This window comes from Dasypus novemcinctus, chromosome 8, assembly GCF_030445035.2.
Source record: "Dasypus novemcinctus isolate mDasNov1 chromosome 8, mDasNov1.1.hap2, whole genome shotgun sequence".
NCBI lineage: Eukaryota > Metazoa > Chordata > Mammalia > Cingulata > Dasypodidae > Dasypus > Dasypus novemcinctus.
Genome location: NC_080680.1, coordinates 8,752,757 through 9,008,299, shown reverse-complemented (window position 1 = coordinate 9,008,299; position 255,543 = coordinate 8,752,757). Strand labels below are relative to the sequence as shown.

Sequence of the window (255,543 nt, the reverse complement as noted above, 5' to 3'; positions counted from 1 at the left end):
GTATATACCCAGTAGAACTGAAAACAAGGACATAAACCAATATATGCACACCAATGTTCATAACAGCACTATTCACTATTGCCAAAAGTTGGAATCAACCCAAATGCCCATCAACAGATGAATGGATAAATAAAATGTGGTATATACATACATTGGACTACTACCCAGCTATAAGAATGAATACAGTACAAACACATGTGATAACATGGATGAATCTTGAGAACCTTATGTTATGTGAAGCAAGCCAGGCATTGAGGGACAAATACTGCATGTCCTCTCTGATATGAAATAAGTAAACCAAGCTGTCTCAGAAATCCAAAGACTGGATGATAGTCTTAAAGGAAGTTTGGGGGTAGAGGAAGGTTGCAAGCTGACACCTATATGGGTGAAATCTATGATAAACTGGAAGTAAGTATTTGTATAGGGAAGGGATAAAATGGGGGTGTAGGGATACCTTTGGGTGGGGCTTTGTGGACTTGAGGGGGGCTAGGGATGGGAGGATGGGTCAGATAGCCCAAGAAATTGGAGGGAGGGTGGGGGGAACATTTGAACATAGGAGATTGTCAGGTATGTGATTGAAATTATAATGTAGAGAAAACTCTTTAGAAAATATAATAAAGAAGATTACCTGTTGAAAATGCTTAAGGGGGGGCATGTGACACAGGGCAAGTGTCTAGGGAGTGTGTGGGTGCTCATTTTGTCATAGTGGGTTATATCATTGGGTGGAGACCCATACAATGAGAGTGAAGGTATACCCACATCCTAGGGAGGACTGATGTTCTCAAACACAGGTAATTGTATCTCTCAAGAGAATTGGTGGGTGCCAATGGGTTAGGGCAATCAAGTATGTCAAGCCCTCAACATTGTTGCAAGTATCTCTGAATATGGTCCTTCAAATAATGAAGATTGATTGTCATGGTGGGCCCTGAGGGGAGGGGGAAAGAGGTATTGAATAGATGGAATCAGTGTAACTGTGGGGCAATGGAAGTGTTCCAAAAGACCATGCCATGATGGATATAGGTCATGTTAAATTACACCAAAAATGTATAAAAATCTGTAGGCTAAAATGTAAACGATAATGTAAAACATAAGATAACTAAAAATTTAGATAATTGTATAGTCTAAAATATAAACCATAATGTAAACCAAATGGAACCATGTTTGAAAGCTATTGTTTCAATATCTGTACATCAGCGGCAGCAAATATCATATGAACATGTAAAAAGATCATTGCTGGGGAAGGGACAAAGGGTTTGATATTGGATATGTGGCAGTACCGTGTTTTGTATATGTGCATTACTGTGATCTGAAACTTACGTGAAGACAAACTTATTAGAGAGAGAAAAAAAAAGAAAGGATGTAGACACTGAGAAAGAAATGGAAGAAATTGCCTTGCCACTATACATACAGGGCAACACTGATAGCAGTGATGAAAGACAAAAAGTCAAAAACAAAGCTTTTTCATTTTTTCATTTTTTGATACCCTAATTTATTTTTACTTTATTTAATTTTTCTAAATTAGTATGTATTGTATATCTAACCTTTAAACCCATCACTATACTCCATTTTACTATTAATGGAACCTGGCAATATATTAGGCTTTATTTTCAAAGAAGTTTCGGACTACAGAGAGGTTCAACTATGGCAGGGGAGGAACACTTGTGTGGGGTGTTATTGATGGGGGACACATGGTTGGGAGGGAGTTCTCCAGGGCATTTATACAGGGTACATAAAAATGTTTGGATATTTTCATAGTGGTTTCAGTTAAAAATGACAACTGAGAGAGTGCTGAGTTCCTAGCCAGGGGAGCTCTATCACATTCTCCAATGGAACAGCAACAATCCCCTAAGTGCAATGGCAAAGACCAATAAAGATGAACAGTCCAACAATGAACCCTTGATACTGATGGCTACGATTATGAGCCTGAGCGCCTGAAATATGAACTAGGCCTAGAGATGCAGAGTGCCTAAGAGTTACCTCCTGAAATCCTCCAATTTGCTCAAATGTGGCCACTCTCTAAGCCAAACTCAGCATGACTGAGAAAGTGACCACAGTTGTTGTTGATGGTAAGGAGAGGGACGAAGAAATATGATGTGAGGGCATTTTCAGGACTTGGAGTTGTCCTAGTTGGTACTGCAGGGACAGATGCTGGACATTGTATGTCCTGCCATGGCTCACTGGGTGGACTGGGGGAGAGTGTAAACTACAATGTAAACCACTATCCATGTGGTGCAGCAGTGCTCCAAAATGTATTCACCAAATGCAATGAACATGCCACGATGATGAAAGAGGTTGTTGATGTGGGAGGAGTGAGGCGAGGGGGGTGGGGGTACATGGGGACCTCATATTTTTTTAATGTAACATTTTTCTAAAAACAAAGAAAAAAGAAAAAGAAGAACCAAAGATACACAGACAACTTTTAACTTGAAGGAAGACATCAGACCCTTACAAGCATCCATAAATAAGACAGTTAAAATAACAAAAAGATGAAAAAAAAAAAACCAGAAACCTAAAGACAAAAGCCACATCATAAAATGGTAGAACCAACACTAAACCTACTTGTCATATCAATAAATTCTGGGTTTAAATCTAAAGATAAGTCACTACCCCATGTCCTTTTCGAAATTGCTCAAATTGAATAAAAAGCAAACCCACTGTGTGCCCAAGAAACTAAGGGCACATAAGGCAAAGAGTGTCACAAGAAAGCAGATGTGGATGGAGGTTGGCAGGCAAGGTGACATTGAGGTAGGACAGAAAAGAAGACAAAGAAAGAGAACGTATCTTTCAGGCAATCTTCATGCACAAAACACAGAGTACAAAAGACAGAATTTAACTGCCAAGGCAGAACCTTTAATTCCATCCTGTGGGATCATGAGAAGGCTGAACTTGTCTAGCCAAGTCATAGTGAAGGGAAATCAAACACGTGGACTTGGTGGAACTCGAAGGGTGCTGTGCTGTCAGAGGGAACCCTCCTTTTGTTTTCCTGACTTCTGGGTTCCTTGCATATTCTGCTCGCCTCTTCTGGTGGGCAGAGCTGTACTTTATCATGTAGGAGGTCTTGAAAGCAGTAACTGGGTTTGCCCTTTCAGAGCTTCTCACTCCCAAGCAGAGGCATCTCAGCCATGCAGGAAGCCACGTCTGGGGGGACCTGGAAGTTGACCCAATTTGGGCATGAAGCATCATGGGGTTGGTGACTGCTCATCTAAGCCACATCCAGTGAGCCAGCTTTTTCCAGTCCTAGATCTAATCATCTGTTCTCTGGCCCCTGGGTCTAGCTTTCGATTGGTCTCCCCAAGGAAACAGTCATGGGCGCTCTCACACTTGAGGTGTGGTTCATAGCTGAACACCAGAGAAGAGGTTCAAGGGCAGACGGTTGGGCCTCTCCTTCCAATCTGTAGCCAGAGAACTCTTTAGGCAGAACTTTCAGTGGTCTTATTTGACCCTGATCTAAACATGTGTGGCCCCCAGACTGCATCAGGTTTGGAGGTAGAAACAGTCAGGTAACAGCCTGAGTGCCTACCCCTTTCAGATGAGAAAAGTTTGAGGCCAAGAACAGCTGCCAAGGGCTGAATAGACCTTATGGATTTTAATCTGTTTTCCAGGTTGTCACCTTTTGTCACCTTCACTTCTCACTCTATCTGCTTATAAAAAATCTCCCCAATGGAATTTGGGTTACATTTTATACACACTAGTTTCTACTCTGGGTGGGATGTGCTGACTGAGAGAAAATGCATTCAGGCTAAGTTTTTTCATTTAAAAAAATACTTTATGTTCCCTGGCTGACTTGGGACTCCACGGTTCTCCCCCATGAAGTCTGAGGAATTAGCCTCTCTTTTCACAGGGCTGAGTGGACCAGCAGGGCACAGGTTCTTGGGGCTCAAGAGGGCCTTAGAGTGCAATGGACACAACCAATCCAGTGTCCACATAGAAGAGGTGGCATTGGATTGGGAAAAGTGGACATAATGGACAAAGGGTATGGGGAAAGGCAGGAAGAGATGAGAGGTGGAGGCATCTTCGGGACATGGAGCTGCCCTGGATGGTGCTTCAGAGGTAATCACCGGACATTGTAAATCCTCACAGGGCCTACATGATGGAATAGAGGAGAGTATGGGCCATGATGTGAACCAATGTATATGAGGTGCAGAGGTGCCCAAAGATGTACTTACCAAATCCAATGGATGTGTCATGATGATGGGAACGAGTGTTGTTGGGGGGGGGGAGAGGGGGGGGTGGGGGGGTGGGGTTGAATGGGACCTCACATATATATTTTTAATGTAATATTATTACAAAGTCAATAAAAAATAAAAAAATTTAAAAAATTAAAAAAAAAAAAAAAAAAAAAAAAAGAGGGCCTTAGAATTCATCTAGTTCTTCCTTTACAGATGAGAAAGACGAGGCCAGGAGAAAGGGTTTGCTCAAGGTCGCCTCACCCTTGTGTCCAAGTAGGTGATGGAATCTGCGTTTCCAGTGAGCCACCTGCAGAAAGCTCTGCAGTGAAAGCACAATCACAAGAGGGCATAAGCAGATACATCGCAACTGCCCAAGCCTATAACCACGTGTGCGCACATGTGCAAAATAGATTGCTTTCACCTCATATAATATTTGTGGCCCATGGCCATTTGCTTCATGGGTTTCTTTACAGAGAACACACGCAGCAGTTGTAGGGCTATATGAGCAGATAATGCCACCTCAGAGTTATCCAGCCATTTCCACTGAACAGCTAAAATGAGTCTCAGTAGCATCTTGTTTGCCTCAAGAAATCTCATCTCAGTGGAAAAAGAGTAATCACAGTAATTTCTACCGCTGCTTTAAGATCAAAGGTCTGAAACCAAGGAATGTCAACTGATAGAAGCAAGTGCCACTAGTGGAACAGCTCTTTGTTGGGGAGTGAATCGTGTCCCCATGAAGACACGTTTGGGTCCTAACACCAGGTCCTGTGGGTGTGAGCCCATTTGCCAGTAGGGTCTTTGAGGATGTCAAGGGGGTCAGGGCATAGGTGGGAAGTCATTTGTAAATAGGATCTGGGAAGACGCTATTTAAATGAGGCCCTGCAGGATCAGGTGAGCCTTAATGCATGTGACTGGAATCCTTAGAAAGAGAGGAGATCTAGACAGAGACACACATGACTGAGCAGAAGGAGAATCCAGAGGAGGAGAAACAAGGAGACAGGTTTCCAATGGTGGAGGAGGGTGGGAAAGACATCACCGGAATGTCACAGACCCCAGGATGAAGTGTGGCCTGCAGACACCTTGATGTATGACAATAAACTCCTGCTGCTGAAGCCAGCCCATTCCGTGGGGTTTATCACAGCAGCTCCGGCAAACTAAGACAGTTCTCTTGCCTGCACATGATGTTCCCAGCTCAGCCTGCTCGGCATCACTGTAAACACTCTTGCCCTATATCCCCACACACCCACCCACTGTTTTTTCTGTTTTGTTTTTTTTCATTTTGTCAATGGTTTTGCATAACTAGAGGTTTTAAGAAGGAGCACACCATCCCTGTCCTAATAATAGCCTGGGATTTAATGCCTCTTCAACTCTGCTTTGAAAAACAGGAATTTTCCAAAAGCTGATTAGCATTCCAAATCCACATTAATGGAAATGGCTTGAATTACAGAACCCAACAGCCATCTGATGCTCTTTGGGAGCATATGTTTGTAGGTTGGTTGGTCCCGCAGGAAAAGTGTAGTTGGTCCGTGACAACACTGAGTGGGCCCAGGACCCGGAACGATCACCGAAAGCTGGTTTTCTTTCGTATTTTCACATTTTCATTTTTGTGTGGTTCACTTACGAATACGAGCATTTGGCATTTCCCTGCAGTTCACATTTTACATTTTGAAGCTTTTTATAGCCCAATATGTCACCTTTTTATAGGTGGCCTTGAGAGCAGCAGGTGTCTTAAGTGACTGCAAAACCCATGAGGGGGGATGATGGCTCCGGCAAGTGTTCATTTGAGAGAGCAGCTCTGCAGGAGGCACAGCAAGCTGGCACCTCAGCTGTGCCCCCTTACCCTCACGGGCCCCTGGAGCTGGGCTCCAGCTGCCTTACTGTTGATGCTTTTACAAGTTTTCATACTGAATGCACTGCAAAGGGTCATAAATGAGAAGTCAAGAGGAAGAGCTCACACCAAATGTTCCTGCTTTAGAAAATCCTTCTTGGCCACAGCAGTGGGGCATGAAAAGAGTAACTGCTAATTTTACCAGCACCTGCTTTGCATAAGCAGCATTCTAAGCATTTGTATTATCTCATTTAAACTCTGCATCCACCCTGTGAGGGAGCTCCCAACTATCATGCCCATTTTACTGATGAGGACAGAAGGCACAGAGAGGTTAAGTAATTTGCCCAAAGACAGCCAGCCCACAAGATGTAATGCTTAACCCCTGAACAAAAACACACTTCTCAAACTCCTTTTGATCTTATTTTGGCACAACCTACATTCACAAACATACATTTCTCTGATGCCCTCCACTACCCAAAGAGTCTCAAGCCAGGTGAGCACACCTGGAGGATGTGTGTAGATAAAAAGTTCCAGGGAAGCAGATTTGGCTCAACTGATAGAGCATCCACCTACCACATGGAAGGTCCAGGGTTCAAATCCAGGGCCTCCTAACCCGTGTGGTGAGTTGGCCCATGTGCAGCACTGATATGCACAAGGAGTGCCGTGCCACGCAGGGGTGTCCCCCGTGTTGGGGAGCCCATATGCAAGGAGCACACCCCGTAAGGAGAGCCACCCCACATGAAAAAAGTGCAGCCTGCCCAGGAGTGGCACACATGGAGAGCTGACGCAGCAAGATGATGCAACAAGAGACACAGATTCCTGGTGCCGCTGACAAGAATGCAAGCGGACATAGAAGAGCACACAGTGAATGGACACAGAGAGCAGACAACTGGGGGTGGGGGAAGGGAAGAGAAATAAACAAAAAATAAATCTTTGAAAAAAAAAAGTTCCAGACGCAAAATCAAGGATATTATGGAGGTTTGATAAGACTAAATCATCTAGAATTCAAGGGAAATAGAACCCATGTGTCCAAATTGATGGCTATCTTAATTGCATCACTTCCCCCAGACATGGGTTTCCAGGGAACAGGAGTGACAGTGAAGCAGGCTAGTAAGACAGGGAATTAATGGACAGAACTGGAACCCGGCAGAGAGTCCAGGTGGACATCAGTGACCCCCAAGACGGCTGCTGGGAGACCCCACCCCCAGGATTCTGCTCTCCAGAACAAAGACTTTTTCTGGTTCCAAGGAAAAGCCGGGGATGTTCCCTAGGGACTTTATCATGGGTCCTCACTGGGGAGTGATGGGTGGGGTGATCAATCCAAACAGCAAACAGCTGGAACCCCTCCCCTGCCGTCGGCAAAGGGGTGGAATAATTAATGCTTATAAAAGCAGACCCGCAGGCCTGGGCCGGCTCCCGCCCTGCTCTTCTGCCTCTGGACCCGTCCCTGCCCTCTGTGCGCTGCTCTCACCATTTTTCCTCTGCCATGTGGCCACTCAAGTAACCCTGGGGACTTCCAATCTCCAATGGAGAAGTGTAGTTTGTAAATCAGCCCTCTTTATCCCTTTTCACCCCCTTCCTCTCTACCTGGGCCCCCTGCTCTGTTATTTTCTCCCATTTCTCTTCCCTCCCTGCCTGAATAAATTACTGACCTAACTCACCCGGCGTGCTCCTGAAACTCATTTCTTCAGTGTAACCAAGAACTTAGATAAAATCCGATTACAACAGTATTACAGAACACTGACCTGTGTGAAGGAGAGCTGTTTTTGTTTATTCTTTGGCCTCATTCTTTTCTCTTTAGGAAAAAAGTCTCCCAGACAAAGCATAAATAATTTTACAATGTTCCTAACATGGAGAAGTGCAGGCCATGATTCCCCACTTCTCTTTCCAGAGTTTTGCACGGCAAATCGAGCAGTTAGGAAATAATCAGAACAATTATTATTTTTGCAAATAAAAAGGTATAAAGTTATTTGATGTTAACATGTTTGTTGTTTTCTTAACAGATCAAGAGATTCCAGAATGTGCCTTGTGTCCAAAATGGGGATAGCAATACCTAATCCATGCCTGGGTCTGCACTTCTGCCAAGCCTGCTTCAACTCTGCCCTAGGGACAGAAACAGTCTTTAATTCAAGTTAGAAATGCAAACCCAATGGATGCAAAACACCTCCTGACTTTCCCTGCTCTCCTTAGAAGGAGGAAAATGGCTTAAAACCTTTGTTGGAATGGAGATAGGTTACCCATTTCTGTTTAGGTACGTATCATTCTTAAGCTTTAAATAACAAAGGTAGTTTTTCTGAAATAAAAATAAATATGTTTGGCCTGTTGTAAACCAAGTGTTTCTTTTCCAAACCAAAACTAAGCCTTTGATTTTTGCCAGCTTCCAAACTACCAATAAAACTGACCCTTTTCCTAATGAAACAGGCTAATTTGGTCAAAGTAAAAAATAAATCAAATCAATTAATTTATATAATTGGACTCTTCTCCCAAATTCTCATATGTAAAAATGCTAAAAAATAAAAATAGAGGCACCTAGGGAGTGATTATTTTTGTAGAAGAAATTTATATGTACCCATATGTGTGTGCTTCATTCCTTCAGAATCTTATACACACACACAACCTTTAATGATCTGAGCAGAGAAGCATCTTCTAAAGTTTAGGATGGCACAATTTTCCAGAATAATTAGATGGCCGTCATCAATCAGAGGTAATTTTTGTTAAGAAAGCAAAGCTGTTCAATATATTTAGAACACACTCTCAGGTCAGAAGTTCAGTGACATAAATTAGAAAGTCTGAAGAACTCCCTCTACTCTGAAGACCCATTTACTCTATAATGTAGCACTTAAGTCAAGGGCAGTGAAAAAATTCATAGTTCCTAATCACAAAAGGGTTTCCAAAATTGATAACTAAATATGACTTATATAACTACGTCCATAGAGTTTATATATATATACACACGCATAGGTGCCGTGTTTTTTTTCTTTGCATCTGTAGACCAAGGCAGGTGTGGGTGGAAAGAAAAGGGAAACCAATTTGCGAAGATTTTCCTGCAAGTGAAGCAAAACAAAAAGAAAAACAGGATTCCTGAAAACAAGACCCATGCTAGGATTTCCTATGAATAGTTAATACGTATTGAGTGCCAAGGTTTGTTCTAACACATTCAATTCCCATAGAAAGCCTTGGGGGTCCTTATTATTACCTCCTTTTTACAGAAGAGGAAACAGAGAGGTGAAGTAACACCTCTCTGATCACACAGCTAGTATGTGGCAGAGCTGGGTATCTCTTGGGATCAAATCTTGCTACTTGCCCTTAGCAAGTTCCTGAAACACTCCCTGCCTGGTTCTCATCTATAAAATGGACGTGATCATATTCTGAAATGGATAGGGTTGTTATAAAGATAAAATGAATAAAAGTGAGTTAATATTTGCAAAATACCGTGAACCATGTTGGGCACGTAGAAGGCACATTTTGAGTGATGGGAAATGCATAGCTCAACAGTGGTTGTCCTCTCATCCCAAGAGCAATGCTGCCTCTCAAAAGCAGAGTGTTTTAATTCAGGAATGTTCGAGGTTTCTCCCTTACAGGGTTTATAATGATGAACTCATCACAAGGATTACAAGGGTTCATGGCGGCTTGCTTTCCCATGACACAGAACAGCTCCCATCCAGAGCCTGTTCAGATAGAGTGCATTTCCTCACAAGAATAGACAAAGCAGCCACATGGCCCACCAACCCATCCTGCACCCTGGAATTCACTGCCCCTAGCCCACCGCCCCCTAGCCATCCCTACTGGTCCTCGGTCTTACCCAAGCCCCAGCCCACTCCCACTGACTAAGCATGTTCCCACCTGTAGATGTCCTGTATAAATCCATGACCGCCTCTGCCAGGGGTGGCCTGAACTCTCTCCAAGACTCCCGCCATGCCGGCAAAGAGGGGCTAAAGTCTATTCTTCAGACCCCCTCCGTGGGGAAAGCTTCCCAATAAATGTCCTGCCTGCAGTCAGGCCTGCCTCCATGTCCCAGGGAGCCCCGTTTCTTCTCTACCATTCGGCGCTGAACACCTGGGGCTGGGGTAACGCTGAGACGGACTGATTGGTGAAGAGTCTCTGCCCTGCCACCACCAAGAACCACCCAAGACTGGACACCGCATCGCAGCTGGGAGAGCCGAGGACCTCTCCACCCGAGCATCCTGCTCGCTCTCTCCTTTTTCCACTGCCTAGGACAACCCTGGAAAAAAACTCAGCGCTCGGTCAGTGATCCTCACTGTGCCCGAGGGCCGTGGTGGGCGCGGCACTGCGTCCTCGTGGGAAGCCTCTTGCTGGCAGACGTGTCTGGTCCCAAGTGCGGCTTCCTGTTTCCTTGGAGATTTCTGACTGATTGGTGGATACCTGTGTCACTCAGAGTCTCCCCTGCTCTTTCCTTTCTAGAGATCCTTAGTCTTGCCAAAACCATCTAAAATGGGGAATTCAGTTTTGGCCCCCCCCAAAGCCACACTCATTTTCTATTCAACCTCTGTGTGGCCAAACAATAAAAGCCAATGCCCGGAACACAGCACTTTCAATTTCCAAATTCTCCAAAACTTAGAAAACTACATCCAGTGCAGCAGCCAGTGGTGTGAGGCTCCCTAAGTCCAGCTTTCCTTCTCCTTCGTTTCTGCGGGCATCCCAGTGAGTGAGCTGCCCCTCCTCCTGCCAATCCTGTTCTTCCCACCAAATTCTTCTTGGACCAGAAGCCATCTCAAAAGCTTCCATCTCCCTTTCACCCGTCTCCCAAGTCTCCCGAAAATCTCAACTTGGACCCGGCAGACCAAGCTGCTCTTACACCCCCTGCCTAGGTGCCTCCAGCTTCGGCTCGTCCTCGTCCCCGCCGCCACCCTCCAGCCTCAGCCCTCTGCTGCGCCGTCTCCTGCCCCTCTTCTCTACCCTCCTCACACTCGTCTGTGAAGACTACATCCTCCCGTCCTCCTCTACCTACACAAACACACCTTAACCCCCTCCACCTCTTAATTCCGCACAAACATCATCACCCCTCCTACCGCTCAAAAAATAGCAGAAGCTGAAAGAATAAAGTACACGCTCCCTTCTCACACTCAGATTTAATCAGATTAAAAAAAGGGGGGGGAAGCTTGTTCTCTGAAAATCCTGTCACACACATCAAAGAATTCCAACACCTCGCCCACTCTTATAATCGCACATATCAGAACACATACATTTTCCTTACCTAACTACACCTGAAGAAAAACCGCCCTTGACAGCTGCCAGCGCTTTCACAGATTCCGTGCACACTCAAAACCCCAAAGAACACTCAGCAAGCCCCACCGCAGTTCCAACCGCGAGCCCACCCTGGAGCTATCAGCCAGGGTCCGCTGACCTCCCCACACCGTCCTCCTTTTAACCCGTATAAAAGAAGGCATGAAAAAGGCTGCCCTTAAGGCAGTTAATTATGATAAAATTAAATAGAGTTCACAAACGCTTGATAAAAATCCAGCTGCTTTTATAAGATTAACTGAGTCCCTCCTTAAATACACCAATTTAGATCCTGAGTCAGACTCTAGCCAGCTATAGCTACACACCCGCTTTTGTTTTTATTAAATTGGCTGTCTTATAAGGTACATAGATCACAAAAAATGTTACATTAAAAAATATAAGAGTTCCCACATACCCCACACCCCACCCCACCCCACTCCTCCCACATCAACAACCTTTTTCATCATTGTGGCACGTTCTTTGGATTTGGTGAATACAATTTGGAGCACTGCTGCACTGCATGGATTTTTGTTTACATTGTAGTTTACACTCTTCCCCAGTATATTCAGTGGGTGATGGTAGAATATATAACGTCCAGCATCTGTCCCTGCAATACTATTTAGGACAACTCCAAGTCCCAAAAATGCCCCCACATCTCTTCTCTTCTTCCTTTTCCCTGCCCTCAGCAACTACCATGGCCACTTTCTCCAGATCAATGCTACAGTCTCTTCCATTACTAGTCACAATAGTTCTATAGTAGAATACCAGTAAGTTCACTCTAATCCATATTTTATTCCTCCATCCTGTTGACCCTGGGTTGGTGATGTCCACTTCACCTCTGTATTGAGAGGGGGCTTAAATCCCACATGGTTGATGGATGCAATTCTCCTGCTTGCAGTTGTAGGCACTCTTGGTTCCCAGGTGTGGTGGTTGACCATCTTCACCTCCCTGTTAGCTGACCTGTGCAAGTCCAACAAACTGGAGAGTAGGAGCTGCTACTCTGCTGAGGCTCAGGGCTTAGCCGGCACATGGCCAGTCCAGAGATTGAAATCTCCTGGGTACACACCAACTGCAGTGCCAACCACAAGTTCAGTAAAAGTGACAGAAGACGCATGTGTAGAAAGTTCACATCTGAGTTCAACTCCATCACACTCAGGAACACAAATTCCAAAGTAGGGTCCTCTGACAAGGCACTGAACTCCAGAACCAACTGCCATGATTGTAGAACCTGAGCGTCTCCATAGCCCTCAGGAGCACCAGTTGTATCAACTTTGGCTGTCTCTGGGATCCTGCTGAGTCATACATAAGCATGATCCCTCTGATGACCTCCTGACTCTTTTTTGAAGACTGTTAGCCATATATACTCATTTGACTTTACCATTTCCCCCTTTTATTCAAGGTCTTTTTCTAGTTGCATCACCAGTTAGTGATTGATAGTAATCCCTCAGCACCAAGGAGGCTCATCCCCAGAAGTCATGTCCCACGGTGAGGGGAAGATAATGCATTTACATGCTGAGTTTGGCTTAGAGAGTGGCCACATTTGAGCAACTTGGAGGCTTTCAGGAGGTAACTCTTAGGTACCCTGCAGCTCTAGGCCTAGTTCAAATTTCAGGCACTCAGGCTCATAAGCATACTCATCAGTATCAAAGGCTCAATATTGAAGCATCCTTCTTCAATGGTCTTTGCCCTTGCACTAGGGGGATTGTTGCTGTTCCATTGGGAAATGTGACAAAGCTCCCCTGGCTAGGAACTCAGAACTCTCTCAGTTGTCATTTGTAACTTTAACTACTATGAAAATATCCAACTTATATCCAAAATTATGTACCCTATATACATGCCCTGGAGAACTCCCTCCCAAGCGTGTGTCCCCCATCAAAACACCCCACACCAGTGTTCCTCCCCTGCCATAGTTGAACCCCTCTGTGGTCCAAAACTTCTTAAAAAATGAAGCCTAATATATTGCTAAATTCAATCAATAGGAAAATAAAATCGTAGTGGTAGATTTAAAGATCAGAAATAGAATATACACTAATTTAGAAAAACTAAAATAAAGTAAAAATAAATTGGCATATTAAAAAATGAAAAATATCATAAAACTTTTTTTGACATTTTGCCTTTCATCATTGTAATAGGAATACCGCTTTATCACACAATCTCATCCAGGCATTAGAAAAAGTTACAGAAGTTAGGAGAAAGACCTCAAACCCCTCAGAAAGAGCCAATTAAAGCAGCTTTGAAGGTCTTTAACAATAGAGAAGAGGAAGCCAAATTAGAAAAACACAAGTGAGATCAGGCTAAAGCCTCCCTCTTGGCTGCTGCCCTCAGGTCTGATTCTCAGAAACCTAAACCCCTCCTTCTCTTCAGTCACTGTTTAAAGTGCAGAAAGGAAAGGCACTGGGCATGCTCCTGCCCCAGCCCCAGGCCTCCACATGAGACTGGCCCCGTTTGTCATTGTAAAGGTCACTGGAAGTCTGACTGTCCTGAAAACTTTCCACGGAAGTTCCTCCAGCACAGCCTACCAACCTAGAGCCAGGACCCTCCTTCCCAGACCTCCTCAAATTAACAGTGAACAACTGACAGGCCCTGGTTCAAGACAGCCCCACATCTCCATCAGTAAGTCTGAACCAAGGGTTAGCACCAAGGTTGGAGGAAGGCCAATCTCCTTTTTAATTAACATGGAGGCCACAAACTCCGTCCTCCGAGAGTATTCAGAACGTTTATCTACTTCCTCAATCTTTACTGTTGTTTTTAATATTAACAGAAGTGGACAGGTAAAAGAAAGAAAACAGAAATTGTTAATAACTGTGGGAATCAATCCTGGCTATCATCATTCTTCTCTTATTTTTCTTCACACTTAAGATGAATCCTTTTACCCTTCATAACACCGCTACTGATATTATTGCTTCTTCTTCTCTTTAGTCCTTGTCTCTTACAGCTCCTCATGCAATTCATATGCCAAATCGTACAATCAGCAACTCAAGAATATGTGTACAGTGTCTTTCTGCTGCGCGAACACCAATACCAGCTTCTCCAGAACCAGAAATCAGAACCCACAGGGCAAGATGGAAGGGAATCCCTCACTGCCCATTGATGGCAGAAAGTAGCTAGACAGTCAATGCCCCAAACCCGCTCACCCAAACCCCCTCACCCATCATCCAGCCCAGCACCTTGCACCCCTACTTAGGCCCCTTACCATATATATATATCCAAAGAGTTAGGAATGTTAGAAGTTTCTCCCTTACAAGGTTTATAATGATTAACTGATCATAAGATTTACAATGGTTAACAGTGACTTGCACTCCTGTTACATAGAACAGCCCCCCATACAGAGCCTGTTCAGATACAGTTTATTTACTCACAAGAATAGACAAAGCCACCACATGGCATCACCAACCCCTTCTGTACCCCTAGAATTCACTGCCCCTAGCCCACTGCCCCCTAGCCATCCCTATTGGCCGTTGGGTCTTGCCCAAGCCCCAACTGACTAAGCATGTTCCCACCTATAGATGTACTGTATAAATTCATGATCACCTTTGCCAAGGGTGGGCTGAAGTCTCTCCAGACTCCCACCATGCCGGTAAAGGGGGAACAAAAGTCTATTCTTCAAACCCCCTCTGTTGGGAGAACTTCCCAATAAAGTTCCTGCCTGCAATCATGTCAGCCTCTGTGTCCCAGTGAGTGCCATTTTTTCTCTAACAAGGATAATAGATGGTTAGTAATGAAAGGAAATCAGTTATGTTCTTTGTGCTTCCTAACCCATCCAATTTGCCCAGCAACATCATAAGGAAATCATATATTGATGTTCTATTAAGAGAGAACACAATAAAGCTCTCCCAATTTCCCACAAAGGAGTTCTAGACCTAACAGATTCAGGCTTGTTTGGGCATGCAGTGTTCCCTGCTACCCTCCTCACTCTCCCCTTCTCTATCTCCAAGTCATCTTGGGTTTCCTTGCCTCCATCTTCCTTGGGGTCTCTGCTCCTTCCCAGCTGCACGCCACACAGTGGTTTTCCAACTTCCTACATCAGAATCACCTGGGGACAGGGCTAAAATACAGATGGGGGGGTTCCCACCTCCAGAGTTTCTAATTCCCTGGGTCTAGGGTGTGGCCTGAGCACATGCATTTCTCCCACATCCCCAGGGGAAGCTGCAGCCAGGGATCCAGAAACCACAGCCTGGTCCCAGCCAGGGATTGGGCCAAGAAGACTGAGAACTCAGCCATGTCAGGCACTTCAGGAAAAAAAGCTGCAAATCAATACACCTGCCTCTTGCTAATATTGAGGGGATCCCATAGCAGAACAAGAGTGTGTCATTGGGCCGAAAGACCCCTTCTGGGCACAGTTGAAGGAAACAGGCTCAAGAAGGTAAGGCAGAGAAAAACCCTGTTCTGCCCAGTTGGTTCACAACCTGAGTTGAATTTTCCCACCTAGTTGAATAAACCCAGGAAATTCCTCCAGTGCCTGGTATAGAGCTGATGTCTTTCTAGTTAAAACTTCTCACAGGAAGACAGACTAGGGCTGAGGGCCAAGAGCGTGTTTTGATTCCAAGAGTCCTACCCGGCTGGCAGCATCGAGAACCAGAACTGAGGCATCTGAGTGAGGCTGACATTGCGTTTTGCTTCTTGCCAACTCTCTTGAGAAGCCAAAATACACACAAACCACAGCTTGACAGGAGGTCAGAGGGGGAATGCCCCACACATCGTGGACATCCTGGTGTGGGGAGAACCAAGCTGTCCGGGAGCGAGTTGTCCCATCCCCTGCCTGAGGGCTCCGCATGCATCCGAGTAGCATCCTTGTAGGAACAGGGTCCAACACCCAGCTGAAAATCTGCAGCAGGACCTGTGACAAGTTATGCAACTATTGTAGCCTCAATTTCCTCAGCTGTCAAATAGGATTGACAATGGTGCTTATTGTGGGGATGCAATGAAATAATGCCAAGGACAGACATGCAGACGGCAGACTTGGCCCAGTGGTTAGGGCATCCGTCTACCACATGGGAGGTCCACGGTTCAAACCCCGGGCCTCCTTGACCCGTGTGCAGCTGGCCCATGCCCAGTGCTGATGCGTGCAAGGAGTGAGGTGCCACGCAGCGGTGTCCCCCACGTAGGGGAGCCCCACGCGCAAGGAGTGCACCCGGAAAGGAGAGCCACCCATCATGAAAGAAAGTGCAGCCTGCCTAAGAATGGCACTGCCCACAAGGAGAGCTGACACAACTAGATGATGCAACTAAAAGAAACACAGATTCCTGTGCTGCTGACAACAACAGAAGCGGACAAAGAAGACGCAACAAATAGACACAGAGAACAGACAACCAGGGTGGGGGAAAGGGGAGAGAAATAAATAAATAAATCATAAAAAAAAAAAAAAAGAACAGACACGCAGAGGGGTTTGTACTTCTTGGTGAGCTGCTCTGAGGCACTGTCCCACCCTTGGAGAGTTTGCTGGGTCAGGGGAAGATGGGGGGACCAACAGCTGCAGTTGCTGGTGGAACCCATTTTGTCTAAGCCTCATGTGGTCCTGCCTAGAATTAAGCATTGAGTAATTCACCCTGTTCTTAAAACTCTCTCCTTTTGGCTTTCCTGGAAGCACATCCTCCCTGTTCTACTTACTTTCCTGGTCTCTTTCTGGTGTCAAGGCTTCTGCTTCCACTCATTTATAATTGTTGGGAAGATGTCTTCTCAAAGGTCCTCTTTTGTCTCTACATTTTTTCCAGGGATCTTCCACATTCAAATCTGTGCCAATGCTCTGCAAATGCAGAACTTGTTCCAAGCCATGACTATCACATACTGTGGTAGTTTGAGGTTTTTATGGATCCCAGAAAAATCATCTCCTTAGAACTAGTCCATTCCTGTGGATGTGAACCTGTAGCAGGTAGGACCTTTTGATTAGTTACTTCAGTTAAGGCATGGCCCAGGGTGGTGCTTAATCCTCTTACTGGAGTCCATTATAAATGGGGCGAATATGGAGAGAGAGAAACCCACAGAAGCTCTTAGAGAGAGCTACAGATGGAGCAGCCAGGCACTGAAAGCAAGGAAACCTGGGGGAGAAGGGAGAAATCAGCTGATGACGACATGAACCTTGCCATGTGACAGAGGAGCCCAGGATCGCTGGCAGCTGGACTTCAAGAGGAAAGCGTCACTGATGATGCCTTGATTTGGACATTTGTCTTAGTCTCAAAACCTAATAAGCTTGCAAGCTAATAAATCCCCATATCCCATTCCTGGTATATTGCATTCTGGCAGCCTAGCAGGCTAAAACGCATACCTACAAATTGTGTGACATCTTCAGATGGCCATTCCACAGGCACCTCAGATGCATCCTGTTCCCACCTAAACATTTCTTTCCTCTGCATCTGCTCTCCTCTGATGTCTCCCATTCCACTCTCATCCACCCAGGGACCTCCACAGAAAATTTCTCCCATCACTAGGTCCTGTCTGTTCAAACTCCAAAACATGCCCTGAGCACACCCATTCATTCTTCTCCTCTGCTACAACCCATCTTGTCACCACCATTTCTCCGGCTTTACTCCACAAAGCTCCATGATTGGTCTACCTTTATCCCTCTCTAATCCATTATTTTAAAACATTCATTAAAACCCTTTGCTGGTCCCATCACCTACCTCTAGGCTCTAGCCAACAACTAATCAATCACCTGTGCTGTGGTGTCCAGGGGATAAAGCCCAGCTCTACCACCAACCAGCTGTGTGACCTTGGGCAAATTGCTTAATCTCTCTGGGCCTCAGTTTTCTCATCTAGAGAATGGGCATAATAGTCATACTTACTTCTCAGGGATTGTGTGATGATTCCATGAGATAATCTAAGTAAAATTATTTGTCAAAGCTCAAGAAGTATGAGTAGGTCCTATCCCTTCACAGACCTCGTTTTTCAGCAATCTCCCTTGAACATCACTTCCCAGCCACCCAGGAGTGTACCCAGCTCTCTTTTGCATTGTGCCCTTTACAAATGCTGTTCTCTCTCTCTGATCTCCTGTTTTCACATTCAGAATTTGACAATCCTCCTTTTCCTGTGAATTTCCACTTCACAGGGACGTCTGGTAACTCTCCAACGTAGGTCAAGACAGCTGGCCCAGCTTCTGGGTAGTCGTGTGTCTCAGTCTGCATTCTCCAGAGAAACAGAACTAACAGGGGATTATATGTGTGTATGGGGAGGGCGGGGGGCAAGGAGAGATTTAGTTAAGGGATTGGTTTCCACAATTGAGGGGGCTACCATGTCCAAAATGAAGACAGCAGACTGGAAACTCAGGCAAAAGTTGATGCGGAACTCTTGAGTCCAAAATCTACTGAGGAGGCCAGTAGGCTGGAAACTCAAACGTGAGGTGATGCTAGAGTCTTGAAGAATTTCTTCTTCTCTGGGGAACCTCAGTTTTTGCTTTAAGGGCCTTCAACTGATTGGATGAGGCCCTCCCACATTACCAGGAATCATCTCCTTGACTTAGACTCAACTGACTGTAGATGCTGATCACATTTGCAAAGTGCCTTCACAGCAACAAGTAAACTAGTGTTTGAGCAAACAACTGGATGCAGTGACCTAGCCAAGTGGCCACATAAAACTAACCATCACACCATGTATTAATAAATACAAATTGAGAAGATTGATACTAGCTATCTTGATTTAAAGATGATGTCACACTGTTTAAGACTTTTTAGGAGAGTCTCCTAGCAGCTGAAGATCTGAACACGAAGTCTTTTTGCCTTTTCCTGCATTTCCTTTGGTAGGCAGAAGTAAACCAGCAGCTACAATGGAGGTCACACAAAGCATGACTTGACTGAGTCGAGAGAAAAAAGCCAATCAAAGGAGTCACATAGAGATTTATATGAGAGTGATGTCTTTCAAAGAACTTGTTCAAAGAGCCAATAGCCACTGGTCTCCAATCAATTTTCCCACAGAAAAAGTGAAAAATCAAAAGGCGTAAAAAATAGCACCTTCTTTTATTTCAACAATGGAAGCATCCCATTTTTTCTTCTGTAAAGGTCAGGCAGTGAGCTCTACCCGGAGGTTACATCTTTTTGACAGGGAAACTCTCCACATTCATGGGTCATTAGGAATGAAACTGGTGGGGGAGAAGAATCTGATGTTCAAGGTCAAAAGTCTCTCTATGAAGGTTTTCTAGACAAATATTGTAGTATATGCATCTTTTCATCATAGCCCTGCCACACATCAGTACCCATGTGTTTACTCACTAGTTGTACTTTGAGCCAAGGAATGCTGTATTTACGGTCATGAACTGATGAGAAAAAAGCACAGAGGAAGACTTTATGCGCAAGTCTTACAGTCACACCAATTAATAGCCATTTTACGTACATACAATGTTGTGCAAAAGGCTTTTCAGTAGTTCAAAGAGAGAAGGAAGGTGAGAAAACTACATTACCACATAGCACACACTGTTACAAAGATGCCACATTGCAGGGAGCTGGGGAGGACATTAGTCACATTGAGGGCAGCTAGTGGGTTTTCAGCTACTGGTTCGAGCATGGCCCTGAGAGAGGAGAGATAAAGGAAGAGCGTGTCTCAGGCTGCAGCACCCAGGATCTGAGGAGGAACCTGCTGAGAGCCAGGGCGTGGCTGGCCATCCCTGGAGATGGGCCGTTGCCATCATTGCAGCATTTTGCTTCTTCTTTTCACTTCCTCCCTCTGCAGCTGAAGCTGCTTCCAGAGACAGTTGCTTAGGATGAAAAGTGATTCCACTTGCCATCAACTTGCTTACCATCATTTTTCTAATCACCTGCACCCCCAAATCAGCAGGCATGTTATTAAGATGCTGTCCTATTTATTAACCAATAGATACATATAGAGGTTCACTGTGAGCACAACACTCTGACAGAGTCTGAGGATAATAGAAAGAAAAGTAAGATATGGCCCTAACCCTGAAGGGGCTGACAGCGGTGGTCATATGTTTTACTAGGCTGCCTCCTCCCGACTTTGTTCTGGGATTGTCAGCCTTTGGAGCTTCTGGTTCACATAGCATGGCTGTCCACCCATAACTTTGTAAAGCAATCAAAGGACTTTTTCCAACATCCCTTTATCACAGAAATAAGTGAAGTGTAAATGCTTCTTTTCGTGGTATTGGTGGCTAATTTTCATCCATAAAAATGGCGCTCGTCCTTTCACCAAATGTGGGATCAGGTTCAGTGCACTTTAAAAAATGTCTTCCACATTGAGTTCCAGAAAAGATTTAAGCTGGGTCACATGAATATATACAATGCAATAAAATTAAATGAAAATAAGGGGATGAGGGAGACAAGAAAAGAGAAAATGAGGGTACAAGGCAAAGAATTAAGCCTGAGGCTGTCTTAGTGTCTTTTAAATTACACAATTTAATCTCAGTGTTTACATAAATTTCAGTATTTATGAAGCATACTTTAGAGTGGGTAATTGCAGAAAGTCCTAAAATAGGGCTGGTGTAGGAGAGACTAAATTCTTGCAAATACCCTCCCAAATGCTGAATGCAACTCACTCATGGTTTTGCTGTGGTTCCCCCACACACACCCCCACTTTTCCTTCCAGATCTTAAATTATGTCATTGGTTCTCACAGTCTCACAGTTCTAAATGTTTAGTGCCCTGCCAGGGGTAAAGAGAGTTATTATGATTGTTGCTTTTCTGCTGCAACAGTTCATTAAAAGAGAAAATTAAATGACAGTCTTTCTGATAGCCTCTAAAAGGCCACCGTCAATGTGGAGGGTTAATTATGTTTCTTAACCATGAAATGTTTAGGGCTTGTTACTCACTTAGCAAACACTGAGGGAATGGCATGCGTGTGCCAGGCACTGTGCAAGGAGCGATGGATTCAGCAAAGGTCAAGGGACTCTGTCCCCTTCGAGCTTGCTTTCCAGAGGTAAAGGCTGGCAATAAACAAACCGATAAACAAATGAAACCATTTCAGATTATAATACATGTTATAAAAGAAACAAACAAATGTGGGACTGACGTAGAAAGAACCTACAGGGAGGCCTTGCAGTGGGCACAATCCAGAAAAGCCTCTGAAAGCAGGTCGTGTAGACTGGGATCCAGGGTTATGAAAGAAGCTAGTCAGGCAAGGAGGGCAGGAAGAACTTAGGCAGAAGGGAAAGCTGTGGAAGCCCTGAGCTGGCAAAGACTTTGGACCAATCAAGGAACTGCAAGGAAGTCATTGAATCAGAATAGCAAGAAATGAAGAAAAAAGTCCATGGAGAAAGGGGTAGAAAGAGGACAGCGGAGCTCATGGGAAAGGTGAATTTTATTCTTAGTTTACTTGTGTGATGATAAATTTCATGTGTCAGCTTGGCTAGGACATGGTATCCAATTGTTTGTTTAAACAAGCACATGCTTGATTGTTATTGTAAGGGTATTTCATAGATGGATTTACATCTGTAGTCAGTTGATTGCATCTACATCTGATTGCATCTACAATCAACAAACACAATCACCCTCAGCAATGAATGGGTCTCCTAATCCAGTGATTTGGGGGTCTTAAAGTGAGAATTGAGGTTTTTGGAAGTCAGAAGAAAGGATTTCTGCATCTACTTCAGTCAGTCCGCCAGTCCTGGGGAATTCAATTTCACTTCCACCTTTATCTGAGTTTCCAGCTTTTGAAGGTTTATACCTTGCAGCCTGCTCTATGGAATTTGGATTCATCAGTCCCCATGGTCATGTGAGCCAATTCCTAGAATAAATGTCTTTAAAAAGTATTTGTGTGTACATAACCTGTCAGTTCTGTTTCTCTAGAGGAAGGTGACTAATACAACTGGAAAGCACTCAAAAGTCTTTTAAGTAGAAAACAATATAACCTGATTTTTATTTTAAAAATGAGCTTTCTTGCTAGTTTGGATTGGAAAAGAGCAAGAGTGGAAATCAGTAACTAACAAGGGGACTAGAGCCATAATCGAGGAGAAGAGGTGATGATGATATAGACTAGAGTGGCAACAGTGGAACCAGAGGAAAACAGAGCAGATTCATTAACTTGAGGTTAATTATTCATGTTCTTGGCACTGCCAGACTTTTGGCTTGAGACACTGTGAGGGCAATGGTACCCTTTAATGATATGAGGCAGAATGGGACATTGGTGGTTGGGCAAACCTCAAGGATTTGATGCTAGAGATCTTGAATTTGAACTACACTGAAAAACACACATGGAAATGTAAAGCAAGTTAGACATGCTAGTGTGGATTCAGGAGGAGAGCTCAGAGCTATTGATGGATAATTTGGAGCCATTAATACAAAGATAATATTTAAACCCATGGATATTACCAAAGAGCAGACTGCAGAGAAAAGAGCAGAAAATACAGAATCAAGCTCTGTGGAACCTCAACATTGAGGTCAGGTAAAGGAAGATAAAGCAACAAAGAGAATGGTGAAAGGGTAATCAATGGGCAGGCAAGGAAAACCAGGCAGGCATGGCATCGTGGAATCAAAGAGGGCAGGCACTGTCAAGGAAGCAGTGCTGGAGATCAGGGGCAGGGTGAGGGTAAGAGCACTGAGACTCTGAGAGACGCCCTGGAGATACGGCAGCCGCATGGAAGATCAGGTGCCATGGTGGTGGTGGGTAAAGCCAGATTAAAACATCTGCTGGTGGATAGAGTTGAGAGAGTGGAGAAAGCGGAAACATACAACTATTTTTAAAATTATGGCTGTAAAGAAGAAGAAGAAATATGATGGCAGCCTAAAAGGGATGTTAGGCCAAGGATTTTTTTTTTTTTTATGTTGGGAGATAGCACAGCATTTTGGTAGGTGGTTGGCAATCATATTTCACAAAAGTGGTCATTTTTATTTTAGAAATTTTGCGTTACATTTCCCTCTCTTTGCAACAATGAAGCAGCACAGCCAGCTGTCTATGAAGGCCACTCCAGGTCCTGGACATAAAATATGCCATTTTCACAGAAAGGAATCCAGATAGAGGATAGATAAATAAAGCTTGAGAGCGTCAACCATTATATTTAACAGGCACATACTCTGTAAGAGGCATTGATTTAAACACTTGATTTGCATGATGGAATAATGCAGAAAAGGAGCAGACATTCTTATAATAAACAGGTAATACACATACAAGGATAATAAGCTGATAAGTAATTTTTTGGGTCTATTAGAGGGTGATTGTTGTTACAGGGAAACGCGCAGCAGGAATCTGCAGGCAGACGTGCAGGGAGGGGGGATGCAGTTTGAAATCGGGCCCAAGGCGGTGTGCATTGAGGTGATGTTGCAGCAAAGACTTGAAGAAGGTAAAGATGTCAGTCATGCAAAATACTCTGTGGAGAGGGATAATAGAGGAATAAGAATTAGAAGGACAGAAGAGATGGATATAAATCTCTAGCTCTGAAGTTAAGTGTATCCAGGCCAAATAATTCCAAAAACTTTGAATGCCTACATACTTGTTGTAAAGTTATTGAACCTTCAAACTCTCAACATGAACTATTCCTCCGTCCAGATGGTTGAGTATCATTGGTTATTGTGTGGAAGGCGCACTTAGTGCAAAAAGCACATCAGCAGATCAATACTTTAAAGTGCTGTATTAGCTCCTCTATAAATAATAATCACCTAGACATGCAGTTACCTTCAAATGGAAGTGAGGAATAAAAAATGAGCCACTGACAGGATGGGACGTGGCTGGAAGCCACTGATAATAGGGATTGAAATCAGTTTTATGGAGTGGATTCCTCATACACGACCTGATTGTCTCAAGGACTAATATATTACCTGGAAGTGAAGGTGAAAGACACCCTATCACAGCCTTTCCGTACCTGATGACCGGTGCTGCCGCCATCTGTGATTTTGACGGAATTAAGCATGTGAGTGATATGCTATCGCCGCCCCCACCTTTGCCTTTAGCATGCCCCCCTATTCTGGGAGCCCTTCTGAGATCCCCGAACTGTCACTCAAGAATCAAATTTATTATTTATTGTGTATTTTCTAAAATAATTTTAATTTGAAAGAAAGAACACCAAACTAAGTTATCTACTATCTCCTGATTTAAAAAAAAACAACAAACTAAAACATCCCCTCCATCCACACCTTTTCCATTTCCACTCTCCAGGAAAGCACCAATTCAGCCCATATCCTTCCGGAATTTTTTCCATGAATACACATATATGGATACAGACGTACACATATTTGATTTTATTTTAAATTAAGTTTAGCACACACAGTCAAAACAATTTACACCAGATCTATAAATCAGCATCTGAGGACTGCAGCAGGTAGCCCACACCCTGGGGAGGGAATGCAATAATGCACTTTAGAAATCAGCAAATGAGAATGCTTCTGCCCCTGTCCTCTGGCCTCTTTCCTGGAAGGAGCTCAAAGATTGCAAGAGAGGCCAATTAACATTTACCAGAAATCACCACAAGAACAGATCGGGTGCCCAAAAGCAAGCTTCTATTTTTTTTTTAAGATTTATTTTTTGTTTATTTCTCTCCCTTCCCCCCCCCCCCCCCCACCCCCGTTGTCTGCTCTTTGTGTCCATTCACTGTGTGGGCTTCTGTGTCTGCTTGCACCCTTGGTGGCCCTGGGAAACTGCATCTCTTTTTTTGTTGTTGCATCATCTTGCTGTGTCAGCTCTCCGTGTATGCAGCACCACTCCTGGGTGAGCTGTGCTTTTTTCACATGGGGCGACTCTCCTTGCGGGGCGCACTCCTTGTGTGTGAGACACCCCCATTCGGGGGACACCCCTGCTTGGCACAGCACCCCTTGCACGCAGCAGCTCTGCGTGTGGGCCAGCTCATCAAATGGGTCAGGAGGCCCTGGGTGTCGAACCCTGGACCTTCCCACATGGTAGGAAGATGCTCCATCAGTTGAGTCACATCTACTTCCCCTATTTTTCTTGTATATTATGATCTTGGGTAGGAATTATTTTTCTCTAAAATATCAAATAATATCTAAATTCAAACCAGTTCTAATGCCAGGCATTCAGACATTTGACATTTCTCTGCATTTGCCCATTTGAAAATGGCCCAACATTTCTTTCTAAAATTAATGTACTAGTCTTTATGTATTTGGGGTAGAAGAGTGGTTCGAGGCACTTTAAGAAGGGAGACGTGTTGGCTGTCAAAACCATGGTATTGGACCCTATGGCTGAAATTCCTGTTGAGTCTTCCATTCTCTGGCACACATAGGATTACTACAATTATAAGTTCTCTGGTTTCCCAGCAGTCATCAAACATTTTATATCACCATGCAAGGGATGCTACCACACAAAACTATGGAATATACCCTCCTGGCTCACTGGACCTCTCCTTTCCTCTTCCCCATTTAAAGACAAGCTTTTAATAACCAATGGGCCATTTAAGACATTAAGGATCCTTCAAGAAACACTGTAAAGAAAATGAAAAGACAAGCCATGAATTGGGAAAAAGGATTTGTTAATCATTTATCTCATAAAATACTTGCAACACTGTATATAAACTCTCAAAACTCAATAATAAGGAAAACACTTTAGAAAGGAAAAAAATCTGCATGGATACTTCATTAAAAATACAAATATAAATGGCAAATAATTACATGAAAAGATGCTCAACATCAAGAGTCATTAGGGAAATGAAAATTAAGATCCTAATGAGACTCTGCTACACACACACACCAAATAGAATAGCTAAAATTAAAAGGACTGGCCATTCTAAGTGTTGGTGAGAATGTGGAATAAGTACCTGGAATTCTCCCACAGTTTTATTGGGAATAAAAAGTGGTACATTAAAATTTTAAACCTGCATGTACAATATGACCCAGCCATTTCATTCCTAGGTACAAAAGCAAATGTCCATACCAAGAAGTACTGAAAGCATATGTCCATAGAAAGACTTGTAAAGAAATGTTTATAGCAACTTTATTTATAATAGCCAAAAAATGGAAACATTTTTAATATTCAACAGCAGTTGACTGGATAAACAGATTGCAGTGTATCCTTACAAAGGAATACTAGCGAGCAATAAAAAGAAATGGAATAAACACTATAATATTGATGAATCCTAGAACACTTGATAAACACTATAATATTTGATGAATCCTAGAACAACAGTGATGAGTAAAAGAGGCCATCTAAAAAAAAGAGTATATACTGTGTGATTCCATTTATATAAAGTACTACAAAATGCACACTAATCTTTAGCAACACAAAGCAGATCAGTGGTTGCCCGAGTCTGATGTGTTCCAGGGCATAGAGAGAAGAAAATATCACAAAAGGACTCGAAGAAGCTGTTGAGAATGATGAATAGTTTTATCTTGACTGTGGTGGCAGTTTCAGTGGTATAGCTATAGGTCAAAGTTAGCAAATTGTTGACATTAAATATGTTCAGATTGTTGTATCTCAATCATACTTGAATAAAGCTGTTAAAAATTAGACCACAACCCTACCTTACTTTGTATAATGAATGTGCTCCTCTTAATCAAGAAATAAAATAAATTCAAATAGAAAACTGGACAAAGAACTTGAACAAGCACTTCACGGCAGAGGAACCAAATGACCGGTAAATATATTTCATGTTTTCTGAGCTATGACATGAAAATAACACTTATTATAACCATTTCATATCTACGAGAAGGACTTTAAAAGCCTAACAGTACCAACCATTGGTGAAGACATGGAATGTAAATTAGTATAGCCCCTTTTGAAAACTGTTTGGCAATATCACCTACATTTGAACAGAAGGATGTCCCTATGACCCAGGAATTCAAGTCCTAGACATATACCCGATAAAAGTGTACACATGTGCACCAAAGGACATGTACAAATATGCTTGCACTCTGTGAAAAAGCTAAAATCTGGGAAAAGTGCAAATGTCATCATAAATAGGAGGAAAAAGAAACCGTAGAGTATTCATACAATGTTTTGTTTCTTATAACAAGTCCTAAATACAAATATTATCCCCTTGTCACAGATGGGGAAACTGAGGAACACGGAGATAAGGACACTTGTCCAAGGTCACAGAGCTAATAAATGGTCTAGTTAAGATACAAGTCCAAATAGTCTGGTTCCAGACACACTTTAAAAGAATAATACATTGTCTTTAAAAATGATGGTTGGGAAGAGAACTTGGTCCAGTGGTTAGGGCATCCATCTACCACATGGGAGGTCCACGGTTCAAACCCCGGGCCTCTTGACTCATGTGGAGTTGCCCATGTGCAGTGCTGACACGCAAAAGGAGTGCCCTGCCACACAGGAGTGTCCCCGCATAGGGGAGCCCCACGCGCAAGGAGTGCGCCCCATAAGGAGAGCCGCCCAGCGCGAAAGAAAGTGGAGCCTGCCCAGGAATGGTGCCGCACACACGGAGAGCTGACACAGCAAGATGATGCAACAAAAAGAAACACAGATTCCCGTGTCGCTGACAACAGAGAAGACGCAGCAAATAGACACAGAAGAGACAACTGGGGGAGGGAGGGGAGAGAAATAAATAAATAAATAAATCTTTAAAGAAAAAAGAAACACAGATTCTCATGCTGCTGACCACAACAGAAGTGGACAAAGAAGAAGACACAGCAAATAGACACAGAGAACAGACAACTGGGGTGGGGCAGGGGGAAGGAGAGAGAAATAAATAAATCTTTAAAAAAAAAAAATGATGGTGTGACAAGAGTTTCCAAGAGGCAGCATATCAAAATTGATAAATTCTGTGCTTTTGAAATTTTACTCTGCCACAAATTTTGCAGTTTTAAAATCATATATGTTTCAACCTCAAATTCTAGTGTATGGCAGACTGCCATGAACAATCCTCAAAGTAAAATAACTAAATATGAAACAAATGCACCCTTTATACAAATCTTCAAAAAGAAAGGGGGTGAAATGACAGGACTCCTAGAAAAGGTACACCAAAGAAAATTTTCACCTGGACTGCCCTCAATGCCCTGGAGACCTTAAGCTTCAGTATTAATGGTTTCACATGCATTTGGAAAATAAGAGAGTTTAGGAGATGGTGTATTGGAGAAAGCTGGAGACAGATTCAATATCAAAGAAATCACAATGAATGTAAATGGACTAAACTCCTCAATTTATCTGAGATCCTAGCTAGGAAAGAAAAATAATGAAAAGAATTGGAAGAGGATAACAAAATTCAATTTAATGACAGATACTAAAGTAACTGTATAGAAAAGCCCAAAGAATCCACAGACATATTATCAGAATTAAAGGAGAATTTGGCAAATTGGTTGCAGGCAAAATCAGTAAACAGAAACTGGATGTGTTTCTCTATATAAGTAACTTTCAATTTGAATTTTTAATTTAAAAGAAGTTACCATTTAATAGCAATAAAAAATATAAAGTACCTAGCAATTTTTACAGGGAAAATTATAAAACTTTATTTAAAGACATTTGGGGGAAAGCAGATGTGGCTCAAGCAGTTGAGCACCTGCTTCCCACATAGGAGGTCCCAGGTTCGGTCCCCAGTGCTCCCTAGAAACAAATAAACAAACCAACAACAAGCAAACGAACAAAAAGCAAACTCAGGGGAGCCAATGGGGCTCAGTGGTTGAGCACCGGCTTCCCACATACAAGGTCCGGGGTTCAATCCCTGGCCCATGTACCTATTTAAAAAAAACATTTGGAATACCTAAATCATTTGAGGAACATACCACATTTAGAGGTAGAAAGAGTCACTATCAGAAAATGATTTTCCTCAAAATTCATCCGCAAATTTAAGGCAAGACCACAAAATCCTGACAAACACGTTCCTGAAGAGAGATTTTAAATTCATATGGAAGAGAAAAGAGTTAGGAAGTACACAGACAATTGGGGGGGGGAAGAATAATTAAGGTATCTTTGCTCTACCAAATATTAAGAATAATTAGTCCAGTGAAATTTTGGTTTAGGAAATAATAAACTGACCTGAAACAAAATAAAGACTCTAGAAATAGAACCACAAATGATGGGAACGTGACAAATGAAAGCAGTGGTTCTGCAGATAAACAAATAGTGATAGGACAATTGTTTACTTGAAGGGAAAAAGTGTCTTTGGATCCCTAACTGACAGCTCCATAAAAATATACAAAAATAAAATTCTATAAGGATTACAGACTGAAAGGTGGAAAGCAAGATTTTCAATGCTCAGAAAAAATACGACAATATCAGAGAAGCACAAAATTTCTTTAAAAAGCCAAAGAACAAAAAACAAAAAACAAAAAAACCCCATAAGGGGTTGATTGATTCAATTCTATTAAAATTTTACATTTCTGTTTGTTTAAAAAATGTACATAAAAATTAAAAGCTTGGGAGAAAATAGTTTTAATACACTGAGCAAAAGTTTAGCATTGCATACATATAATGAATTTCAAAATACGTAAGGTAGAAAAAAATAAGAAGCCAAATATGCACAAAATTCTAGTGAATTCATAAGAAAAGCAAACGAGCAGTGAACATATTTTTAACAGTTCAACCTCACCAGTAAGTGAGGAAATGAGCAATTAAATAACCATTTCTCATTAATCAGACGGAAAACAAATTCAGAGCCGAAGAGCATCCCAAGTGTCAGAGCGGACACAAAGCTACCTAGAGAGTTGTAAGCCCTTAGTGGGCAGGTAACCTGAACTACTGATGGATGTAGGATGTAGGATGACCCAATACCTGAAAGTAACTTGTTTCTCTCCCTGTTGCTAGGATACAAAGAAAAAAATTGTATGTAAATCAGAAGGTAATGAATGCAACCCTCTCTTTGTGCCAAATTCCGCTTTTGGTGGTCAAGAATATCCTGTTGAAGCAATGAAGTGTGAAAACCAGCTTCAACTGGTTGGCCGGACCTGCACAGAAGCTGCCCCTTGCTGTCCTCGCTTCAACTTGCTTAATTAACACAGTCAAATTCCCACCCAGGGGTGGAGTTATCTGCCCCTTTCTTGGTCATGCAATGTATGTGCAAGCGTGATTTCCTGAACATACTAATCATACAATTATATAACCAGCTATGTGTGTTCATCCGTATGCATAAAAACTAAAGCATAATCAAAGCAAATGCTAAGTAGTAACCTGGGTGTTTAAACAAGAGTGAAACTGCAGCACGGGGAGTCGAGTCTGAGTCACTGTGGACTGGCCTTGGCTCCTCACCTCGGCAGACGTAGTAAATGTGCGTTTGCCTAACTCTCGTGGTGAAGTTTCCTTCGTGCCATCTCTGGTTATCCGTAAAGGCCCTGCCTTGTAGCCTAACACTACCATGGAGGAAAACATTATAATTTGGCAACAGTAGGTAAAGTTGAAAATGCCACCCAGCAATTTCACCCCTGAGATGTACTCTCGATTTTCAAACACATTTTCAAGGTGAAGTATAAAAATGTTTACAAAGGCCTTGCTTGAGATAGCAAAAAGAAATAATAAACAAAAACCACTGAAATATTAAGAAGAGAGGAATATTACTGAGATATAGAAGTGAGGTATCTACAGGGCATCACACAAATGCAATGGTAAGGGACAAAAAAAGTTGCAAAAGAAAATGCACAGCATGATATCTCTTCTATAACGCTTTAAAGCATTGAAAGAATCCTATCATTTAGGAATACTAATAGTATAAAGAAAGGTGGCAGAATTGTAAACACCAGCGGAAGGATGCACATTGATGTATGACACGTCCCCGTCCTCTGGCAGTCGTATCTGTCGGTCCAGAGAGAAGAGAAGGCATGTGTAATCTGGGAAGAGTTTAACACAATGACTGCTGGCAAAGGTGGCAAGGCCTGCTGGGAGAACCAGAAGGAGAGCTCATTGTAGGCTACGGTGGTCAGAAACAGCTTCCTGAAGAAAGGGCTTTAAGGAATGAGAGTGGAGTGGATTGATGAAAAATGGAAAAATGGAAGCAAAACATCCAGCGGTGCGAATGGAAGTGCCCTCTTTGGTGACGGGGACGATAGAAAGGCAGAACTTAAGTAACAGCAGAAGGAAATGGCTGTGCTTGTTGGGATTGTCAGTGGTCATCTCAAAGTCAAATGAAAAACAAGGAGCATCCCATTAAAATGTAATGAGAAGTCAGCAAGCATCTCTCTCCCTTTCCTAGGAGTACCTGAATTCCAAAAGCTAATAAACTATTACAAATCTTATCCCTCTAAGTAAGCAGAGCTGTCTGGTTATAAAAAGCTACTACATAGCCTTGAGTAGCAGTTGACAGGTTTACACCTCACGTAAATCGTGTTTCATCTAATGGGGAGATCAGCCAAATATAAGGACGCGCTCAAGCGCCTAGCCATGCCGGGTCAGCTGCGTATCTGCGAATGAGCGACCTGGATAATCAATACAGGTACTGCGCGTGGTGTTCCTCTGCCCTTGTCAGCTTCCTGCCTGGAAGGGAGCCGACCACAGGCTCCGTGGGTGTGGGCAGGGGGAGGTCACCCCCGGACTTCACTCGAGGGGGCGGGTGGGGGCTGCAGAAGCAAGCTGAGCTCCCCAGAGATGCAGAAACCGGGAGAAGGCGCAGACCCGGCTCCTGGGCTGCGGTCCCCTTTGGGGAAGTCATTTCTCTTCTTTAGCAATTCTTCCTCTGCTTTCATTCCTGCGTGTAGCTCTCTACTCCACCTGGGCGGGAGCACGCTGACCCTTTCAACCCTTCTGCCGAGAGTTTTTCCTTTTTCAGTGAATGATTTGGTTGAGGCTTCTCCCACGCCCATTCTCCACCCTGCTTGACTCCGGGGGTCACCACAGAGCGAAACGTCTCCCCGCTCTGGTCTCCTCTGCAGAGGCACTGATCTGAAGTAATTACCTCCAGTCTTACTCCATCTGCTTATGTCACCCAGAAATTCACCATCTTTCTCCCCAGCCCATACCCAGCATGGGTGACACTGATTCTCTCCACCACACCTTTGTCCTCTTTTTTTTTTTCCCACTTTCCCTTTGGTAGGATTTTTGGAGAAAAATATTAGGTGAGTATATGCTGCTCTGACATACTTAGCTAAAAGGAAACCATCTATTTGTCTTTGAATCTCACGGGGGCCTTTCCTGGATCTCAGACTTTTCACTTCTCCCCTTTTCCCTTTGTCTTTTGTCTTTAGTCCTCTCTCTCGCTCGCTCTCTAATGAAAAATTTTCCAAAATTTACCAATGTCTATACCAAGCAACACCTCCTGGGAACCTCCTATCTACTTTGTCTCTACAAATTTGCTACTTCTAGACATTTTATATGAGTGAAATCATGCAGTATTTGTCCTTACATGATTGCTTTGTTCTTTGAACATGTTGACATGCATGTTGCCGCACATCTTAGAACTCCATTCCTTCTCACAGCCAAATAACACTCTATTGTGTTATTTGTGTACCAGGTTTTGTTTATCCATTCACCTGTTGATGGATGCCTGGGTTGCCTCTGTCTTTTGAAAATCTTGATATCGAGGAAGCATTAATTTGGAACTAAAAGAGGACATGGAAATCATCTAGCCTCTGCCTGCTGCCTAGAGGAACCTGCACCAAATCTTGGTGCATATTTCTGTCCTGGTCTCCCATTTCTCAGCAAGCTCTGTTCTTTTCCCCCATTTCCAAATAGTTGTGTTGTTTTTTTTTTTACTGGCCTTAAAAAAAAAAAAAAAAAGAAAGAAAGAAAGAAAAGAAACCATCTAGTACAATCTTCCAGGAAAGTAAGGCCTAAAGGATGTAAATGGCAGGTCCAATTGGGAAAGCGGAGCACGGTGGACATATTGGCTTCTTAGAGTTGGGGGGTAACCTCACTTTACCTCAGGGCTTCTCCAAACTCCTCATGAATCCTTCCCCCCATCTTCCTGTAAACTGAGGGGATGCTGCAAGTGCAAAGGTGAATTACCAAGTTCAACTCCAAGAGCTCTCCCTTCCAGCAGTTTCCCAAGGAGAGTATTCAAAAGCAAGTCTAGCATACCTTTGGTGGCCTGTACTAGTTGGCCTCCTGGTGTAGAAGCATCAATACAAGAGCCCCATTAGACAACTGGCCACTCCAGAGCTTCTGGGAGGACTGCAGGCCCAGCGAGCCCAGAGAAGCTTCCCTCTCTGCTGGGAATCCAAGAATCCATCTACAGTACCACAGACCTTGCTGGAACGGCAGTCCATCCCACCACCACCAGAACTGGGAGGGTAGGAATCCTGCCTCACCCATCTCCATCCCTGTTCCTAGCAACGTCCTTTGAGAATCAGACACTCAAATGAAGAGTTCTTGAACTGAATTGCAATTGGTTTCTTATTTAAGCAGAAACGAGTCAATGTGTTGTGCCATCATTTTCTTATGTAAGCAGCAAAGGGTAAATGTAGTCTGTGAAAATGAAGTCGGAGGGGAAACCGCTGCCCTTGAATAATTAATTGCTTCATCTTCTCTCGCAAAAATTGGTTTATTATCTCAAATGGAACTCCTTCAATTCTCATTACCCTGTACATAAGTGACATTTAAATAAATGTCTTCTGGCATCCCGCATCGCTTCTTTGTTCTTTGGAAACCTCTTCTGCATAAGAGATCGGGAAACTTGGGCTGGAAAGAGCACAACTCCGCAGTCACAGTCATTTATCATTGCTCTGTTCTGTTATTACTGTTCTAATGGCAGCCTAAACTTGGTTATTTCAGCAGAAATGATTGGTGAACTGACATTTCTTTCACTAGTTTTTGCTCTGTTGAATCAAGCTAGAATTGTTCAGTTAGGTGAGAGAGTGAAATCACACTAAACAGAGACAGAGCTTCCACTGAGCATGCCCCTCCTGACATATTCCTGATGCTCAATATTCATAGATACAGCTATTTTTACATGCCAAATATTACATGGAATTATATTTTGTAAAATGTTAATTACTGCTAATATTTTTAAAGCAATTCTAGAACATTAGAATTGTACGTATGCCTCTGTATAGACAATGGGATTAAAATTTACAGAGTTAGCATTAAAAAGTCAAAGGGATATTTCTGAGACAGGAGGAAAATGAAATGAGTTTACAAACAGGTCATGTTGGAAAAAATAGAAAAAAGAAAATGAACCTTACATGTAATGGAATTTGAGTAAAATGTGTGTCCATTGCCAGGATGTCCAAATACAAAAATAAAGAAAAATTAAGAATTTACCTCTATGCTTAATGTTTTTTTCGAAGGAATTTTGCTTCCCTGCCCCTCCAGGCAATCCCTTTGTTATCGGTTGAACTGTATCTCTCAAAAAGTCATGTTCAAGTCCAAACCCGTGGTTCTTGAATGTGAACTTATTTGGAAATAGTGCCTCTGAAGATGTTATTAATTAAGAAGAGGCTAAGCTGGATTAGAGTGTGCCCTATTCCAAAATGACCCATGTCTTTACAAGGAGAGAAGAGACACGAACAGACTGTTCCAGCGTGGAACAGAAGCAGACAACACCGCGGCTTGCTGGTAAGTCAGGAGAGAGGCAGGGAACAGAATCTTCCCTCCGTATTTCAGAGACAGGCTGGCCTTGCCAACGTCTTGGTTTTGGACTTCTGACCTCCAAAGTAAGAGACAATATATTTGTTTTAAGACACTCAGTTTGTGGTCCTTTGTTATGGGAGCCATGAGAAACGAACACACCTGTGAACTGCCTTTTCAAATGTTGCTCTCTGCCATACACTTATCCAAAATGATTTGTGTAAACTTGCAAAAGTGAGCTGAGTCTGTAAAACTTCTCTGAGCTTAGATAATTATAATTTAAGGCCAATCTATAGCGAGCATCTTGCAAACGCAGGGTCCAAAATGCACTTCTACCTCCAAGGGGCGCTGCTGATTCCTCAAACCCCAGGGTCCTTGAAACTGGGGAGCTGTGGTCCTGGGAGACTGTCAGCTTCCCCCAACTATCGGAAAGCAATAAAGGGAGAAGTTTTCATGTCAAAACCCATGAAAGCTATACTCAAGGGAAAATGCACAATCTCATATGCCTTCATTACTTCATCAGAAAGACTAAAAAATAAAGGAAGCCTATATTTATCTAAAGAATGGGGGGGTGGGAAGACAATAAGAGAAAAAGAATAATAATAGGGAGATGGATTTTGTAAAAGCAAAAGATAGAATTAACAATTCTGATAGAAAAAAAAATTGTACCAGTTAAGCCAAAAGTTAGTTTCTGAGAAGGCCGACAAAATAAACCTCTCTATGAACCTGATGAATGCAAAAAGAGAAGAATAAATATTATACAAGATTAGAAATGAGAAGGGAGACATCATCATAGTTACAGGCAATTAAAATAATTAAAAGAGAATGCCACATCCAACTCCATAGCAATATAATGTGCAATTTCCATCAATATGTCATTTAGGACAAGAAAATATAATGATTTCCTTATAAAAATTGGGAATATGATTGAAGATCATCACTTTTTTAAAAGGCACTAAGGATGACATAACTAAATTCTTCACAACTAAATTCTATCTAACCTTTAAATAATTAATTTCAGTGATATTTAAAGTATTCAAGACCATAAAAGAAAGAAAAAGACAGAAAATCACTCAAATTCTTTGAGAAGCTATTATAAGAAATCTTATAAAAATAGAATTAAAAGAGAAAATATGTCAATCTGATAAAATGTTCAGAAATAGAATCCAGTAGTGTCTTTAAAAAACAAATATAACTTCAAAATAATCAAGAATGCAAGGGCAGTTCAATAATAGTCAAATTATTGGCATAAATCATTGCATCCTCAAAATACAGGAGAAAACACATTCACTCAGGATAAAGTTTTCAGTTTTCATCCACACTGCAGTATATTTTAAAAGTTCATTTCCTCTTACAGTTCAAGGGTGTGTGTCTTAGTTTCCCAGCTGCTATGACAAATAACTGATGGTGGGTTGGCCTGACAAGGGGAACGCGTTGTCTTGGAGCTTTGGAGGCCAGAGGGTTTGTTTCACTCCAGGGTCGATAGCTTGGGGTTGGCAGGCATTCCTTGGTTTCTTTGGCTTTACTGTCCTACTTCCATGTCTTCTCCTTTCTCTTCCTGGCTCCAGCTGACTCCCAGCTCCCAGCAAATCCCCATGGCTTTCCCTTTTATAAGGCATCTAGTAATAGAATTAAGACCCATCCTGATTCAGCGGCCACACCTTAATGGAAAATAGCATCTTCAAAAAGTCCTATTTACAATGTGTATACCTCCAGGAAAGGGATTAAGATTAAGTTATGTATGGAGCACATAACTCAACCTACCACACCCTACATCCTTGCCAAGAGTAATGGGTATAGAATTGTGCTTTTAAATTATATTTCCCTAACAAATAATGAAGTTGAGCAAAATTATATTTTAGTGTGTCCTTCTCTGTGAATTGCCTCATCACGCCTTGGTCCATTTTCTACTGGCTTATTTGCCTTTTTCTTATTGATTTAAGAGATGTGTTTAATATATATTCTCATACAAATATTTTCTTAGCTTTTTACACTAAATTTTCTCTTCCATTGTATGGCTTACTTTTGTGTTTTTTGATGAATGGAAGTTTTTAATATAAGTGACCCAAATTTCTCAATCTTATCCTTTAGGTTTGCATTTTTTTTTAAAGATTTATTTATTTTTAATTCCTCCCCCCTCCCCCAGTTGTCTGTTCTCTGTGTCTATTTGCTGTGTCTTGTTTCTTTGTCCGCTTCTGTTGTCGTCAGCGGCACGGGAAATGTGGGCGGCGCCATTCCTGGGCAGGCTCCACTTTCTTTCGTGCTGGGCGGCTCTCCTTATAGGGTGCACTCCTTGCACATGGGGCTCCCCTATGCGGGGGACACCCCTGCGTGGCAGGGCACTCTGCGCGCATCAGCACTGCACATGGGCCAGCTCCACATGGGTCAAGGAGGCCCAGGGTTTGAACCGCAGACCTCCCATGTGGTAGACGGACGCCCTAACCACTGGGCCAAGTCGCTTTCCCTGCATTTTTCCATCTTATTTATGGCATCCATTTAATCTTTTAAAACTTAAAATTTTGCCTTTTACATGTAAGTCCTTAATCCGTCCCAACTTGATTTTTCCCCATTGTAACCACTTATCCTAATATCATTTATTCAATAACCCCTCTTTTCCCAACAGATACACAGAACCAGCTACTTATAGATGGTTCTTTTTTTTTTTAAGATTGTTTTTTTATTCCCTCCCCTCCTTTGCAGCTTGCTTGCTATCTGCTCTCTGAGTCCATTTGCTGCACATTCTTCTATGTCTGCTTCTCTCCCTTTGTTGCATCATCTTGCTGGGCCAGCTCTCCATGGGTGTGGACTGTCAGCTCTCCACAGGCAGGGGCAGCCTGCCTTTCCAAGGAGGCCCTGAGACCCCAACCTGGAGCTTCCCAAATGGTAGATGGGAGCCCAATTGATTGAGCCACAGCCACTTCCTAGATGGTTCATTTTAAAAAATAAATCTGGCATATTCCTGGGCCCTCTATCTCTTCTAAGGATCTATGGGACCCAATATCACACTTTATTAATTGCTATAGCTTTATAATAAGTCTGATAAGTGGCAGGGCAAGCTCCCTATCCATCGCAGCCCTCAGCAGTGTTTCTTCCTCAAGAGCCTCTTATCTGTTCTGAAATTTATGGTTGCATGTAAGTTTTAAAATTGGTTTGTCATCTTCCTTAAAGAATAATGTTGGGATGTTGATGGAAATTCCAATAAATCTATAGGACAATTTACCCTACTAAGCATTCCTCTCCAACAACAAAGATAATCATTTAGGTCTTCTTTAATATCTTTCAGTAAAGATTTATAACTTAATTTTGAGCATGTAGAATAATCAAATATCATATTAAAATTTAAATAATTTATTAATATAAAGATTTCATGATAAAATGATAATTTAGTAGTAAAAATAATCTAACATAAATACACATAGGTAAACTATATATTTGATATATTTAATAAGTATTATGTTTTAATTATAAGATACAATATCTTTCAAAAAAGTCTTTTTTTTTTTTGAGGTCCTGGGGTGTGGATTGAACCTAGGACCTCCCATGTGGGAAGCAGGCACTCAACCACTTGAGTCACATCTCCAAGACATCTTTTTTAAACTTTGCATTTCTGAATGTTTGTGCTAAAATATAGAAATTCAACTTAATATTATAAATTAAGCTTATATCTCACAATCTTTCTAAATTCTGTTATCAATTTTAATAATTTGTCTATAGATTTTTTGGATGTTCTATATAGATAGTCCATATTATAGGCACATAATGGAAGATTTGTAAGACTGCATTAGGAATTCTCAGCTAAGATCACTTTTCTTTTCCCCACTCTGCCCAGAAACAAGGCTGACATTAAAATGTATTCTCACTGACTCCCTCCTTAAGTTATTTTATCTCATAACCACCCAGGAGGATCTTTGCTTTGTATTCCTTTTTAATTTGAACTCCCGCTCTGTGAGAGCTCAAGGTTTCCCCTGGTACAGGCACCAGTGAAAATCTACCAGTATATTTTCACTTTGTTCTTGTACTCTTATTTTCTTCTAACTCATCCATGCCCTTTTTTTTTTTACTTTTTTTATTAAAGTATATTCATTCATACATGAACACGCATAAACAATAAGTGTATAGTAAAGACTGTGAACCTACAAAATAGACATAAATAACATCACACAGGAGAGGTCTCATACATGGCCCCTCCACCAACACTTTGCATTGTTGTGAAACATTTGTTACAAACTATGCAAGAGCATCATCAAAATATTACTACCAACTATAGTCCTTATCTTACGTTTGGTGTATTTTTCTCCCAAACCCACACTATATTTTTTTAAAACATATTTTTGTTACAGATGTTGTGAACTTGCAAAGCAATCATACAGATGTGTAGATTTCCCATACAACACCACACCATGGTGGAACATTTGTTACAGATTATGAGATGATATTAGACGTTATCACCAATCATGGTCCATAGCATACATTTGGCACACTTTTTCCATACACCTCCATTATCAACACGGTACAGCTTTGGCATTGATGCAAGAATATTATAGCATTGCTGTTAACTACAGTCTATAGGTCACAGCAGTTAGCATTTTCCCATGCTTCTCCATATTCCCATCACCCTACAATAGTGATATACATCTGTTCTAACTCACAGAAGGGCTTTCTTGCATCTTTACCCTTAACCACAATCCTCATCCACCTCTGGGGTCACTGTATTACTCAGTCCTTAGATTATTCTTTAGCTTTCCTTCTATTGACATTTACTTCCCCAGACTACTGTTTTCAGTCACAATCCCATTTATAAACCAGTTGCTACTCCCTATAATGTGACACCATCAACTCTATTTCCACACTTTTACAGTCAAGTTAATTAAAACTTCTACATACATTAAGCATCTATAGTTCTTCTCAACCCTCCTCTTACCTCCTAACAATCTATACTCTAGGTTTTAATTCCATGTGTTTATTATTCATATTTAGTTCATATTAATGAGACTATGCAATAATTCTCCTTTTGCGTCTGGCTTACTTCACTTAGTATAATGTCTTTAAGACTCATCCATGTTATCACGTGTCCCAATTTCATTTTTTCTTACTGCACATAGTATTCCGTCATACGTATATACCACATTTTGTTTATCCATTCATTGGTGGATGGACACTTAGGTTGTTTCCATCTTTTGGCAATTGTGAATAATACAGCTAAGAACATCAGTGTGCAGATGTCTGTTTGTGTCATAGTTTTCAGTTCTTCTGGATATGTTCCTAGTAGAGGAATTGCTGGATAATATGGCAGTCCTATATTTAGCTTCCTGAGGAACTGCCAAACTGTCTTGCACAGAGGCTGCTCCATTTTACACTCCCACCAACAGTGAAGGAGTATTCCTATTTCTCCAGCACTTATTGTTGTCTGTTTTTTTAATAATGGCCATTCTATGTGGTGTTAGATGATATCTCATTGTTGTTTTAATTTGCATTTCCCTAATAGCTAGCGATATGGAACATTTTTTCATGTGCTTTTTGGCCATTTGTATTTCCTCTTTGGAGAAATGTCCATTTAAATCTTTTGCCCATTTTTTAATTGGATTGCTTGCTCTTTTATTGGTGAGTTGTATGATCTCTCTATATAGAATAGAAATCAAACCCTTATCGGATAAGTGGTTTCCAAATATTTTTTCTCATTGACTGGGCTGATTTTCACCTTTTTGATGAAGTCCTTTGAATCACAGAAGCATTTAAGTTTGAGGAGGTCCCATTTATCCACGTTTTCTTTCATTGGTCATCCATTGGTGTAAGGTTTAAGAACCCACCACCTACCACCAGGTCTTGAAATGTTTCCCTACATTTTCTTCCAGGAGTTTTATTGTGCTTCCTTTTGTATCTAGGTCTTTGATCCATTTTGAGTTAATTTTTGTATAAAGTGTGAGATAGAGGTCTTCTTTCTTTCTTCTGGCAATGGATATCCAGTTCTCCCAACACCATTTTTTGAATAAACTGTTTTGCCCCAGCTGGGTGGGCTTGATGGGCTTGTCAAAAATCATTAGCCATAGATGTGAGGGTCTATTTCTGAACCATCTGTTCGGTTTCATTGGTCTATGTGTCTGTATTTATGCCAATACCATGCTGTTTTTACCACTGTAGCTAGGTAATATGATTTGAAGTCTGGAAGTGAGAGTCCTCCAACTTCACTTTTCTGTTTTAAAATGTATCTGGCTATTTGGGATCTCTTACCCTTCCAGGTAAATTTGATAATTGTGTTTTCCATTTGCTTAAAAAATGACAGTGGAATTTTTTTTTTTCAGATTTATTTATTTATTTATTTCTCTCCTCTTCCCACCCACCCCACCCCAGTTGTCTGTCCTCTGTGTCCATTTGCTGCGCCTTTTTTGTCCGCTTCTGTTGTTGTCAGTAGCACGGGAATCTGTGTTTCCTTCTGCTGCGTCATCTTGCTGCATCAGCTCTCTGTGTGGGCGGCACCATTCCTGAGCAGGCTGCACTTTCTTTCGCGCTGGTCGGCTCTCCTTACGGGGTGCACTTCTTGCGTGCGGGGCTCCCTTACACGGGGGAAACCCCTGTGTGGCAGGGCACTCCTTGCATGCATCAGCACTGCGCAGGGGCCAGCTCTACACGGGTCAAGGAGGCCCGGGGTTTGAACTGCGGACCTCCCATGTGGTAGACAGACACCCTAACCACTGGGCCAAGTCCGCCGCCGTGACGGTGGAATTTTTATTGGGATTGCATTGAATCTGTATATAAGTTCAGGTAGAATTGACATCTTGAGCATGGAATGTTCTTTGAATTATTTAGGTCTTTTTTTACTTCTTTTAGCAATTCATTATAGTTTTCTGAATATAAGTGCTTTGTGTCATTGGTTAAGTACATTCCTAAATATTTGATTCTTTTAGTTGCTATCATAAGTGGAATTTTTTTCCTGACTTCCTCCTCAGATTGCACATTATTAGTGTATAGAAACACCACTGATTTTTGTGTATTGATCTTGTATCCTGACACTCTAATGAAATAATTTATTAGCTCTAGCAGCTTTGTTGTAGATTTTTCAGGACTTTCTAGATATACAGTCATATCATCTGTGAATAGTGAAAGTTTTAATTGTTCCTTTCCAATTTGGATGCCTTTTATTTCTTTTTCTTGCCTGATTGCTCTAGCTGGAATCTCTAGCACTATATTGAAGAAGAGTGGTGACAGTGAGCATCCTTCTCTTGTCCCTGATCTCAATGGGAAAGCTTTCAGTCTTTCACCATTGAGTACAATATTAGCTGTGGGTTTTTCATATATGGCCTTTATCATGTTGAGAAAGTTTGCTTCAATTCCTATTTTTTGTAGTATTTTTATCAAGAAAGGATGCTGTATTTTGTCAAATGCCTTTTCTGTATCAATTGATAAGATCATGTGATTTTATTTCATTGATTTATTAATGTGGTATTTTATGCTGACTGATTTTCTTGTGTCAAACCTGCCTTGCATGCCTGGTATAAAGCCCATTGATCATGATGGATAATTCTTTTACTATGTTGTTGGACTCGATTAGCAAGTATTTTATTAAGGATTTTTGCATCTATATTCATTAGAGTAATTGGTCTATAATTTTCTTTTTTGTAATATCTTTATCTGGCTTTTGGTAGTAGGGTGATTTTAGCTTCATAGAATGAGTTTGGTAGCATTCCTTCTTGTTCAATTTTTTGGAAGAGCTTGAGTAAGATTGGCATTAGATCTTCTTTGAATGTTTGGTAGAACTCACCTGTGAAACCACCTGGTCCTGGGCTTTTCATTTTGGGGAGCCGTTTGATGACTGTTTCAATCTCTTTACTTGTGATTGGTTTGTTGAGGTCTTCTATTTTTCTAGCATCAGTGTAGGTTGTTTGCACATTCCAATGAATTTTTCCCTTTCAACTACATTATTCAAGCTCTTTTTCCTTATTGATCTTCTGCCCAGATGTTCTGTCCAATGCTGACAGTGGTGTATTGAAGTCTCCAACTATTATTGTAGAGATGTGTATTGCTCCTTTCAGTTTTGCCAGTGTTTGCCTCATGTATCTTGGGGCAGCCTGGTTAGGTGCATATATATTTATGATTATTTCTTCCTGGTGAGTCATCCCTTTTATTAATATGTAACGTCCTTCCTTGTTTCTAATAACAGTTTTGCTTTGAAAGTCTATATCATCTGATATAAGTATAGCTACCCCAGCTTTTTTTTTTGGTAGCTTTTTGTGTGTGTGTGTGATTACTGCATGTGTGGAATATCTTTTTCCAAATTTTCACTTTCAATTTATTGGTATCCTTGGGTCTAAGGTGAGTCTCTTGCAGACAATATATAGATGGCTTATATTTTCTTATCCATTCTGCCAGTCTGTGTCTTTTGATTGGGGAATTTAATCCATTAACATTCAATGTTATTACTGTAAAGGCAGTTCTTATTTCATCCATTTTGATCTTTGTGTTTTATCTGTCATTTTATTTTTGACACTTTAGGTTACTGTTACTAATACAGTTGTTTCTAGACTCTCTTCCAGTCCTCTCTCTTCTGTCTTTTCTTTTCAGATTGTAACACTCCCTTTAGTATTTCCTGCAAAGATGGTCTTTTTGTTATAAACTTTCATAGTTTCTTTTTATCTGTGAATATTATAATCTCGCCCTCATTTTTAAAAGATAATTTTGCTGGGTATAAAATTCTTGGCTGGCAGTTTTTCTCCTGCGGTATCTTAAATATATCATACCTTCTTGCTACCATGGTTTCTGATGAGAAATTGGTACTTAATCTTATTGTTATGCATTCCTTTTCTCTTGCTGCTCTCAGAATTCTCTCTTTGTCTTTGGCATTTGGTGTTCTGATTAGTATGTGTCTCAGAGTTGGTCTAGTTGGATTTATTCAAATGGGAGTATGTTGTTCTTCTTGGACACAGATATCTATGTCCTTCAGTAGGGTTGGGAAATTTTCCACCATTATTTCTTAAAATATTTCTTCTGCCCCTTTTCCCTTCTCTTCTCCTTCTGGGACACCCATGACACATATGTTTGCATGCCTTTTGCTGTGATTTAGTTCCCTGAGACCTTTTTCAATTTTTTTCCATTCTTTTCTTCATCTGTTCTTTTGTATGTTCGCTTTCAAAAGTCATGTATTTGAGCTGGCCGATCCTTTCTTCTGCTTCCTCAAATCTGCTGTTATATGCCTCCAGTGTATTTTTTATTTCATTTATTGCACCTTTCATTCCCATAAGGTCTGCTATTTTTCTATGTATGCTTTCAAATTCTTCTTTGTTCCCATCCAGTGTCTTCTTAATATCCTTAATCTCTTTAGCCATCTCATTGAATTTATTAAGGAGATTTGTTTGAAGAGCTAAGATTAGTTGTCTCAACTCCTTTATGTTATCTGCAGGCTTATCTTGTTCCTTTAATTGGGCCATCTCTTCCTGTATGGATTGTAATTTTTTGTTGGTGTTTTCCACATCTGGCTTGCTAGATGTATTTATTCTAGGTGCAGCTTCTCCCTTTAGTTTAGGAATTCCTTTTCTCCCTTGTTGGTTGTATAGTATTAGCCAAGGATGTAGTTGGTGCTGTATGTTATGGAGGCTAAAGCTGCCCACATTGCCCCAGGAATTGATGAAGCTTCTCCCACCTTTCTCCTCTGTCAGGGATAGGGACAGAGCTGCAGCCATCCATAATAATCCAAGTTGGGCACAACAAGACAGTCTGTAGTCTCCCAGGGGCACTGATGAAGCTGCACACTCCTCCCTCCCCTACCTTACACAAGGATGGAGTGATAGCTGTGGTCAGCAATCTATGCTGTGTGGGTCCAAACTGACCACAGTTGCTCAGGTAAACTGATGTAGTACCAGACACTCTCCCTGCCAGTGGTGGGAATGGACTCTCTGGAGGGCCCAACAATCTAATCTCTGTGGGCCAAATATGCCTGCAGTTGTCCTGAGAGGCTGAGGGAGTATTGTCCCTTCTGCCTTTTATGAGGTGGAAACTGAATCACAAATGCTCAACAGTTCAGTCCTGTAGGCTAATGTACCTGCCATTGCCTGGAGAGGCTGTGGAAGCACCAGCCCCCTCCTATCCTTTTGGGTGGTGGGGGTGTTTCTATGGGTGCTCAACAGTTCAGTCCCTTTAGGCCAAGAATATCTGCCAATGAATGGAGAGGCTGAGGAAACACCAGCCCCCTTCTATCCTCTTAAGGCATGGGGTTGGATCCACAGTCACCCAACAGTTGAGTCCCTGTTGGCCAAAACTACTCACCATTGTCCACAGAGGCTGTGGACACACCAGACCCCTCCTATCCTAGTGGGGGTGGGCGGGATTCATAGGCATCCAATAGTCCAGTCCACGCAGGCCAAAGGTCTGTTATTGCCCAAAAATGTTGTGGAAGCACCAGCCCCCTTCTTTCCTATTGGGGGGTGAGGGTGGGTCCACAAGTACCCACCAGTCCAGGCTGTGTGGGTCAAAATCACCTGCAATAACCCAAAGAGGTTGGGCAAACACAGTCCATTTCTTGTCTTATTGGAGATGGAAGTGGAGCCACAGGTGCCCAACAGTCAGGCTTGTGCAGGTAAAAAGAGCCTGAGGTTTCCCTGAAAGGCTAAGGGTACAGCAGCCCCTTCCTATCCTGTAGGGGGACAGAGGTGGAGATGGGCTCAAAGGCACTAAGCAAACCTGTTTTGGTGCACTGAAAACTCCTGCCATTGCCCGGAGAGACTGAGTATACCCAGCTCCTCTCCTATTCTCTTGGGGTGTGGGGATGCAGCCCCAGGTGTCTGACTATTCAGCCTGTGCCAGCAGAGAGCACTTGAGGTTGCCTGGAGAGCCTCGTGCAAGGCCCGCCAGATGCCTCTCTGCTGGAGGTGGGGCTGGAGCCTAGGCTAGGGCTGCAGTCTGATGTTGGTGGAAAGAAACCAGTCCCTAACTTCACTGGATTTCAGTCATCCAGGCTTCCACTCACGTTGGAGGGTGGAGTCAAAATGACAGCTACCAGACTCTTTCCTGCTTAGACAGGCTCAGACCCCAGCTGTCTCTAGGTTTATACATTGGCCAGCCAAGTCCACTAATCATTCCTGGTACCAAGCTGTATTAGTCAGGGTTCTCTAGGGAAACAGAATCAGCAAGGGATATCCATCAATAATAAGAGATTTTTCAGTCTCTCACGCAGCCATGGGGATGCACAAGTCCAGGTTCCACAGGCAGGCTGCAGCCAGGAGTTCTGATGAAAGTCCAAATGAAGATTCTTGATGCGTTCTGGGAGAAGCTGACTGTCCAAAGATGAGCTGGTAAATTTTCTCTCAATCATCTCCCCTTTCAAGGGATACAACTGATTGGGTTAAGCATCACTCACTGCTGATGGTAATCTCCCTGATTGATGTAATCATAACCAGCAATCTATGATTTACCACTGCAGTAAAGTCAATGGTGACTAAAGTCCATAAATGCCCTTGCATTATAGTTAGCCCAGTGCTTGCTTGACCAAACAACTGGGCACAATTACCTGGCTGAGTTGACACAATAGCCTAACCATCACAACCTGCAATTCAACCTGGGTGGAAAGAAGCCAGTCCTTACAAGCACTGCGATTTTCAGTCAGCGCCACTTCCCCTCGTGCCCAGGGTGGAGTCAAAATGGTGGCCCCCAGCTTCCCTCTGACCTGGACAGGCTCAAAGTTTAGTTGTTCCTAGGATTCTACTTCAGCCTGCTGAATCCACCAATCAATAGCTGAAGTCGGTGCCACATCGTGTGTTCCTCCAGTTTTTTTTAAGGGAAATGGAGCTTCCAACTCCAGCCACTGAGTAGCTCCTGAGGTGGCTTGCGCACCACAGGCACCGACCTCCGTGATGTGGAGGGCTCTACTCAGGAATCTTCTGTGCAGATAGGCAGTCTTCTCCTTCCACACTCTCAAGGATGTTGCAGGATACTCCTCTGATCTCCTGGGCCCTCCAAACAGGTGCTTTAGGTAGCTCTGGGTGACCAACAACTGCTCTGTATCATGAGCTGACTCCAAGAGCTCCTTACCCTGCCACCATCTTGGCTCCCCCACCCCCCCATTCATGCACTTTTTAAAAATGGAATTTAAAAATATTTTATCTAACATTTGCTCAATTGGGAAGGATTCCTGTGACTATCTACAGTGCCATATTGCTAGAAATGAATTAAAAAATAAATGCAATCATAAAGAAGAAAAAAATGAAGAATGTGAAGATGAAGGTGAAAAAGAAGATGAAGAAGAGGAAGAAGAAGAAGAAAAAGAAGAAGAAGGAGACATTGTTAAGGAAAGTGCTGTGTTGGCCAAAGTGAATAGAGGAAATTTGGAAAGGTATTAAGTAAGTTATGTAACAGAAAGGTAAATATGATTTAAAGGCAAAGATGTCCCTGGAAATGTCAATATACAAAAGTAAAAGGAGAAACACAGGTATCTTTACAGCCCTCACGAAGTCAGAATATGTGGAAGTGAAAAGGAAACTGGGAAGAGACCTAAAACCAAACCTAAAATTAGTGAGCTATATTACTAAAAACTTAAGTGGAGAGGCGGGAGATGGGGAAAGAATTTGTACCGAATTGCAAGTGGTGAAAGCAAAAGCATATGAAGTCAACAAGAAAAATCATTATCCTCATCTTGAAGTTGACGCACACACACACAAGGATATAAGCTACCTATACGCAATATCTGAAAAGTAAAAAGTCAGAGCTGCCTTCCAGATGGAAAACAAAAAGCCAGATTGTAAAATCATTCATGAATCAATCCTTTGAAATCACACTAATGTGAATAAAAGCTCAAAGTATCTTAGAGTGCTTTCCAACACTTAAAGTTTCTAAATAAAACATCCCCCGAAGTACCATTCTAGACATGATAAGCATTTTTAATAAGAAAATATGCACTTAACTTGACTGGGGTATGGAAAGTCTGTCAGTACCCAAGACGGAGCATGCCAGGTTGAAGAAACACCAAAGGCAGGTGGCACTGACTTGTTTTTTAAAATGAACTTACTTTTAGAACGGGTTTGAACTTGCTTGAAGTATGACTGGCTTTCTTTTGTCCCTGGCCTGATTTTCTTGAGACCCACCTTTTTTTTTTGAGAATTTTATTTTTTTAAGGTTTATTTTATTTATTTCTCTCCCCTTACCTCCCCCCCCCCCCCCCCGCTCCTGTTGTCTGCTCTCTGTGTCGATTTGCTGTGTGTTTTTCTGCGCCTGCTCACATTATCCAGCAGCACTGGGAAACTGCGTCTCTTTTTTGTTGCATCATCTCGCTGTATCAATTCTCCATTTGTGCAGCACCACTCTTCGGTGGGCTGCTTTCATGTGGGATGGCTCTCCTTGTGGGGCACGCTCCTGGCATGTGGAGCACCCCTATGTGGGGGTGCCCCTGCATGGCATGGCACTCCCTGTGCGTGGCAGCACTGCATGTGGGCTAGCTCACCACACGGGTCAGGAGGCCCTGCGGATCAAACTTTGGACCTTCCATATGGTAGATGGATGCTCTATCAGTTGAGCCCCGTCTCCTTCCCTAGAGGCCCACCAAGTGTGGGTATTTGTGGTGCATCAGCCTCTGAACCTATTGTTACTGGATTTTGTTTAGGTTCTTGGCTATGCTGGAGAAATGAATTCCAAAAGCACGCCAGATGAGTTAGGTCAGTAATTTTTTTCAGGTAGGGAAGGAAGAGAAATGGGAGAAAATAACACATCAGGGGTCCCAGGTAGGGAGGTGGGGGTTGAAAAGTGGTAAGGTGGGCTGATTTACAGACTACAATTCCCCATTATAGGTTATAAATCCCCAGGGATTACTTGCATGGCTACATGGCAGAGGGAAAATGGTGAGAGCGGCGGGCAGAGGGCAGGAACGGGTCCAGAGGTGAGAGAGCAGGTGCAGAGTACACTCGGGCCTCATGGTTTGCTTTGATTACAACTGAAAATGGGAGGATTGCATCCAGCATCCATGTGGAATTTGAGCCTCCTCTTGACATAGAGGTGCAATGGACACAACCAATCCAATGTCCACATAGAAGAGGTGGTATTGGATTGAGAAAAGTGGACATGGTGGACGATGGGTATGGGGAAAGGCAGGAAGAGATGAGAGGTGGAGGTGTCTTTGGGACATGGAGCTGCCCTGGATGGTGCTTCAGAGGCAATCACCGGACATTGTAAATCCTCACAGGGCCCACTGGATGGAATGGAGGAGAGTATGGGCCATGATGTGGACCATTGACTATGAGGTGCAGAGGTGCCCAAAGATGTACTTACCAAATCCAATGGATGTGTCATGATGATGGGAACGAGTGTTGTTGGGGGGGGAGAGGGGGGGGTGGGGGAGCGGGGTTGAATGGGACCTCACATATATATTTTTGATGTAATATTATTACAAAGTCAATAAAAAAAAATATTCTCTTGTAAAAAAAAAAAAAAAAAGCTATTAATTATTCCACCCCTTTGCTAATGGCGGGGGAGGGGCTCCAGCTGTTGGCTGTTTTGATTGATCACCCCACCCATCAATCCCCCAGTGAGGACCCAATGATAAAGTCGCTAGGGAATATCCAGGGCTTTTCTTTGCATCCAGAAGCCTTTGTTCTGGATGGCAGAATTCTGGAGGTGGGGGTCTTCCAGCAGCTACCTTGGGGTCACCGATGTCTACGTGGACTCTGCCAGGTTCCAGATCTGTCTGTTAATTCCCTGTCCTACTAGCCTGCTTCACTATGTTCACCCCTCTTATTGGAGAGAACTCTGAAGATGAAGAGGGCTTAACGAAACTTGAATTAGAGCTTTTGCATTTCATAAATGAAGAAATGAGACATTTTAAAATCCTAAATAACTGACAAATTTCCAACATTGAATTATGCATAGATAAAATTTTCATGTGTTCTTATCAAAAAAACATTTTTTATTCATGCACTCTAACAAAATACATGTAAGGTGTACAATTTTAAAACCTACTGTTATACAGATTTTTTAAAGTCCATACTAAAGTGACACAAACTTCTAAACCTTGATTTTTTTACTTAACAAATTTTCTGAGCGCTGTCCATATCAGCATTACAAATATAATCTATTTGGTTCCTCTTACATCATAGCCCATCATACATATGTATCAGTATATAGATGTATCATTTAGATGTATCAATCCAGTTCTCTCTTGATGACTATTTTCCACTCTTTCTAGATGTTGTGACTCTGGTTTGCTTTTTATTAACAGTTGTGCACAAAGAACAGCTTTTTGCATACCTTTATGTACTTTTCCCAGGACACATGAAATAAAATATTATGCATGTTGTTATTTCATTGAATTATTTAGTTTTGTTTGTCTATTTCTTCTGGTGTGCCATGAGTGCTGTATCAGTTATGATTGTTCGCTTCGCTGTATGTGACAAAGATATCAAAATACGGGAGCTTAGAAATATAGTAATTTGTGTATGGGCTCACTAGTATGAACTAAATACAATGAGTAAACTCATGGAGTTAAACTATAGAGCATAGACTATTAGGAGATGTAATGTGGGTGGGGAAGGGGGAGCTGATGCTGAATGTATGTCGAATGTTTAAGAAGAGAGATGTAAATGTGGGGAAGTGGTGAGAGTTGATAAAATACTGTAGTGAGTATAACTAACGCTCTGATTTATAAATGTGATTGTGACTGAAAGGGCAGTCTAGAATGGTTTGTGGATAAAATACACCAATTATAATCTGTGGGCTATAGAGAGCAGTAATACAATGAGGATGTTCTTATATCGTTTGTAATGAATGTGTCACAACAACATAAGGTGCTGGTGGTGAGATAATGTATGGGAATTCTGTATGGTACACACCATTCTACTAAAAGAGATAGTAATTTGATTTTCTCATAATGCCTCCAGAAAAAAACAAATAAACCTTGCCTCTAGACAACCCAGGGCTGAAGTGTCATTTCCTGCACGAGAAGGGAACCAGGACTCCTTCAGCCCACTCTGGCACTTCTAAGGTATGCCAAGGAGCTTCCTCAACCACAGAGCTCTACCAGCATAAACAGGCCCAGTGGAAAGATGAGGGACAGAGAAGGGGAGAAGATGGGACAGTTGTTTATTTGTTTGTTTAAATGATTGCTCAGAAGACACACAAAATACTTCAACTTTACCATTTGCTGGATCATGTTGCTTGGCCATACCTAACTGCAAGAGAGGCTGGGAATGCCACATTTTGGTAGTGTACATTGTTGTCCTGAATAAACTAGAAGATTATGCAACTAATGAAAATGGGTAGAATGATATTGTGGTAAACAAGTAGCAGAGTCTGCCACAAAATGCTTTGTGCATTAGGGAAAGAAAAGGTACTCAGGGGAATTTTAATATTTTATTAAGTTAAAATCTATATTTAATCAGAATTATATAGAATTGCATGTTAATTTGGAGAAAATATATGCTTTTATATTAGGCCAAGAATGAAATTTTTAACAGGGAATTGGTTGAACGTGGCCAAACGTGATGAGTAAGTAGATAAGCCAAGTTTGATTCCTGGAAACTGTGCTTAAACCATATTTGATGGGATAATAGATTCTTTAAAGATGAATATCCTAAAATGCGTATAATTGCTGTGGCCCACTTCACCAGGTTGGGATACAAATATAGGCACAACTTATTTATTTATGCAATAAATTTCTGAACACCCCACTCCTATTAGTGAGAAAGTCAATAGCTTCCTTTCAGCCCTTCATCCTGTGCCCTCCTCAGGGTTGGATTGTGTTTGGATTTACTCAGTTCAAAGTGGAGAGAAGCACCTCAAATTCTAGATTCAGTGGGAGAATTTAGCAGTGCAATGGACTCATGCCCCTGCAGCTTCTGTCGCTGCCAACGGCTCCTCCTAGAAACCCACACCTGTTCGCTGCTGTGGTGCCTTGCTGTTCCAAGTCTCTGTGGGGTTCCATGATTGGATCGTAGGGTTCTACCTTCTAAGCCGTGCTCTTGCCATCAGCAGTCTACCAAAGTTTGGTAGGATGCTAAAAGACTCGGCAGTAGCCTGTCTCTCAGCATTGAGTGCTTATCATCTCTGCAGACACCCTTTTCCCTTCTGGAGAGTTCCACTTGGGCATTTGTCTCTATTCCAGAGAAGTTTCTAACTTCAAATCTCCCAGGGGCACAGGCAACTCTTGGTCTTTCTACCCTCTTATCCCTTTATACCCCTGGTCTTAATATAAACTTTACATGTCTTATATGGTAGGCAGAGTAAGAGTTCCCCCGAGAGGGCCACGTTCTAGTCCCCAGAACCTGTGAATATGCTATGGGGCATGGCCAAGGATAATTAAGGTGGCTAATCAACTGACCCTAAAATAGGACAATTATCCTGGATTATCCAAGCGGGCCTGATGCAATCCCAAGGGTACTTAGAAGTAGAAGAGGGAGGCGGAGGGTCTATGTTGGAGAGATTTGATGTGAGTAAGATCCATCCCCTACTGCTGACACTGAAGGTACAGGAAGGGGTCCAGTAGCCTCTAGAAAGAGCGGAAGGTTAAGAAATGGATTTTACCCCTGGAGACTTCAGGAAGAATGCACTTCTGTCAACTCACTGATTTTAGAGAATCGGATGTCTTGAGAATTTTACTTCACTAGAAACCCTGGGGGAAGAGAGACCAAAGCAAGGAGTGCAGGCAGCCTCTAGAAGCTTGAGGAGGCAAGGGACTGGATTCGCAGGTAGATAATCCAGAAAGGAATGTACCTCCAACACCTTGGATTCAACCCAGCAAGATCAAGTCAGACTAATGACTTACAGAACCGTCACAGAGTAAATGTGTGCTAGTTTAGCACAAAATATAGCAGCAATGGAAAACTAATCTACCTTATCTTTGCTTAAATCAGAGGCCAAAGGAGAATCTCTGCAGAGCAAGGAGGGCTCCCAGAGGCCTCTCCACTCCTGCCTATGTAGAGAAGCCGCCAGCAGACAACTCGGACTTAAAGGGGCCCCTCTGTCTGAGTTTGGAAGTGACGTGACCATTTTTAACACTGAGCATAGCTTCTGGTTTCAAGGTGTGTACTCTCACACTTGTGTTTGTGTTTGGGGTGGGTACAGCCTCCTTTTTTTTTTTACAAAGCCCAAAAGGAAAGAAGGGGAGGGCAAGGAAACTTTCAGAGTCTGAATTTCCAAGACTTTTAGCTTCCTGCCAAATACCAAAATAGAATTTTGCTCCAAGGGTCCCTGTGCTGCCGTTTCTACCCCTGTGCGGCAGCAGCTTAACCTCCCAAGAAGGGGTTTGAGTCTCATTTAAAACCTTCTTTGTAATAAGTCTTCAGCAGAAGCAACCAAAGCAGGCTGTTCTTAACACGCCGCATCTTTGTTATTCAAATCATTGCAGAAAGCCAAGAGGAAGTTTTTACTCAACTAAAACCTATAAAATTTGCATAGCAAAGGATGGCAGCCTTGTTATTACCATAATAAAATAGAATCGTTCTGCCAGGATAAATGCAGTTGTGACATAGTGGCATTCGCAGTCTGAGTGTTCTATGCACCCAATTAATACAGGAGCCAGGCAGACTTCTGAGAGTAAACGAAAAAGTTTATTTTTACAAGAAATGTAATTTACCAAAGCAACTAAGAAGATGTTTTTCAAGTTTTGAAAACATAAACCAAGGATGAATGCCTACCTGAGTATTAGATACAAAATGTGGTAAACTAAGAGAAAAACATAGGTTCTCCGGGTCAGTCGGCACTAGAACGCCCCAATTTTTGTATTTATTGGAGTACGTGCGCTACGTTTAAAAAAGTGGTCAGATGTGAAGTGTGGAACTTCTAGGCGCTTCTTTATAAGGACATGCTCTACCTGGCCATGCAAGAGGGAGCAGAAATTAGAGAGGAGAGGCAGGTTAGCGCACGTAAAGAGGAACGGCTCCTGGCAGGGATCACGGGCAGACACCCGAGCGGAAACCCCCTCAGGGCAGGCTGCTGCAAGAACAAAGCCAGAAAGACCCCGCGAGACCTGGCCACAAGGCCCCACGAGGAACTCCTTCCGGTGTCAAGGGGAAGTCCCGGATAACTCCCAACAGGCCTCCCCATTGGTCCCGGATAACGCCAAGCCAAAGGCCTCATCATTGGTCCCCTGAGAGCTGACAGGTGGGACAACCAATCAGAACAGCAGGAGCTGGGGCCCCTCCCCAACATCAGGACAGGGAGGCGGGAAGAATGGCTTTCACACAGGTTGCCCCCAGGCCCGGGTGCTCCGCTTTGCCTGTAGGAGCGGGCATCCACGGCTGGCATGGGCGTGTACTTCTGTTCTTTTCTCCTATTTCGCAATAAGCTCTTTTATTGACCTAACAACACAGGCATGTTCTTAAATTCTTTGATGTTCCTCGATTCTTTGATGTAACGTAGCCAAGAACCTAGAGGCCCCCAGCTTCAGAGGGACATGAAGGAGGGTGCCTTCCAAAGAGAAACGGGAGGAGACAGGAGCGCAAGCCTGGAGGGAAGGAGAAGAGAGAGGGAAAGGGACAGAAAGGGAAGATGAGATGGAGAAAAGGAGGCGGAAACAAGTAGCCATCTTCCTCTCCAAAATGCAAATTCCCGCTTCTTCCAGGGCTGTTTCCCACCCCGCGAGGCTGCGCAGGCTTGTCAGTCTTTACCTCTGTCTTGACTGAGGAGAATCGGAAAGCTGTTAGGAGAAATCCAGATTTGCTGCGGTGAGGAAGCCTCCTGCCTGAGAAGGTCCAGGTCCTCGTTCCCTCAAAGCTGGTAAACCGTGCAGAGATGGGAGTTGCCCACGGCTCTGAGTAAATGCTGGCGGAGACGTGCCCTAGATACGCTCGTTCTCGGTTTAAACCTGTGTGGAGAAGCTGGGGCCGCAGCACTGCTCGTTGTCTCACAAGCCCCTGTGTGCTTCTAAAGGAAAACAAAGATCTCCTGGGTTCTCAGGCCGTGAAGGAAGGACAGTGTGATTGCAGAAGACCTGACAAACACCCTTCCCCGGGAAATGTCCGAATTTTGCAGCTTTTCTTCTTTTCCCCGATCCCCAAATACGTCTTCGTGTACATTGTGAGCCCTGGGAGATCACACTGACCACTCCCATCTGGAAGGCGGTGTCTCCAGACGCCTGCGACTTCCCCTTGGCTTTCTGCGATGATTTCAATAGCAAAGATGCGGCTTGTTGAGAATGGCTGCTTTGGCTGCTTCTCCTGAAGACTTCTTACAAAGGTTTTAGACTAATGCTAAAACCCCTTCATGGGAGGTTTAGCTGCTGTCACAGTGGGGTGGGGATGGCAGGAAACGGCCTCTTGAAGCAAAATTCAGTTTTGGTATTTGACAGGAAGCTAAAAGTTTTGAAATATCCCCCATTACTCCATTGGTGATATTTACAGAGGTACTCAAACCTTGAATTTCAGTTTCTTCATCTATAAAAGGAGAATCATAACACCTAACTAGCAAGGTGGTTTTGAGAATTAAATGGGAGAATAGTCATAAACCGCTCTCAGCACGGTACTAGTTAAGCCTCCGGACCAAACGCCAAACTCCAGGAGCTTAATTATGTGACTGTGTTGGTTGCCCCTGGCTGCCATAACAAAGGGCCACAGACTCGGGGGCTGTAAACCACACAAATATCTTCTCTTACGCTTTTGGAGACAGAAGTCTAAAACCAGTTTCAGTGGGCTCACACCAAGATGTCCCCGGGGCTGGCATCTTCTAGAGGTTGTATGGGAGGATCTGCTTCCTTGCCTCTCCCAGCTTCCGGAGGGTTCCTGCACTCCTCAGCTCACACTGCCTCCAGCCCCTGCTGCAGCAGCCACAGCTCCGCTGGTCCTGGCTCTCCTGCCTCACTGTTTCCCTGATAAGGACCCTGATTATCACAGTCCACTGCTCTCACCCCAGTAAGCCAGGATCCCCTCCCATCCCGAGGTCTTTGACCTCAATTCCACTTGCAAAACCCACTTTGCCAAACCAAGGAACATACAGTTTCTGAAGATGAGCCCCTGGACGTCTTTTGGGGGTTGGTCATCATTTGGTCTACCACAGATACCAAAACAAAATGCAACAGTTGTGTCTTGATAAACTGAAAATGAAGATATGGTACGGAAAACCTGAGAGTTGTGAGGTGTGAACTCCCCGTGTTAACCTGGGGAGAGGAGAAAGTATTTACAGATTCTAATACTGTCCAATTGATTAAACAAGAAATAGAGCCCTGGAGATGTGATTTAAAGTTATTAGGTAACCAAAGAGAAATTGAAATGATTCATATAAAAAATCGGAAAGGAGAGAGGAGAAGGTAAGTAGCAGGCAAAATAAGTGAGTTAAGGTGTCATCATTAAGAATATGTAGTTAATACATGTACTGTAAAGGTACAAAATTAAGAACTCAAGAAATAGAGGCAAAAAACTTACGTAGAGCTATGGAAATAACCTCTGGCAAAATTAAGATCTTTGTTTAGTCACACTACCCCACCCCACCCCTCACTAATTTTTTTGTTTTTTACTTTTGTTTTGATGGAGTAGAATATCCAAAGAATGGAAGTAACAAGTTACTTGTTGAAAATTCTAGAACAAGTTTCTATCTTACAGAAATGGAAAAGCTCTAGCCTGCTTATTATCTCTCTCCCACTTCTCTTTGCTATCATGCTTTTTCTCTCTCTCTCTTAAAATCCTCTTTCATTTTGAAGGGAAGAAGCTAAACACATGTGCTCAACAGCATTGACCCAGAAGCTCCGGAAGTGCATTTTGGCACCCCTGAAACATTTTCTGGGAAATATAGGCAAAAACAGTGCAAACATTGTTCTTCAAAACCTTCTTGCCACAGACTCTTCGGGTTGTTCTATAGGAGCAGTAAGAGGAAGCAGTTGAGACTGATGTTTTTCTTTTCTTTTATACTATTTGCATATATTTAAAAACTAAGAAGCACAGATGTTTTACTGGGGAACAAATTATATAAAAGACACCACTGGGCACGTGTTACTGGAAAGGGGTCAAGCGTGAATAAGAAAAGAGGAACTCATGAACCTCTTTTGCCATTTGTCATCTTCTCATCAGTTGAAAATATGAAAAAAGAGATAGACGAGAGAAGCGGCTACTCATCTGGACTCTAACACAAGACAACCTCTGCTGGAATCTTAGCTGCACTGCTCATTCACAGTGTAACTGTTCCAGGTATTTGAAATCTCTATCCCTCGGTCCCCTCGTGTAAAATGGCAAAAACAGTAGTAAGTACTGCATAGAGTTGTTCTGATTAATTGCTTAACTTAATTAATGAATGAATACATGCAAAGCCCTTACAAACATGGCTAGCACATAGTAATCACCCAATAAATGTTATGAGAAGGACCAAGTTTCAGAGAACCCATGCATTGTCTCTTACTGCAAATCATGGTCACATTGCTTTCCAGTTCTGAATCCAAGCAGAAGAGATTCTTCCCTCTCGGGACATGTGTGAACCACGTGCTCCACGAAGGAGAGTACACAGGCCCCTGCACAGAGAATCGGGCATGGCTGTGGCAACACACGGCCGATTCCAGGGCCACGAGCCCAGGCAGAGTGCCAGCAGGGTCAGGAACCAGGCTCTGAAGACCAAAGGGGGCAAGCCAAATACAGGCCTTCCTCATTATTCATGGAGTCCGTATTTGCAAATCTGCCTACACCTTGAAATTATGCATGACCCCAAAATCATACTCTCGCGGTGCTTTTGTGGTCGCTTGTGAACACATACAGTGGCGAAAAAATTTGAGTCACCCGATGCATGCATTTCCAGCAGAGGCCTAAAAAGGAGAAGCTCACATTCCTTTCTCATACTACAAATATGTGTCTTCGTGGTCCAGCGAACACCCCCTTTTTCGTGCTTGAGCTTTTTGTGGGTGGTTTTGCTGTTTAAAATGGCCCCCAGGCTGATGTGCCGTCTCCCATTCCCAAGTGCAGGAAGGCTGTGACGGGCCCGGGGGCATCGTCCATGTGTTAGCTCAGTTTCCTTCAGGCACGAGGTAGAGTGCTGTTTCTGTGAGTTCCGTGCTAAAGAGTCAGCAACATATACTAAAATTACTTTAAGGAAAAACATAAGGTTATACATGGATCAGTTGACGAAGATGTTGGACTAGAGCCTTGCAGGACCTCAACCCATATTTCCCCTCGGAGCAGGGGTTCAGGGTTTGCTATTTCCGTGATCACAGCAACTTTATAGAACATTGTCCTGAGGGCCAAGAATTGGCTCTAAGTGACCACAAAGCCCCTCAGTGAATGAGGCTGATGGTCGGGACTGAAGGGACCCAGACCCCACCCCCTGACCACAATGGCTGGGGACAGCACCGGCTCGTACCACCGACACGCTTCAGTCCTTACGTACCGGCATGATTTTTAAACTGAGGCAAGCTCTCAGTGTAGCATGAATTCAGTTATTCCCAACAAGCCTTCCGATTGCGTCCAGGAAACCAAGCCACCGTGGACTTGGACACCTGCCTCAGTAGACAGCCCCAGCGTCCTCCCAGAAACAGCCCAGAGATGAGATTCCCGTGGAAGGGGATTAGCGGGGAGGAGGGCAGTCACACCAGCACCCGAGACGGGACGGGAGGTGGCCAATGAGGCCCGGCAGCACTGGGGGTGACTGGGCTCAGCCCCGCCAGGGAGCATGAGGAGGGAGGAAAACCCCTTCCTCAGGGATCCCGCCCGAGGGTGAGGGCGCTGGAGCACCGACTGCCAACCTGTCGGGCATTACTTGACGGCCTCTACCGGGGATATTAGGACCTGGTAGACCGCCCTGCATGGGGTGGCCTTAGGCTCAGGAGAAGGCTCTCAGGCACAGAGGAGCAGCAGGTGCAGCCAGCTGGGGTCTGGGCAGAACTCGCAAGCCCGAGGGGTTTGCGTGGGCCACCAACAGCTTCTGCTACATTTACAGATAGGAAGAAGATTCTGGAACCCACTGTAGATAAACCCGGGTGGAGAGCAGCCTCTCTAGAAGGTGGGGTGGACATAGCCAACCTCCCAAGATTTGGTGAGGCTGCTATTGAAGAGCCGGGAAGCTTAGGAATGGAGAGCGCAGATCCGAGATCAGCTGTCTGCGGCAGAATCCCGGCTCCACTTCCTAGCTCTGGGATCTTTAGCAAGCTGCTTAGCGTCTCTCTGCCTCAGCCTTCCCATCTGTGAAGTGGGAATGATAATAACGCCTTATAGAGATTCATGAGGAGTCAATGTGTTGACATAGAGGAAGCACTGTAAAGGTGCCTAGCTCGTGAGAAGGGCTGAGACACATTTTCTTTTTTCTATATCTTTCGTGAATTCCTTTTGTTTATAAACGCTCTGATATAGCAGGTACTCAAAAGTTTTAACCAATTTTTTATCCACTATAATGCCCCAAGGGTTGATGGAAGCGTGGCTGGGCATATGACAAATCGGCCTCTACTTACCACGAGCCAGTCCAGCCAGTGAGTCAGGCTTAGCAGACACTGAGCAGCTTTGCTGGTCTCAGGACCTCACTCTAGTTTATTTATGACAATCATCTGGCGTTCAGTACTTAATCCTAGCAACCTGGAGATGTAAAAGAAAGTAACCTAGAAGAAGTAAAAAAAAAGAAAAAAAAAACAACCTGATTTTAAGAACAACCTGTGACTTGCATAAATTTTTTTAATTGGTTACTGTCCAGAAGTTAGACCCTATCTAATGCTTGACAGCAGGGCGCCATTGTCCTGTCATTTAACATCACCGTGGGTCCCAGGGAAGGCGAAATGTCTTCTGTTACAGGCATGTTAATAACTTCTATAAATAGAGGCAAGAGAAAGCACAAAACCTTTATCACTTCTTTTCATGCACAGAATAAAACGAGAACTTCATTTTAAAAATGAATGTGTTTCTGGCAACTTCCGAAGATCAGTATTCAAATTGTGCCTCCTAATGGGATAGGATTTATCTGAGTCTATTGCTATGCACTCTTCACTCTCCCCTCCAGGTAAGATTAGACCTCTTCCAGCTGAGACTGAATTTTGCAAGAAGCTTTTAGATTTCTGCCATTTCCTCACCGGGAGACAGCCAGGGCGCCTCCCTGGGGTTACACCGCCCTCTGCTGGATGGCAGAGGCCACATCAGGCAGAGAAAGCTTCTGGGAAAGTTATTCTGAATGTTCAGTCACGTTTATGAAGCTTATACATCAACCTTACAAGGAAATCGAAGAGGGACAGTTATGGTGGCCAAGTGTCTCATTCTCCAGAAGCAAAATTAAGGGTCCAGTGTGATCTGCAGGCCCTAGAGGCTACGTGGGAGCAGCGGTTTGAGGGTGAGTCCCCCCCATGGAGCCCCAGCTCTGCCATTTCTAGCTGTGCTCTAGGGCAGGGCAGTCAACCCCTCTGAGCTGCAATTGTCTCGTCTTTGTAAAACAGGAGACTAATAGAATCGAGCTCAAAGAGTAAAAGAGAAAATGTATGTAGTATGACTCAGTGTTTCAACCCAGGTCAGTTGGCATCACTCCCCCAGCTTCCTCATTTTAAAGATGTAGAAACTGCCAACACAGAGGCCTTGGCCCAGGGGCCAGCATCACAGTCTGCTCAGGAACACAGGAGGGAGAACGCAGTCCAGAAGCTTCCATCCTCACCCGGGGGCCCTGGGCTCCGCTGAGCTCCTTCAGCTCCTCTCGTCTTGGTGCTTTGCCTGACCCACCGCAGAGAGCCCCCTTCACGTGACTTACATGAGACCCACCGATGCCCATCTGCCTAGGACAAGGCCAGGCGCAGGCCCCCCAGATTCCCCTTCTTGGCCTCAGAATGACTAGCTGGTCTGCCTGTCCCCACTGATCAGTCAGACCAAAATGCCTGTTAACCCAACTTTGGTGAACCTTCTCCCTGAATTCCAATGACACCTCCCAGAAAATAGGCTGCATCTGTGTAAAATATTCTCCCATCTACTCTTTCATCGTGCCAACCTTTCATCCCTCTCCCACATATCCAGTTCTTTCCTCTCTGTAAAAGAAAAGCCCTTTTTCCCTGGCTCTGGGGACGCCGGCAGACCTTACATTAGGAGCGCTCTCCCTATTGCACGGCTTCCCTTCCTCTACTGCAATAGCCCCTTTCCCCTTTTGCAATCATCCTTTTGAAGAAGGTCTCTCCTTACTGAGTCCAGAATTGCAGTATTACCTGTAGTCAGGGCCTAACGTTGTGCCCACCTTCTCACCCAGCAGGGATGACTCACGAGAAGGTGCTTACAGGTGCTGTTCCCGAAAGGCGATGGAGGCTAAGCACAATTCTCCCAGTGGGGAGGAAATTCCACAGGTCACGAGCAAATGCAGGGGTGGGGAGTTGAGGGCAGGGGCATGGGCAAGCTCACGCATGCATTTCTTTATCCACTCATTTGCAAGTATTTGTTGAGATCCCCTCTATGAGCCAAGGGCTCTTCCAGGCACTTGCACTGAAGAGAAGAAATGGGGGTGATGAAGGGGGCCCAGCGAGGCTCCGAACCGCCCCAAGCACCTGCAGCTGGCCTAGTTCCCCTTTTGTGTGGTTTGTCACCCACCCAGGCCTATCGCCGAAACCATGCGAGGGCCCTCCTGGAAGATTCTGCCGAGTGAGCAGGCCCTCAAGTCAACAAGTGTGAGCAGGGAGGGCTTATCCTGCTGCAGCCTTACCCCGTGAAGACAGCGTGTGCACGTCAGCAGGGGCCGGCCGAGTCTCCGCTCCACACGGAGAGTTGTCCTTCAGGGGTCCTTCAAATCCGTCCCCAGGCATGGCCACCAGCAAGGGTGGGGTCTCAGGGCCCCCCCCAGGGTCACTGACCAAGGGCAGATCCCAAATCACCACCACTCATGTCCTGGATTGGAATTCCCCAAATAATCCCAGCTCAGCCATTCAGTACTTGAGGTACTTAAGTCAGGAGTTGAATCTTTTCTCTCTCCAAAGCTGGAGCATGGGAATGTCAACATTTATTTTGCAAAATTGTTGTAAGATTTAAAGAGAATAAATGCAAAGCTCCTGGCTACCTTTACAGACTGGACGCTGGGAAAACAGGCCTTGCCATTAATGACTCATCTAAACAAAACCCATACATGAGCTCTGCATAGGTGTAAACTCACATACACGTATAATGATATATATTAGAATATGTGTGCCAATTATATGTGTATAATATTGACTAGTACTGGAGAAAAGAAAAGAATATATGCTCTTGAGATTATAAAGCAGCCATAACAGAAATTTTTCAAAAGATAACTGCTTTGGGCCATGAAGACAGATGCTTTCTCATCTCTCGAGGCAAGGAAAGTACATGTAACAGAGAGCTGTGGAGAGAGCAACTAAATAAACATAGGATTTAAATTCATTTGGAAGGCTGAAATCAGTTTGTTTCTCTCCATTTTTTTTTCTTATAAGTTCCAAGGAAATAAAAGAGCAATGGCATTGATGAATATGCATTTTAGACCAATTTATTTACATTTTTGAGATGCAGGAAGGTATAATTATGCTGTAGAAATTCATTGATACTATCACACTTGGCAGCCAGGCTCTCCCTGACCCTCAGAAGAAGGCATTGCTCAGGAGTATCTGCTACTTCCGGATGGGTAAGGTTAAGGCGGAATGGATTTACCACGACGACGGCAACCCCACTCACCAGGTGACAGGGCAGCCCAGAGCAAGGGGGCAGCATTAGACCAATGGGATCTGCCGCTTCCCAGCTGTCTGACCACGGACAGTATTTTAACTGACCCGTGCCTCTGTTTCCTCTACAGTAAAATGGAGATAACTGCATCAACCTCATTCCAGGATTAATGAGTTAATACTTAGCACAGACTTAGCACTAAATGTTTGTGAAATAACCCTTTTGACTTTATTGGTGTTGCAAAACCCCTTCAACTCACAGACTTTGAGGTTTCTTGGAGAAGGTATACTTAAGGAAATAGTAAACTTTATCAACCCAATAAAGGTCAACTATGGAAAACTTATTTAAAAACATTGTATTTAAAGTTGAAATCTTCCCTAAGATTGGGAAGGAGACAAGCTTGTTCACTCTTACCACTTCTATTCACCATTTTACTGTGTGTCCTAGGCATTGCAATACAGCAAGAAAAAAGAAATAGAAAGCATCAAGGTGAGAAAGGAAGAAATAAACCTGACTTTAGTTTCAGATAACATGATCACTTACATAGGAAATGGAAGATAGTTTTTTAATGGGAAAATACTAGGAAGATACTTTATAAAGGAAAACAATGGAAGTTTCAATAAGCACATCAAAATGCGTTCAATATCACTAGTCATTAGAGAAATTAAAACCCCTATGAAATACACATACACACACACTCATTGAAACAGCTAAAATCTGCAAGATGGACAGTTACAAAACACAATTTTTGGCAGAAATGCAGAACTTCTGGAACTCTCACATATTGCCCAAAATCTCATATGTAAAATGGTAAAACCACTTTGGAAACTTTTAGACAGTCTCATGAAATTTTAACCAACAACTACTCCATGACTTAGCAATTCTTCTCTGTGTCCCTAGGTATTTACTCAAGAGAAATTAAAACATAAGCTCACACAAAAAAAAGACTTGTACAAGAATCTTCACAGCAACTTTATTCATAACAGTCAAAAACAAGAAACAACTCAAATATCCATCAACAGGAGAAGTGATAAATAAATCACAGAATAAACACTGAAAGGGAATGAACTAATGATATGCTCAGCAGCATGTGTGGATCTCAAAAACATTCTGTTGAGCAAATGAAGCCAGACTCAAACATATGTAAGTAATGACTCCCTTTAAATAAATTTCAAGAACAGAGAAAATGAATCTCAGGTGATAGAAATAAGAATTGTAACTGAATCAGAGAAGGGGAATTTGCTGTAAACGTGCAATTTCTGGGGTGATGAAAACGTTGTATATTTTGATCGTGGTAGTGCCACCCAAGTAAATAGATTCACATAGGTTTGTTGAAAATAACCGAGACGTGCGCAGAAGGTTAGTGTATTTATTGTATGTAAATGATACCTTAATGTTTAAAATTTTCAAAATATATTCTCCTTGCCTTTATAACAAAATGAATGTCTTCACTATGACTTACAGCTCTCTACCTCATCTGGCCTCTCTGCCTCTTTCCACAGTATCCGCTCCACCTCATCAGCCCTGCTCATGCTCACTCCATCTCAAACACCCTAGCTTTCTTGCTGTTCCTGGAACATTCCAGTCCCTTTGCACCTGCTTTCCCTCTCTCTGAAATACCCACCCCCCAAAATCTTCCCATGGACCATTATTAATGAATCCCTTCATTCATTCCTATCCTAGAAGTCATTGCCTCAGAGACACTTCCCCTACCTCTACCTTGTCCATCTCCCCTCCACATTTCTTCATAGCACTAATTTCACCTAAATTATATTACATAGTCATCAGCTTTCTTGACTATGTGCCCATTAGACTGTAAACCTCAGGAGCTCAGAAACCTTGCCTATCTTGTATCCCAGAGCTTAGAATTTCCTATCTGCAAGGAGACATTGTATTTATATATATATATAATGTATCAGATAAAAATAGAGTTGGCAGAGCAATGTAATGGCAACTTTTCACTTGTTTGTTAACATAAACTATTTTTTTTAGAACTGTAAAGCTGAGATCTTGTAAAACTCTATGCAAAAATCTCTGCAGGTATCTGTTTCTCCATCTGGGTCTCCTAATTTTGATTGCATAGACGCATGCTGTAGAACGGATTACACAGTGCTCTGAAGATTAAGAAAATGTGACAAGTTCATGAGAAAGTTCAGCTAATCTTGACCTTAACTGGGAATAAAAATATTTATGTGCTAAGAAGCATCTATCAATACTTCAAGTCACTTTCTCCAAAGAATAAAAAGGGTTGTTTCATTTGTAAGCACTCGACTAGGGAAGTTTGACGCTAAGTGGTAAAGATGCAAATGTTGCATTAATTGGATTATAAGTAGTAACAGTGTTATCAACTATCCACTATTAACACCTCCTGTCAGCAAGACCTACTACCTTTCCTAAGGCCTAAGGTTATCAGCCTTCACAAAGAAATAGCAGCTTTCAAATACAAATCCCAAGGTGTCACAAGTACAGAGTGAAACCCGCCTCCTAGACACATTTCTGATCAGCTATGGGAAAATAGCTCTGGAATATGAAATGTAAATGTGACCTTCAGTGTCATGTGGGTGACTTTTTTGGCCCCCAACTGTGCCAAGGAGAATGACAATAAAGTCTCTTCTCCCCAGCTTCTCTAATACCACCCAACCTGGACCCTCAAGGCTAATTCCTGGATCCTGCGTCCAGATGAGGAAACATGAAACTCCCTGTGGGCAGGAGTGGGTGGAGAGCAGGGTTTTTTCCCAAGGTGGCCAAGGCTCTTGCCAGGGCAGACTCTGCTGGGGACTGTTCATCCTGCCTGACTCAAGTCGCCACCAAAGGAGACATCTGGTTTCTTCTCATTTTGCTGAGATTACAATGGTATCCTTATTTGTTGAATTAATACAAAGTTACCAGCCCGTGTTTTGAACCCAGAAAAGACATCCCAGATGTTCTTAACGCACTCTGCATTTGCTGCTGAGGCTTATTTGCTGGTTTGGTGTGGACACACCCCTAGCGCTTCTGGAACCTTAAAGAACCACACTGGGAGCAGCGGATGTGTGGGCTCAGACCCCATTTCTACAGCTTTCTCGCTCTTGACCTTGGGTGCCTTACTTAATCTCCTCTGCCTCAGTTTCTTCATCTATCAAATGGAGACAGTAATAGAACTCACTCCAAAGACTCTGTTGAAGAAAAAATGAGAACATCCATGTAAAGGATTTAGCCAAGTGCCTGGAGCTTTCATAAATATTCATTTAGTGTCTCTTATAAGCAGAGGGCTGTGGTAGCTGCTCTAAATGCAATGAAAAGAGGGAAGTGCCCTGTTTTGAGTAAAAGAAGTGGTAGAAGTTGTCAGATATACAGAAAAAAAGGAACTGGAATCTAGAGAGTTGTAAATAAATTAAACTAATTTTCATTAATGTCTGGGATCATACACCAAATCACATCTTTTAGTTTCACAAAAACAAAATAGGGTAGCACATTTGGGGGATATTTTGACTCAATACAGATAGAAAGGCAACTCAAAACAGCTGAAGACAAAGAAGGAGGAGGAGGAGGAGACAGAGGAAAGCAGAAGGAGGAGGAAAAGGAGATGGAAGAATATGTGTGACTTCCACAACCAGGACACCAAGATGGAGATGGATTTTTGATATAGCTAGAAGAACCAGAGGCTAAATGATATGCAAATGTTTTTCTCTGTATATTTTTTGCTCCATCTCCCAGCTATATTCCTCTCCATTTCTCCGTATTTGTGGGCTTCATTCTCTCCTGCTTCATGCCTTTCTCCATGAGGCAAGAATCCAGCATAAAATACAGCAGGAAGAGAGAACTCCCTTTCCTATTATCTCCAGGTCAGGTCTCAAGGAAGCACCTGAGTGAGCCAGACATGAGTCATACGTCCCCCGTTTCCACCAGTCACAGGGCACAAGGGCAGGGGGTGCCCCGACTGGCCAGGTCTGAGTCACACGCTCACCATTTGCACCTTAGCTAGGTTTGAGCGATAGGCTTGTCCTGGGCAATGGGGGGTCCAAGGTGCTAATATGGACAGGGCCACCCAAACTAAACGGGACATTGGGAAGGGGTGGGGATCAAAAGCACACAGAAAATGCCCACCTTGCGTCAGTATTAATGTATACGTTTTGCCAGTGAGCTAGGGCACAAGTTGATTCATCCAACGACCAGAGTCTCAAGGCTTGTTCGTGGTGCACTCAGGATTCAAAACCAGGTCCATGTTCTGCAAAGCTTGTGCTTTTTCTGGTTCACTATATAGTAGGAAAAGTGTTGACCCTTCAGGGGCAGGGTATATTGCTGGGATTTACAAACCATATTTCTCTTTACCAGAGGCAAAGCCCTACTTTTCCAGGAAAAAAAAAAAAAAAAAAGACTATCTTCCAGATAGTCTACGCTTTGGAAAAATGAAATTTTGAAGCAAAAGTTTCAAATCCACATTGTTTCACCTGCTTTATCCATGGTATCATTCACCCAGGAGAATCAAGCCCACCCTGAGAGGATAAAATAAGGGTTACCGCCTCCGTGGCTAGAGGAGTTTACAAGTCGATGATGATATAATGCTGTATAACCAGCTTGCACCAAAGGTGGTTGTGGGAATGGAAGTGCCTACCTCAAGTCCTATAACTGGCCCTACTCCCCAGGAACATGCCTCAAAGGAGTACACGGCACCTGCGCATTCAGTGACTGGCTTCTCAGAGAGCACCGACTGGAAAGGATGGGGCAGTGCTCGGTTCTTAGCTACACGTTTTGGTGGTTGTCTAAGGAAGAGATGCTATCCTTGCTGTGATCATTAATTTCATATGTCAACTTAGCCAGGTAATGGTGTCCGGTTGTTTGGCCTGCTTATAACTGAGAAGGTATTTCACAGATGGGATTTGCATCTATAATCAATTGATCGCATCTACTATTAACAAAGGAGATTGCCCTCGGAATGTGGTGAGTGTCCTCATCCGGTCAGCCGGAGGGCTTAAAAGGCAAAGCTGAGGATTTCAGAGGTCAGAACAAGAATCTCTGCCTCAGCCTCAGCACTCGTTCTTGCTGGAGTTTCTAGCAAGCCATTCCCCTGGGCAATCTGGGCTAAGGACTTCAGCCTCACTTTTATTGGAATTGGAGTTTCCAGCTTGTGTTTTGCCCTTTGGAGTTCAGACTTGCCAGCTGTCATGGTCACATCTACCAATCTTTCTCTTTCTCTCTCTCTCTCTCTCTCTCACCTAATAACATTTACCAAGCCTGGGCTCTGCAACCTAAAGGAACAGGAAATATGCCAGCTTTCTCAACAGGCTAAATAATGGGTCAAATCTAAGAAAACAGAGTTTGAATAAAGTTTTAGCATTATTTAGTACTTAGCATACTACTATAGCATTAGTATGTCTGTTTTAGCATGTATTTTGAAATACTTTCAGGACAGTTATAAGGTAATACAAACCACATAGGCAGAACTCTGACCCGCCGACACTCCTTCCATATACCCAGATCCACATTTCAATACACTCTCTGAACACTTGGTGTAGGTCGTATACATGATGCTCCTGAACACTTAATACTGCCATGTACGTTTCCTAAGAACAAGGATATTCTCTTATGTAACCACATTAAATGCAATTATCAAGTATAAAAAACCTAATATTGATACAAAGATTACAGTCTATATTCCAATTTTTCATGTCTCAATAATAGCCTTTTGGGAAGCAGACTTGGCCCAGTGGTTAGGGCGTCCGTCTACCACATGGGAGGTCCGCGGTTCAAACCCCGGGCCTCCTTGACCCATGTGGAGCTGGCCCATGGGCAGTGCTGATGTGCGCAAGGAGTGCCCTGCCACGCAGGGGTGTCCCCCGCGTAGGGGAGCCCCATGTGCAAGGAGTGTACCCCGTAAGGAGAGCTGCCCAGCGCGAAAGAAAGTGCAGCCTCGGGCCCTGAGCCTCAACAGACTTGCAACTCCTATACTTGGTTTGTTGGACTTGCCCAACTCAGCTAACATGGAGGTGAAGAAGGTCAACCACCACACCAGGGAGCCAAGAGTGTCTACAACTGAAAGCAGGAGAATTGCATCAGCATCCATGTGGAATCTAAGCCCCCTCTTGATATAGATGTGGAGTGGACATAGCCATTCTAGGGTCCACAGGATGGAGGAATGGAGCATGGATTAGAGTAGACTTACTGATATTCTATTCATGAACTATTGTGATTAGTAATAGAAGAAAATGTGGCATTGGTGTGGAGAAAGTGGCCATGGTGGCTGCTGGGGATAGGGAGTGGGAGGAGGAGATGTGATGTGGGGGCATTTTCGGGTGTTGGAGTTGTCCTGGGTGGTGCTGCGGGCACAGTTGCTGGACACTGTGTGTCCTCCCATGGCCCACTGGGTGGACTGTGGGAGAGTGTGGGCTATGGTGTGGACCATTGACCATGAGGTGCAGTGGTGCTCAGAGATGTATTCACCAAGTGCAATGAGTGTCTCATGATGATGGAGGAGGTTGTTGTTGTGAACGGAGGGGGGTGGGTGGTGGGAGGTGTATGGGGACCTCATATTTTTTTAATGTAACATTAAAAAAATAAATAAAGACAAAAAAAAAAAGAAAGTGCAGCCTGCCCAAGAATGACGCTGCATACACGGAAAGCTGACACAGCAAGATGATGCAACAAAAAGAAACACAGATTCCTGTGCTGCTGACAACAACAGAAGCGGACAAAGAAGACGACGGAGCAAATAGGCACAGAGAACAGACAACTGGGGCAGAGAGCGGGGAAGGGGAGATAAATAAATAAATAAATAAATCTTTAATTTAAAAAAAATAGCCTTTTGAGCCTTTTCTCCTCCCTTGCTGGATCCTGTCCAAGATCATGTACTACATTTAATTGACATTGTCTCTCTTTAGTTTTCCTTTCTTCTTTTTTTTAAAACTTTTTATTGTTGGACCATCTACACAACATCAACTTCCCCATCTTAACCACTCCCAACCATGCCAGTCGATGGGATCAATCACCACCTTGCATTACTAAAGCTCTTCCATCTCCCCAGACAGAGGCGCTCCCCCCAATATGCATCAACACCCCATTCCCTTCTCCCCCGGCTCCGGCAACTTCTACTCTACCTTCTGTCTCTATGAGCTTACACATTCTCTGATATTTTCTTTGAAATTACCATGGGGCTTAAACTTAGCATCCTGTTACTGCACTGTTACTGTAATCCTTTAGCTATTTTCTGGTGAATGTAAGAAAGCTATTTCTTCCACTTCTTGCTGGTTGCTCAGCGTTTTCCTGGGGTGACGGAGCCCTGAAGGTTCTCACTCTGTCTTCCTGCTTGGGCTCCCCACAATTAATGTCTTTGAGCTCCACTATGGGCAGGTAGAACACCTTCCCAAAGGTCATCTTCCAGGCTTGACTGCAACAATGCAGGGCACATGGAATTGTCTCAACTGTCTCAATTCAGAAGAAGAAAGACTCGGAAGTCACTGATGTCTTTGCGAGCGCCTCATCCCAAAAGCAGGCATTTCCCACCCCACAGACGCAACCTTCTGAGTTTTGGACTCAAGGGCCAAGAATGGTCAAGGTAAGATTTCAGGGAGCAGGATGGGGCTCCATAGGAACCAAGAGTATGGTGACACTGCCAAAGGTGGCCAGAATTATTCTGAATCGTGTCAATACGATTTAACAAAATGAGGGAAGTAAGAGTCTTGTTTCACGTGAAGGCAATTGGACTCCCTCTGGAGTTTGGTGTCACATCTGAATGCCAGGAGGAGTGACACCAATGGATGCCATTCAGTGGGGACTGCATGATGTAGGCCACATCACCAGGGGGCAGGGCCACAGCACTGGGAGGAACAGGAGATGGAGGACTGGGGGTCAGAGAAACGCTGGGAGAGCCGAAAGGGACAGAAGACGATGGCCGGAGAACACCAGCAGCACCTGGGTGCGGCAACGGTTTAGCCTGGCTAAGCAGCCTGGGCCCCTCACGACCAGAGGTGCCCAACGCTGGGGACCACAACTGGGCAGCTGTGGCACTGTGGTTAAGAACTTGCTTCCTGCAACAAGGGTTTTTCCACTCAGTCTTGCGGGAGACCAGATATAGTGCAGAGGCAAATTAAGAGTAATGAAAGCGCTTCCCTATAAGAAGCACTAAACAGGTGGCAGGCACTGTGCCAGGCAATTCTAAGATCTCCTCTCATTTAGTATTCGCAATAACCCTCAGACTATAAGCACCACTGTCCTCTAAGGAAACAACCTCAGAGAGGTTTGATAAGTAGCCTGACCTCACACAGCTACCTATGGGGCAGAGTTGAGATGCACACTCTTGAGTCTTTGCTTCTGAAATTGCTGCACTAAACTTCCTAAGGGGAAAACAGACTTTTTGAAAAGCTGGCAAGACAAGTCTGGATCAAGCTGGATAAAAGGAAAACAAGAAGAACTTTCTCTCGGAACCAAGCAGCCCAGGACCAGGACGAGTTCTGAGTCCACCACTGACCAGCTGGGTGACCTGGAGCAAATTACCAACCTCTCTGTGCCCTGGTCTTCTTGTCCATAATAGGAGATAGGGAAATTTGTATTACAATTTCTCTCAGTGAGTTTTTGCTGAGATGAAAAGACAAGATACATGCAGTAGTCAGCCAAAGGGGTGCTGATGCAAAATACCAGAAATTGGTTGGTTTTTATAAAGGGTATATATTTGGGGTAGGAGCCTACAGATACCAGGCCATAAAGCATGTTACTTCCCTCACCAAAATCTATTTCCATGTGTTGGAGCAAGATATCTGCCGATGTCTGCAAGGGTTCAGGCTTCCTGGGTTCCTCCCTTCCAGGGTCTTGCTTCTTGCGGCCACCCCTCAGGCTGAAGTGTGGTTTGCTGGCCTGGCAGGGGAGCGGCCGCGGTAGGCCTAATTCCAAGCCGCTGTCCCCATAATAGGGTGGCTGGTCGGTCTCACCACCACCCCTGAAGGGAACTCGGCATGGGCGCAGAGTGCCCTCGGGTCTCCCCTTCTCGGCAGCCATGCTTCCGTGGCCGCCCCTCCTCCCGGATGGCGCCACACGATGCCTTATGAGGCAACACCCTTCTTCTTGTTTCTTCCTGCCGCAGGGCGGAAAATTCCAGTCTGCCCCCCCCCCCCCCCCGCCCCGACAGCAGCAACAGCCAGGCACAAGGTGGGAAACTCAAGTCTGCCCTCTACCCCAGCAACAGCAGCCACCAATCCACCAATCCCTAAACCCTGCCACTTCCCCCGGCAACAGCAACAGCCAATCCCTAATCACCACCCCTCCCCCTTCCAGTACCTCCCACCGACCTTTCTCCCCAGTAACTGCTTGCGGCAACAAATCAGAACATGGCATAAGCTTCGACCAATCAGCCTTCCCCAGCCCCTATAAAATGGTAGCCACTTCCTCAATAAAGTTGGACCTGCGTGTTTACCTCGTCTCCGCGGTAGTTTTTCTGCCGTGCGCCCTCCAGTCCTGAGAGCCCCCGACAAGGGCCTGGCCTCCCTTGTCCCCAGTTCGTTGCCTGCTTCTCCAGGCGACCCCTTCGATGCCGGCTTCGCCGGGTGACCCCGTCAGCCGAACCACGCAACCCCTGTGAGACCGACCCCTCGTCTGCTGCCGGACCGACCCCTCGTCCCAAGCCAGACCCCACCGCCACCGACAGAGCAAGCCGCCGCAGCTTCTGTCTGGGTTTAGGGCTCCTCTCTTCCTGGGGCTTGCTTCTCCTTCGTCTGTGTGCTGACTTCCCAGGGCTCTAGCTTAAGGTTTCAGCATCAAACTCCAACATCAAAACTCCAACATTAAGAACCTCAACTCTGTCCTTCACCATGCCTTTTATCTGTGAGTCCCCACCAATGGTTGGGGACTCAATGCCCTAATCATAACTCAACCAGGCCCAGGTACAGATCAGATTACAAACATGAACCAATATCTATTTTTGAAATTCATAACCATACCAAACTGCTACAATACATTAAAGTCTCTTAATATCATGCCTGGAGGGGAGCAAATACTCAATAAACTCCTGCTGTTATCATCCAAGGATGCAGTGATAGTTATGCCCCAGGCATGGTTTAAGGCTCTGCTGTTGTCATCTTGGAATTCTTAATGAAGTCATCTCTGAGCTTGTGCTTGGTAAGTGAAGTCAAATGGGACAGTGGAGCATGAGCATGAGCAGAGGAAACGCACACAACGTATGCGTCTACCTCTTTTCCTAGCAATGCCGTTAGCATATAGCATTCATGATGCTCATAAGCACAGAATTCCCATGGGTTCCACAATGCGTGGGAGCGCAACAAGTCTCAAAGTGAGCACAAGGTCAGCACATTACCTCTACGAGTGAGCAGGAAGCCCAGAAAAGCCAAGCTTCTTGTTTACATCAGAACTTCTTCGAACACGGAGAGAAAGCAGTGGTCTTCTCAGAAACCCAGTAACCAAGGTCCTTGTCACATCCTTTCTTACCAGCATGATGTCGACAAACATGATGACAAAGAAGGAAAGGGAACTATAGGGCAGCCCAGAGTTCCTGTTAGTGCTTCCTTTCTCATCAGTAAGCCAAAGGCAGAGAGTGCTGGTAGAATGTGGGCATGTCAAGGAGTGCAATACAACCAGGTCAAAAGTGAAAGGTTGGAAAAAGGTATCCCATGCAAACAGTAAACAAAAAAGAGCTGGAGTAGGGATACTAATATCAGACAAAATAGATTTCAAATGCAAAACGGTTATACATATTAATAAAAAGGGAAATTTTACTAAATATAGTACATATTTATGCACCTAACCTGAGTGTCCCAAGATACATGAGGCCCACACTGGCAAAACTGAAGGGAGAAGTAGATTTCTCTACAGTAACAGTTGGAGACTTCAACACACCACTCTTAGTACTGGATAGAATACCTGGAGAGAGCATAAATAAAGAAACAGAGAGATTGACTCATTGACAAATGCACTAGACATAACAGACATCTACAGAGCATCGCCCCCCAAAACAGCAGGATGTACTTTCTTTTCAACAGCTCATGGATCCTTCTCTAAGATAGACTGTATGTTGGATCACAAGGTAAGTCTCAATACATTTTAAAAGATTGAAATTATACAAAACACTTTCTCTGATCATAATGGGATGAAGCTGGGAATCAATAATGGACAGAAAAGGGGAAATTTCATAAAATATGGAAATTAAACAATACATTCTTAAATAATCAGTGGGTCAAAGAAGATATTGCAAGAGAATTCAGCAAATATCTGAAGACGAATGAAAATGAGAATACAACATACCAAAACCCATGGGACAACACAAAGGCAGTGCTGAGAGGGAAATTTATATCCCTCAATTCTTACATTAAAAAAAGAAGGAAAAGCTAAAATTGACTATCTAACTGCACACCTGGAGGAACTAGAGAAAGAACAGCAAACTAATCCTAAACCAAAGTGAAGGAAAAAAGTACTAAAGATCAGAGCAGAAATAAATGAAATTGAGAACAACAACAACAAAAACAACAACAAAATAGAATGAACAAAATCAAAAGTTGGTTCTTTCCCCCGTATAGGGGAGCCCCATGCACAAGGAGTGCGCCCCGTAAGGAGAACCACCCAGCACGAAAGAAAGTGCATCCTGCCCAGGAATGGTGCTGCGCACACGGAGAGCTGACACAACAAATGACGCAACAAAGAGAAACACAGATTCCCGTGCCACTGACAGCAACAGAAGCAGACAAAGAAGACCCAGCAAATAGACACAGAGAACAGACAACCAGGGTGGGGGTGGGGAGGAGGGGAAATAAATAAATAAATCTTTAAAAAAAAAAGTTGGTTCTTTGAGGCAGGTCAACAAAATCAACAAATCCTCAGCTAGACTGACAAAGAAAAAAAGAGGGAAAACACAAATAAATAAAATCAGAAATGATAGGGGGAACATTACTACTGACCCCGCAGAAATAAAAGAGATCAAAAGAGAATAGTATAAACAACTCTGTACCAAAAATCTAGACAATACAGAGGAAATGGACGGATTACTTAGCTGCAGTGGTAAAAAACAGCATGGTACTGGCATAAAGACAGACACATTGACCAATGGAACCAAATTGAGAACTCAGAAATTGACCTTCACATCTACAGTCAAGTGATTTTTGACAAGGCAGTCAAGCCTTCCCAGATGGGCCAAAAGAGTCTATTCAACAAATGGTGCTGGGAGAACTGGATAGCCATATGTAGAAGAAAGAAAGAAGACCTCTTTCTCATACCTTATACAAAAATTAACTCAAAATGGATCAAGAACCTAAATATAAAAGCAACAACCCTAAAACTCCTAGAAGAAAATGTAGGGAAACATCTTCAAGATCTTGTGGCAGGCAGTAGTTTCTTAAACCTTACTCCCAAATCATGAGCAACAAAAGAAAAATAGATAAATGGGACCTTCTCAAAATTAAGCACTATTGCACCTCAAGAACTTTGTCAAAAGGGTGAAAAGGCAGCCAACTAAATGGGAGAAAATACTTGGCAATCACATATCTGGTAAGGGTTTAATATTCATCATACACAAGAGATCATACAACCCAACAATAAAAAGACAAACTACCCAATTGAAAAATGCACAAAAGTCTTGAAAAGGCAACTGTCCAAAGAGAAATACAAATGGCAAAGAAACACATGAAAAAATACTCTACATCACTAGTGATTAGGGAAACGTAAATCAAAACTACAATGAGATACCTTTTCATACCCATTAGACTGGCCACTATTAAAAAGTGAGAAAACTGTAAATGTTGGAGAGGGTGTGGAGAGACAGGAACACTTATTCACTGTTGGTGGGAATGTAGACTGGCGCAGCCACTGTGGAGCACTGTTTGGCAGTTCCCAAGGAATTTGAATACAGACTTGTCATGTGGCCTGGCAATATCACTGCTAGGTATATACACAGAATACCTGAAAGCAGAGAAACAGACAGACATCTGTACACCGGCATTCGTAGTGGCATTATTCATGATTGCCAAAAGTTGGAAACAACCCAGGTGTCCATCAACTGATGAATGGATAAACAGATTGTAGTATATACACACGATGGACTATTTTGTAACAGTAAAAAGAAATGAAGTCGTGAAGCATATGACAACATGGATGAACCTGGAGGACATTATATTGAGTGAAGCAAGCCAGACACAAAAGGACAAATACTGTATGATTGCCCTATTATGAACTAAATATATTGTGTAAAATCATGGAGTTAATAATTAGAATATAGGTCACCAGAAAATAGAAGGAGGGTAGAGAATGGAAAGCTGAGGGTTAATCTGGGCAGAATTGGTAAAAAAGGTGGTTGTAAATCTTTGCAAATGAATAAATGGTTAAAGCATATCATGATGTTTGTAACAAGCAATCTATTGTATGGATGACAGTGATTGAAAGGGAAAGTCTAATGTAATGTATATTACTAGAAGGAAAGCTAAAAACTGTAACATGGGACTGTGTAAGATAGTAAAGCCTCATGTTAAACATGAGTATTGGGGATATTGCATATATGACTGCTTTTAGAAAATATAAATACAAATACACTAGAGAGAAGGAAAAAAAATAGCAGCTATGTACAGGAGGAGAGGCATAGAGAGATTGAGGGGTAAGTTTGTTTGTTTATTATTATTATTGGAATACTGAAAGTGCTCTGGGAATGATTGGGGTGATGAGTGCACAAATATGTGATTATACTGAATACCATTGATTGTACTTTTTGGATGGATTTATGCTTTATTAATATGTAACAATAAAATTGATTTCTTAAAAATAATTTTTTTTAAAAAAAAAGAAGTGAAAAAAACATTTCAGGGAAGTGGGTGTGGCTAAGTGGTTGAGCACCTGCTTCCCATGTGTGAGTTCCTGGGTTCAGTCCCCAGCACCTCCTAAAAACAAAAGTTCAGTTAGTTTTGTGCAGTGTTGCCAATGTTCTAGCAAGAATGAAATAAATATGCAAGTACAAGCTATGAAATGAGAACTGTGCAATTTCAGTAATTCTACATGTGAGTGAAATCCTCTATTTGCATTTAAAACTGGCATTCCATGATATAAAGATGAATAGTAAAATCAACTAATGATTTACAGTGTTAAATTTTCTCTACTTAAAATTGCATTAGATAGTAAATAAGCACCATGACACGTTGTGAAAAGGGCCACAGCAAAAAGATAAACGTTTTATACTTTAGTGCCTTAAGGAGCACTTTATCCTGCTTGTTTGAACAAAGGGCCCCATGTTTGAAGTTTGAACTGGGCCCTGTGAATTATGCAGTTGGTCCTGGCTATGTGTGGGGAGCCAGTTCCAGTTATCTTACCTGTGTAACCAGGTAAGAAATTACCCCCAAACTGAGTGGGTCAAACAACGGCCATTAATTATACTCAAGGTTTTGTGGCTCAGAGGCTCAGGCAGGGCTCAGCTGGCGATTCTTCTGATTTTTGTGGCACTGCTGGGGTCGCTCTATGGCATTCAGCAGGCACCTGGGCTGCACCGGGGAATCCAAAACTGCTTTATTCTGTTACCTGGTCTTGGCAAGGATGGGAAGCCTGGGCTCATCTCTGTACTTCCATCACTCTGGTCTTTCCAGCAAGGTCTTTCAGCTTCTTTTATGGGAGTGCAAGCTCCAAGAGGCCAAGGCAGACACTGCTAGCCCTCCAAAGGGCTAGATCAGGTCTGCAATAGAAACTGCATCACTGTCACCATGCTCTCTTGGTCAAAGCAGCCCCGGGCCAACCTAGGTTCAAGAGGTACATTCCATTACTGATCAGGAAAATGAGGCCCAGAGAGGTTAAGGAGCTTGTCCAAGGTCACACAGCTCACAGTTCACAGAGCTGGGAATTGAGCCAGTCTGGTTCCAGAATACTTCCTCTTGACCACTTTGCTGTGCTGGTGGCAGCAGTCTTCAAACACTTGATAAAATAGAAGGCTAAGTCTTAAGTCCAGAAGGCGGCCCTAATTGCAAAGAAGAGATATCCTCAATATGAAGAACTTTCTAAAAATTCCAGATATTTCAGTTCCCCAGAAATGGAATGGAGATTCTAGCGTGCTCTGATTTTAGAGACAGTGAAACACTCCCCTAGGAGCATCTAAGTTCTGCCGGAACAGATGCAGCAAACAGTCCTAGAGCCCATCTGTTTCTGAGGGGATGCAGAGGTATACCTGTGCTGACGCATCACGGATGTGGGGTTCCCAGCATGGGACACAGCACAGGGGGAGCCAGTCCTGGTCTCTAGACAGAAGCATGCCTCCCTCCAGCACTGCACCCACTAAATGGTTGACCAGGTATCCGCGCTCCCACAGGGAAGGGGTACCTTCAGTTCAGCCCCAGCTAGCTCCAGGAGAGCAGTTTGGGACAGAGACCCTCGGCTGGATTTCGCTCCTGGGAGACAGGACGCGTGGGATTGGCCAGGACTTTTGCAGCAGAGCATCCTGGCGCGTGCGTGAATTCAGCTGGCTTCCTCACTCGGTCGTCAGCAGAATGCATGTTATTTGGAAATATGAGGACGTCTGGTTTCTTCAAGAAAGTTTCCCCTCTGTTTTAAAAAGGGAATTGCTTTTCAGCACAAAAGTATGTGCTCAATTTGAAAGCTTAGCCGGTATGAGGAAACTGATGAGCTCCCTGTGGTGTAACTGCTGCTTTATCTGAGAGATTTGGGGCTTGGGGGGCAGGTTTACAGGTACTTGGCTGCTGACTTCTCTTTCCAAACATCTACACTGAATAAACCCCCGATGCTTTAATGATCTGCCAGGGTCTATTATGAAATGGAAACTCTGCCAAATAAGGTAATGGATTCAGCAAAGCTGCGAGTTTCACTGAATTTCAGAATTTCACCACATACTTGCAAAATGTACTAGTCAGAGTTGTCCAGAGAAGAAACAATGGACAGTACGTATTCGTATGTAACCATATATATGTACATATTAAGAGATTTATTAGGAATTGGCTTACACACATTTGGGGGTTGGCATGGCTGAACGCCCTGAGGTAGGCTGTAAATTGGAGACCCCCATGAAGGCAAAATTAAGCTCCCTAGGATACACGTGCTGGTTAAAGTAGAGACAGAAATTCTCTTTCCTGACTTCTTTTTTTAATTTAATTTTATTTTATTTCTTTCTCTCCCCTTCCCCCCCTCCCCCACCCCCATCCCAGTTGTCTGTTCTCTGTGTCTATTTGCTGCATCTTCTTTGTCCGCTTCTGTTGTTGTCAGCGGCACAGGAATCTGTGTCTCTTTTTTTTGCTGTGCCAGCTCTCCCTGTGTGCGGCGCCATTCCTGGGCAGGCTGCACTTTCTTTCACGCTGGGCAGCTCTCCTTACGGGGTGCACTCCTTGCACGTGGGGCTCCCCTACGCGGCGGACACCCCTGCGTGGCAGGGCACTCCTTGCGCGCATCAGCACTGCGCATGGGCCAGCTCCACACGGGTCAAGGAGGCCTGGGGTTTGAACCGCGGACCTCCCATGTGGTAGGCGGACGCCCCGACCACTGGGCCAAGTCCTCCGCCTTTCCTGACTTCTGAAATCCTAAATTCCGGCTTTTAAAACCTTCAACTGATTGCATGAGGGGACTTCCCTCATTGCTGAAGGCAAGTTCTTTTGTTGACTGTAGATTTAATCAGCCATAGATGCAATCAACTAATGATTTAAATCCATTTATGGAGTGCTCTCACAGGCACAACTGGGCCAATGCTGGACCAAACAATTGAACACCATAACCTATTAAAGTTGGCCCAAGAAACTGTAACAAAGTAGAAAGAGATTTGTCCCAAAGTACCCATCAATGCACAAACTACATAGTAGTTATATTGACTGATTTTGCAATTTTTCTCTGCTTGCCCATCAGGTTCCTTTCAAGATCCTCATTTTAATGTAAGTTAAACCAAACAACGAGTAATTATGATTTTAATAATTTAAAAGATAAACCCTATTTTTGTTTTCTGCTGAGACTGCCACAAAAGAGATTTAATTAATTTGGAATCTAGAAAGAACATTCTAATTACAAGGGTTTTGAGTTTCTAGAAGAAATTAAGAGCAGTTCTGGATTCCCTTATCATCTCTACAGGCTGGGCATTGAGCCAAAAATTTTTGGATATTTAAAAGCACTTAAATAAATGTAGGGGAATTTGTTCATCTCTTTCTGTCACATGATTTTTATATTAATGAATCAAAGAAAATTAGATCTGAAAGGATGCCTTAAAACAAAAGAAAAGTCTAATCCACCTGTTTTAAGAAATTACGTTTGTAAATGATTGGTGGACAGTGAATTTTAAAAATGAAAGGAAACTAAATGCAACATGGTGTCCTGGATTGAATACTGATTTCAGAAGGACATTATTGGAAAAGCTGGTGAAACTGGGATAAAGTCTGCAGTTTAGTTTAAAATGCTGTGCCAATAATAATTCTTTAGTTTTGATAAATGTACTATGATTATGTAAGACATTGACACTACGGAAAGCTGGGTGAAGGGTCCATGGCAGCTTTCTGTACTAGTTTTGCAACTTTTCTATAAATCTAAAATTATTCCAAAATAAAACCTTATTAAGATAAAAGGACATCTCTCCATTATATCAAAGTAAGAGTCAAATCTCTTTTTATATTGAATATTAATAGACATCTTTAAACTGTATATAAATCAGGTCTCCGTTCAAGATGATGTCCAAAGATAAAACAAACTGACAAACTTTTCTCATTGTCCTAGTCTTGGTTGGCCGGGCTGCTAACAGGCATAGCATCCAAGAAGTGGATGAAACAACAAGCATTTCTTTGTCTCCCAGTCTTGAAGGCTCAAAGTCCAAAATCAAGGCAATGCAAGGACAGTGCTTTCTCCCCAAAGTCTGCAGAGTTCCCGGGCTGGCCTCCCGCAACTCCTGGGGCTCCTTGGCTGGCATCTCTGCCGTCCCACGGCCATGCCCTCAATCCCTGCCTGTGTCTTCCCACAAACTCTGGCTTTTTATAAGGCTTCCAGAAACATGGGTTACAGCCCACCCTGATGCATTTTGGCCTCAGCAAATAGGACCCCAGAAGAGCCTACGCACAAATGGGTCCACATCTTAACTGATAACGCATCGTCAAAGGATCCCACTGACGTGCGTTCACGCCCGCAGGAAGGTGGATGAAAACTGGAAGCTCGTCTTGTTTTGGGTCCGTGCTTCAATCTGCTACAATCACCAGTGAAATAAAATTAAAATTTCCAAACAATGAAAGCCTTTTATAAATTCGAATTATTTCAAGTGAGCAAATATTGCTCATATTGAATCAAAGTATTGATTCAAAAAATAATGTTTGGATACAATTGTCCTATGTACATAACCACTTAGTACCTGTTTTTCAGAAGAGCCATGCTTTTAAAAATGTCACATAGTAGCAATATCTCCCATGGAAGAAAGCAGAACTTTGTCTTGTGTCTCTCTCAGCTTTCTTTCCTTTCATTATTATATAATGAAAGAAGATACCACAACAACAGTTGACAAGACTGTGATAAGTATTTCAGAGTTAAGATATACCGAGACAACTAAGAATATTAATTAGCAGTCTTAGCAATAATCTCTGGTTCCAGAGGGGTGGGCGCGGGTGCGGTTTTGAGTGTGTCCCAGGCAGCCCCTCTTCTTCTTCCACTTGACCTTGGTCGCCCAGTTCAGAGGAGTCCAGTCCCAACTGACCGGCATCCACTCTTAAAAGGGAAACGAAACATCTGGTTAAAACCTTGACATCTATTAAATGTACTTAATATGTTTATTATTTGGGATGCTGCAATATCTCCTTTATCCTGGCCCCTGTGTGAGGATTCCATGCACTGAATATAAGGATAGTAATAATACTACTACTTGATAAATGCCTTGAATAATTTAATCTGAACCAGGGGTCTGGAAACTTTTTCTGTAAAGAGCCAGGTAGCAAACAATTTAGGCTTTGCAGGCCACATGTTGTCTCAGAAGCATAATCTACTTTGTTTAGTTTCGGGCTTGTTGCTTCTTTGTTTTACAAACCTTTAAAACTATTCTTAGCACCTGGGCCATACCAAAAAAAAGGCCAGTGACCGGTTCTGGTTTTCTGGAGGTAGTTTGCCCATCCCTAATCTATACGGACAATCATCTTTATTTTATTTTTTGTAAATATGCCTCAAGGGAAAACGTAATAAAAGTCAGGTCCATCCCACTTCTTTCAGATTTCCAGACGCTGCTCCATCCCACACGGCCATTTCGCGCGCAAGGGTGGGCGCAGGGCGCGGCGCCCCTTGGCGCTCCTTCGGAGCTTGAGGGTTTGGGGCAGGAGTGCCCAGGCAAAGACCCTTGCCCCCGGCCCACGCTTTCTGGGCGCTCTCCCCGGCTCTCCAGCTCGGTCCCGGGACCCGGGGGATGCCCCGCCTCGCAGCTCAGGCGCAGCCCCTCACGCGCCTCCAGGCGCCCACCTGAGCTGCGCCCTGCCCTGCGGGGGTCTGCCCGGGGGCTGGGCTGCCACTGCCCCTCCTCCCTTAGGCCGTTCTCGTCTCGGTCCGCTCCTCCCGCTGACCCCCGACCAGAATCACCCCGGGAAGGGCCCTACTGGACACCTAGCCCCAGCTTCTCCCCCGTGACTCACCGGGACAGTAAGGGCCCGGAGGCCAGGTGGGCGGCCCACTGACGTCACCATCGCGTGTTGCTCCCCGCGGTCAGGCGTGTGCTTGCAAGTTTTCTAAGGCCGCGGTTGCTGGAGGGCCTGTAGCCCTCAGGGAGGAGAAAGGATGCAGAATAGAGGATCTGTTTGGAGTTGCCCGTGGAACCACTCTTTCTCCTTAACCGTCTCCATCACCGACAGCTCCAGGCAGCTTTCTGCCTTCCTGCCACTTTGGAAGAATTTGGGGTACTCCATGTGTCCCCTTCTTTCTGCTGCTTCAAATTCTTCTCCCTCTGGTCTGGTCGTGTCCAGACAATCTCCCTTCCAAATTCTCAATAATTGCATCTGTAGTCTAAAATTTCTAAAATTTGCCCTCTCCAATACAGAAGGTTAAGAATAGGGCAAGTGTTTATATGTTGATTTGCAAGCTGTACTGATCTTTACTACAGGAGGAAAAAACAGAAGCGTCTAAGTCCGGCAGTTCAATGGAGTTTGTGTCTGTCTGTATTGTTTCAGAGAAAGGTTTTTCTGCTTTGTTCTTCCCATGAAGGGTCTTTATAATGTCCAAAGCAAATACTGAAAGGGAAAAAGTTAAATCAGTTACTCAATATAAAATAGGCATCAAATATTGTTCTGAGTTATAAAGTCAACCAGCATAAAAACATTCTGTATCATAAATCATAATTTAATGAATTTGTAATAAATGTGCACACAAGCAGCTGCATTTGTGAAAAGAAACACAGCGCTGTATCTGACCCTCGGAAAACAATTGCAATCAGTCAATAAGGATTGAGCTTAGGGTTCACCACAGTCAAGAGAATGATATGTAGCCAATAAGCAGGGCACATGAAACTATTTCCACTACATGCCATTCCAATTCAATAATCAGGTCACAAAACAATATACAGTATGCAATAACACTAACAAATACAAGTTGTTTGTAATTTACAAACACATCAATAAAAGCTTAAGAGTGTCGCCTCTAGGATTGGGATTTGGAGTGTTTTTTATATTTCTTCTTAAAGTTTCTATTATATATGCATTATTTCTGTAAAGCCAAAGTTCTTTATTGAGCCAGCTCTATTTATAAATTCTGTACTCTTTAAATCTTCCTCTTTGTCTCCATCCAGTCTGGTGGCCCCGGAGTTTCCTTGTAACCGTTTTTGTCTTTGACCCAAATCAAAATGAAAATGTAGAGAAAGAGAGCTTGAGATTTGGGAACACATTCATTCAAGGGCGAAGGTATATGGTCAACAGGTAAAAGTTGTACATAACTTTGGTAAAGTACTTGCTTCTTCAATTTCCATTAGGCAGTCAAATTTTACAGCGAACTCTACTGATAACTACAAAAGATATGCTGATTTGAAAACTTATTTTTAATTTAGTTTCAAGTTAGTGACAACCCCAGATGAAACCTGAAAATGCAAATCAGCCAATTCTTTCAGATGTTATCAATGGAACAGATGTATGGAAAAATGTGAAATGCCCATTCGTGGAACTGAAACAGATATTTTATTTGGGTGGGAAAAATAACTTCTAGTCTTTGTTTCTAGGCATATTTTTTTCTGGGTACTCTTGAAGTAGATTATAATTTCCAGATAGTACTGTTTAATAGGATTTTGCACCAGCACACGTAAATGGACATTTTACCCTGGAAGACACTCCTGAAACGATGTTATATTTTTCATGAAGTTAGTTACTTCATATTTCATTTACTTTCTCCCAAAGATCACAAGCCATTCCCTAAGTCCACCTACATAGTTAAATAAGCAAAATCCCTTTGAGTATCACTGAACTGAAAGAAGACCACCAGTGATTTGTCACTCAGTGTCACATTGTAAGTTTAGTTTTCTGTTGCCTAGGAAGAGTTTAAAAATCTTCAGCACAGTACCAAGGAGAGTGCAAAGATTCTGTGTCTGGGTCAGGCATGAGGAGGGGTCTGCTAAAACTTGAGCCCCGGAATATCGGGCAGCAGGCAGCCTGAGTTTGGGGCCCTGTCCTCCCTCCTGACCCTTTTCCCTGGAGTCATCGGGATCTGGCTGGCCAAGGTCCTGCCTCTCCCTACTCCCTACTCCCTACACATGCCCCTCTGTCCCCAACCACTCCCCTCCAATAACACCCCTTCAGTGCCTCAAGGAAAAAAAGTGTCAGGTTTCTGGACTGACAGCTGTGGAAGTTGGGTGAAAGCTCTCCCCAGTAAAGTAACTATTTAACTGGTGAAAATTATTTTTAAAACCCCACAGTTTTGTATCTCTGGAAATTGTCCTCAGGACACATAGCAAATGGGAAAACACTTATTCAAGGAAAACTGAGAAACCCCAGTAAGAACAGTTAGAGCCTATGGCATTTGCGCCACAACCGACTGCCATGTCTTTCCCCAAACTTAGTGCAATAGAAGCTCTACTCTAGCTGGGTGCAGCCACGACAGGGCCACATCACACCCCAGCTCCCAGTCTAGAACTACAGTTTCACCCCAGAAAGGGCAGGCCACTGCATCTTGAATCTTGCCCAGCTGCATGTTGCAGAAGTACCATTCCAGACAAATGCATCCAAGAGAACTGGAGCTCCACTTCCTCTGTCCATTTGTAGGGTGGATGCTCTACCCCAGGTGCATCAGGCCAAGAATCACCACTGCCCCAGATCACTTGATGGCAGGAGTTCTATGCAGATAGAGCTACCATCCCTACCCAGTGTTCCACAGAGAGAAGCAGGGTTGTCCCAGTGCCGTGACAGAGATTCTGCACAGCAGGAGATGCAGATCAGAATCACAGAGAGCTCCCAAGCTCTCCCTAAGGGAGCTGGCTCTATTTGGAATAGAGCATAGGAAAGTTTGTACCTAAGGGTGTTGTGAAAAACAATGGAGATCTTGTTCATGAATAGTTAATAGGAGGCTGGGAGATTGATGACACTAGCAGTGACATGGAAAACAAAACACCTAAGAGTTGAACAAATCATGAAAAGGAATTGCTAAGAAGAGCCCTCCTGGGACAGGATCAAGTCTCAAAGACTAGCAATACCCTGCCCCAGCAGAGGGACCAGACTTTAATTAGGTAAGACTGTGGAGCAATTATACCCCCAGGAACTTGTTGAAAACAATGGAGAAATCACCCAAATAGTGGAGGCTAAAAACTCGGTGATGCCAATAGAAGACCAGAGAGAGACTTAATGAGGAGATTTGAGGAAGAGCTAATCAAAGATAGCCCAGCTAAAGCCACTGTTATCCCTGGCCTCTTCTAATGCCCAAGGCTCTGCCCTCTTAGAAGCAAAATCAGAGGTTACAGACTGCCAGGGAAATAAACTTCACTGAACTAGTCCAGCCAAGACACTAAACAAATAAGCAAGAAAAGAAGCAATAATAAAAAGCCCTAGGGTGGGGTAAGGGGATCAGAATCCTGATTTGCTACAGTGTAGTATCTAAAAACAGATTTTCAACAACAACCAAAATGAGACATACATAGAAGAAGGAAAGTATGTCCCTTATAGGGGAAAAAGTCAACTAATAGAAATTGTCTTTGGAGAAGCACAAAAGGTGAACTTAGCAGCAGAGATTTCTAAAGAAGCTATTTAAATATGTTCAAGAAGTAAAGGAAACCATACTTAAAAAAATAAAGAAGGGTAGGATAACAACATCTCATAAGTAAAAAGTATGAATAAAGAAATAGAAATTATAAGATAGAACCAAATAGAAATTCTAAGAGGTAAAAAGTACAATAACTGAAAGGAAAATTTCATTATAGAAAACAAAAAGTAAAATGGCGGATATGAATCTTAACATATCAATATTAATATTAAATGTTAGTAAATGAAATAATCCTATTAAGAGGCAAAGACTATCAAACTGGATGAAAAAACAAGATCCAACTATGAGCTGTCCACAGAAAATGCACTTTAGATTAAAAGGTACAAATAGGTTGAAAATAAAAGGAAGGATATAATTGTGTATACACCAACCATAAGATATCTGGCCCAACTAAATTAACACACATGAAATATTACAGGAATTAAAGAGGGGCATTTTATAAAGATAAAGGGGTCAATCCAATAGGAAGATATAATAATTTATAAATACGTATACACTAACAACAGACCCCAAAATGCATGAGGAAGAAAGTGACAGAATTGAAAGAAGAAATAGGTGATTCAATGATTACAGTTGGAAACTTCAATATCCCACTTTCATTTATAGAACAACTAGACAGAAAATCAACAAAGAATAAGAGGACTTGAGCAATAATATAGAACAACTAGACCTAATAGACATTATACAATGCTCCACCTACCAACAATAATATACTTTCTTCTCAACTGTATATACAAAATCCCCCAGGATAGACCATATGCTAAGTGGTGAAACAAGCCCCCCAAATTTAAAAGTATGGTCTTCAACACAATACAATTAAATTAGAAATAAATAACTGAGATTTATTGGGAAACTTACAAATATATGGAAACTAAACCATATATTCCTAAATTACCAATGGGTCAAAAAATAAATCATAATGGGTATTAGAAAATATTTTGAGATGAATGGGAACAAAATATCAAAATTTATGAGAAACAAGTAAAGCAGTGTTCAGAGGGAACTTTATAACTGGAAATACCTACATTAAAAAGGAAGAGATCTCTAACGTTGTACTTTAAAAAGTAGAAAAAGAGCAAATGGAAGCCAAGGCTAGCAGAAGGAAGGAACTAATAAGGGCAATGAGAAAAATGTGAGACAAAGAAAGGAAAAATCATAGAAAATCAATGAACCCAAAATTTGGTTTTTGAAATGATTCATCAAATTGGCAAGACTTTATCTAGGTTAACTAAGAAAAAAAGACAAAATTCAGAAAAATCAGAAATGATTGTGGAGATATGGCTATTGCCTTTACAGAAATAAAAATGATTTTAAGAAATACTGTGAACAACTGTACACCAGCAAATTAGATAATCTAGATGAAATGGACACAGATTACCAAAACTGGCTTGAGAAGAAGTAGAAAATCTGAATAGACCTTATAGCAGTTTTATATGATTATGAATTCCAAAAATAGATATTAGATTATGTTTGTAATCTGGTCTGTACCTGGGTGTGCTTGAGTTATGATTGGGGCTTTGATTGGGCCACATCATTAGGGCATTGAGTCCCCACCCACTAAGGGGTGGGGACTCACAGATAAAAGACATGGCAAAGGACAGAGAGGAGTGTTCTTAATGTTGGAGTTATGATGTTGGAGTTTGATGCTGAATTCTTAAGCTGGAGCCCCAGGGAAAAAGACAGAGCTGTTCACCTGATATTCTACAGCTGTCCTTGTGGAAAGAGGCAAAGCCTAGAGAGCCTCATAGTCTACAAACTCTCCTTGTGGAGAAAACAGGAGCTGAGCCCAGAGGAACCCAGGAAGCCTGATCCCTCGTAGATGTAGGCAGACATCCTGCTCCAACACATGAAACTTTGGTGAGGGAAGTAACTTATGCTTTATGACCTGGTATCTGTAAGCTCCTACCCCAAACAAATACCCTTTATAAAAACCAACCAATTTCTGGTATTTTGCATCAGCATCCCTTTGACTGACTAATACAAACCTACAAAAAGTAAACAGATCGAGTCATTGATCAAAAATTTGCCAAAAGAGAAAAGCCCAGAACCAGATAGCTTCATTGCTGAATTCTACCAAGCAATGAATTAACACCAAATTAATGAAGAATTAACACCAAATCTTCTCAAACTCTTCCAAAAACTTGAAGAGGAGGGAACACTTCCTAACTCATTCTCTGAAGCCAGCCTTACCTTGATACCAAACCAGAAAGAGACATTACAAGATAAGAAAACCACAGACCAATACTGTTTATGATTGTAGATGCAAAAATCTTCAACAAAATATTAGCAAACTGTTTTCATTTCCTAGGTTGCTGAAAGTGGTATACCATGAAATGGTTCAGCTTGAACAATGGGAATTGATATCCTTACATTTAGAGTCTTAGAAAATGTTAACATCAAGGTATCATTGTGGCAAGACTTTCTTCCTGAAGACCAGCTGCTGGCGTTCCTTGGCTCCTCTGGCACATGGCAAGGTGTGTGCTGGTCTCTCCCTTCTCTTTGAGTTTCATTGATTTCAGCTTCTTGCTTCTATGGCTTTTTCTTTCTTATTCATTCGCTTATAAAGGACTAGAGTAAGAGGATTAACATCCATCTTGAATGAGATGGGTTACACCTTAACTGAAGTAGCCTCATCAAATGATTTTACTTACAATGGGTCCACACTCACAGGAATGAATTAATTTTAAGAACATTCTTTCCTGGGGTATGTACAGTTTCAAACCACCACACAAACCAGATCCAAGTATTGAAAGGATTATACTCAAAGAAAGGCATATACTCAAATAAAGTAATATGCCTCACTAATAGAATGAAGAAAAAGACCCCACAGGGTCATCTCAATTGATGCAGAGAAAGCCTTTGATAAATATGCAGCACCCTTTTACAACAAAAATACCTAACTAAATAGGAATAGAAGGGAACTTCCTCAACATAATGAAGGGCATTTATAAAAAACATACAGGTAACACACTTAATAGTGAGAGACTGATGCTTTCTCCTTGCAGTTAGAGATGAGACAAAGATGCCCAATTTTGCCACTTCTATTCAACATTGTGCTGGAGGGTCTAGCAAGGGAAACTAGGCAAGGAAAAGAAACAAAAGGAATATAGACTGGAAAGGAAGAAGTAAATTATCTCTGTTCACAGATGATATGGTCTTGTGTATAGAGTATCTTAAGGAATCCCCTAAAAGTCTATTAGAACTAATAGATAACTTCAGCAAAATTGTAGGCTTAAAGTTCAATAAATAAAAATGTAGTATATTTTATATACTAGCAATGAACAATCTGAAAACAAAATTAAGGGAAAAAAAGAATTCCTTAGGAATAAATTTAACAAAAGAAGTGCAAAACTTATATCCTGAAAATTGCAAATCATTGAAATAATTGCAAGTGGATCCAAACCATGGACCGTGTTCATGGATCAGAAACCTTAATACTGTGAAATGGAAATACTCAAGGAGTGCCGTGCCACGCAAGGGTGTCCCCCGCGTGGGGGAGCCCCACGCGCAAGGAGTGCGCCCGTGAGGAGAGCCGCCCAGCGTGAAAAGAAAGAGCAGCCTGCCCAGGAATGGCGCCGCCCACACTTCCCGTGCCGCTGACGACAACAGAAGCGGACAAAGAAACAAGACGCAGCAAATAGACACCAAGAACAGACAACCAGGGGAGGGGGGGAATTAAATAAATAAATAAATCTTTAAATATATATATATATATATGATCCCCAGGTTCAACACATCTCTACCAAAATCCCAGATTCCATTTTTTGCACAAATTACCATCTGATCCCCAAATTCATTTTGAAATGCAAAGGAACCAAAAAAAGCCAAAATAATCTTGAAAGAGCACAAAGTAGGGGATCTCAAATGTTCCAGTTTCAAAGCTTAATACAAAGCTATGGTAATGAAGGTAGTCTTGTACTGGCATAAGAATAGATATAAAGATCAATGGAACATAATTGAGATTCCAGAAGTAAACACTTTCATTTATGGTCAATTGAGTTTTAACAAAGTTCCTTAAGACAATTATTTGGTGGAAAGAATTGTTATTTAAAAAACTGCTGTTGAGTTAGGAAAATTAACAGTCATATGGAAAAAAGTGAGGTTGGAAGGGGAGCAGATGTAACTCAGGTGGTTGAGGGCCTGCTTCCCAGGTACAAAGACTCAGGTTCAATCCCTGGTACCTCCTAAAAACAAAGACAGACAAACAAAATAACCAGCTCTCATTGGGAAGAGGGTATAGGTCAATAGTTGAGCACCTGCCTTCCATGTATGAGGTCCTGGGTTCGATCCCCAGTACCTCCTAAAAAAGAAGTTGGGCCTCTGTCTCATACTATATAAAAAACTTAACTCAAAATGGATGATAGATATAAATGTAAGACCTAAAACTATAAAACTCCTAGAGGAAAGCATAGGAGTAAATATTTATGATCTTGTGTTAGGCAATGGTTTCTTAGATACAATACCATATGCACAAGCAACAAATAAAAAAAGAGTTATGTTGAACTTCATAAAAATTAAATATTTTTGTTCTATAAATGATATCCCCAAGAAAGTATATGGGAAGCAGATGTGGCTCAAGTGATAGGGCCTCTACCTACCATATGGGAGGACCCAGGTTCGATCCCTGGGGCCTCACGGTGAAAAAGAAGGAGAGAAAGTGTGCCCATGAGGTGACCCAGTGCCTGTGCAAGTGATTCACACAGATGATGATGCATCAAGAGAGAGACAAGGAGAGAGTCAAGGTGAAGTGCAGCAGAGACCAGGAACTGAGGTGGTGGAATTGACAGGGAACCTCTCTCCACATCGAGGTCTCCAGGATCAAATCCTGGTGAATCATAGAGGAGAGAAAATGAGAAGAGAAGATAACACAGACAGCAAAAACAGCAGGTGGAAGGAGGGGAAAGGGGAAAAATAAATAAATTTAAAAAAAATTTTAAAGTATAAAGACAACCCACAGAATAGGAGAAAATATTTTCATATTCTATATTTGGGAAGGGCAGTGTATCCAGAATATATAAATAACACTTACAACTTAATAATAAAAAGATAACCCAATTAAAAATACACAAAAGAATTGAATAGACATTTCTCCAAAGAAGATATACAAATAGCTAACTAATACGTGAGAAGATTCTCAACATTGCTGGTTATAAAGGAAATGCAAATGAAAACAATAATGATATATCACTTCCCACTCACTAAGATGGCTATAATCAAAATAACAAACAAGATCAATTTTTGGCAAAGATTTGAAGAAATTGGAACTCTCATGCATTGCTGGTTGAAATATAAAAAATTTTGGAAAATAGTTTGGCAATTTCTCAAAAAGTTAAACATAGAGTTACTCTTTGACCCAGTAATTCTACTCCTATGTAAATACCCATGAAAAAAGGAAAACATATATCCACACAAAAACTTATATACGAATGTTCATACAGGATTATTCCAAATAGCCCCAAAGTGGAAACTAATGAATGGATAAATAAAATGTGGTATAGCCTTACAATGGAGTATTATTTGGCAATGAAAGGCAATGGAATACTGATAAATACTTCATGGGTGAACCTTGAAACATAAGTGAAAGTTAGTCACAAAGACCATATATAGCATGATTCAATTTATGTGGTATGTCCAGAATAAGCATATCTATGGAGACAGGAAGTAGACTGTGATTTTCTAAAGCTTAGGTTGGGAGATAGTATTTTGTGGGATGTGGAGAATGGGAAGTGTATACTAATGAGTAGAGAGTTTCTTTTCGTAGTTAAAAAAAAATTCTAATGTTGGTTGTGGTGATGGTTGTACAACTCTGCAAATATACTCAAAACAATGAATTACACATTTTAAATGGGCAATTTGTATAACATATGAATTATATCTTGAGAAAACTAGTAAGAATTGAATTGTACTTTAAAAAGAGAGAAAGAAAAAATAAAAAATCCCTGGCCTGAGAAGTGCCATGCGACTTATGCAAGTTTCATTGAGGTAAAAGTAACAATTTGGGCTACTTTTCAATTAAGTAATTATATGTATATTTTAAATTTATTGAAGCATATCACTCATACATGAACATACATAAACAAAAAGTGTATAGTAATAGCTGTGAACTTACAAAACAAACATATCATCATACAAAGCTCTCATACCTCACACTACCACCAATACCTTGCATTGTTGTTAAAAGTTTATTAACTGGGATGTGGATTTGGCTCAACTGATAGAGCATCCGCCTACCTCATGGGAGATCCAGGGTTCAAATCCAGGGCCTCCTGACCCATGTGGTGAGCTGGCCAACACGCAGTGCTGATGCGTGCAAGGATTGCCCTGCCACACAGAGGTGTCCCCTTGCATGGGGGAGCCCCATGCGCAAGGAGTGTGCCCTGTGAGGAGGGCTGCCCTGCACAAAAAAAGTGCAGCCTGCCCAGGAGTGGCACCACACACACAGAGAGCTGATGCAGCAAAAAGAGACACAGATTCCCGGTGCCACGGACAAGAATGCAAGCAGACACAGAAGAACACACAGCAAATGGACACAGAGAGCAGACAATGGGGTGGGGGGGAAGGGGAGAGAAATAAAGTTAAAAAATAAATCTTTTAAAAAAAGTTTATTAACTAATGATTAAAGAGCAGCCTCAAAATATTATTGCTAACAGAAGTATTTTCCCCCATCCCACCCTATTATTACTATTTTTTTATATCATTTATACATGAACATACTTAAAGAATAAGTACATAGTAAACATACATAACGTCATACAGGGGTCCCATACACGAACCTTCCACTAACACCTTGCATTGTTGTGAGACATTCATTGCAAATTATGAAAGAATATTGTCAAAATCTTAATACTAATTACAGTCCTTATATTACATTTGTTGTATTTTCCCCAACCCACCCTATTATTATTTTTAAAATATTTTTTATTACAGAAGTTATAAACTTACAAAACAATCATGTACATGTGCAGAATTCCCAAATAACATCCCTCTATCAATACACCACACCATGGTGGAACATTTGTTACAGATTATGAGATAATATCATCTGATTATTACCAGGTCCATAGCATATATTGGCACACATTTTCCATACTACCCCATTATCAAAATAGTACATCTTTGGCATAGATGCAATAATATTACATTATTACTGCTAACCACAATCCATAGGTCACTCCAGTTGTATTTTTCCCATGCTTCTCCACATTCCCACCACCCTACAATAGTGATATATATTTGCTCTAGTTCACAAAGGACATTCTTGCATCTGTACCATCAAACACAATTCTCATCCACCCCTGGGTTTATTGTGCTTTTCATTCCCTAGATTATTCTCTAGCATTCTGTCAATTGGCATTTACATCTCTAGACTACCATTTTCAGCCACATCCCCATTAATAAACCAGTTGTTACTCACTATAATGTGTTATCATCAACTCTGTTCATTTCCACACTTTTACAGTAAAGCCAATTAAAACTTCTACATACATTAAACATCAGTAGCCCATCATAGTCCTCCCCTTATCTCCTTTAAGAATTCACCTACCACCAGGGCTTGAAGATCTTTTCCTACATTTTCTTCTAGAAATTTTATGGTTCTTATTTTATGTGTAGGTTTTTTATTCATTTTGAGTTAACTTTTGTATAAAGTGTGAAGTAGGGGTCCTCTTTCCTTCTTTTGGCTATGGATAGCCAGTTCTCTGGTTGAATGGACTGTCCTGCCTGAGTTGGATGGGTGTGACAGGCTAGTCAAAAATCACTTGACCATGTGAGGGTCTGTTTCTGAATCACCAATTCAGTTCTATTGGTCTATATGTCTTTCTTTATGTCAGTACCATGCTGTTTTTACCACTGTAACTAGGTAGTATGACTTAAACTCCAGAAAAGAGTTTTCCAACTTTGCTTTTGCTTTTTAAGATGTTTCTGGCAATTCAGGACCCCTTACCTTTCCAAATAAATTTGATAATCATGGTTTCCATTTATTTTAAAAATGCTGGTGTAATTTTTATTGGGATTACATTGAATCTGTATACCAATTTAAGCAGAATTGACATCTCAATGATATTTATTGTTCCAACCTGTGAGCATGGAATGTTCTTCCAATTTAGGCTTTTTAAAAAATTTCTTTTAACAATGAGTTTTAGTTTTCTGTATACAAGTGCTTTACATTGTTGGTTAAGTTTATTCCTTAATATCTGGGTTTTCTCTATCATATTTTATTTTCACCATTCTTTTGATACTTTGAGATACTTTTATTGACATAATCTTCATTTCTAGACTCTCTTTCAGGCCCCGCTCTCCTGTCTTTTCTTTTTGGACTGTTGCACACCCTTTAGTATTTCCTGCAAAGCCAGTCTCTTGGTTATAAACGCCCTCAGTTTCTGTTTATCTATGCATATTCTAAACTCACCCTCATTTTTGAAAGACAATCTTGCTAGATATAACATTCTTGGCTGGAAGCTTTCTCTTGAAGTATCTTAAATATATCATACCACTGTCTTCTTGCCTCCATGGCTTTGGTGAGAAATCAGCACTTAATCTTATTGGGTATCCCTTATATGTTATGCATTGCTTTTCTCTTGCTTCTCTTGGAATTCTCTCTGTCTTTGACATTTGACAAAGTATGGGTCTCAGAGTTGGTCTATTTGGATTTTTTGGATGAAGTACATTGTGCTTCTTAGACATGGATATCAATGTGGTTCAATAGGGTTGGGAAATTTTCTACCATTATTTCTTGAAGTATTCATTCTGCCCCTTTTCCCTTCTCTCCTCCTTTTGGGACACCCATGATACATATATTTGCATGTCTTTTGCTGTTGTTCAGTTCCCTGAGACCTTGTTCAATTTTGTTCCATTCTTTTCCTCATCTGTTCTTCTGTATGTTTACTATCAGAGGCCATTTCTTTAAGCTCACCAATCCTTTCTTCTGCCTTCTCAAATCTGTGATTATATGATTCCAGTGTTTTTTTTTTAAATTTCATTTGTTATGCCTTTCATTCCCATAAGATCTGCTATTTTTCTATGTATGCTTTCAAATTCTCCTTTGTTCCCATCCAGTGTCTTCTTAATATCCTTAATCTCTTTAACCACTTCATTGAATTTATTAAGGAGATTTGTTTGAACATCTGATTAGTTGTCTCAACTCCTTTATGTCATCTGGAGGCTTATTTTGTTCCTTTAACTGGGCCATATCTTCCTTTTTCTTGGTGTGGATTGTAATTTTTTGTTGGTTTCTTGGCATCTGGCTTACTAGATGTATTTATTCTTGGTGCAGTTTCTCTCTTTAATTTATGACTTCCTGCTTTCTCCCTTGCTGGTTGTGTAGAAGGAGCCAAGGATGTAATTGGTGCTATAAGCTGTAGAGGCTCAAGCTGACCTCATTGCTCCAGGGACCAATAAAGCTTCTCTCAGCTTTCTCCTTTTCCAGGGGTAGGGACAGAGCCACAACTGTGTGGAATAATCCAAGTTATGCAGGATTAGACTGTAGTTACCCAGAGAGACTGATGAAGCTTCATGCCCGCTTCTCCCCTGTCTGGGGTGGGGATGGAGCTCCAGGTGTGGGCAGCAATCTATGCAGGGCAGGTCCAAGATGACCACAGTTGCCCCAGTAGACTTCCAATTATTCAGTCTGTGCCAGCCAGATGTACCTGCAATTACCTGGATAAGCTGGTTCAGGTACCCCCAGCTTCCTCCCTGCCAGAAGTGAGGCTGGGGCCTAGGCTAGAACTGCAATCTGACCTGGATGGAAAGAGGCTGGTCCCTACCAGCACTGTGATTTTCAGTCCTCCCCACTTCCCCTTGTGCCAGGCACACAGTTAAAATGGCAACCACTGGCCTCTTTCCAACTTGGACAGGTTCAAACTTTAGCTGTTCTCAGGATTATACTTTAGCCTGAATTTACTAATCCATAGCTGAAGTGGTGCCCAACTGTCTCTTTTTCCCCCATTTTTGGGAAGTGGAGCTTCCAGTTCCAACTGTGGAATAGCTCCCAAGGAGGGTTGAGCCTCCAGTGGAGGATGGGCCCCAGCTTCCATGGGGTGGAGCACTCTACTCTACTTATGAACCTTCTCTGCAGATGGGCAGTCTCCTGCTTTCATTCTATCAAGGATGTTGCAGGATGCTCTTCTGGTCCTCCAAAGCCCCCAAACAGGTGCTTTAGATAGCTCTTGGTGATTACTAACTACCTGTAGCAGGAGCTGTCTTTAGGAGCTCCTTACTCTGCCACCATCTTGCTGGTTGTCCATGTAATTATATTTTTAAGCAGTAATCTGTTAGACCAAATGAATGACCAGCTATTGAAATATTGATTAGGGGAATTTTTTCTTTTTTATGTTCTTTTATTATTTTTTAAAAAGATACTTAGATTACATAAATATTACATAAAAAATGTAAGGGATTCCTATATACCTCACTTCCTATCCCTCCCACACTTTTCCATACAAACAACATCCTTCATTAGTGTGGTATCTTTGCTGCAATTGATGAACACATATTGGATCACTGCAATTAAGTGTGGATTACAGTTTATATTACAGTTTAATCTCTCTCCTGTACAATTTTGTAAGTTATGACAAGGTATATACTGGCCTGTATCTTAGTAATGCCATTCAGGACAAATCCAATGTTCCCAAAATGTCCCCATATTATGCCTATTTTTCCCTCTCTCTCCCCTCAGAACCTCTGGTGGCCACTACCTCCACATAAGTGATAAAAGTTCTTCCATTGTTAAAATAACAACAAGTCTATAGTAGAATAGCAGTAAGTCTATTCTAGTCCTTCATTCATCTCCCAATCCTGAGGATTCTGGGATGTTGATGTCTATTCCACCTCTAAGTGAGAGGGGGCTTAGATCCCATGGGGTAGATGGATGAGATTATCTTGCTTGCAGTTGTAGATTCTCTCTGTTCCTTGGGATGGTTGTTGTCCATCATCGATTCCTTGTTCTTTGTCCTGGGTGAGTCCATTGAACTGCAGAGTAGGTGCTGCAACACTGTTGAGATTCAGGGCCCTACTGGCACATGGAAAGCCCAAAGATTTAAGCATCTTGGATATAAACTATCAGCTCTAGCACTAACTATAGGTTCAAATAAAAGGGGCAGAAGAGCTATGTGTAGGGAAACCACAAGTGAGTCCAATTCTGTCACACTGGGGAGCATACATTCCAAAGTAAAGCCCACTGGCAGGGCACCAAACTCCTGAGTTGTCTGTCCTGCCTATGGTGTCTGGATGTCTGGAGAGCCCTCAGGAGCCCCACTATCTGAGGCAATATTTGCTGGGGCAGTCAATGAGATCCTGCTGAGATGTGCATAAGTATAACCTCTGGAATGACCTCCTGACTTACTTTGAAGTCTCTTAGCCATATAAATACATTTGTCTTTGCCCTTTCCCCCTTTTGGTCAAGGTATTTTTCCAGTTGTATTGCTAGTTGGTGCTTAGTAGTAATCCCTTGGTGCCAGGGAGGTTCATCCCTGGGAGTCATGTCCCACGCTAGGTGAACGTAATGTATTTAGATGCTGAGTTTGGCTTAGAGAGAGGCCACATTTGAGCAACAAGGAGGCTCTCTGGAAGTAACTCTTAGGCTTCTATAATACTACGGTAAGTTTCAATTTCAAAAGAAAAGTTTCATAAGCATAGTCATCAATATCAAGAGATTGTCAATGGTCCATCTTCCTTCACTAGTCACTGCCCCTGTACTTGGGTTATTCTTACTGTCCCATTAGAGAATGTGGCAAAACTAGGGAAGTTATTTTTGAGCATAGGTTCCCATCCTCTTTAATCTCCAGTGCTTAGGATAGCATCTGACACATAAAAGACTCAATAATTATTTGGTGACTTGAATTTCACTAGACAATTAAAAATCTTAGGTCCAGAGAGGAGACTTGCCTTGCTCTGAGCTGCATGTCTAGAAAAGGAGCAAAACTGGACTACAATCCATATCTCCTGGCTTCTGGCCAGTTTCTTTCCACTGGATTTAAAGTTAGGTCTGTAGTTCAAATGATATCTTTCGTTCTAAGGTTAATTTCCTTCTTTTTATTCCCCCTCAAAACCTCACTGACAAAAGTAAAAGAAGGTCCATTTGGAGGCCCAAAAGTCATCCTTAAAATCATGGTTGAACTGCCAACAGAAGTAGATTTTTCCTCCCACCACTTTCTGTGGTGTTTTGGCAGATAGTTAGATGTTAGCAGGCAATGGGAATCACTGAGATAAAACAATTAACTTCATGATCCTGTAAGAGATACTCACCTATCAAAATTAAAGGTGAAGATATACTTTAAAATTATTGAAGTAGTAAATTCTAGGTTATAGGGATTTTATCTTTTAATATTGAAACAAAAAATTTAGGAACGCCTGATGCTGTCCTAACTTCAGACTTTTCTGTTTTGTGTGTCAAAATTTTGTTACTTTGGTAGATTGAGTTAGATATTCTTTTAGTTGCAACTATAATCATCTTAAAAGATATATCATATGTAATATGTAATCTTATTACTTGAAAAAGATGATAAATGAGGTCCTTGACCTTTGAAATATTAAAATGTACAACATATATTCTATAATAAAAATGTGTGACATTAAATTCTGGATAAAAGTGATATCCTGACTAAAACATCTCCAATATGTGGGAAAGGGGAGAAAACAAAAAATTTACAAGTTTTCAACAGAAACAGAACAAAAAAGGAGAACCACCTAGTGGGATGAACCTCAAGAAGTGTTGTATCGTGTGAAAACAGAAGTTTGAGGGTATCACAGTGAGGTCATACTCCCACACCACCCAGAAACCATATCCCAAGAGTCCACAACATCCTGACAATTCTCACCCAAATCTTGAGAGAAGTAGAATAAGTCAGTGTTTATTCTTAGCCTTTTCCGCTTTTGACTGTGAGATAGTGAAATAGAGATGTGGGTAAAATGAGAAATCTCAGCAGACGGAAGCATGAAGACTCCCTCCAGGAACTATATGAATTGGGGGTTGAGTGAAGTCCAAGGAAGCCCCCCAAAGAGGGGGGTAAGCTCCGCCCCTTACTCTCTTCCAACTAGGAGCAGAAGAGGCCAGTAGGGTTAGCGCAACTCCGTGACACCCATCCCCACTGCCCCATGCTCAAAGCCTACAGAAAATTAGACATTAAGGTATATTAGGTATTAGATAACAGGCTATTAAGTCTTCCAACCGCCACCCAAACGACAGAAAGGAAATCGATCCCACATAAGGATCCAAGAAGTCACCCACAGAAGGGAGGGGCAAAAGGAAGGTCTGAAGGAAGTTGCCAAGCCTGGAAAAGATCAAAACAAAGAACTAGCAGCTGTGTAGAATTTTAAAAGAGAACGCATGCAAAAGTTAGACAAAGCATACAGCCCTGAAAAAAAAAAAAACCAAAAGACTAAGTGCTACAGTGTGATGGTTAGGCTATTGTGTCAACTTGGCCAGGTAATTGTGCCCAGTTGTTCGGTCAAGCAAGCACTGGCTATCTGTAATACAAGGGCATTTATGGACTTTGTCACCAGTGACTTTACTGCATAGGTGTCTGATTACATCTACATTAATCCGGGAGATTGCCGTAAGCAATGAGTGATGCTCTATCCAATCAGTTGAAAGCCTTAAAAAGGAAATGATTTCAGCATTCGGAGAGAATTTCCCAGCTCATCTTTGGACAGCCAAGATCTCCCAGAAACTCATCAAGGACCTTCACTGAACTGTCATTGGAGCCCCTGGTTTGCAGCTGCCTGCGGAACCTGGATTTGTGCATCCCAACGGTCAGGTGAGAGACTCTGATAAAATCTCATGCTACTGATAGATATCTCCGTTGATTCTGTTTCCCTGGAGAACAGTCTACTTAATAAGAACAAGGGTTCAATTTTTTTAAAAAAGTAAAGAAAACAAATGCCCAGAACTAGCTGAATAACCAAGAGAAAATAATAGCTTCTAAGAGAAGAGAGCGAGCCCACAGCTAAGGAAATAACTGGAGAACCAAAAGCATCTACCTACAAATAAATTAGAAATAACAAGGAATGAAATAGACCCAGCTAAATTTTAATTACTGATTTAAAAAAAACAGAAAATTGAAAATCACGGGGAACAGAGAAAGAAATAGTAAAGAAAAAGAGAAAGAATATGGCAATCAGAGAAAATAGATATGAATGGCAAAGAAAAGTATATCACTTGAAAATATGAGCCTAATAAACAGAAATGTATTTAAAATTACAATAGGAGAAAGTTTTCCTTGAATGAAAGAAGTCTTTTGATTAAAGAGCATATTGTATTTAAAAATTAAAGGCAAAATTTGATATATTTCAATACATATTCTCACCACGTTTTTTACTTTTAAAGTTAAAGAAAGAATCCTTCAGGTATCCAGAAGGAAGAGTAAGTCACCTAAAATTGGTGACAGCAGGTAGGGGACTGGCTATTTTCAGCCTTCTCTAAAGCAGCATCCAATCCCAAAGTATAAGGGAGTTAAATCTATCAAATTTATAGTAAAGGGAGGTAGGGTTGAGGACTGATATCAATCACACATAATGGTGACAGATTAATTTCCTGAAATTTGAGAGAATTCATTGATTCTGGGTGCAGGTTCACTTCTTGAAAAAGTACATCAAGTCACTCAATAAAGAAATTAGGAATGGCAACACGGGGGTACAAAGATCTGGAGGTAAAATGTAGAATTCTTATAAATGTAGAAATGAGAATAAACTAAGGGATTATTGGTTACAAAAAATAATGCAAAATTTTAAACTCAATAACATAATACTAATATAACTAACAAAAATTGGGAGGCGATGTAAGGAAAGCTAGAAGGAGCTGTAAGGCAATTAATTATAGCTTTCAGAGCAGAGTTAATTGATACTGGCTAAATTTAAAACTTGTTTGAAAAAAATACAATTAAAAGCTCATATTTTCAGCTGTCTTCTTCTTTAATGGTGGCAGGATCATTCCAGAAATGATACGTTTGTGGCAAAGAGTCATTTATATGAACTCAGCAATTCTTTAAATCTTGTTTTGATGTCGGCTATGGAGGGGGGGGCGGCGCGGCACTGGTCATCTCTTCATAACCTGAGCTGTATGTGTCCTGAGCTGTGCATTTGGGACAGTGAGAGCTGCAGCCCTGCCCTTGGTAACCATGATAACAACTCCAGTCCAGGAAAAACAGTTTAGCAATGCAAACTCTATAAACTTTAAATATTCAGGGAAAATGCAAGCCAGATGTGCTAAAAGCTTATCTAGAATGTATGAAGTCCATGCTGAAAGCTTACCCAGGATGTGGAAGATACATGTTAACTCAAGCTTCCTTAGCACTGAAACAAAGAACCATTTGGCCCTTCCTCTGTAGAAAAAGAACTAAAAATCTTGTTCATGGCTCGGATTTTGGAACGAGAAGCTCCGAGCCTGGCCGGTCATAAATAAATGCTTTTTCCTTTCCAAAATGATTCCTGAGTCCTGGTCTTTCTATACACAAATGATTGACCCTCTCTCGACTTCTACAACAACTTTAGTACTTTTTAATTTTGCTAAGTTAAAGTAGAATTAAACGTAATGGTTTATATTAATAGAAATGTAAAATTGTTATATTTAAAATGATCCCATTTTTATAAAATCTGTCATTTTCCGTATGTAAATATGCAAAGAGAGAATTCTAAAATGGTAAACACCCAAGGTTAGGGACAGAATTTTGGATGTTGCTGTTTCCTTGGTACTTTTCTTCATTTCAGGCATCTCCTATTACCAAGAGTTGTCACTGTTACAAAAACAAGAGCTACTTTAAAAACCTGGTTCAAAGGAAAGCGAACTGGTCAGTGGGACAAGATCACAGTCCAGAAATAAATAAAAGTGTGATGAATTAATATGTGATGAAACTGACATTAATATGTGATGAAACTGACATTTCAATGCAGTAGGAAAAGGGTTGTTTATGACTTAATTGTTTGTCCATAGGGAAGAAAACCAAGTTTGTTACATATGCTGGTCGCTATGCAAAATTTACTTTAAAATGTCTGAAGACTAGTTGTGCCCTAGGTTTCTGTGAAAGAAGATCCCTTCTTCCCAGGCCTCAAATAAGCCACGCAGATAATTTTTAATATTCATGTACACAAGGAAACCAGGGTTCATATGCAAGAATATTGGACAACATCAACAGACAGGGGGAGACCTCGTGGGTTGGAATTAACATAGAGAAACTAGAAAACAAATACATTTACTATTTTTAAAGGAGAAAAGAATAAAAATATCAGTAAGGAACAGGAAATTCTTCAAAGTGACTGTTCAGGGTTTCCAGTCCCCTGAGGTTTGGGGAATTGCTAGGAGGACTGACAGGCCTCAGTATATAGTTGTACTCAGAGCTAAGGGTTATTAGAGCAAAAGGACATAGAGCAAAACCAGGAGAAAGAAAAGGTGCAGGGAACAGAGAAAGGCTGGGAGAAACATGCTGGCTTCCAAGGAGAGTTTTTCCTAGGTATTCACGTGATGACTTCGAAACTTTCTAAAATCATCACAGGCACGCTAAAAACCGTCTAAGATGACTCAAAGGTGGGAAGGCCACAGGAGTGCTGGAGGGTGATGTGGAGGCCAATTTAGAACCTCATCTCCAGGGCATCCCCTAAGGAAATGCACAATCACTGGAAGATAAATATAGACGCTGCAGCTTCCGGCAGGGAAGGTTCACTGTTTTTTGGCTACTTAAAATTAGTGCAGTAGTTAACAAGCATGATCATAATAACGATCCTTCACTTAAGTTAAACAAAGTAGGTCTAAATTGCTGGGGTTAGGGAGTGGGAGGAAGAGATGAGATGTGGGGGCGTTTTCGGGACTTGGAGTTGTCCCGGGTGGAGCTGCAGGGACAGTTACCGGACATTGTGTGTCCTCCCATGGCCCACTGGTTGGACTGTGGGAGAGTGTGGGCTATGGTGTGGACCATTGACCATGAGGTGCAGTGGTGCTCAGAGATGTATTCGTCAAGTGCAGTGGATGTCTCATGATGATGGAGGAGGTTGTTGTTATGGGGGGAGGAGTGGGGTGAGGGGGGTGGGGGGTATATGGGGATCGCTTACTTTTTTAATGTAATATTAAAAAAATAAAGACAAAAATAAATAAATTAGTAGAGAATGTGCAAGGACATCTCAAGTGAAAAGAGTGAAAGCCTCTGGTGGAGTGGAAATCCTCCCTGTCTCTTTAGTTTCCTTCATGGTAGTGATAATGTAACACACTCTATTATATTTTAATTTTAGTAACATACATTCAGCCTTAAATTTCCCCTTTGACCACACTGAGAGAGAAAAGCTCAGGGTGCAGCTTTTGAAAACACGCACTGTCAACCAGCGGTATCAAGAGGATGAGGGTTTGGAAAAGGTTTCGTGGGAAATTTTTAACAGGGAAATAAATGGGGAGTGGAGTCAGATGGGTGTTTTAAAAGATTTTTACCGAGGAACGTATGTAGCTCAGTGGTTTAGTACTGGGTTCAATTCCCAGTATCTCCTAAAGGAAAAAAAAAAAAAGATTTTATGGACCCTAGAAAAGGGATTAAACTTAATTTGCTCCAGAGGTTAGAACAGGTTGTGGGAAGAAGGGAGCAAACTGGACTCAGTACAAAGACCAGCTAACCATTAAAGCTGTGAGCAAGGGGCTGCCCCGGCCAGCCTGGGCGCGTCCAGAGGGGTGCTGTGGGGTCCGACGTTCACGATTCCACGGGCCTCCTGCTCACCGCGTCCACGGGAACATCTTGGGTGGTGGCTGTAAATAAAGTAGACAGCAAACAAGACTCCCTTCCCAAGCAACTTCCACAGCAAAGTGAGACGGCCCCTGGCTGCCTCTTGGGTCCTTGGAAGTAACAGCTGCAGCAGAGCGGGGGCGAGAGGCGCCAGAGAGCCTGGGGGGAGGGCTGCCAGCGCTTCCTTTTGTTGGCAGTCCCGCCCTCTTTACATAGGAAGGCCCTCTGGACGCTGCGGCCGTAAGAGAAGCGCCCCAGGCTCTGGAACCTGACCCCGCAGGGAGGCACTCGCGCGCGTTCCGGGCTCCGGGCGGGGCAAAGCCTCGCCCAGGTCAGGGCGCACCCACTCGGCGGGCGCGGGCGACCCGGGGCGGGCTCGCGGGCGGCGGGGAGGAAGTACGGGGCGACCGCCCGGGCGCTTAAGGAAGTGGCGGAAAATGAGGAAGCGCCGCGCGCCGGGCGGCTGAGGCGAGACCCGGGCGGAGAAGACGAGCGGGAGCCAGACGCCGAGGACGAGAGCCCGGGCCCCGCGCTGCGCGCCGCCGCCCCCGCCACCCCCGCCACCCCCGCCGCCCTGCCCGGCCTGCCCGGCCTGCGCGGCCGCCCCAGCCCCGAGCCCGCCGCGGCGCGCCGCCCGCCGCCCGGCCCCGCCCTCGCCTCACCTGGCCCAGGTAGGAGTGGCTGCGCGCTCCCCGCCAGGCCTCGCCGCCGCGCTGGCACGGGCCCGCGCGTCCCGGGCGCGGGGCCTGGGGACACCCGCGGGCTGCGGCGCTCTGGGATGGGCAGAAGGGGGGCTTTGGCGAGCCAGGGGGACGTGCCCCCGCTGCGTCCCTTACCACCTTTTTAAAATGGGCTCAGACACTCCGGGCAGGTGCACTCAGGGCCTCGGACTTTTTCAAATCGGAGGTAAAGTTTGCTAAGACTATTTGAATAAAAATAGGGAGGCTCTGCTACTTTGCTGCTAATCCAGCTGCTTCTCGGGATTCAGCTGCTGCCCCAGGAGAGGTGGGTTTGGACCTGGGCGAGGGGGGACGTGGGCAAGAAGAGGTGTCCCGCTGAGGCGCAGAAAGTGCAAAAGTGGGACAGGTTTCCCCGGAAACACGAAGCTGCAATCAGGCACAGCCAAAGAAATTTGATCTTAGAAAGAACATTTTTTCGTTTGACCATTTGCACGAATCCACTGGAAAATTTCATTGCCTAGAAGCTACTCGGTGGAGAAATGTTCATATACCTTCTTAGGCTGCATATGTACATTTTTTAACTACGGAAAGAGCTAACAGTTGCATAAGAAAAACACGAACGTTTCTAAACCACTAAGCTAAAACTTAGCATGGTTGCTAAGCTCTTTCATACGTTTTCATTGAAAAGTAACAACTTAGCCTGTGAATGATTTGGAGAGCAGAAACCTTTTATGGAGTTAAATGTAAGTTTGAGATAAATGTGGTTTTTGTTTGTTTGTTTGTTTTTTGGTAATATGGCTCCAAAAACTTAAACCCACCTAAATCATTTCATAAATGCAATTCATATTTTGTTTGTTTAAACGTTCAAGAATGAAAAACACTCATTGGAAAAAGAGTTTCACTCCTTTTACGTTAGAAACAGAGTTACAAATTATTTCGTGTGTTTTGCAAGAGTCCTCAAAGATTTCTTTGAACTCAAGTAAAACTGTTAATCGCAAGAGTATTTCTTCTTCTTTTTAAACCCTCAAAGCCTTTCAGTGTGAACTTAAAAGAGTTGGAGATGTGCCATATCTAAATCATCACGTTAAAAAAAAAAGTCAACCAGGCCATGACTGACAATCTGTGGAAGAGATGGAACTGACACTTGCATCTGGTTTTTTTGTTTGTTTGCTTGCTTGTTTGTTTTAGTAAGAACAAATCCAGGCAACATTGCTTGAAAATTAAATATGTTGATGAGCCCCACAAAAGTCTAAATAGTGCATACATTTGTATTTGAGCTAAAGATTTAAATACTTGTAAAGTATTAGATGTTTTAAGTGAGAAATCAGTTGTAATTATTTTATTGGATCATTTTGTTCTATCTACATCATAATTTCGTTTAAATGTACATAGAGATATTTTGCAATAAAATAGAAGCTGAATTCTTTATCCTCTGGAGTGTTTTGATATACAGATTTTTATAAAAAGTCTTAATAATTAAAATGTTTTTAACATTTAAGTTATGATTTAAAGAATGCGGTATACTTGAGGTCTTTACCTTTGACAAGAGATGAAACAAATATTATTTTATCCCTAAATTTGCACTTTGAAAATTACTCACCTTGGAATTATTTAGGCCCATATTTAATATACTAAATGCAGATCTGGTTTCTGTTTTTTGAACCAGAGCCTTATTTTAAAAAAATAAAATTTTATTGACGTATGTCATTCATATATGAATATACATAAACAAAAATTGTATAGTAAAATTTTGAATTTATAAAAACCAAAAATGCATATCATTATACAAGGCTCCCATACATCTCTCCACCACCACCACCTTGCTTTGTTGTGAAACATTTGTTACAAACTGTGCTAGAACTTCGTCAAAATATTACTGCTAACTATAGACCATATCTTACATTTTTCAGCCAGAGGCTTCCTAAGAGGTACTTTACTATGCAGCATTATCACATGCCCATTATCTTTATGGAATTCACAGTTTTACAGAATTTAGAATTTAAATTTAGAAGCTTTTTCTCAGAATTTAAGAACCTGTGCGTCCATGTGAGTACTGGATGAATGTTCTTACTAATTGGAATAAATAAAGACTATAAATAGCTGAGCCAGTTTAGGTCAGATGTCACTAAACGAAGTTCCTTAAAATGTACAAAAAAAAAAACCCACTTGTTTTTCAGAGCTTTTTGGAGTTGTGGCTAATGAGTTTTGGTTCTGTATTATACTCCATTGAGCTGTTTGCATTTGAAAATAACAAAATTGCATTTATATTGCCCAATAACTCATGCTTTCCAGAAATTAGATGGATGGTTCCCTCTTACACAGGGAGTTTGAAATATAGGAAGATTTCACTGAGTTTTCAATCAGACAGCTCAAAGTATGAGTTTAAATAAGCATATACAATTTTAGTGAGTGATAAACTATTACCACTATAATTATGTTTCTAGTTCTTTCTATATCAGCATTTTTTATTTTAATATAAATTTATGTGTGTCTGAATTAATTTCAGATTTAAAATACATTCCCTTTAATCCATATTCAGTAGATCTAGGGATTTAGTAATTGACAATGCAGTATACAAGAGCTATTAGTTGATTCGGTGGAACATTATATAGCACTGCTAGAAGTAAGAGTAAATAAAAAATATAACCCAAAACAGCACAAATTATTGGCTGTTTATTATGTATCAGAAACTACACCATAGACTTTTGAAGGAGTGGCTCATTTCATTCACATATCAACACTGAAATGGGTTACTGGACACTTTTCATTTGTAAGATGAGGAAACCAACGTGCTCACGATACCATAGCTAGCAGCAGTGTGTCTTCATGATTATTATATTTCAATTAGGATATGCCTTTCTTTTTCAGTTGTTATAGTCTTCCCTTCTCCAATGAGAAGCCCACAACTGTTTATCATATGAATAATCTGAAAGTCTCATTCCTTGATTCCACATCTTTTCTCTCCCAACCCTGTGAGCCTGAGACCAACCAGGGACAAAGTCAGGTTGACTGACTTGTTGCTATGCGAGAGATTGCATATCAGAGGAACAGTGGAACATCTCCACCGAACAAGAGAAAAGATAGAGTTATTGTTGGATTTGGGGAGGAATTTAAATGAAATGTTTTGATAGGCTCAAAGCAGAGGAGGCTGTATGTCAAGTTAAAAAAAAAAAGTGGCCTGGGATCCTGTTTCCATGGAAATTACAGAGTTCAAATAGTTACGGAGTGCTGTGTCCAGAAACACCAGAACTGTACCTGTTCAGCAGGGTTGGAAATTGAGGCTGCCTCCCTGGGTCAAAGTGATTTAGATCCTCTTTCCTGCTGTAATTTCAAGCAGGCAAGCTTCTGACGGGATGTGTGATTTTAGAGTAGGAGAGCAGTAAGGAGTTACTTAGAGAAGGGGTGGTGGTGAATCTTTACGGTGGCACCATGTTCTTGGAAGAAATAATGTTTCCTGTCAACTTTGCAGCTGACTTTATCTGTGTCTGTTATCTTTGTCCAGTTCAAGGCAGGGCAGATTTTTATAATCCAAGCTAATTTTTACCTTCTCAAATTTCACTGTATAGATTTTTTGCTTTTCAACCACCCTAAACTCACCTCCTCCACCCTTGTTTTGCAAGTTTTAACATTTTCTTTTACTTCTGGGTTGGTTTAGCTATAACTGGGTAGAGAAAAACTAGGAATCTAGACCTTTGGGAGAAAGTTTTTGAAAATGTCTATACCCTGAGAATTATTTTTTTTCTACTAAAGCAGTGAAAAGCAAAATGTAGCATACTAAATGTGGAGTCAAATTGTCTGATTTAATTTATCTCTTCTCATCTTACTCTTCCAACTTGAATTTGAACAAGTTGGTTCCTTTTAACTTCGAAAAAGAAGTTTTTAGCCGAAGAATCGTTATGGGAAGATGTTTTTTTAAAAACTAGACTAATTGAATTTTAAAGAAAGTTCATTATTTTGATATTACATTATCAGGGAACTTTTCTTATAATTGTGCTTATAATTTTGTCTGACGACTGTGAGCTTGCACCAGTTTAATTTTTTTAAAATTTTGCCTTATGAATTCTAAAAAGGTGCTTGAATTGGAATCTGGAATATAATCCAATTTAGCCCAAGCCAAAGATTATAAAAGAAAGAAGAATATTTCGTTTATAGTGCCCTAGGATTAACAGAGAAAAAATGGCTCTCTCCTGACGCGTTTACTTCTCGGAAACTGTATATGTATTTTTGGAGGCGGGCCAAGGACTGATGGTGGGGGAGGAAGGTGAGGAGAATTTTAAATGTTGCTGATAACTAGATTACGAAGGAGGGCAGGTTATGAGCTTTTGGACATGGTGAACAGGACATGTGTCTGGTAGGCAATATATTTGATTGCTCTGGAGGACACAAGGGTCCCGGCTCGTGCCCCTGGAGAAGGAGTACCATTCACTGTTCACTCAGGGACTACTACAGGGACCAGGGATTTGGGAAAGCTGCGGAGCTTCTAGATTGATGTGCTGAAGAGCGAGATGCTGCGATGTGCGCAGGGAGTGAGCAGGCAGCCAGCAGGTTCCACAGTTCACTGGGGAGAGTGCAGAAGAAATCATACGGCTTAGGGCAGAGTTTTTGGGAAATCCACGATTTAAATATTGATTTATTTTTACTCTGCATGGCTATTAAAATCAACGGGCTGTCTAGCAGGTCACCTTCTACTTCTTCATTCTCTCTATGTGTCTTCGTTGATAAATCCTCATTCCGCTTTGGCCTGTCTTATAATGATTACATCCATCGAGTCCTGTTGAACTGCCATGGAAACATTTCGATGTAACCAGTGTTAAGTTTTCTTTTCATTTACTTTAAATGTATCACAAGTTCCTCCCTTCACTCCTTCCCATCTTGTAATATTGCTCCCCAAAAGCAATCTTTTAATTTTGTGAGCTATTTCTTCCAGAATTTACCTCCTTGTTGCCTTAGAATTTTTTTGGTGTACCGATTTTCGACAGTGTCGACAGCAGTTCTTCAAGAGGGACATCCCAGGCTCTGTTTCTCACACTTGCCTGGAATCTTTTTGTTCTCGAGCATCTTGTGCCCTGGAGGCCTACTCGTAAACTCTTTCTCCTCTTTTCTTAAGATCCAGGAGCTTTGCCTGGATAGAGGCAGAAGGTTGTGCTTAGTGTCATTATAAATGCCAAAAATGACTTCATTGTTTGGTTGCTATAATGCCCCCAAGCCACACTTACTGAATGTTTTTATAAGATGCTGGCTGTGGGGTCCTCCCGTGCTCCACTCTTGTCTTTGTAGCTGATGCTGGAGGTCTCTGGAAATGGACAGTGGCAGGGGGTGGAGTTATGACACATTTCTATTTAAGTCCTGGCACGCACCGGACCCGGCTTATGGTTGGAGCTGACATAACTGAGAAAGCCTCTCCCAGGTGGGGTGACTGGGAATCCACCCCCACAGTCTCAGGTAGAGGTCGGCGATGAATATTCTCAAACAGGTTCAGATGAACAAATGTAATTTCTGAAGTTAGTTTCTCTGACCTTCAGAATGGGAGAACTTTCCCTCATTTTCCTTCTGCAGCGCTTTCGACTGCATCACCGATGCCCAAATGCACGTCCACTAGTAAGGAATCCTGCCGTGGAGAGCAACACCCAAGCCCTCTGGCCATCGCCCGCACTCCCAGCCCACCCCACCGCAGAGCAGGGGCTTTTCTTCAGGCTTTCAGTCTGCACATTCATGTGTGTGTGCAAATATGCGTGTATCTTCTGATGATACGATGCTGTGTGGGCTCTCAAAATACCGGTATCATTCGGCAACTGTCTTTCTGTTTATCAGTTGATGGAGGGACTTTCCATATCAGTGACCCTTGTATTTTATTCCATAGAGTGAATAATATGATAGTTTATCAACAGATATTTAGATTTGTTCCTAATTTTTGATATACTAAAAAATGCTGCAATGAATATACTTTTTCTTTCCCTTCTTTCCCTCTCTCTCCTTGGCCATTTGCACCATGTTTATCTCAAGAAAGATCTTCAGCCATCCATCCTTCTATTCAGTTGCTCTCTTTTTTTTTTCTTTCTCACACTCTCCTCTGTCTTTATTTTATTTATTTAATTTTTTGTTAACACATTTTTTAAATTAAAGTTACTAGATCACGTAGCATGTTATATTGAAAAAACATAAGGGGTTCCCCTTTAATCCGTTGCTCTCTCGAGCTGTTTATTTCAGCAAGCAGATGGTTAATTGCCCAGGAATATAGTTAACTCTTTATCCGTGATACATTGGCTCTTGTGTCTTTTGTTACTGGGTTCAGTGCAGAACTCCTCCCCTCGCCTTTGGGGTAGGCTGCTCTGTTTGCTCTTTGGGCGCCGTTTTCTGTGGGCTCAGCTGTCCTGAAGCTTGGTCTGTCCAGGTCGTATGCTCCTCTTTGGTTTTGAGATGCCCTGGGCAGTTGGCTTTTAAGGCTGCAAATGTTACTCAGCCCTCTTGCAGCTGGCTCCCATGAGATAATGCTTTGAGCAGGATGACCAGTAGCTGGTGTGGGGGGGTCCAGGGCCCCCTGTTTTCTGTGGACAGGGCCATGCCCTGCTCCAAACCAAGCCGAGTGTTCGGCCCTGGGATCAGACTTCAGTTGCTCTCCTGGAGGGCGTGGAAGGTGTGGAGTTGCAGAGGGCCTGTCTACCTCACCCTGCTCCCACTCCAGCCCGGATCCCTACCACCTCCAAGGCGACCCCCTCCCCCCCCCCCCCCCCCCCCCCGGGGTCTTCTCACCCCTTTGTGAGAAGTCCTCCGCTGCCTGTGTTTTGGGCTGTAGTTGCCTTCCTCAGTTGTATCCTATCTAGCTTTGAGCCTTTCAAGGACGGCTCTGGTTTCCAGTCCACTGATGTGGGCCCCTGGAGCTCCTGGCGTGGTTATGGATTCATTTTCAGTGGGATTGCTCTTTGATATTGCTTCTTTCATTTCTCTGCATTGATAGCCACTGCATATAGTTGAAGCGGAAGTCCACCACTTCCTTTTTTTTTTTAAATACCAATCAGCTGATGGTCATGGCTGTGTGAAGGAAGTGATAGTGAGAAGGAAGAGCCTTGCTCGAGCAGAGGCACCTCACGGGCTTGGTGTGTTGTCCCCCAAATCGCTGCCGGGTTCTTTGGTCTTCACTATTATCCTTGCCTCAAGCCCGTGGCTTGGTAACTCACGCAGGAAATGTGTCTAAGAAGAAGGTAATGGTGTTTTTTGTTTGTTTCTTTGTGGTACCGGCGCTGAGGATTGAACCTGGGACCTTGTATATAGAAAGCAGGTGCTCAACCTCTTGACCTACATCTCCTCCCCAGAGGGCTACATTTTGAAGTCCCAACTGGTGATTAGGAAATTAAGAGACAAAAATCGTAAGTTTCTTAGAAACATGTGCAAATACACATAGGCTTTTAGAGATGGAAAAAAATCTTAGAGACCATCTAATTCATCCTGCTGAGCAGCAGTGAGGCCCAGAAAGCTTTAAGTCATTTTTCCAACCACTAAGGGGCGTTGCTGGGATCCAAATTCTCAAACGTAGGTATTTCTTAATCCAGAACCAGAATGTTTGTCCAGTGCTCTAAGAGGGAATTAAAAATGTTCTGGTTTTATACCTAAGTAGTGGGAAGATTTAAAGTCCTATCAGTGGAAGCAGAAAATCCAGGAAAGATAGAGGGAGGGCATGAGGTCAGTTTTGGACCTTTTAGTAGTAGTTATTATCCTTTTTATCTTTATGGCTTTATGTTGAGAAACTAAGCAAATTCCATAAGAATTTGACAGGTTTTTTTTTTTTTAAGTGAATGAAATTAATATGAGAACATCTGAAGCTTTTTGAATAAAGATTAAGCTTCCTTCCAAGTTTGCCATCCACTGTGAACTAGAGCAACGTAGAAACTAGCTCAGAAGGTGCACGGGCCACAGGCAAGTGGCACAGTTGCCATGTGCATCAGCCCTTTCCTACCTGCCACTGCCCCCACCTAGAGCAGACTCGCTGCCACCAGTGCTGGGGTGGAGGAAGGGCCAGGTGCACCCGAGGTCTTGGAGTAGAGGCAGAGCACGAAGGACATTTCCAAGCCCATTTTCTTTTGGTTGGACGTATTTATGATGCTGGGGGGATTTAGGTGATTCATTGACACAATGGCAGCATGGCAAGTAGGGAGAAAGGATCCACTCTAGAGGGAAGATAGAAAAGGGAGCTTACAAGAAAGGGATGCTTTCCCCAAATGGGTCCCACTGTCTGCAAAGATATCCGTGTAAGATGCTCCTTCTAGCTTATTTCTTTGAAGAAAACTCTGGAAAGGGCATCGGTGTTCTTTAATGAAGGGATCTCCTCCTGAGGACTGTTTTGGGCTGCCACTGAAAGCTCAAGGCAATTCTCTGGATATCAAGATGGAGGGATATCTAAGCCTCTTAAGTGAACATCATGTGTAGATGGCTATTGTGTCAATAAACACCAACCAAAATTAGGCAAGTTACAACCGTTAAGACACAATAGTGCCCCGCCCCTCTTAGATTAGTAAAACTTGAAAGAAAAAAAAACGCAATTATGAGAAGACTCATGAAAAGAAAAGAAAAAATGAGAATTATAAGGAGGGACAGATTCTACAAGACCTTAAGGCAACTGCTGCAATGGGGAGTAACAACATACTCAAATTACACATGGAAAATTGAAATAATGTCACAGTGACATTCCAAATCAGTCAGAAGGAGGGATTTTAATTAGTTTAAATTTAATTAATTTAAATAATGGTCTAAGGAAAACTGACTTTTAATTTGGGAAAAAATAAAGTTTTACTGTTTTATACCAAAGTACGTCCTGGTTGAACAAAGAAGAAAAATACAGCAGTGAAATCCTAAAAGTACTAATGGAAAATTTAGATGAGTTTTTAAATAATTTTGGAGTGAAGAATGTCTTTCCAAACACGTTAGAGAAAATAATAGGTTAAGAAACATGATTACCTATGCAAATGAAATATATATATATATTTATGAAACTCCACTGTAGAATATTTATTTTCATGCCTGTGGAAAAGGACTAAAGCCGTGTTGTGCAGTGAGTTCTTTCAAGTCAATAAGGGAAAACAATGTCAGCAACAACGTAGTCCATTAGATGAGGTAGCCAAGGGCAAGAACAAGCAGATAAAATGCAAATGAGCCAATAAACACAAAAATATGCTCTGCCTCTCTCATTTAAGGATTTGCTATGAGGGAAGGTAGGAAAAAAAGTCCTCATCTGGCAGAACTCTTTGACAATACCTTCCAAAATATAAAATGCTCATGCCCTGTGACTCAACAATTTCACTTTTAGGAACTTATTACACATGTACCTTGACAAAAGTTCGATAATGTATATGCATACAGTAATTCATTGCAACATTTTATTTTGTAATAGCGAAAAAGAAAAAAAAGGAATAAAGAAAACTCAATGCCTAACAGTAGGGGGACTGATTTAAAAAATGATGGCAAATCCATACATTGGAATCCTAGGCAGTTTTTTTAAAAATGTGGAATCTTAGTCCACCCAGAGAGAAAGATGCCCAAGTTATACTGAATTAAAAAAAGCAACATGTAATAATATATCATTATATTTAAAAAAAAAATCATACAGGCATAATGATGTTTGCTTGTGTGTGTGTGTATAGATATGTAGAGCCATCTACGTAGGCATCAAACTATGAATAGCAATAATCTAAGCAGAGGAGTAGTATTGGTTTGGAGAAAAGTGAAATTTTCATTTTTACTCTGCATACTTCTATATTGTTTGCAATTTTTACAATGTTCATGAGTGTGTGATTTTTGAAAATTAATTTAGAAAACTAAAAAGGTTTGCTTGGGGGGAGAAATAAAGGTGGAGGCAGTAGGAGGCCACGAAGAGAAATGCATTTAGAAACACAGGTGGTATTTTCTGTCGGGACCGTTCTGTCTTTAAATGAATTAGCGAGGTTGAGTGGCTTGCCCCGAGCTGGGCAGTGGTGTTCTTTGCCACCGCTTTTCATGACTGCTGAGCCAAGTCTACCTCCGGAGAGGGCTGGTGGACCCTGGCCTGCAGCTTGCCTTTGGAATTTTTCAAGCCCCTCCCACCTCTTCCATCCCACCAGGTAGAGCAGCCCAGGGTGAGAACCACAGTCTTTTAAATCTTTTAAGGTTAGTGAAGTTTCCACCATCTTGGAATGTTTTGGTCTTCTGGGTGTATTGACAGCTTTGGGTACCTTTTATTGTCAGTGCTCTGGGCTGGAGGGAGCAGTTCCTTCCATTCTTTGTGTGTGAGAAAGAGAGTGAGAACACACCTGTGCTTACGCTGTGACAACTCCCTTCCCTGGTGACCAGTATCCAGAAGGCCGTCAGTCTATGGGAGTTTAGGGGCAAGGCTGTTGAGTGAGATGGCCCTTGCCATTTTAGCACACTGCGATAAAACTTGTAGGAGATGAACACACATCAAATAATTCTTAGCAGAAGAATATGTGCACTGATATGATAGAAAAACACGCCCATTACACGTTCTCCACGAGATGCTTTGAACTATTGCGGTGGTGAGATTTTTAACCTTATCTTAAGTCATTGTACTTATTTTCCCCCAGGCAACCCAATTGTTGTCTACTTGATTCCTGTGAAAGGGTCTCTGCTTTCTCTCTACAAGGATGTAAATCACCTAGGTCCTGGAGAAAAGCTCCAGCCTTGGTTTCTGGATGTGTGTGGCTTCGCCTCTTCGCCTCGTGGGCTGCAGCAGTTGGTGATCGGGTTGGATTGGGTTGGTGATAGCGTTGTGTGCCATTTTGCGAAGACCCTCTGTCCACTGGCTGCACCCATACACACACATACCAATGGATAAACACTGTGTCATGTTCACACCAGAAAGCCCCTGAGGGCTTATCATGTTGACTTGGATGTTTCCTAGTTTCTAGGACCACAGCTTGGACCAGTGAATATCCATTTCCAAGAAGTTGCATGGGTTTTTTTGTTTGTTGCTGCTGTTGTTTTTGGTACCAGGGGTTAGAAGGGCTGAACCTGGGACTTCATATGTGGGAAGCCAGAGCCACAGTGGCTTTCCTGCCTGAGTTGGCTTTTTCATTTGTTTTGCTTGTTGGCAGATGCTCAACCACTAGATCCACATCCACTCCCAGCATGGGTTGTTTTTTTTTTTGAAGATTTATTTATTTGTCCCCCCCCCACCATCACTTCCGCTTGCTTTCTGCTGTGTCCATTTGCTGCGCGTTCTTCTCTGTCTGCTCATCTTTTGTTCTTGTCTTCTCTTTAGGAGACACCAAGAACCGGTCCCATGACCTTCCGACTTGGGAGAGAGGCACTCAAACCCTTGAGCTCCCTTGGCTCCCTGGTTTGTTGTGTCTCTCCCTGTCTCTTCTCTCTGTCTCTTTGTTGTTGCAGCATCTTGTTGCATCAGCTCTTCCCACAGGCCAGCTCACCTTCACCAGGAGGCCCCGGGAACTGAACCTGGGACCCTCCATATGGTGGACAAGAACCCAATCACTTGAGCCACAGCCACTTCCCCCTGCATGGGTTTTAAAGTTCCTCTCTGGAAGGCAGAAATGGACCATCACACAGGTCTGGGTTCTACCATTTGCTTGAGACTACTTAGGCTCTGCTACCTCATCTACAACATGAGGATAAAAATACACAACTTTAGGGTTTTTGTTGCATTCAGAGATGCACTATGCAAAAGCACCAAGCAGACTAGCTAGCAAAGAACAGGGTGTCTACAAAATGCTAATGGTCAGGGACCAGAAATCAAGGATAAATAGTTTCTGGTTATCTGGGGATTGAAAAGAGCCATCTTTTAAGAGCAAGATTGCTCTAGTGCCTTTATGGGAAGGTCCCAGGAAGAGAGTGGCTCTTGCCCAACACTGTCACCTGACTTTGCAAGTGAGCCATCTCTCTATGTCCAAAAGCTGTGTTGGGGGGAGCTGCTGGGTGTTAATAAGAGGACTTAGGGAGTGGGTTCCCATTCATGTCCTGACCCCTGTCATTGGACAGGGACACCGACAGACACCCCCACTGAGCCGCGCGGCATCATTCTGGAGCTCTACAACACTTCGTAACATTTTGGCCCTTATAACATATGGAGCATGTAGGTTTCTCCCCCTCTGCCTGCTTGCAGCTGTTGGAGCCATACCACCCCCTTTCTCTATCCTCTGCGCTTCCAGCCTGGGACCTTCTTTACACATCGTGGGCCCTTGTACAGCTCCCTTCTAATATTTTCATATGCCAGATTGGATTTGGCTACAATAAGCTAGATATAGAGAGAAAAATGCATCCCCCCTTGATAAGAAAACCTACGAGTCTGCAAGTTTGGCACTCGTAGAAGAAACTTCTGGACTCTCTAAGGGTGAATTTGTAAGATTCCCTTCATTGATCCACAGGCCCCACCTTGCAGGCCTCAGGGTGGGTGCCTCTTGTGACTTCCCCTCTGCCTCAGTGGCCCAAGTGTGGGCAAAAGGTGGATGGAAAAGAGCTGTCCCCTGCTTCCCTGCTAAGGGTCCAGAGCTGTGATATTCAGTATGGAGCCACTAGACCAGAGCTTCTTAACCTTTTTTGTTCCACGGGCCAGTCAGGTGCAAACCACAGACCCTTTACTAGGTCCACACTCTGCAGTGTATTATTTAATAAATAGATCACACCCGCACCAACACATCCCCACAAGAATAAGGTTTTGTTGAATTTCAGTTCACTCTCATGGACCCCTGGGTAAGAACCCCTGCCCTAGATACATGTAGCCATTTACACAGAAAGTACTTAAAATTTAAAAAAAAATTCGGTTCAGTTCTCAGTTACATTAGTCCCATTTTGAGGACTGGTGGCCGCACGTGGCTAGAGCCTCTGGATTGGCCAGTCTAGAATAAACCTTCCCTCCTCACAGCAAGGCCTGTTGGGCAGCCCAGGTCTAGAAGGCTGCATGAACTGTCAGCCTATACCAGGGCCCACTGGGGTCCTTCCCCTTGGCAGCTAAGGAAAGAGGCACGTGGTTACGCCCTCTCACTCTCGGCTCTCACTGCCTGCTGGCACGTAAGCATGTCCTAACTCCCCCCACTTTTCCACGTGTTGACCCCGGGTGGCTTCCCATTTCCTTGGGGGTATCTGTCCCTAGGAGTTGATGGCCCGTACCAAGAGTACACTCATGCTTCAGATGAGCCCCGGCCTCTTCTCCGTGGTGATCTGTCCTGACCCTTTAATTCTCAAACAGCAAAGCTCTCACAACACCACACCATACCCACGCCCTGTACCCCTCACACCATCCTAACACGGCCTAGTTTCAGTGCTGCTAATGAGTCATGTAAGGAACTGACACTTCCCCCAACAGATGTCCTTTGAATGGGCACCCCAGCCTTGGAAAGTAATGAAAGAATGTATCTCGTGCGAAGCTCACTTAGATTCAGTGTCGCATCTGAAAAAATGGACTACGTTTTTGTTCTAGAGGATTCTGAGATCTTGGAGTAAAACCTGAGTTGTGCTTATTTGTTTCTGGACACTTAAAACCCAGTATCATTTTCTCAGCATATTTGGAGTCCGAGGTTTTGGTCATGGTGAAAGGAAGGTTTGAGGAGGGAACGTGTTCCTCATTTAAGGCAAAATGAAGAAAATAAAAAACTGAATAAGTGACAAGGTTTGATGCTTTGAAATACAAGAAAGAAATCGTTTGAATTCTGGAAATGTGAACCATTTGCTCATTGAAAGGTTTTAAGAGCAATGGGACATGTTTCCCAGACGCACGCTGTAGGAGGTGAGAGCTGAAGAGCCTTAGATGCGTACCAGCGGAGATTTACACGATCGAGTGTGGTGGTGGGACCTCGGGCAGCCCTTCGAAGGGGCATGCCGCCTCCTGGGGTTGAGCTGCCGGGCAAGAGCTGTGCACGGTTTGCCTGTGTCTGGAGTTCCTGTGCTGCTTCATTTGGGTAGATAAATTACCACACGCGAAGGAGTTGTGCAGCGTTTGTGAATTATGGAGCTTCCTCTCATGATTCAGCCTGGCATCAGGAAGTGTAGCAACGCGTGTGTGCTTTCTAAAGTTAGCACCCACCCCTCTGCCAGCAGACCAGCATTTATGCTCTGCTGACGGTAAAGGACACGGCCAAAGTTCTGTCACCTGCATTCCTGTGTTAAGAAAGTCAACAGAGCTGAAGATTAATAGGGGTCAGTTTGTTTAACTAAAAATGTTTTCCCGAGTGGTGCTTCAGTATTACTCCTTTACGAAAGTTCAGAAAATTCCATGCAGAACTTCAAGTTCTTTACCTTTCTTTTTCTCAGTTTAGTAGCCCATGTTGCTTTTCACGTCTACAGTCAGCTCTATTTGGATCACTTTGAATCCAAGCCTGTTTAATCCACAGGTAATGATTCTAGAGCGGTGATTCTCTTTCCTGGCTGCAGGCTAGAATGACCTGGAGAGCTTTTTGTAAATCAAGACAAAACAAAAAACAGCACTCTTTATTGTAGTAACGTATATACAACTCAAAATTTCCCGTTTTAATCACTTGCAAGTGTACAATTAAGTGCTGTTAATTACACTCACAATATTGTGCTACCATCACCCACAATCATTACCCCAATTTTTTCATCACCTCAAACAGAAATTCTGTACCCACTTAGCAATACAGTCCTTTCCCATTCCTGCTCCCCAAACCTGTCACCTCCCTGTCTCTAGGAATTTGCCTAGTCTAGGTATTTCATATAAGTGAGATCATACAATATCTGTCTTTTTGTGTCCGCTTACTTCACTCAACATGTTGTCTTCCAGGTTCATCCATGTCATCACTTGCATCAGAATTTCATACCTTCTATGGCTGAATAATATTCTATAGTGTGTACCATGTTTTGTTTATCCATTCCTCTCTAGGTGGACACTCGCGTTGCTTCCATTCTTTTTGCAATTATGACTAATGCTGCTGTGAACATCGGTGTGCAAAATTTTGTGTAGCTTGGATCTCCTTTGTCTTCCCAATATTTTTATGTTGAAACTTATTTTTAACTCTTTGTTATTTTTCATTTCATTTTATCAATTTCCATTTCATTTCTCTCAGATTACTCAATCCTGTCCTCCATTTTCCCGTTGGCTAACATCTGTTCCTCTTTTTGTGGTTTGAAATCATAGCCATCATTTCTTTTCTATTTGCTTTTCCTCAGCTCCGCCTTTCCTCGCCTTCCCCTGTCTTCCCCTAACTGATGTATCCCTGGACTGAGCTCTTTTGAAAGGTGAGTGTTCTCGTAATGATAATCCTGACTCCACAGTCAAGATTTCATCTGCCCCCTGGTGAGTGTTCTTCATCTGCCACGTGCCATGTGTTTCCCTTCTCGCTTCCCCGCTTTTATTCTTTTCGTGTAATTGTATAGACCTTGGTAGTTTCCTTCTCTGAAATGAACCGTGTTAGGGAGAAGCCCTGCGTGTGCTCACCTAGCAGAATGGTTTCCTCATTCTCAATAATGCTGTGGATTTGTGTGTGTGTGTGTGTGTGTGTTTGTGTGTGTGTGTGTGAGAGAGAGAGGGGGCGGGGGGGGGGGGGGACACGGGACACAATGAATTGGTTGGTGTTTATTTCTTCCCAGTGCGTCTGGTAACCATTCGAGCCTCCTCTCCAGCCTCCTGAGACCAGGTGGGTTTCCCGTGCTGTGTAGGGCCCCAGGCCCCACAGGCTTTGTCTGAGGTGTGCAGTAGCCCCGGCCTTCCCTCGGCCCTCCCCGGGGGTCTTCCGCTGCTCTCGCTGGCCCGGCTTGCCCCAGGTGGTCTCGGGGTGAGCGGTGCCTGCTGATTCCATTGCTCCTCTCTCCTGCTCTCCCGGCGGTGGAATGATTTCAGACAGAAGTGGGCGGTGACATCTTTACGCTGTCAAAACCAAGCAATCTGGCATTTTGATATTTCTCTAACAGAGCAACTTAGGGTGGTGGGCATTTTCATTTATCCTGCGACCAAATTTCAGCAGAAATGATTCAAAACAAACAGATCCACAGAAAACCACTTTAGAATGACCCCCGAGCCTTCAGATGGCGAGTTTTGCTTCCCCCGGGCCTTGCACCTGCATGGTCGGGAGGGCTGTTTCCTCCCTTGGCGTTCCTCCATCCGCCCAGCACGTACCTTTATTGGGTGTCTCCTAAGGCCGGGAATGCGCTGGCTGCTGGTGTCGGGCAGTGAACAACTGCTCATCTTCCTGCACTCAGCTCTACAGCCAGGTGGAAAGAAAGAGGAGGAGGCCAGCGCCCAGCCTTCACCCTGTGGCACCTTATTAGTTCTTCACTGCAACCATGTGTTTGGAAACATTAAAAGAATGCAGAAAAGTACCTAAATAGTGTATAGACACAACTAATAATGAAACAGGTTGGCTTCTTGCCATTTTCACCTCTTTTTTCCTAAGTCAAAGAACAGCCCAAATAAAGTTGAAGCTACAGTCCTTTTTTATGACTGAGAATGTGGGAATAATTTGCCCAAATCAGAACAGCTGGTGAGCAGCAGGGCTGGGTTTGCACTCATGCTCCTTATGAGCACAGCCTGAGGCGCCAATGTAGCTCAAGCAGCTGAGTGCCTGCTTCCCACGTATGCGGTCCTGGGTTCGATCCCAAATACCTTCTGAAAAAATTAAAAAAGAGCAAAGCCTGTTCTCTTGCCTTCATGAACTATGCTGTATCCCCTGTGTGGCTCACCCATCACAAATACTGACACCTCTACTAGTAACCCAGGCGGACTCCCCATGCCAGGAACTGATTTTTGGTGTATGCAAACCTATGCTTTTGAGGGTGGCTGTAAATCTCATGTTAGGGAGCCATACAAATAAAGAGAGATGTGATGATCACAAGTCGAGACTAATTGAGAGGAAATTTTCCAAAAGTGTCTATCTATGGTATTGAGTTTTCCAATAACTCGTCATTCCCACCCAATTTGTGATCATTGGTGTCCCTTGTGCATATCCTGGAAGTCACTCAAAATGGATGAAGAATGAGCCTATGACTTAAGAAAAGCGTTCTTCTATAACATAAGACCCACAAAGCAAGGAAATAAGTTCTAAAACCCAGTTAAATGTAACCGTTGCTGAAGTTCATGTTTTTGAAGTGAGTGAGCTGTGTTTTATAAGGCGGTGCAATTCTCTTAGCCTTGTGTTTCATTTTAGCGAGTTCAGCCAAGGTTTCTACCCAGTGTTTAGGGGTGTCAGGAGCGCATGGGTGGTGAACAAGCCCAGAGAGCGAACAGGCCCGGCCGTCAGGCGCACAAGTGCTCTCACCATCTTGATCTTTCTTGGTGGCAGGCTCAGCGAGTGCTCAACGTAAGAATCCACTCACCGTCACACATGTGTTTTTCTTATGAAAGGATCATTTTTCATAGACAATTAAAAAAAGTAACATCTCTTTCCCCAAACGGGGGCCTGGATTTAGGGCAGGTTGTAGGGCACACGCTGTGGCGCATTGCATGTCCTCGGCGAGATCCTGGTGTGCATGCCATGTTTGGACTCCTGGAATTATCACAGGTGGTACTGGGCACAGGCTTACCCAGAGGGTATCAGACAGGGCTTCGAGGACAGTCCACACAGCTCAGGTGCACGGAGGTGAAGTTGACGCCAGGAGCCGCAGGAGCCGCCTCGGCTGAGGGGTCTGAGGCCAGGAGCCGATGACTTGTGCGCCCGCTGCAGGCACAGCCTGGGTCCCCGCAGCAAAGAGACGCCCAGCTTTGGCTGTCCGTTAGGTATCGTCGTCTTGCTTCTGCCAGGGTGGACGCCAGTTACAAATAGGGGTCATTTTCACGGTCCCTAACGCTGCCAGACAATATAATCGACACACCCCCCTTTTCAGTCTACCAGGGGAACGAGCCAGGAGTGTTAACCAGAGGTCCAGTCCTCCTGCAGAAGGGAAAGGATTTTGTTAACCCATTGTCCACCTTTAACACCAGTTATTTTTTAAATAAATCTTTCCCCTATTGTTCTTTGCACAGCATTATGGAGTCCGATTCTCGCTTTTTCACTTACTCCATTTCCCCCCCAGGGGTGATTTCCAGTGGCATACCCAGGGCGTGGGGTGGCGGTGGGGGGTGGGAGCTGCCTACGCGGGAGAAGGGGTCCCCGCTGGCGCTGCCCGCCGCGGCCCACCCTCCCAAGGCCCCTCCTTGGGCACGGCTTCCGCCTGCTTCGTTTCTGCTGGAGGCCCAGCGCCTGGGACATCCCTGGTAAATGGGAGGTGCACGTTTGCAGAAGGAAATGCTGGAGCAGGGGTTCCGTCCTCGAGGTCACCCCAGAGCCCCGCTGGGAGTGCTGCTCCCACCTGCGGCTGCTGCGGGCCAGGTAGCTCCAGATGCCAGATAACCGAGTTTCCTTGGTGATGCACACCTGCCCATAAATGTACGCGGATTTCCATGAAGTTGCAAACGTAGCCATAGGGTTACTGATTGGCATGGTCTACCTCATTTAAAAAGAAATTTGTGACTGTTGAAAAGTTGAAAATATCTCCAGGTGTATTTTAATTTAATTTCATAGAAGATTCTCATCAGAATCAACCCCAATATGGATTACTGTGTGTAAAAACCAGTATCGCTGGGCTTGTGCGATTGTAAATAATAAATGGGTGGTTTTGGAAAATTGATCACCCTTGAGGGTGTCAAAATATAAGTTATGTTCCATGGCAGTACTTCTGAATGTACTGTTTACTTTCCTAACTTCTTTTTTCTCTTGATACGCAATATCCATTTTCTTTTTATTTTAATTTCATAATTAAAAATAAAGTAAAAATCGAATTTTATAATTAAAAATTAAATAAAAATACAGTTGTTAAATAGTCATGTTTTAAAAACCTAAAACTGTGCTGAGAGTTTATAATGAAAAGACATAGTTCACTAACCTTCCTTCTCCTTCCCCTTTTCTGCTCCCAAGAGGCCCCTCCTTTTTTAAGAGTAACTTTTTGTTTTTATTAAAATGATTAATTCATGCCCATTATAAAAACTTTCAAGCAGTAAAGAAAAGGGCATTAAGAAACTCCCAAAATCCCACCACACTAAAATAACCAGTAGTAACATTCGATAAATGTTATTTCAAACACTTCTATTTGCAAATATATAGATCAAAGGATGGATGGATGAATGAATGAATGGAGGGGTAGGTGGATGGGTGGCTGGGTGGGTGGAAGGGCAGGAAAGAAAGAATCATATTCTATAAGCTCTTTAAAAATTTGATTCCTTTAAAAGTCATTTTACTTGTAAGGGAGAAAGAAATTGACAGTGAAGGTACTGATGCACATCAGAAAAATATTTTTCACCATGTGAAGTGTTACTAATATTATCCTCAAGATCCTCTGGGGGTTTAAAAAATTGCTTAGGCATTATGCTTTAAAAGCCTAGTTCTGTTTTAGAGAGTGTCCATTGGCCTTTTTTAAAAATGAAAAATGAAGTGACAAATATTCATATGCATCTTCCTAACTTCTGACTTCTGTTGCTTATGCTTATTTTTTTAAGTTTCTAACAATAACATTTATACATTTTTATTTGTTAAAGTTTATAAACATTTATACTGTGCTCTGAAACCAAAAGCAACTCACATTTTTGGTCTTAGTTCTATATTTAAATGTGTTCACCACTCACCACCATCCTCTTTACCATGCCACCTCCTTCCCAGCTTGTTTGTTTTGATGCAGCCCCTGATGGGGATGTTTTATTGTTGAGTAGTTTTTCATGGTTTTATAGCCACAATGATATTTCATAGCTCTTTCATATTTGAAACTACCTACCTGATAATTGGCACTAAAATGACATTTTGGCTGGAGGGAATATTCTCTGTCATATCTTTCCTTCAGAATACAAGGACACAAATACAGTGCCTTCTGTTGTTGAATATTGAGGCTTAGAAAAAGTGCAGATTACTTGTTTTCCCACTTTTAGGGGAACTTTTATCTGCTTGGATGCCTAATTAATTAATTCATCATTCCATCAATTCCTTAACTTAATGCAACTTCATAGCTACTGATGATGCTAGTACTGTATTCAGTGAAATATATGCCTTTTTTACCTGAAACTTCAGTTCTTCCTCTTAAATAAAATTTTCTGCACTATCTTTTTGAATACTTTTTCTGTTCCATTTTTTTGGGGGCTCTGTACTTCACATTGGACTTCTTTGCCTGCCATATCTTACATCTGTTCTCTAATTGCATTCGCTAATGACTGGTCTCTGTGCCCAGGAGCTCAATTTTCAGTCATGTCTCGCCTATGCCTTGATATTTCTAATTTTTACAAGTTCTGAAAAGATGTTTAATACATTATAATTACATTTACTTTCACCTGATATGCAGCTCTGTCTGGATATTCTTTTTGCTCAACTATAGTAAGGTAACTTCTTTTTCACTTCTTTCTTACCATATCTGAACTTTTGGGAGTTTAAGTGCTGGCTGTTGCTTCTTCTTCCAAAAAGTTACTTTTCTGTAGCTTTTTCTTCCAAAAAGCTACTTTTCTGTAGTTGAAGTGCAAAGTTGGGAAGTAGAAGAGCTGGGAAGTGAATATATACTGCTTTTGCAGAAGAAATCAATCCAGTATCCTGGAAAAAAACTCACCTTCTTTTCTACACTTTCTTTTGACCTCTGTCCCCTACTCCAACCATTCTTCTCTTGTGTGCTGTGGGAGATTTGATAATATTTGCATTTGGGAAGAATTAATGTGATTTTTTTAAAACTCCAAAACCTTCTTCCCCAAATAATATTATTAATTCCTAAATGCTCTAAAGTAGTATGTGAAGGTTTCCAACAGTAACTCTTAATGACTTCTCTAGAAATATGCCAAGGAGAGTTTTGATTTTTTTTTTTTTTAATAAATGTAGAATAAACTGAATCTAGTCCAATGTCTCTTATCAAAGTAAAATTAATAACTTTGTAAACAACACCTTAATCTTTGTAAATAATAAATAAATATTGGAAAGTTTGTAAAAGGAAGATTACCCTTGAGATATCAAGCTTTTGAAATACACATTTATTATATTGTTTCCCTTCTGAGACCACAAAAAGTGAATGAGATGTTGCAGTAGGCATTATTGAGAATAAGTTTTAATTAGAACTATATTATATATGAAACAATAAAAATTTAATTTTGAAAAGACCCTTTTCTGTGGCTTCTGAGGATTTAATCTGTCCCCTCAAACCACCCACCAGTCCTCTACAGTTGAAAAGAAAATGAGTTCCTTTGCTGGGGCCGTGAGCCTGCTCCTATGATCGGCCTATCAGAATGGCTATATTGCTTTGAAGATGTGATTTTTGTTGTTCCTTTGGTGGCAAATGCTGGGCATTTGAAGAGTCGGGGTTTTTGCAAACCATCTATCCTCACTAATTTCATAACGAGGAGCAACTTCTGCATTTCCAGCATTTGTGATTAGAAGTGTAAGCAGTCGAGGTGGAAGTGCATCTCTGAGCTCACAGGGTGAAGAAACTTCCTCTTACCTCTTGGACTTTCTGACCTCAAGCCAGACTCGAGGAGAGACTGAAAATGGCATGTGGGTCTTTCCTCAAGCAAACATCTGCTGAGGACCAACTGGATGAACCAGCACCCGTCCTGTCTCCTTGGAAAGCGCACCCTGGCAGAGGGTCCTGGGCAGTAGAACGTCAACACAGGAGAGGCCCCTTGTCCAGTGTCTTCTAGACTTCCCCTGAGACCCTGGGAAGTGGTTGGGGCAGAGGGAAGATCACTCTGAAGTCATGGTACAAGGGTTGGGATCCGGGTGGGTGACTAAGGTTCTGCTTGCTGTGAGATATGTGAAGCTTTTCAGAACAGGATATTAGGAGTCTCCTTATGTGTCACTGCTCACTGATTGCCACTTTTGGTACATGATCTTATATAGGAAGCGAAGATATTTGGGGAAACAGTTGATGGAAACTGCCTTTTGCTCTCTCTGCAGGAGAGATTCAACTGAGTAATAGGTGAGTTCATCAAAGAGTAGGAGGAATTATAAAAATTCCCTGAGTTATTAACTGAATAAAGTGGATGAAACAGGAAATAAGGCCTTCTCCCATATCCCCAACAGGGTTGGATAGGTGCCAAAAGGTGGTGACAGTCTGTCCATTAAATGGTAAATGTTGAATCCAGGTAATTGTTTTAATGGTCACATTACACATCTTGGAGGATAAAACATGGGTCATTTTAGAAGTTTGGGTTTTCTTGTGAAGAAAAGACTTTAGATAGCCTCATAAAAACTCAGACACTTTTGTTTAGGGCTCTATGGATCTTAAAGTTTCTTGGCCATTATTCTTTGATTCCCTCAATCACCCTGTTTTGTAGAAAGAGTGTTTGGGTCTTGGATGTTATGGTCAACTTTGTTTCACCCAATAAGTTCCATAAAGCACCATTGCCCAGGTGCCCAGGTGTCGATGAGCCTGTGGGTGTCTCAGGCGGTCTGTGGAGTCGGAGGAATCCAAAATGGTGGTGACTGGGGAAATGACTTGAACTTGGCTTTGGAGCCCATGTTATATAGGGAGAGTCTAATGTCTTGCTCTTATATTTTTGCATGACAAAATTAAAAATTTTTGCATGACAAATAAGAATGAATGTTTCTAGTCTGTAGACAAGTAGAGAGCATAGCTGAGAGAACACGGATATGTTCATGACTTGGTTGTGGTAATATTTTGCCATGTTAGCTTTATTTGCTCGTTTTTTGGTTGAAGTATTTAAAAATTGAACAACAGATATAAAATTGCATTCTCTAAGTACCTCACTACACCTGTCATTTTTTAAATGACATGGTAATAATTCGATTGTCACACCTATTAAAATTAGCATGAGGAGAACGTTTGTACTTACTTGCATTCTCCAAGCCTGCTTCTAGCCAGCAGAACTATAGAGGCTGGTGGACAGGGATGTGTGGACGTGCCTTCCAGGGAGTGAGTGCCTCCTAGATAAAGAAAGGAAATCCATTTGAGGAGGTCACTTCTGCCCAGGGAGGGAGGGTGTGGGCTGAGCCATCACTCTGCCTGTCACTAAGAAACTTCCATCCTCAGCACTAATGTGGGTGCCGGGCAACAGGCTGGAAGCACGTCACGTGGATTGGTAATATAATCTCCACATCAACTCTTTGAAGTGGGGTTTTATTATTATCCTTATTTTGCAGATGGGGAAACTGAGGCTGAGCTGGATGGCAATAAGTAGTGGAGCCAGGATTTGAACCCAGGAACTCTGAACCTTGAGCTGGGACTTGTTACCTGTTCACAGACTGCCTCCCCTTGCTCCAGAGTCAGGCATTCTGTGAATCTGCAGGAGGTGTCTGCCTAAAATACGGGACCTGAGATGCAGCTTAACCTTGTTACCGTGGTGGACATGGCTTTCAAAGCACAAATTCCCTGGTGGTGTAGAGTCATTTCAGTTTTCTTGATTAAGACTTCAAGTTTCATTAAAAGTTACATATAAGGAAAAGAAGGGAATTAGGATAATAAGGCCCACGGTTTCTACATAATTTAGAACAAAGTTATGGCTTATTAATAAGCCTGGGAGAAAAATATTAGTATCTAAATGAGATTAAGATGTGCTAATTGTAAGGCATTTAGGGAAAGCACGAAAAACAAATATTCTTTTCCTTCTGCATTTCATCTTACGTGACAAAACAGGAACCATCAGTTTGAGGCAGAAGTAGTTTAGAACTTTCTCAACTCCTGGGGAGAAAAATAGGGACAGGATGTGCACTGAATGTCAAAAAATGGTCACGGGGCTCTCCTAGCAATCTGAAGTGAGGTAAGATGGCATGGACTAGAGACTCTGGGGCACGTATAGGCTTACTTAGAATTGAGGTGAGTAATTGAGACTCCTGTTTGTATAAGATTACAATCTCATCTCAACCATTCATTCACTCATTCATTCAACAAACTTTTATGGGCATCTATTACATGATGTGCCATGTGCTAGGCATTAGATAAACAGTGGTGAGCACAGAGAGTTATCATCTTCCAGTTTCAGTTCCAGCATATAAAGAGATTGGAAATCATCACCTCCACCCTTACAATAAGAAAAAGCTGGACAAGCTGAAAATCAGTGACTTCTTAGATCCCTCAGAGAACTGAAGTTGCAGGGCAAACTGCCACCCTGAAATCTGGAGATACAGGTACATTCAGAGAGGCACAGCTGAGACATGCTTACCTGGAACAGAAGTCTCCGGAGCCTTAAACTGTTAGGAGCTCTTAAATGGGGATTTTGGTGAATTGCTGGAGGCTGAGCACATGGACTACACAGAGAGAGAGAAAACTCCTGGGGGCACAGTCTTAGGAGGCCCCCACATGTTAGTGGGCTTTCCTTCCAGGATCCCCTTCCCAAAGGGAAGATCTGGGAAAGAGCCCCACATGCCTCTGGCATGCGAGGGGGAAAGTGTTCATTGTGGAATATACTCAAAGCTTGTCCCATAACAGAGATATACTTTCCAAGGGAAAAGGACTTGCTATAGAGAAAAAAGGAAACAAAGTCAGCAGGGATCAGAGCTTCAAGAAATTATTGGACTGCTACAGCCAGGGAAAGAAATATGGGGCTGGGGGAAAAAGCTATAGCATGGAGAAAACTTGTGAAGGTCAATGCCCCAAGACACAGGTCCATTGAAAGATTGTGATTCAATCAGACTATCATGGAAAGCTCTCCATCGACCCCCACACACCTTACCACCACACCGACAGGGCTCTAGTACAAAAGCAGGATTACGCTGGAAAGAGCTGCAAGACACACTCTCTGAGAAGGAATCCTTTGGGAAGCCCAGAGTCAAGAAGGGAGACAAAAATCAATGGGGGAGGGGGGCTGGAGAGAGGACCTGGAACCTGAAGTTATTGCGAACATTAAACACAGCGCAACTCTTAGCCAAATTAGCATCAATCCTCACAATAAAGGCCTAATTGCCTCTGTCCCTATTACATGATAAAACATGTACAGCATTCAACAAAAAATGAAATGAAAGGCATGTCAAAAGGCAAAAAAAAACAAAGCCAGAAGAGACAAAGCAATCGTAAAAACCAGACTTACGTATGATAGTTTTTAGAATTAGCATAGAATCTAAAATAACTATGACTAATATGTTAAAGGTTCTAATGGAAAAAGTAGACAGCATGCAAAAACAGATGAGTAATGTAAGCAGAGAGATGGAAACTCTTAAGAAAGAATTATAAGGAAATGCTAGAAATCAAAACCACCGTAACAGAAATGAAGAATGTCTTCTATGGGCTTGGCAGTCCATTCAGTATAGCCAAGGACAGAGTCAGTGAGCTTGAGATATGTCAATAAAACTTTTTCAGACAAACACAAAGGAAAAAGAATAATGAGGAAGTGACAAGTCGAGGCAAGAAGAGAAGAACATCCAAGAACTGTGGGGCAACAAAAAAAGATATGATATATGTATATTTGGAATATCAGAGGAGAAGAAAGAGAGAAATGAGCAGAAGAAATATTTGAAGTGATAAAGGCTAAGAACTTTCCCAAATTAATGAGAGACACTAAACTACAGATCTAGGAAGCTCACAGAATACCAAACAGCAAAAAATAAAGCAAACCAAGAAAACAAAGAAAAAATGTATCTAGGCTATCTTATTCAAGCTGCAACCAAAGACAAACACTTGAAAGATGCCAGGGGCTGGGGGGAGCCTTACCTGTAGAAGGATGAGAATTACTGCAGACTTCCCATCAGATACCATGAAAACAAGACAGGGAGGAGTGAGGATTTATCACTAGCCCACTGGCCTCCCCCAAAAATATTAAAAGAAGTTCTTCAGACAGCAGGAAATGAATATGTCAAATCTCAAAGAAAGAAACAGGTCAGAGAATGAATGCATAAAGGTAATATAAAATATATATTTTTAATTCATAGTTGACCTAAAAGATAACAATTTGTTTAAAGCAATAGTAGTAAGGATGTATTGGGTAATTATGACTTATAGATAAATGAAATGAATGACAACTCTATCACAGTAAGGAAAGTAAGCAAAGAACTGGTAATATTCTATTATACGATAACTTGCACTACACATGAAGCTGTATAGTGTTATTTGAAATTGGAGGTTACATCATTTCCAGTCAAATATTGTAAAGTCTGAAGCAATTACTAAAATATTTTTAAAAGATACACTAAGTAAGGCTGTAAAATAGAATTAGATAAAATGCTCAGTTAAAATCAAAGGCAGAAAAAGAGGAAGAAATAAAAAAAGAACTAATGCAGTGACTAGAAAACACTTGCATGCATGGTAGATATTCATCCAACTAAATCAACAGTTGCTTTAAATGCAAATGGACTCAATACACTAATTAATAGAGACTGTAAGACTGGACAAAAAATTTCCCAACTATATGTTGTTCACAAGAAAACCACTCTGAATAGAAAGATTCAAGTTAATTATGGTAAAGAGATGGAAGAAGTTATAATATGCTAACGCTAAGCAAAAGAAAGCTGGAGTAGTGACATTAGTTTCAGACAAAGTACACTTTAGAACATGGAAGATTATAGGGGTAAAGAGGGGCATTATGTAATGATAATTAATTCCTCCAAGGAGACATAACAGTCCTAAGGTGTATGCTCTTAAAATAGAGCCTCACAATGTATGAGGCAAGCATGGATAGAACTGAAATGAAAAATAGCCAAATCCGCTATTATGTTTGGAGACTTCAATACTGTTAGTAATTGATAGGAAAAGTAGATAAAAAATCAGCACATATATAGATGATCTGAAAGCATTATCAACCAATAAAGAATATTTTACTCAACACAACAGAATATGCATTATATTTTTCTCAAGCTCACATGAAATATTCACCAAGACAGAACATATTCTCAGAAAACACATTAACAAATTTAAATATAGAAATCATACAAAGCATGTTCTCAGAACACAGTGGAATTGAATTAGAAATCAATAACAGAAAGATAGTTGGAAATCACCAAAAATTTGGAAATTAAACAAGATTTCTAAATGTCTCATAAGTCTAAGAAGAAGGCACAGGAGAAATAAAAATAGGTTTTGAACTGAATAAAAATGAAAATACAACTAATTAAAATTTATGGGATGCAGTGAAAACAGTGCTCAGAGGGAAATTTATAACACTAAGTACATATATTTAAAAGAAGAAAGATATAAAATCAATAAACTACGACTCTACCTTAGGAAACTAGAGGAAGAATAGTCTAAAGCAAGCAAAAGAAAATAAATAACTAAAATAAGAGCAGATATCACTGAAATGGGAAACAGTGGCAAAAACAAACAAACAAACAAACAAAAAAAACACAATAAAAACCCTGAAGCCAGTATGTTAGAATTATTAATAAAATTGATAAACCTCTAGACAAGGTAACCAAGAAAGAAACAAGAAACAAACTACAAATCTCAGAAATGAAAGAGAGGTTAGTACTACTCGTCACACACACATCAAAAGGCTAATAAAGGAATACTATGAGCCATTCTATGCCCACAAATCTGATAACTTAGATACAATAGACTAATTCTTGAATGACACAAACCACTGAAACTCCCAGGAGGAAAAATAGGCAGCATGAATACCTATCTATTTTTCAAATATTCTTTAAATCTTTTAAAGAAATTAAATGAAACCACTATCTCACCTGAACCTAAATTCAAAAATCCTCAACAAAGTATTAGCACATATTTGAATCTGACAGTGTATAACAAGAATTATACTCCACTTCAAGATGGGGTATTTTTTTCAGATATGCATGGCTGGTTGAAACAAGCCCATTTTTAAAAGTGGGCAAAAGATCTTTCAGCAAAAATGATATTCAAATAGCAAATACGCATATGAGAAGAATCTCAGCATTATTTTTTATTAGGGAAATGCAAATTAAAGAACTATGTGATACCACGACACAATTATTGGAATGGCTAAGATCCCCAAATCTGAAAATACCAATTGCTGGCGAGGATGTGGAGCAACAGAAACTCCTTCATTCCTGGTGGGAATGCAAAGTTGTTTAGTTACTTTGAGAAGCAGTTCGGAATTCCTTATAGAACTAAATACAGTTCTACTATACAATCTGGCAGCAATTCTAGGTATTAAAACACAAACACGCACATACACACACAACAGCCTGCAAATGTTTATAGCTGTTTTATTCATAATTGCCAAGACCTGGAAGGAACCAAGAAACCTTTTCATAGGTGACTGGCTAAGCAAACTGCATCCATACAATGGAATAGTATTCAGCAATAAAAAGAAATAAAGGAATAGCTATCAAGCCATTCATATACATGAGTAACCTTAAATTCACATTACTAAGTAAAAGAAGACATTCCAAAAAGGATATCTACTGTATTATTCCATTGTGGAAAAGGCAAAACTCTATTATAAATTGATCAATGGATGCCAGGAGGTTGGAGAGTGGGGAGGATTGCGTAGGTAAAGCACAGGGGAATTTTTAGGGTGGTGGAATTATTTGATATGATGCTGTAATGGTGGATAAATGATACCATGCGTTTGTCAAAGTCCATAGAACTTTACAGCATAGGGACCCTTCATGTAGCAAACTTGTGTGTGTGTGTATTTGGGAGGAATGGGATATCAGGTTGGTACGCAGAAAAAGGCATAATAATCTAATTGCATTATGAATGTATGAAACAACTTCATTGAGACAAGTAGGAGGTAAAGGTGGTGACCTAAGTAATGCTGGAAATGAGTGAATATGTAGGACTGAAGGCAAAAGGAACCTTAGAGTTCCAGTGAGTGTGTAAGCAGTACTCTAGTTGATGAAATTGTTTCCTCTGAGGTTAAAAATTAATAGTTCTGAACCCACTATACGTGTGTACTAGAATTGAACAGTTAAGTAAATGGATGATGGATGGTGGGAACCAGCTTCTCACTGTTGGGATGGGGGTTACAGACAAGCCAGAGGAGGAGGCTAGAAAGATCCGTGTGGTAATGGATGGGAGCTGGAGGCATAAGTCTGGACAAATGTAAAGCATGATATAGATATAGATGTATAGACGCGTATATGTAGAAATATTTATAGGTATGTGTGATCCAGGAGTTAAGTCCACACACATGTATTTCCTTGCTTTGTTATCTATCTGATAGGACTCAGAAGCAATGACACCCAGTGGCAAGGAATGCACTCAGTTTCCAGATCTTGGTTTCTAACACCTCTCTTCATTAAAAGGAATCATTCCTCCTTGAAGAAATAATTGATTCTAGGACTGGAGCAAGAAATATACAAAATGAAATCTGGAACATCTTGTCATGCAAGGAAGTAAGGAAATGCTGGGGGTGGGGCAAGCAGTGATGGGGGTCCATCAAAGGAACACAGGAGCCAACTGAAAGAGTTCCCAAGGGCCAAAGCTGGAACAACTCGAGCAACAAAATAAAGTACCGTTGGATTATAACCCAAAGTATAAAATAAGTATCCTTGAACCCATGCTTATATAAATGATTGAAAAAGTAAATAAATGGGGAAGAGCAGACAACTTTACCATGGAGAAGAATTTCAAATGGTGGAATTCTCAAAGAGTTTGAACGTAATTCCGCACTCTTTAAGTGTGGACTGTACATAGTTTCTTCCTTCCAAAGAGCACAGGATGAAAAGGGAGTGGGGAGGAGTGGGGGAGTAACTTTACATGGGAGAAACCAGACAAACACGACCTTAGCCAGGGTATAACCATTAACACCAACAGTGATAAGCCAAGTTCGTAATCTGTGTCCATGATTAATGAGCATGGCACTTTACCTGGGTGGTCTTCCTCTCAAAAATCCTTAACCCCAGTGTAATCATAAGGAAAACATCAGACAAATCCCAGTGGAGGAACATTCTAGAAAACAGAAGCCTAGAGAAGCCTAAGGAAGCGTGATGACGAAATGTAATGTGGCATCCTGGATAGGGTCCTGGCAGAGAAAAGGAACTTTAGGTGAAAACTAAGGAAATCTGCATAAAGTGTGACTTTAAAGAATAAGAATATATCAGTATACATTCATTAATTGTGAGAAAGGTACCATACTAAGAGAAGATGTTAATAATAGAAACTGCATGTGGGCTAGATGGGAACTCTCTGGACCTTCTTCACAACTTTTCTGTAACTCTTTATTCTAAAATTTAGAAGTTCATTTAAAAAGAAAAAAGAGATAAATAGTTGCAGTTCCTGCTCTTGTGCTGGAGACAGGCATTCCTCAAATAATCATGCACATCAAAGTCAAAGTAAATTAAAATGAAAGCATGACTCTGTGATTATACTGTGAGCCAATGATTGTATACTTTGGGTGGATTTTATGGTGTGTGAATAAAGCTGCTTTAAAAAAATGTACACAAGCAGTGGTCAATATTAACAGAAGAAAAGCACGTAGTATCTTGTGGGAGATTGGACAGCCTGGGAGCATCAGTTGACGTTGGTCTGCAAAAGTGTGATTGGAAACAAGATCTGAGGGTAAGCAGATTTTATAGTAGGTGACAGGAAAGAGTTCAACCTGAGATCAAAGAGTGGGCAGTGGTGAAACTTTGGCAGAGAAGTGGTGTGATTAGATTTGTCTTTGAAGAGTTCACTTTGGCCCCAGAGTGAAGAGGACACTAAGGAAAGGAGCCAGGCAGGGAGGCTGGGACTTCAAGCTGTCCATGAGAGGTGCTAGAGAGAAAGCGGAAAGGCGGTCATGCCCAGAATTTGGATGGTAAGAGGAGTGGAATTGATAAGGATTGACTTTAAAGAATTCTGAGGAGGGAACTCTCAGAGAACCTAGGTTTTGACTGCAACAGTCAAATGGTTCTTGGGCCAACGCACTCAGACTTGAGCTTATTAAAACACAGATCGCTGGGTGCCACCCCCGGAGTTTCTGATCCCGTGGGTCAGGGTGGGGCCTGAGAATTTTCATTTCTTATAAGTTCTCTGGTGATGTTGATGTCACTGATCTGGAGAATACTCACTGAGGAACAGTGCTGTGAGGGAACAAGGTAAGAGTTCCAGGGACGGTGGGAAGTCTCCTGTGTTTGCAGTTGAATGTGTTGAGTAAGAGATGTCTTTTCCCATCTCCAAGAAGGAGGTCTCTAAGGGCTATAGTTGAGAGAACAGGGTGGGTTCAGATATTGACTCTACCCCCTACTCTCCAAGTGATCGTGGGTACGTTCATTGACTTTCCTGAGCCTCAATTTCCAGTTTTGTGAACTGGGGACACCAATAGTGACTAACTTGAGGAATGCTGTGCAAATGAGCTGGCGCCCTGTGAGTTTAGTGTCTAGCATAACATGCACGCAGAGGAAGCAGGAATAATTGGTAGTTGTTGCTTTCTTTGTCACCTTTGTCATCTTTGCATGGTCATTCTGGTCAGCATCAAAGATGCATATTTGACCTCTTGGTGGTCCGAGTTGATCATCTGTCAAATGATAATACTTTTTTCATCAAGCTGCCATTTTCATAGGTTTGGGGTGCGAGGCGGCCGCTGTGCTTTTTCTCAACTCCTGCCTTGGTTGTCTTGGAAGGATTCTCCCCGTTTTGCAGTTCCCATGATGGTTCACTGCCTGGTGTGATGGGGAGCCTGTTTGGACATCTTCTGACTCTTTTTCCAAGTTTGGGGGGCATCACACACTGATTGAGGGTATCAAAAGCCTGCTTCCTTCACAGAGGATATGAATGTTTAATTGATTGAAAAATACCTATTGTCTCAGATTGTCAGGGGCCCTTGGTAAAGCTGGGTCTTCTACTAGTACCATGAGCTTCTATCTGCCCTGGAGATCTGGGGAGAGGGACAAAGAGAGCAGACACATTTGCTCCAACCCTACGCATGGTCTTGTTGACAGAAAGACATCTCTGCTTGACTCTGTGAATCAGCCTCTTGAGGTCTCTGATAAAGCCTTTTGGAGGATTTGCCTCCTATTCAGTCAAGGTTTCTGGTTGAATTTTAGACCTTTAATGTCTTAGGACTGCTGTTTGTTTTTAAAAAAAAATGACTAAGCAAATTTTGGTAATACCCTACCTAGTCATTCAGTAGAAAATTCATTTTAATGAAAACTCTCGGGAGAATATACATCCTGTATCCACTGACTCCCTCTTAAAACGTGGATGTTGGAGTGGGATACATATCCTCTGTGTGCTACTTCATTGTGAATGTGCACTTAAAAGAGGCCCCACTGTGCCTAGGGACCTTGCACTTCTGCTTTTCTGGTCTGTTTCTCATGCCTCACACTTGAGGAAAAGGCCCACTTCCCCAATTACTGACAGCAGCTGGCAGCTGGAAAGGCTCCCACTTGTTGACACTTGTCTTCTGCTTGCTTTCTCCCCATTTCAGTTCATCTCCTTTTACACTACATCTCTTTGGTTTTGTGTGCCTTTCTCCTTCCCATATATCATGTTTTCCTGGACTTGTGAGAAACCCGTGTTTGAATCCAAGAAAGGAAGGTAGGTCAAATGGGTAGGAATCAAATTTACTCAGAAACTGTGACCTGAGAATTCTCTGCCTGTTTGTGGGGTCCACAGAAAGGAATATTTAGGTTTCAGTGGGTTCATGACCATGAACGTTTATTTTCTCACCTTTGAAGTCAGCATTTGTGTGGAGTTGTTGAGCTGTGGTAGGATGGAGAGGACAAAAGAGGCAAATGTATAACTCAGTGAACTCTGGGGTGGCTGAGGACTGTGGTTAAGATGACAAATATAAGAATATTCTCTCCAGATCTATAACAAAGGTACACCACTAGTACAGGGTATTGATCCTGTGGTGATAGTTGGGGGGAAACGCACCTGAAGCATACTTCCATGGGCTGTGAGTGTGTTCCTCTTGTCATAGGGATGTTTTCTTGATAGATATAGAGCCTGTTGCCATCTCAGTACTTGCCTCCAGCTATCATGTGGGCAAACCATCTTTTGCCAATTACTTTAAGCATTGGGTATATACATATGTCCCAGATTTATGAAAGATACAGTTATGAAATCAGAGACTATCATAAGCGTCTGTGATATTTTGCAATCACGGATCACCCACAATGATGTTTAACAGACTAGAAGACCAAAAAAAAAAAAAAGATGGTAACTTTAGATACCTATTCAATAAAACTTTCTCTAGAGTTTCTTAATCTAAGTTTGGTGAGTGTTTCTTATTGAAATCAGTGGTTTGGTCCCACCAGCAGCTTCAGAGTCCGTGTAAAGCAGGGTTTCTTGACCTTTTTTGTTCCACGGACCCCTTTGCCAATCAGGTGAAAACCATGACTCCTCACTAAGTTCACACTACACTGTGTATTATCTAGTAAATACATCACACCTGCATCAACACAGCCCCACAAGAATCATGTTTCTTTAAATTTCAGTTCAAGCTCATGGACCCCTTGTTAAAAGCCCCTGACATAAAGGTTGTGTTAATAAAGTAGAGCAGAGGTTCTTCACAGGTGTCTACAGACCCCCAGTGGGTCCATGGAAAGATTTCAGGGGGTCCTTGAGCTTGAATTGAAAAAAAAAAATCAACTCTCTATCTTTATTTTCTCCAATCTCTAGCTGAAATCTAGCATTTCCTTCACTTATGAATATATGCAATAAATAAATCACAGTAGTATTCATTTCACCTGACTGGCGGAGGGGGTCCATGGAACAAAAAAGATTAAGAACCCCTGAGGTAGTGTGGTAGAAAGTTAAAATAATGCCCAAAAGCTGAGAACTTTAGCAAGGTACCTACGGATCAGGCAGGGGAATCCGTGTCTGCTAACTGTTGTCCTTGCATATTAATTCCCTTGGCCCAAAAGCCTTTCCAGATTCCTCCATTCTGAGTAGGAAAAGGCCTTGGAGATTTGTCCTGGAATAGAACTAAGGAAAACGCTGGAACTTTGCTTCCCTGTTTGTGTAATTTGTCCCATAAAGAAAAAATTAGGATGATCTATCAGTTTTCAAGGGGACTTCTCTGGTCGATTATTTTGTCAGTTATTTTTATATTTTTTCCTAGAGGAGACTGAGTGAGTGGATGACAAGTTCATTAGTGAAACTTCCTTAAACTTAAACACACTAAGAGCCAAATACAAGTCTCAGTCCAGTGGCTGCAAATGCAACCCCACCCTTCCTCTTCTGTTCAAGAGAGCAGGAGTGGGACATTACTAAGTGATACTCTTGGATGCAGTCCAGTTTTGGTTAATTATTCACAAAGTCCAGCTCTCTCATTTTAGTAACAGATCCCTATGGTATACCTTCCTCCTCCTTGTGAACACACCAGTGGTGTGCTGGCAGAACGGTACTGCTGACATAACCTTTTGGGTAGAGTCTGGAGTAAGTTTCCCACCTCTGGCTATCAGCAGCATGGGGGATTCTTATCATTTGACTGACCCACCTCCTGATTTCTTTTCTCCCTCAACCCTGGAAGCTAAACATGGCCAACTTATTTTACTCTCTAGCAATATCATTTGGAGAGTGAAGTATTGCATGAGGGCAGTTCTCCAACCTTGATTTGCTTAAAAATCAACAGGGCAGCTGCTTAAACTATCAAGTCCCCATCATCTACACTTGGAGATCCTGGTTCACTGGGCCTGAGATGGGACTCCAGGATATACCCTGAGTCTGAGGAGGGGTTCCGAGGACCGGCCTCCTGGAAGCCCTTGACTTGAGGACACTCAGGCACTCACCAGGATGACCTTGGTTAGTCACACTGGGGCGAGAAGAGTGGTAGATGGTAGCCAAATAGGATTCTGACTATACTCAGAATGAATGTGGAGCACCTTAATCAGATACCTGTTCCCTTCCTTCCAGGAGCCTCTTCTTGTGTCAGGGACAGTACCTGACACAAGGACTTGCATGCTGTAGATGCTCAACAAACGTTGAATGGATATATTATTTATATTTTAAAATGAAACTCAATTGTGGTAGGGCGGTTGCTTATTTATAAGCAAATATGTTGAGAAGTAATATTTAGATCAGCATCAGTGCATGCTATCTGTGACTTGTGATAATTACATCAAGGGAGAAATGTTAGGTGGGCATTTAAAGGAGATCTTTGAGCATTTCTCATGGAGCATGAAAATGCTTATCTGTTGACTGGGATATATCAACCTTTACTTGATACATTTTCAGTGCTTTCAAGTTATGAAGGCACAGCAGAAGAATTAGTAATTGAAGGTCTATTGCTAATTATTAGTAAAAATATTCTCCAGCCTTTTGATTCTGCAGTTTGTGCCTGCAGTCTAGGGGCATCCCCTGTGCTCTCCCACAAATGTAGAGCAGAGTGAGGCTCAACAGAATGAGCTCACCACGTGGTCCACCAGGGGTGACCAGCCATCTGTAGCACCGTGGGACCAGCCAGGCAGGTCTCAGGAAGGAGGGTCAGGCCTCGCAGGGTGGTCTTCCTGGAGAGAACGCCCGTACCTTGCTCATGAAATCTGGTGGATTCAGAGCAATCCCAGGCCCAATGCTATGGCTGCGTTTCTCCGTAAGGTGGCCACATGCTTCCGTTCACATATTCTCTTTTGGACAGTGAGATTCTGATGCAAGAGGCAGTGCCTGCAGCCCCGCACAAACTAAACAAGGGTGATTGTGTGGCCACAACTACTGCTGGACTTTGTAGATCCAACTGCTGCTAAGGATGGTCCCTTTGCTTGGTCATTTTTTTGTAGTTCAACCAGGCATTCCCCGACTGGCTCAGCAAGCTTATTTCTTCCTTTCAGCTGGGCTCATTCCTCTTTGTTATGAAAATTAATCTGACCCACGGATGAAGTTCTTCCTTCTCTGCAGGTCCTGATGCTTTTTTTCCCCCTCAGCTTCAAGCTGCAATGGAAATTCCCAGGAGTATTTCAGCAGGGCTGTTTTGCATTGAGGAGGCCAGGTGGCTTTGAGAATGCGAAGCCTAGATCTTTTTGTGCATGTTCCTGATTTTGCCCCCTTAAATGGAAGGAGTATGGCAGGGATGGTCCCCATTTAATTTCTACCACTGTCACCTTGTCTCCTACTGTATGAGGAGGCTCTTGTGGCTTGGGGTTGTGAAAGTTGGTAAGCACTGTTTGGAATCTCTGCTAAAGAACATTGAAGGGGCGCCCTGAGGGTGGAGGCGCCAACACCTGCACAAGTCCTGTTCCCTGGGTCTTAAGAGAGGTGGAAGCCTTTGATGAACATGTCTGAGGTCCTTTGATACCTAGGACAGATGGGGCAATTCAAAAGAGAGCTATACAGACAGTCTTCCTCTTCCGGGTCCATGCCAAGTAAGGAAACACTGACATAAGCACAGATGTAGCGGAAAAGAAAGATACGCTTAAGAAAAAAACATCCAAGGCAAAATTGTGTATCTTTATCATGGAGATAGCGTTTTTGGAAGGAAGGTGGGGGAGAGTGGAGGAATAGAACTTACTCTGTTTCATGCATAAAAGGAAAAGAGATGGAGCCAAGAATGGTGGAGAGAGGAGAAAGGAAGGAAAGAAAAGACCCTGTGAAGATTAATGAGTTACAGCGTTGTTAGTGATGGAAAATTAATCTGAACTTTGAGAGCTGCTTCTGATCCTGGCTCCCCATAATTTTTAAGTGTCTTTGCTGGGTTTGGGGAGCAGGCACTCTAAGCATCTTCCACAAGTAGAAATGCAGAGGCAGGACATCTAGGATAAGGAAGGCACCTTCTAGAAGCAGGAACTAGGCACTGGTAACTTCTTAGCTCCTTCCTTCCTGACCTTAGCATTTTACCTCCTTTTACCTCCTCACTACCAGAAAGTTTTATAATGACTCTTAAGACCCAGCCTCCAGTCACCTAGCTGATTCCCGGCTTTTGGAGGTCTTACTTGTCAACAGTTCATTCAAATATATATCAAGCACAGGTTGCTTCTCTCACCTGACTACTTCACATGCTGTATTATATCTACATAAGGAATTACTACATAAGGGATTACCCTGGTCTTAGTGGCTTAAAACAGTAATAAGCATTTATTATCTGTCATAATTTCTGTGGGTCAGGAATTTGAGACAGTTAAGCTGGGCTCAGGGTCTCCTGTGCGGTTGCAGTCAGCGGTCGGCCAGGGCTGCATTCATCTGAAGGCTTGACTGTGACTGCAGGATGCTCCTCCAAGCTGGCTCACTCACGCGGCTGGCATATTCATTCTGGCTGTTGGCTGGACGCCTCAGTTCCTTACCACATGAACCTCTTCACAGAGCTACTTGAGATTCTTTATGACATGGTATCTGGCTTCTCCCAGGGCGAACACTACAAAGACCAAGGGTCGGGCTTCTTTGGGCTAGCCTCAGACATCACACACCATCACTCGGCAGTCAGCCCTCTCTCCCCGTGGGAGGAGATTGCACGAAGGCATGAATTCTGCAAGGTGGGGACCATTGGGGGCCATCTTGCAGGCTTCCTGACCTATATACATTTTATCTCTCCAACAAATTCTATAGAATAGAAACCCATTCTTAGGGTAAGCCCTCCTGTGAGCAGCGGAGAATGAAATGGACACTCTTACCCAAATGGAGTATATATTTTTGTGGGTTTAGATGATGTAGACAGTAAACAAAACAAAGTATATATAATGTTAGAAAGTGATAGATGCTATAAATGAAAAATAAAATGTTGGGTGAGCCAGGGCTAGGAAGTGGGGTGCTGCGGAGTTCAGTCACTCTTTACCACATCAATGTTCGCCTAGATTATTGCTCTGCAAGGGATGAAATGTCCACCAGAGTCATTGGTTCCAGGTGTTTTTTTTTTTTCAGTTGCTAGCCTGGGTATGATCATCTCTTCTTAATCTTCCACTAATGAACCCCTCAGAAGCATTATTTTTTTTTTTAATTAGCTGTAAAGTCAGCGGAGATAGTTGTGCTTATGGTGGCTGGAGCTGCTCCTTTTCACCTGTAAAGTTGCCGTCTGATAAGAACTAAACAAATGATGTTTTCCAAGCACAACACATTTTGAAGGGCCAAGGTTGTGGAGTCAACCTTAATCCAGGGATTGAGGAAATGGACCATGAAAGTCTAGTTGGAATGGAATTATGTCAGTGCAAAATGGTAAGTATAAATTAAACATGTGGAAGGCACAAGGAGAATGTCAGCGGATGGAGTGGGACACCCGCTCACCTCTATCACCATTTATTTTTATTTTTTTAATATACTTTTTAATTTTTTAAAAAGAAACTTAGATTACATAAATGTTTTACAAAAAATATAGGGGATTCCCATATGTCTCACTCCCTAGCCCTCCCTCATTTTCTCACACCAACATCCTTCATTAATGTGGTACATTTGCCACAATTGTTGAACACATCTTGGAGCATTGCCACTAAGCAATGATTATAGTTTACGTTGTAATTTATACTTTCCCTCTCACACTTTTGCAAGTGATTACAATGTATACAAATGACCTGTATCTGTCATTACAATGTCATTCAGTATAATTCCCAAGTCCTGAAATGCCCCCAAGTTACACTTATTTTTCCCTCTTCCTTCCCTCAGAACCTCCAATGATCACTGCCTCCACATCCATAATAAAAATTCTTCTATTGGTAGGATCACAACAACTCTACAGTAGAACAACTGTAAGTCTACTCTAGTCCATCATCCATTCCCAATCCTGAGAATTCTGGGATGGTGATGCCCACTCCACCTCTAACTGAGAGAGGGCTTAGATCCCATGGGACAGATGAAAGGGACTTTCTTGCTTACAGTAGTAGACTCTGTTCCTTGAGATAGTCTTTGTCAGTCATCATCTCCTTGTTTGTTGTCCTGGGTGAGTCCAGTGAACTGGAGAGCAGGTTTTGCAACTCTGTTCAGATTCAGGACCCAACTGACACATGGACAGCTCAAAGATTTAAGTCTCTTAGACAAAGAACTATCAACTCTAGTAAGGGACAGCAGAGCCATGTGTAGGGAAAACACAACTGAGTCCAACTCTGTCACATTGGGGAGCATAAATTCCAAAGAAAGGCCTACTGGCAGGGCACCAAACTCCTGAGCTGTCTGCTCTGCCTTTAGTTTCAGCGTTTATAAGAATTTATAAGCCTCCAGGAGGACTGCATGACCGTGCTGATTAGCACTACAGAGCTTGGGATGGGGTGGGCAGAATCAAAGACATAAAAGTATGGCTCTTTTCTAGATTTAGCCCCTTATGGTAAATTATATGTCATGATGAAACTTGTTGGCAGGAAGCAGGATTTTGAGTTCAGGAAGCATTATCTTTGGTATGGTCCAGGTCTCCGTTTATCTCTCCACCATCCACATGGATGTGTGTGTGTCTGTCTGTCTCCATCATCTGTGTACAAACACAAACACACTCTCCCATCTTTCAGGTGTGGGGCTGCCCAAGCCTTTCTCGTCAGCATCCCACCATGACCTACTCCTTCTCCTTCCCATTCAAAGCTCACCCTCGTGAGAGCATGAGGGACCCGTTGCTGAGTGTATCCCACACACTCAGCCTTCCTGACTGCATTGGTTATGGTGACTCTGGCACTGTTTTCATCCCTTCCCCAGGTGAGGCACCATGGCCTGGAGAGCTAACATGGCTTGGTCACGTCAACAAGACATGACCAACCTGGGAAAGGATGCCAGCCTTTCCAACTCCAAACCTCTGCCCTCTGCCACTGGCTGCACCACCTCCTGTGTGTTACTCTGTTCTCACCGGCCCTCCCTGTCCTTTGCTCCTTGATGAAGGTCATGAATTACCTAGGGAGATATCTGGTCATTTAATTTATTGATAAAAATGCTAGGGCAACAGAAGGCACATGTTAGATATTCGTGGTCAAGTCACAACCACTAACACGGTAGATTTTAGCGGAGGCTTGGGAAGTAATTTTATCCCCAGAGAATATTTTGCCCTTTCTGGAGACCTTTTTAGTTGTCACAGTTTGTGGGGGAAGAGCTATTGCTACTGGCATCTAGCTGGTGGAGGCCAGGGAGGAGCTAAACATCTTGCAATGCACAGGACAGCCCTCACAGCAGAAAATTATCTGGCTCCAAAATGTCAATAGGGCTGAGGTTAAGAAACGCTGAGCCAACATAATGAAAGGAGCAGATGGAAACAGGACTAAACCAACGAAGGGAATATGCAAGAGATAGATGCAGTAGTTGTGTTTGGATTTTTATTCCCCCCTTGCAGCTTTTTTGTGTGCTGTCTGCTCTCTGTGTCCATTCGCTCCGGGCTCTTCTGTGTTCTCACTTGTCTCCCTTTTTGTTGCGTCCCCTTGCTGAGTCAGTTCTCCATGGCACCTGCGGGCTGGGCAGCACTCTGCAGCGTGCAGGTGCACCTGCCTTCACAAGGAGGCCCTAGGACGGGAACCTTGGGCCTCCCATATGTAGATGGGAGCCCAACTGATTGAGCCACAGCCGCTTCCCGAAATGCAGTAGTCTTACTCCGTGAATCCAGGAGGGGGCAGGGTGTATTTTTACAGCATGCCAAAAGAAAGCTTTCCTGTAGCCACAAGCACAGCACCCATGCTGAGCAGCTGAAGCCAGCCCACGGGGTAGTGCTCCTGGAACCGTCTGGTACGGACTAGAGACATTGGCCTTTAGCATGCACTTCCTAGATCACAGCAGCAGCAGCAAGTCTGGTTATACTTTTAGGAGGGTCTTAAGCAAAGCAAGGTTATCAGGGCAGGGAAGGCTCTTGAAATATGGTCATGCACAAGAGGATCTGCTAACTTGGAGATGGACAGCGGTAGCTTTGATCAAGTGTTCAAGTCTTCAAAGTTATTTCGTAGAAAGAGAACTGGAAGTGTTTTGTGCATTCTCTTGGGCAGAGTACGGATTGCACAAAAGAAAGTGCAGCCTGTCCGAGAATGGCACTGCACACATGGAGAGCTGACACTGTAAGATGACGCAACAAAAAGAAACACAGATTCCCAGTGCCACCGATAAGGATAGAAGCAGTCACAGAAGAACACACAGCGAATGGACACAAAGAGCAGACAACTTGGGGTGGGGGCGGGGGGAATGGGGACAGAAATAAATTAAAAAAAGAAAAAAAAAGAATCAGTGAGCAGCATGTGGGAACCATGTGCTATCAGATGCAGCAAGGCCATCTTCCAAAGGGGTCTAGAAGTTTAGAAGAGCCGGTCCCTAAGTTTCTCTAACTCTGATTCTGTGGTACTTCATCTGGATGAAATAGCACATGACAAAATTTTTGGTATGAAAGCCATCTACATTCATTGTAGAGACCCTAAGAAGTAAAGGTCAGCATGTTTCCATTCACTGGGCATTTTGTGAGAAGCTGCTATGTCCTAAGCACTGGAGATGAAGCTGTGACTAAGATGGTCCAGGTATCTCCAGAACTTTTGAGCTTACATTTTAGGGAATAATAAGTGAACAAGAAAGGGACAGGCTTGCTACGAGTGCTATGAAGGAAAGAAGTACTTTAGAGAGCTGAATATGAGGGGAGCACAATGGAGAGGGCAGAGTCCTCCACTTTGGATTCCATCACCAGGGGACATCTCTGAGGAGATGCTCTTGACCCAAGGCTGAGGGTTGAGAAGGAGCCAGCCATGCAAATTAAGACAAGATGGAACAAAACTGAATAAAGGACACTAGGGGAAAATTATCACCAAACAGCATGACCAGATTGTAAGTGTAAAAGCTGGGAGACAACTTAGTAGAACACAAAGGAAGCTGGTGAGGGTAGACACAGCCTGCATAGGGGCTTAGTGAGCCAGTGAGGCTAGAGGGCTTGGGCCAAACCAAGTAGACCCCCAGAGTCAGGGAAGAAAGTTTGGAGTGTGACACAGACAGATGTTTAGAAACTATCACCATGGGTACTGTGTAGACGGTGAATTACAAGGAGTGGAGTCGAAAGGAGAGGACTAGACAAACTTTCATATATGTGAGAAAGGGAAATGGTGGGAGGAGATGGCCTTGAGATACACTTTGGGGAAACACTGATAAGAGAACCTTGGAGGCCAACTCATCTAAACTATTTAGTAGGTAGCCTGGCTGCATCTGATAGAACATAGTTCCTGAAAGGAGCCCACCCCTTCTTAGGAGAACTGGATCTAGTGTGTAATTGATGCTTCTGGTAAAAAACACTTTCTTATCTGACTCTCAGTGGGTTAGAGAGGGGGATGAGTGAAAGGGAAGGGACCTGAAAATCCTCAGGGTCTGGTTAGCTCTTGCAGCAGTTCCTCAGGAGATGCCGAGAGACGGGGAGAGAGTTGCATGATAAATGGTAGCCTCATTCCGGGTCTGTGAAGGTTATGTTGCTTGTTAGACATCCAAGTGGAAACTCTAGGTAAGCAGATGGTACAGTGGAGAGAGATAAATGTGAGAGTCATGGCCATGTCATCGTAGTGAGAACTGGGATATGGCTTTACCTAGGGTATAGACGAGAGAGAGGACACGGCTTCAGATCCCATACTGGGCCGCAGATTAAGAAAGGGAACTACTGAGGGAGACTGAAAAGGAAGGAGCCATAGAGGGGGTGGGGGTTAGCAAAGAATAGAGATTGACTCTTTCCAATGGGGGTGCTCGGCTCTGTCCAGTCCTGTGAGAAGTCTAGTAAGATAACCAACCAGAGGAGTGACCATTGGATTTAGTGATGTAGAGGTTGTTGGTTGGCCAGAGCAGGTGCATCGGAACTGTGGGAATTGAAGTCAGGCAGAGCACAGTGGGTAGAAGAATCCAGGTGAGCAAGGAAGGATTAGCAGAAATATAAAAACCAGCCACTACCCCTTTGCTATTACCGAGAGAGTCAGGTCCTTTTAGACTCCCCCCTTCTTTCCCACTCATTATATGTACATTTTAAACCCATAGTCTTGAGGAGTTGGATTGCATTCCCAGGTGAACTCTTTAGCTCTAGAGGGAAAAGAAACTTGATAAAAAAATCTATTGGTTACCTATTAGTTATTATTCCTTTTTTAAAAATGCCTTTTTTAAAGTATGTTGCCCCTGATAAATATACCTGTGCAAGTTATTTTAGTAATATAAGATCTTGAGCTTGGTTTCAGACTCACTGAGGTTGTATGAAAATATCGAGATTATGACTAAGGTCAGTAGAGTGGAAATTTACATATTCTTAACAAAAACATACCTGCATTTCCAATCCATGGCTTTAGGAAGGTCAGTGAATTTAAAGAATTGCATAAGCTATTCCCCCAAATCTGAGTGGGCAGAATAATACCCTCAGTCATAGTGTGATTATGGACATTTAAAGGTATATTTGTTTCATAGCTTGCCATAACAAAGTCTTTTTCTGCACTTGTCAAAAATAGATATATTAAACCTTCTAAAAATAAAACTGGATTGTTCTGTACTCATGATTTTAAAATCTACTTTCACTTAATACTGTCCACTAATGAACAAGTATTTATTGACCACCTATTGTGTGCTTTAAAGCTGTTCTAGCCACTGAGATAGTTTAATAAAGATTCTATACTATTCTTGACCTCATAAAGCTGACACTGGTGGGTAGAGCAAGACAATCATCAAAATTAACAGGAAATTATGATATGGTAAAACACTGTGACAGTTTGATGCTTTTTGCGGACTCAAGAAAAGATCGTGTTCTCGGAGCTGATCCATTCCTGTGGGTGTGGGATGCTTCGATTGGATTGGATTCAGCTGGGGGCCTTTGATCAGCTTTGAACGCTTCAGTGAGGCATGACCCAGGGTGGTCTCAGCCCTCTTGCTGAAGTCTTTCATAAATGGAAGAAACATGCAGGGAGACATAGAGAAAGAGAGCTGCCATTTTTACCCTGCCAAGAGAGAGAGGACTCCAGGATCACCCACAGCCATAAAAAGACAGGGAAACCCCAAGAGTACTGAGGGAGAGACCGAGGCTGGAATCAGCAGAGTGGTCGAAGCTGAAACAATGAGGCCTCCAACAGGCAGCGCAAAGCTGAAAAAGCAGGCTCATGGGCAAAGGGAGCGAGGAGTGGGCTTGTTATGCCCTGCCATGTGCTTCATCACCCACAGCTGCGATTTGGTGAGCCAGCATCTCTGATGATGCCTTGATGTGGACATTCATAGCCTCAGAACGGTAAGCTTTTACCCTGATAAATTCCTATTGTAAAAGCCAACCCATTTCTGGCATATGGCATTGGCAGCCTTTAGCAAATTAAAACAAGAGTGGTCACCCTTTGGACACAAACTATGGAGAAAAATGAAGCAGGCGAGGAGGATATGGAGTCCCAGGCACCATGAGGCATTCTCTCATGTGGTGAAACATTTTTCTGCTATTGAATGAACACTTAGTCTGCATCATAAAAAGGCCCCAAAAGAGTGAGTGATGCTCAGCTGCTGTGAATTTGGGGACAAGGACAGGCTGGCAGAAGAGCTCACAGCATGTTTCCTGGACCTTGTTAGTGCCTTCTGGAAGCTGAAACTCATTGAGACTCTGGTCTGGTGCTGCCTAATAGGAAAAACACCTCTAGGCCATTCGCACCGGAATTTGTCACAGTGATGAGGGAAAAGAGGCTGACTGGGGATGAGAACAGATTAGAACGAGCTACGCTTTGGAGACCTCGCCTGTCAACAACCCGAAGACTTCTTTCGGAACAAGTGCCTGTGCAGATGTGCACTAAGATGCGGAAGGCTTGGTAGGCTGAGGTGTCCTGGTGGACTTCGGGAGGGGTTGTAGGGCTGGCCCGAGGGGGACCAAAGGCCATTTTATTTTGATTTTGAATGTTGAGATTTTGAATAAGTGGCTTCCCACCAGGAGAAAAATAATTGGGAATGTTGAAATAGTCTAAAAATAGGGAGTTGTGGATAATACGGAGGAGAGAATTCTAAGGATCCCAGTGGGAGACAGCGTTTGAGCTACAGACTTCTCCTGGAGTCAGAAGAAAAAGCAGATTTAAGCAGCTCTTGTAAGAAAAAGTGACAGGTGGGAATTTATGGGTGTGCAGGAGGAAAAGCATGACAAGGGAAGATGTTGGCTCTGGACTTGTCCCAATGGTGGTAAGTTATTGAGATGCTAAAATTGTTGAGAGAAGAAGGCTAAGTGAAAAGATGAAACTCTTTGGATTTGCCCATTGAATTGGTGTTAATATGTGAAAGACAGAGCAGAGCACAGCAGCCCGGGCAATGAGACTCAAGTAGAGGGTGGCTGGAAAAGAAATGATCCTCTCCCTGCCCAGGAGTCTGGGAAAGAGGAGGTCAGAGATCAGAGCAGAGTCCCAGGGTGGACCCAGCGAGTGCCAGTACTGAAAAGGTAGGCTAATGTGTCACTTGTTTGGTCAAGCAAGCACTGGGCGAAGAGCATTTTCACGGGCATTAATCATTAGTGAGTTGGAAGTGGACTTGGCCCAGTGGATAGGGCATCCGTCTACCACATGGGAGGTCCACAGTTCAAACTCTGGGCCTCCTTGATGCGTGTGGAGCTGGCCCATGTGCAGTGCTGATGCGCGCAAGGAGTGCCGTGCCAGGCAGGTGTGTCCCCACATAGGGGAGCCCCATGTGCAAGGAATGTGCCCCATAAGGAGAGCCACCCAGTGTGAAAGAAAGCACAGCCTGCCCAGGAATGGCGCCGCCCACACGGAGAGCTGATGCACCAAAGATGACTCAACAAAAGAAACACAGATTCCTGTGCCGCTGACAACGACAGAAGCAGGCAAAAAGAAGAACACACAGCAAAATGGACACAGAGAACAGACAACCTGGGGGCGGGGGGAAATAAATAAAATCTTAAAAAAAAAATCATTAGTGAGTTGATTGCATAGATGGTTGGTTACATGTGCAGTCAACCGAAGAGGTTGCCATGAGTGATGGCAATGAGTGATGTGTCAGCCCATCAATTGAAGGTCTTAAGAGGATAAGGATTTCAGCATTCAGAGAGAGATTTCCCATGCCTACTTCAGGCAACCAGCATCTCCTGGGGAGCTCATGGAGGACTTTCATCAGAGTCACTGGCTTGCAGTCTGCCCTATGGAATTTGGAATTGTGCATCCCTGAGACAATTTTATAAAATCTCATACTATTTACAGATATCTCCTGTCAGCACTGCTTCCCTAGAAAACCCCGACTGATACAAAAGGCACAAACAGGGGAACTACGGACCTTGTTTATTTCCCAAACTAAGTAACCAAAGTGACCCATCTCTACTGCTGAAAACCACCACCACCACAACCAAAAACAAAATATGTCTTTCTCAAGGCCTGCACCCAGTGTCAAGTCCAGCACAGGAAATCACACCATCGCAATGCTTTCAGCAGAGCACAGGGCAGCCCAGTGCTGATGGTTCTACCCCCTGAGTGGGAATAAATCTGAAGTATACCATCTGAAGTGGGTTGAATTGTGTCCCCAAAATGATACGTTCAAATCTTAACCCCTGGCACCTGTAATGTGACCTTATTTGGAAATAGGGTCTTTGCAGATTTAATGAGCTAAGAGGAGGTCATACAGGATTAGGTGGGCCATGAATCCAAAGACTGGTTTCCTGTAACAAGAGGAGAGGACACACAGACACACAGGGAAGGGGGACATGTGGAGATGGAGACAGAGATTGGGGTGATGCACCCTGTAAGTCAAGGAATGCCAGGGATTGTCAGCAGCCACCAGAAGCGAGAGGAGAATCAAGGAGCCTCCAGAGGAGCCAGCCCTGTTGAGACCTTGGTTTCAGATTTCTGGCCTCCTGAACTGTGAGAAAAGACACTTCCCTTGTTGTAAGCCTCCAGTGTGCACTAATTCATTACAGCAGCCCCAAGAAATGAAGACACCATCAGTGCCATACAGGAGTGTGCCCTGCATGTGCCTGGAGGCTTATTCCCTTGTAGTTCTGCTCCAAGTTGGTAAGTGCTCCTGGAGTGCCTCGTCACAGCCTATCTTGTCACGTGTCGATTCACTTCATTATGAGAGTCACTTCTCATGGAATTCTGAAAGGCCAAAATATCAGTGCTGATGTAAATATTAATGACTAGGCAATGAATTTTAAAAATTATAGTTAAGACGTGTAAAACTAAAAAGTATTTGCTGATGGGAAAGAAAAAATGGTGCTGGAAGAAATGGATATACATACATAAAAGAATGAAAAAGGACCTTTATGTAATACTATCTATAAAAATTAACTCAAAAGTGGGCCAAAGACTTAAATATAAGAACCAAGACTATAAAACTAGAAGAAAATGTAGGGAAGCACCTTCAAGATCTTGTGGTAGCAATGGTTTCTTTGACTTTACACTGAAAATACAAACAATGAAAGAAAAAATAGATATGCCAGGCATCCTCAAAATTAAAAACTTGTGAACCAAAGGACTTTGTCAAGAAAGCAAAAAGACAACCACATACCCAATCGGGGTTTAAAATCCAGAATATATAAAGAAATCCTACAACTCAACAAGAAAAAGAGAAACAACCCAATTAACAATGGGCAGAAGACTTGAATGGACATATTTCCAAAGAGGATATACAAATAGCTAAAAAGCACATGAAAAGATGCTCAACATCACTAGCTATTAGGGAAATGTAAATCAAAACCACAATGAAATATCATTTCACACCTACTAGAATGGCCACAATTAAAAAAAACAAAAACATAATACTATGAGTATTGGAGAGAAAGTGGAGAAATGTGGAAAATCATAGCTGGTAGGAATTTTAGATGTGCAGCTGCTGTGGAAGATGGTTTGGCAGTTCCTCAGGAGGCTAAGTATAGAATTACTCTATAACCTAGTAATCTTGCTAGTGGGTGTATACCCAGAGAACTGAAAGCAAGGACTCAGATATTTTCCTACTGATGTTCATAGCTGCTTTAGTCACAATTACCAAAAGATGGAAGTAACCCAAGTGTTTTAGTTTGCCAAAGGGCTGTCAATACAAAGTACCAGAAATGTGTTAGCTCTTACATAGGGGATTTATTTGGGGTCACAGCTTATAGGGTGAGAAAAATCCAAATCAGGATACCATAAGAAGTTCTTTCACACCAAAGTCAGCTACTATTGATTCTGTTGTCCAGGCATGTGGCAAAGCAAGATGGCCACTGATCTGTGCCAAGGTCTCAGCCTTTTCCTCCTGGTTCACCATCTCCTCTTGAGTTGTGCTATGGTTCCAGCCTCAAAGAGCCTCTCAGGAGCTTCTATTTTACTGCAGTCCTCTCTCTAATATTGCAAAATCAAATATGCAAGCTTCCTTTTCCTCTCTGTCTGTCTCTCTATGTCTCCATTTATAACAGACCCAGCAAGGGGGCAACCTGAGTCACAACTCACCGAATAGTTCAATAAAAAACCCTAAAGCAATGGATCTTACCAAGTAATTAATCAAAGTTCCCTGAACTGAATTTAATGCAATCAATGGGTATCACACCCAGAAGAATGTATTAGTTTACAAATATAATCTTTCTCTTTTTGGGGTCCAAGCTGTCAGATAGTAAGACCTTCCACAAGTTCTTCCTGGAAAACTTCATTTCCAATCCTGACTTGCACCAAAATGGCTACCTGTTTCCAAGTTCAGTTTAGTCTTCATATGGGGCACTGTCCCCTGGGGGCTTGTTTTCCAGAGGCTTGGAATTTCCCAAATCAGTCTCTGCTTTCTTTCTATCCAGTAGTTTAGTTCTCATCTTATCTCCTTCCTCTCACATTTTGCTATAAGCTGCAAGGAGAAGCCAGACCACATTTTCCACATTTACTTTGGAAATCTCCTCAGCTAAATGTCCAAGCTCTTCATTTTCAAACTCCACCTTCCATCTAACATCAGGAGTCTATTTTGCCAAGTTCTCTGCAACTTTAAAACAAGGATTACCTTTCCTTTAGTTTTAAATAATAGTTTCATCATTTCCTTCTAAGGTTTCCCTGGAAGTAATTTTAGGTTCCATATTCCTACCAATAATCTCTTCAAAGCAATCTAGGCTTTTTCTATCAAGCATCTCATAATTCCTCCAAAAAATAATAATCCTTACCTATTTATAAAACCATTCCAGCATTTTTGGTAATTGCAAGCAGCATAACCCCACTCCCAGTACCAATTTCTGTTTTAGTTTGTAAAAGGCTGCCAATGCAAAGTACCAGAAATCTTTTGGCTTTTATAAAGGGGATTTATTTGGGGTAAAAACTTACACTTCCAAGTCTGTGAAAAGTGTAAACCGAGGCAACATCAGAGATGCTTTCTCCCCAAAGTCAGCTACAGTTGATCCTTTTGTCCAGGCATGTGGCAAAGCAACCTTCCCCTCTGGGCTTACTGTCTCTTGAAGCCCAGCTCCCAGAGCTCAGCTGTGAGCAATAAGACATAGCACTTCTTTCTTACCAGGCCCTCCTCTCTGAGTCTTGGCAGCTCAGCTCTTCAAGCCTCTTGGGGGCTTCTGTTTTCCTGCAGTCCTCTCTCTCACATTGCAGAATCAAATATGGTGGTTCCCTATCCCTCTTTGTGACTGTCTGTGTCTCTTTCTCTGTGTCTCTGTTTTTATCAGACCCAGCAAGAGGGCAGAGATTAAACATGAATCATGCCCATTGACCTAGTCCAATCAAAAGCCAAAAAATGATCTTATCAAGTAATCTAATCAAAGCCTTCTCAATGGAACTTAGTGCAATCAAAGAGCATCATACCCATGGGAATAGATTAGTGTAAAAACATAATCTTTCTCTTTTTGTGATTCATAATATAATCTCAAATTGCCACAGTGTTGATTGTAACACTCTATTATGAGTGTAATTGACAACACTTAACTATATAGGTGTATGTGGTTAAAAGGGGAAACTTTAGGATATACATATTACTAGAATAAAAATTAAAATATAGGACTGTACAACATGGTGAACCCCATTGTAGCTGATGTGCTACAATTAATAGTGTAAGAATGTTCTTTCATGAATTATAGTAAATGTACAGTACTAATACAAGGTGTTAATAATAGGGTTGTATATGGGAAAAAATACACCTAATGTAAATAATGATGATAGCACTGTTTTAATCTTTCATCAATTGTAACAAAATGTAACTACTGTTAGAAAGTATTATAATTCTTTTTGCCATCAATATGGAAGTGTCTTTGGTCATCAGTATTTCTTAGGATAATCTAAGGAAATTCATAAAGGAGAGAATCCATATGAATGTCTTTTATGTAGCAAAGCCCTTAGAAGATGGTCTGATGTTATACCACATGAGAGAACTCACAATATAAGCCTAATGGAAGTGGGGAGTTGGAGAAATCAAATGTGAGAAATTCTGTCTGTACTCAATATTGGAATGCCCGAATTTATAATTTAAATAAAACAAGTGAACTCCACGGGAGTGAAAAAAAAAGCAGTGCAATTATTAAAAAATGCTATCATCAGTTGTAACAAATGTTCCACACCACTACGAGATGTTGGTGGTGGGGTATTTTATGGGATCCTGTATTTAAAATTACGCCTGATTGTTTTGTAAACTTACAACTTCTCTAATTAAAAAAAACAGTGCTTATTGACATTGTATTGAAAATACTGCTCTTCAAGCCTTACTCTGTTAGTTGAAGCTAATGATGGACTGTTGCTATGTAAAGAGTGATAGGAGAACACATGGGGAGGCAAGCCAGTCAGGGAAGTGACACAGCGGCACTGGGGTTGGGTCTGAAAGGTTGGTTAGCAGTTGTCAGGGACCCAAGAGGGTGTATGCCCCAAACAGAGAGAAGGCTGTGAGCAAAGTTGTGAAAGAGGCAGAGTTGGGGTGTGCCAGGGTGGTCCTCTGTGGTCTGTGTACAGGGCATTTTAGACATGCAGCAAAGAGGAAGGGAGGGACGAGGGCATGCTGGTGGGTTTGGATAGCATTTTGTGGACAAGGGGAAGTTACTGGAGAGTCTGTTTAGCAAAAGAGGGAGGTGAAAGAACTGTGTTGATCCACGCACATGGAGAAGGACTAGGTGAGGGGATGGCACACAGGTGGCGTTGACAGCAGTGCAGGCTGGAGAGGACGCGAGTTGAATCAGGCATGTCAATCCACGTGGAGATTAAGGAGCCCATATCAAAGCCACTTGGGAGGAAAAGGAGACAGAATGTTGGAAAGTGATATTTTAGTTTCCTTGGCTGCTCGAGCAAATACCCATGCAATGGATTGGCTTAATCAATGGGAATGTATTAGCTCATTGTTTTGAGAATAGGAAAATGTCCAAATTAAGGCAACATAAAAGCGATGCTTTCCTCCTGAAGACTGGCGTTCTGGGGCTGGCTGCTGTGGTCCTCGGTCCTGGGCTCCTCTGTCACATGGCAATGCACATGGCGGCCTCCCCTGGCCTCTCCCTTCTCTTCCAGGTTCTGTTGACCAGCTCCTGCTTCCCGTGGCTCACTCTCTGTGTGGATTTCATTCTGCTTATAAAGGACCCTGGTAATAGGATTAAGACCCATCGTGATTGAGTTGGGCCATACCTTGTCTGAAGTTGCCTCATCCAAAGGTCCTACTACAAAGGGTTCACATCCACAGGCATGGATTAAGTTTAAGAACATGCTTTCCTGGGGTACACAACTCCAAACCACCACAGTGAGTGTGAGAGAAAACAAAGAACCCCCAAACAACTCACCTCCGAGCTTCCTAGCTCGGCCATCTGGGCCGCTGCTGCGGCTGGCGCCTAGAATGGGCTGGCAAGTTCTGGAGAGAGCAGGTGGCGAGCTTGGCCTCACCCCCGCTCAGGGGCCTGCCATCAGCCTGTCCTGGCAGTTATTGGGGCTGCAGCTGCAGGTGCCTGCACTGGCACAGAATCCCTCGGCAATTGGCACACTTGTGCAAGTTCAAGAAGCACTGGCCTAGGTGATAACAGGGTCACCGGGAGGGAGGTGGAAAGAGTTAGAAATGCAGGTGGGGGTCGTGGAGCAGTGCTAAAGGGACACCCTAGGACGACCTTCTGCAGGAAAAGGGCAGAGCATGGGAGAGGAGCCTTAGGGCTTTGCTGCTCAATGGGAGGGCCTGGCCCAGCCAGCATGGATATAACAGCCTGGGAGGAAAAAGGGGAACCTTTCCTTCAAAAGAGACACTGGCTCACTATTGTTCCAAGGAGAGCTTTTGTGTGTTCATGGCATTCTTACATTAAGAGCAGATGTAGGGAAGCGGACTTGGCCCAGTGGATAGGGCGTCCACCTACCACATGGGAGTTCTGCGGTTCAAACCCCGGGCCTCCTTGACCCGTGTGGAGCTGGCCCATGCACAGTGTTGATGCGCGCAAAGAGTGCCGTGCCACGCAGGGGTGTCCCCCACATAGGGGAGCCCCACGTGCAAGGAGTGTGCCCCATAAGGAGAGCCGCCCAGCGTGAAAGAAAGTGCAGCCTGCCCAGGAATGGTGCCGCCCACATGGAGAGCTGACACAGCAAGATGAAGCAACAAAAAGAGACACAGATTCCTGGTGCCACTGATAAGGATAGAAGTGGTCACAGAAGAACATACAGCGAATGGACACAGAGAACAGACAACTGGGGGGCGGGGGAAGGGGAGAGAAAGAAATAAATATAAATCTTTTTAAAAAAAGAGCAGATGTGGGCTCTTTAAGAGCAATACTTGCTTAAAGATGGAGTTTTAGAAGCTTGGACAAAGAGAAATCAGTCATTGATAGTCAAATGAGAAGCACAGCAAGAAAATCATTTGTTTGTGCTATCAAATATAATAAAACCCATGTCTTATTAGGGGCTTATCTGGGAGTACTGATTTGATGATATTACCCAGAGAAAATTCTTATGTTTTACAGCCAAGTGTAATTAACTCATCTTGAGGAGCTGATTTGCATAATCTTATGTCTGTGTGTGTGAGAGAGAGAGGTGTGAAAAGCATGTGTTTTTTCCTAGGTGAACTGATGGAGTTATCTAGAAAATGATCTATTGTTGACAGCCCCCTTGGGTTAAAATGTACACTTCTTTGGGTACATTTTAGACTAGCCATATGTATTCTTATTGGCAACCACAATTGAGAGAAAACACTTCCTCATGAAAAAAATATGTCCACACTCTCCTTTTCTTTTCTGAAGGAGGCATGCATATGGTGTTTAAATGTGCCTTTGGTATCACACGTGAAATATCTTTTCCATCACAGGCGTCCTCAAGAAAGGTGGAAGCTGCACGTTTTCTTTGAGGTTGATAATGCAGATGATAAATGGCGGACACCCAGGAAGTGGCCTGGATGCTTTGCTTTGCTGCCTCTCTGGAGGGGGGAGCCCACCGTGTGCCTGCCCAGAGGCCCAGGGGGACTCTGGGAGGTGTCACTTTTTATGCCTCAGGCCAGTGGCTTGTTGATCTTATCACTCCAGGCCTTGCAGTGGCATCTTGTTCCAGTTTTACTTGGTTTGCAAACCAGACTCACCCTCTACCTCTGATGTTTCGCCGAGGTAGCTGGCTGAGCAAAGCAGAATCTTGCTGCTGGTAGAAGAGTATTTAGCAACATTTCCACTGGTGATACAAGGACAGCCTGTGAGTTTTCTTTGAAATGGTCTAAATCTCAAGAGGAGTAATAGGTTTCGATTCAGGCTGAGCTCTACGTGCTGTCTGACCACTGCCCGCTGCCAGCCCTGTTTTGCAATAAGACTTCCCTTTTCAGCATGTCTCTTTTCAGAATCCTGTGCCCCCACCAAAAACAAAAAGTTCATTTGGTCGCTTTTGTCCAGTGTTTTCTTTTTAGGCTAAATATTCAGAGGGGCTATTGGAAACTAAAATAATGACAGAAAGTCCAGCAGCCTGTTGGGGCTCTGCCCCTGAGTCGGAAGAGGGAAGAGGATGAGGTCTGACCCAGCGGATCTGCCTCGTTTTGCAGCGTTCTGGGGTATTTATGAGATGTCACTTGCCATTGGGTTTCCTCACCCATGTCCCCCCCTTTTTTGACCCCAGGTGGACACCTCCGTGTATGCCCTGATACCACTGTCCACGGAGAAGGCAGCCATGACCAGCGGCATGTCCGACGGCGCTAGCCACTTGCCGTTCTTCTTCGGCAACATCACCCGGGAGGAGGCAGAAGATTACCTGGTCCAGGGAGGCATGAGCGATGGGCTCTACCTGCTGCGCCAGAGTCGCAATTACCTGGGCGGGTTTGCCCTGTCCGTGGCCTTCGCGCGGAAGGCGCACCACTACACCATCGAGCGGGAGCTGAACGGCACCTACGCCATCGCGGGCGGCAGGACCCACGCCAGCCCCGCCGAGCTCTGCCTCTACCACTCCCAGGAGTCTGATGGCCTCATCTGCGTCCTCAAGAAATCTTTCAACCGGCCCGCTGGAGTGCAGCCCAAGACTGGGCCCTTCGAGGACCTGAAGGAGAACCTCATCCGGGAGTATGTGAAGCAGACGTGGAATCTACAGGTGAGCCGGGGCTGATTCTGCTCCTTTGGAGGGTCTTGCTGGATTCTGGGGTCCTTTGACTCTTCCCAGACAGACCTCCCAGGTACCTGGTGTTCTGGTCTGCTGACACTGCTCAAGAGGATGCCGTAAAATATATTGGCTTTTAGCAATGGGAGTTTATCAGCTTCCAGTTTTGAGGCTGAAAAAAATGTCCAAATCAAGCCATCATCAGGGCAAGGCTTTCTCCCCAAAGACTGGCTGCTGGCAAATCCTGTGTTCCTCTGTCATATGACAAGGCACATGGTGGTGTCTGCTGGTCTCTCCTTTCTCTTCCGTGTTTTGTTGCTTCAGCTTCTGGCTGTCCCTGCTTTTCCCTCTGCTCCTGTGGCCTTTTCTCTTTGTCCCTCTCTCCATGTTTATTCCATTTATAAAGGTCTCTAGTAAGAGGGTTAATACCCACCCTGGGTCATGCCCTACTGAACTAACCCTAATCAAAAGACTTTTCACTGTAGGAACCTAATCAAAAGGGCCCACCCACAATAGGTTCACACACATATAGGAATGGACCAACTTTAAGAGGATACTTTTTTGAGGTCCATACAGCTTCAAACCATCACACCTGGAAAAGCATGCAGTGGTGCCTTGAACAAGCAACCCTCTCCTTAGTCAATGTTGACCAAAAACGGATTTGCTGTAAGACAGCCTTTCCCTTTTTCAAGCACAGTGGAGAGGGTAAGCCCCCAATTTTTCACTAGCATTTTTTGAACATGTCTTAGACTATTTTTATACTTTCAGAAACTCAGGTAAATCAAATTAATTGAAGTATAATTTACTGTATGTAAAAACCATCCTTTCGAGGTATACAGTTCTATAATTATTGACCAACACATAGTGTCATGTAAGCCCTACTGCGATTAATATATATAACAGCCCATCAAGTACCTCTTTCCCTTTGTAGTCAATCCTCTACCCCCACCTAGCCCCTGGTACCCACTTGTCTGTTTCTTGTCCCTATAGTTTTGACTTTTCCAGAATTTCACATAAACGGAATCACACAGCATCTGGACTTTCGGACTGGCTTCCTTCTCATAGCATGGTGCCCTGACGATGCAGCTGTCCTATAGCATGTTTCAGGGGCTCTTCTTTGGCCTGGCTGGGTGGCATTCCACACCCTTTCACTTTGTTTCTTTCTACTTGCTTTGTTTTAGATGCTTGTCTGGAATGTAGCCCATCACTGGTTTGGATTCTTATTCTACCTGTGAAACATGATAAAACTGCCATCGTCACATTCCCTTCCATCTTTCCTCCTCCCTCCCATGTCCTATTTTGAGTCAGTTATATTTTCATTTTCACATCCACTGGTTCTCTTTATAGCTTCAAGTAATCAGTCTTTTGTTCTCTTATTATTGCAAAGAGTATCTATTTCCCTCCCACTCAGAAAGACGAGGAAATTAATTTCCTTCACTTTTAGCCCATTTTCTCACTTCTGTTCTTTACATTATTATTTTTACATCATCAAGGTTGGTCTTCTTTCTGTGGTCCATTTCCTGCAGCTCCAGGCAGCAGGGCACACGAGGGCTTGGAGTACAGCCTTGTAGAGGCAGATGGGGCAACACGGGTCTCCTTTGTTGCACATGTCGCACCTCTGTGTGTCTGATTCCTTCGAGGACTCCTTAATTGTTATTAAATGATAAACTAAGAGCTGAAGCTAAGGCTGGAAGCTCTTTCTCTAGCCCTTATGGATTTAACCATGTGGTTACAAAGGCTTTGTCGGGCTTTCTGAAGGCCAATGCATTTATTCTAAAGTCTATTCTATTGCTTAAAAATCTGAAGGTACTTAAATAATATATAAAGAACTTACTGGTTTTATTCATTGAGTGAATGCATGATGAGTAAGAAAAAGAAAGAGGATTTGACCCTATTCTACTATGCTGGGGCTCTTGAGTTGGCTGATTGGAAATGATGCCTGAACATCTTTACTTATTGTCCATTACTCTGTTTTCTGTCTCCCTTCCTTCTTCTGGCAGGGTCAAGCTTTGGAGCAGGCCATTATCAGTCAGAAGCCACAGCTGGAGAAGCTGATTGCTACCACTGCCCATGAGAGAATGCCCTGGTTCCATGGAAAAATCTCTCGGGATGAGTCTGAGCAAATTGTCCTAATAGGATCAAAGACAAATGGAAAATTTTTGTAAGTATTGTCTTTAACCCCCATACCTCCTACTGTCTGGTCTTCTTTGATAATTAGAGGTAATTCTGCTTCCTCATTACTGAACTCCCAGTGACCTGGAGAAGGGCTTACGCATTGAGATCTGACTGCATACCAGTTGGCCTGTTGTAAGGCTTTGTAGCTTGGAGCTATCACCTGTGACTCCCCCGGCCCTGTCTGACTCTGAAGTCAACACTCTTTGGGGCACCAAGGGAGATAATGCAATTTCTGTGGCTATCCCACTAAAATTAAAATACCACAGTTTGCTCGTTCTAATTTCCCCCGTGATCTGACTTTACTTCTATTTTTACTTGGAAGTAAAGTGCTCATAGGGTAGGTATGAAAGAACATTTGCCAAGAGTGGCTTAAGTGCTTGGAAAGTAGAGCTGCTTAATTAGAAGTAAGACTGTGATGCCTACTCAGTCTCTAATTGTGCGGGGGCAGATGGATGGGACTGTCTTACTTGCAGTTGCAGACTCTCTCTGTTCCTTGGGATGGTTGCTGTCCCTCATCATTATCTCCTTGTTAGTTGGGGAATGAATGATAGACTAGAGTAGGTTTACTGTTATTCTACTATAGACTTATTGTGATTCTAGCGATAGAAAAACTTTTATCATTGATGTGGAGGCAGTGGCCACTGGAGGTTCTGAGGGGAGGGAGAGGGAAAAATATGTGTAATATGGGCACATTTTTGGGACTTGGGAATTGTCCTAATGACATTGCAATTTATGTTACATGTATGTAATCTAGGTATCTTTTAAAAAAAATTTTTAAGTATATATATAAAAAAAGAAATAAGATTTGAACTTTGGTCTTATGAACTCAAAAATTAGAAACTAGGTATTCTAAGTTCTGTTCATTGATATCATTAGTGACTCAATGCAAATTTAAATATTAGATGGCCTTGAAGACACAGGCCAACTCAGGGGTCAAGGAAAGGTAGGCAGTTGTGTTCCAGCCTGCGGACGTCAACTTGAACCCCTGAGGGTCTCTGGCCAAAAGCCACTAGTGAGGCTATGCCTGCTTCTGCACTTGCTTGTCACACCTGGCATCTCCAGAGGTGCTTATTAAACATCACAGATTAAAACTCTTACACTCTAGCCTCGGAGACTTCACCAGAAATGGTAACATGGCCTCATGCTCAGGCATGTCGATTAACGTCCAGCTGACTTTGCTAAACTTTTCCTAGAAATAGAAGTAGGTTTTTTTTCTGAGAATCCATCTGTTTAAAGAACTCACCTCAGCCTTTTTACCACATACCTCTTTTAAAAAAAGACAACACTCTTTTTTAGCAAGGGGTCTTCAAAACAATAAAGTCATGCAGGTTGACACAAAGCAGTGACAAGAGTGATGGTTTCTGGCAAGCAGGGCCAAGGGCTTTTCCACTTCTCCTCAAGTTTGGGCTTTTAACATTTTCTTAGCAATAATTCCTGACACAGATATCATGGGATTGCTTACATAGCTTCTTAGCCTGTGAAGTCAACCCAAAATAGCATAATCCAGAAAATGACTAAGCCCTCCCGATTTTCACGGGTTACAGTGCACCAGCTTTTATGCTGGTTGAGGAAGCACACGTCTGTTCTATTCAGAGTTGGCTGTGCATGAAAACAGGAGGCTGCATCCTTTGTCGGCCTGAGTCCTACTGCTGCCATCAAGAGGAGAGAATAAATCCTGTGCGGGGCCCAGGAAGCCTGTGTTTGACTCTCGTTTGACAAATGTCCTTTGTTTCCTCCCTGCCTTGCACAGATGAAAATCTCACCTGACCTCAGAACCTCTGTTTTAGTCAGCCAAAGCGGTGCTGATGCAAAGTACCAGAACTCTGTTGGCTTTTATAAAGGGTATTTATTTGGGGTAGGAGCTTACAGTCACAAGACCCGAAAGAGTCCAACTTAGGGTACCATAAGAGGTATTTTCTCACCCAAAGTCTGTTGCCACGTGTTGATGCAAGATGACAGGTGACGTCTGTGAGGGTTCAGCCTTCCTCCTTCCTCTTACAGCTCTGTGGCCCCAGCTTCTTCTGATCTAAGCTGTGGGTTGGCATAGGCTCATCTCTCTCCCCGGGGCTCGTTTCTCTCCAGGAGCAGGGACTCAATGTCCTGCTGACGTGGCCAAACAAAGCTGTAATCATGATTTAATCAAGTAAAAGTGAAACCTCTGAATGTAATACAATCAAAGGGGTATCATGCCCAGATGAGCAGACCACTTTACAAACACAATCCAATATCTAATTTTGGAATTATTAAACAATGCCAAACTGCTACAACCTCTCTCCTGGATATAGTTCTCCTATATACAGGTTTAGACAAGAAATGCTCAAACTGGGTGCCTTTCAAAGTCAGCTGGAATCAGAGCTGAGAAAGCGCAGGGAGGCCCCATGGGGGGAGAGGCCTGGACTTCTGTGTTTCCCCCCAGCACCTAGTGGCTCATCTTGGTGCTTGCTCTGCCTTCCATTGTCATCACCTGGCACTAAAGGCCTTGCTCTCTGACCTGTACCCTGACCCTGGGCGCAGGTCAGACTCTCAATGGCTGCCTCGGAATAGAGCGGTGCCCCTTAGTCATGCCATAGTGTGATTAAAGTGTAGTAAGAGCAGAGCCATGGGGCTGGTGGGACCCAACTCCGACAGCCAAGGCTCCCTGGGCACAGGGTTCCCGTTTGGAGGTGAAGGAAAGGTTCAGGTAATGGATGGTGGTGATGGTGGCCCTGCATTGTGAATACAGTTAGCACCACTGAATTGTATACTTGCAAGGGGTTAAAATGGGAAATGTTATGTTGTATACATGTTCCCACATAAAAATTTAAAACAAAGGAAAACAGGCACTGTCACCTGTTGAGCAACCTTATGCAAATGGCGGAACCTCCCAAAGGCTCACTCGGCTTCTTCCCCAGCTGTGAAATCAGTGGTGATTGTGCCTGTTATTTTCCTGAGAACTAAATGCAAATGGACACAAAGCACACAGCAGAGTGCCTGGTATGTAATAGACACACAGGAGATTTGATCTGACTTTTCCTGTCTCAATGCCTCAATGCTCTCCTTTCTCCATGATTTGCACTACAGAGTCACATCACCAGGCAATGTAATGTGTGTGTGTGTGCATGTGTTGTACAGTCCTGTGGGATTTTTTACAAATTTTTATTCCAATAATTTATTTACAATCTAAAATTTCCCTTTTAAACCACGTTCAAATACATAATCCAGTGGTGTTAATTACATTCACAGTGTAGTACTACCATCACCACTATCCATTACCAAACTTTTCCATCACTGCAAGTTATGTTTTTTTTTTTTAAGCAGAAGAAAAATTGTGTAACCACCCAGAAGGCTTTAATATTTGGTTATTTTATTTCAAAGCATTTCTTCCTCAAAAAGTATGGAATTGGAATGCCAACTGAGGTCACTTAGCAACTTAGCTGCTGCTATGATCAATGGAGTTTTCTTTCAGAAGGACCTTGGATGTGTTATGTTCAACATGGTTTCTTGTAAATGTTTGAATAGTGTCAAATATATTTAGAGTATGCAATGTTTGCCGTTAGTATCAAATACATCCCAGATCTTAAGTACTTTCTAGCATAGGGCAGGGTCAGCATCAATGAATAAAATAAGTCTTTTAAGTCCTGGTTGCCTTGACTTTGGTCCAGGTTCTTTCTTCTTTAGAAATGTGTTCCTGAGTCCCTTCCTTTCCCTGTCTTCCCTTCCTTTATCTTCCCTTCCCTTCCCTTTTTTTTTAATCCTTGCCCCCACCTGAGATGGCTCCCTCATCTGTCTGCTCATTTTCTGCTTCTTTAGGAGGCACTAGATACTGAACCTGGGATCTCTCATATGTGGGAGGCGAGTGCCCAGTTGCTTGAGCCACTTTTGTTCCCTGCTAGTTGCATCATCTGCTGGTTGCAGCGTCTGCTGGTTGCAGCATCTACTCGTTGCAGTGTCTGCTTGTTGTGGCATCCACTGGTTGTGTCTTCTGCTGGTTATGATGTCTGCAGGGTCTGCTGGTTGCATTGTCTGCTTATTGCAGTGTCTGCTGGTTATGGTATCTGCTGGTTGCTGCGTCTGCTCATCTTCTTTAAATGGTACTGGGAACCAAACCTGGGACCTCCCATGTGGGAAGTGGGTGCCCAATTCCTCAAACCACTTCCCTTCCTAAGCCAGAAGTTTTGAGTGTCCTACTATAGACCAGCTCCACATCCTGCTGGCTTCCTGGTATGGATGTCTCCATTTCCCCATCCAGAGAATGCCGTCCTCTCCCTCTCACCACAGTGGTGTCTGCTGGTTCATTCCCAGGCTCAGGTGGGCCCAAGCGCTAAATCCCAGATCTTGTACTGAATACTCCAAATTTGCTCTATTTAAATGTCACTTCATAAAACATTCCTTATTTTTGAATGAATATCTATGGCTCAGTAGAAAAGCAGGATCTCTGTATTTGCATCAGAACTAGATTCAAATCACTGCTGAGTTTCTTTATTTAGCAAGTGGGGTTACAATCCCATCCCAGCCTTTATTGTCCTGTGATAAGGACTAAAGCAGATCCTGGGACAGGCTCAGAAAAGCTGTTAGTTGCCTTCTGGCACGATTCTATTTTTTTAAAAGAAGCTTTAGATCACATAAGTTTTACATAAAAAAGATAGGGGATTCCCATGTGACCCAACCCCTACCCCTCCCACACTTTCCCACATTAACATCCTTCATTAGTGTGGTACGTTTGTTACAGTTGATGAACACATATTGAAGCACTGCTATTACCTATGGACTATAGTTTACATTATAGTTTAGACTCTGTCCCACACAATTTTGTAGGCTACAATAATATATATATGGCCTGTATCCACCATTGCAGTATCTTGCAGGACAATTCCAAATGTCCAGAAAATTCCCTCATATTATATCTATTCTTCCCTCTCTCTTCCCTCAGAACTTCTGGTGGCCACTGCCTTTATATCAGTGATAAAATTTCTTCCATTGCTAGAATATTAATAAGTCTACTTTAGTCCATTGTTCATTCCCATCTTGAGGATTTTGAAATGGTGATGCCACTGTGTTTCTGATTGAGAGTGGGCTTAGATCCCATGGGGCAGATTGATGGAACTATCTTGATTCCAGTTTCAGACACTCTCTGTTTCTTGGGGTGGGCATTGTCTTTCATCATCTCCTTGTTAGTTGTCCTGGGTAAGTCTAGTGCACTGGAGAATAGGTATTGTAACTATGCTGAGATTCAGGGCTCAATTGGCATATGGACTGACCAAAGATTTAAGTCTCTGGAATATATGTGTATCAAGTATAATGTTAATTATAGGTTCAAAGAAAGGGCAGAAGAACCATGTATAGGGAAACTATAAATGAGTCTATGCTACAATGAGGAGCATAAATTTCAAAGTAAGGCTCACTGATAGGGTGCTGACCTCCTGAGCTTGTCTGCCCTGGTTAAAGTATCTGGATGTCTCTAGAGTCCACAGGAGTCAATGAGATCCTTCTGAGACGTGCATAAATGTAACCTCTAGAATGACCTGACTCACTTTGAAATCTCTTAGCCATTAAAACTCTTTTGTAGTTACCATTTCCCCCTTTTGGTCAAGGTCTTTTTCCAGATGCATTGCTAGTTGGCACTTGGTAATAATCCCTCGGTGCCAGGGAGGCTCATCCCTGGAAGTCATGTCCCAGCAGAGGGAAGGTAGTGCATTTCTATGCTGAGTTTGGCTTAGAGAAAGGCCACATTTGAGCAAGAAGGAGGTTTTCAGGAGGCAACTCTTAGGCAATCTATAATACTAAGCTAAATGTCAATTTCACAAGAAATGTTCATAAGTACAATCATAATATCAAGGGTCTGTCATAAATGTCTGTCTTCCTTCACTAGACACTGCCCATGTACTTGGGGGATTCTTGCCATCCTATTAAAAATGTAGCAGAACTACCCAGGATGGGAATTCAATATTCTTTTGATTATTATGTGGGTCTCCCCCACTGAGACAACAGTCCATTAACACTTGAACATACTCATATGTCTTAGATTCATGCACCAGATGCACCCTTCCTCACATATCCCCCACCACTGACATCCCACACCAGCAATCCTCCCCTGCCACAGTTGTGACCCTTCAGTAATACAAAACTTCTCTAAAAATGAAGCCAACAAATAAAATTAATAAGAAAATGAAATAATAGTAATAATAGTTTTATATGGATTCCCATATACCCCGTGCCCTCCCCTTTTCCCCCTTTCCCCTATTAATTACATTTTTACATGTGGACGGTACATCATTTACAACTGAAGTACAAATATTGAAGCATTGCTACTAACTGTGATCAATGGTTTACATTAGGGTTTACATTTTGGACCATATACTTTTATAGGTTTTGATGAAATTTAAAATGAATTTTTTTGTGTGTGTGATGTACTGGGGCCTGGGAATCAACCCAGGACTTTGTATGTAGGAAGTCTGCACTCAATCGCTGAGCTACACCAGCTCCCCCTAGTACAAGCTTCTTAGGACCTTATTCAGGTTTTCCTAAAGGATGTGTCTGGAGCCTATTTCCCAGTCCTTTAAATCAACTTGTCCATTCTGTAGACCAGCATTTATTGGATTCCAAGATTGCATGAGGCAATTGGCATTATTCATTTTGCTGGATTATTCTATTTTGGATTGACTTCACATGCACTGCCTGGGCATTGGAGATGAAAAGTAAGCTATGTAAGTCTTTGTAGAACCTGCATTGGAGCGACTGTTAGATGATGAATAACTGAACAAGAAATACATATACATCAGATAAGTAAGGGAAGGGAGCATGCTGGGTTAGGGTACCAGGTTCCTACTTTATAGTAAGGCGGTAAGGAAGGGAGCTTCCCTGAGAAGGAGACCTTGAACTGAGGCCTGTGCAGGGAGGGAGTAGCATGTGCGGGTACCCTGAGACAGGTGCATTCTGAAGGCTCAGGTCACTGTGGCTGGTGCAGAGTGAGAGGGGGAAGGGGTAGGGATGAGGACTGGGCTGCTAAAGGGGTGGGGGTCGTGGGAGGGCTTCACTTTGGCTAGTCGGAAAGCCTTAGGGAGGGTGCAGCAAGGTCTAACTGATGCTCCATGGGAGCCATCTGGCTGCTGTGTAGCGAACACACTGTAGAGAGCTGGGGTGCAGGCACATTTGGAGCCCTGCTGTGCACATTCACGAACATTTGATTTTTTATGGGGATTTCAGGGCCTTCATCTTCTCATGCCCGAGCATGAGAATGGCTTTTATGACTGTTGGGAGGAAGGAGTGGCATGTGTGCTGGGGGGAGGGGAGTGGGGGCAGGCATGGTGCAGTTTCCCACACATCCTTTCTGAAGCCCTGTGTCATTTCTGTGCAGACACTCCCTTCTGCTCTGAGCCTGTTTATTTTGGGGAACAGGAGTTCTTCTCTGTCTTGTCCTCCAAGAGCATTGCAGCAAGGTAGAAGGCAGGATTCTGGGGCTCGTACTGCAGCCCATGGCCCTGGACTTCATGAACCAGCTTCCCCCCAACCCTCTTGGTAACTGATGGATCATTGCTGTGGTTTGCTTTCCCCCTTTTATCTAAGTTAGTGGCATCCAGTCAATGAAGCAATCAAAGGTATATCCAACAACTCCATATTCTAGTTGCTGTGATATAAAGAGGATGAGACATCTGTCCACAAGTTTATAGCCTCATGGTGGGGAGAGATAGATAAAATATTATAATACCTTGCAGGAAGTGGAGCTATGGGCAAGGCTCTGAACCCAAACTAAGGGAAACGGTTTCCCTGAACCAAGTCTTGGAAGGCAAATAATCAGAGGACAGAAATTGCCAGGCAGCCTTCTTGTGGATTTTCCACGCTGCCCCGTCTTTCTGCTCCGTGTTGACTGCTGCGTGTTGACACTTGCACTCCTTCCTGCCCGTCACTCCCTGGTGCACCCCCGCCTGCCTGGTCACCATTGGTCTCACCCACCGGTGCTCTCACACCTTCCACCTGCCCTCCACTGCTCTCCTTAACCTTTGACCTGCAGCCCACTCCCCAGCGGAAGTCAGGACCCTTATCTTGGGTCTCCTGCAGTGCCTAGCAAGACCTTAAGAACCTACAAGGCTCATGGTTCTAGAAGCAGAACCTAGTTTTTTTAATACACTTTATTAACTTGTTTTAAAACAAGGTAGTCTGTGGAACTCTGCCAGTGCAATGTCTAACCCTTTGAAGGAAGTTAGTGACTATAAGCTGAACTTGAACCCTGAATGAATATGGGCACTAAAGACCCAGTGAAACCTGCATGATCTGGGATGACTGGTGGTTTTCCTTTGGGACTAACGCTGATGGTCAATACAAGAGCTCATCCTGGCTTCACTGATTTGCTCTCCAGTCCAGTGCAGCAAGAGGCCACCCTTGGGAAAAGATGCATTCTTGCTGCCCAAATCAGAGGAGATCTTCCCTGCCATCGTATCTCAAGTGGGACAAGAGGAGCACAAGGGAACTGCCTCTCTTCCTTCCCACCTTTCCGATCTTTATCCTCCCTGAGTCTTCTGGAGGTGTGCTCGAACTGCTGCAGAGGAGGCCGTTTTCCTTACCTCTTCTTGTTGTTCTTTATTTCTGGAGGCTAAGGGTTGGAGAGACTTTAGGGACCAGGGAGAGGGGGTGTTAGAAATTGACCAGCTGCATTGCTTGGGAATAGCGCTTTCTGAGCTACCAACGTGCTCTTTCTGTATATGTCACAAACTGGAGAGAGCCAGGTGTTTTCTTTAATCTTGGAACGTGGGGGAAGGAGGAGGCCATGGGGGAGACTCAGTCTATCCTCTGTCCCCTGCTTGTCTCACCGAGAAGGGACGAGGGCCCCAAGGGCCCAGATGACTTTTACAGCTGTGCAGCTAGTGGGGCACTGTCTGAAGGACTTGAAACCGGAAGGTTTGTGTGGAGTGTGGCAGCATTGTGCATTCTTGCCTGGCGTCCACGGATTTTGGATGAGCCATCTGTCAGGGGGTCTCTCTTGAACTGACCCCATCAGCCTGGGATCGGCAATCCCCTCTTCATTCCCAGTGTGCTATGAACCACAAGCCTGCTTCAAGGTCTTTATTTTCAAGATTCTGGAGTTCCAGTTCCTACCGTGGCTGGCAACAGAGTCGTTTTCACTTTCCTCTCCTTCTCCAAGGACGTCCTTTGATCCCTTTGATGACTCAGGGACTCAGCATTTTTGTGTCACAGTCACTTAGTCTCTGCCAGCCCCTGTGCTTTAACTGGGATAGGAGCCATGAGGCAGGCCTGTGACCAATACTTCAACGCAACTCAGTGAATATTTATTGCCTAAATCAGTGAATTGCTTGGGTCCATTGCTATCTCCCCACCACCATTTTGCTTCCCAGTCCCTGAAGTGTTACCATCCTAGAGTAGTGTGTTGCTCACCATGAGTCTATGATGATGGAATGAAATGTGGATTTCTGAAACTCTCTCTGTCTCCTCTTACATATTCATTGATGCATAGTTGCAGGCTAAAGCACTAGACATAAAAATGCTAAACAATGAAACAATGTCCTCAACCATTTGTAGGATTCCTCTTTTGGGGGAGTGTTTTTGTTTGCCAAAGCTGCCAATGCAAAAATTACCAGAAATGGATTGGCTTTTATAATGGGGATTTGTTAGAGTAAAATCTTGTAGTTTTGAGGCTGTGAAAATGTCCAAATCAGCATCATCAGAGATGCTGTCTCACCAGAGGTCGACTGCAGGTGATTCTGGAGTCCTGCCAAGTGGCAAGGCACGCAGCCAGCTCTCCAGCTGGGACTCTGCCTTCTCCTCCGGGCTGCTTTCTCTCCAAGCTCAGCTGTGGGAAATAAGTACATGGCAGGGCTCATCTCTTCAGCTTAGATCTGCTCCGTGGGCCCAGCTTCTCAGGCACCTCTTTCTGTGCCTCTGCTCCGGTGATTCCAGCCTCCAGTCTCTCTCAGCCTCTCAGGGGTCCTCTCCACCCCCTCCCACCTGTAGCTGATCCTGGAGTCCTCTTTCACACAGCAAGGTAAAACAGCAGCTGTCTTTCTCTGTGGCTGTTTCTGCTTTCAGTTCTCTGTTTATGTAAGATCCATGAAGAGGATGGGGTCTAACCTGGGTCGTGCCTTGCTGACATAGTCTAATCAAAAGTAACCTAATCAAAGTCCCTCAACTGAATCTAATGCAATCAAAGGGTCCCACGCCCACAGGAATGGGTTAGTTCAAAGAACATGATCTTTTCTGGGATTCTACAAAACTTCAAACTTCCACAAGGAGGAAACAGTATAGCACAGACACTCGCCATCAGACGGTCTGGAATCAAATGCTGACCCCAGCCTTGTAACTGGCCACACAACCTTGGGCAGGTTACTTAGTGGTCTCTTGTTCTTCATTTCCTTGACTAGAAAATGGGCTTAATGACCATACTTACCTCTTAGGGTTATTGATAGTTACATATTATAATAAACAGAAAACGTGCATAGAGCACCAGCACCTCTGAAAGCTTTCTCCAGCAGCGTTCAGGAAATGGCTGTGCTGGTGACATGCTCTTAAATATCCTGTCTTCAACACAGACCCTTCTCACCTCCACAGCCCAGATGTGCGGATGACCTGGAGTCTTTGTTCTGCAGATGGGAATGCCAGGAGGGGCTCCTTTATCCTTCTCATCCCTTTGTCAGTTTGCCAGGGGTATGTTTATTTTTATTCTCTGGTTGTCGAGATATAGAGAGTCTATGTTCCTGGTAGAAAGGGATTCCTATTTGGCTTTTTCTATTTTTAAGAGGTAGATTCAAATAAAGAATACTTATTTCACAGAAGGGATTGAAAAGTGTACTTTTGTACTGCACATTGTAAACAAATCGATAGAAATCTACTGGTAGGGGCAAACAAAATCCCAGACGTTCTTCTTAATGAATTCCTGTCTATTGAAAATGTGATATCTTAAACATTCAAATGCCATCGTTCCAGCCTGAGAACATTACCCTGAAAACATTTATAAAAACTGGCCTCAAAAGTTAAAGAAAGAGTTTCCTAAAACACACACCACTATGGCCATCAGACTGAGAAAACATTTAGGGAAATGCAGTGTATTTTTAAAATGACAAAACCTAAATTAGAACCTAAATCTTCTTTGATGCAATTTCGAGTGCAGAAGCTCGAAGGGACCTTCTAACACATCTGGGGCAGCTGCCCAGGCTTCTCCCCTCTTGAATTGTGTGATATCCAAAGGCAGAATTCCTGAGCCCCCAGGGCTCTGAGAGCCTAGTGGGTCTAAAACCCTTGTTTTCCAAACAAGAGCCCAGCAGAAGCTCAGGGCGGGACGCCAGGGCCCCTGTGTCTGGGCTGAGAGGAGTCTGCAGACAGCAGTGAAAGCATTGTCCAGACACTATGCCAGGCAGGACACGGGGCTGGGCCACGTCCTGTGCTGTATCAGGAAACGAAGGAGCTTCTCACCACCCTTCGCCCCGGTCTTCTGACCCCACAGCCCAGCCGAGTCCATTCAGGGAGTGAAAGCACTGGTCAGGGGCTTTCCACATGTGCTTGAAGGAAAGCTGGATATGCATAATGTGTACGTATCTCTCGAGCATGTGTCCTCTAGATGTGGGCTGTGTCCAGATGAGAGAGCAGTGTGGCTCTGTGGACCCTTCTCACTGTTTCTGTGGCCTTTCTAGAGACAGTGGCTGATGGTTCTGCTTTTGGCCATGCTGGGTCCCTGTCCATGTCTAGACAGGCGCCCCAGGTATGGAGGCTTCCAGATCAGGCCAGGCTGGTGGGGGGAGCCTGGGCGCTGCGTCCTCGATGACGCCAGGGACAGAGGCTGAAGGAACGGCCGGGGGAGGGAGGCACGTTGCCTTGGCCCGCCAAGGTCTCCGTGATGGCAGATTGCTATTTTGAGAAGCTTGTCACAACTCAGGTGTGAGTGAGAAATGAATGTGTTAGGAGAGGGAAAGAAATCTCCTTTTCCAAAAAGTATGTATCCTCTCCTGTATTTGCTAAGGCCGCCATAACCACATGCCACTGATTTGGGGGGCAGAAATGCTTTTTCTCACCTCTCTGGAGGCCAGAAGTCTGGCGTCAAGGTGGCTGCAGGGCTGGGTGCCCTCTGAACCTTTGAGGGGATGATCCTTGCCTCTCCCCCTTCTGTGTCTGCTGACCGTTTCTTAGCTTGTAGATGGCCCACTCCAGTGTCCGTCCCTCCATGTCTGTCTGTCCCTCTGTCTAGATTTCGCTCTTCTTACCGAGCCCCAGACATGTTGGATTAGGGCTCACCCTAGCCACGCTTGACCTCATTTGACCTGATCACATTTTCAAAGGCCCCATTTCCAAATAGGTCGTTAGGACTTGCACATGTCTTTTCTGAGGATGTGTTTGTCAGTTCAACTCATAGCACCCCTCAAAGGAAGGGTCAAGAAGTTAGGGGGCCCAAAGCATAGGCAATTTGGAAACCCACTTTAAAAAAAACAAAAAATAATACTAAATGAAGTCTAATGTTGTATATATATATTTTTTAATGAGGAAAAAAACACAATAAAATACAAGTTTTTAAAAGCTGGTAAATACTACAAACATACCAAATTTAGGAAAGCAATATGAATTTTTAACTAACTCCCTGCCTCCTGTAGAGCTCTATAACACCTTCTGTTTCCTGCCTCCTTTACTGCAGAGTGCTTGACTGCCTCTTTGGACAATAATTTTGTGACATTATTTCCTCCAGATAGAAAGAAATGGTAATTCTGTCCCTCCTCTAGGTTCCCAACTCAGTATTAGTAATGTCACGTCATGTACATTTTTAGGATTGTTGTCAACTTTGGGAAGGGAATTTAGCGTGGACAAGAATGTTTTTGTGACTAAAATAACTTACAAATTATATAAAACCTAAGAACTTGCCAGCACATCGCCAGGCCCTCTTGGCCTTTGGTAGGTCAAGCTTTGCTCATTAGCCCTAAGAAATACCTCGCTTTCATGGTTCTTGTGCCCCAGCTTCCAATCACTTGATTTGTGCAGTATCATCTCGGCCAAAACAGCATGCAACATGTCTTTTATTCCATCCTATAAATATTTTTTAATGAAAATGCTCTACCAATACCACCTTGTGCAAAAGAAAAAAATATGAAAATGTCACCTTCTTCATTTTTAGTATCCAGGAGGTAAATATTTTACTGTTTTTTGTTAAAAGTTCTTACAAGTCTTACAGATTCAAGAGCAAGTTCAAAGTGGACCTTAAAATTGACGGTTACTCTTCAAAGAGTTGAATTTGTATTAAAAAGAAACAGTAGTGCTTCAGATTTGTTAAAGGAGTCATCAAACTAGGAAATCACCAGCACCACTTTAGTTGTGGTTTCTACTTTCTGATTTTAGAGAAATAGTCCTTAGTTCAACAAAATACTCGTGCATTCAACCAGATTTGTGCCAGACATTGGGATTGGAGATGTGGATATTGAGACAAATACAAATAATAATCCCTGTCCTCATGGTACTTATAGTTTAAGGGTGATGATGTTAAACTCAAAAGGACTCATGTTTTTGTAATCTAAAGTTTCTTTAAATATAAAAACTTAAAAAAAAAAAAAGGACATACCGCTAAGTGCAGGACATATGACGAGGTGTCCTCAGCATCGTGGTAGTGTCTTACAGACTGATGAAATTTGTGACTCTGTTAGAATCATCAATTCTTTACTAGAGCCATTTTCCAGTTAGTGAACAACTTTCTCAGTTGTTTCTCCCCTCCCCTCCCCTCCCCTCCCCTCCCCTCCCCTCCCCTCCCCTCCCACGCACACACATGCGTTCACTCACTGATTATGCCTCTTAAATCCAGGGCCCTGTAGGAAACCCTATAGGATAAAGTATAGTGAACAACATGGGCGGATGGTCCTGAGAGGGCATATACCTTTTTTTATTATTATTTTATTTTGAAAGAAGCTTTAGATTACATAAACGTACATCAAAAATATAGAGGATTCCCATATACCCCACTCCCTCCCCATCCCCCACTTTCCCCCATTAACAGTATCCTTCATTCGTGTGGTACATTTGTTACAATTGGTGAACACATATTGAAGCATTGCCACTAACTGTGGACTATAGTTTACATTAAAGTTTGCACTTTGCACCACACAATTTTATAGGTTTTAACCAAATGTATAATGGCATGTATCCGTCATTGCAATGTCATTCAGGACAATACCAGTGTCTGCAAAATGCCCCATGTTACATCTGTTCTTCCCTATCCCACCCCTCAGAACCTCTGGTGACCAGTCTTTATAACAAAAGTACAAGTTCTTCCACTGTTAGAATAATAATAAGTGCACTTTAATCCTTAGTTGCATTCCCCCTTATGTTTGTTCATTCCTCAGTCTTGAGGATTTGGGATGTTGATGCCCACTCTGTTTCTGATTGAGAGGGGGATTAGATCCCTTGGGGCAGATGGATGGACCTGTCTTGCTTGCAGTTGTACTTACTCTCTGTGTTTTGGGATGGGCGTTGTCGATCATCATCTTTTTGTTATTTATCCTGGGCATCTGATGAACTGGAGAGTAGGTGGTGCAACTCTGCTAAGATTCAGGGCTTAACTGGCGTATGAACAGACTGAAGAACTAAGTTCCTGGGACATATATTTAATGAGTATAGTACTAATTATAGGTTCAAATGAAAGGAGCAGAAGAGCCCTGTGTAGAAAAATTATAAATGAGTCTAACTCTGTTACATTGGGGAGCATATATTCCAAAGTCAGGCCAATTTACAGTATGCCAAATTCCTGAGATTGTCTGCCCTGCCTATAGTGCTTAGATGTCTCTAGAGCCCTCAGGAGCACCCCTGCTTGTGGCACTGTTTACTGTGGCAGTCAGTGAGGTCCTCCTGAGATATGCGTAAGCATAACCTCGGGAATGACCTCCTGACTCACTTTGAAATCTCTTAGCCATAAAAATGCATTTGTATTTAATATTTCCCCATTCTGGTCAAGGACTTTTTCCAGAAGCATTACTAGTCAGCACTTGGTAATCATACCAGGGAGGCTCATCCCAGGAGTCATGTCCCACACTGGGGGAGAGGGAGAAGGTAGTGCTTCTATATGCTGAGTTTGGCTTAGAGAGAGGCCTCATTTGAACAACAAGAACTCTTTTAGAAGGAAATTCTTAGGCAATATATATTAATAACATGAGGCTAAGTTTCAATTTCACAAGAGCAAGTTTCATAAGTACAAGTAACAATATCAAGGGCCTGGCGTAATGGTCTGTCCTCCTTCCCTAGGCATTGCCCATTTACTCAGAGGATTCTTGCTGCTATTGGTGAATGTAGCAGGACTTCCCAGGAGGGAATTCAATATTGATTCAATTATTGTTTGGGTCTCCACCTACTGAGACAACACCCAGTGACCACTTAACATATTCATATGCTGCAGAGACACGCCACAGGTGCACTCCTCCCCACACATCCCCCCATCACCAATGCCCCACATCAGTGATCCCCTCCTGCCACAGCTGTGACCCTTCTGTGATCCAAAATCTCCCCAAACAAAAAATAAAACCAATAAAAATAAGAAAATTAATAATAAAACCAATAAAATAGAAAAATAAAAATTTTTTCAGTTTGTCTTTCATCACCGTGAATCTGTTATCTTTTATGTACAGGGACAATTTCTTTCATATATTCCCCCAGTGTCTTATTTTTTTCACTTTATCTTCAAAGAGGCTTTAGGTTACAGAAACATTACATAGAAAATATAAGGGATTCCCATATCCAAGCCCCTCCCCCTCTCCCACTCTCTCCTATTAATAACATCTTACATGAGTAAGGTAGATTGTCAAAATTAATGTACAAATATTGAAGCATTGCTACTAACCATGGTCAGTGGTTTACATTATGGTTCACATTTTGCACCGTACATCTTTATAGGTTTTGACAAAAATTTAAAATGGCCTGTATCCATCATTACAAGATCATGCAGAACAATCCCAACACCCGGAAAATGCCCTGTGTTCCATCTACGTTATTCTCCCTCCCTCTCCCCCCAGAACCTAGGGTAACCACTATGTTTCCATTTTCGAAGAATAAGGTTCATAGTTAAATGCAGTAATATTGAAGGCTTGACATATTGGCCTGTTTTCTTTTATTAGGCACTGCCCATGTTCTCAAGAGATTCTTGCCCCTCTAATTGAGAACACAGCAGGACTCCCCAGGATGAGAGTTTAACATTTTTTGTTTATTGTGTGGGTCTCCACCCACTGAGGTAACAGACTATGACAAGATGAACTCTTTCATATTCCATAGAGGCATGCTCCCGGTGCACTCTTTCCCACATATCTCACCACCACCAACGCCCTGCACCAGTCACCCTTCCCTTCCCTATTTTCCAAAAGAACATTCCCATCATTTGTAGTTTTAACCTAAAAATCCCCAGAGTTCACCTGCTTTTCCTCCAACCCTCTCCCCAGTTCCATGGATACTCTAACCCAAGCCCCACCCTACTCTCCCTCACATTCCTGCACCATTGGACCCAATCACATCCCTGCACCATGATCACCCCCTTCTACTGCCCTACCACCCCCATGCACCTTATCATAGATTTTGCCCATATTGAGCATCAGCTCACCACCCTCTACTCCCTTTCTGTCTCCCAGTAACTTATCTTCCAGACTATCTCTGATATGCTTAGGTCATATCAGTGAGATCATGCAATATCTGTCCTTTAGTGACTAGCTTACTTCATTCAACATAAGATCTTCAAGATTCATCCATATTGTCCCATGTGTTAATACTGCATTCCTTCTTACAGCTGAGCAATATGCCATTGTATGTATATACCCAATTTGCTTATCCATTCATCTGTTGATGGACACTTGGGTTGCTTCCAACTTTTGTCATTAGTGAATAATGCCACTGTGAACATTGGTGTGCATATATCTGTTCATGTCCCTACTTTCAGTTCCTCTGGGTATGTGCCCAAAAGTAGGGTTGCTGGATTGTATGGCAGTTCTGTAGTTAGCTTCCTGAGGAATCGCCAAACTGTCCTCCACAATGGCTGCACCATTCTCCATTCCCACCAGCAGTGCGGGATAAGTGTCTCTTTCCTCCACTTGTAGTCCTTTGTTTTTTCAATAGCCACCAGTCTAATGGGTGTAAAATAATATTTCATTATAGTTTTGATTTGCATTTCCCTAGGCTAGTGATGGTGAACATCTTTTCATGTGCTATTTGTTGTTTGTATTTCTTCTTCGGAGAAGCATCTATCCAAATCCCTTGCCCATTTTTTTAAGTGGGTTGTCCTTTTATTTTCGAGATGTAGAATTTCTTTATATATGCTGGATATTAACCACTTACCAGATAAGTGGACTGCTTTTTCACTTTCTTGACAAACTCCTTTGAAGCGTAAAAGTTTTTAATTTTGAGGAGGTCCCATTTATCTATTTTTTTCTTTTGTTGCTCACATTTTAGTGTAAAAGTCTATGAAACCATTTCCTACCACAAGATCTCATAGATGCTTCCCTACACTATCTTCTAGGACCTTTATGGTCTCAGCTCTTTTATTTAAGTCTTTGATTCATCTTGAGTAAGTTTTTGTGTAGAGTGTGAGATGGTGATCCTCTTTCATTCCTTTGGATATGGTTATCCAGTTTTCCAAGCACCATTTGTTGAACAGGCTATTCTGTCCCAGTTGAGTTGCCTTTTGGCCTTGTCAAATATCAGTTGACTGTATATACAAGGATCTATATCAGAAATCTCAGTTCAGTTCCATTGGTCAGTATGTCTTTCCTTGTGCCAATACCATGAAGTTTTGTCCACTGTCCCTTTGTAGTTTGCTTTAAAGTCAGGTAGCATGGTTCCTCCAGTTTTGTTTTGTTTTTTCAGTTTGTTTCTGGCTATTCAGGGCATCTTGCCCTTACAAAAAAATTTCCTAATTAGCTTTTCCAGTTCAGTAAAAAAATGCTGTTGTGATTTTTATTGGGATTGCCTTAAATCTGTAAATCAATTTGGGTAGGACAGATGGACATCTTAATGATGCAATCCATGAACATGGAATATTCTTCAATTTATTTAGGTCTTCTTTGATTTCCTTTAAAAATGTTGGGTATGCACCTTTTTGCGTATACCTGGGGACCGGAAGATTCAGTGACTCTGGTTTTCTAATAAAAAGGACTGTGTCCACTCAGAATTGGGGCTTTCCAAATCAGAGCCATGTGTTCTTGTCCAGAAGCGGGCATGTGTGGACCTGGCTTGGGGATACCAGATGACACACCTGTCACCCTTGAATCTTAGAATAATGCCTTCCTCTTATACCCTACACCTTCTCCTCTTCTTTCTGCCCAGCCATGTGGACTGGATGTCGGTGAAGCCTTCAATTTAGAAATATGTATTAGTAGTCCTTTCCAGTGGAAGTGTGACTCTCAGGATAAGGTAGCCTTGAAATATTTTTATTTACAATGTGGCACATTCCTCAGATAAACTGAAATTGTTTGTAAGACTACGCACTTGGATTCCTCATCATCAAGGAACCAAGGTAAACTAGGATAAAGATGGAGAGTGCATGCAGTACGTTTAGGTAGCTGGATTCCACAGCACATGCTCAAGGTCCAGAGGAAATGATGTGGAACAGTGATTCCCAGACCTTCAGGTGTGAGGTGTGTGCAGTCGCCTGTGGAGCTGGCTGAAGCACAGATCACTGGGTGCCATCCCCTGAGGTTTTTACTTGGTATTTCTGGGTTAAGGCTCAAGAGTGTGCATTTCTGAAAGGTTCCCAAATGGTGTCCTGCCTCTGGTCTGGGGACCACATGAGAGCCTGTTGCAGATGCCTGTTAGCTACCTGGTGAGGTTAAGAGCAGCAGTAAGTTCAGATTGTTGTAGGTCGTTGGTGAATCTGTAACCTTATATGCAATTGGGAATGTTGCTTCAGCTCGCCAAATACTGTAGTGTCTGACTAGCTGAGATGTATTTAATCTAAAAACTGCTTCTATTTATAGATTACTTCAGTGAGTTAGTAACAAAACCCAGGCTATGAAGTTAGACAAGCCCAGCCATCTAATAGCTTTGTGATTTAGTCAACTCAACTCATCTCTGTGAACCTCAGTTTACTAAATAACAAAATGGGGGAATATATTTTATCTGATGGTTATAGAGATGAACAAAGTTATGTGTATAATCCTAAGCCTTTGGTTCTCATGCATCTATATTGCTTACATTGTGGATTCATGTTTTTCATGAGTTCTAGAAAAGAACCAGCTATTTTTCTCTTCAAATACTACTCTCTTCTACTCTTCCTTCATAGGCTATTAGTAAACCTATGTTAGACCTTCTCGATTTGTCCTCTGTATTTTTCTCTTATTTTTCATTGCCTTTTCTCTGTGTGCAGCATCATGGGTAATATCTTTGCCTTCCTATTCATTAATTTTCTTTTTTAACTGTCTAATCTGCTATTAAATTTATCACCTGATTTTTTTCGCCAATTGCTTTTTCAAAAATGTCTAGAGGTTCTATTTGTGTCTATATCTGTTTGTTTTCAAATCTTGCGGGGCATTTTTAAATCTCTATTGTTTGCCAATTTTTGTGATTCCATCTTTGATTCTTTAACATTTCAGACTTAGTTGCTTTATATTCCATATCTGATTATTCCCTCCTTCCCCCTTCTTTCTCATAACACGTATTTCTTCCTGATTTTGGTGCTCTTTCTGAGCTTGTATTTGATTGAGATGCACAGTGGGGCTCCCGAGTTTGCTGCTTTCCCCAGAATTGAAGAGGACTCTTCTGCACAAGCGCCTGCTTTCATGTGCGCATGTCAGATTCAGGTTCCATCTTGCTGCTGATACTGGTATTTGCCCTTGGGCCAAACCCACCTTTTATGCACTTATTTGTGTTTGGCAGACGTAAGCTTCAGGTACCACAGGAAAGCTAAGTTCAGTCAACAGTCTCATGTACTGCCATCATTGATCAAAGCATGGCCTTTCATTTGACAGGCGTGGTGCTGAGGTCAGAGGTCAACAGCAAGGGTCATGACCTGTTGAAGTAAAAAGTTGTAACAGATTTGTGTGCTGATGCCAACATCAGTCCCTTGTAGCTGCTCAGATCTTCTTGACTCTGGAGCACAGGCAGTGGAACCTAGTCGAACCAAAGCAGAAGGGAGAGAGGGGGCGTTTGTGATGAAATATTTCAAAAGGCAGATATCTTTTTTTTTTTTTAAAGAAAGATATCTTTCTTTTTAAAGAAGTTTTAGATTACAAAAAAGTTACATCAAAAATATAGGGGATCTCTTATATTTTTTTAATGTAACATTTAAAAAAATAGAGAGAGGAAAAAAAAAATAAAGAAGTATCAGAACTCCCCCTCCCCCCAAAAAAATATATAGGGGATTCTCATATACCCCACCTCTCCCTCTCTCACATTTTCCCCTATTAATAACATCTTACATTTGTGTGATACGTTTGTTACAATTGATGAACAAATATTGAAGCAGTGCTACTAACCAAGGTCTCTGGTTTACGTTATGGTTTACACTTTGCACTGTTCAATTTTGTAGGCTTTGACGAAGTGTATAATGGTCTGTATCCATCATTGCACTATCATGCGGAACAATTCCAGTGCCGTAAAAAATGCCCCCACGCTCCACCTATTCTTCCCTCCTCCTCCCCGCAGAACCTCTGGTGGCCACTGTCTTTATATCAGTGTTAAAGTTCTTCTGTTACTGCAATCATAGTAAGTCTACTTTAGCCCTTGGTTGCATTCCCCTTACATTCGGTTATTTCTGTCTTGAGGATTTGGGGGTGGTGATGCCCACTCTGCTTCAGGTTGAGAGGGGTTTAGATCTTGTGGGACAGATGGAAGGAACTGTTCTGCTTGCAGTTGCAGATACTCTTTGCTTTGGGCATGGGGTTTTTCCATCATCATTAGTTGGTCAGCTGTCCTGGGTGAGTCCAATGACCTGGAGAGTAGGTGCTGGCTACAGCTCTGCTGAAACTCAGGGTTCAGCCAGCATATGAACAGCCAGAAGATGTAAGTCTTTGGGACCATATTTAATGGGATAGTGCTAACTATAGGTTCAAATAAAGGGGACAGAAGAACCACGTGTAGGAAAACTATGAATGCATCCAACTCCGATACACTGTGGGAATGCGTTATTACGTGTTACACGCTAAGGGCCACTGACAGGGTGCTGAAGTCCTGGGGCTGCCTGCCCTGCCATAGGGTCTGGACGTCTCTCGAGCCCTCGGGAACCCCCCTGCTTGATGCTTTGTGTACAGTGGCAGTTAGTGAGATCCCCCTGGGACGTGCACAAGTGTAACCTCTGGAATGACCCCTGACTCACTTTGAAATCTCTTAGCCAGACAACCTCTCTTGTATTCAATGTTCCCTCCTTTGGGTCAAGGTCGTATTCCACACCAAAAGGCAGATTCCTGAAACAGCTTGGCTGGGCCCCATATTTGCACTGGTGCTCTGCACTGATCTTGCTTTCATTGTTTGTATGGAATGCACGCGAGCCTCTGTGTTGCTACGGCGCAGGCAGGCATACCCATAAATGTCATTTGCTTTTGTCTTTCGTGGAGCACTAAATCGCTCCTGACTCGGGGACACGGGCCCCTTATTGACAGCCGCTGTGCCCGTCGCGTCACTCCCACATCCCCTCCTCCTCCTCTGCTCGGTTCTTCTTACGAAGACGCTGTCAGGAGAGGGCTGGCCTGACCCACATGGCAGCCTCTGCCAACCTGCTCCTCTCCAAGGCCCAGCGTCAGCCCTGGAGGGGAGCGGGGAGGTCAGCCAGGGGGACACCTCTGTTTAGCCGTGGGTCCGCCCCAGTCGCAATGGATGCGTAGTACAGGCACCCAGCCTCTCCCAGGACATCTCCCTCCCCTGCACCCAACCCTCCTCCACTCTGTCCCTGGAAAGGAGAAAGCCTCGCGGGCCAGAGTGAGTCCTGGCTGTTGTGTCTGCCATGGGGCTCCCCCACCTCCCAGATCCCCTCCTCCCCATCAGGCAGCAGCGCCCCACATCTTCTCTGATTAAGTAGCCAATAGGTGGTGAGAAGGAGTTCAGCCCTTCCAGGTTTGCCCTGTCCATGCCTGACTGTGGCAAGGTGCTTTGGCGTCTCTGAGATGCAGACTTGCTCATCACACACCCCAGGAATCTCTGGGTACTGGCTTGCTCATCATGCACCCCAATGCTGTCTTCCCTGGGAGGTTTGGGGGATACCTGTGAGAGTAGCCATGTCCCAGGAAGGCCAGTCAGAGCAGCTTCTCAGCACACCTGAGGTCTAGGCACTGAAATCCCACACTTAGTAAGAGCAAATACACAAATCTGTTAGCATGCTCCTCCAAGAGAATCAGTGGGGGGCGGGGGAAATGCGAGGGCGTCCCAAAACCAGCCTGAGACCCTTGGGCCCTGCGAGCAGAAGGCAGCCAAGCCCAGACACAGGAAGACTGGCCCTGCGCCTTCCCGGCTGCACCAGGCTCGGCCTCGGTGGGCTGCCCGGCCGCGGCATGGTCCTGAGAAGCAGGAGCACGCAGCGGGGAGCAGCCGTACTCAGCTCCCAGGCCTGTTTTTCCCAGGCGTCGGATTAAAAATAGCCGGGCCCAGGATCAGCCTGCAGCCAGCAGATACCTCCGAGCCGGGGCCGTTAGTGGCCCGCAGCCTGCTGGGCTCCGCCGCCCCTGGTGCTGGGCCTGTGGGTTTCCCTTCTCTGCCCTTACTTCCTGCCAGCTGCTGCGGTCGCTGCTCAGGCGGTGAGGCTTGGCGGGTCGCTGTGCCTGCCGGCTCTGCGGGGCAGCGGGTTGGCTCTGCCAGGCATTCAAGCTTGGCCACCCATCCCAGTGCCCGGCTGCCCGGCGGGGGTGCCGGCGCGGGAGGCTCCTGCACGACCCCCTCTCTTGGGGAGTCTCAAGGAATGTGTGTCTTTGCAGAAAGAGCTTCTTCAAAAGCTGTTCCCGTCTTGGACCAGCTTGCTTTTTATCCTATTGGATTATGAAATATAAAATATATAAAAATGTATACAACGATATATGGAAAGCTTGATGGATAATGGGGAAACAAACACTGGTATAGATAGCACTCAAGTCAAGAACTAAAATATGACGGGCAGCACCCGAGACCTGGGCCCGTGTCACCCCCCATCCAACCTCCATCCCAGCTAGCGGGTACAACTTTCTCGAATCTTAGGTTTATCGTGTCCTTGCCTTTTTTTTCTTCCTCTTTTATTATTATTTTTTTTTGAGTTTTCCCACCTAATTGTGGAAGACTCTAAATAAAATAATCTCTAAACAAAACCATTTAATTTTGAGTTTTTCAACCTTGTGTCCCTGGAATCAGGGGGGATCTTTTATGAGACTCATCTGTGCTGCTTTCTGTGGCTGTAGTTCCTTCATTTTATTCCTCTGTAGAACCCCACTATGAAAACCCCATGATTTATTTTTTCACTGTCGTCTCTGAACTTTTAGGTTGCTTATAGCTATTGGCGAAGTACTATAAATGTTTGGCATGCTTTCTGGGGTGCAGAGGGCACACATTATGTATACGTGGGAGTGGGATTGCTGATTCACGGGTTGTGTGAATAATTCCAAGTTGTTTTCCAAAGTGATTGAACCAATACATGTACCCAATGGCAGTGTAAGACTACAGTTGCTCCTCATTCTCACCAACACTTAGTATTATTTGTCTTTTTAATTTTTGCCATCCTATAGCATGTGTAATGGTGTTTCATCGTGGTTTTAATTTGCATTTCCCTGATTTCTAAGGAGGTTGCTTGCACCATCTCCTCCTTTCTCCCTGGGACATCTTTAGTCCTCTGTCTGAGCTTTAATGCGAAAAAGCCAGTCCAGGTCTAAGGAAAGATGGACTCGTAGAGACTGGGCATGAATTAAGGAAAAAGAGAGTTCATATTCCTGTTATCTCCCTCACCTTCAGATAGCAAAGGTGACGGAGGGGAAGGACTTAAATCAAGAACAGTGACTTTTTAGTATGGCCTGTGGACATTAATTTCATTCTCTCAAGGTCAACTTTTATATGCCTTTGTTGTTAACACTTTGGTACTGTAGAGCTCTTTATCCTTGTAAACTATCCTATGGGTTCCCCGTTAATGCCTTGTAAAATAAACGAAGTCCCACGTTGTAAAATAGTTTCTCTCTGACTCAGTTCTCCCTCCTATGAATATACGTTTTCCCTTCTCTGTGTTAATCGAGTGTTGAAAAAGGGAGCTCATGCCTCGGGGTGCTGGTGACTTGGTTGTGAGGAGGGGAAGGACTCTTTTCACAGGGTGGCAGGTTTCACAAGTGGCCACCCACAGCGACCTGGGGGCTCCCAGTGTGTGTCTCCACACCCAGCAGCTGCCGAGCAGGGGAAGGAACCTGTCGACTGCACTCCGCCAAGCATGTCGTGCGAAGAAATGTATTTTCAAAGCCGACTTCCAGCCTCACATACCACAGTTCAGCTCTCAAGCCTTGAGTTACCTTTTTTGAGGTCAGTCTACATGACGGGGAAAGGACCATTTGGCCATGTCTGTTTCCAAAGCCTGTCTCTATTAGACACATGTCCATGAATGGCAACCAAGAGGAGGCATCAGAAATTCCCCTGAACGCAGATGTCATGTGGCTTCTTGACACAGTCAAACTCTTCCCCAAATACACTGCCTTCGGCCACACTGCTTAGCATTTGTAAAACTATATGAGAGAGGTTGTAGGTTTACAGAAAAATCATGATGTAAATGTAGAGTTCCCATATACCTCCAATGCCCAATTATTAATGCCTTGCATTAGTGTGGTGCATTGTGGCCATTGATGAAAGAATAATATTAAATCGTACTATTGGCTATAATCCATGGTTGACAGTAGGATTCCCTATTTGTGTTGTTCAGTCCCATGGGTTTTTTTGTGTGTTTTTGTTTGTTTGTTTGTTTTATCCCCTCCCTCCTCCCTTGCAGCTTGCTTGCTGTCTGCTCTCTGCGTCCATTCACTGTGTGCTCTTCTGTGTTTTTTACTTGTCTCCCTTTTTGGATGCATCACCTTGCTGAGTCAGCTCTCCGTGGCACCTGCATGCCGGCAGCTCTTTGCAGCATGTGGGTGAGCTTGCCTTCACAAGGAGGCCCCGGGACATGAACCCAGGGCCTCCCATGTGGTAGACGGGAGCCCAATCGGTTGAGCCTCATCCACTTCCCTAGGCCATTCTCTTTCGATGTAGTTAAAAGAGAATGCCATTTTAGATATTAAGTCTGCCATTTTATTTTTTGTTTTCTTTTTCTTTTTTTTCTGTGTCTTTTCCCTCTGATGAGAAATCTCCTGTCACTACCATTGTATTTCCCCCAATAGACAAACTGCCATCAACCTTTTGCTGCTTTCCAGATTACCTTTTGTAATTCATCTTCTGTATTTTATGTATGGTATGTATTGTTTTGGATTTCTTTGGGTTTGTTCTACTTGAGGTTTACTCAGCTTCTTGTTTCTGAAGGTTTATGTGTTTGGTGAAATTTGACTGCATTCGATGTTGCAAGGTGGGATTGGGAGTTCTAGCTGCCTGCACTTCCCTGCAGGGATGTGGAGAGGTCTCTCCTTACATTTCTACATGTGGCCTTAGCCACTTCCCTCCCATATTTTATTTAAAAATGTTTTATTCTAGTAACACATGTACTAAATTCCCTCTGTAAGCACAAATATTTAACTCAGTGCTATTAATTACAGTCACAAACTGTGCTACCATCATCACCCTCCAATACCAAAACTTTGCCATCATCCCAAATAGAAACTCTGTATACGTTCAGCATGAACCCCCCATTCCCTACCCCCACCCCAGGCCCTGGTAAACCCATCTTCTCACTTCTGAATATATGCATTTGTTCTAATTATGATGAGTGAGCTGGTACAATATTTTTCGGTGTTGGTTTCCTCATTTTGGAAAGCACAGAGGCAGGAGAAGCTTCCTGGGAACTTTATGGTTCCCACTTTCTCAGATGTCGTGATCCAAAGACTTGAGTGGCTGAGAAGGGGAAAGGGGGCTGAGGACAGCGATGAAGTAAAAGCTCAGTGGGTAGGGGAAGTGCTGTCTTCCTGAGCTGTAGCAACTTCCCCAAATCCTACCCTGTTTTCAGGCAGGTCTTCTCGTGCATCCACAGGAAGTCAGAGCCATCCCTCGCAGGCATGGCCAGAGATGTGCTCATATGCCTGTGGTCAGCCTGCCGAGGCCGGGCTGTCCAAACTCGGGTCAGGGTAACGGAGCCTTCGAGGCTGCCCAGCCAACTCTGCCCCTGCGGGCCCCTCCGTCACCCCACAGTGGACGTCATCTTCTCCTCCCAGCGAGGATGTTTCAAACCCTGCCTCCCCTCCTGGCAATGGAGAGAGTGCGAAGTCCCTGCTCCAACCACAGCCAGGAACGTTCCCCATTAAAATGCGCTTCAAACGCCCCCCCACTCTGCACCCCACGCTAGTGGAGCTGGACAGTCCGTGTGCCTGACCCATGCTCAGACCCGGGTCCACCAGGGCTCCCAAGATCTTCTCCACACTGGTCGGGGCACCCTGGAGTGCTGGTATGTGCTCTTTACCCTTGAGCGGGGCTGCTGCCCCGGTGAGCGCAGGAGAGAAGGGGGCTTGCCCAGGCACCCCCAGACCGCTCTGTCTTACCACACGGGGGCCATCCCAGCCTGCGGGTAGTCCCCTGGTGTGGGCTGTCAGCTGGGCCAGCAGAGCCCTTGGGTCCTAGGTCGAGGCTGCCCACCCTTAGCCTGGCCTGGGGCTCTGGGGCAGCAGGGGCGGGCACGCTCGGGTGCCATCCACGAGGGGCACGAGGGCTGCACTGACCCGGCCCCTCCCTGTCCCCCAGGATCAGGGCACGTGACAACGACGGGTCATACGCGCTGTGCCTGCTGCACGAGGGGAAGGTGCTGCACTACCGCATCGACAGAGACAAGACCGGCAAGCTCTCCATCCCCGACGGCAAGAAGTTCGACACCCTTTGGCAGGTACCCGCGGTCGGTCGCCACTGGGCTGGTCCCCTCCTCTCCGGGAAAGTGCAGGAGACGCACGGGGCTGCTGGTCGACCTCAGGCACGACGGGGGCCAGGCTTGGGAGTGCTGCTCCTTGGGCCCCTGCCCCAGACCTGCGGGATAAGGGGGTGCTTTGTCACCTCCAGGGGATCTGTGTGAACCTTGACATTGGAGAGCCCTGGTCTGGGAACCATCACGTCAGGTCACGGCGGTCCCAGGAGGTTCCGGGACTTGTCCGGGCCTCAGATCTCAGCACTACAGGTGGTAAGATGACACCTCTAACCTGAGGCCCTGCTCCAGGAGACCAGGAAACGTCTCCTTCTAGGATACTCTGACTAGGACCCAGATCAATGCCCACACCCTAAAAGGTGGTACAGAGGCGGCTAAGGAGACAATTCTTGGCTCAATGAGAGGCTGAAGCAGACAGAAAATGTCAGGTGCTAGGAGTCTCCTGGTGAACTGAGTCGCTCTTCGTGGAAACTGAGACAATTTGGAAAGTGAGTCGGCACCTCTTGGGCACTGGGCTGCTGTGTTCTAGTCTAAAAAGGGTTTATTCTCGACCCACCCCCTAGTAAACCCCAAGGCAGCCCAAACTGGGGAGTTGTCGAGGCCCTGCCTAGTGCCTAAATACTACTCCTCACTGCTTTTCACCAGCCTGGAGTCAGTAGGAAGAGCTTGTCTTAGTTTTACATCTTCACGTTAGCTGACTCTGAAGGAAATGACGATAGGACTGCAGGTGTCCAGTTAACCAAGCCTCCTAAAAAGCTGTAGTGGGACCCGAGAAGGGGAGAAAACCGATGGGCTTTGCTGCCACCTAGAGCACCAACTCGTGAACGCGAGTGGGTGACAGATGCAATCTGCGGTGTTAAAATGCCCACACCAAGGCCCAGCTGGGAACCCTGGCAAGGAGGGACGGAACCCTGAATCCCATCTTTCAACAGGCGGTCCTCGTTACCTTTAAAGTGACTACCCCCTAATGCTTTTTCGTTCCTAATGCTGCTGCTGAAAAAAAAATACTGTTGGTTTTTGTCTTTTTTTAAACACTGGGTATTCTAATATTTAAGCCTATTAGTCATAACATTGACATTGTCTTTTGGTTTTGTGGCTCAGTACCATTTGTCTCATTATTGATCACAGGCTTTGCTTTCTTTAAATGGTATTGATTTGGTAGCGTATTTAATCTTCTGTATGCTAGCGGCCCAGTGTAAATCAAGGAGATTAACAGAGCATGTTACCATCTGATAGGAATTTCACATCAAAACCTCTCACCTAAGAAACCAAGCCTACTACATACTGTTTGATTCTACCTAAACAAAATGTAAATACAAATAAATTCATAGAGATGGAAGAAGATTAGCAGTCCTGTAAGGCAGGGGAAGGATAGAAGGGTTGAGAGGTGACTTCAATGGGGTAGGGTTTTGTTTTGGTTTTTTCGGGGGTGATGAAAATGCTCTAATATTGATTGCAGTGACGGATGCCAAACTCTGCGGTTATACCAAAAGCCATGGCGTGTACACTTCAATGTATTGTATGGTTTAATGAGATTGATTAAAAATCTTTAAGAAGTCTCTTACCAACCTAAAAGAATTATTGCCAGTTTTCTTTTTAAAGGCACCTGGAGTCTTATAGATGGCCCTCGACCCTGCACTCGGAGGCCAAGACCGCATAACTGATGAATGGGCATCTCCTTCTGCCAGTGGCCGTTTTGCCTGGGTGGCAGTTTCGCAAAGTCTCTTTGCTGCCGTCTAAAGGGCCTCTCATTGTTGGAAAGCTCCTCCCAAAGACGCTCTCCTACTTTTAGGGATTCCCGCTCCATATTACAGTATCCGGCCCTAGTTAAGTCTTTCCCGTTACCCATCCCTAGCCATAGCGTTGAGGAAAGTGGCCCCAAGCTGCCTGTGGTATCTTACATCTGTGCCAGGCATGGCTTCATTGTTTTTTCTTATCCGCAACGTCAGCCACCTTATTCCCGCGCACAGACCACCGCTGTTTTGCTGAGAGCTGATAATCGCTGTACTTCTCTATTTTAATATCCTTTTCTTTAGATTGGGGGTCAGAAAAAACCCTTGGACCAAATCTGGCTCCCGGCCTGTTTTTGTGCAGCCCTTAAGAAGAATGGCTTTTACACTCGTGAAAGTGTTGTTTAAAAAAAGAATACGTAGCAGAGACTGTACGTGGCCTGCGAAGGCTAAAGTATCCCCGTGTTTGTGGACTCCAGCCCTGCAGGGAAACCCCTACCTGTACCCCCTTCTTCCCAGTCACCCCTGTGGGGTGGGCTGTCTGGAAGGGGAAGCGTTAAGGAGACCTTTGAATGGGAGTTGGAGAAACAAATACGTTAGAGGCACGCAGTGGGACAGCCTGGGAGCACAGCGCTGCGCTTCACAACTGAAGGCTGCGTGGTGGCCTCATCAGCCGTCAGCGCTGGTCAGATGGGGGAGGGGGGGGCAGGCGGCAAGCAGGGCCACCCCGGAGGGACCCTGGATGGGGAGAGGAGGGCCGGGAGGTGGGGGCGGCTGCCTGAGGGAAGCTGGCCTGGTCGTTCACGCTCGTGCCTTCTCCGTCTCAACGGGAGTCAGCGGAGGAACGCGGAGTTTCTGTTCCCTGCCTCGGTGACTTACTGCACGTCTCGCTCTTTTCTCTTTCAGCTCGTCGAGCACTATTCTTACAAGGCAGACGGTTTGTTAAGAGTTCTCACCGTTGCATGTCAAAAAATTGGCGCAGACAGTGGTGAGTTACGAAGACACTGGAGCCTTGGTTTTCAGAGACTGACGATCACCTGCCTCGCTTTAGAAGCGGCCGGTTGCACATTATATTGGATGAGGCCTTCTTTCTACTGATTGATTTTTAGAAATGATGTCGGATGGCTCTGATGTTATATTTCGTCAATCCAGAAATAGCTGGTGGCTTTAACTTTTTAAAGAACTAATTTGTTTTAATGGCATAAGTGAGAAAATTGGAAAGAAGATGGAAAGAACTGTGTGCAGACTGCATAGACTTTGACCTAGTAATATCTCAGTCATGTTGGCTGATCTGTGGGGTGGGGTGGGGGTGGTTTTATTGATATCGTAGTAATCATCCGTGCTTTTTCCAACCAGGAAATATTAATTTTGGGCCTCGTCCACCCCTTCCAAGTTCCCATCCTGTGGTAAGTGTTGTGAGAAATACCACTGAAGGTGAAGCAATTGTAACTTGGTACAAATGGAAAGCATGTTTTTTCCTAATGGAGAGTAGTGGTAATAAGTGTTTTGATCACACTTCCAAACATATCATTTTTTTTTCTTTTTCTGTACCAGGGCTGGGGATTGAACCCGGGACCTCGTATGTGGGAAGCTGGTGCTCAACCACTGAGCCGCATCCGCTCCCCTGAGTTGTTGTTGTTCTTGTTTTGCTTGTTGTTTGTCCTTGGTCTTTTTTAGGAGGCAGGGGGACCTGAACCCAGGGCCTCCCTGCGGGAAGCAGGCACTCAACTCCTTGAGTCACAGCTGCTTCCCATACCCCTTTTTAAACTGGGATTACGAGTGAATCCCCCTGACTCGTCTCAGTTCTCAGCTAGCCAGGTTTTCACGGTCCCTTGGCTATGTTAAGTTTTCCGCATTTCCTAAAATGTTACAAAATGTCCACGAAAGCCCGTGTTCAGTTAGAAGGATGCCTCACGTCCGGTTTGAGAGATGGTGGCATATTGCTCGGGTGCGGCCGTGACCCAGCTCGGCTGGCACGTGGGCTGGATCCGCACGGTCGTTATGCACCGCTGAGCCAAGGTGTCTGCTGGCTCCTCTGGTCCAGTCAACTGAGCTGTGAGCAGAGAACTTTCTGGGTGACTCGGCTTGGCTGAAGCTTAGGCAGGAAGACCTGGCCCCGGACTAGGTAAAGCCAGGGGCGCGTGGTGGGATCCCAGACGAGAGAAGTCCCAGAGGCAGAAGGAGTCAGAGGAGAGGGGCCAGTACCGCCTCCCCACGCACGTGCTGAGGAGCACGTGGCCTGCCCATGCGTCACCATGTGGCCCTGCCGGATGCCCGGGTGACGGCAAGAGAGGGCACTGCCGATCTCCCCCTCCAGGCTCTTCCTCCTCCAGGCTCTCCTCCCTCCAGGCTCTCCCTCCTCCAGGCTCTCCTCCCTCCAGGCTCTCCTCCCTCCAGGCTCTCCCCCCTCCAGGCTCTCCCTCCTTCAGGCTCTCCCCCCTCCAGGCTCTCCTCCTCCAGGCTCTCCCCCCTCCAGGCTCTCCCCCTCCAGGCTCTTCCCCCCTCCAGGCTCTCCCCACTCCAGACTCTACCCCTTCAGGCTCTCCCCCCCTCCAGGCTCTCCCCCTCCAGGCTCTCCCTCCTTCAGGCTCTCCCCCCTCCAGGCTCTCCCCCTCCAGGCTCTCCCCCCTCCCCAGGCTCTCCCCCTCCAGGCTCTCCCCCTCCAGGCTCTCCAGAGCTGGCCATGCGGCCGTGCACACTGACGCACAGAGCAGGAATCGCTTTCACGCTCCTCTTCGGAGGACTCCCGTGGGAGGAGGGCAAAAGTTTCCCTGCCAGAGAGCTCTGCCCTCTCTACCTCATTATGACTTTTCACCTGGTAACCCTAAAAACTACGATCTGCAGAAAGTCAAATGCAGGTTCTGCCTCCAGGAGGACTTCCGGTAGCTCAGAAGCCGAGCCCATGCTGAAACAGGAGAGGCTGTCCAGAGCCAGAGCTGAGGTTCTGTCATGGGAACGCAAATTTGCTGAAAGACCAGCGAACTTTGGGAGCAGCATCTAAGCTGTAGCTCCTTCATGGATCACCCTTGTGTTTTCCCATGGCCCTTCCCCAGGCTGGAGCTCTACTGTACATTAAAGTATACCCCATGTGACAGATCCAGTGGCCTTTAAGGTGGATGAGGGCTTAGGGCTTAGAACTCCTAAAAGATTATCTCTAATTAGCCATGCGTCACCCATGGCTTCAAGAAGATGCGTACTTTGGAATAACTTTTTATTGAATGGTAAGATACGTACAGAAAGAAAAAAAAAAAGAATGTACCCTGAGTGTATGACTTGATGACTTTGCAAATACCATGTAACCAGTACCCTGATGGAGAAACAGAATTGAGCAGCCACATTTGCCCTTGGGTTCATGTTGATGATGTATCTTGAGTTTGCAACTCTATCTCTATAAAACACAGTCTGTTTAATGTAACAGCTGTAAACGTGTAGCCTCTAGTGGAAATTTTTCCCGATACATTCCCAGATTCTTCTGATCCCAGGGTAAATCTGTCTTGCAGCATTCCAAATGATCACGTGTCACCCAAAGGAGACCTTATTGGCAAAATCGGGAGGGGGGATTGGCAATGTAATTATAAAAGCGTGTTTGAAATAATGTGTCGTGTAAGGAATCCTTCGTTTTCTGACACATTTCCTCTTCCTCTTTGCCATTGTGGTTTCTAGAGTTGGTCAGCGGGTGGAATAATCTCAAGGATCAAATCCTACTCCTTCCCAAAGCCTGGCCACAGAAAGGTGCTAAAGCCTCTCGTGCTCGCTGGTCCCTAAGTGGTAGGACTTACCTGCACTCAACGCCCATCTCCGCCCATCTCCGCCCGCCGGCCCCTCCGTGTGCGGCTGGCCCTCCCCGGGCCAGGTCCCAGCGCTCTGCTGCTCTGCTGCTCTGCTTCTTGGCCAGAGGGACCCCTCGTTTTGTACGGGACGGTCCTGGGCGGCCCACAGCCCGGGTGCCGTCTGCGCTTTCCGTGTCAGCCCTTCCTCTGCCGCCAATGTCCATTAACGTGAGCGTGCTGTGTCTGTTGCCACGTGAGCTCTGACGTCGCTCCAGTAGAGGGACCACAGGTAGCCACTTCTCCTGTCGGAAAATCTTTGCAGAGGGCGGGCTTCAGACGTTTGGGTTGTCAGAATCACAGGGGATAGCGCTGTGATAACTGATGGCACAAATTTCATTTTCGTGGAAGGTAAGCCAAGGTATTGTGAGGTAATGTACACAGTCTAGTAGTTAGGGCCATTTATTTTATAAATATCAGGTGCCACATCATTCCATTACAGCTGTTGAATTCAAATGCAGAACTTTAGATATAGCACACACAGGAGATGATGGGGTTCGAGGACTAGGAAAACTGATTCTTTTTTTGAGGCAGTAATTTTCATGTGTGCTTTGCTTCCTGGGAAAATAAAAAGAAGTCCTGGTGTCATGACTTCTATTTATTAAGAGTCCCTCCCTCTTGCTCTCCAAAATGAGTACCAGCACACGTTTGGGTTGCTTTCTTTCCTTTCTACTTTTGCCATCAATGTGTAAAATGGGTTCTCTTAATAATTTTTTCCACTTTCACATTAATGTATTCTTTCTCACGCTTTCAACATATAATTGCGCATCAAGTCATGAGACAGGTTCCCTAGATTACCTGTTAGAAGTAACAGAAAATAAAAAGCCTGAAAGGCCTGAGATTTTATTTTGTCATAGTTTTCCAAGCAAACTCAAGATATTCTTAATCTTGGTGACCACAGAACACAGAGATGACTTTAACACCGTTTTTGAGGGGGGAAAATTCTGCCACACCCCCAAGTGGAAAACCGTTTTAGCGTCAGGTGGCTAGAGGAGGCTTTCGGCTATTGGATGCCACACCCCTTAGCAGAGCCGTAGGGAGGGCTCAGAGGGGACGTGCCTGCGGAGTCCAGGTGTCAAGGTGATCTGTTCTTTTTTTTAATTAAAGAAAAAACTTTATATTGCATAAATATTACATAGAAATATAGGGGGTTCCCATATACCTTCCCGTCCCACACTTTCCCACATTAACAACATCCTTCATTCGTGTGATGGATTTGTTACGACTGATGAGCACATCTTGGAGCATTGCCACTAACCGTGGACTATAGTTGACTTTATAGTTTACCCTCTGTCTCGCACAATTTTGTAAGTTGTTACAAGATGTGCAGTGGCCTGTGTCTGTTATTGCAGGGTCATTCAGGACAATTCCAACGTCCCGAGAATGCCCCCATATTATTGCACCTGTTTCTCCCTCCCCCTCCCCTCAGCACCTCCAGTGGCCACTGCCTGCACATCAGTGATAACAGCTCTTCCATTGCTGGGATCACAGCGAGTCTACAGTAGAAGCAGTCAGTCCGTTCTAGCCCATCGTCCATTCCCCAGTCCTGAGGGCTCCGGGATGGTGACCCCCGCTCCGCCTCTGAGTGAGAGGGGCCTTAGAGGCGATCTACTCTTTTTTTTTTTAATTTATCAATCTACTCTTTTTTTAAAATTTATTGATCTACTCTTTTTTTTAAAATTTATCAATCTCTTTTTTTATCAATCTTCTCTTTTTTTAAAATTAATTGATCTACTCTTTTTTTTTTTAATTGATCTGCTCTTTATCGGTCCTTCTTGTCCCCATGGTTCAGCATTTGTTCCAGCCGCCAGGGCCAAGCTGGTGGTCAGAGCTGTGTCTCCTGGACCCTTCTTCGGCAGCGCTGGCCCTCGCCCGGGGCTGCAGGTGCCTTCAGCGCCCCTCCTCAGAGAGGATCCCACTCGGTGCCGCCTGATGGCTTGGCCCATGCCCGTGTCGGTCTTAAGCGTGACGGCGCCTCAGAAAATGAGGCCATTCAAACTGTGTTTTGATTCGGGGTATTTTCCTGTCATTAGCCAAGTCTCCAAAGTCTGAATTCAGTCGCAGTTCAGATGGGCGGCTGGCCACGGTGGCGGCCGAGTCGTGCCGGCGGTCATTGATGTGCCTTCACATAGGGTAGCTCCACGGAGCCGCACTGGACAGGGGTGGGGGGCACGGAGCTGTGTCTTGCACGAGGCTGAGACCGCTCGTCCGCCCGGTCCTCGATCCCCACGTGGGTGGCTATGGTTGCCATGGAGACGGCCCATGAGGACGTGGGCCAACTGGACGCAGCGTCGCTGCAGCCCCAGGTTCCCACCTGATGTTTTTTTCTTCCTTTCTTTTTTGTTCATCTTCTCCATTTTTTAGACCTTGTTCTGTTATGATGTGCCGGGGCCTGGGAGCCAGCCCTCGGCCCCCAGGCCATGTGCCGAGCTGGAGCCGGCACTTCTGCCGTCAATGAGGTGGCAGCGCAGCTCTGGGCTTAGCGCTGTGTCACCCAGGGCCCGGCGGGAAAGCACTATGTAGTTGATGCACGCGCACGTGCACTCACACACGGATATGGAGCTGTGGGTCTGGCTGTGCAGGTTTGATGTTCGCAGGGTGGGCAGTCATGGGCAGTTGGGAACCCCTTAGGCAGGAGCCATTCAGTCTGTCCATCTGCCTAAGCGCTCTTCTGAGGGCTCCCAACTGATTAAGCCAGGCCCACCCAAGATGATCTCCCTAATTACGTCAGCTGATTCAAACGCCCCCTAATCGGTGCTGCACTGAAGAAATTCTGCAGCTGGACTTAAAGTCCCTGATAACTAAGGGTGGTGGTACTAGTTGACTAGTCAGGAAGCACTCACCACAGGCAGAGCTGTCCAGCACTGAAAGAATCCAGAACCCCCAGCCCACCATCATTTCCCCAGCAGCTTTAAGCCAGTTCAAGTCTGATATTAATGCTTTACTCACAGCGACTAAAGAGATAGCTAGAAAATAAGCTTTACTATATCTTTAGACTAAAGGGCAATGTGTCTAAACATAGTTAAAGAAAATCTCAAAGTAAATAGGGCTACATAAAAATAAAGAAATATATATATGGAAAAGAACCATAGCATCGCCAAAAGAGAAATTGCAAACTGGGAATGAGCATTAGTAATAATGACACATATATAAGGTTAATATCTTTAATATATAAAAAGATTCTATAAATCAATAAGAAAATCATCACAAGCTAACAGGCTAATGGGCAGAGTATGTCAACAGGTAATTTATACATAAAAGCAATTATAAATAGCTCTTAAACATAGGGAAAGATGGTCACCTACCTAATGAGAGAAATGCAAATTAAATCTATAGTGCTCTACTATTTCTACCAGTAAAACTGATCCAAATAAAACAGCTTAGTAATGCAGTGTATAGCATGGATGTGGTAAATAAGCACGTTCATACTTTATTCAAGTGCGGCATGACATATTCTCTAAGGAAGACATTTCCCAACATCTATCAAAATTAAAAGTGCGTATTACTCCTTAAATCTGCAACTTTATTTCTAGGTATTTATCATACATATATTTTTGCTTTTATGTGTATATATATGTAAATATTATTCCAATATCCCATAATTGACAAGTTTAAATGCCTATCAGTAAGAAAGAGATGAAGTCAGTTTCAGTGAAATTCATACTGTGGGAGGCTGCTGAGAGACAGACTCTATTTAGATCGATAGCTCAAGGTAGAAGGCTAATCGCAAGAGACAAAGCCATGCTGATACGGTGTAGAATTCCTCTGGAAGAACATTGTTGCCTGTTTGCTTTTCAAACAGTATGCAAAATATCAATATTGAATGTATAAAAGAGCAAGTTACATGATTTAAGCTACAGATTTTAAAAATTTAATTGTTCATTAGAAATATTTCAGGAGAATAAATTCTTAGGTTTTCACAAATAGATGTGAAATTGTCAGTTATTTAACCAATTGTGGGAAAAGGATTGTGGGAATTATGTCAAATAGTGCATCTGTTTAAGTCAGGGGTGATGAATTTGTTAATTTGATCAATATAAATAGTTGATAAGGCACAAAAATGCACTTTAAACTTGCATTAACTCTATCTCAGTTAATGGAAAAATTTTTTGATTGGAAGATGATACATCAGATAATCTGAAATTTCATAATGAAACTCATCTTTTCTTTAGAAATTAGAAGCATTTCTATCCTTTTACAATATAAATGAATTCATGTAAAGAATACAAATATGACTCACCTCCTTTACAACACAACCTACTTCAAGCATTAGTAGTCTTTAAATGAATGATATCCCTTCTTTTATTAGTACTGAGGTTTTTTTCTTTGCTACTCTAAGTACATAAACCTATCTTTTTCTTAAGGAAACTATGCAGAGTTTAAACAGTAGCATTCTTAAAAGCATAAGGACAGATTTTCAGTGTCATATTTCACAAGTATATTCTCTCAGACAAGGAGCCTGGAATGCTTTCCACAATTCCACATTAAGATCCATTTTTCACATTGTATTCCAGAGTACACACTGATGACTGGAATGTTTTAAATTTTATATTTAAATAACCAATTTACTAGGACTCAGAGTGGGGAGAGAGAGAAGAAAGAAAAAGTAATTCTCAAACCATACCTTTTTACTTGGTAATGTCTAAGTGGTGGGCTTGACCATTGAGAAGATGCACTGCCATGTCACAATAAAGGGCCAAATTTTAGACCTGTGCTTCCAAGGAGAGAGAGGACCTCATTTCAAAGATCCAGCACCATGCTCATGAGTTTAAAGCAAGCCTAACATACCCAATAGCCCCAAAAAACTGTTTGCCCTCATCTGTGGTGGTCTCTTTCCCAGAGACCACAGCCCATATCTCATTTATTGCAGCCAGCATGTCTAAAGCAAACTGGCTGTTCTGGCCACTGCAGTGACAAGCTCCATCTGTATTTCTGCTATGGCCTAATTTGAAAATGTCTTTCACGCCGCCTGGGTGTAAAAGTTAAGGTCTGAAAAATGGACATCAGGATGCACGGAAAGTACCCCCAAATCAGGAAACTTGAATTAGTATGTCAGTTTCAGAAGCGCCTTCACTTTTCTCTTTTGTTCACTCCACGCCCCCAGTTCTGAAACACAGGTACTCAAAGAATATTTGTCAAATGTATTTTCTGTGTGCAGGTTAAGCCTGGTCTGTAAGGGATCAGAGATCGTTATCGATAGTCTAACATTTTTTATTATTGTGTAGTGACCTGTTGTTAATTGAATTTATAAAACTTAATTTATCAAAATTAATTTTTTATAATTTATAAAAATTTAGTTTTGTAATTAATTTCTAAAATTTCATGATTTATAAAAACCACAAATGGCTCTTTGGAAAGGTAGAAGCCTTAGCTAGCTAGTGCCATCTAGTGGTGGCCCTTGGGGGTGATTCCTTTTTTGAAGATGAGCCAGAATGGGTTAAAAAGGAACTGGAGTATTTCATTTAAATCTCGTCTCAGAAAAGATATTGTTGATTAGGGTAGAATAAGTAAACAACTACAAAGCAGAGAGAATAATGATAAATAATAATGTGAACCAGCAATTCATTTCCCATTAACATCAAACCTTCATTAAATTTTAAATAATAATCAATACTTTTTAAAAATTATCATTACGCCTTAATCTTTATAAGGTCCTGAAATTCTGGTTTTTAAATTCCTGGGTTTTTTGTTCTGCTGCTGTTGAATGGCACGCCATCAAGTTGCTTTGGGAAGGAGGAAACGTCTTGTGTACCTTCCTCTCCAGACAAAGTAACCACGTCTCTTTCCACGGATACAATGGAAAACAGCTCATTTCTTCCCAAGAACATTCTCCCAGATACAGTGCCATCCTTGTTCCAATCCCTTCAGCCGCCGGAAGGAAGGGGATGGAAGGGGCCAAGGGGCCCGAGAGGGAGAGAGCTGAGCTGGTTTCCTGAGGGGAATGTGAGTGGGGTAGTTGGAGGCTGAGTCCACACAGCTGGAAGTACGGACCCCAGACCCCAGGGGAAGCCCCACGCTGTTTCTTTCTCCAGAAGCCAAGATAGAGTAGGGGTAAACGCCACAGGACCAGGGGGAGTCTGAATCACTCATGTTCAGAGGTTTAGATGCTCTATGCCCAGCAGGACAGTTTCTGACTCCTGATAGCCTAGAATTCTCCTCAGTACTTTTTACAACCTGCCCCTGTTTTAAAAGTCTTCCTCTGAGGGTACGTATGTAAGGTAGTTGCATAAGTCTGTGTGGCTTAATTACAACAAGCCTTCGAGAACTCTTCCCGCTCGGGGGAGCATTCTACAAGGCCGTATCCCAGTGACGATTTCCCGAGTGGGCAGAAGACAGCGGGTTTCAGGTCAAAAGAAGGAATACTGCTCTTCTTGACTGTGGTAGCTGGTGCAGGAACATCCTTTAATTCCATGGGTATTGCTGTCTTGTCTTTGGATCTCAGAAGTTTTCCTGTGGGGAAAATCAAAGGAGTTAAAATGATAGTTCATGCTAACCTGAAAGAGACTTTGTCTTTGTTAATTTGGAAACCATTTCCAATCTGGAGCTTGACTGCAAGAGGAAACTGAGTAGAGAGGGAGGCTGGAAAACTTGGGAATTTTTTGCTTTCTCCTATGAGACAGGAAATGGGGAAATTCTGTTACCCCTGAGAAGTGAAGTCACAGCACCTCCAATAGCCTGTAATCACGTCTAAATTTTTAAGAGGTAGATTATCACTTGGAATCATCCACAACTGCTTCCCTTAACTAGTGTAAAGACTTGAGAGATAACTCATTTTTAAAATCACGTGGGTTTGTGCAGCACAGCTCCCAGTTTTAAGAAGTTATTTTCATTCATTCACTTATTCATTCATCCAACACACTTTCATGGCACTGCTACCTAATGCAGTCGGTAAATGGTTACGCCCCCGGAGCTTATATTCCCTTTTCATTCTTTATGTCTCATAGCTGCTTTTATTAAACAGCTCAGTAAGAATGCTGAGCTAGTCCATGAGAAAACAGGTCCAACGATACCCCATTGACGAGTAAGGCCAGGTGCTTGTTAGCCTCGTGGGAAGGACTTCTGTGCCCTAAGCAGTGCTTCTGTGGCACTCAGTGCACACCGCGGAAGAGGGCAGTCAAGATGATTGGAGACAGATGGCCAAGTGGTGGTAAAGGCGCATCGTGACTTCGCTGTTATATTGTTTCTTTCCCGGCTTGTCATTCCAGTGAGGCAGACGTGGGTCTCGTGTGTACTGCAAGTTATGTGGTTGTGTAATAGTAAGCTTAATGTCTCCTTCTCCTTAAGTTTCTCCAAAATCTGGCTGTATCTCATTTCTCTGTGGCCACTGTTTGGGCATTAATGAGCGAGTGTAAACTCTCCACTCAACTCACACCCAAAGAAAAATGGTTTTGAATCATGGTTTTCCTGGGAACTCCATGTCGGAGCCATAACCTGGCTTTAATTTAGAGGCAGGTAGAGATCAGGAACACTAGAGATGTAGATTTTCAGAAGGGGAAAGTCCGTAGGAACTTCAGGAGTAGATATTTCCTCCGTTATTCTGTGATACAGACTGATAGTAAGCAAAATCAAGAACAGGGAAAGTTGCTGCTAATAATGGCAGCCACGCTTGGTTTCACGGGCATGCCCCAGTGCCTGCTTTGGGTATAAGGGAGAATTATAAGGGTGCCAGGGTTGTTTATTGCCATCAGCATCCTCACCCTCCACCCTGGGGTGGCGGCTATCAGCCTTCTGCCCCCTGGCCTGGACTGCCTGCTGGTATCCACCCACTGTTGCTGGATCACCACAAGATGGAACTGCAGGTGGAAGCTTAGAATGCATAGATGTTTTGGACTTGGGGCGTAGATGGAAACAGCTGGTAGGTATTTAGTGTTCATTTGCAAAATAACTTACAGATACTATAAAATGAAGGTAAAGTGTTAAGGGAAAACAATGGATCCCTGAGGAAGATGAGAATCCTCAGCATCCTTTGTGAAAATGGGATTTGAAAGGACATGTAAAGAGAAAGGGAACTCTTCCTAGAGCTTTGGAGTAAATTCTTCACAACGCCCTCTAAAACCCTGGCGGAGCCCACTGAGTCTACCTGCCAGCGTGAGCCCTATTGGGCCCCACAGGATCCAAGCAGTGGCCCGGAGAATGAGATGAGCCTTGTTTTGTTTTGTTTTCCTGCCCTTCTTCCTTTGCCTTCCATGCATAAATTAAAATGTTATTACTGGAAAATAAAAAGCACTAAGTAGATGGACTCAATGGTGCACCAGTGAAGTAAAATGACTGGCTATCCCTTTTGTGCTGCAGACTTCCCCTGCCCGAGGTAACCGTCCAGAAAGCACGGTGTCGTTCAACCCTTACGAGCCCACAAGAGGATCCTGGACCAGGGAAAGAGGTGAGGGGGCTCTTTTGTTCCCTAGACTTTCACAGCCAGGAGGCACCTCCCGTGGTCACTTGTGAGTGTGTGGAGGGACTCCCAGGTTCGCTCCCCTGCCTGATTGCAGTAGAGCGGTGGTTGGCATTAAGCAGCGTCATCGTCCGGGGCAGGTAGCGTTCATCATGACTATGTGAACCCTGAACTTCTCTTGCCTCGAATGGGTACGTTTCCCACCTACTGAATGGCAGCATCGAAACAGTGGTAAAATGCAAACGTTATGGCTGCCTCTTCAGAACTTCTCCTCTCTTGTAATGCTGATTCTCCTCCAAGCTTAGGTCTCTGTGGAAAACCTGTGCTTGGATGGATAGTACTCTCATTAAGTCTCCACAGAAGGAGGAGTCATGGAGGGCCAGTAAGCACTGAAGCCATGTCTGAGTTGCTGGACTTCTAGACGTGTTTAGGAAACTTTTGCTGATTCTAGAAGGCCAAGGGGATACAGTTCAGTAAGACAACCTCAGGGGACTCGTTAGCCCTCTAGTAGACTTGTTCTTGGAAATGGGGTCTATGGGGTAGCCTCAGGATATTCTCTTATTAATGAATTTGGTCTGATTATCTATTGCTACAAAACACCCCAAAGCACAGTGACTTTAAGCACGAGCTGTCGTTTTGTTTTCTCTCATGGGGTGGTTCTGACTCCTGGTGTCTTGAGGCTGGACTGGGGCAGGAGCTGGAGCAGTGGGGGTGGGCTGGGCATCTCCCTGTCCTCGCTCAGTCACAGGGCGTCCCCAGTCGGTCTCTCCAGGGGTGCCATTTGGGTGGGCTTCCTCACAGCATGGTGGGCTCAGGGCCGCTGGACACCTGACATGGCACCTGAAGGCTTCAAGCATGCGTTTTCCAGCAAACAAGGCAGAAAGAAGTTGCCTAACCTTTCCATAACCTAACCGTAGCAGTCGCATCACACCACTTCTTGGATACTCTGTGACCTGAAATGTTGCAGAGACACCCAGTTCCAACATGAGGTGACGTGGGTTTCACCGTCCAATGGGAGGAGCATCTGAGCATTTTCAGACACAGTTAATAGCTACTACAGACATTTAAGAGAGCTTTTCGGCAAATGTCCCTTTCTTGATGGCTCTGACAGAGAGAGACCCCCCGCCCCCCATTAATGCAAAAGCAGAATCAGAAGTTGAGTAGAAAGAAGCAGATGTGGCTCAAGTGATTGAGCTCCCGCTTACCACATGGGAGGCCCCAGGTTCGGTTCCTCGTGCCTCCTAAAGAAGATGAGCAAGACAGTGAGCTGATGTGATGGGCTGATATGGCAAGCTGACGCAACAAGGTGACACAGCAAAGAAACACAAAGAGGAAAACATGGGAAACGGACTTGGCCCAGTGGTTAGGGCGTCTGTCTACCACATGGGAGGTCCGCGGTTCAAACCCCGGGCCTCCTTGACCCGTGTGGAGCTGGCCCATGCACAGTGCTGATGCGCACAAGGAGTGCCGTGCCGCACAGGGGTGTCCCCCGCGTAGAGGAGCCCCACGCGCAAGGAGTGCACCGGTAAGGAAAGCTGCCCAGTGCGAAAGAAAGTGCAGCCTGCCCAGGAATGGTGCTGCCCACACTTCCCGTGCCGCTGACGACAACAGAAGCGGACAAAGAAACAAGACGCAGCAAATAGACACAGAGAACAGACAACCGGGGGAAGGGGGAATTAGATAAATCTTTAAAAAAACAAAACAAAACAGAGGAAAACACAATGAGAGACACAACAAAGCAGGGAGTGGAGGTGGCTCAAGCAATTGGGTGCCCCCCTCCCAAATTGGAGGTCCCAGGTTTGGTTCCTGGTGCCTCCATAAAGAAGGTGTGCACACAACAAGCAGACACAGCAGGCACAAACATTGAAGGGGGTGGGGAATAAATACATAAATAATCTTTTTAAAAATTTGAGTGGAACGGGAGCGGCAGCTGTTTTGCTGCTCCCCAAGTGGGAAAAGCATGGCCCTGAGTCCTCCTTGGCACCCCACCCCTTGGTGACTGCCGTGTTAAAAGGCCCAGGGAGCCTGTTGGGTGGCAGTGGCAGGTGACTCATCTAAAGAGCGTCCGGGCCAAGGTAGTGTTCCTTGACTGCGTTGCAGGCCCCCAGAGGGAAGCCCTGCCCATGGACACCGAAGTGTACGAAAGCCCCTACGCAGACCCCGAGGAGATCCGGCCCAAAGAGGTCTACCTGGACCGGAAACTGCTCACCCTGGAAGACAACGAACTCGGCTCTGGTAACTTCGGTACAGTGAAAAAGGGTTACTACCAAATGAAAAAGTAAGTCGCTTTTTGCACCATCACATTATTCTCATTATCATATGAGCTTACCTTTCTAGAAAGGGCAGGTATACATGGGTAATGCTTGTTTAATCCTAAGGGCAAAATTCATCCTGGCGTGGGTAAATCCTTTTTTATTAGCATGATATTTTTTGTTCATTTCTGGTACAATTATAATGAAAACACTATTGTGCATATTAACTAACTTTTATTAGTTTAGAAGTAGTGCATGTGCTTTACAGAAAATTAGGCATTAGAAATAAGCAAACATGTAAGAAAATAAAAACACCTTGTTTCTATTCTTTACCACACATACACACATGTGTATTTGATTGAAATGAAATCCGATCATGACAGTAATGCAGTACTTTCACTTCTCATTGATTTTATAATTGCCTCACTTTTCTTACTCAGAAAAATCTTGATTCCAAATATCATTAGTATAATTATTTGCTTCACCCTTTTATGGAAAGGAAACAATTTTAAATAACAGTACATATTATACAATTAAAATTGCTAAATTTATAAAACCTCTGGTCTTTAGAATGCATCTTAGGGAAGATAGTCAGTAAAAATAATGGTTTCTAAAGCCATTTGAAATTAGTCCTTTCTTTGGATGGTTATGTTACTAATATGATAGTAAAGTTCAGTTGTTTCATGTTATTTTAAATTTAAGGGATTTTAATTATTTTTTCACAAATAAGTAATTTACAAGATTCAGAGGTCAAAAATATAAAGTATGCACAGAGATTCTTGCTTTTAGTCCTGCCCAGTCAATCCATCAACCCACATGTACATACATACAACCCATATATACATACATATACATACATATACATATTAATACTACTTTGATGGTGATGCATATTTTAAAATATACATGTAAATCATCCTTTGTGAAATCAATATAAATTTTCCTTATTAAGCCATTAATTTTCACAACTAATTTATGATAGTTAGGATTCTTCCTCAGTTGACTAAGTGAATAACATAGAGACTTGACTATACATAGTTTCAACTGAGGGATTTTGTGGAAAGAGGTCCTGTAGGTCAGTTTGGAACAGCGCAGTGTCTTCACAGTGTTGGGTCTTCCCATCAGTAAACAGGGCCCATCCCTCCACTTACTTAGGTGTTTTAAGTTCTCTTAGTTTCCTCAGCAGTAGTGTTTGGTTTTCTGGGCAATAGTCTTGCCCAGCTTTAGTCAGATGCATACTTAGGTATTTAGTACTGTTGATGGTCATACATACATATGGTATCATTTTAAATTTCAATTTCTAATTCCTTATTTTGCTAATAATAGAAACATAACTGATTTTGTATATTGCCCTGAAACACAGCTACTTTGCTAAATTCATTTATCATTTCTCGTATTTTATCTATTCTTTTGGGCCCATCCATGTCATCTCTCAATGATGATGATTTTAGTTCTTCCTTTCCAATCCTTACACCTTTTATATTTGTTCTGTACCTTTTATACTAGAATCAAAGTAGCAGGAGCTTCATTCCTGATCTTCAGGGGGCGATTTGGTATTTCATCATAATCTATGATGATGGCCATAGGCTCCTTATCAGATCAAGGAAGTCCTTTTCTATTCCTAGTTTTCTGAAAGATTTGTTTTTAATCATGACTATATGTAGAATTTTATAGACTCTTTTTTTCCGTCTATAGACCTTCTGATTTTTCTCTTACATTGTGTTTGTGTGGGTAAATTTCACTGACTGATTTTCATGTGTTAAACCTACCTTGCATTCCTGGCATAAATCCATATTAATTCACGATATATTTCCAAAAAAATCACTGAATTTCATTTGCTAATATTTCTCTTAGAACTTTCACGTCTATGTTCTTGAGGGATGTTGGTCTGTTTTTTGGTTTTGTTTATGTTTTTTCCTTGTGATTCCTTTGTCAGGTTTTGGCCTCAGGGTAGTTCTGGTTCACCATAGAATGAACTGGGAACTTTCCCTCCTTGCTACTTGTTGAAAGAGTTTGTGGGTGTGTGTTATATCTTCCTTGAACATTTGGAAGAATGAAGAGGTTTCTGTTTGTTAACTTTGACCCTTCTCATACCATACCCCAAATCAGTTCCAGATGCCTAGTAGACCAGATGTGGAAGGCACAGCGATAAGGCATCTAAAGATAGTGTAGGAGAAGAGCTCCATGGTCTTCGGGTGCAAAGGGAGGCTCCAGGAGAGTCAGCGATGTTCTGTGTTTTGATCCGTATAGTAGTCACGAGGCTGTGTTCAATTCAGAAGCCTTCTTTTAGTGATACACTGAAATTGTGTATGCTTTTCTGCATGCATATTCTACCTATTCTGTTATTCCCTTTTTTAATCCAATTTATTGCATAGTTCTTTTTTTATTCTCCAGTTTTGGATTTCAAGAAAAGAGGTATATTTCCCATATCTGCAGAGGGATACTAGCCTTTCAAATCACATGTAGTTAAGTTCCATTCAGTTATTTAAACCCTGCCAATCAGAATATTCTTAAGAATTCAAACCTGACTTAGGCAATGTTTGATTAGAAAATGAAAAATCATTTCATAGTTGCAAGTTTGTTGAGGCTTGCTAACAATGAACAGAAATTAAGTGAAAAAAAATGGTTTTCAAATTATGCACTTTAACAATGTCTTTGTAAGTCTGCATCCAGAAATTCATTTTTAATGTATATTAAAGGGATTTTAATCTTCATGTACATATTACATAACTGAGATGGAAAATTGCAAGATGGTGCAGGAATCCATGCGTGTCATGGTTTTTAAGGCTTGTCTGACATTTATGTAGTCTACAGTTTAGACCTTGTGCTTGCTGAGGGCATCCTTCACAACGCCCCCACACCCACTTTTTCTAAATAATGCAGCGTTTCTTTTTCTATGAAATGACAGAACCCAGTTGGAAACCTGGTGACGTATTACACGGCTTCCTAAGACACAGTTCCTTTCTGTTAACAGATATTTCCGCAGCACCGTCTCGGCATTGCAGATGTGCTTCCCGGAAGATCATTAGCTAGGGCCGAGCCACTCTGAACACCTTCTCATGTGTTAGCATTTCTCTTGCAGAGTCACGAAAACAGTGGCTGTGAAAATACTGAAAAACGAGGCCAACGACCCTGCTCTTAAAGACGAGCTGCTGGCAGAAGCGAACGTCATGCAGCAGCTGGATAACCCCTACATCGTCCGCATGATCGGCATCTGCGAAGCCGAGTCCTGGATGCTGGTCATGGAGATGGCAGAGCTGGGGCCGCTCAATAAGTATCTACAGCAGAACAGGTGCTTTCACCCCACCTGCCCCAAGGCGCGGAGGCTAACCCTGGGAGGGAAGGGTCTTCTCCCACCCTTTCCCAGGGGTGGTCTCTAGTTAGCGTCCTCGAAGAGGCCTGCGGAGAAACCCAGTCTTTGGATCAAATGCACTTTTACTGCTCACAAGAGACTTGTACCCAACAATTTGGTCTTCATTCTCCTCCTTTACTCATTTTGTATTGGCCCAGGATAGACTCAGTCTCAGAATACCTTGACCACAAATTTTCCCTTACAGAAACAGAACACATTATTTAGAAAAAAAAAACCAAGTGCTTCCAATAAATATTTCAAAAGAGATAAGTATGTTTTACAAAGCTGGCTAGCAACCATACCTCTAAGTTGCCATGAGTGATTACTTCTGAAAAGAGCAGTTTACTTTTTTTTTTCCATTTTTAAAATTATATATATATATATTTTAAAGATACATAGACCACACAACATCTTACATTAAAAAATATAAGAGGTTCCCATATATCCCATTCCCCATTCCCCTACTCACCCCACGTTGACAACCTCTTTCATCATTGTGGCACACGCATTGCGTATGATGAGTACATGTTGGAGCCCTGCGGCACAGCATGGATTATAGTGTATGTTGTGGTTTGCACTCTCCCCCAGTCCATTCAGATATAGGCAGGGATGTAGAAGGCTTTCAATCGATTCCAACCATCCATGGAGTAAAGAGTAGCATTGTGTTGAGCCTTGAGAACTCGGGCAGCATAAAACATAATAAGAACCACTAACTGAGCTCCTCTCATGTGCCACATTTTGTCTGTACCTTCCTTGGATTTTATCTTTGTAGTCTCCGCAGAAGGGAGATGCTCCTCTCTCCACTCTACAGATAAGAAACCCAGACTCAGGGTTGGTTTTGTTACTTGTCTGGTATCGGGTCACGGGTCGGAACGGAAGCCTGGCCTCTAAGCCCAGGCTGTCCACACCATCGTGCTGCTCTTGATGCATTTCTAAGCATTCTGTGAAAGTCTTCCCTGCTGAACACCAGAGGGGAATCGGGTTCAGGCTTGAACAAGGTCTTTCCAGACGGGCTCAGTCTGCCGGGCTGCTGTGGTCACTGCCACACAATGGGCTGGCTTCCCAGGAATTTCTTGTCTCCCGGTTTCTGTGGCTGGAAGTCCGGGAGCCAGGTGTCAGCAGCCCACGCTCCCTCCCAGGGCCGTAGGGGCTCCGCTGCCGGCTGGCACCGTCCTCGGGCCTCCTTGGCGCGTGTCACTGCCTCTCGCCGCACGGTGGTGTCCTGGGCCTCCTCCTGATAGCTTTCTCTCTCCTTGTGTCTTCTCCTTCCTTTTCTGCTGACTTTTGGCTTCTTCCTGTGGCCTTCTGTGCTTGACTGCGCCCGAATTTCTTCTGTTTATAAAGGACTCCACTGAAACGGTGAAGGCCCACCCTGATTGGGTTTGGCCACACCCAGACATGGTCTGAGAAGAGGCTGTGCACCAATGCATCTTCACCTTCACTGATGATACATTTCAAAGGTCCTGTTTGCAAATGGGTCCATACCCCCAGGAACGTGGCTTAAGATTAAGACGGTGTTCTTCGCTGGGGTGTAAAGTTCAACCTACCATGGTCACCGTCGTGACCCTCGCTCTTTCAGAAGACTAGGGATGAGTTGATTCCTCTTCTCTCTGAGTGGGGAACTTGCTTGTTTGAAGACGGCCTACTGTCCACTGTCGCTAATGACACATCTGTTACCTGCAGGCATGTCAAGGATAAGAACATAATAGAGCTGGTTCATCAGGTTTCTATGGGAATGAAATATTTGGAGGAGTGCAATTTTGTGCACAGAGATCTGGCTGCAAGAAACGTCCTGCTGGTTACTCAACATTATGCCAAAATCAGTGATTTTGGACTTTCAAAAGCGCTTCGTGCTGATGAAAACTACTACAAGGTAAGAACACCTTAGCTGATACTAAGGGTAGAAGGGAGCAAAAATGTGAAATATAAATGTTTGTTTTCTTCATTTTGTTACAGTTGGGTTCAAGAAGCAATATCTCCATTTAAAATTAACTATGTAAAACCTTTTCTTATTAGGCTTTGGTGCTATTGTTTAAAAAGTGTAAATACCCTACTATATCACACCTTGAAAAATACTTAGACTGGTATCTTCCAAATATGTTCCTTGGAACCGTGGGGAATCAGGGTATTAATTGATGATTGGTTAATAAAGAAGAAGAATAGAATACCTTCATTAAATCACTTTGGAAAACATGGATTGAGCAGGTTTCCTTCCTGGACTTTCTCATGGTCAGGTGCATTTTGAGCCTCAGCAGACAGTTTTTGCCTGCTGCTTTTCTCAAATCCTTAGCTTGTATTCCACAGCGTATCATTTGACTTATTCCAAAATAACCTTTTAATGGACACATGTCTGTACACGTCAAAGAAGGAAAAAGAAGGCAAGTGTTGTCGACTGAATCAGTCATCTACCTCCAATACAAGTTTGGGGGTGCACAGTGTGCCCACTGAAAGTGTGGAGAGTCCTCTATTGACTTAATGTGCATCAAGGCCAATTAAAATACTTTAAAAACTGCAGTTCCGGGAAACAAGGATTAGGATAGTTAAGTGAATGGTGCTAAGGTAGAAATACGCCCAGGCAGAAATGACCAAGAATTTCTGTCCAGTCTTCCAGGACAAAATCCTGTCTAAAGACCCCTTTACCCTTCTCTGAACTCTGAAACGAAGAGCTAACAACTAAAAGGAGGGGAAAAAAGAAAAGGGAGTTCTGTCTTCTCATGTACTCAACCACGGCGAAGAAGCAGCCTCTGGCGACCACTGGAAAGTGTGACGGAGTTGGGAGCCAGGCGAGGGATGGGGGTGCCCAGAGCAGACCGAGCGCTGCAGGTCCCTGGGAATGTCCTGAGTGCTCAGAAATAGAGCAACGCACCCTGACACGTGGCTGGCCAGCGGCAGGACAGGGCGGGGCTGTGGCCCCTGACCTCGGCACCCTGCAGTGCTGGGTGAGGGTGCCGCTGGGAAAGCCCCTCCACTCAGCCTTTCCTTGAGAGGCGGGCGGTGGCCGTGGCAGGTGGAGCGCCCACAGTGGCTCTGCGGGAGCTAAGGACGGCCGGAGGCCTTGGTGGTGCGCGGCTGAGCGGGCACACGTCCTCCCGGCGAGCGGGCAGACTGCGCGGCAGGGCCCGGAGCCCGAAGCCCCCGCTCCTGCATAAAGGAGCTGCCCTCCCGGAAGGCCGCCCCTTCAAAGACGAGCTGTCATTAGAAAGCCGTCCGCCTGGGCGCTGTTGTGTAGAGATTACAGGGAAAACGGAGCGAGGAAAACAGTAATGGAAGATGAAGATTACACGGGCACACCCGAGAAGGAGGCTTTAAAGCCGGAGAAACTTTTGAACACACAGTTCTTCACGATGATTAGAGTAGGGAAAGAAAATGTGGCCTCTCTTCAGCAACAGTCAGAGAGGAGGTGGAGCTGGAGTTCTGGTTGCCTGTTGCTGCGTAACAAACCAGCCTGCAGTGTGGTGGCCTCAAACCGCAGCAAGCATTCATTTGCTCAGGATGTGCACGTTGGCAGGCTTGGACGGGAGGGCTCATCTTTGGCCCGTGCCGTGTCTTCAGGAAGCTAAGGCAGCTGGAATGTGTGACTCCACTCTGCTCACTGGCACAGCTAGCAGGTGGTGGCCTGGGTCCGCCTCTGGGCTGCTGAGCCCGCCAGCAAGACGCCTCTCCTTGCACCCTGGGCATCCCCGCCGCGTGGCGCGGGCTCCTGGGAGCAAGTTATCCAAGAGGCAAGCAGCGGAGGCCGCCAGCTTCATCAGGCCTCGGCCCGGAGATGGGCCTCGCCCCACTTCTCCCTTATTCTGTGGGTCAGCCCCGACCAAGCCCACCCAGATCAAAGACGAGGTTTGAGAGGAGCGGTGACAAAAGAATTTGGGAGCCAATTTTAAAACTGTGCAGATCTTAAACAATAGACAGTTAAAAGGTACATCAGCAAATCGCTGAAAATAAATGCAAAAAGGAAACCACGGCAGAAATAAAAGCAGCAAAAAGAGACCAATGCTACTGAAAAGATGGGAGATGGAGGCAAAGAGAGATGGAAAAGAATAAGGAGGGAAACAAGATGAAAGTGAAATGACAGCTGTGGAGGCAAATGGGAATTGTGCACTGCAGTGTACCTTTGTGCGACGGCAGAAAAGTGAACACAAGTGCCCTTTGATCCACCAGCTCCTGACAAATGTACCAACACGTACAGGCAAGTGTGCCCAGTCAGAAATGCTCATTGTAGCTTGACTTTTAATAGCAAAAATCTGGAGACCACTTGAAGGCCTCACAGTAGGAGACTGGTTAAATTAGCCATAATAAATTCATACAAAGAATACAAACTATTTAAAACGGCTTTAATTTCATGTGCTGGTACAGAACTTTGCCCAAGACACATGATCAAGTGAAAAAATAAAAAGCAAAATACGAAAAGCTTAAATCCCCAGTTTTGTTACCCAAAAAGTATGTATCACCAAATTACGCTTTTAAGTAGATTTTTATGTCTCCAGTTTTGTTACCAAAAAAGTACATATTACCAATTTATCTTATAAATAGAATTTTTGTGTGTCCCCAGTTTTGTGACTCTCCCAAAAAGTGTGTATTACTGATTTATGCTTACAAATAGATTTTTCTGGAAGGATACAAAAAAAAACATAAAGAGTGACTGCTTCTGTGGAAGAGAACTGGGAGTTAGAGGTTAACTCTTAATTGTTAATTTTTTATAAGGTTTAACTTTTTATGAGTTCAGACTTCAGAATAAACTTGAAATAACATACATGTGTTAGAGATGTATCATCCGTTTGTGCAATTTAGAGGAAACTTCGGATTTTCCAGGCCCCCTGCTGACCTGTGGAGTGTGACACCCCTCCCCCCTGCCACAGTAAACTTTATAAGATTTAAAGGGTAACGTCAACAGGAAGTGGCAAGGCTTCTTGGAACTGTGTGCCGTGAAATTCCCAAATCCCGAAGGAACAGGGTTTTGTGAGGCACAGTTTTGATCTCTTGACTGCCACTTGCATTTTAAATTAGAAGGTTATAAAATGTAAGAATTAAAACAACAGCATGATACTAGCAAATAGTCCTATGTCAAAATATTTGGGATTCGTTTAAAACTGGAGCCAAATGTGCGTAATAGTTTGAATTGCCTATGAGCTTTCCAGTATTTCTTGGAACATGATTGTGAAGTAACGTTCTGGCTTAGTGTGTTCAGGAAGAACATGACTAGTTTCAAATCTAGACTCTCCCATCGCCATCTCCTAGCCACGTGAAGGCTTGAAGAGCCAAACCAACAGGTGAGAGAAAAAGACTAAAAGGTGTCAGTGGTTTGGGCTGAATCTTAAAAATGAGCGCACATGTATTTTTAAGACTCAGACCAAATAGACACACACGTGTGCACACACACGGCATCTTCTGGGTGAATTTATTTTGAATGGGGCGTCTTCCTCGGCTGTCCTTGCAGGCCCAGACCCACGGGAAATGGCCGGTGAAATGGTATGCTCCAGAATGCATCAACTACTACAAGTTCTCCAGCAAGAGTGACGTCTGGAGCTTCGGGGTGTTGATGTGGGAGGCATTCTCCTACGGGCAGAAGCCATACCGCGTGAGCATCTACTCTTCCTTTCGTAATGCTGTGGCTCTTGGTGTGGAGACGCACCCCGATTATCTTCACCAGCACCCTTTCAGACATTGGCACGGGGCGGTCGATATGGCCTCCTTTTATTCTAGAGTGTAAAAGAAATATTTGATGCTGAACTAACATTATGTTTCTGCCCCCCCATGGTCATTACACATAAAAATATGCATAAAATATACACCCAAATCATTCATTAGAATTGAAATAGAAATAATGATATCATACAGCATCAAATCTGCAGCTCTGATACATTTTTTTAGATCTTTAAATCTAGGTATAATATACATACAGACCATAGGGTACAGCGTGATGGAGTTTCAAAAATGAAACAGCCCCAGAATTGGACCCCATGGCCCATGCAGATACAACCCTTCCTCCAAGGGCACCCCTGTCTGACTTCTAGCATCGCAGATTAGTTTCTCCTGTTTTTGCGCTTCCTGTAATTGTGGACTCTTATGTGGGCTTTATTGGGGGGGAGGGGCGAGCAAGGGTTTGTTTTGCTTTGTTCTGCTTAACATCATGTTTGAAGAGCTCAGGTACATTCCGCATGTTTCAGGGAATGAAAGGAAGTGAAGTTTCCGCTATGCTCGAGAAAGGAGAAAGGATGGGCGCTCCTCCAGGGTGTCCGAGAGAGATGTACGAGCTGATGCAGCTCTGCTGGACGTATGAGTGAGTACAAGGCCCTGCCCTCGGATTTAGCCGCACGCCCTGCGGTCATGTGCAATGGCTGGGCACTAAAAAGAACCATTAAGTCTGTATTTTCATTAATCAAGGATATATTCCCTTCTGTTTTAGTGTCATAGGCTGCTGAAAACAAATAGCATTCAATGGGTCAGCAATGAGAATGTGTTAGCTCGGTTTTGAGGCTGAGAAAATGTCCAAATCACAGCATCATCCAGGCGATGCTTTCCTCCCGACCGGCTGCCGGCGAGCCGTGACTCCTCTGCCACGTGGCGAGGCACATGGCGGTGTCTGCTGGGCTCCGCCCTCTCTTCTGGGTTTTGTTGCTTTCGGCTTCTTGCCTCTGTGGCTTTTCTCTCTCTCTGCATTCATTCTGTTTAAAAAGGACTCCAGTACTAGGATTATGACCCCTCCTGAATGAGGTGGGCCACCCATTAACTGAAATAGCCTCATCAAAAGGTCCTACTTACAATGGGTCCACACCCACAGGAGTGGATTGGATTTAAGAACATATTTTTTTCTGGGGCACATACAACTTCAAACCATTTTACCTTCTAAACAAACAATAGGGGAAAACACCTACTCTGCTTCTTTAAGATACCTTGCTTCCTGGACCAGGCACTGGTATTCTTCAGACTCTAAAGAACAAGTTTATATAATTACTCTAATTCAGGGTATCAAAAATTAAATGTGGGGACCAGCGGGGGTGAGGGGGAGCTGAAGAACAAAAAAGAATTGTTTGCAGGGAATGATAAGAGTCAAGTGGTTGAGCTCCTGCTTCCCACATGGGAGGTCCCAGGTTCAGTCTTCAGTGCCTCCTAAAAGGAAAAAAAGAAACAACAAGCAAACAAATGAGAAAACCAACTCAGGGAAGCCAATGTGGCTCAGTAGCTGAGCGTCAGCTTCCCACCTACAAGGTCCTGGTTTTGATTCCCAGCTCTAGTGCCTCAAAAAAAAAATAAAAAAAAGAAAGAAATAGATAGATAGACAGACAGACAGACAGATAGATAGATAGATAGATAGATGTTTATATAACATAAATAAATAAATTTTTAAAAGTTGTTTGCAAGAGTCTGGGGCCACATGCCATTTTGTCAGTAGAGATGAACAAGTACTCAATGGGAACATGATCCTATCCTGTTTCCCTGATGACCTTTAAGAGTTGGCCAGCTCGTTGGTGGACTGTCTAAGGTGGCTCTCTTGAGAAGCTGCTCAGACCTGAAAGCAGAGCCCTCGTTGCCACCCTGACTGCTGTCACCTGCCTTGCGCAGTGGAACTTGGAGCTGGCCATGCTTTAGCGTACCCGTGAACACTGTGCGTCAGCCGGTGTCTAGGGCAGCTCAGGGGGAAGGACGTGCATGGCCCTGGACCTGAGAATCCGAGAAGCATCATAGGTAACTCCGGCCTCGCTCTGTGCACCTTCGCCCCTGGGGCTGCTCTAAGAGCCCTCGCAGCTCAGAAGTGCCGGGGATCTGTGATCTGGGAGAGCTCATCCATGTGCCATGAATTCAGTGCCTTGCGGGCTCAGGGTTGATCTCCTGTCCAGGCAGCTGGCTCTGCGGGAGCGCCTGGGGGAGGAGGTCCCCCCAAGAGCTCTCCGGTGCCTTTGGAGCATTGCCACCACCACAGCTCGGGGCGGGGGAGGGCAGTGAAGAACTTCAATTTACCGGAGGCACCCAAGGAGCCCAGGCCCAGAAGGGAAGGGCAAAGCCTGGGGCAGGTAGTTCCCCGCCCCCTTTCAGGCAAGGGGCCCGGCAGGGGCCTTCTCAGCACCAAATCGGTAGCACTAAAGGAATAGCACAGTGTCAGCAAGAGAGGAAGGCCATGTAGAGATTGCAGGGCTCGAAGCCCGTTCCCTGACGTCTTGACGTAATTCTCCCCATGTCCAGAATGGAGAGGTTAGCGCATTTGACAGTAGGTACTTGTGATGTGGAAATTGAAGATGTAGGCTAGGAAATGTTGGGTGGGAGAGGGACCCGTATGGAGACAGAAGAGAAATTACTCCCGGAGAGGATACTGTGGATGATGGCATTAGGGTGCCCCACCAGTGTGGGGGGTCCTGTCCCCCTCCTGCTCATTTCATGGTGCCCCCCAAAATGTGTCAAGCCCAGGGCAAGGGGCCTGAGACCCGCAGGAAGCACCTGCTCCCTGAGACTTTCCGAGCCCCTGGAGATGTGCTATAGGCCTTCTGTGTCCCTCAGAGCGCCGGAGGGCCTCTGGGAGTGCTGGGGCCAGTGCAACCTTCTCCTGGCCTTGAACGGGCAGCGCCAGCCCTGCTGTGCCTTGAGCCCCCAGCCGGCGTGGACAACTTTACGCCCCGGTGGGGGCTGATGTCACAGCAAGGCCTGGGCGCCACCAAGGTCGCCTGACCTTCCCTCCTGACCTTCAAGGCTTCTGCCCAGGAATGACACCAAGGACGGACGCCTGGGGACTTGGGCCAGAGAGCCCCTTGGGGAGCCGGGCTCACTGGGCGCAGGTGGGCGTCCTCGTGGCCCCTGCAAGAAACCGTCCTTTGGGCGGCAGCTTCCTCTGCAAGGTTTTGCTTCCCAGGGGTCCAGGGACCTGGGGACACTTCCAGTCGTTCTGAAACTAATGAAAACCCTGGAGTTAATGGAATCCTCAGGCGGACGGTTACATTAGTGTTTCTGCCTTTACTTTTCATACTGAGCATGCTTATTTCTGTAGGTCGCACCTCGGGGGGGCTGGTTAACGGGGTCTGTCGGGAGAGTCTGGGTGAACTTGGGTGGGTGCAGTGAGGCCGCTAAGGGCTGCCAGGCCCTCGGGGGGCCTCGCCAGCTTCTGCTGTTACTGCCCGCAGCAACCGCCGAGGGGCACAACACAAAGGGCAAAAATGTCCCTGAGGTTACAACAAACCAGGGCCATCTTCTTTGCCTAGTAGAAACCCATTTCAGACCTCTCGGGAGGTGTATTATGCTGGGGTATCCAGTTTACTTTTTCTGTTTCCTGATCATTGTCAGACACTGGGTTCAAAAGGAAGAAAGAAAATTATTTCAAAATATATAGTCCCTGCTGGAGATTTATTACACTTTGCATGAGCTTGCCAGGCAGGTGGTCGGTTTCTCATCTGTTCCCATCTGGGTCTATCCAAGCATTCTAGGTCCACCCAAATAACTAAGAACCAGCTCCAAGGTGTACGTGTCAGCAGATCAGAAAGAGTGGCAGCCTCTGTCCAAAATCATAAGTGACCAGTGCTATCAACATTGACTTTTCCCCCAACAAAGCTATATTCCTGAGGGTGAAAGTTTTGCTAGTAGTAACCAGAAATGGGGCACGGGGGAGACCTTGTCTAAACATAAATAGATAATGTACAGTTGAAGGAAAAATATATATTCTCGGGGCATGGCCAACCAATCTGCCCCAAAGCGCCAGGAGATGGCTGTCCACCTAGCTGCTCGCCTGTGGGCTCCGGATGGCGCCTGCCCCCTCCTCACACATCAATCCTGTCCTGGACGGACTGCAAGGGCCTGGCGAGCTTCCTGAGGGAGCCCGAGGGAGGCAGACGCCCTCCTCACCTCTCTCACTTCACAGAGGGGAAAACGAGCTGCTCAGAATGTTACCCCTAAGAGCCGCAGGAGAAGGCAGCTTTCAAACCAGGTCCTGAGACAAAGAGGAGCCATAAGGGAAGCTCAAGCTATGGATTCCAGGGTAGAGTCATGTTCCTGATGTGTATTACTCAGCCAAAGGGGTACAAGATACTAGATATTGGTTGACTTTATAAAGGGTATTTATCTGGGGTAGGAGCTTACAGATACCAGGCCATAAAGCATAAGTTACTTCCCTCACCAAAGTCTATTTCCACACGTTGGAGCAAGACGGCTGCTGACGTCTGTGAGGGTTCAGGCCTCCTGGGTTCCTCTGGGCTCAGCTCCTCTGTTTCCTCCACAAGGTCAGCTGTAGACTATGAGGCTCTCTAGGCTTTGCCTCTCTCCACAGGGTCAATTGTAGATTATCAGGCGAATGGCTCTGTCTCTCTCCCTAGGGTTTCTGCTGCATCTAAGGAGCCGTCTCTATTCCTCTGTGTTCTTCTCCTGGCTCAGATCCTCTCTTCCCAGGGCTGGCTTCTCTTTCTGCTGCGTGCTGACTTCCCAGGGCTCCAGCTTAAGACTTCAGCAGCAAACTCCAACATCAAAACTCCAACATCAGAAACCCTCAACTCTGCCTTTGCCATGCCTTTTATCTGTGAGTCCCCACCCCTTGGTGGGTGGGTACTCAGTGCCCTAATGATGTGGGCCAATCGGAGCCCTAATCATAACTCAGTCATGCCCAGGTACAGACCAGATCACAAACATAATCCAGTATCTATTTTTAGAGTTCATAACCATCTCAAACTGCTACATGGTGATAAAAGGCGCACATGGGAAAAGCCCTTGCACACTGGGAGAAGTAGCCAGAGCTCTGCATCCTCAAAATCAGTCCCTGATGGACAGGTCCTGCAGGGCTGGACTGGGGGCTGCTGTCCTGTGGAGAGGAGCCCAGGGTGCCTGGGAATCTCTGGGCATAGAGTGCCATCTAGATGGCGTTCCAGATCTTTTTTCTATTTTTAAAGATTTATTTTATTTATTTCTCTCCCCCCGCCATTGTCTGCTCTCTGTGTCCATTAGCTGTGTGTTCTGTATGCGCTTGCATTATCCAGCGGCACTGGGAAACTGCATCTCTTTTTTGTTGTGTCATCTTGCTGCATCAGCTCTCCATGTGTGCAGTGCCACTCCTGGGCAGGCCACGCTTTTTTTCACATGGGGCGGCTCTCCTTGCAGGGCCCACTCCTTGTGCTTGCGGCACCCCTACACAGGGACACCCCTGCATGACAGAGCACTCCTTGCACATGTCAGCACTGTGCATGGGCCAGCTCACTACATGGGTCAGGAGGCCCTGGGGATCGAACCTTGGACCCTCCATATGGTAGATGGATGCTCTATCAGTTGAGCCACGTCCACTTCCCCCAGATCTTCTTTAAACACGTGGAAGCCCCAGGCATGGCATGAGACCCTTGCCCGCCTTGCCCCACGTCCTTCCCGCCTTCTCAGGGCCCTGGGCCCTTCCCTTGGGCTACACTTACTACCTGAGCATCTAATGTGCGCTCAGCTTCCCTCCTGGGAGCTTGCGAGGGCTGTAAGCCAAAGCCAGCTTGAACCCGCACCATGCCCTGTAAGAGCTCACACAGTTGGGGTGCACGAAGAACGGGTGGTAAATCCTAGGCTAGGAAATGGGTGCATTCTAGAGGACACCCCAACGTGATGGGCCCAGTGAAAATTCAGAGTGGGCACGGCGGCCGGGAGAAGGTTGCAAACATGCATGGCGCTTTCAAAGGCCTTCTGTGCTGAGGGAGTTTCTCAGCAGAAGGAAATGAAAGGGTCGCCTGGGGCACAGAAGCTTCCAGAATGTGGTAGATTCAATGACGAGAGTGGAAACGATCCCTGTGTATTCACCAAGCTTTTCAAGGCTGTTTTTTTTTAATTTTTCACCAAGGCTATGCACACACATGCACATGAACAATACACACACATACATGTATACACATGCTTACAGTCATATAGCCACACCTGTGCACATATATGTATGCAGTCGTTAACACATACACACATGCAAGACATACATATATACAGGCCTAAAAACATATATACATATTTACATATATATGCACGCAATACACATACACTCACTTATACAGTCATATAAACATATACACATGTACACACATTTACATATAAGACAGATATACAGCCTACATATAAACATTTACATATGTATGCACACAGCACACATACATTCATTTACACACAGACACGCATCTTCACATATTTACACACAGTCAAAAATACACATAAACGTGATGTGCACATATACACATACATAAACACACACTCACACACTTAGGACATATATATACTTACATATACAGATGTTTACAGATATCTATATATATTTGCATGCAGCACTCATTTACATGTACATATATACATAAACACACCTGCACATTTACACAGTCATACATACACATATGCACATATACTTGTTTACGCATGCATTCACACACATAAGACATGCACACCTACAGACATGCACATATTTACATATAGATGTGCACAACACGCATGCTCATTTACACACACACATTCATGTAGTTTCGAGTGCCCGTCCGTGGCGCTCCGGCTGGCCGCCTTCGCCTCCTGAGTGCCGTGCCAAGGAGCAGCTGACAGCTCCCTCGTGGAGGTGACAGGGGGGCGTGTTGGGAGACCAGCATTAAGCAAGTGGACCCCCAGAGGAGCGAGGACGTAGGGTGGGCGCGTGCTCTAGAGCGACCAGGGGAGACCTGGAGGTGGCTGGAGAAACGGTGGGGCCAGGGGGTGACCCCCACGGGTGGGCCTGCTCGGGGGTGGAAGTGGGGGGAGGGCGGGGCGCAGGGCCCAGGGTGGGGGTGCAGAGCCGGGGCAGGGACTTCCCAGCACGCTGCCCTCCAGTGATGCGTCTGTCCCCCTTCCAGGGTGGAGAGCAGGCCGGGGTTCGTGGCCGTGGAGCTGCGCCTGAGGAATTACTACTACGACGTGGTCAACTAGGGGCCCCGGGCCGCCCGCCGCTGCCTTGGGTCAGCGGAGCAGTAACAGGAAAGCGCGTTAGAAGCAATTGTTGGAGAGTCTGCACCCCTGTGCCCGTGGGGAGCAGCGCCGGCCCCGGTCGAGTCGTCCCTCGCCAGCCGCTGGATCAGAGGAGCCGGCTGCGCCCGTTTGTTTTTCTTGTACGTGCAGTTTTTGTGACAGGTCTTCCTTCAGATCTGCTGCGGAGTCCCTTTTAAGTCTCTCCAGCTCCCGGGGCCCTGTGCTTGCACTTGAACGCAGAGCAGCCCCGGGGACATTGCCAAGGGGTTCTCGCCGCGGACCTCAGAGTTTTCAAAATGCCCAGCTCTGCCGTCAGCACGCGACGCGTGGGATGGACCAAAGGAAGGGGAAAGAAGAGAGGAAGTCGACTGCGTCCTCCCCGTGGCTTGGCCGGCCCCGGCATGGATCCCTGGGCTCTGAAAAGCTTTCTCGAGGATAAAAATGCTTTGAGGTTTTGTTTTCATTTTACCCGAGCTTGACCAGAGAAGCTCCTAAACATGTAGGGGAGAAATCAAAATAAAAAGTCCAGATCCTGATTTTGCCCAGTGTGGTGGGACAGGCTCCATAAAAAAGGAGAACTGCTGGAGGGACTTGGCTTGGCTTCCTTTCCCCGTAATCCTGCCTCCCACAGACCATCTCCAAACCTGCGCTTGTGTGGTAACGTAAATAAAGTTCAGTGTTGGCGGCCGTGCAGGTGAGGCGGGGCTCTCTGGTTGTCTGTGCCTTGGAAGCAAGCCGAGTGCTTCCAGGCTGTTGTCTAAGGAAGCTCCGTCCCAGGCTTCCTCTCCTCCCGAGAGACAGGGCCGGCAGAAGTCCCCAAGTCCCCGTCTTTTTTTTTTTTTTTTTTGTTAGAAAACTTAGAAGAATTTCCAAAGAAGGCCCTGTTGAGTATCTTAAGTGGGGCTTTGAGTTGAAGACAGACCTGAGAATGCTTTTCCAGTCCCCTTGTCTTAGCATTACCTAAGACTTAATATTTGGTCTTATACAAAATTGGGAGCCCCCTGTGACCAGTTTAGCTTGTGGCTCTTGAAAACTAAAGGTTCTTTAGCCATCATCCTTATGTCCAAGGAGACATACCAACTCGGGGCTGTCTTGTCTTCAGCTGCAGCCCAAACACTGAAAAGCGTGTGCCCAGCCTAAGGGATGGAGAGAGGCAGCCATCGGCACCTCGGCTTGGCCAAATGAACACACGAGTCCCTGGTAAAACGTGCCTCGAAAATTTTTAAAAGCCGTTCGCACTTTTTTGAACTTGCCCTACCTGGTGGGTTTAATGGTTTAGTTAAAGAGGGGGATTCCTGTGTGCTGGAAGCAGGGAGCAGGTGTCCAAAGCAGTGGACCTGCACCTCGATAGTCCCCGACGTGGAGACGGCGGATGTCAAATCTGCGTGGGGCCAGGCCGTTTAGAGCTTTCGAGTCCAGGAAGGTGGGTTTTGCTTGCTCAGTTCTCATCAAGGTGACGGTCATATGGGGAAGAGGTCATCTCACCTAAGACATGTCCAGAGTGTGCAAGGTCACACGCTGAGAGGGGCAAGGTCACAGGTGGGCCGTGAATGTACAGAGCTCTTTCTACCTTGTGTTGAGTATGATTTTCCTACGAAGAGTCCGGGCATGAGAAACCTCTAGAAGGTGAGTGAGCAAGCGGGAGGGAGATGACCCCTTCCCTCCAGAAGGCCAACCCGGGGAGGGGGCCGGTGGTCACGGGGCTCCCCTGGGCTTCTCGCTTTCGGGAGTGGAGGAGAGCGGGCTCCGGTGCCAGGACACCCACTGCGCCGAGTGCGCACTGCGCTGCGCCCTTGCTAGGAGCCGCGCTCTCTTCCCTGGGGCGGCGGAGCAGGCAGGGGGACGGCGCCTGGCCTGAAGGGGGCTTTGCGGAGTGGAGGGGCTGCTTGGAGGCTGGGGAAGGTCCCCGTGTCCCGTGGGGTCCAGCCAGGCGGCCCAGCGCGGCCTCCACTGCGGGCGTGCCGCCTGCGGGGCACCAGGCGCACCACGCGGGGCTCTGCCGACCGCCGCTGTCCCTGCCCGGCGGTGCTCGGCCCCGGGGCACGCAGCGCTTTGGGAACAAGTGCAAGCCCTTCCGGGGCTCGCTGGTCCCAGGCTGGGCCTTCCAGCCCGGCCCTCCCCGCACTTGCTGGCACTGAGCCACCCTTTCCTTTGATGGGTGCTGGCTCTTTATTTATGTGGACCCACTGAGGCACCCGGGCCTGGGCGGCCACCCGACACCAGGCCACCGCCTCCCGCCAGCCCCCTCCTCCTGCCAGCCCCCTCGCTCTCTAAGCGGTGTGTCGTATTTCCCAGGCGTCTCAGAAGAGCACGTCTGGTCACTGGACGTGTTTTAAAGCTGATTTTCAATAAAAATTTGAATTCTGTGCTATGTTCAGGGATGTTTTTAGACGACAGGCAACACGGCCGCCTAAGTCGTGCTCCTCAAGGGATGGGCGAAGGCGCTCGGGGTGACTCCTGGCCCCGGCTCCCGCTCCCGCCCCGGGCTCCCGCTCCCGCTCCTGCTCCCGCTCCCGCTCCTGCTCCCGCCCCTGCCAGGTTCCCGGAGGCGGTCCCCGCCTCGCAGCTCTCGCCTTAAGCGCTGCTCACCGCACTTGCACTTAGGAAACCGCACTGCCCGGCCCCACACCAGCATCTTACTGAGGAGGGGGTGGGCCGACGAGGCCCCAAATCCCAAAATGGGTCCAGAGCGGGGTGTGGGGTGAGTTTTCCCTTCCTCAGTGAAGGGGGTCTCGGGAGCCAAGGAAAGAATTCGAGTCCTGATCTCCTGTTCTAAAGGGGTTACACACACTCATACACACAATTGCACACACAGACACATCCGTATACATACACTTGCACACACATACTCGTACTCACAAGCAGTCATACACACACAGGCACACATACACGCAATGCACACATTTACATGCACACAATTGCACAGGCACTCATACATCCATATGCACACAACAGGCACACACGTACTCATGATTGCACACACAGACGCTCATACAGACAGGCACATATACACACACGGTCACATACACCTGCACACAGGCATTCACATGCCCAGACGCACACACACATCCATGTGCACATGCACACAATCTCATAATTGCACGCATGCACTTGTACACAAGCACACATGATTGCACACACAGGCACACATGCACGTGCAGTTGCACACACAGGCGCTCATACACACAGACACACATCCATATACCTACACACAAACACACACACACAGAAAGACACTAGCACACACACACCTACACACACGCCCTGGACCTCCATGTAACCACTTAAAATCCCCCCCGGGGTAGCAGTCCCGGGGCAGGGCGCTGTGCTCGGTGCTGGCCCCTGTCCTCTCTTCCCTCTCTCTGGGCTGGGGCAGGAATAAAAGGAGTTCTGCTGGCAAAGCTTCCTGCCTTGTCCCTGAGGCCCCTTGTGTCAACCTGAGCCACAAGTTTTGAGGACTTTGGAGGGGCCAGCTGGCCTCTTCCTCCCTTTGTAAGCGCGGAGTCCGTGCAGCAACCTGGCCTGCTGGGCCTCGACATGCAGGAGCGGCAGCAAGAACCCGGGTTTTGCCGGGGTCATGAGGCTGCCGCATGTTAGAGGACGGCCCCTGTTGGACAGGGTGAAGCAGCCGTCGGGAATGCTTTATTCAAATTTAAAAAAAAATTTTTTTTAAGATACTCAGACTGCATAAATGTTAAATAAAAAACTGGAGGGGATTCCCTCCCGCCCCGCTCCCTCCCCGTCCCGCACTTTCCCCCGTTCACAACGCCCTTCATTAGTGTGGTCCTTTGTTAGCACTAGTGAACACATCCTGGAGCCTGGCCCCTGCGCGTGGATTAGAGGTCACACTGTCATTTACACTCCGCCCCGCACACGTTTGCGAGCTATGACAAGGTATGAATGGCCGGCATCTGTCCCTGCAGCCCATTCAGGACAGTTCCAGTGTCCCCAAAACGCGTGGTGGGGAGTTCTGCGGCCAGCACGGGGCGCTGCGCGCACGCCCGAGGACGCAGCTGTCGCTCCGAGCCTGGAACCCGGCGGGGACGTCCCTGGCCACGCGCAGGGCGGCCTTCGGAGCGGGAGCAAACGCCGGTCAGCCGCACCCGGGCCGCGGGCGGCGGTGCGCCTTCCCTCCTCCACCCAGCTCCAGCTCGGGCAGAAAGAGTTTAAGGCCCGCGTTGACCAAGGTGGGAGGGGACTTCACAACCGTCAAACGAACGAGCCCCCGTTCCGGGGAGGAAGGGCGCATCTGGAAAGGGCCCAGGCGAGGTGGTTTTCAAGTGTCTTTTCCTTGGGGCTAACAACAGCAAAGTTTCCAACGCAGGCAGCCAGTGCTTCCTTCCCTGGGAGACTGGCTCGTGGCCTCGGGGATGGTAAGCGGGTCCCGGCAAGTCTCCCCAAATCGCTTTCTTTTCTCCGCTCCCATGAGCCGGGCAGCCACGAGGCGTCCTCGGGCCTCCCCACGCCGATTCTGCCTCAGTTCCTGTCCTGTCTGCTGTGCAGAACCCTTCACAACGCGGCCTCCGAGGAATACGCGTCTAGAAGGCGCCCTGTGCTGCGCGCAAGCAGCTTCCCTCGTAAATCACTGAAACACGGATGGCTGTATTCCCGCTTGACGGTCCCAGTGTCTTCACGCACCTTAAGAGCTCTGGGGAGAATTTTAACAAGGACTTAGTACAATTTCTTTTTCCTACCTCAGTAGTCTCCCAACCTCTTTACCCATAGGCTGGCTACTGGGCTCCAGGCTGGCACTGGTGTTCCCGGCACCTACTTTGGGAAACACTGACCTTTGCAAAATTTAGCCTCCCGGGGGCACCCATTTCTGCTCCTGTGCCTGCAAGGGCTCAGCTCATGGGAGACCCCGATGGGAGCTTCCGAAAGCATTGGGGGGTGGGGGGCTCCCCCTAAGGTGGAATGCTGGTGTTTGTAGGGGGCAGGCAATTCCCTCGCCTGCAGCCGCGCCGCGTGAGGAGTTTCCCATTTCACTCACTGAGAAGCCAGCTCTGCCTCATGTTCCCAAATGTCGACTGCTGACACACACCCCATATTCTCTCTCACACGCCCATGGCACACACCGGGACACGCAGAATCCCTTCAAAGACAAAGAAAAGCAACAATGTCATTTTGGCCCAGGGCGCATAACTGGGCGTTTCTCGGTAGGGAGCTCTTTTATAAGGTCACTTACTATTTCAAAGGGTAAATGAAAGCTATTTGAAAACTGGCCTAGAGGGAGAAAGACCATTCTCCCCGAGGTGCCGCCGCCGAGGGCAGCGAGCTCCCGCCTCGGTGCTGAGGACGCTCTGCGCTGCGGTGCACGGCCTCCTCTGGCCTGAGCGCCCTCGGCTGACCGCGCAGGAGCCCTGGGAGTGGCGCTCGCAGCCCGCAGGGCCATTTCTAGGAACTGGTTTTTTCTTTTCCCAGCCCAGTCCTATTTTACCAAAGCCATGAGTCATGCAGCTTCGAGCTGCCGCAATCTTCGAGGTCTTTCAATGACTCCATTTTGCACCAGGCCCATTAAGCCGTGGAACAATGAGTGAAAAGCGTCTGTTCCTAAACAATTTCTTCTTTTCCTCATTCGTAAAACTAAGAAGCCCAGTGTTCTGGTGCTGTTTGTTCTCCACAGCTCCTATCCCATGACGTCCTAAATTTCTGTAGACCACTGAGGGGTGACGGACAGGAAGGCTGGAAATCCTGTGCGGATTTCTGACAGGTTGCTTTCCACCCTTCCCTGCCTGCCACGGGCCCGAAGGAGAGGCCCCGGGCCACGAGGGGTGGTGAGCAGCAAGGAAACCTAAGACCATCGTTTCCCAAGAGAATCATTTAGCTAAATTAGAGCCCTGATCAGTGGGTCGTGCCAGCAGGAAAATGGTTTCCATGGGCATAGGCCAGCCAGCCACGCTACCTGCGCAGGAAATGACTCTCAGTTCCATCAGGAGCCTGGAGGCTGAAAGGGCACATAATAGCCATGCCCCTGCTCATTCCAGAAAAGTGCCTGGTATTGCAAATTTTCTAAACAACCAAAGATGGTGTCGGATGTGTTCCCAGGGGCACAGGTGAGCGTCCTGTCCACGTGAGCAAACTTACCCAGGGCGCAACTCCCACTCAAGCTCCTGTGGGAATTTGGGGACACAAACTGCTGTACGCTTCCCCCCCATCGGCTCTTTCCCTCCCTCTCTTCTTGCTTCAGCGTTGAACCCCAAAGGGAAAAGAAAACACGATGTGTGATCCAACCCATTCCCAAGGACTCAACTCCGCACTTGTACCTACAATGCTCTGGGCAGAAAACTCTAGACCCCAGGAGGTGAGCTGAAGGCGTGGTTACCAGCAGCCCAGGCCCCGAGCCGCCTTCAACTGGTCCCTGAGGGTCAGCGTGGAGAGCACTCAGCCCAGGGCCAGGTAAAGCCGAGCGCTGGAGCCGTCGCCGCTCGAATACGCGTTTGCTCTGCAATCAAGTCATTTAGACGCTCGTCCATTCTAGGACACCCTTCTCTTGAAATGAACAAAACATCAGTTCCTTAGTATTGCTTTCCTATGAAATTTTTTCAGTGCCCTTCCTTTAGGCTTGTGCCCTGAATAATAATCTCCCATGTGCTACCTTTGCATGTCGGTTGCCAGTGTGATCATTCTAGTTAGAGTCTGAACCTCTGAATTAGGGATTTGGAGACAAGAAGTCTAAAATCAGCTGGTGGGGCTTGCATTCTTGTGTGATGCTTCCCCAGGATTGGTGTGTGTGTGTGTGTGTGTATGTGAAACTGCATGTTACACAGGTGCCTTTGTCTTTCTTTTTTCAGCTCTTTATGTTCTCCTAATACTCCACTTAACATGAAAATCGTGTGTTTTTGTTGTTGTTGTTTGGGGTTTTTGTTTTGTTTCGTTTTTTGTTTTTAAGGTACCGGGGATTGAACCTGGGACCTCGTACATAGGCAGCCGGCGCTCACCATGAGCCACATCGGCTTCCCTGAATTCATTTTTTCTTTTGTTTTGCTTGTTGTTTGTTTTTCTTTTTTCAGGAGGCACCAGGAACCGAAACTGGGACTTCTTGTGTGGGAGGCAGGTGCTCTACCGCTTGAGGCCCATCTGCTCCCCAAAACTCACGTTTTTGGAGAGTTATTGACCAGCTTGAAAATTGCTGTTCCCCTTTCAGGTTTTATTATGAGGCGCTGTTTTCCCTGCACTCCGGGCGTTTCCAGGCAGTTGAATCCTCTCCCTGGGAGGAGCATCTGGACACGGGGGCCCCAGACCTCCCCCTCCCGTCTGATTGGCCCTATTCTAGACTTTTCTGTTGTCATGGTTGAAATAGAACTATAGAGAGCCCACGACTCAGATACCGGAGCCCCAAGTGGGCAGTGCACTCGTGCTCAAGACCACACTTGCGGCTCACAACGAAAGCAAAACCTGCTGCTGGGATGCTGGCCTCCTGCAGCCTCCCCCCTTCCAGGAGGTAGACGATGGGGTGGGGGCTACGAGGAGCCCTGGCCTCCGACTGAGTAAGGGGAGTCCCAGGGCGCACGTCTTCTTACCTGACAGTGTTTCTCGGGGGAGCGCCGCTCTTGCTGTGACTCTCTGTCCTGCGGCTCGTTGGGCCACCCGCCCGCAGAGCCAGGACGAGAAGCCGGCTGCCGGCTAAGCCCGCTCTGCCTCCTAAGCCTTCTGTCCCTCCCATGGTCCCCTGGCGAGTGGCCTGAGGCGGGGTGCCAGCACCCGGCAGTATCAGCAGCCTTCCACGGGCAGCGTTCCCGGCGAGGCACCTGCTGACGGGCGCGCACCTGGCCACCAGGCGTCCTCCAGCAGAGCAGGCTTCGGGAGGGGAGAAACCCACGGACGCGGTCGAGGTGGCCCATGTCCCAAATGTCACGGAAACACCGGGTTGTGTGAACACATCGCCAGGACCCTTCCTGCATCCCGGGAGAAGGCCCCGGGCGTGAGCTTGTCCTGGTCTGCAATAAACCCCTTTGGTGGTGAGTGAGGGCCCCTGGGAGCCCTTTCAGGGCTGCCCCGCGGCTTATCCGAGGGCCAGGATGGGTCCTGGCTTCCCCAGAGGCCCACCTCATCCGGGGTCGGGGGAGTTTGGCCGTGTAGCACGATTTCATACACTGGACCCCCGGGGAGGCTGGGGCTGGGGTCCTTCCGACCAAGGTGGCGCTGAGCAGGTCTGGCCATTTGCCCCCAGGACAACTCCACTCCCCGGCTCCCGCGGGGTTGTCCAAGGGTGACCCCGTTCCCGAATCCCCCTCCCCTCCGGGGGGTCAGCCTGAAGGACCCTCTCCGGCAAAGCCCCTGCCCCTCCACCCCATCTCATGGTCAGCGGCCGGGAGAACCAAGCAGCCGCGAGTGTGCAGCCGCCTAGGAACGAGCGAGCGTGCGGCCCAGGCACCCCCAGCTCGGGGCCCCTGCACAAAGAAGCCTGTGCGCGCTGACCGCTGAGGCCGGAGGGCGCGAGCACGTGAGGGGCCGAGGGACGTTGCCCGACTGCCCCAGAGCTCCCACAGAGTGCACGGCCACGTCATCCAGGGTGCCCGGCCTGTCGCTTCCAGCTCCCACCTCCGCGAGGAGGTGGCAGGAGAAGGAACTGCCTCCACAGGTCTCCCCAAATTTGCAAGGGGAGAGGAGAAGGGGTGCGGCAGAGCCCACACTCACCTGGTCCTGTCCAGCTGTGGCCCCAGCTCTGGCATGGGATGGGCTCTGTGACCTGTGACGTGGAGATGAGGGGCCACACGGGGAGGGGGCTGCCCGGCCGGGCCTGGCCCTCCTGGACGCCAGCTCACCTTGGCCCGTGGTGAGAACCGAGCTCTGAGCCGCGGCCTGGTCTGCCTCCCCTCCCACAGCCCCCTACCTCGGGAGCAGCGTCTGCTGGGAGGCCGCGTCACATCTCCAGCTCCCGCCTGAAGAGCCGCTTTCTCCCGGGGGGGGGGGGGGGGGGAGGGTCCCACACCCACCAGGAAGCTTGGTTCCCGCGCCCTCCTCACCTGTCTGCCCAGGGCGAGCTGGCCAAGCTACTCGGCAGCGCTTGCGGAGGAAGTCCAGGTGTAACCCTAACAGGCCTGCGTATTTCCCCCGTCTGGTGTATTTTACCCTTCCACGGTAGCCTTTGGACTGAGCATCCCTGACCTTTAAGGAATACCCAAATTCAGAGGCTCTGTGGTGCTGCCGACCTCAGGCATGATTTAACTGTCACCAATCCTCACTGTTTGTTGATTGCAGAGCGGTGAAAAACTCGAGCCACCTAATGCACACGTCCCCAGCTAGGGTCGAACAAGGCGGCGCTCGGCCTTCCGTTTCCGCTCTATCTGCACGGTTGTCCTTTGTGTGGTCTCTTTTGTGCCACGCTTTTCCCAGGGTTGTGTTTTTGTTGGTGACTTCAGTGCTGAAGTGCGCTCGTGTTTCCGCACACAGGAAGGTGGATGTGCCTTACAGAGCAAACGTGTGCTAGACACGCATCCTTCAGCTGAGTTCCAGCACCACTGGCCGTGAGTTCAACGCTCAGAGTCAACAGCAGGCATGAATCAGGCGTCTTTAAACAGAAACACCCATGAAAGAAGGTTCTGTATCCACCAGATGATGGGGACGTGGTGGCTCGCAGGGACTGAACCCTGTACGTCCCCGCGAGCGATGGTTCTGTCAGCATTCACTGAGTCATGGCTACATCGCAACACCCACAAAGAGGGAACATCGACTCTCGGTGTATGTTATGTTGGATCATGGCAGAGGCCTTTCAGTTCAAACAGCCTGGCTGGGAGCCTCAGCCCCTTCCCTCCAGGACAGCCCTCAGTCCCTGTGCTCTCTCCCCCAACCCCTGGTTCCAGGTCTGTTGAGGTCGTGGTGATTGTCAGTCACGAAAGCGGGGAGCATTTGACGGCCCATGATTTGATGTCTCAATGACTCCATTTAACAACCTGACTCACACCCTGTCTTAGTCAGCCACAGGGGTGCTGACGCAAAGCACCAGAACGCTGTTGGCTTTTACAAAGGGTATTTATTTGGGGTAGAAATTTGCATTCACAAGGCCCTAAAGAGTCCAGCTCATGGCACCTTAAGAGGTACTTGCTCACGAAATGTCTAGTTGCCACATGTTGACGCAAGGTGGCGGGCAACGTCTGCGAGGGCCCAGCCTTCCTCTCTCCCCTTAAGGCTCCGTGGTGCCAGCTTCTTCCAATCTCAGCAGTGGGCTGGGGGCTCGTTTCTTTCTGGGCTCAACCGCTCTGTTGTCGTACAAGGTCCGCTGTAGACTATCAGAATGGCTCTCTCCCTTCATTCCTCTTCCAGGGGCGCTCTCGCTAGTCCTCTGTGTATTTCTCCTTCTGCCATCTCGACTGAGTGTCGCTTTGCACAACCCACCAAAGGGGGCGGGGCCTCAACCCTGCAGGCCCTAATGACGTGGTGGAATCAAAGCCCTAGTTTTAACATAATGTAATCAAAGGCATCTCGGCTGCATCTAACACAATCAAAGGGGATCACGCCCAGAGGATCAGACCAGTTGACAAACTACTCTGGAATTCATAAATAATATCTAGCTGCGACCCACCCACTTCACCACCAGCCCTTCTTCTCTCCCCTTCTCCCTGTACTTGGAGAGCGCCCGGGTCCTGCCTTCCAGAAGTGGCCCAGACGAGGGACTCCTCTGGGAAGCCTAGATCCCTTCCATCTCCCGCTCAAGGGCTGGTCCCCGCTGTAGGCTCCATGGACTTTTCCTGGCCAGGATCATGGCTTTAGCGCCGTCCACCTGCCGTCATGGGCAGAGCCCCAGCAGGGGAGGGACAGCAGGAGGCCGAGGCCAGCCGGCGATGTGCAGGCTCTGAGGCGCCCCTCCTGGCGCACCAGCCCAGCGGCTGGTAAAACCCACAGGCCAGTGGGAGAAACTGGCCGTGAAGTCTTCACAGGCGTAGAGGGTTGGCTGGTGGTGAATTTCCTGGGTGATGTTTGGCCCAGGGGTGTCCCTGAGGGCGGGGACCCTGGAGATGGCCATGCCTGCTTGGCTGCTGCCCAACCAGCTCCGGACCCCTTGCTTGTGGCTGGGGCCTCTCTGGGTGAGTTTGTCCAGCAGGTTTGTGGGAAGGCCATGCCCTGTCCACCCTGGTGTGTGTGTACCTGTGGGGGCTTTGCTCTGACTTTGCTCTCTGACACTGCAAGGACTCAGAAACCCCAAAGCCCCCGTTCTAGCCTGCTGCCCCCACCCACACAGGCCCCAAGGCGTGGAACCAGCTCTGCTTTCAAGTTCCAGCTCAAAGGGGAACTAGGTAGGGTTCAAAAGCCTTTGGAGGTCAAAGACCAATGCCGCCCATCCAAGGGAGGGGCCTGGGGGCAGCTGCCTGGAGGCTGGACCGGGGTTCTGGCCCTGCTGGCTTGTGGGGGGCTTTTCAAATTCCAGGACTCAGCTGTGTGTGTGCAAGACAGAGACACCCTCCTTCACCGAGAGAGCCGCCCGGAGAGAGAGGAATAACTAGGCCAGAGGGGAAAGCGAAGGCAGCAGGAGTCTACAGCCAGAGAACGCCTAGAGCCACTGCCTGGAGAAACCTCCCAGCCTGTCCTTTGTCTCAGTGCAAATTAATTCCAGCCCCACAGAGGCTGGCAGAGGCGGAAGCTGGAGCCAAGCATGTGGGGGTGACTTTTCCAAAGTCCTGGGCTGGGTTCCGGCCCTGGCCATCCCTCCCCCAGGGCCCTGTGGAGAACCGCCTACCTCCCCGAGCCTCCGCTGAGCTCCTGTACCAGGGCCATCCCCCCCCCCCCCTTGTAGTTTGCTGGGGGGATGGAATGAGACGTTGTGATCAGAGGATTAGACCCACGTCTCGTGCCTGGCACCCGTACCTCTGCCACACAAGTACCCCCCACCACAAGCCTTTTTCACAGCAGTCAACAGCTGTCAACAGCCACGGCCAGGGCGCTGGGGTCCGTCCTGCCGTGGGGGGGCGGCTCCTACATCCATGCTCACCCCGTGGGGGCTGGGAGTGCTCTGAAGCCACCGCGTGCCCACGCGTCAACCAGGCCACGTCCTCGGGCCCCTGCGCGATGACCACCTGATATGGCCCCCAGCCGCCTCCCGCCCAGGGGCCTCGGGGCTGCGGCATGGGTGGACACCTACCATGAGACCCTACGGCTGCCAGGCCCACTCCCCACAATTTAATGCTATAAACCCGCCCAAAGCAGAGCTGAGCCCCAAGGGGCCAGCCACCCTTTCCAAGGGGGAAATGTCATCCCACGCTACCGAATGCCCTCCACGGCTGGCTCTTTCTGTCTTGGGGATGAGGATGGCTCTTTGAACGTGAACTTCCTTTATTATTCATTTTTTCAAGGATTTATTTTGTTTATTTCTCCCTGCTCCCTCCATTGTCTGCTCTCTGTGTCCATTCGCTGTGTGTCCTTCTGTGCCTGCTTGTCTTCTCACTAGGTAGCTCCAGGAACTGATCCTGGGACCTCCTGGAGTGGGAGAGAGGGGATTTCTCTCTTGCGCCACCACATCTCTCTGTCTGCTGTGTCTCTTATTGTCTCTCCTCTGTGTCTCTTCTTGTTGCGTCATCTTGCTGGGCCAGCTCTCCGTGCGGGCCAGCACTCCTGTGCAGGGCAGCACTCTGCGTGGGCCAGCTCGCCTTCACCAGGAGCCTGTAGGAATCGAAACCTGGACCTCCATGTAGCAGACAGGAGCCCGATGGCTTGAGCCACATCCGCTTCCCTGGACTGCCTTTAAATGGCAAACTTTACTAGGAGGGGGCAGAGAGGAAAAAGGGAAAAAGAAACAAGAGGGGAAAAAATATCCTCCTGGTCTCTAACGTCTGGCAGGAAGGAAGCGGGCCTGCCAGCGTCCCTCACACTGACTGAGACCCTGCGGGAAGAAGCCACACCACACCCCCAAAAGGGCCCTGGAGGGCCCCAGAAAGCTCGGGTGCAGTCTCTCAGATGGCCACCAGGTGGCAGGCCAACACACGGCAAGAGCCCGTCAGCCCCGGCTGGCAGGAAATTGTGAGGCTGCCACATCTCGTTTATGCCTATTTTTCAAAAGACTAAGGGAGCCAACTGGATTTGGTGTTGGAAATCACATTTCAACAGGTGTCTTTATATTCAAGTGATTTATATTCAAAGTAAGTGGTTGGCAGCCAGTTGCTCTGTTCAGGGAGTCGGTTTCTGATCTCTGAAATCACAGCGATGGTTAGTAAAGGGGATTGTGAATAGGTTTCTTTATTTCCTTTTGTTAAAGAGGAAGGTGTCCATTTCTGCTCATTTGACCACCATTTGGCCACCAAAGGGGGACTCTACGAAGTGTGAGTTGCAGAGGACTTCTCCTCTAGGCTGTCAGTGCCTAATTGGGCATTAATTAAGTTTTGGGAACTAGAAGGACACCCCACACTTACCTGGGAGAAGGTGACCCCGACAACAGAAATGTTAAGGCTCTTTATTTGGAACTTAAGTAGTACAGGTCTTTGATTTTAAAAGAGTGTGAGAAACAAAGCAATGGATTTATTTATTCCTCAGTAGTGGTTTGGAGGGGTTTAGGCCGTTCAGAAGACAGAGTCTGGGGTGGGGGTCCAAAGGGCCTCGGGATGTTATAGGTTGACTTGTGTGCCAGCAAAATACATGTTCAGGTCCTGCGCATGTGCCTGTATTTGGAATGGGGTATTTGCAGACGATGTTCCTTAAGGCGAGACTCTAACCCAGCACAACAGGTGTCCATAGAAAAGGAGAAAATAGGAGAGAGACAGAGAGGAACAGCCCTGTGACAGAGCAGAGGCTGAGTGAGGTCACAGGCCAAAGAAGGCATGGATCATGGACAAGGGACCACCAGAACCTGCAGATGTCCAAGGGCTGTGGCTCTGCCGACTCCTTGGGCTGGGCCCTCCAGCCTCCAGATCTGTGAGATGTAAACTGCTGCTGTTCTAAGCCGTCCAGTTTGTGGACATCTGTCACGGCAGCCCCGGGAAATAAAGACAGGTCTCCTCCACCCCCTGTTTCACGGTGAGGAAACCGAGTCCCCCAAATCCAAGGCGAAATAAGATGGACATGGCTTCAGGTCATGGGTCCCATAACGGTTGGTTCCTTTGAGCTCTGTTCTGGCCCTACCCTGGGACTCACGGAAACTTCCAGAGCTGAGACGCTTAAGCCCTGCTGTGGAAATCATACCCCGGGGCAGGTGGCTGTCTTTTCTTGATTCCCCAAAATGACGCAAAGCCCAGGATGAGCCAAATGTTGAGAACCATCAAGAAGAGTGACTGGCAGGCCTTCTAGGTTCATGAAAAGACAAGCATTACTATGTTTTTATTTTCTTACCTCCTTTCAGTTACCCAACAAGGTGATCTAAAGATGGCACAAAACAGATGTAAAGGATTTAGGCCCTAAGTGAGTATCTTTGGTCCTCCAGTTTCCTTTAAGTTGGGAACACCACTGCAAAACTCAAACAGATAGTGGGACATTTCAGAGGACCGGTTCAAGAGCTGTTTTCTAACCCTCTTACCGTAGCTCTTCTGGGCAAAATTTCCCATCAATAATATCAGTGGGGATTTGGCGTGGGGACATAAGCTTTCATATTCTGAATAATGCCTTGCTCTTTATCGTATGTTTCTGCAACATGAGAGTGAGGTAAACTTATAACTTTAAGGACTGAGGAAAGCACTGGGAGAATTGAGAAGAGGATTTTAAGGCAGAAGGTAAGTTTCCTTCTCAGGTATCATTATTTCAATTCCATTCTCCCCTCAAAAGGCAGACTATCCTCCTGACCCTAGCAAAATGTCTGAGTCACAAAAAGTACACTCAAAAAGGGTTCCATGTTTTTTTTTATAAATAAGATGGCACCTGTTATTCAAGACATCTCTGGCTCTTTATGAATCTCAAGGTCCCCAGAATCCCTGGGCAATTAAACAAATTCAGGGAAACCCAAAATGATGCAGATAAAACAATACTGGGTAATGAGAGCTTTCACCTTCAGCGTTGTACATTTTGTCATTATGCAGATGTCACCGGAAACACTGGTGCTCAGTTTTGGCCATTACTATCCAAGAAGGGAAAGCGTTTGCAGTGGGGCATTGCTTCGTGTGCCAGGGTGCTATGACACACACACACGGGTGGGCTTAACCGGCAAGCATTCATTAGCTCGCGGTTTCAGAGGCTGCAAGTCCAGGGTCAAGCCGTCGGCCCGGCCGGGCTTTCTCCCGATGCCTGCGGCTTTCGGGCTGGCTTGTCGCAGCCTCGGGCTTCCTCGCTGGCATCGCCTCCCCGTCTCAGGCCAGCGCTCTCGCTGTGACTGCTCTTCTGTCTCCATTCTGTGGCCTTCTCCGGCCTGTCTTTCTAAGGCCGCAGTGCTGTGGAGTAAGGGCCACGTCTTAACTGAAAACAGCGCCCTCAGAAGGGTTTTCTACCCCGGGCTCAGACCAAGAGGAATGAACTAAGATTGACTGCAGGGCCCCTCGCTCAGCCTGCTGCAGGGAGGGGGTGCCGCAGGGCTTCCCTGTCTCTGTTTTACCCCTGGTGCTTTTTCAGACCCTCGAGGGATTTGCACCAGGCTCTTGGATTTCAAAACACCGCAATCTGAGTTTTGTTAATGCTTTTGCTTTTTTCAAAAAAAAAAATCCATGTGACTTTGAGCAAGTAGTTTAACCTCCCTGAGCTTTGGTCTCCTCATCTGCACAAGGAGATACCACGACACTGATAATGGTAATAAATACTGACTTCGCATCACATCCTGAGAGCTGGAAAGAGCATAGCGCTGAGCAGCTGCCGTTTCTCCGTGGGCATGCCTGAGGTCTGAGGTCCTGCCCGAGGGAAACGCTCTGTGGGTAACTCAGGGGGACGGGAGGCTCCTCGGCACCCAAGAAGCCCCCTGATTTGTAGGGGTGGGGGGTCAGCGGGCGTTTGTCCTGAGCTCCTGGCGTTTGCCTCGCGGCCTCACAGTGCGTGGTGGAGGTGTGGTATTGGGCTGTCTGCACGTCTGTCCTTCCAGCTGGCTCCTGACGTCCTTGAGGGCAGGGTCCCAGGCTTCTCCACCAAGCCGGCCTCCCCCACACCAGGCGCACTGCTTGCTCGGCACCTGCTCGGTAGTCGCTGGGCTCCAGCTCGGGAAGGCCCTTGCTGGGCCCGAGAGCACCTGCCCTTGGCTTCTCGCAGCTTCCCTCAGCCGAGTCCCATCTCTGCCCAAGGAGTCCTGCTGGTCCCCGATTATCCAGCGACAGCGGCCGTTCCGCGAGCAGGTTCCATGGCGTGCTGGTAGATTGAATTACGCACCCAGCGCGGGCATGTTCTTGGTCTGCGTTCCGTGGGAGTGAACCCATTGAAAACAGGACGTCTCCAGGAGGTTTTGGTTAAGGCGTGGCCCAACTGAACGGGGTGGGCCTTAATCCAGATTACCGGAGGCCTTGTAAAGAGAAGAAACCAAGAGCCAGACGTTGGAGAGGCCCCAGGGAGCATCCAGAAGTCAGCGGAAACCAGAGGAGCAGACGCAGGAGAGGCTGCTGCTTTGGGGTGGGAGGCGGAGATGCCAGCCAAGGACCACAAGGACTGCAGCAAGCCAGCCCCAGAACACGAAGACTTGAGAAGAAGGCCAGCCCTGCCAATGCCGCCATGTTGGAATGCTCGCCTTCCCAACTGGGAGCCAATAATTTCCTGTTGTCAAGTCAACCCATTGTGTGGTCTTTGTCGTAGCAGCCCTGGCAAACTAAGCCAGCATGTAAGAGCAGTAGCATTGGCAGAGGGGAGGTTGTTGTACCCCAGGAGAAAGCCAAAGGGCTCTCCATCCATACCATGAGACTGGAGGACAGGGGCCAGCTCTGACCCTTTTCCAACTTCACAGGAGCCTGCGACTCAGTGCATTAATTAAACCCAGGGCCCAGCTCAGAACTGGCATTCAGCAGATGGTCCCTAAATACCTGCCATATGGATGATTCTCCTAATCCCCAGGCCCAGGTTAGGGTCCGCTGAAGGATCGAAGTTCATTAGATGCTGGCTGGCCTGAAATCCCACCGGCATACCAGTTCTTTCATGTGCATCAACCACCTCTTCTGAACCCCCTCAGGACCTTGAACAGCCTTCACAGAAGTGGGGGTGCAATACAGATTTGTAGTCTTCGAATGACTGGACTTGGAAATTCCATTGTGCACAATCTCTTTCAAATCACATAAAGAACTATGACGTAAATCTTCCCTCATCCGTCCTTCATCTTGCCAGCCCTTGATGCATATCTACCTGTAACAAGTGCTCCTTAAAGTATGACCAGAGTAAATCTGGTGTGTTTTTTTGAAACAATCTTCAGCCTAAAGATGGTTCAAAGGAATTTCAGGAGTCAAACTCAACAACCACCACCATTACATTAAAGGGGAAAAAAATATTTCCCCTTTTCAACATAAATATTTACCCTTCAAAAGTGCAGGTGTGTTTAGGCATAATTTCTTATTATGGGTATCATTTTTCCTTTTATTCCTTAAATGGGCCAAGTGGACACTCCCTAGATTTTTCCACTCCACTACGAGGCCAGTTGAGCTAAGAGGTATTGGCAGACTTTCCCACTTCTGCCTTGACTCTAAGCCCTTCTAAACCTAAAGAGTGGTTTTTCAGCCCCATTCCACTGCTGATCTTTCAGGGGCGACACTCACGTCCTGGGTAGTAGAATCAAGACCCTCTCCTCTTGCCACCCAAGACACAACATGTCACCTCGGCCACGGCCATTGCAGACGTCACCACTGCCTTGCGGCATCAGTGCTTTCCCAAGTAAATTCTGCTCCAGGGGAAAGAAAGAGCTCCAGGGTAGAAAACTGATGGAAAACTCTGTAGTTTCTACCCCCACCCTTTTGGAGCCTCGCCATACTCAAAATGCACGGAATTCCTGCAGCAAAGAAACCCATTTAGGTCCATTTCGCCCAGCATTTCCTGCTGCCTTTAACTAAGGCGGCAGCAGTGGGACACCCTTCACAGAGCGACGGTGCAGGGTTTGTGGGGTTGGTGCGACTCGGGCACGCGCTGTGCTAACCATACCTGTTTGTATCCAGAAACGCGGCTAACGCCTCCTACCCCATCACTTTTGCTCTCTTCCACAGCTGACCGTCCTCTCCCTCACAGTCCCCAGCTCTCACAGTCCCTGGGCCACAGTGCCCCAGCCGGCTTGAGGCCAACTGGTTTCTGGACGTCAGCCTGCACTTGGAAAGCAGGAGTGCCAGTCTCTTGCTTTCCTGTGCCTTCAAAGTCGCCAGATCCTGCCAGATGTACCCATGGCAGGGACTTGGGGAGCTCTGGCCCGGGGGTCCACTGCTCCAGGCCCTTTGTTCCTACATGTGCCTCTCCCGACAGCTGTGGCTGGGTTTGCTTGTTAGGCCCTTTATCCAGGGAATAAAGGGGAAGGCACAGCTCCCACATTAATCAGCTCCTGACCTTGGCAGGACTTCTCATGGCCAGTAAGAATGGTTCGGATACTTTGTATCTGAAGAGGTAAAGGAGCTATTGCTAAGTGTCAGTGTGTGTGTGTCTGTGTGGGTGTGTGTGTGTACGTGCGTGTCTTTGCATGGGGGCTGTGTGAGTCTATCTCTGTGTGTCCTTCTACATGTCAGTTTGTGTCTGTGTGTCAGCGTGTGTGTTGTGCACCAGCGCGTGAGCACACTGAGCTGGTCCTGACAGTCTCACTGATGTGGGAAATGCAAGAGTTTCCCAACAGGCCGACTGGTTTCCTTCTCGTCCCTGCCTCCGGGAGCAGCCCCTGGCTGTGCAGATCCGCCAGCCCTTCCGGGGCTCCTTGCTCGCTCAGGGCCACCCCGAGTGCGGGAGCTTTGGTGACTGGCTGGTTCCAGGGCCCGGTAGCCAGAGCTGGCCCCGCCAGTTCCTGCGACTAGAGCTCCGAGGAGAAGCTCGGGGAATTGCACAACCAGCCCTCCACGCCCCGCGCCCACCCGCCCCTGCTGCCCCAGACGGCTGTCTCCTCCACTGGATGAAGGATGAAGGAGCGAGCTTGAGCTCTCCCTGGAGCACCCAGGGCAGCTTCAGAGCGTCTGCGGTTGGCCCCCGTGTCCTGCCACCCCCCAGGGTGGGGACCCAGGAGGGTCAGCTTCAAAGCCCCCTGTGCCAGGTGACAGAATGTTCCCGAATGAAAAGTGGGGACCAGAATCCTTTCCTGGCCTTGTCACACACCCATACACCTACATTTCTTGATACATTGTTTCTCTCTCTGGAAATAGCAAAACTTCCTCTTTGTCCTTAAAGCTCCAAAATAAATCTTTTAAAAATGTATCCTGCTGTGAATTCGGTAGGCCCTTTTAAACAGGGCCAGCAATATAATTTGTGAGGCCCAGGCAAAATTAAAACGCAAGATGTTTCAAGAATAAAAGAGCTGGAAGTAAAAAAAAAAAAAAAAAAAAAAATGCAGGGGGAAAAGTGTAATTAAAGGTATTAAAATGTAAAGCTTTTTCCCAATTTTTTTAGCAATGTATGGTATCTCCCATTTTCTATTTAATGTCTTTCCAAGTAAAGAAAAATTAAAAGTTTAAATTATTACATGAATTTTACCATTCCTCTTTATATTATACAATTCTGCTTTTAAGTGCATATAACAGTGGTTTAACACATGAACAATCATTGAAATTGTACACTTCCTATTTCTTAGCTTGTACATGCATATATATTTCATTCTTACCAGAACAGTGGAAACATTGCATAAAACTAACTGAAGTGTCATCATTTCACTTCTTGATACACACCTATTCAAGCAACACCCTTTACCTTCACCTTACAGATGATTAGGGAAGGACTGAAAGTAAAAGGAACTACAGGTTGCCCCATCTTTCCCTTTCTCTCTATGTCATCATTTTCAGCGTAAAGGGTTGGCTTCTAAGGGGAAGTGACAGAGGTAAGAAAGAACATGATAGGGCCCCTTGGTCATTGGGTTTCTTAGAATGCAGTTGTCTTCTTTCCGCAAGTTGGGAGTTGAGTCATGTCCTCCACAACAGACATTTCAAGGTTTAGCACCTGGGCCTGTGGGTGTGAGCCCATTTGTAATTAGGACCTTGGAAGATGTTATTCATTAAGATGTGGAGTCGTTTGTGCATAGATTCTTCAAAGATCTTATTTAGATGAGGCCAACTGGAATCAGGGCGGGCCTGAGTCCACCGAGCGGGAGGCCTCATAAAGCAGAGGAAATCTGGACACAGAAAAAGCCAGAGGTCAGTAGAAGCCGAGAGTCACCAAAAATCAGAGGAGCAGACGTAGCAGAGAGAGATCGCCCTGTTACCTAGGATTGCCAGAATATTACAGGCTCTGGGATGAAGCAAGCCCTGCCAATACCTTGACATGGGACCTCTGGCCTCCACCAGGAGACAATAAATTCCCATTGTTTAAGCCAAACCGTTGTATGCTTTTTGTCATAGCAGCTCTGGCAAACTAAGGCAATGCATTTGAAGCAAGGTCTGTTCCCAACAGAGAGTTGGTGTCTCAGGACTGTCAATGCTCTCTGTACTCTTAGAGTAATGTGCTCACCTGTACCTGCTTTGAGTCTTACTGGACTCCCACACGTCATCCTAGGGTCACCAGAATTCTGTGATCAGGGGAATCACGAACACGATACGCAAGTAGGGAGGCAAGGAACCAGAGTGGACACACCTATGACACGGTTCTCCTCTGCCCCCATGCATAGGCCACTGTCCCGTGGACTTCCCTTACCCAAATACCCAAAAAGTTCAAAACGCATAAAGTTGGCCCTGTTTTTGAACTGAAAAAGTTCTGATAAATTTTCTTCTATTCATTATTTGATGCTTTTCTTCCCTCTCTATTCTCTCTTGGAACTCCTTGTAAATATATAATGAAACTTTGGGTTCTTCCTTTTATGTTTCAAGTCTTCTCTCCTACTTTGATTTCTTTGTTCTTAGGAACTATCTTCTACAAGAACTCTTGATCTTCCAGTTCATTTCTTCATTCTTCAGTTACATCTGTTTTGCTATAGGTCTCATCTACTGAAGAATTTTGGGCAATCATTTTAAATATCCGAGTCCTGTAATTCTTACCGTAACAGCCTCCTCTTATTTTATGGATAGGCTCTATTGCTAATCATCTTGAGCATGTTAATTATAATTACCTTTAAGGCTTTAATCAGCTGTATCAACTGTTTTCTGGAGTAGTGAGCCTCACTGTGGTTTAATTTTTAATGCCCCTTTTTCATAGCATTCATTTTGCCTACCTGTTCGACAGTTCTTGGCTATTGGCTTCTCTTTCTCTTTGGGAATCCCTCATCAGGCAGGTTGCCTCATTTTTCACATTTGTAAGCTAAGGATTTCGAGTAGATCTGTGATGGTCAACACTGTTTTAGCTTTGGTGAATGTTATCAAATGAAAACGTATTTATGGAAGCCCAGCAGGTACGTGGAGGTGGAGTGGACTCAGAGCTACCAGCCCAGGCCTGGAGCTGCCACCGTGGACCATGGGAATTTCAAGTGCATCAGTATTTCCAGAAAAGACTGGGCTAAATTTCAATCATGGCCTCAGTGCATAATATAACTAGGTGCTGTAATTAGTACATTCATAGCATTCTAATTAAAAAAGCAAAAGAAAAAAATACCTTATTTTCCGCTAGGACCCCAAAGACCGCGCTTTCCCAACCTCAATGCCAAGCCAACAGCAGGTGGGGAGAAGGTTTTGTGGATGTGCAATCCAGTTTCTGATCTAGAAATAAGTCAAAGACCAATGTGAAAATACCTGTTGTTTTAAAAATAGGCCTGGGTGTCTCAGTGTTTCTTTTTTCCCTTAAGTACACTTGAGATTCAGCTAAGAAATGAGGAAGTGGAAATTTTGAATATGGTTTGTCCTCTTTTATCTGGGCAGGATTTTTTTAAGTGTTTCTGAGAGAGAAATTGAATGTCTTCCTCTGAAGAGGTCAGTTTTCATGAACCAAATCAAAAACAGTAATAATAAACGTAGATCTTAACCTTTGAAAGCTGGGAACGTGTCTGTTTTCTGAGCTCTGCAAGGTTTTTTGCTCATCCTTTCACAGGTCACTTCTCCTAGAAACCTCCAAGATAGAGCTGTCACTGCCCTTCCTGCCTTAGTTCTTACACTTTTGACTTCTTTCTCCTTTAAATGTTGTAGAACGCTCCAGAATGATTCTCTGGGTCTTCTGCTTCAAGTTCCAAAATGCTTTTACCCTCTGTTCTGGATAATCTGAAGTCTTGATGTGAAAAATACCAGAAAGGATGGTTCTCTATTTTCCCTTTGGTCGACAATCCTCAAAACTGTGATGCCACTGAGGCTAAATCCCTAAGAATTCCATCTCAGGTCCGCACTGGCCAAAGAGTTGGTGGAATCCATCCAAGGCCCATTCCCTCCTACCTGGAGCTTTTCCTTTACCGCCCTGGGACCAAGGCACAGAGCAGCAGACGCACAGCTGGGTCAGGAGAACGGACGCCTGAACAAGGATCGCTGTTTTCCCAAAGGTCAGTGTGGACCTTGAGATCTGCTCGCCCCACGACAAAGGCTGGCCCTCAATCTCCCCACCCCCCATTTATCCATATACATCCATGTATATCCATTTCATAAGTGTAACGTTTGTTGGATTTTCACAAACTGAGCATGTCCATGTAAGTCACCCCGGAAAAAGAATAGAACGTGGTCGATGCTACAGAAGACCCCATGTGTCCCCCAGGCACAACTTCTAGCAGCGTTGCCTAGTTTCATTTGATTTTGTGCTTTGTATAAATGGAATCATACAGTTTGTATTTTTGTGTCTAGCTTCTTTGGTGTGAATGACATTTCAAAGATGCATCTCTGATGTCCAGTGCAGTTAGAGATGATTATATTCTCATTACTGTCTAGCATTCCATTGTGTGATTATTCCAGAATTTATTTATACACTCCACTGTTGATGGGCAGATGTGTGGTTTCCTGTGCTTTATTCTTGCTGGTTGGTGTGAGGATCTGTATGCTTTGAAGGATATTTGCAGGTGGAAACAGCTGCTTTTGTCTAAATAATTTAAGAAACAAATGTAAACTAGCTTCACCAAATGCCCGTGTCGAACTGTTTAACCCCGTAGTGCAAGATGGGGAAAAGCGGTTTCCAGATTCTCTAAATAATTGCCAATTTTCCCTTTTCTTTCAGGGCAGGCAGTGTTGATTGAGTTTATGAAGATCTTAAAATCTGGATATCTAGTGACACTTGGGAAGCGGCTCACCATTCTCCATCCTTAATTTGCTGAAAGCTTTTGTCAGAAAAGGAGGAAACGAGTGGGGGGAGTAAGAGTAGGGAGAAAAGAGGAGCAGGTTGGCCTCATTCACAAGCACATTTTTCAGAAAACCTGAAGGCTCGACTCCACAGATGCGTCTGGAAGACAATGAAAAACACATTGGGCCACTCCAATTTGTCCCATGAATGGAGGAGTAGATCTCTCACCCCCTTCTCCAAGAAATTCTTTTGGATTCAAGGAAGGTAGGAGTTGGCCCTGGGGATTTATGCCAGAAATCTCCATTAGCAGTCAAACCATGCAAGGAAGTCCTAGGATGTGCTGGATGGAAACTTCTGACCACAAAGTCAATTTTCCCTCCCTAGATTAAACCCTAAAAGAGAGTAAATCACAGAGACCTTTGGAGGGTGGATTTCAAAAATTTTGCATCAGATTTGATGTTTGTATTCTTTTTCGTTGAATAAATATTAGCTAACTGGGATTATCTGATATTTAAATGCAGTTGTGCATTTTTTCCCCAAGAGAGCACCATTTTGTAAAGTGACTCAATGATCACAAAAGTAAATAAATCCATTTAATGAAGAAGGCAGTGTATGTTTCCAGATTCACCTAGACTCCAAGTGGAAATTTGGCTGAGTTCTGAGATGCGATTCACTCCCTCACGTAAAGGGTTGAGAAGGCACTGGCGTCGTGGGATCCCTGCCTATTCAAGGAGAAGACTTCTGCAGGGAGTGTGGTCCCCACTCTCATGCAGAAGCACGCTCTCTTCTTGGGGGGGAGGTCTTTGGAGGCACAGTCTCACCTCTTGACAGCGACAGCTCCATTCATCATGGGCCAGAGCATGACCTCCTCCTGAGCACAGACCTCCCAGGGGAAGGTCACCCAGGGCCTGCTTGGGTGTCCTCTATCCTTTGCTTGTCTTGTCCAAGCCTCATTATTCTATCCACACCACTGAAAGAACTGTCGCTTCCTAACACCTCAGAGCTTTGCCTATTTTCCTCCATGGACCCCAAGAGAGAGTATCAAATGACCAACAGAGGGGAAAGCCTTTTCAGATTTTTAAAATGTGTTTTGATTGCTTTTGATTTCCAAGCCAATGCAGACACCCAAGGAAAGGTAGTGGTGTTGGAGACAGAATGACAAACGTCTTTCTATCTAAACCTAATGAAACGAAGGCCCCTCCCCATGAGCAAAACCCACCGAAAGGATAGCAGTGGCATAAGAACTGAGAAAAAGCCCAAACCATCTACTCAGTAAGAACAGGGACGGAAGAGGCTCTAGTGACCTTGTGGCACGAGACACGCCGGGGACACAGCAGGAACCCAGGGCAGCGGGGATCGTCTTCATCCTAAGAGCCACGAGAGGTCGTCGACGTGGCCAGAGGTGACTTGGTGAGTTTTTGTTATTGTTTTTTGTAATTAATTTTTTTAAAAGAAGCTTTAGATTATATAAATGTTACATAAAAAATATAAGGGATCCCCATATGCCCCACCTCTCCCCCTCCCACACTTTCCCTCATCTCTGTAGCTGCAGGGGCCCAAAGCGATGGCAGCTGAGAGGGAGCCACCCTTCTTCACAGGCTTCCCCTTCTCAGAAATGAGGATTGTTTTCTCACAATGCCCACTTCCAAGGGTGGCTGTGAAAATTAAACATGTTAATCCTTTAAAAGGGCTTAGTTTAATGCAATATACCTGGCAAGTGCTCTGTAAATGCTATTATACTTTTTCATTATAGACTTGCTTGACAAAGACACCCAAGATCTATGAAGTGCTAAAAGTAAGGCAAGAATAGTATGCTTCCTCAAGTCCCATCTGTGGAAACTAAAATGAAATAAGAGGGTATGCTTATGTATAATTGTAGATGCAGAGCTATTTCCTGGGAGAATAGCCCTCTGGGAAGCAGAAGGAATAGACTGACTAAAGGAAGATTGTTTTAATTTATACACCTTAAAATGCAAAAATAGTCAACTTCATTGAAGCAATTTGGGGAAATGCAGAAAATAATTTATTATTCAAATTAAAAAGGTTGAATGACAAACTTGTTTAGCACTTACAATAAACATTTTAATGGAGGGAAAGATGGCCACAGGAAGGAAATCCGGGGACTACGTTTTTGCTCCAATGAGAATATATTCTAATGCAGGGGAGAGAGAGGAGAAAGGCAGGCTGAATCTCAGGAGCAGGAAAACAAGTCTGACTCTACCTAATACTCCTTCCTGGAGTATTTTTTGAAAATCAATGAAACATCTTATCATTAATAATAAAGAAAATTCCTGACACTGGAGCTTTCAATTTATTGTGTTCCTTTGGACACAGAGCTACAGCAAGCAGCTCATTAGAAGCGGCAGAAATCTCCCCATTAGAGAAGCAGGCACACACACACAACCAGAATCCTCGGATGTCCTCAGTTGGAGCAAGAAGACCTCCTTTCCAAGCGCTACTATTTCTCACTCCAAGCATTGAAAGACTTGTTTTCGTAGCCCTTAGCCACGATGTACGTCTGATGACCTTGAAGCCACCTGCTCAAGGAGGTACTCTCTAGAAAGCCCAACCCAGCCACATGACGAGGCCCATGGCTAGCAGTCTGGAAGCAACTCTAGTTGACCAACCATCAAGCTCCCAGCCAACAGCCAGCATGGATTGAGAGCCATGTGAAGCAGCCTTCTTGGGTATCTGTAGCAGTTTAGCATTACTTATGAATTCCAAAAATAGATATTGGATTGTGTTTGTGAACTGATCTGTTCCATCACAGGTCAGAGTCCAGATCCACTGGTTTTCAAACATAGGGCAGATCACATATATTCCTGGCCCTGTGGGACTTCCCATCTCTCCTCTCCACTTTTGGCTGCTTGAACTCTTTGTACCTTCTGTTTCTAGCAGAAGTAGCAAATGCAATGGGTCCTGTAAAGGAGGGTGATGGGGTTGGGGAAGAATCAGCAACTCCAGACACATCTTTGATGGCGAATAACCACCAAGGCTGATAAGGCGGCATATTGCCTGGGCACCCCTGTGCAGTTGTAGGGCTTGGAAACTTGATTCTCACCTCATCACCTGGCACTAAGAAGGCAGCGGTATGATTCAGTGTTCTCTTGATACTCTAAGCCTCAGGCTCAAAGTGGTTTTGTTAAAAAAGTGAGGCTAAGACAAGTTAAGATGAGTATATGAACACAATTTTAGGACAAGTCATGAAGGTAAAAACCATGAAAAGTAAATGCTCTGAGATTTAGGGGAAATAATTCAGAAGGAAAGTGGGAAACAGTTCTCAAAATATTTTCAAATAAAGTTAAACCTCTCTTTCAGAGAATATAATCAAGAGCACCAGAAGAAGAGTCTGCAGGCCATGGCGGACTTGCTCTAAGGATGGCAGTGGTGAGGTAAGGCCCCTAGTGAGGCACCCAGTTTTGTTCTTTGGGCCTCAGGCTCCTTGAGCTCTGGCCTTCACTGTGGTGGGAACATAGAACTGCCATTTCTGCCCTTGAGGGGCTCAGCAAGACCCTGAAATGAGACATGCCCGGAGCTCTTAAAATGCACAATATTATTATTGGATGTTTCATTGGGAAATTCATTAAGACCAAAATTAACAGAATCCACTGGCATATGTTCAGTTCAAATCAGCAGAGTTTGGGACCTCAGAATATTTGATTTCTCAATAAGTGAATCCAAAGAACTGACTGAGAAAACTAAGTACATCTGGACACCAGGCACAAATCACATGATAAGGAACTCAGTAAAGTGTCTAATCTGAGGGAAAGTTAGAGCACCCCAAACATCCACCAATCACAAACAACTTCTGTAATCTTTTTCTTTCCCTCTGAAAACCCTTGCCTGGAAGTGCCCACATGGGACATGATTTGGGTTGCTACCTGAGTCCGTGCTCCTTGAATTACAATTCTAAGATCTCAAATAAATGCTATTGTTGCCCTGCAGCTTAATTTGTCATTTCTCAGTTGATAATATCCTATATATTTCACATTTAAGACAACTGTGTGCAAATGAGGGGGCCTGGATTTCTGCCCCAGTTGTGGCATGAGGTAATGGACCTGGAATATTGAACACCCAGGTGAGTCATTTTTAACACTCATTTCTTCTGTGAGATAAAATTTTCAGTAACGTTCGTGAAACAAACATAATTCACCTAAGTGAACATTTGAATTTATCAAACAAAACTCTTGTGCCTCACAGCTCTCATACTATGTCACTGTTTGAACGTTTAAATGCAAACACAAACTCCAACTGGACAAACGGAAGGATGAAACTGAAGCAGTTCAAGCTCTGTTTCTTCATCTTTACAGTCATGGTGCTGTCCCTATATGTGTCACGTCTGCTGTTTAGACACAGGATGATGTGGTGCCTCAAGGGTGGGGACCCCAACTGAGGGAAGGGAGCCGGAGCGAATCTGACTCCTTAGGACATTACTCTCAGCATGCGAAGCCAAAACCAGGTATGTCAGGGAACGAAAGGGGAGCTGGAAGCTCTGGGAATTAATTTCTGTGTAGAATACAGTGTTAGTTAAAGGATGTGCGATAAGTGTATGCTAATTTGAAACACACATAAACACACACCACTGAAACTCCGGGAACTGCAGCAATTGTTTAGAACACAGGCCAACAAAAGATGTTTCGGGGAGGGATTATTTCATCGCTGACATTGTGAAGAATTTCTAGTGCATAGTAGCAATAAAAAGAAGAGTCCATTTTAGTCAGTTTTATTGTTTTTAAACTTTCTGCAGACAGTGAATCCCTAGTCTACACTGAGGACAGACCCCTGCCCCTCCTGTTGGTGTGCTACTGATACTATGCTTCCGCTAACCTGTAATTCCCAGAATGCCTGGCTCTTTCAGCTCATTTGCATTATTTTATTTCCCCAAAATTTCATTAAACTTGGGTCTAATATATCCAAAGATATAGCAGCATGTCTCAGAACCATGACCACTCTGAACCAGACTTCCTTCCTAGCTTCCAAGATGTGTGTGGATGTGGGTGTGGGTGCATGTGTGTTTGTGTGTGTGTGTGTGTCAGTGTTAGAAGTCAATGGAAGCAAAAGCCATAAGGACAGCATTGGAAGGAGGAGAGTGTGTCGGAAACTTGAATTTAGTAAATAATTTATCCATCTTCTCTAAGCCTTGCTCTCTTCTACCAATATGGGTCATAAATATACGTGAAATCAAGCAGGTGTTGAAAGCACATTGTCTGGTAAGCACTCCACAAACGTGAGTACTGAAACAACAACCCTATCTCCTATCCTTGGAGCCTTCCAGGCTGATGGGGAGGCCTGCTGAAGGCCGTTCCCTGCTGAAGGCCTCTCTGCAGAGCACTGCCCAGGTGTGCCGTTGCTATGGAGCTGTCCTGTGGACCACGTTCAGCAAGGCCATGGCGTGGTGACTCATGACGGTGGTGAGCAGGTGGTTTACTCAAGGAGAGCAAGGGTTGTCTGATGTTGGAGGACTAAGAACCAGACCGGTATAAGCACAGTTTGACCATAAAAGCAATCGAGGAGTGAGTATAATATTTCTATGGAATTTTCTACATCTGGACTATGAAACTAACCATATTTTGGCATATGGTGTTTCAAGAAGGCAAGTCAGTAGTATCGTTCATGTTAATTGGGCATTTACTCTGTGCCTTAAGAAGAGGTGCTTGCCCAAGCTCTTATCTCAGTTTGTGTGTCCTGCTAAAGCAGACCTAGAGACAAGGACTTGAGAAGGGTGGTTTATTTGGGGGTGGGGTGGGGAAGGACTACGTGGGAAGCCCAGGTGAGGGGAAGGGGAACATAAGACAGGGTTGGAAAGGAAGCAGATAAGGAACAGGTCACTGCTGTGGCTACTGGGCTCAACCTCCCTGGGGAACTATGAGCTATGACCCAGACTGTACCTTCAAATCGTCCCAGCATGGGATGGGCAGATGGGATGTTAGCTACTCACTCCTGTTGCTCATTGAGCTTGCTTTGGGGAAGCTGGCCCTGCTCAGGTGCCCTGTCCATGTGCTGAGCAAGCTCATGAGATACCCAAGAAATCCCTCAGGCATGAAATGTAGGGCAGGCTTGAGATGGGACATTGTCAGGTAGAGGGCAACTGTCCACCTTGGCTGCAGGTTAAACCAGAGATGGGGTGAACTGGGTTAAAGAGGACCACTAGTTCTGTGCTACTCCTCCATCAATAGGTGGAGTCTAGCCACCCACCTTCCTGAATTGCTTGATCCATAAGATGTTTTGGGAGTGATACTCTGAGCCTTCTAAGGCTAGATCATAAGAAGCTTTGCAATTTCCTCCCACACCCCTTGGAACACCCAGCTTTGAGCAGCCATGATCAAGTTTGACCATCTCGATGTAGCTCTGCTGTAAGAAAGACCAAGCTAGCCATGTGGAGGTGCTACATGAAGAGAAAGACTGAGATCCTAGTTTGCATCCTCCCAGATGAGACCCCGTTAGAGATGAGCCACCAAAGCTGCAAGGTGTCTAAATTTCTGACCAACAGAATCAAGAAACATAATAACAAGTCATTGTTTCAAACCACTGAGGTTTCGGGTGTTTTGTTTGTAGCAATGGATAACCAGATGTGGGCTGAGGGATACAAACCAGGACCTCAAACAGCATTTGCTTTAGCTCAGGAGCTGGAAGGACCATCAGTGACCAGCAAGCACAATCCTATCATTTTAGAGTTAAGGCTACTAAGGTCCACTGACACCAAGCCTGGGGTTCTTCCTCTGCCCCGTGGCAGCTTCAGGGGCTTAGGAGGGTGACACTGTGATGAACACCCCTGGAGTCTGCCTCTCTCCCGGCCCCAAGCAGGGGCTGTAAAAGGACCCATGCTCCTGAGTGAGAGGCCCCTGAGGATGACTGGAACCCCTACCAAGTCCTGCCTTCCACACCCAGACTTGAGGTCCTCCAGCCAAGTGTCCCACATCCCTCGTGGCCCTCTGGGAGAAGCTACTCCATGAGAACAACACAGAGTTGAGGGGGACACTTTGGATAAGAAAGAGCACAGGAAGGAGAGCTGTGGAGGTGGGGACAGAAAAAAAAGGGATGCCATTCTCACGCCAGCTGTCCTTTGAAGTGCTTTCTGAGAGGTGCTGGCCCTGCCCTAATGGTACCTCACTGTACTGCCCAGAGCAGGTCACATCTCTGTAGGACCTCCTGCTGGAAATAGGTCCTCTCCCAGGCCTCCTGCAACAGGGACAGGACAGTGACAGTGCTGGCCCAACCGTCGCCTTGGGGAGAGGGGGGACGGGCTAGGTTGGAAGGCAAGGGAAGGACAGAAGGCCACAGAAGGTGTGTCCTTCAGTGGTTCTCAGCGTGTGGCCCCCGACCAGCAGCATCTGCATCATCAGCTCATCCCAGGCCTTCTTGCACACCTACTGGCCCAGGAACTGTGGGGACCGTGTGAAGTTGACTCCAGTGCCGGCCAAAGTTTGCACCCTCTGTGTAGTAGAAACCAGAAGGCGAACACAGCTCTGCAGACAGTCAGGCCTTTGCCAATCCTCCAACAGCGCTCACTCACAGAGCAGAGCACAGAAGGCATCCCAGGGCCACCGGCCAGCATTTGTCCCCTACGACTGGCTGGACCGTTCTTGCACAGTGTGCCTTGTTCTCTACCTCCTCAGCTCAAGGGGCTCTTTCTCTGGGAGTCAGGACCAATGATGGGTTGAACGGAGTCTAGGGCAATCTGCCGGGGCACATTTGTGGGCTGGGTCATGTTGTAATTGGGTCTCCGAGGGAAGCCTGGGGAAGCAGTGGGAGGACTGCCCGTGGGCTCGGAAGCCTCCTAGATGGGGCAAGAGGGCCAGTTTCCTTGACTTGGTAGTAAGGCCCAGGAAAGGCACAGGCAAGGCAGACCTGCCCGTGGCATCCCCCCTGCAGGCAACAACCCCCTGAGTCGGTCCCGGACCTGCTGGGAGTCAGCAGCCCACCCACCCAGCCGTCCCACCGAGCTTCCCACTGAGACACACAGCACTGGCCTTTGCTTTGTGCAGGGGGGAAGGAGGCTGAGTTCAAAGCCACGGCAGTTGCCTGTTTTTCATGGGTCCAGGCCCAGCTGTCTGATTGCAGGGTTATAAGTAAGGGTGTGTTGTCCTGGATCCTCGCCAGCACCTACCTGGGTCCAACTTTCCCACACACCCCAGGAAGCTCACCTATTCAGAAAGACAATGTAAATGCAGTTGGTTCTGTTCAGCTTGCCTCAAAATAAAGAGGGCCTCGCCCGGAGTGCAGTAGAATAGATCGCAAAGAAGGGCACATCCACCCTCCACACCCATGTACACCTGAGGTGAAAATTTATAAGGAGGCTGCCAGATCCATTAGGAAAAACCACTGGCAGGACCAATGGACTTTATATCTTGAAAATGTTTTAGTCAAATTATACAGGAAGGACATTAACCACTTCTCCTTCTAATTAGCTCCCTCATGTGCTAGAAAATAACAAAAAATTTGAATAATTCCACCAAGGATATCAGCTACACCTGGAGGTAAGCAGGGGTGGGACTGGGGAAGCCAGGGGAGGGGATTTTTCTAGAAGTCTTCCCTTCAAGCAAATGTGGAGCAGATCAAACATAGAAAGAAGAAACTGAGTTGGCACACTCCACATTCCTTCCATTGCCAGGGATATGGAACTGACAAACCTCTCCACTCGGGCTAAGCAAACCCAGGAGATGTGAGATTGAAGCTTCCTATCAACCAGGACTTAATTATGTGTGCCACCTAATAAAGAATTTATAGTCCACACGAATCTACAGTTGTCATTTTTGAATCTACAGAGTCATTTTAGGGGTCAGAAGGCAAATGCCTTAACCCTGTTCAATGCCAAGCGTCCAGCAGCAATTGCTTCAGAGCTCCTCCCATTTTTGTCCTCTCTGCCTACAGCCTTAAATTGGCTACAAGGTTTTGGATTATAAAGTCAACACCCCAAGGAGAAGAAATCTTATCGGCTTTCCTTGCTTAAGATCCTCTTCCCCTGGTCCATTCTGCTGGGGCATTGCTCTGCTTCCCTTCTGATGAGATGGAAATAACGGGGTACCTTGTTCTTTCCCTGGAGTGCCTCATCTCTGTGCCTTGCTGCACCCAACAGGGTCTCCTCAAGGAAACGTCTCCCTTGACAACCAAAGAGTGGGAAGGAATCTCGTCAAGGCCTTGCCCAGTCAGGACCTTCTCTCAGCAGTAGCCCATCATTGTCGGAGGAGACAGCTGGGAGGGAGTGAAGACAGTGCGGTCACCAACACTGAGTGGCCCTCATCCTCTCTCCCTTCATTGATCTCAGTGGATGCTCAGGAGTTCAAGACTCCTCCTGGCTGTTTGGAACTCCCCCCGCCATCCAAATCTACTAATGGCATACTCCATGTCTCTGTCATCTTGAGATGTGAGAGGTGCTGATGACTCACCCCACCGTCCACCGTCCACCGTCCACCTTCCACCTTCATTGATGATGGGCAGTAAGCAAAGGGCAAGGTGCTGGGTGCCAGCAAGCAAAGCTTCTCATCTAACCTGTGTTCCTCACATGAATTCAATCATAATCCAACAACTCATACTGTCAAAGTCAGCAAAGAGTAGCTAATTTCGTAGGGGTGGGCTATCTTGGTGCGGCTCAAGGGAGTAGATCACCACTAGTAGCTGAGAGCTTGTTAGAAATGCAAATTTTAGGGACTTGCCAGACCTACTGAATTCCATGAAGTGGCACTTTATTTTCTTGGAAGAAATTGTACCTTAAGCCAAAGAAGGAGTACAGTACAAGCTGTCAGCTCCCCAGGGGAAGAATAATCCTCACCCTCCACGGGAATTAGTCCTCAGGCCAAGCCATCTTATCATGCACCTCTCTGTCCCTGTGGTGCCCTGCATGTGTCCTCCACATTCCTCCATCTGGACCTCTGCTCAGCTGAGCTCTGCTTGCCACATCATTTCTGAGGTGCCCTCGTGTTCTTGTTCATCGTGCTTTCACTAAGCATCCATCATGCACCAAGCAAGACAGAAGGTGCTGAGAAGTACATAAAGCAAGGCTCCAGCTCAAGGCTCCCAGACACAAGTGGTCCAAGACTCCACACTCATTCTCTCAAGACCTGTCAGATATCTCAAGACCTCTTTAACATGGCCTGTCCTGCTTCTGCCTGGGAACAGTTCTTTCTCCAAGATTCCAAGGAGGCCACCTCGTCCTCCTGGCCCTCACCCTAGACTGCATCCTATGGTTATTTCTGCCCATGCCTCTCTTACCCACTAGGCAGTAAGTCCTTTTTAAAGTGGGAAGGCCAAGTCTGTTTGACTTTCATGTCCATCGCACTCAGGAGAGAGTCTGATGTAGAGGTGGCCATGCCAAGTTCTTGGTCAGGAATGGAGAAGAGAGCCAATGGAATGTAATCTGCCCACCTGTGCTCTCTATGATTAATATCATGCCTCTGTGCATCAGAACCCTCCAACCTGACATCTTAATATTCTTTAACATTACTCACAGGCCTAGACTGAACTGCTCATCTGTTAGCGGAGTACAGCCCAGCCTTAATGCTGATCACACAAAAATTAGGAACCTTGCTTATGACCCATGTCCACACTGAGAGCAGAGTTTTAGGGGTGAAAGTGTCCTTCTGAACATACAGCTCAATGCTGTTTCTTTTAAAAAGGTGAATGGGTTCCTGGAGGCTAGGTGATTTGTGGAAGGACTGCAGTTATTTCCAAGACGACAATGCTGACGTGGGTCTGGGCTTTCCCCACTAGGCTGACCTCCACAGGCTCTTTGACCATGAGTGGTCAGGTTGTTCCTGTGATTTTGGGCAGTGGCTACATTCTTCTGTGATCATGTTTCCTGCTGGATGGCCCTCTCCCAGGGCTGTGCTCCCTCTGTGCTGTGGGAGTGATGCTTCCTTCACTGCTCCTCCAAACCTGAAGGGGAGTTGACTTCCTGCCAGTGCAAGTCCCTGGGAGCCTCCATCTCCTTTTGTGTCCCCCTAAACCTGCCCCCACCTTTTCAAATCATCCCATCGTTGACGCTCTGCCCAATCCCACCAGTATCTTTTGTTTCCTTGGAAGACGCAACTGATTCACTTCCTTCCACTGAACTATTCCTAAGGCCACTCAGTTCTTACCCAACGGGAAAAAGTACCTGTTGTTGGTTACCAGCCCATGAGCACTGAGGAGACATTCTGCACACCCCATGCAGCTCTGAGGAAGTGAGTGCCTGCTCCCTACAAGCCAACTTTATTAAAGCAACCACACGCCTGCCTCCCATTTCCAGTCTCAAAGGGTCACTGGGAAAGGGAACTGAGGAGCAAAACTTACCATACAGCCAGTACTCTCTGCACAAACCCAGTCATATTCTAAGAATTCTTGCTGGGAATATCAGCTGTGACTTGCTAGTTTTGTAGGAATGGACCATCACAATGCTGTTCAAGGGAGGGGGCTGCCATCATCAGCATCATCTGAGAACTTGCTAGAAACACACATTCCAGGGCCCCTCTCCAGACCACAGACTCTGCAGTGGGCCCAAGAATCTGAGTTTTAGCATGTTTTCCACGTGATTCACATGCCTGTGAAGGTTTGAAAAGCAATGACTGACAGAATTGCAGGGGTTTACCCTAACCCACCTAGGAGCATTCCTTTCTCTGGGATCCCACAGGAGTCTACTTCTTCCTAACTACAAGGCCCAACAGAAAATAATCATATGGGAGCAATATCATTATTATTTGTTTAAATTATGTGTCCTGAAAATTATTCTCAGTGGTTATGCAAACGCAGTGCTGGGCTGATAAAAAGTGAAGATCCAACTTCTGCCATTCAATGAACTCTCACATACAACACATTCTATTGAGAAGTGGCTTCTAAGTCAACTAATATGTAAGGAAAAGAGAGAGTATGTTGTTGACATACTGTCCATGATGACTCTCCAAACCCAAGCCCTCAGGCCAGAAGCCACCAATTACCCAATTTGAGAACAAGGTGAATCACTCCATGACAGTTTTCGCCTAATCTCACCCAGTTCTGATGTGTTCAACTGTATCATTAAATAAATTAAGGTGGGAGGCCACCTAATCAGATAGCTTATCCTCAGATTCATGAATATATCTGGCATGAACATTAAGGTGTGATAAAGTTGGCTCCAAATATTTAATTCTGAAAAGTTTATCTGAAGTCTTGTCAAAGACAACCAATTAAACATAAAACTCACAGTCTCCCTAAACCTTTGCAGTTTTAGAAGGCTGTGAGGATTACAGACCCCAGGGCCTAAGGGGTTAAGAGGTTGAGTACAGGTGATTTCAATTTAAACTTAATCTGGCCATCCCAGGTTCCATTTCACTGAAATGGACCCATTCGGGCACTGTGGACTGGGCGAGCGTTATCCAGCTCCCCACCCCACACCAAAGGACAAACAGAGGTGTCTGCACAGCAACAGCCTCCACGTGGACAAGGACACTGATGACACTGCTACAGAGAAACTATTCAGTGACCGCCCGTTATGGGTTGAAGTGTGACCCCCCCCCCCCCAAAGATATGTTGAAGTCCCAATCCCTTGTAGCTCAGGATGGGACCTTATATGGAAGTGGGCTCGGTGTAGGTGGAATCATGCAAGTTAAAGTGAGGACATGCAGATAGCCTGGGTCTCACCCAATGTGAGTGGTGTCCTTACAAGAAGGGAGAAGAGACAAAGAAAGGGAAAGAGAGAAGCACAAAGATTTCCAGCCGCCTCCAGAAGTCAGGAGAGAGGCATGAAACAGATTCCTCCCTACAAACTTTGGAGGAAACATGGCCCTCCCAACACCTTATTTTGGAGCTTTCTGCTGCCTCCAGAACTGCAAGACAACAACTTACTGTTGTTTCACGCTCCCCAAGTTTGTGGTATTTCGTTACAGCCTTAGGAAAGTAAGCACCACCCGATGCAAAGAGGTATTGGTCCATTACCTCAACGTGAATAAAGCTGATTTTCAGAAAAATGAAAATAATTTAAACCAAAGTGCATAATTTACATCTCATCTGAAAACACAGTTGAAATTTGGCTAAAATCAGGTAGCTTATACTGAACATAAACAGTCAAGAACGCGACCGTGTGTGGCTCCAAGTCCTGAGCGCAAGCTCAGACAGCTGCAGACAAGCCACGGGGTCGTCAGGTTGGTCCTCCCTGGAATGGCTCATCGGTGCACACAATTCCAACCACACATAGAGAATACACTCACTCAAACCTGTGAGCTGCCAGGACGATCAACTGAGGGAGACGCTGACTCTGGGATGACCATGAGCTTTCCAAGGATGGACAACACAATGCCATGAGCTAAGGTCCAAAGCCAGTTCAGCCTCTGAGGTGCAGATGTCCCCAGCAGATGCTCTTTCCAATGTGTATTTATTCAGAAAGTTTCAGGCAAAGCCGAGGAAGGATCCATGTTCAATCTTGATAGATACAAGGTGCAAAGGTTAAAAAAAAAGGTGGTAGTAACAAAAGGACCCATTTTTTTCATTATCTTTTTTTTTGAAAGGTACATAGACCACACAAAATGTTACATTAAAAAATATGAGGTTTC

The 255,543-nt window shown here is 44.7% G+C and overlaps 1 protein-coding gene across 7 annotated transcripts; it reads left to right on the top strand.

Moving 5' to 3' along the window:
* The first annotated feature begins 98,697 nt into the window (after window positions 1–98,697).
* Window positions 98,698–219,645, top strand: SYK (spleen associated tyrosine kinase). 7 transcript variants are annotated; one of them, XM_058301432.2, is made up of 14 exons: window positions 98,698–98,844; window positions 156,950–157,414; window positions 159,421–159,581; window positions 186,320–186,458; window positions 189,128–189,209; window positions 189,578–189,627; window positions 191,885–191,953; window positions 200,341–200,428; window positions 202,541–202,718; window positions 205,775–205,984; window positions 207,728–207,917; window positions 211,479–211,619; window positions 212,209–212,321; window positions 218,836–219,645. In XM_058301432.2, exons 2-14 carry the CDS (start codon window positions 157,001–157,003, stop codon window positions 218,906–218,908), a joined length of 1,908 nt encoding a protein of 635 aa, XP_058157415.1. In that variant the 5' UTR covers window positions 98,698–98,844; window positions 156,950–157,000; the 3' UTR covers window positions 218,909–219,645. The 7 variants fall into 7 exon arrangements, with proteins under 7 accessions (XP_058157415.1, XP_071072678.1, XP_058157416.1 ...); XM_004450897.5 differs by lacking the exon at window positions 98,698–98,844 and adding an exon at window positions 103,371–103,454; XM_071216576.1 differs by lacking the exon at window positions 98,698–98,844 and adding an exon at window positions 103,516–103,689.
* The last annotated feature ends 35,898 nt before the right edge of the window (window positions 219,646–255,543 follow it).

Coding starts and splice junctions, on each gene's coding strand:
- SYK (XM_058301432.2), top strand. CDS start 157,001: ATGACCAGCGGCATGTCCGACGGCGCTAGCCACTTGCCGTTCTTCTTC. Junction 186,459..189,127: donor AGTTCGACACCCTTTGGCAG/GTACCCGCGGTC, acceptor TTTCTCTTTCAG/CTCGTCGAGCACTATTCTTA. Junction 205,985..207,727: donor AAGTATCTACAGCAGAACAG/GTGCTTTCACCC, acceptor TGTTACCTGCAG/GCATGTCAAGGATAAGAACA.